The sequence below is a fragment of the Orcinus orca genome, chromosome 6, assembly GCF_937001465.1.
Source record: "Orcinus orca chromosome 6, mOrcOrc1.1, whole genome shotgun sequence".
In the NCBI taxonomy this organism is placed as follows: domain Eukaryota; kingdom Metazoa; phylum Chordata; class Mammalia; order Artiodactyla; family Delphinidae; genus Orcinus; species Orcinus orca.
Window position 1 is genome coordinate 92,771,753 of NC_064564.1, and position 288,358 is coordinate 93,060,110.

General features: G+C 42.4%; 1 protein-coding gene across 4 annotated transcripts; it reads right to left on the reverse strand.

Annotated features, from left to right (window-relative positions):
- Positions 1-424: 424 nt before the first annotated feature.
- ABCA1 (ATP binding cassette subfamily A member 1) lies at positions 425-182,696 on the reverse strand. 4 transcript variants are annotated; one of them, XM_049710938.1, is made up of 51 exons: positions 182,558-182,696; positions 176,606-176,667; positions 115,363-115,525; positions 104,945-105,038; positions 100,921-101,062; positions 99,467-99,585; positions 83,062-83,183; positions 75,312-75,488; positions 60,710-60,802; positions 55,143-55,383; positions 53,224-53,363; positions 52,749-52,865; positions 48,871-49,068; positions 47,924-48,129; positions 47,159-47,335; positions 45,387-45,609; positions 43,492-43,713; positions 42,276-42,480; positions 41,055-41,168; positions 39,898-40,069; positions 38,487-38,618; positions 37,482-37,624; positions 37,118-37,255; positions 36,060-36,280; positions 34,760-34,832; positions 33,605-33,807; positions 32,455-32,503; positions 32,149-32,262; positions 30,927-31,075; positions 29,129-29,253; positions 27,744-27,842; positions 25,177-25,366; positions 24,075-24,169; positions 22,808-22,840; positions 21,293-21,398; positions 20,374-20,448; positions 19,590-19,759; positions 18,182-18,359; positions 15,999-16,114; positions 15,764-15,908; positions 14,004-14,127; positions 12,502-12,631; positions 12,112-12,232; positions 11,039-11,101; positions 10,315-10,421; positions 7,937-8,078; positions 7,403-7,537; positions 6,298-6,401; positions 5,592-5,684; positions 4,690-4,933; positions 425-4,064 (listed from the first exon to the last, which is right to left on the reverse strand). In XM_049710938.1, the coding sequence occupies exons 3-51, from the start codon at positions 115,426-115,428 to the stop codon at positions 3,924-3,926; spliced, it is 6,786 nt and encodes a 2,261-aa protein (XP_049566895.1). In that variant the 5' UTR covers positions 115,429-115,525; positions 176,606-176,667; positions 182,558-182,696; the 3' UTR covers positions 425-3,923. The 4 variants fall into 4 exon arrangements, with proteins under 4 accessions (XP_049566895.1, XP_033287109.1, XP_033287108.1 ...); XM_033431218.2 differs by having other exon boundaries at positions 83,062-83,186; XM_033431217.2 differs by lacking the exons at positions 176,606-176,667; positions 182,558-182,696 and adding an exon at positions 136,580-136,715 and having other exon boundaries at positions 83,062-83,186.
- Positions 182,697-288,358: the final 105,662 nt, after the last annotated feature.

A 288,358-nucleotide genomic window follows, 5' to 3' on the forward strand; every position in this document is an offset into this window, starting at 1 on the left:
CCATACTGTGTCCTTGTATTTTGGTTGAATAAACAAAAGAGCACTGAAGGCTGCCTTTGAGCTTCCTCAGTGCCAAATGAAGTAATGAGGTTTTTATTAAATGGCTTAGCTACAGAGTATTTGCAGAGATCTCTACAGCTTCATCATCATTAAGCAAAATAAGTTTATCTAAAACCTCATAAACTTAGTATCAGTTACTACCAAAACTGAACCATGAAAGTGCGAAACACCCTTTATTTTCAAGTAGTCCCCTCGATTTTCTTTTGTGATTAACAGGACATTTAGCTTTTTCTAAATTTCTACTTTTGGTCCAAGCGCCTTCCCTTCTATAAGCAGACATTTCTTACTTCTGTAATGACTTTATAAGCTCCAACAGTAGGTGGTGCTATGAATGCACGAAAATAAATAAGTACAGACCACAACAGAACTGTCACAGGTTTATTTCGTGACTTATTACAACATAGAAATATGCCTTTTTAATACTTCATATAAAGTTATTGACAATACAAAATTTTTTTCTTTTTTTTCTTTTAATGAAAATGATTTAACTTAGAAATCTATTGTGAAACTTTTGTCTAGTTTTGCAATTCTCAGATATTCCAGTGCAAAAATAGATCCCATTACAGACAGCATAAAGTGCTTGGAATGAAGGGCCAATGATAAAGAAAAAGCACAAAAACATAGCTTCATCGTAGGGTATAAGACAGGAGAACAGAATACTTAAACCTTATGGAAGGTTAAACATTCTATAAAAAGGGATGCAACAATTCTGAAGAGAATTAGAACAACATGACTATAGCACTATATTATTACTAGTAAATAGTAACAAGGGTAGAAATTAATATCTCAGCGTCAAAGTGGTTCAAGATAATATGACACATGGCTCTTTGGAAAAAATTTTTACCTGATATATACAACCACGAGAAGAAAACAGACACATCCCTTTAGTCAATGATTAGTATACAGTGAATGCTGTGCAACATTTAATAGTCACAATGCATATGCCTTCAGTACAGATATTGAAATACAGTAGTTTGAGGTTTGGTTATTTGGTTTTTAACAATGACCTATGCTGGGCGTTTACCTATAGAGGGCTCGTTATTGTTTTCTTTTGTATTTTTCATATTCACAGTTAATAAGGTTTAAGGTGTCCAAAAGAAGCAAAAGCCGAAATCTTTAAACACTTTTGAAAATTTCTGAAACTCACATGGTTACATTTCCACAGGGATTATATAGAAATTTTACCTGACTGAGCAGAGAGTTGTAAAAATTTCTACTATAATTAGGCTTACACAGAAAAATTTAAAAGACTGCTGTTTGGATAGTCTAAAAGGTAACAATATTAATGAAGTAGATGGGTAGCTGTAGACTTTTTCTAGCTTAAGAGAACCTTTAAATCTATATTGAAATGTTGCATTTTTTTAAAAGTAGTTCACAGTGTCTTTTGATATTTTAAAACACGGTCTTGAAGTAATCAAATAAAGGAGCTACTCATGGTTTTAATATAATACAGAATTAGAACATGATTCTAGTGAAATGGGAAAACAGAAGCTTGATTTTGAAAAATATTGAACAAGGAGAAACAATTATTCTATAAATTTCATATCATTAAAGATAGCATAAAATATGAGCTCATGCCAATAGTTATTGGAAAAATGCCTCCATTGCTTGCTTATCATTTTAGAAAATATCGGCATTCATTTCTTTTTTTTTTTTTTTTAAGATTTTTTGATGTGGGCCATTTTTAAGTCTTTATTGAATTTGTTACAATATTGCTTCTGTTTTATGTTTTGGTTTTTTGTCCGTGAGGCCTGTGGGATCTTGGCTCCCCAACCAGGGATCGAACCTGCACCCCCTGCATTGGAAGGTAAAGTCTTAACCACTGGACCAGGGAAGTCCCCTAAAGGTCATTTTCTTTTTCCAAGCAACAAGTTGCATGATAACATACAGTAAATTTTAAAAGAAAAAATACAGATTTGGATAGATCTGAAATCTTGTACCTTTAGAGTTAATATCTAAATTTTTTTAAAGGAGAAGACATTAGTCATGATATTGAAAGATGACTTTACCAGATAGTATTTCTCTCATAATTTTGTTGCCTCAAGACAGATGACATTAAGCATTAGTGCAATATTATTTTTAACAAGTATTTACTGACTAAAAAAATTAAACTGGGTTAGAAAAGTCTGAGATAATCTTCACGTGGGGGCATTTGCTGTTTTCTGGTTTTTTTTGTTTTTTTCATGATAGGTTAGTGATTGAAGAGATGACAAATCTGAGATTGTCAGAATGGGGTATCTGAGATTTTCAAAGTCAATTATTCGAAGGTACTAAATGCCATAAGCACAGTTTTATGTTATTCAACAAGCTTTGAAGCCAGCTGTCTTCTCTGTGAAAGTATTCGTTATATAGTCTTGTGATCCTTATGACATTTAAACTTTCTTGGCTTTTGCATTGTTGCTATTTTCAAAAAGTGGGCTGCCCAATATTCTTTCAGTGGGTTCCCACAACCACAACAAAACTTGTATTTGTAAACCAGTTAGCTGACAAACATGGCACAGGAAATCTACTGAGACTTAATATCTCCTCACTGCATCCATCCATACTCAGTTATAACATACACTCAAAAAATACTTGATTAATGCACTGATACTAAAAGTATTCTAAACGATCTTAAAGAAACTTAAATACAATGTTGTCATGAGATCTTGGCCATCACACTGTTTTCTAGTCACTAGGCATTAGATGATCCATTCGCAAACTTACATGAAAAAATAAAGCTAGCGCGGCAGTGTGGCCATACTCCTCTGTGCCACAGGGTTCTACAAAGAGGCCATTCTAAGGTTTCAGAAGTCACTGACAGAACTTACAATTCCAAATAACATTAAAAGTACAAAGATTTTTCTCAAAATACAACTCCATCTTTTCATATTCTAGATTAATCCAAAAAGCCAGAAATAATACTATGCTTGTATCAAGCAACAAGATCTTGAGATGCACTGTACCGTGTTAGCAGACAATCAGGACAAATGGACACAGGCCTCCCTTGGTTTGAACGCATCATCCTCTTCATCCCATGCCCTGGCTTCCACAGCCTGCGGCCCCAACAATGCGGTTGCTGATTCTTTGCTTCTTAACCAGGATCTAAGTATACTTAAAGAGTCCCAGAAAGACAGCCTCGGAGACTCATGGTTCCAAGCAAGGATAACAACGAAACCAAGTCTCACTCTTGCATGTTACCATGCAATTTGCATGTTGCAATTTGCAAGTCACCACCATCAGAGCAGCTCATCAAAGAGGGAATCAAAGCAGGACTTTCCCCACACATGGAACCATTCTGTCACCTGATATTTGATGATGTCAACAGACTCTGAGTAGAGCAGCTTTCACAAAAGTGTGTATGACACACCATGGTGCTTCGGGCTTTCTGAGCAACTTGGCATTAGTAATTCCGGCGCACTCATTGCCGGCACTGGCTGTGTCACCGGGAAACCAGTCTCCTGGCTTGGCACGGCTTAATGAATGAGGATGCCTTTTGATTTTGATAAACAATCACTGGCCATGATTACTTGATGAATTATTGTTGCAACCCCAGTTAGAATACAAAGGAACAAAAAAGTATGTCAAACCCATATGTCCACTGGGTTCCATACTAGAGTTTCACATAAGTATAAGGTAATAAACTAAATTCAAGTCTTTCTCACTCGAGAGCCATACGAGACATAGGCTACAAAGGCACTGCCCTTGTAATGGAATTTTGTTTTCATTGCATTGAATTGCATTGCATTGAATAGTATCAGTACAGTATCCAGTTTACCTCTTCCCACAAAATCTTCCAGCTCTTCCCTCTGGAACACTTCACATAGTGCAAAGGAAGGTCTAGTTCCTCCTTTCTTCTAGCCACCCTGTATGAAGAGGATTCTTCATACATAACTTTCTTTCACTTTCTCGTCCTGCAGAAAAGATGTGAGAAGTGCAACATCCACTACTGTCTGGTTTTTGTGTAATGACAGGTCCTTTAAGTGGTCATCATCACTTTGGTCCTTGGCAAAGTTTACAAATACCTGTCAAAATAAAGGTGGACTTTATAAATAGCTCTAACTTGCTCTCTTTATTCTAGTTGCATTTTTCCCCACGTGAAAATTAGAGAATACGAGATTGAATAAATAGATTAACTAGAAAATTTTGTGTGGGAGGGAGAGGGGAATACTTGACAAAGCATTAACCTAAAAAACTCACCTTCTATTATTGCCCCCCAAATCACCAACTGCTCAATCATCTATTTACTTTGACTCATACAGGCCTGATTAAAGGGAAGAGGGTTGAAAACTAACATTTACTGAACACCTACTAAGTGCCAGGATCTATTTGGTACCTGATGTTATCTAATTTAAATGGGATAAGGCACCTGGCATAATACCTGCCCATGGCAGATACTCAATAAAAAACTGCAGTTTTTATGATTATTATGACAATTTATTCTCACACGAACCCTATGAAGTTGGTAGTATCATCTCCCTTTGCAGATTCAGGGAGGTTAGGTGAAAAGCATAACTAGCAGTAGTAGATCAGGAGTTCACGCGCAGCTCATCTATACTGTGCTATAGGGCCCACAATGGGCAGTGGGTGGAGAAGCGGCAGGAAGCCTCACCCTGAAAAGGAAACCTGTTTTTGACACTCTAAGCTTACTTGGTCAAGTGTTGTCTGAGAGACAGAGTAGTCTTCTATGTGGAGTCGCTTTTTGCTCTGGGAAAGGATGCTGAAAATCCTGGCCAGGGAAGACAGTGAAGAAGGAAGCTGGTACTGCAGCATGTTCCGGTGCTTCTCCTTCAGCACGCTTCCCGGGAAGGCGAGTTCAAAGAACTCCTGGACAGGCTTCAGGTCAGGGTTGGACCCTGCTATTCGTACGACTATGGTATAACCATCTCCAAACCTGAAAGCAGGAAAAAGAAAGTCCAAATGGAAGACCCTCGGGAAACTTCTCAAAAGAATATTTAACTCTGAGAACCCCACTTGGGCCATGAAAGAGAGAGGTCCCTGCCAGACCCAGAAATAAGTTTCAGCGAGCAGGAACCAGTGGTCACGTACTGAATACCTATTCTATGTGAGCTGCCTTGCCGAGGGCTTTAGACATGACTTCATTTAATCCTCACCTAGACCTGTGAGGTCTGTCAGATGTTACAGAGAAATTGAAACTGAGAGTGTTAGTCACTTGCTCATGGTACGTAGCTCAGAAATGGTAGGGCCATGGTGTGGACCCAACTTGTGCTTGACTCTGAAGCCTATGCTCTAACCTTACTGGCACATATAAATCTTCCCATTACAACTCTATAACAAAGCTAGAAAGTAGATATTCCTAGAACACTGCCCCTCAGAGAGGTTAAATAACTTGCCGAAGTGCATACAACCCATAAAAGGTAAAGACAGAATTTGCACGCAGCTCTGTTTGACTTCAAAGTCCTCATTCTTTCCACTATACCATCTTGTTCAGTTTATTTCCCTTTATTTTAGATCCACCATGTATACACTCACAAAAGAATAAATACATGATTTCTCAGTATGTGGGATCCCAAAGAAACTATCTTTGTTACCTATTTTTCAGATGTTGGACACTGCCAAGACACCTGAACCGCCCATTGACCATAATTGCCATCCTAGTGCAAAGAGCTTCACATTCTTCCATACTGTGGGAAAACAGAATGAGGCTTAGTTTTAGAGAGATGCTCCTATAACCATCAGAACATCACCATGTCATTTGGCATTTCAAAGAAACAGATCCCCAGCTTCCTGGGGTGTAATTGCATCCTGTTACAAATACATGAAGATGGAGGGAAAACGCTGTTCACTGCCATGCCGTTTATAATCGTGAAAAAAGTTGGAAATGATCCAAATGTCTACACAAAAGAGGAATGGTTAAATAAATTAGGGTATATCCTAATGGAATACTGTTCACTAATAGCTATGAGAAATGATGATACATCTAAATTAACTGACTTGGAATAATGTTCTCAGTATTGTTAAGGGAAAAAGAACTTAGTATATATGCTAAAGCTTGCATTTTTGTTTGTAAAAAACGTATACACTGTGTATAGATTTGCATAGGGAAACTCTGCAAAGATATATGGCCTGATGACAGTAATAGTTGTCTCCTAGTGATGCAATGTCAGGTGATCATAATTTTTTTTTTTCTATTTGCCTTTCTGTGTTTTCTATTTTTTTATACAATGATCATATATAGTACTTGGAAAACTTAAAAGTTATGCAACAAAAAAGCCAAGCTAAGTCTTCACTACAGACCTATGAGATGTAAGCACTACTGATCTCCCTTCCTTGATGATACTTAAGGCACAATTCCACAAGAATCGCCGGGCTTTGGGGTCCATGCCTGTGGTCGGTTCATCCTGTAATTAGAATAAAATAAGCCCTATTATGTGCTGGGAAAAAAAAAAATCAAAGATAGGCTTGGTTTTAAATTCAGAAGCATCTCTGAAATAGCCTAAGTTTTAACTTACCATTCTATTTATTTCCTGATGGACCAAAGAACCAGACCTTACATACAAGAATATTTCACACTGTTTGCAACCAGTTGACTTTTACATGCATCACTGAAGTAGAAAACTCTAATTTTTTATGAAATGAAATTTCTCCAAATAAGCAGAAAGGGAAGGGGAAAAGTCTTTTAGTTTCAACCATCTTTTCATGACTGACAAGTATATACTAAAAATTATTTTTGTCTGATACTGAAGTCAGTTTAAGGTTTGGGTAAAATTCCTTTTCTTTTCTTTTTTTTTAATTCTAGTTCACTCTGGCTTAGCCTGTTATACTGTACTTGCTAGTTTTAGAGAAACAAATCCAAATAGTCTGGATAACTTTAAAGCCTCAGCCCAAGGCTTCTTCCTGTAATAACTTCAGTGCTCTTCTCCTCTACAGAAGAAAAAGGGTCAAGGGCCACTGTCAGTCTGACCTTCTGTTTTCCATTTATCTGTATGTAAGGAACTATGACCCAGGTGCTGCCTTGGGGATCCTGAAGCTGTATCCACACTCTCAGTCTTCAGGGGATGAACACATAGATGGCATATAGTATGGTCCAGAGAAAGGTCAAATCACACACCCAGCCTCAGCTGCACCTGTTGGGGTTCTCCATGCTAGAGAAACAAGGTCTCTGGAGTATCTCCTCCTTTGGAGCATCTGAGGGCATGTCAGAGCCACCCCAATGTGTGTCAAGGAGAGGGGCGACAGAGCTTCCCTCTGGTTCTCTGAGGCTGCCCTGCTGTTCCTCATCGGGGGAGGGGGACTTGCCATTGCCAAGCCAGCCATGCACGGCCTGGACACCGAGGACTTTAGAAAAGAGGTGTCTTCCATTCAGGCCAGGACAAAGTTTCCCATTCACAGTCACACTCACCAGAAACACCACAGGAGGCCCGCCAATCAAAGCCATGGCCGTCGAGAGCTTGCGCTTGTTGCCTCCGCTATAGTCCCCAGCATATTTTTCTCCATACTTCACGAGGCCCAGTTTCCGAATTGCCCACTCACCAACCTAAGGGTGATAAAAAGCGTCTTGACCTTTGTTGGGTTTGGGAATTTTATCACGCTTTCTTACACTTGCATATGAAAACTCTTTCACTGAGTAGGACCAGAGTCTATACAATCACGACCTGGCAAGTGTGGAGGAACCAGCAGCAGGGGGGCAGGGACTCGCGTGGGTGGGAGCAGCACTCCCTCTCTGTCCGCCGGCGTGAGGCAGTTCAACTATCCCTGTCCCACCGCCACCACGGCCTCCCACCCTGAAAGGAGCTGCGAAGAGCCAGCACTTCACATTGCTGCATCCACAAGGAAGAACAGCCTGAAGCCGATGGTCACGTGTGAAGGTCACAGACGTAAGGTACACTGTTAGGACGCCAAGGGAGACAGGCTGGCTTTCCGGTGCCCACGGTACCTTGCCGACTTCTCTCTCCGGGACGCCTCTCAAGAGTGCAAAGAACTCCACGTGCTCTCTTCCAGTCAGCAGCTCTGTGATGGCATCGAACTGAGGGCAATAGCCCATGTTCTGATGTACTTCGTGGATGTTCGATAAGATACTGCAAAGAAAAACAAAACTGGTCAGGTTTTTAAGCATTTAGATACTCTGATCAGACCATCTTGCCTAATATTCCTATAAAGAGTGCTTGCGCATGACCAACACACCAGTGAGCATACCTGCTATAGCGTGAAGGAACAGCCTTTCTGCTCCCAGGATGCCAGCCCCTCCTGGAAGTCAGGGTTCTGGCCTATACCCTGCCCAGTCCTTGCACCTGGCTCCCCCAGCACCTCAATCTGCAGGCTCAGTCCCATTTCAGAATTCCCAAGTCCATCCCAGCTGTGGCACCATCTTTATCAATAGCCTGAGTCACACTATCCCGGGACTTTAACACTAAGTGTCCATCCCTGACTTGATTCTGTGGCCCAGTCATATGCACCATGTGCTCTGTTGCTCCGTTCACGTCAGAGGAGGCTCAGCAACTCACTGTGACTTCCTCTGCTTTTTGCTGCCCATACATTGACTCGCACATAACATGATCCAGACCCCCTGGTCCCACTAAATACGCAACCCAGGAATCCTCCTGGTCTTGAAGGTTTTTTCTGATCACAGACCCTCTGAGAATCTGATGACAACAAAAAATATACCTACAGACACAATTTGACATATATCGGTGGGGGCAGTTTTTAGGCCCTATGAAGCCATTCTCGGGTTAAGGATCCCTAATGTAGGAGAAAGCTCTGTCACATCCAGGCTGATAGCTGCACTTTAGCCACCTCTGGACAACAACGAGTTTGGCCCATCAGCAGTATTCATTCCTCTCTGCATATAAATTAGTACTCCCAGATCCAGCCTTTTCCAGAACTATGATTGAGGCGCTCACAGACCCTGTGCCTGGACCTCACAGCTACACTGCCCACACCAGCTCTCAGAACCAGGCACTGTGACGAACCTTAGTTTGGGCCAGTTATTGCTGCCATTGCTGTGTGCCCCGGGAGCCTGGTACTAGGAACAAGACGGGGAAAGCTGGTGTGTAGCCTTAGGCCAACTATTCTAGAAATTCTGTTCTCTTAAACCTCCTTTACACTGCTACTGAAAAAACGTGTAAGATGCAGAGGAGAGCCATGAGTACATTAAGTTCCTTGCTCTTTTCAATTTTATTGGCTAACAGCCCCTTGTCCAGATTGTGAGTCACCACCCATTAGTACGTTGTGAAATATATTTAGCGGGTCACAGCCAGTATTTTTTAAATGGTGTGGTAGATAGTAGAATAAGAAATATCAAAGTGCACTGCAAGCAGGAAGAGTAGGTAATGTTTTACAAAACTTTTATTTAAGCTATACGCCTGTTTATGTGTTTTTGTGTATTTACTCGGTTGAGAGGTAAAATGTATTGATTTTGGTATTGTGGGTCATGATCAAAGAGTTTGAAAGCCACTGCCTTGTACCGTCTCTCCAATATAAAAAGCCCAGAGAAGTCCCACATATTTCGAGTGCTCGAGTGTAGCATTGCCCAACAGGACTCTAAAGGGTACTGCACCCCTTACGATCAGACTGCTTAGTGATCTGTGCACTCTCGGATAATAGCCCACGGTGACACCAACAGTTGGCACACCCTTTAGCGAGGGCAACTTAGCAAGTATATAGATAACCTTTTATCTTGTAGGAATTTTCCCTGAGGAAACAATCAAGATGAATACAAGGACACATTTAATGAAAAACAGAAACCAATGTCTAACAATAAGGAATTGGTGAAATAAACTATAGGTACATGTACATAGATGCATTTTATGCAGCAAAATTTCTACATCTTAGAATACGTAACCAGTATATATTGTATTATATACAATAATACAGTCATTAACAACAAAAGAACTAATTTAAAAATCTAGATGTAGTATGATGTCAATTTTATAATATATTTTTATGTGTATATAAAGTAGAGAGATTTGGGGTGATGGGAATGTTCTAAAATTGTATTGTGATAATGGTTGCACAATTCTGTAAATTGCCTAAAAGTCATTTGTTGTACTCTTAAAACAAGTAAATTGTACGGCATGTAAATCATACCTGAATAAAGCTGTTATAAAAAAAGAGTGAGACTAAAATGAAATGTAAATAGTAGTTATCTCCAGGTACTGGGATTATGGATGACTTTTAATTTCTTCTTTACAGTTTTACTATATTTCAACATTTTTAGAAACTACAGAGTACTGTTATAATCAGAAAAATAACAACATATTCATTTAAATAAAGTTTAAAAAAAGTCTGTGGCGAAACACAGACTTCTTTTCTCACCTGTTTTTGTTAAGAAAAGCATCTCCTCTGGTAACACTGGTATCTCCTGTTAACATCTTGAAAGTTGATGATTTCCCAGCCCCATTGACACCTAGAAGTCCAAAGCACTGAAAAAGATTGGGTAAGTTGTATAAGTAAACTACTAAAAATCTGAATATAAATGACCCTTATAAAATAGTCACCTCCGCTTCATTTTCATGTAACATGATCCTAAAACATCATTCTTAATGAAGAGTCAACTATTTTCTTGGTTTTAAGAAATCATATAGATATTTAAACATATGTTTTATAATGAAAGTGTGGGTGTATTTGTAAATATCATTTGAGTCGTCAGGTTAAGACCAAAGTTAATGTGTGAAAAACAGTAATGAAAGCCAACAAGTCAAATTTCACCATCTAATCTGGCTAAAGGGCATACAAGAATATACACATAAACGAGAAAGGAGAAAATCTATCTTTTAAAATCTATTTGAATTTCATTATCACCTGGAATGGATCACAAAATCACATTTTGGATTGCATACTTTTCTTACATTGTCTGAGATTATCCAAAATTGCTTATATATGGGGCCCCCATCCTTTCAATGATGGATTGCTCCACACAGACATAAATGGAGAAGCCTTTTAAAACCACTTTTAACCCCTTACAGACATTATTGTTTGATTGCAGTAGAGACAGTCTGAATTAATAGGGGCAAACACAAGGTAGACAAAGTGTCTTTACCTCACCAGGAGGAATGCCAATGCAAATCCTGTCGACAGCAGGTTTCCTCTTCCTTCTATATACCTGCAACAAACAAAATGCAAAAATTCATGAGCTGCAGTGACTCACAGCTGTCCCAGGCAACTGTGGAAGAGGGAATTATGACCTAAACACACCACAAAATAAGACTCGTTGATAAGACTAAGTCACACATGTGATGTGCTAAAGCCTTGGTCTGTCTCTGTGGCAACTGGCTTCTGAATGACCCTGAAGCTCAAAATACAAGTGAATTTCTTTTTATTTTTTAATCTAACGTCAGACTTTTACAAAATATATTGGTCATTAATATTTATATAATTTTCATTTAATATGTAAAGACACTGTAGATATTTTAAAAACTAAATTTTACAGGGTAATAATTTGTTATCAAAACATTGCAAATATTGAACAGATTACAAAAAAGTGAATTTGTTGGGATTCTGGCACCTAGAAAGGGCTGAAACAGACCCTCTTCTTAAACAATGGAGATTTTTTTTTTTTTTTTTGCGTTACGTGGGCCTCTCACTGTTGTGGCCTCTCCCGTTGCAGAGCACAGGCTCTGGACGTGCAGGCCCAGCGGTCATGGCTCACGGGCCCAGCGGCTCTGTGGCATGTGGGATCTTCCCGGACTGGGGCTCGAACCCATGTCCCCTGCATCGGCAGGTGGACTCTCAACCACTGCGCCACCAGGGAAGCCCAGCAATGGAGATTTACCAGCTTTTTGGACCATGAAACTCAAAATCAATCATTATTCTATCAACTTCAGCTTTGCCTCGATACACAATATTAGATGTTTTAATAACTAATGCATAAATGTGTGAAAAACAAATATACTCAAGAATGAGAATTCACAGTATAATTATTTTTAGTAGGATTTCTTTAATTAAGAAGTCCCCATGGTGTATTTTAAATAAAATTAAATTGACAGAAACTTGGTATAGATGCACATTTTAGGAAGCATGCTCTTTTTATTGAGTCAGCAAAATGCTAGTTTCCAACATATAAAGCTGAAAAAATTGAAGACAAGTTGTTATAGCCTGTCCTCATTGCCTCACCTTAGTCAGCTCCTTGACTTCCAAAATGTCATTCTGTCCTCCACCATCAAGAATTCTCTGTCTCTCCCTCCTCACATCTTCATCCTCATCATTCAGAGGAAGAAGCTTTGCCTTTACAGGTCTTAGGGGGAAAAAATTAAGAAACAAAACCAAATCAACTTTTCAAGTTATTTTCTAAGTCAAAGACCCAGTTTCTAAAGCAGTCCTGTAAAATCCATACTCCAGAGTTGTCAGCAGTGTTGGGGGCCGGGAGATGCCCACATTAGGAAAATCAGTTTGATTATCTGCTTTGAGTTCAAGTCAATCCAACCACCACCGGCGAGTATTTCCTTGTGTTCCTCCTCCGTGACCATCAACCAGGCGCTCTGTGAGTTCTGAGAGAAAGCTCACCTGGGCCTGATGAAGAATCGGTACTGGATCAACACAGTGATGAGGAAGAACACCACCCCTTCCACGGCCATGGCGAAGAGGTTTCGTCCCACCAAGTCCCAAGACAGCGGCGAGACAAAGCGATTCTCCCCTGGTAGACACAATGCAGAGATCCAGTCAGAATGGAGGCACCAGAGACCATGGCCCTTCCTCAAATTCAGGCCTACATTCCTAGAAATACCAATGTTTATGGCCCGTGGACAGGAGGAAAAAATAAGGGAGTCACCACTTTCCAAATCTGATTTAGGGTAAGGTTTTGGGGAAACATACTGTGAAACAGTATCAATCAGAATGTCAGAGATAACATGTATTTGAACTGTAACTTCATCTAAGAAATCTAATGTTTCCATTTTCTTAAGATTTATTTATTTACTTATTATTATTATTTTTATTTTTTTGGCTGCGTTGGGTCTTCATTGTTATGCACAGGCTATCTCTAGTTGTGGCGAGCAGGGGCTACTCTTTGTTGCAGTGCACGGGCTTCTCATTGCAGTGGCTTCTCGTTGCGGAGCACGTACTCTAGGCGCGTGGGCTTCAGTAGTTGCAGCACGCAGGCTCAGTAGTTGTGGTGCCCAGGCTTAGTTGCCCCACAGCATGTGGGATCTTCCTGGACCAGGGATCGAACCCGTGTCTCCTGCACTGGCAGCTGGATTCTTAACCACTGCACCACCAGGGAAGTCCCTAATGTTTCCATTTTAATGAGACATGCCAAAAATCCTTTGTAAAAAGGCAAACAATCCAGGGTAATTTTTAGGGTCAGTATTTTAACAAATTATAAGCTTCACTAAGAAAGATTAGAAAGCACGTTTAAAAGATGCCCCTTTCAATAGCATATAATGTAACCTGGTGACTCAACTCATCTGGTTTTATGTAAATATCCCTTAAAATCCTTATATATCTCCTTGTACCTCCAAGTTTAAAAAAAGTCCCTCTTCTATGCCCATCAAATAACATGGCCCATCTAACTATATGAGCCAGTCAATAAAGAACAGTAATGTGGCCACAGGAGAAATAAATTTAAAGACTCTAAATGTAGAAAGAGCTGCAGTAAATCACCTTTTTATAGACTGTGTAGAAGGTAATATATGACCCCATCTGCAGGTCCATGATTTTCCCAATAGAGCCAAAGTTTGCATCTTTCCTTCTGATTCTCTGGCCTGTATCTAATTCTCAAAGCTGTGGTCTGACTTTTCCAATGACTCTGGCAAACACCACCAGTGGTATCAGGCACTGGGTCCAAGCTTAAGCCAATATTCTCCTCACCTCCAAAATTACTGTCTCATCTTTCAGACAAATGGTTGTGTCACATGACCCATGACACAACCAGCTGTACCGACATGAGCCCTATCAGTGAAGTCCTGTGCCCAGTCACCACCCTCTTTCCAAAACAAAGGCCAAAGTACCAAGGCCCATGCAGACTGCCATCTCTATTAAAACATCCTACAGCCACTACTGTCACTCACCAAACCTTTCCAAGGCATCAGCCATTGCCTGGTTTTTCACCATGTCAATGAGCCCCCGTCCCAGGCAAAAATGTGGGAAGATCAAGAACACCGACTTCAGGATATCATTGATGTTATTCAGCTTCTAAAAAAATAAGACAGAGAGAGACTGTCTTTCGTGATTCAGGCTAAAAATCTACCAAAGTCTAAAATATGGAAGTGAAAAAAAAATTTGATTCCCTGAGGTCAAACTGAACCTTTGAATTCAGATACCAATAAACAGCAGTAGCCACAGAGGATGATATATAATGTAATAAAATTCTGCTCTTTAGAAAAGCTGGAATAATGCTATGAGTATGGGAGAAATATGAGCAAAGTTTAGAAACATGATTATATTTAATCAGAAGCTAATCCATCATAAGATATTTGCTTAGCATTTTGAAAGCAAATTGCTCATGTCTGGGTCAATACTTCAGTTTCAGGATTTTGTTGGAGTTTAAAAAATTCTTCTCGAATACATCAATCCAGCAGTGGCCAAATACCCAACAACTGAGTAAGTTGCTAGGTGCTGGATGCACTGTGGCAGGGCACAGGAGAGGCAGAGATTAATAAGAAACAGTCTAGTCTCCACTCCGAGGAAAAGAAACATGGAAACAGGAAATTACTACATACTCGGATGTGCTGTACTGGAGGCATGAACTGTGTGGGCTTTGGGAGCACAGGGAAGACAGAGCACCTCCCGTAAGGTAGGTAAGGAAAGCTTCACATTCAAGCTCAGTCATGAAGGGTTAGTGAGATACTACCCGATTCTCTGACAGAGGAGTCACAGAATTGGGTAGTATCGCACATTGTTGGTGAAGAGCTCCAGCGCCAAAGTGTCACACTGCCATGGACGCCCATGAAGAGGTTCACGCGAATAAAGACCATGTCGGCTGTGCTGGGGATCTTGAACCAGGCCTACAGGAGTATGGAGGGTTGAAGGGACCACTCAGCCAAAGCTTACCATGTCTTGGGAAAGAGTGTGGTGGGAACTGTCAAGGAAGGGTTGTACACCTCTGAAAGGCTTTGTGGGCTAAGTTAAGATGTCTGGATGAAGGCAATGACAACAAGAATGGACAAGGAACCTTGTTTAAGAGATCTGTAATGGGAGGAACTGAACTTATTTCCCAACTGAATGTGGGAAATAAGCAAAAGCAAAGCATATAAAATGGCTCTAATATTGCCCCAGCTGGGGTGACTGAGTGGATGGTAACGCCATCCAGCATGACAGGAATGGCAAGAGAAATACTGGGTTCTGAGGGGAAGATGATTTAGGACATGGCCAGTCTGGGGTGTCCTTCAGTTAATCTAAACGGAGCCATCCACTGGGCAAGAGAGAACATGAGAATAGAGTTCAAAAGGGGAGTCGGGGCTAAAGGTACGCATGGACGTGAGAGAGAACAACACGAGGCACTGAGAGGTGGTGGTGAAATCTTCCAGCATGAATGCCATCACCCAGAGAGAGCATCTGAAGTGGGAAACAAGATGCCAGAGAACTGAATACTGGGGAAAGCAACATTTAAACAGAAAGGAGTATACAAGAACTTGTCAAAGGAAACAGAAAAATGTGATCAGAGACATATAAGGAAAAGGGTAAGCGAGAGATGGTATGCAAACCCAGGAAAGACAGACAGACTCTGCAAAAGGACAGAGTGGTCCATGGTGTCAACACTGCAGGCAGGCAGAATAAGATCATGACTAAACACTATGCTCATCCCAGCATCTCTTTCTGCAGAACTCACATTGTTGGTGAAGAGCTCCAGCACAAAAGTGGCCACGCTGCCATTGATGCCGATGAAGAGGTTCACGCTGGTGAGGACCACGTAGGCTGTGCTGGGGATCTTGAACACGAAGGAGGCTGGGTACATGAGAGGTGTGATGGACCACCTGGTGAGGAACAAAAACACATGTCCACTGGGTGTCCCCTGCCTTCCCCCTGACATCTGATACCATATGCCCCATCCAGAGGTGCCTTACCCATACAGCAACAGTAGAAGGGCTAGCACAGGCAGGTTGGTGGAGGACACATAGGACTTCTGCTGGAAGCAGATGAAGATGATGATAACCAGCGTGGCAGGGACCACATAGTTGCACTAAAAGTGAAACGAGGAAATCAAGGTCACCCCTAAGTCAAAGATACAACACGTCTCAAGTCTTCATCATCATCAGACAAGAAAGGGCAGATAAACATATTGAAGAAGAACTTTGAATTAATGAAGCCACAAGAACTATTAATCAAAATACTGGACGATACGTGTTGACAAGCATTTTACCCCCGGCTGATTCTATAAACTGCACGTCCTTTCTGTCTTTCCAACAGATAAGCCAAGGTGCCACGCTCAGTAAACTTACTGAACGATGGGTTCCCAGTCAGAGTAGTTTCAATTTCACAGGTAGCAAGTAAGCTGTCGTTATTCTTCCCGAAGACGACTGTGTCTGTTTCATCATTAATGCTGTATTATAGTCTGCCCAAGTTCAAGCTCACTTGTGATCTATTTATGAGGTAAGCACTCATAACATGAATGTCAGAACTGTTTCATCACACTGAGACTAATTTTAAAGTGTGTCCTGACAGTGTCTCAAGCATTAAAATGCAGAAATAAAGACTTGACCACAGGACAGTTACGGGAATTCATAGCTGGCAGAGCAGAGCAGAGGCAGGGAGGTGGTAGTGGGCTTGTCAGCTGTTACAAGTATTTGTAGCTTCAGACCACAGGGCTCTCCATCTCAGTCCCATCCTACTCAAATGTGCTTTTCAAACAACTTAGATGCAGACATGCTTATAGCAAATTTCAGAGGTTCTAAAGCAGTGAGGGACAGATAATACACAGGAAGATAAGTGGTATTCCTGAGTCAGGGACTTGATCTTTTCATCTCTGAATCTGCAATGCCTGGCAGAGTCAGACACGTAGTGAGCAGTCAGTATGTACGTGCTTACTCAATAAAGCAATTACTGGATCAAGATAAAACCAAAACAAATGGACACTACAAAAAATTCAGTTTAACGGGGATTAATATAAAATTTTATATATGTTTTTAACAACCTTTATATTTATATACAAAGCTATATATAAAGTTTGATATATATATATATATATCAAGTTTTAGATTCATATATAAATATAAAGGTTCAGAAAAGCCAATTGCATTAGTATACAGTGAAAGAGACCCCATAAAAAATACCTGTGAAACAGTTCACTGCCAAGTTGCCAACAAGACAGTGCTGCTTCCAAGATGAAATACCCTTGGGCTGAGTAAGAGGGATATGGGATAAAGATCAACTCCCTCTAGACTCATAAACATTCAGACCACAGCCTGAATATAATGTTAATTCTGGGCTTTGTTTTTCAAATGGCTCATTAACAATATGGAGCATGGCCACAGAGAGGCAATCAGGTCAGAACAATGACAAGTCTGAGAGGCTTGCTATAATCAACACAGACATCATCATCATTACTCACATCTGTACAGTGATTTAGAGATTACAAAGTATGTTCTCATATATCATCTTATCTGGGGAAGGCTTAGGATAAATGACAGGTGTCTTCAAATATCTGAGGGGCTGTCCAGTGGGAGAAGAATTAAGTTTCATCTGTGTGGCCTACAAATTAATGGACCTCACAGGGAGATACATTTCAACTCTACTTTATAAAAATTAGAACTTCAGAATTCTTTGAAGTCCTCCATACTGGTCCAAACAGAAGCACTATATTACAGCTGGCATGAAAACAGATTTGCAATGGATGGATAAGCTTCCAGTGAAACATATAAAGTTTTCAAATGACAGACTGAGTTCCTAGTAAGACAAAGCACACCCTGACTCTGGAGGTTAAAGCTCTATCAGACAAGTTAGAGGCACTGGCTTTGGGTTCTGACTAAGTCTTCCACCTCAGTTTCTTTGAAAAGTTGTCACTTAGGGAATGAGGTGGTGGTGGTATGAACTGCAGTCCATGTGGACAGATTTCCTCTGGCGTGAGATCAGCCCTGGGCTTAAGGCTGTGTTTGGTCACATGAAAGTGTACAACTGTGCCTGCCTTTTCCTCTTTTGTACATTTTGGACTAGCTAGAACATCTCCTGCTGATGGCCAGGAGCTCTTTCATCCACCCAATCCAGAGCCCTGATGGAGGTTTATATAGCAGCAGCAGACCGGCATTCTTACCATGTCCCAGACAAAATTGGAGAGCCAGTAGATGACAGGCTTCACTCCACTGATGAACTGCAGGTGCTTCGCTTTGCTGACCCGCTCCTGGATCAGGAACACGACAAAGCTAGCCGGGACGAAGGACATCGCAAAGATGACACAGATGGACACAAGGACGTCCACTGATGTGGTCATCCTGAAAAAGACAGACAGTGCAGCTGAGGACTCAATCAGGGACACATACACACACAAATATTTGAAGCATAGCCCAGGGAAAAAAAATCTCTTCACCACATATATTTTATTCAGGGTTAAAGATGATTATTTTCAAGAAAAAAAAAACAAAACTCGATAATTCAGATGCAAAACTGATTCTACTGAGGTCAAAAGGGTCTACTGCCAAAATGAAACTATTAAAGGAAGTCTAAGAGTGGCCTAACGGCATTCACTTTGTTCCACTATTCTTGACCTTCTATGAGCAACAAGTTGTAAATTTTCACACATAAGGGAGTAGTGTAGCTTGAAAACTTAATAAAGGAGAAATATTAGTGTGAAACTATTCAAACAACAATTTCTGGCTGTAAATAAGTTTGACAACAAAAGCTCGTGGCATATCAACCTGACACGTACAAAAATTCCATCAGATCCTTATTATAAGAATAGTCTTGTAAGTCCATTAAATGGGGTATAATATCAACTATTTCTCTGCATAAATGTTATATAAGCTTGGTATAAAGATCGTGGTGACATATATTGATATTCTATATGAGTGAAGCAGAAGTAATAACTGTGCCATGCTCCACATACAGAAAAGGAACCTAACGTGTGTTGAATATCAACCATGTGTTGAAGGCCGGACTTGGCAATTTACATGAATTGCCTCACTTAATACCATACATCTGGAAAGTTTAGAAACCAGATTCAAACCCAGATCTCTATGATTTCAAAGGCTATACACTCTGAACTAGATTATACTGGTTTTAACTTCACACTCACACACACACACACACACACACACACACACACACTCAAGGAATTAAACACAAGCCGACAAAAGCATGTTTTGCCAAGTTTAAAAATAGTGATTTCAAAACAAACGAAACTGATTTTTTTATTAAACACTGTGTTAAGGGTGAGTTAAAATATTTTAGAATTATATTAACAATTTAACTTACTTTATGTGAATTCACTAAATGTAATAATGTCTTTAATATATGAGAGTCATGTATCTTCTGCAATTTAATCCCTGCCCAGCCAATTCATAAACTGATCATTTTCTGTCCAGAGCCTGGACCAACCCAAACACACCATAATGAACCTGTTTCCCCAGCTGTTACTCTACAACCAGCTTTGTACTTCCTTCCCCTGCTCCATGATTCCCCCAAACACCCTCTCCCTCTCCCGATTCAGACACAGGGGTACTTACAGAGCCACTTCCGAGAGCTGCTGCTTGGTGAGGTTCAGGGGGTGATTGAAGGCAGTAATCCCATACTCGCTAGGGTTCTCTCCCTTCTGCAGGTTGGCCCGGAGAATAGCATTGTTGATGACATTCAAGAAAGAGCTGATGGCGTGCCAGCCCTTGTTGTTGAACCACACCTGAAATAAAACACACCAGGTGCAAGGTACTGCTCCCAAACCCTGCTCCCGGAGGTAGGTGCACACACACAAAACATGCATGTGCACTCCAGAAATTCCAGTCATGCCACGAGATAAAACATGATCAGAGAACATGGCAAAGAGGTAACAGCAGCCAGGGTGTGCTCAGCACTGACCGTGTGGCCAGGCACTGTGCTATCTTTGACTCATTTAACCCTCACCATAGCTTTGAGGTAGCCACGATTACTGCCCACATTTTATAGATTAGGAAACTGAGGCTTAAATAGGTTAAGTAACTCGGTCAGGTTCATACTGGTTCCCCTGGTGTGAATGGTGGCAAAGCAAGTTCTCTTCATCATCATATTGTATAATTCAGAGATATTTCTGTCATAAATCAATGTTATCATGAGCTGAAAGTACTTCGGGGGAACATAGGGATTATTGTTCATCAAAAAGCTATTGGAGGGAATTCCCTGGTCCAGTGGTTAGGACTCGGTGCTATCACTGCCCTGGGACCGGGGTCAATCCCTGGTTGGGTAACTAAGATCCCTCAAGCACCAATGAGCGGACAAAAAAAAAAACCAAAAAAAAAGCTATTGGAACAAAGGCTTTACCTTGACGGTATTTTTCGTGTCCAGTCCTGTCATGAACCTTCCCAAGCTGCTGAGAAATCGATCTGCAGAACTGTCCTGTGAATGACAGAAAGCTGCCTCAGTGGGATGGTCCACAGGGGAGGGCAACAGGAGGTCTGGGGTCTGTGCACAACGGGACAACCTTGGGAAGGGCAACACTGCCACTGCGTTGTTCATTGAAATGAACCTTGAAGCCACTGAGTAACTGGCTCCTGAGAAACAAGGGACCAGATTTCTAAAGCAGCGCTGTTGCCATGAGCCACAGGTCTTAAAGGAACCAGAGGGAAACGCTGTGACTCAAAGTCCCAAGATGTAGATGTCTCGCTGAGGATTCTTCACCGCGCTCCCCTGACATCCTCCTAAGACCCAGAACTACACTCGATATGCAGATGCATCAGACGTGGGGTCTGTGCCTCAGGGCAGAGATTCAGACTCTAAGACAATCCCTGCCGTCTGTGACCCTAGAGGCCATATCACCTGACCCCCCCACCTCCGCCAATTCAAACTTAGTAATGGGGAACTTGAGATACAGATAAATGAAGTGAATGCTTATTAGGTGCTAAAACTAGCTGCCAGCTTAAAGAAAATGATTCATTTCCTGTTTAACCAGAGATTGTTTCAGAAAAGTATGTTTGATGCCCAGTTTATTTATCCACTGGCTATGCTTAAGTTATTGAGAGATTTAAAATCTCTGCATTTGTTTTTGATCTGCACTTTCAGATAGTAAATAACATACTGAGTAGCTCAGTCTTGGCTGGCCCAAGATCACTAAATGCCCAGTGACGGCTTTGTATTTGAAAGTCTTAAACAATAAGCTGAAAGGTGATCATCTACCTGCCAACTACTCCCATGTACTAGCAACTCATTTTCTCTCTGACATGTCTTGGGATGGATACTGTACCTTGGCCACCTTCAAGTGTTTCTTCATTTGCTTGATGGCATCATTAACTGCTTCACTCGGAGGAAGTGTTTGAGAATTACTGGCACCCAGGGAAAATCCACCGTACCTAAAAGAACAGCCTGATATTAAAACACAGGCGGTGTGGGGTCCAATAACATTCGGCAGCAGACGCCACCGAAGTATGTAATGCTTCATTTAGATGAACTGCCTGTTCAAAGTAGGACCCAAGTAAGACTCAGAGAAAGTTTCACCTTGGCCTCCTCTAATGGACTCTGGTAATCTCTTAACTCTTCTATCTCCTGCCCAAGTGGGAGGGACCTGGGTCTGATTATACATAGAGTGAGACATCTGAGATGTTGAGGAAAGAATGCTCATTCATCTCACAGATGCTCCTCCCACCCCTGGTGGCTCAGGCCTGAACTTGGGTCTCCAGGCAAGCAGATGGGAAGTTAGGATGAGCAGTGAAGACACTGACCAGAGAGGCCTGAAAGGGTTTAGAGACAGGCCATGGCTCTTCCATAGCAGGAGAACCACGAAAGGTCCTGATTCCGCCCTGCTCAGTTACTCAGTAAGTCCTGGCTCTTGGAGAAAAGGCAAAGAAGGAAGATGGGAGGCAGGGACAAAGCCAAGTTTTGAGGCAGCCATGTAAGGTATCTCATTTCTCATGAGAACTGATGGACTTCAAGGATCCTTCCTTCTTTTCTTCCCCAGTCCCATCTGCTCCTTCAAAACTTAGAGGGATATGGGCAGGGGTGGAGGTGGAGGGTGGGTCGGAGACAGCCTGACTGCAGCAGAGGAGAGAATGATTCTTGCTATGCTGATGGGACTCTGGTTTTATTTTCTAATAGAAACATTGTTATTTAAAAAAAAAACTCAGAAGGGGATTCCCTGGTGGCACAGTGGTTGAGAGTCCACCTGCCGATGCAGGGGACGCGGGTTCGTGCCCCGGTCCGGGAAGATCCCACATGCCGCGGAGCGGCTAAGCCCGTGAGCCATGGTCACTGAGCCTGCGCGTCTGGAGCCTGTGCTCCGCAACGGGAGAGGCTACAACAGTGAGAGGCCCGCGTACCACAAAAAAAAAAAAAAAAAAAAAAAAAAACTCAGAGGGATAAATGAGTTGAAATACAACGAACATAGATGGTTTTGATGCCTCTTATTTCATCTAAGACCTCCTTGGTTATGCCAATGACCTGAAAAATTGTCCTTGAGTCACTAGGACTCCTAGGAATTTGATTTGGTAAGTTTAACTAGCATAGGTTTTCCCTCAAAACATCGTGCTTCCTGTCAAGTCCCTAGAGACCCACAAGGAACTTCTAAAATCTCCTCAAGGACATCAGTGTGCCAAATATTCCAAAGGCCTCTGAAGTGGCAGCTGGGCACTGAGCAGAAATGCTAACGGAAAAACAATCCCTAAACTAACATCTTCCCGGGATCCAAGAAAACTGCATCAAATTCATCCTCCTGAACTTTAGGAGTCAAAGAAAATGAAAAGAAGGCACAGCGAGGTCAACTTACCTAAACTCATTCACCCAAATCTTGTTCTTTAAGCTGCAGAAGGCCAAAGACAAAGAAACCAGAAATCAGTCCAAAGAAACATTGACCCTATTCCTGATGATGCGAAAGTAGTAAATACCTACTTGAGGATACAACAAAGGGACAGAAATAACCCTACAATCGGGCTGCTGCTGTAGGGTCTTGTCAATGGAAAGAAGTCCTAATCAGCATGTCTTTTCTTCTCCCCATATTAAAACCTTATGATTTATATGAAGGTCACGCCTTATATTAAAAACAACTCAAAAATCAACAGAGGTGATCAAACTAGAAACTTTTTAAAATTCAAAATAATAGGTCAATTATGGATGACATATGGAGAGGTTATGCCTCTTTCTTGAAAACTCACAGTAACTGTCATTCAAGCATACCCTTGTCATTAAAAGTCACTAGAACTCCTAACTTAGGGGCCCAACTAACCAAGCTGATAGGAAGGGAGCTAGAACAAACATTTTCTGAGCATCAACTAAATACAGCAGTCCCCATTTATCTGGAGGGGATACATTCCAAGACCCCCAGCGGATGCCTGAAACCATGGATAATACCAACCCCTACATATACTATGTTTTTTCCTATGTCTCCTGTTAATTTCTTTGAAGGTCAACAGGGCCACTATTATGTAAAATAAGGGTTACATGAACACAAGTACTGTAATACAGTGACAGTCAATCTGATAACCAAGAGGGCGTGTGCAGGCAGCATTTGTGGCACGGATATGCTGGACAAAGGGACGATTCCCATCCCAGGCCCCAGGAAGCTATATGGCTCTTGCAAGGCTCTACAGCCAAGACAGGCCGTTAAGTTGGGCCAGGGCTCTCTTTATAATGCGTGTATTATCATTCATTCCATCCATGAGAGGTACTTCACATGTATCGTTTCACGTAATCCTCATGACAAACTAATAAGAGCAACATTATTATCACATTTTATACAACCTAAGGCTTTAATAGGATAACTGGCTGCCCGTGGTCAAAAACGCTAATAAGCAGCAGTTAGAATTTGAATCCAGATTTATTTTCATCCTGGAACCATGCAACCTCAGTCTTGAAGCTGAATGTTCATAATACTTCCCATCATCTTTCCTAGTTTGAAAGAATATCCTAAACTTCCAAAAGACAACATCAGGTCAAAATGTGATGTTCCCCCCACTACTCAATCTACTATTTTTTTTGGCTTTTCCTTCCTCTGAGCAGTAATGATTAAGCAGGCGCCAAGTTGAGTAAATAATGACCTTTTGGCTATGATCTGCACATATGTCTTCACCAGATAATCCGAAATGTTTCTTCCCGTCAGGTTCTGAAGGATGTCCGCAGTGTTCTGTTTTCTCTGTTATCACAGAAAAACCAAGTGCATGTGTCTTTATGGACCAGAATTGGAATAGAAAACAAATCAAGGACAACAATGACACATGTCCCTCAAACATGTACCACAGTGTGACCAGACTCTGCCCACAGGGCCCAGGCTCTGCCATCAGCCAGCCACCAAGGGCTGATCCATTCTGCTCTCAGCAGGGCCATAATGGCAAGCCAAGGAGAGCCCCAGAAAATTATTCTGAACAACTAAGCGTTAGACCGTGAAGTATCATTCTTTATGGTTACAAAAGGTTTTCAGGGAGCAGCACCATTGACTCTGCCTAGCAAATTCTTTTGTTCATTGGAGTTATACTGATGAAGAGATGAGCTCTTATTTTAAAGAAACGCAATCAGGAAGGACTGCTTTAAGTTTTCAACACCATTTGAAATTCCTTCTCCTCACCCTGCAACCTGGATGCTGATAAGGCAGCAGAGAGACATCAAAAGCAAGCCTCTTCCTGAAATCATTCTCAGAAAAAATGGCTCACAACTGTTTCCCACACCAGAGTTTCAGAGAATGTCAGAGTTGTAAGACCCACAGAAGTTTTATGGGCGAGCCTCCCTAATTCAGCGGTGAGGAAACAGGCCCAGGGACTCAGCGTGACCTGTCCAAGGTCACCAGCTCATCTGTGGCAGAGGCAGAGATGAAGCTGGGCTTGTCACAGTCTGTCCCGTGACACCACCACTGGGGGAGAGTCCACAGTGTGCCTTCCACAGCTCATTGATCCAGAGTGTCGTATTCTGGTTGGACCTCGAACCAGTAAGGAAACTAGGCTGACTTCAAAAGAGAGAAGCAGGCTAAGCTCCCTCAGATACAGGAACAATGTGCTCCAAGGCCCCTCCTCTCAAAACTCACATGCTTTTCCCTATGACAAGAATCATGACTGAAAGAGACCCTCCTGACACGGCAGGTCACCCATTCCTTCTCCCCAAGCCCACCCTGCACCCCACCTGAACGGTCACACCCTGAAAGTGACTCACCTGTGGAGGAGGCAGCCCCCCAGCCCCCAGGGGACACACGGGCAGCATCTTCTTGATTCTGTCGCTGCTACACTGGCAGGCGGGGGAGGGGTTCTCCATCGTCCAGTTCCCGTTTCGGAAGAGCTCCGTGATGGTCTGGGGCACGGGGGTGGTGCTCCACTCCTCCTCCCCCACCGAGCAGGGCATGTCTCTGCAAAGGGACGTCGAAGGTAGGATCACCCAAGAGGGCCTGGCCCCTCCTATTGCCTCAGAGCACAGGACCAATCAATAACAACTGCAAACATGCATGTATCCCCTCATCAATTGGTTATTTGATCCGCCCCACAGACTTGTAAGTTACAAACTCGTTTACAGTGAAGGATGATGGAACACAAAGAGGGCCTAAATGCTCATATACTGAACTCAAGTCAATCCAATCACCAGCATTCAATCACTCACCCATGTGTTCACTCAACAGACACTCACTGAGCATCTACTATGTGCCAGACACTGTCCTGCATATTTGAGAATTTGGGGTGAGAAGACAAAGACAAATACAACCTTCATGGAGGTTGTATTCCCAGGAAAGAGTTCGATAACAAACAATTAAACACTTCAGCCAAAACCTAAATGTTGGGAGAGAACAAGCTAGGCAGGGATTCAGGGGAAAAATATTACAAGCAGAAGCAACAGAGCACAGGTGAAAAGGTCCCGAGTGTTCTACGTTGAAGGAACAACAGGAATGCAGTGGGGCTGGAATGTGATGAGCTGCGAGGGAGAGTGATGGGAGATGAGGAGAGGGAGGCGGGAGCCACAGGACACAGGCCTGCGAGGAGTCTGCATTTTATGTTCAACGTGCTGAAACCTGGTGGAGAGTGTCAGGATGCACTTTATGTTTCAAAACGAGTAGAGAATTGGGAGGGGCACAGTGAGTAGGGGTCAGAGTTGTTGGTACATGAAGAGCTAGGCTGTTTGCAAGCATCCCAGGTAACTAAAGACAGGCCTTTATGTCTGACTTGAGCTCTGAATTACTGTGATACCATCAGTAAGTCACTTGCCCTCTCAGGGCCTATTTTCTCCACTAGTGAAACAAAAGTATGAAATGACTTGTCTCAATAAGTCACATTTCAACAAGGCATTTCTAACATCCCTTCCCTTTCAAAACTCTACAATTTGAAGCAGAGCCACAGTCTAGATGATTCTTCTATCAAATGAACAGTTTTGTGGATTGCCCTCTAGTTCTCTCTTTAAAGCACCTGGACTAAATGGAAAAGTCAGACTAAGATGGTGCCGTCCTGAAGCTCACGCTCTAAAACCTTCACAAGATCACTGGCTGAGATCAGTTCCACTACTTTCTGAAAAACCTAGAAGTCTCCACAGTGGGGCCCTTACATCAGACGGACCCCAGTACACGTCAGTGGGTGCTCTGCCCCCAGGCTGCGAACCTGTGAGGTCAGGCCTGCACCTCTCAATGCAGGCCTGGCTCCTACAGATCCTTCCTTGGCTGGCGTCCATCTATGAGTCCATACTGTTGAGCTGGCATGTGATGAGTCCACCTACCTGCGTTATTACCTCATCTCACTCTCCTCTCTCGCCTACAGAGAACTTCCAAGTGGAATCTCATCAAAAGTCCTGTGAAATCTCTGACCGTCTCCACCTTGGTCACCTTGTGTTTTAGGAACTGATACTGTCAGGATTGATCACTTAGCAAGTATTAAGTACTAACAAATGTTCAGTAAGCACTCAATTGATAAGAGCTGACAAGCACATAATGGCTATCCATTTAGCAATCTGTTCTGAAACCTTGCACACACAGGCGGTGTCTGTCTCCTGCAGGCTCACTACCTTCCCTTTAAAACCTGGAATTCAAGTTAGGCCTTCTCCAATCTATCCACACCTTCCCACACTCTCCATAATTCCTCAGTCTGTGGTTAACAACCTACCTGAGCCTGGAAACTTGAACCTGCCTCTACCATCACTGGGTTCTCTCAGAAGCACCTCACCTCTCTTCACTGTCTTTACTCACAAAGATCTCTGGCCATGCCTTCCTCCCATATACACTTAGAGTCGTATGGGTATTTCACTGAATTTATTTATACACTGCCTACTTTTTTTTAAAGGACTTTGAAGGAGAATATGATAAAAATACGCAACTCTGAAAGAAGAAAATGTCCATTTTTATTAAAACAATGCCATCTTTTCAGGCTTTTAGAGTGAAGAAGCTGATAAACAAAACTGCAAATTATACATAATGGGAGCCTGTCTCTGCACTTAGGTATAGGAGCTGGAGAAAAGGGATCAGTATAAAGTACTATTTAAATTAAATATTCATTTCTAAAGCAGTAAACAAACGTCTATAGTCATTTGCCTGGCAAGATGCTAGAAGACTCTCCTAGTTTGTTATGTTTGTTCCTAGGTGGTCTGATTAAATCTCTATATTAAGTTTTTTAAAATAAAAAATGTTTCAAAGGGCAAATGATGGTAGTCACCATGTGGCATACAAATGATAAAAGCAGTGTAGAGATCAAAGCAGGTGACAAGCACAAGAAGCCAGCCATGGCTGGGCTCACAGCTCAAGTGGCACTCACGGGATTGGGTTTCCTTCCATACATCGGGTCCCAAAGCCAGGCTTTCCGGTGAGAGCGCTCAAGAGTTCCTGCGTGCTCACGTCCTCAGGAGCATCATTACTGTAGGTACATGAGAGGCAGCCAGCTCAGCAATGCATTAAAACCATGAATCGGGAGGAGGAAGGCGATTGTTTTTTAATTAAACACTTTATTAAGTACTTCCTGTGTGCCAAACTCTTGAAACAGAAATGAATAAAACACAGAATCCACCCACAAGGAACTCAGCCTCTGGCCATATATTTGTTATCAAGGTAACATACAGCACTCCAAAGTGCAGCTTGTGTAAGTAAGTTATATGTATAGAGATGTGCACACGCATGTGTACACACCCACCCACATATATACACACATTTACGTATATATTTTAACGTGAAGTACATGAATTCATTAAAGATCAGTATTTCAAAAGTACTTTCACAATTATCCATTAGGCATAGACCACAGGGATTTTCTAGGAAAGGGCAGGCTGATTTTATGGGCTGAATGTTTGCACGGACAACTGGAAAACACAAACAATGATGAGTACAGGTTACAAACACAAAACAAGCCCATGTGTTCCACAGCCCCGGGCAATACAAGGTCAGCAGCTTGGAAAGGAAAGAAGAAAGTAAACCTTCACTAAATAGGAAGGAAGCATGGGATTAGACAAAAAGAGACTGAGTCACATGTTATATTATATATATATATATATATATATTTTTTTTTTTTTTTTTCTTTAAAGCTTCCCTTTGACATCACTGACACGCTTCCCCAATCAAAAGATCTACAAATACTATGGGACTGAGGAAAACTCCTGTATAACGTGATGCAGAAATTCCTTTGTCCATTTGTTTGAAGCGTTGGATTGTTACAGAGTAGCTGGCATTTTGGTCTAAAAAACAAACACTAGCTAGCTATTATCTATAAGCTAAAAGACTAAATAATAAATACACGAATTGCATCATGCAGAAAACAAGAACCTGGAGGTGCGATGCTCTGAGTGTATGGAAGCCATGTGTTCAACTACAGAATAAAGACATAGCTATGAAAATCCAAATATATTATAGCTCAATCATAGATTTTTTTGCAAGGGCAGATTACTTACATAAAACACATATGTTCCTCACAACAGCGTATAAAGAGGAATGGAGTTTAAATGCGGTAACAGGACTGGCCTGTTAGTTCAGGTTTTGTTCACCGCTGTCCGTTGCATCTAACATGAGTTTGTGTGAGGGCTGTAGCCACAGCTGATAAATCCATGCCCCTGTGTAACTCTCGAGTCCCCCTCCCCTTGGCCCTCAGCACAGTAAACACCCTGGTCGGCCTGAGGTCTCCTCCCACCTTGGGCGCAGAAGGCAAACGCATACCTGACAAATGTGTACTGTTCGTTGTACATCCAGGGCTGAAGTTCCAGGCTGGGGTACTTGCCAAAGGGTGGCACGATCAAGCTGAACACCAGGGCGATGCAGACAAACACAGCTGGCAGGACAATCTATAACCAGGGGGTAGGAGGGAAGAGAAATCGCAGGAGAAGGACAAGGGTTAGAAAGAAGGCCACAGGGCAAGGCCCCGTGAGTCCAGCCAGCCTCTCCGACCAGCCATCACTCGAGTGTGCACAGGGCGCAGCTCCACCAAGGCATTCTTGGCAGGTTGGAAGCAATGGAGACTGAAATCTAAACCTCTTCCCTCCGGGGCATTTCTGGAAGCTGGCAACACAAGGCCAGAGGCTGTGGCCCCCTGACAGGGGCACCAAGCTGAGAACTTCACAGAGTAAACAGTGGTCACATGTCAGGGTGACTTAGAACACCAGGTCCCTCTCCTCCCTGAAAACCTGAGAAAGACCACACTGGCCATGAGCTCAGCTCAGACAAAAGCTGAGAGCTGAAGCCTGGACCAGAAGCCAGAAGACCTGCAGTTTTGTTCTTTCTCTACTATAAGCGTATCGATGTAAAGTCACATCCCCTATGGCCTCAGTCTTCTCATTTGTAATCTGCAGACAGCCTAGGTGACCCATTCAGATCCCATACTTTGATAAAACCACTCTACAGCACTGTCTCCATGGAAAGGGAATAGCAGCTATTTCTTCCCCTGATGGCCTCAAAAAGCATGATTAATCTAAATCCTTACTAAACCACCTTAAACTTTACACCTGTACCTTCTCTGAAAACAATGACTTGTACATACTTTATAAGCAAACTCTAAGCTCCTTCCATTTATTCCTGAGAAATTTATCCGTTAAAAAAAAAAAAGATCCAAATGATGGCCCTGGTTCTAATGTTCTCGCGTTTCAATGCAGAAAATTAATCACTAGGTGATTAATTCATGGGAAAAAACTGTATGAGCATTATCTCATTTAATTATCATTACAACCCTAAGTAGTAATATCATTATCACCAATCAACAAACAAGGTAACTGGGGCTCAGGGAGACTAAGTAACTTGCCCAAGGCCAAAGAGACAATAAGTAGCAGAACCAGAATTCAAACCTAAGTCTATGCGCTCCAAACTCATATTCTGTGCGTTACTCACAGTCTGTAGAGAAGAATCTCTGCAACTTCTTTATACTTCTTGATTTTATAGAATAGAATAATTTCATCCCTCCTAACCCAGCAACTTAGCGTGCAAACACTGACATGCAGGCAAGAGTGTAATGAGTCTTCTCTGCTTATCTTTTTTTTTTTTTGTCTGACCTCTGGTTATCTTTTCTATCAGTTTTCAGATAAACATCAACTTAGAGAAAAATAAAGTTTCCAGTAAGTTCATATGTTGAGTGCATCTGGGCATATCATCTCTGAAGTTATGAAAGTTTAATTTGCCCAGCCAGTTTTTCCAAACTTTGTCTTTGTTATACTCTCCTTTACGATAAAACTAACACACGGTAATTACTAATGTGAGGTCCTTTCTAATCACTTACTCATTTTAATCTTCATAACAATTATATCATAGATACTATTATTATCCCCATTTTACAGATACGGACACTGAGGCTCAGAAAAGTAACCTGCAACAGATACATGAGTGCAAGAAGCAGAACCGGGATTGAAATACAGATCATCTGGCTCCAGTGTCCATCTTATAACAATGATGCGACCCTGTCTTCACTGGTCAGGGAGCCTGCAGCCCATCAAGGAAGGCTGAGTCCTTGGCCTGGAACAGCACTTCTCACCTGAGCAAAGAATCCCTTCCGACTCCGTTTGGCAATCAGCAGCCTCTTCCACAAAAGGGCCCCAAACTGCTGCTGTGTGAGTTTCCAGCCCTTCACCTGGTAGGAGCCTTTGCCGTCCATCCCGCTGAGCAGGTCTGTTTCTCTGGATTCTGCAGAAAGCCAACACTGAAGGTCACCTATTATATCAGGCATTTTTGACATCCCCACGCTCCTCCCTCCAGCATCTTCAGCAACCACCTTGGAGGCTTGCGTTTGAAGGTAAAAGTAAAGGAGTAAAGGGCCTTGGTGACAAATTCACATCCAAGGAAAAGGGATGACCCCAAACGTATGACAGCAGCAGTCCCTGCCTTTGGGTTCTTATCTGATGAGCACAGAAAAATGAAGGTGCTTTGAGACAGCTGAAGAGAGATGTTCACACATAATGGTGCTATATCAAGCCATTCAGATGAATCAAGTCATCCTCAATTTCTTACAGAATATTCTACAAAACAGACCATGTAAGTAGGCTGACATACTTGAGAACACACAATAGCAATCTGTCTCCCATTTATTATATTTTTGGTAAAAGGTGGACACATTCCAGTGATCTAAGCACTAACGATGTATGAAGTTAGGGAGAACATGAGAGTCACACACTCACGTGGCACAGGCATGGGAGAGTCAGGAAGGTTTCTGTTCCAAAAAATTTTTATAGAAATCCTTGTCTTAAACAAACCATTTCTAACTGCGGTGGCTTGACATCTTACCAATGGTTGCTTCATTTCCTGCCTCCCGCTTCTCCATCCCAGTCAAATACGCAGGGACACACTCATCCAAAACAGCTAAGTCTAAGGGTCCAATTAACTCTAAAAGCAAATGCACCTCACTCTTTCAAAATCTTCCGTCCTTTCAGAGGACATTTATTCAACAATTAAACACCTAATGAACGCGAGAAAAGATAAGAAATGGATTCAGAGGATTGAGGGGCCATCTTTTGATGTGTGTGTATCTTGAGAGAGCGATCTCAGTGCAGTGAAGGAAGTGGTGAGGACAGGCTCTTTCAGGTTTGACTGTATACACAACCTGAAAAGGGGAAAGGGGCTTTTCTCATTCTCTCTCTTCCCTTTGGACCCTGCAGGCATCTGTCATCCTGGTTCAAGGACCTTGAAAGATAACACCAGAGAAGAACATAAGAGAGAAATTCACTTTCTAGCAACGGAATGAAGATCTTGCCCAAACGGACCTGGATCTATGTCGGAATCATTTGGATCAACAGCATCATCTTCAGTAAATGGGCGAAGACAGCTCTGCTTGTCCCCGAAGACCCGTCTGTTTCGTCTTGCCGGTAGGGTGCCATCTGAAGGCAAAAGGAAGGAACCCCATGTTTCACTTTATTTGTAGCAAAACAAACTCTGAATCTGTAACAAATCTATCCACTAAAAGTAAGAATGTCATAAAACAATTTGAAGGGAAAGGCACAAGCCTGGTGAGCTAAGACAGCCTACAGGGGGCACAGCCCAGAGAATGTGCAGCCCCCCTGGAGGGTTACCTGAGGTCTCAGCATCCACCCCACTCTCTTCAGCCACTTTGAGAAATATCTGAAAAATAAGAGTGAGTGAGAGTGTCATAAGCACCACATTGTGAGAGCAACTGCCATGATTATTACATGACTGAATGGTATGCTAGCCCCTAAAGACAAAACGTAGAAGACTCATTTATTGATAACACTTCGTCAGAGTCACTTGGGAGAGAAGCCGTTTTTACCAGAGAACATTTCCCCAATGGTGAGAGCTATCCATCCAGACAATCATTTTCAAATTAAAGCTGTGACATGAGGACACTGCGGAAGGAGGAATTTGTTCTGAACGTACAGGGAATGAGCCAAGTGGCTTCTTCCAAGTCTATGGCCCCAAATCTTTGAGTAGGCTAGCACACCGTGATAGGTTATCCGAGACAGGATATCAAGAGAGGAGGGGTTCCCATCACTAGAAATGTTATGGCAGGGATTCCAACATCAGAAAACAATCTGAACTAGACCAATGATTCCCAAACTCTGATCTGCCCAGACGCTGCCCAGGAAGCATGCAATAAAAGCACAGACATTAAGGCCTTACCTCCAGAAATTCTGATTCAAAGACCCTGGAGCTGAGCCTTGGAATTTTTATTGTCAATAATATTCTCATATGATTCTGCTGCATAGTCAAACCTGGAGACTACTGGGCCAGACAATTTTATACCCCTTCCAGCCCTTGAGGTCTCTCTAAAGAGAGGCACTGCTTACACAGTAATAGAGTATGAGCTTTGAAGCCCAAAACCCCTGATTCTGAATCCTTGCTTGGCGTCCCTGAATGTCAACTTTCTCATCTTGTTATGAGGATTAAATGAAGTTACAATGATTGAAAAAAGCAAAACACACCAAGGTTAGCACATGGCACAAGTAGATTTTCCATAAATGTTGGCCATTTCCGATGCATGGTCATGACACAGTCATACCAGGGAGCAATCCTAATACTTCTTTCCTGTATCTCCCACTACAACCTTAAAGGGTTAACTGGAACCAACACAACCCAGATGCCAACGACCTAAGCACTCAATGCCTAGGTCCATGGTGATCCTATTCCCAGTGGGCACGCAGGCTGCCTGTCTGGCGTCGGGATCATTGGCCCTGCTCTATTCTGACAGCCAGCCACCGAACTTACTTCTTCCAGGGTGGTCTCTGAGATTCCATAACTGGAGATGCCCAGGTCTGAGAGCCGGTCATCAATCTCATGGAAGAGTTCCACAAAGGCTCCCTCTTTGGCGGCTTCATAGGGCAGCACGTAGGTCAGCTCATGCCCAATGTCTTCCACCAGCCGGGCCTCGGCCACGTGCTTCCTGATGAGGTTGGAGATCGCGGAGACATCTGTAGGGACCAAAGAACAGACGCGGCTCAGCCAACTCCGAGGCCCCCCATTAGGGGCCGGCCGCTCTCCACCTTCTCCCTTGCTCACTCCTTAGGAGCCCGCTTGCCCACACAGCACACATGGTCCAGACACTGAAGTCATTCCACGTGTTCGTCTCTGGCCTGAGAGTTCCTGGGGGCGGGGGCTGGGTCTTATTCACCTTTGTATCACCAAAGCCGGGCACAGTGTAGGTCCTCAGTGCATGGTGGGTGGCTGGCTGGCTGGCCGGCCTTCTGGGGTGGAAAGCCTGGTGGCTATTGCCTAAGTGCTAGGATTCTTCAATGGAAAGCTTGACTAAAGGAACTGTAAAAGAGTCTTCACCTTTCTCTAACCTTTTAAAGGAGGCTCCTTCTATGTCCCTCAATAGAGGGTTAATCAAACAGGGCACGGAAGGAGAGCCAGAGCCTTCCTGGGAACAGCCAGCTGTTAGGATGGGGAAGACATGGCCAGGGTAAAGGCTTCTGTTCCATATGTGTTATTGGTGACACTGGCCTCCTATACACACCTCCTGAGGGAAATCCAGCGGGCTGCTCCTCTCCTGGGCACTCACCCTCCCTAGGCACTGAACCTCAATCCCTCCACTATCAGCTTGGCTACTCAGCTCCACATCCCTGGTCTCCAGTGTCCAGTGTGCAGCCAGACCCACTCCCCTAAGGGATCCCCCCACCCCCAATCATCTCAGCGCTCTGGGACACTGCCCTGCCAGCTCCCAGACCAAGCCCCAGGCTCCCCGGCAAGCGTCAGGCCGATCCGCCACCAAGCTGCACCCTCTCCCGCAGCCGCCCAGCCCCAGCCCAGCAGCAAACCTTGAGTCAGCGCCACCAGCCTCTGCACCTCTCCTCCTCTGCCTCCACTCTGCCCAGCTGGGGGAAGCTCAGGCACCACCTGAATAAGAAACCCCAGAGTCCTTACCGATGGTCAGCGTGTCACTTTCATGGTCACTGCCCAGGCCAGCATCAGAACTGCTCTGAGAAACACTGTCCTCCTGATGGCAAAGAAGGCGGTAAGAATGGGTCAGGGACCGAGCAAGGTGCAGCCCCACCACCTTCACCTGGGGGCTACCGAGAAGCTCTATCGTGTGAGAACTGGAGCAAAGGACTTCTCCTGGGAGGCATGCAACTGGGCTGCCTTGGCTTCTGAGGCCACCGTCTGATCTGACACATGGGCTGTGTGCACGGGAAGCAGAGCTCTCCAAAGAACTGTGGCCTGCCAGTGAGTGCCGTAACCAGGCCCTCATCGACCGTCTTGGGCGTGGGATTCACCTGCCTGGTTATCTAGCTCAGTGCTTCTCAAGCTTTAATTTGTGTTTCCTCACCAGAGGACCTTGTTAAAATGCAGATTCTAATTTAGTAAGTCTGAGTTGGGCCCAAGTTTCCGCATTTCTAATGAGCTCCCAAATGATCCTCATGCTGCTTGTCTCAGACTGCACTTTGACTCACAAGACATTAGTTAAAAGATAAATAAGTGGACAGGAGGTCAAGGTTGGGATGTAAGTGTTTTGGGTGCCAGTGTTTGCACACACAAATAAATCTCAGGCATGTACTGCAGTACAGGGGAAATGTACCTGGTTATTGGGCTCTGGTCCCTCCTCTGTTATTCACTTGCTGGGTGACCTTGAATAAACTAAATCCCTACAAGCCTCCCTTCTCTCATCTGGGATAATAATTGCAATACCTTCTTCCCAGGGTTGCTCTGTACTTTGAGATGATAGATAAAAAAAAAAAAAAGTTTGCAAATGATAACAATGCTGCAACTATTATCATGATTTTCCTTTATGGCCAGAGTCTGCCAGACTGAGTGTCTGGCATGAAATCAGTGCTCAATATATATTTGCCGTTTTGTAGTTTAAAAGTTAAGGTCAATGAGATTTAAAGGAAATGAGCAGGCACAGCAGGGCATTCTTCAGCTAAGGCTCGTAACTCTTGGTAAGTCTTTCTTCTTCAACAAAATTAAGTCCTCTAAGGGCCTTCTCCATCACTCATTGTGTCTCCATAGGAAAAAGGAAATGGGATTCAACAGAGCTAGCACGATGGGAACAGAAGTCTCCAGAGATTTCCATGTAGGAGGTACGACGTGACTCCAAAGGGACACAGAGCAGGGAGATGGTGGCGTCAAGGTGGCAGAATGGGGCAGATGTGGACAAGCCACTCACAGCCAATGAGTCCCGACTCCCCGGACCCGGCACCAGCCCAGCGCTGAGGCTGCAACTCACCTTTTTCAGGTACGACACAGTGCTACTGCTATTTCTGCACGAGCTGAGGGAGGACTCCACATCCTTCTTGACCAGGGTCAGGTAGTAACCTGTCCCCAGCTGGTTCTTCAGGAACAGGGAGGAGCCCACGCAGCACAGCTTCCCATGGGAAATGATGGCAATCCTGTCCCCCAGGATGTCCGCTTCATCCATGTGGTGTGTGGACAGGATAATGGTGCGGCCTGCCGGGAACAAACACAAGGACGAGGCACAGGTGAGGCCTGCTGTCCTCACTCATTGCAGTGGCCAGAACTACAGAAATACGAGCAGGGGAAAGCCTGGGAGAAAGACCCCGAGGCCTGTGTGCTCATGACCCCCAGGATGGCAGTGCTGTGAGGACGGCTGCTGCACCCTCACAGAATGAAGGACGGGAATGTTTATTTGGGAACTTGCTACATGCCAGCAGTGTGCTACGTGGTCTAGGTGCATTCTCATTTAACTTAATCCTCTGTAAGGTGGGCACTCCCACCATTATAGATAAAGAAGCTTAGGCAAGTTAAATGACTTTTCCAAGGTCTCGGGCCAGCTTGAGCTGACTCCAAAGCCGTGCCCCTCATACTGTACCACCTTGTGTACCTTCTACCCCTCTAAGCTGACTGCACCTCTCCCATCCATTCATCCACTCTGTCAGCACACAAGTTTAGTGCCCCACGTGGGGACAGAGATGAAGGACAACACAGCCTCGGCTCTTGGGAATCTCAGTCTATAGGAGACCATAATTATACTGTACATGTGAAAGTTCTAGGCTGGAGGGAGCCCTGGGGGCCCACAGAGGATGCCCTTTATCCCCATTTCTCTTCTCCTTGCAGGCCCCTAGGGAATGAAGTGTAAACTTGAAGGGTCTTGGATACCAGGCCTCCCACTTGCACACCAGGGCGGAGCTCAGAGCTCAGCTCCGCATTTTCCTTGAAAGCAATTCTGTTGCTCTAGCAGGAACAGCCACGAGATATTCTTCCAGAGGCCCGCCCTCGCTCCCTCCCCCTCCAGCCCAGAAGGCAGAGTAAATACACATCAGTTACCGTGTCGATATTTCAGCAGCAGCTCCCATATTCCTCTGCGGGAGTAAGGGTCCACGCCGGCTGTGGGCTCATCCAGAATGACAACCTTGGATCCCCCAACAAAGGCCAAGGCCACAGACAGCTTTCTCTGCATTCCACCTATGGGACAGAGGAGACAGGATCCAGGGCCAGCCCCAGTGAGTGACAGCAGAGGTGGCGAAAGAGGGATGGAGGTGCCCACCTGGGGACAAGCCCGGAACACGTTTCTGACCCACCCTCCCACTCCCCGGGGAAGCCGGGGACACGGCGGCAGCTGTATTTCCTGCGTGTGTGTAGTCGGGGGCGGGGGGGTGCGCTGGATGAGGAAGGCAGCTCTGGGCCTCACCTGACAGCTGACTTGTTTTGCTTTTCAGTTTGCTTGGCGGCAAACCAACATCTAGGGCCATCTGCTCCATCTCTGCTTTCACGTGCTTCTCCGAGAGCCCTTTCAGGCGGGCATAAAACCAGATGTGCTCTTCAACAGTCAGCCTGGGGACAGAGGGGCAGGTCAGCTCCAGGCCCCCAGGACGCACAGAACACAGTGCCTCCTCCCCCAGAACACGACAGGCACATTTTTCTTTCCCCACTTTTTTTTTTAACTTCATCAATTTCTGAAAAATAATTTCCAGGAAGGATTCAAGGTAGACCAGCAGTGAGCAGTCACGTGAGCTACTTGAGAAGCCAAAGCAGCAGGGTGACAGGGCACGTCCCCCCGATTCCCCGCTGGCCTGGCCCCCGCGCGTCAGGCAGTGGCAGGTCCTCAAAGGGCCCTCCCCAAGGCCCCACCAACCAAGGAGCTGCCTCGACCTTAGCCTGGAGCAGCCCTCCTGAACCTCGAAGGACTTCAGCCCTGAGAGAAGGGGGGCCCCTGTGGAGGACACAAGCCCGGGCTGCTCACTGTAGATGTGAGGAAACCGGGGCCCAGAAGGGGGAATGCCCTCGCCCAAGGTCACAGAGCTCAGGTCTCTCTCTGCTCACCATGGCGGCTCCCTGCTTGGTGATGGGCAGGCTGAACGGTGGCAAAAGTTCTGAGCAGGAAACACGGGACCCATGTATCAAGGGCCCTGAGCTACTGCCAGGTGAGAGCGGTGGTGGTCTCAGGGAGGGTGTGCGGGGAGAGAGGATGTCCTTACTCCAGAAGGACAGGAACGGAAAGCACCGTTTCCCAGGCCTACATCCACCAGCTGGACTGATATAACATCCCCCATCCCACAATTCTGTTACTTTCCAACATCAAAGGATGACCTGCCCTCAACACATCCAGGAAGGTGAGGTCTGCTACCCCCAAAGGTGGTAAAATGCTTACCCGTGACTCACGACACACCTCCAAAGAGGCTGTGCTGGTACTCACATGTCAAACAGCACGTTATGCTGGGGACAGACCCCCAGGTTCTGCCGGATGGTGCTCATCTCGGAGCGAATGTCTTTCCCCAGGATGTAGGCAGTGCCCGAGGTGGGAGGGAACAACCCGGTCAGGATTGACCTAAGGACAAAAACGTTAAAGTACAGGAGTCAGCATTGGCCCTCCTGCCCTGAAGCTCCACTCCAGGCGGCAGCGTCCGGGCAGACGGCAGAGGCAGCAACCCTCCAGCCCCGTTCCTTCCTAATGGACTCCAACAGACCCCAACACAGCGAAGGAGTCTCTGCTTCAGTGAACAGCTAGGAGTGGGCCTATGTGTTGGAAATGGCAGTTTCAGCACAAGCATTTTTTAAATGAAGATTCCAATTTACAATGGGAAGTACACTTTAAAGCATATGTTCTTTTTATGCTTAAAATCATGTCCAAGGGCTTCCCTGGTGGCCCAGTGGTTGAGAGTCCGCCTGCCGATGCAGGGGACACAGGTTCGTGCCCCGGTCCGGGAGGATCCCATGTGCCGCGGAGTGGCTGGGCCCGTGAGCCATGGCCACTGAGCCTGCAGGTCTGGAGCCTGTGCTCCGCAACGGGAGAGGCCACAACAGTGAGAGGCCCGCGTACCGCAAAAAAAAAAAAAAAAAAAAAAAAAAAAAAATCATGTCCAAGTAAAAGGGACAAAGCAGAACAAATGATTCAAAGATAAAAGTAATTTTTGTGTTTGGCAGTTAGGATTTTTGCGCACCTTTTAAAGAGTTTCTGCAATGTTCATAATGTATTGATTTTGCGTGCTAAAAATATATAAAAGAAAAACAGGAGGAAGAGATTACCTCTTCCCCCACCAAAATGCCCTCTGCAATGGCTGATGGACTACATTGAAAGCCACTGAGGTAACGCTGGTGTGTTTATAGCCTGTGCTCCCTTCTGAAGCTGTCCATTATAAGGTCCTTATAGGTCCCAGAGAAGGCAATCATACAGCCAGCCAGCTGCCCAGCTGTTTCTCACATCTGCTTAGAGACAGAGTTCCTGGAAATTACTTCCTCCCACCAGTACAGCCAATCTCTCTTTCCACATTCTTGCCTCACAGTTCTGACCAAACCAACTCCAAAGGAGACCTTTTCTCAGACTTGTCACAGTCTCAGGTTCCAAAAATACTGCAGAATTCTGAGAACCGAAGGGGAAAGGTCAACTAAAGGCCTCCAGCCTATTTTAACCTGAAGAAATAATATCTAGAGAAAAACCAGCATTTGGAAAGCACTCTTGTGATTAGATAATATTTTTACATTCATCAATTCCTCATATGCTCTGCCCTCGGCCCGGTAACCAAGGCAATGTTCTTAGGTATGAATTTCTAACTGTAGGACAGAACCTTCCTGTGGCTGACTCTGAGAAAGCCACACCCACTTCTTACATGGTGGTGGTCTTCCCAGCTCCATTGTGGCCCAGGAAGGAGGTGATCTGGCCCTCATAGAAATTCAAGGCCAGGCCGTCAACTGCCACCTTCATGCCATCTCGGTAAACCTTCATCAGGTTCTGAATGGACACGCCCAGCTTCAGGTGGGTGGGTTCCTCCTCCATGCAGACTGTGAGAAGACACAGGATGGAAATGAGCCCACAGAAGACACTGACGAGTGGAGTGTCAAGACGCAGGGGGCTGTGCTTGCACTTTTACAAGTGTCCTCTCTCCACGGCTAGTTCTGGTTTCTCAGGCAGACAGGCAACAAATATTTATCTAGGGCCTATCTGGGCACTAGTGTTGGTGATGGGAATACAGTGATAAAGGTGCAGAGAGGAGGCTGGGGAAGAAGAGAAGGAAGAGCAGGTGAAGCAGCTGGCACAGCGGGCAATGGCAGGTGGTAAGGAAACTCGTGAGCTATGCTAAGGAACATCGTACTTCACCACTGGCGACTGGGGGAAGGGCACGGAAGAGATCAGCAGGGGAGCGACTTATGAACAACTTAGGAAGCTATACCGAACACAAAGAGTTCCCCTCCAAGAACCTGAGCAAAAAACCCCAGAAGGCAGCGCCTTTGCTGAACTGTGGGCATCACTACCTACAGTCAGAAGCCAGGAGGGGATGTGCGCTCTGGGTAATGCAGGCTGAGCACATTACGAAGCACAGAACGAGCTCTGTGGCAGCCACCTGGCGTCAGCCTGCACAGGCGCATGCGTCTGTCATCAGGACAAGGCAGGCAGAGAGGTTGTGGTTCCGTAACCACGGCTGTCTTTACCTCTTCTTTCTAGCTGTCAGGATAGTATGAAAAGTATGTGTATATGTGTTTGGGGGGATGGGGTGGGCGGAGGTGAAGGCAGAGATCAAGAGCCCCTTTATTTAGAAGCCAAGAGAACAAAAGGAAATGTCCCTTAGAAGCCCAGATAGTGACTCCCCGGTAAGTCAACAGCACTGGACACAAATGCATGGGAGGATGTGGAAAGGGTCACTTCAGGGGATTTCTCCGCCCCTAAGGTGGTTTTAGGCTCTTCAGGCCGAGAGCCACCCCTTGCCCCCCACGGCCAGTAGGGGCAGCTGCACTGCAGCTAAGGGGAGGGTGGGTCAGCAGAACTTACTTTCTGATGTTCCCTTCTGGCTGAAACCAGGCTGGCTCTTCTCATTGCCTTCCTCACCAAACCAGTAGGACTTAGTACAAGGGAAATACCAGGGCCTGGGGATTCCATATTGGCCTGAAAGCAAAGCATAGGTGTGAGCAAAGCTCAGCAACGCCCCGGCATCCCCGAGGTGTCCCAGCCAGACACAGCCTCCTTGACTCTCTCCTTGACACAGCCTTTGGAGACAGGACAAAATGGACTGGAGGTGGGGGAGGAGAGGCAATAACATTTACTGAGATCTCCTGTGTATGACAAACATCTTGCAGAATCTTTCCGGCAACCCCACGAGGCAGGTATCATCCCCACTTTAGAGATGAGGAAACTGAGGGTTAAGTAGCCTACTCAAGATCACTCAGCCAGTAAAGTGGAGGACTCAGAATTTGAATCCAGATCTGTATGACACAAAGTTGCATATCCAATGTGGGAAGTTCAGGTAGGGTACGTAAAAACATTTCACATACACTCCCTTAGAGAAAAATCAGTAGGTGAAACCAGAAAGAGTTAAACCTCACTCTCTCAGAATTTGATCTACTATGAAAATGTATCCAAGGCAGGTCTTGGTCAAGGAGATTTATTAAGGGAAGTATAAAAATGAATTTTTATGAATACTAATTCGATTAAAGCACAGGCAAGGGCTGAGAGCCAATGTATCTTATTATTCACAAGCTGTACTCAGGAAACAGAACATTTGCTGGTGGTAATTCAGGGGATGCAGAATTAGAGACCTGGGTCAGCATTGGGAGGACTCTCCTGGGCTAGCCGACCCAGTGTGACCCACCTGGGTTCACCTCCAAGCACCTGCTCTTACCAGCTTTGTGGCCACAGGCAAGTTATTTAACTTCTTCGGGTCATAGTTCTCTCATTTGCAAAAACTGGCTAGAACGGTAACTCCCTCAGAGTAGTCTTATGAGGATTAAATGAACCAAGGTATGTAAAACACTTTGCACAGTGCCTGGCACACAGTGCTCAAGAAACAAGAGCTATGTCAGTACTAAGAGCTGTACTTCTAGCATCAGCTGCTTCTCCTTGGAGACTATTTGTTTGCCATAGGTCCAAAGCCCTAACCACTTTCCAAGGAGACCCAGGCCCTGCAGAAATTCCAGCACAAAGGAAGGAAAGCACTACAGCTAGAACTTTCATTTCCCTGGCTGATGTCTAAAGCAGTGTGGAAGCTCAGTGTACCTGGAAACACAGCCTCGGTGTACCACGTCATCACCCCATAGAGGAAGGCGTCAAACAGCATCATGGAGACCGAGGTGGTGAGGTTGAAGCCATCTTCCTCCATGGGGCTCTCAAAAAGGTTGTCCCATTGCACCCCAATGCCCTGCTCCTCAAAAAGGGCAAAGTACTCACAGCCAAACCCAAAAGCCACAGGAGACAGCAGGCTCTGTGAGAAAGATGCAGAAGTCACTCATCCATCTCCTTGTTTCTCATTCTCCTACCACTGCTAATGCAAATGTCACCTGGAGAAAGGTGAATTTGCCAAGTGGATCAATTGCAAGATATGGAAATATTTATCTACAGAGTCCCTTCAGGGGAGTGGGCTCCCCGGCAGCATATAAAGTGATTCTATTTATAAGCACTCATTATGCTCACACATTTCAGAAATGCATGTATGATGGAATGTAAAACTTTTAGAATTCTATGCTTCCGAAGGTGCCTCAAGGGCTCAGCAATCCTGTCCCTTACACACACACACGGTCCTCTCAAGCTCCCTGCTCGGCCAGTGATGGCTCAGTGTCATAGGAGCCTGTCCGGGGCTGCTGATGTCTAACGGGTCCAGACAGAGGCATCTGGAGCGTCCTGCAAAAAACTCAGGACAACTCAGTCTTATAGGGACTTGCACCCCCTCGGAGGCCTCTCCTCCTCTGTACAAGGGAGGGGAGTGAAGTCCGGGATTTGCAGGGAGATGGAGTACCTGCTCCTCAGTCTTGAAGTTCAGAAAATATTACTCAAGTGAAACCCCATACTGGACACAAGGGAGACAAGAGTCCAGAAGGAGCCATTTCTGATCTCAAGAGTTTTCAGTTCTATCTGTGGCTATGACTGTGGCGAGCTTAACACGGCCAACAGAGCTGGGAGACAAAAGGTAGAGCTGGCCTCTATTGTCTAATGGAAAGGCATTCCCCAGTGCCATTTACCGCATGCAGTGCAGTCTGGCTCCCTACAAAATACCATTGGATTCAATTCAACCAGTGTTCACTCAGAGGACTAAAAATAAGCAATTGAATAAGACACAGTCCCTGCCTTCAAGGAGCATAGAATCTAGAACTGAGGTTCAAGTCCCGTTGGAAAGAGAATCTCTTATCTTCTGTTCTCAGCTTGGACTATAAAGCAGAAGTGAAATACCAGGTGCGGCTGTGACTGCAGCTACTGCAGAAGGGCCAGAGTTACTCACCGCAAAGATCTTGAGCGTGAAGCCCACGTAGTCTTGCCACGCCACGCACAGGACGTAGGGCAGGTACAGCATGAAGTAAATGATGCCTCCACAGGCTGCCGCCAGGTTGGCTCTGGAGAAGAGCGTGCTGATCAGAAAGCACTGCAGGATGGTCACCACGGCGAACACGGACAGAAAGACAAACACCACACTGGGGTCGCTGTAGGGCAGCAGGTTTCCTAACTGGGAAGGAAGAGACCCAATAAGACTGTCAATAAGCAATGATCTATGGGAAGCAGCCAGGGCTTATTCCTGCTCATCTTAAAGACAATACAGAGGAACAGTGCTGTTCATTTTTCTGATGAGTGAACTGAAATCTACTGAAGGGAAATGACTAGTCCAAGACCACACATCAAAGTCATGGTAGAGCCAGAAACAAAACAAAGTCCAGGCTTGATATTCACCAAGGTTCATCTCAACAGACAATTTTGTTCTTTGTTTTTCCAAGAAATAGTATCACTTGGATTCTCCTTCTTCTATAAGGACTATGACTCTTGGCACCAAGAAAGAATTGTGGGAGACAACATCCCACATGGCTTCTCCCTCCGAAAGCCAAGGAAAAGGGTCAGGCCATGTTAACATCCCCCATGAGAACCTGCTATGGATTCTGGATCCCCGCAATTATCCAAACTCTGTGGACTCTTCAAGTGTCTCTCTAGCAGTTGGTTCTATTTCATTCAGCAGGACCCACCAGCGCTCAGCTGTCACAGAGTGGCTCTCACCCACCAGCCACAGGACCTCCACCCCGGCCACATAGCTCAGCCCTGGCAGTCAGACATCAGAGCATGAGGGGGGCTTGACTTTAGCAAGAACTGCTCTGCCACAGTGTCGGGTAACCCCAGTGAAGTCCTTAACCTTCCTTGGCCTCATTTCCTTGTATGTTAAATGGGTTATTTAGTGAGGATATCACAAGACAGCACACATATGTGCTTTAAACAGTGCTTGGCAATCAGTAAGCGCTCATTTGTAATGAATAGTAGCTGGTATTAAATTAAATGTTACTTCCTTTCCCTTTGCACCCCTCCACTTTTAAAAACATTTATTTTTTTAAACAATGCATCCTTAAATGAAATGATTGTGAAAAAATGGCATATAAACCTATTAATGTAAGGGGTGGACACAGAACTGCACTGTACAGAGTCCCCTTCAAGGAAGGACTTGTGGTCTGGCTGTCAGCAGACAGCCTCAGGTATCAACCCCTCTAGGTTTGTCCCAGCTGCAGACAGCTGCCTGGCCCTGGGGCACACCCTTCCAATGACTAATGGAAGGGCCTGGGTCTATGGGGTGTCAGGGAGGGAGGCCTTGGGGTAACCTAAAGGGCTGGACATTTCAGCTCCGCAGCAAGAGTGCCCGGGGGGTTGGCCGTGCGTCACAGTTCAACTCCTCCCTCTGCTCAATCCTGTACCCTCCCCATCCCCTCTAGAGGTGTGGATCCCTAAGAAATACCCATACCCAAACTCTGCCTCAGCCTCTGCTTCCAGAAAATCCTAACGTGCAACAATATCTATGCTTCTGAGTATGGTTTTTAGAAATTCTGGCAGAATTACCACCCAATACATCTAGGAAAATGAGTAACTCTCTGATGCTGCCATGAACCATTGCCAAACAGCATGCGTAGTTACGCTTGTGCTCACCTGGGACACAAGACCCCTAGGTTCAGTCCTACTTAGCTGCTAACCAGCTGGGTTGACTCTGGACAAGTTGCTGCCCTTCTCTCGGTCTCCCCTTCCCCAACTATAAAATGAGGGAATTGCAGGGAACAGCACATATGACCCCTTCCCTTCTGAAGAATCCGTGCCTTTCTTCTGCTCACATGGCCCACGGGGGGCAGGGAGGGGCCGGTGAGGCAGCCTTACTTTCAGGATGACCACCAGCAGGCCGGCGCTCACGAGCAGGGGGATGAGGCTGCTGATGAACCAGCTGAACCACAGGATGCTGTTGTCCAGGCCCATGATGCGCATGGTCTCCTTCAGCCGCGCCTCCTTCTCGTACACGATGCCCTTGATGATCACAGCCACAGAGTAAATCCAGGCCAACGTCATGAAGAGGGGCATTGACCGGCTCATGACCCGCAGGAAGCTGGAAGGGCGAGGGGAGGAGTAAAGGTGAGTGTAAGCCAGGCTCCTGGGCCAACACCTCTGGGTCTGCACGCAAGAGAAAGCACCAGGACTGAGCCCGAGACGGGCAGACCTGTGCACCCTGACAGTTACGCTTCGTGAGTGGGGTAACGCAGTGATGACACTACTAACAAAGTGATGCCAAAGAAAACTTCTTTGAGGGCTTTTGCTTTAGTAACCAGATAGCTCTCAGATGTCATTAAGCTAAATGGGGGTGATTTTAAAGTACTAAAACAAAACCAACAAAACCAAAACACCGACTCATTCTGTCATGAAAGTTCAACACCTTCAAGGTCATCTCACTATCAGCTTGCCTTGCATAACTGTTAACGACAGGTGGTGCGGAAATACACTTCAGGCAGCTCTTGTCAGTAATACTTCAGATTTCCAAAGTAGAACAGGAAATGCAGTGAAGTAAAAGGAACACAGAATCTGGACTCTGAAACTCAAGGTTCAAGTCCCAGCTTTACCACTTACGCACTTACTGGCTACGTGACAACAGGCAAAGGCTCTGGATGCCTCTGACCTCTCATCGTGTTCCCATCTTAATACATCCTTTCTAGAGTAAATCTTGGCTTAGGGGGTCTTTGGAAAAGTCTTCCTTTGGAAAATACTGGCTAATCTTTCTGAAGGTGAAAAACAAGATAAATCCAGGTGACCTAGAAAAGCTAGAGTGAGTCCTGCAAGGAAATGGGTTGTTCAATGCAAAGCAGGGAGAAATACAAGGAGAGGAACCCTGCTCCTTCTGCACTCTGATCTCTACACACACACTCTCCCTTACACAACAGAGAATAAGAGAGTTTCCAGAATTCAGAAGAGACATGACATATTTCAGATGCTTGCAATAACTACACCTCTGCCTATTCTCTCTCTCTCACAAGAAATCACTGGCTCCAAAGGCACAGTCCCCACAGTGAGAACCTGGCAGCACAGTGACTAAGCACTAAAAGATTATCTAAAATGTCTAAGATAAAAAGGCCTTGTTCGGTTTTATTTGCATTGTTTGAAAATGTGGTTTACCACTTATAGAGAGGAAGAAGAAAAACTGACACAAAGTCTGCTTTTATAGGTCTAGAACGCTGTGCCTCTGTGTTTGGGGGACGTGAGGATGTGTGGATGTGTTTGGCATGTGCTCGTCATGACACATCTTAAACTTGCAGATTGGGCTGATTTTGACTGAAAGGATAGAGTATAAAAAAATAAAAGTTCTGGTAACCATGGACTAGAAAGGAGTGAGGATTACTGGTGACGTGGCTCAAACTGTCAGCTACCTACATCTGGCATCTTATTTCCTGAAATTCCCACAGAATTCCAAAAACAATTTTTTTTTTTTTTGCAGTAGCTGCAATCTTGCTTTAACCAATTTTTTGACCCGTGTCAATACACACATAAAATAAATATAATCATTCTGTTTCCTCCCTTGACGTGTGTGTGCATGCCTGTGTGTGTACACACCACCTGGGGACAGTGTTAACCAGTTAAGCAAAGGTGGTGGCTTGCTGGTAACTTACATGTCATCAACGTAACAGGGGTAAGGCATCTGCTGCATGTAGATGCCAGTTTTCTTCTCTGTGCCCGTCAGCACCCGGATGATTGCCTGCTCCACCACATCCTGCAAGTACGCGAAGCCTCCCCAGACGTACCGCATATCCTCAAAGGGGTCAGCCCGAGGACCGGGGTCCCAGTACCTTAAATCAAACCACAGGCGATCAAACATTCCTTAGAACCATACAATAAAAAAAATTCAGTCACCCACAATCCTACCACCATTACAGAGCCACTTTTCTTATTTCTGTATCTTACTTTCTGGTCTCAGCTGACACGTACACATGTTTTTAAATAAATATAATCAGAATGAGCAAACCACTTGTTGGTTTGCGTTTCGCCCCCTCCATTAGTTCCCTAACATTGCAACAAGTACACGGGCCAAAATGTACTTAACCATTCCCTTTTATCTTGCTTATTTGCTCCCTTTTATAGAAAGGGATAGTGCTAGCACAGAGAATCTAATGTCTTTTTTTCCTGTTGATTTAATTCCTCAGGACTAATTTCCTTGAATGGAAATGCTGAACCAAAAGATAATGATATTTTAAGACCTTTGAAATAGTTGTCTCCACAATGAATGAGCCAGTTACACCAAAATCATGCCACCAATTTGAGTTATACTTTGTTGGAAATTTTTACCAAATTATTAGTTAAAATAAAGTACCTCCACTCACATTAGCTGCTCTTGACTTTCCCAAGACTGGCTGGTACGATGGGGGGATTCAACTTACCCATCCTTGATCTTATTCGTCCTCTCCACATTGTCAATATCCATCCGGATCTTGTACTTGACGTGATGGGGCAGCTCAACACTGCCAGGAGCAATTCCAGTGAACACGATCCCAGCCCAGAACTTCCGCTCATCCAGTAGCTCCATGGACTTGTTGATGAGCAGAACCTCTGTTGCCACTGGTTCCAGCTTGTTCAGGTTCACACACTGAAGGAAGAACAGCCGACATGAGAATGCCGATGGCCAGGAAAACAAGCAGTGGCCAAGGCAGAATCCATGCTAAGAGAGAAGCGCTAAGTGCATGACTTTTTTTATCCTCCCTCTCTACTCCTCTCTCAAGTCATTCTCCAATATTCAATTGAAAATGGGTTGTTTTGGTTTTCAACTGCAATTTAAGGGAAATGTTGGAAGTATTTAGAGGTAAGTTACCTATACTGATTTTTGTGGAGGGAAAGAGGTTTAAACCTCATTTTCGCTTCTGTTTTCTTAGTTAATTTTGAGTCATAACAACTAACCAAACAGAACAAAAAAACCTTTCATTTGTCCCTATTAAGTCACATCATATTTAGGACTCAATTTTTAAAGTGTAATCGGTCCTATTAGATTTTAGATAAGTTTCATAAGTAATGCTTTTTTAAGGGAATGCTTTGTTGCCATTAGGTATGGGATATCAAAACACAGGAAAACCTAGAAAACGATGGATAGAGACATTCTTGAGTCAGATAGAATAAAGCTAGAAGTTAGGTCTGTTGATTTACTCATTCAGTCATTTAACTAACATTCATTGAGTACCTTTTTGTACATTACACCCTGTGTTAGGTGGAGGGATACTACTGTAAATAAGATGACACATTATTTCTAAACTTTACTCCAATCCAAACCTTATTGCACCATCTCAGAGAAAGAAGCCAAAGTCTTTTCTAAGTGGTCCGCAGAATAGATCCTCACCTCCATGAAGCGAGAGATGGTCTGGATTGCCTGGTTGGTCTCATTGAAGGCTTCTCTCCAGGTGTACACAGAGCCATTCGTGGACTGCACTTCCTCTGGGTGCTTGGCCAGAAATGCCACGATATCTTTGGCTGTCCAATCTAAGCCTTCCAATCGCTGTTCCCAAAAGTGGTCATTGCCTCTGCTGTCCAAAAGCGTCTGCCATTCCCATGACAAAGTACAAGTAGTAAACACCAACTAAGTCCTGATGAGCACTATATGGTTTACAAAACCCTTTCACATACATTGTCTTTCTTTAAAATTTTCATAGAAAACTGTGAGATAGGTAACCCAATGTTTCCATTTTACAGGTGAGAATACTGGGCTCTCGGATTCTACTGCACCTTCCCACTACATTATATCTTCTTCCTCTTTTGAGACCCAGGCTGATGATTCCTCATAAAGACCCTAATCTCTAGATTGAATTAAGCCACACCTACTTCTGCTGTTTAGTTTGGGAAAAGAATTCTGCTGTTAAACCAATATGATCTTTTCCAGTTGCGGGATGCATGGGTCATGATGCAAAGGAGGCCTGTCTTCCATTTCTTATTCCCTAGCTGGCTGGCTCTCCACGTGGGTCAACATGGAAGAGAAGGAAAACCAATCTGGTGCTCAACCAGCAGGTGCAGAGGACCAGGGCAGAGGCCTGCACAGATGTGCTGCCAGAAAAATGGGTCTGTTTCAACCTCAGCTCATGGAAAGGAGACTCAGCTGCAACTCCTTTCACACCTTTGAGAACATACATGAGGCTCTGGCTCTACTGAAATGGAATCCCTAAGGGGCCAAACTCTGCTATTTTTTAAATCAGTCTTATTTCTACTAACATATAAGTTTTTTCCCCGTGTGGCTTCATATTCTTTATTACAAAGGGAGCATAATAGTTTTTATAGAGTATATAAACTATAATTTCATTAACTATTCCCATACCGCAGCATTTAGTCTAATTTCTCACAATAACAATTATTATAGCAATAACATTCTCTCTCATATGGTGACTTTTTTCTTTAAAATTATTTCTGTATGGGATACATCCCTGAGGGTGTGTGAAAATGCAGATACACAGGATAGCACATTTTTTATGGCTCTTACAATTTTCATTCCAAATTGTTTTCCTATAGGGAATAACAATTTATACTGTCGTCAGTTAAGATATGTGTTTTTGTTAACAAAATAGGTACAAAATTGTACCTCACAAAGGTTCACAGGTGTATGGGTTAGTGATTCTGAAATGACTTGTTTGGGACTTGAACTGAGCACATAAGACCTGAGTGAAGACACGTGGCATTTGGGGTGAGGCCCTCCCTGGCCAGTGTGGCTTCTCAGCAATATGGCCAAGGAGGGCAGCAAGGCTGGAGAGACATGCCCAGTGAGATCACTGATCACGTGGCCATTCTAGACCACGAGAGGGGCCAGGAGACCAAAGATCCCCTCAGGAGCAGTGGCCAGGGAGAAAGCAGAGGCTTGAGATGAAGGAGACAAACAGCAGCTCAGAAAGGAGAACAGTTTAGTATCAGTGGGTTACATGACTCAACGGAGAAGTACCTCCAGATATGTGGGGTGACGCGACGGGTGTAGACAGAGCCAGAGACAGCAGAAGATAAGAGCTACCACAGAGTAGAACGGTAGCTGTCGTGGGCTGGGGGAAACAGGGAGGTCAAAGGGTATGAAGTTTCAGTTTTGCAGTACAAAGAGTTCTGAGGCCCTAATGTACAGTGTGGTAACTATAGTTAATGATACTGTCCTGTATACTTGACACTTGCTGAGAGGTAACTATGTGAAGTGAGGGACATGTTACTTAGCTCCATTGTGGAGATCATTTCACAACGCATACGTATATCAAAACACCAAGTTGTACACCTTAAATACATACAATTTTAATTTGTCAATTATACCTCAATAAAGCTAAAAAAAAAAAAAAAAAAAAAGAGCTACCCCAACAGACGCAGAAGTCTCAAGCATTGCCTTGTGTACCAGACGCAAGGCTGCAGGGGGTACAGAGGACTGAGTGGCCCAAGCCTGTGGAGTGAACAGTAGAGAAGAGAAAGCAGCTGGAGGAGGCTCCTTCGACCTCCGCCCGCAGGCTGATGAGTCCGCATTTGGTGTCTCAGCCTAACCAGCCCCCTACACTCCAGGCCCCAATACCCACTGGCCTGTTGGACATCCCCACCGTCCACCAGCTAGAAATCAAGAATCATCCTGAAGCTGCCCTCTCTTTCACCCCTCCACAATCAAGCAGTCACCAGGCTTTGCCTCCAGCCAATGCCTTGGCCACCTACTTGGATAGCCTCCGCCCTGTACTCTGCCTTCCACCTTTCCCCTCTTCAATCCACCTGTCAAACCAGAGTAATAGCTCCCCTTGCCTAGCACCCTTTCATGGTGCTCCAGAGCTTAAAGTAATGGTCCTCGGCTTGACGCCCAAGGCTCTCCAAACCACATGCCATGCTTTTCTCCCCAGCCACAGCTCCTCCATTTCCTATCACACATTCTGTGTTCTCCAGCAGGAGTGCTAATGAATGCCATGGCCATGTTGGCAAGCGCCTTGTCCCAGAAGAACTGAGAGCCTGTGAGCTGCTGGAGCATCCAACCCAAACCGTCTATTTAAGAGAAGGGGAAGCATCGTTCTGCCCACAGACTAAAACTCATGGAGTTCCTTCAACAGGGACCCTCACCATCCTCTGAGACGCAGGAGGAGAGAAGTCCAACAAGTAGAAATGTACATTCTAAGGAGAGGACCAGGAAGAAGACACCTGAGACCACACCTAAGTCTATGGCACTGCCTGTGGCTGGACCACTTGAATCCCTTTTGGAGGAGAGACTGGAGTCCAACAGAGATCCATCCTTGAAGGGCATAAGTTGTTGTTGTTGTCATTATTAGTCAGAAGTATTCAGTCAATCCATACAAATTATTGTTCATGTTTTTCTGGCTGAAGTCCCTTGGTTTTTAAAGGCTCCCAATTTAAGAATTAAATTGCAAGACTAGTGCAATAAAGATGACTCCAGCTTTCCCCTCATTGGAAGACCACCTGCATATCATCCCTCCCAGGGACATCAAGGGACAGTCCTCAGCCTGGGAGAGCACCTCCCACGGTAGATACCTCCTCTAACACCCAGCTGCCCCTCCGATCAATGAGATGTCAAGAAAAGAAACCTGGCAAAATCCATTCGTGCTTCTTAATAGCAGCAGGAAAAAAGGAAGAGGCCTCTCTCACCATGGAGAGAGGAAATAGTCTAATGATTCTCTGACTCAGCCCAAGGCAGGATGATGCGATTAAATGGTACTCAGGCTCAAGCAAAGGAGACATTCCATGCTCAGACTCCTCCGCTTTTGAATCCAATTGTCTCTAGAGCATTTATCCCTTTTCAAGTGGTTCTGAAGCACTAAGTGCAATTCCCCTCCATGCAGTAACAGTAACACTCAGTAACACTGCAGTAACTCACACGGTGCCTCGGGGAATGAGTATCTCAGGTCAGACCAGACCTTTGCTCACACACACCTCTGTCCAAGACCCACTAGGACATAGTAGGGCTAAGTAAGATGCTGTGGCTCTAGAGCCAGAAATGAAAATAATCAAGGTCCTGTAATCACCAAACTCTTGCTCCAAATACCAGCCCTAGGTTTCTTGGAAATCTGATTTTGACTATCAGACGCATTGATGCTGATGTGCATGAAATGGTGTGACTTGTGCACCGTCACCTGTAGCTCTGCCAAGTGACGGGCCTGTGGCTTGAGCGACGCTCAGTACGTCTGCACTGGTTCAATGTAAAGAATCCTCATCTCAGTCACTTCTGGGAAAGTAAGGAGCATCAATCAGGTACCCGGTAATCAGAGGGACACTCACCCGGACAAGGTCCATTTCTGGGCTGCTCTCCATGAAGGTCCAGATCTTGGGGCTGAGCTCTTGCCACATGCCTTCCAGATCATGAAACACAGCCAGTTCCTGGAAGGTCTTATTCACCTGGAGTCAAACGGGGAGCCAGGGGCAGCAAAAAAAAAAAAAAAAGAGGGAGAGAGAGAGGGAGGCAGAGACATGAGAACTCAGCTGCTCCCTGAAAAGATGTTCCATCACAGAAGCCCTTTTCCAGTCCTTCCCATTCCCAAGAAGTGTCTGCCTGCAGCAGTGATTCAAATACCCAAGGCTGGAGAGCTGGCCCTCAACAGTCAGCTTGGGCCTAGTCAAACTGGAGGTTCTCACTCTGGAAATCCCAGAAGAGCCATGAGTATACTCAACACACACCATCCGAAGCCACCTTTATATTTTTGTCCATAATTCTAGGAGGATTCTGTAGAGGGCCTCTTGGGCCCAGGCAGCTTACCTCAGCCATAACCTGCTTTGTGACTGGAGTGTCAGGTGTATACAGGATCTTCCCAACAAGCAGGGGCTTGAGAGCTTTCCATATGATGCGGGAAAGAGGACTGGACTCCAGATTCTTCATCAAATCATTGCAATAAGGAGCTATGAAGAGGATGAAAGGCAAATATTTGTATGCATGCTCATGTACTTGCAGGAACTAACAAGAGCTTTGGAGCCAGCTGGTCAGTCATGGGTTCAAATCTCAGCTCTGCCACTTAATGGCTATGTAACAACATCACTTGTCTGAGCCTCAGTTGGCTCCTCTGTAAAAATAAAGTTAATGACATCTACTTGGCAGAGATGCGGAGAGGATTAACTGAGATGCTATCTGTGCAGCCCCTAGAAGGATGCTTGATAAATAATCAGAGCTTATTGTAACACTGATGATGGATAACTCACAACTGAGACAATATGGAAAAATGTTTTTTATTATGCACAATCCTTTATAACTCTAAATAGCTTGCACCAGTCCTCACCACTCTGTTTTTATTGGAAACAAAGAGCTGAATTCAGACTTTAGTTTTCAAGCAGAAATTTTAAATTTCCCTTTAATTAATAGGTCTCATCACAAGTATATGTAATAAATGTAATAAACATCCCAAACTGAAAAGTCCAAATTTATAACAGACAGTAGGGTTTGATTATCCAGAAGGATTCCTGATTTTTAAAAAAATTTCATTCTGGGTTCTTTTAGATACTAAGTATCCTCTACATGCTACAAAGATAATTTTTGTTTTCAAGAGAATTTTCTCACAGTTGTATCTGTTGTGAAAATGAAGGTTCCCTTGGGTTGACTTACAAAGTGAGGGAGCGGAGGGGACGGCATTTCAGAAAACCGCCTACAGTGCCCTTCCCTTCAGGCTCGCAAAGCAACCTGCCATGTCTGGAGTGCTTCACTCCAGACGAGAACAAAAGGTTCTTGCGTCACAATAACGCACAAAAAGCCACCTCACTCAGTGTCTGAAAGGCACACCTGCAGTTAGAAATGGAGAAAGGCTCACTTGCATCATATTTTCAATGAAAACGATGCCACTGTCTAAAACTATAACACTGGCTCCTGGCTGCCACCAGGCACAGGACACACATCCCCACAAAATTGCCCAAGTGTGGGGAACAGATGTGGAGTTACAAGGTTCTTCAATGCCACCTTGCAGCTAAGAACCACAAACAGCAGATCACATGTCCCAGTCTGATGGCACACATACACCACCATGAACAGGTATTTTGGAGGCCACGTGGTTTACCGAAAAAAAGCATGGAGCCAGGCAGATCTGGCTTAATCCTGCCTGGCTCTTGCCGATTAGCTATGGTGTGACTTTGACCAAGTCGCTGAACCTCTCTGAGCCTATAAAATGTGGGGTTATAAAACCTTCCTCGCAGGGTTATTGTAAGGGTCAAATGAGATAAGTTAAATAAAATGCATAGTACATAGGAAATGTTCCCTAAATGTTACCTTTTATTATTGCTGTTGTTGTTGTTAAGTCTTTATTGTAACGCATACCTCAAGGAGAGGGAGGGGAGAGGGGAGGGGCAAGGGAGAGGGGGAGAAGAAGGAGAAGATACTTGATCACTTTGGGAACCACCCTCCGACATCTCCCAGAAAACTGAGGAGATTGGCTTTCAGTCATCCATTCACTTGATAAACACACTGTACACCTGGGAGGTGCCAGGCCCTATTCACACAAGTGGGGACAGTTCACTGATTAAGATTCCCTCCTCTAGGAGCTCAGTCTGGGGGGCAAACAGACAGGTAAACAAACACCCACCACTGCTACGTAGGGTGAGGATAAGCACGAGGAAGCAGGTGCCACAGGGGCCGCGGGGCTGAGCCTGGGACCGAGGTGGGCTGGGCCCAGGGCTTGGGTCTGCACGGACACTCACTGGTAGAATTGTCATAGAAGGTGCCAGCGTCGTCCTCAGTGCCGTTGCCTCCAAAGAGGGCTTTGTAGTTGTTGTCCTCATACCAGTTAAGGGACTTTATCTTCAGGCCCCCACCCTCGGGATGGCCGCAGACGATGCGGGACACGGCCTGGTAGATCTGGGTGGGGGAGCTGGAGCTGTTCGCGTTGGTCAGAAACATCACCTCCTGCCGCATGTCAGTCCAGCTCCTCATGCTGAAGAGCTGGTGGACAGATCAGGAGGAAAAGTAGAGGAAAGCGCAGGGCAGGTTGAAGACACAGAATAGGAAGGAACAGGTTAATGTCTTGACCTCGCCAAAGCCTCAGCCCAGAACATATCTTGTCTGATGTCACCTCTCAGAGGGGCATCGCTCTGTGATGGGATTGTCAGAGCCTTGCTACTCCTCTGTGGTCCAGGCACCAGGGGCATCGGCGTCATCGGAGAGGCCGTTTGAGGTGCAGATTCTGGTCTATCTATCTACAGTTCAAATCTGCATTTTCACGTGGTGCCCAGGTGACTCCTAGACACATTAGAGACTGAGAAGCACCACTTAGCAGTTAGGGGAGCCCCCGGTGACGGGCTTTATCTCATTCGGATGATCACTGGGTTTACAGAAGAGGATGTTTTCTTTGAATGACTATGTGTTCATAGGCGTACGTCAGGAACCGCTCACACCCTCGGTCACTGCCTCATTTCTAAAACACCTCAAACTTCAGTGTGGAAACTGAGGGGCCCTCTGCCCCTGGGCAGAAGAGGTGCTGTGTGTGAAGTCCCCGTCCTCGTCTCAGCTGAGTGTCGGGCAATGGAAAGAGCGCATGGTGGGGGACCGAGTTTGAGTCCCACTTATGTCTCTCATTAGCTCACAGCTTTCAGAAAGTCACTTCTCTGAGGGCCCAACTTCCCATCAAGATGATGAAGCTAAAACAGTGAGGCGAGGACACGATATCTGACTGATGTCCCAGAGAGGGCCCAACACAGAACAGTCCCTGCGGGAAGACCCAGATGCCCCAGGCAGCGGAGGGGCTGAGTCTGGAACTCACACGTGACCAGCTCTTTGTCACACACCAACGGCCTCCAGCACTGTGCGGACTTCTTGGCCCAGTGGCTCTTAGAATTCAATATTTATAGAGCACTTTGTATTTCCACACATTTCACAATAAATCATTAAAAAATCCCTACATTCCTTGACATGTCACTGCTTGTCCTCACCGCCTGGAGGCCTGAGGCGTGGTGAGCAGAGGGGAGTGGCTTCGGAACCCTGCACTTGCCCCCGGGCCCAGTTTTCCATCTCACAGAGCCTGCTGGCTCCGGTGAGTGACAAGGTCCTGGGCGCCACAGAGCCCACATTTGCATTCTGCCTGAAAGGGGAACCAGGAGCCCCAGAGGCGGTCAGAGGTCACAAAGATTCCTTCCTCCAGAGGGAGCATCTAACACCGGGAGAACACAGTTAGGCGGCCCGCTTTTCCTGACTATCTTCTCATCACCTGTATGAGGTATACAGACGGGGAGGGGAGAAGTAGTCAGACCACCTCTCCTTTCCTTGGTGGGTGCAACAGCCCTAGAGATTTGTTTGTTTGTTTGTATTTTCTGTTTTTTGCGGTACGCGGGCCTCTCACTGTTGTGGCCTCTCCCGTTGCGGAGTACAGGCTCCGGACACGCAGGCTCAGTGGCCATGGCTCACGGGCCCAACCGCTCCGCAGCATGTGGGATCTTCCCGGACCGGGGCACGAACCCATGTCCCCTGCATCAGCAGGCGGACTCCCAACCACCGCGCCACCAGGGAAGCCCCCTAGAGATTTTTAAACGACAGCAAAAGCCACTCACTTCTCTTTCTCACCACCACCATCCCCCAATCAAAAGGACAAATTGCTCCCCACCTAAAGCCAGCACATCTTTGGACAGAAGCACCATAAATGACTGAGTTATTCCAAGCTCTGGGCTCTTCCCGGAACCTGTCTCAGGGGCAAACTCCTACTCGTTCTTCTGCACCTCAAATCCCGCTCCACACCTCCTCCGTGAAGCCCTCCCCCTCACAGGGAAGGGGGCCGCTCATCCTCCAGCCCACGGAAGGTGGCGTTTGATCGACATCCGTGGAGTGAAGAACCGCTGACTCACTTTCTCAATCCACTGCCATGGCCTCCTCCTGCCCTCGCCCCCATCACAGTCTCCTAGCATAACAGCCGAACCATAAACGACCCTCATCCTCTAGGTCACACCAGGCGCCCCTGCTCCAGACCCTCCACTGGCCTCCCATCTTACTCAGTGTAAACCCAGCCTTGGCAGCCCTGCACCACACTCACCTCCTGCTGTGACCTTACCTCCGACTCCCCTCTCACTTGCTCTCTTTGCTCTGGCCACGGCTGGGCTCCTCCCTGATCTTTATTTTATTTTTTTAACATCTTTATTGGAGTATAATTGCTTTACAGTGGTGTGTTAGTTTCTGCTTTATAACAAAGTGACTCAGTTATACATATACATATATCCCCATATCTCCTCCCTCTTGCGTCTCCCTCCCTCCCACCCTCCCTATCCCACCCCTCTAGGTGGTCACAAAGCACCGAGCTGATCTCCCTGTGCTATGTGGCTGCTTCCCACTAGCTATCTATTTTACGTTTGGTAGTGTATATATGTCCATGCCACTCTCACACTTCGTCCCAGCTTCTCCCTGGTCTTTACATACATCTCTTCATCATGCCTTACATCAGTGTCTTTGGATTTACGGTTCCTCCTGCTTGGAGTGGAGGCCCTAGTGTCATTCCCTTCAGGCTCAGATGTCACCTGACCAGAAAGGACTTCACCAATCAGCCCCCTTTAAGACACCACCTCATCACCCTCCAGCCTCTTACCCGGCTTTATTTTTCTTCATGGCAGGCATCCCTGCTGTCACATGATATACAGACCTGTTTATTCCTGTCTCTCGCCCCATGTCAGTCCCACGAGAACAGGGAAGTTAGTGCACTCGCTGCTGAGTCCCCAGCACCCGGCTGTGGCAGGCACCTGGTGGGTGCCGAGCAGATAACGGAGACACTGTTTCCTGCCCTGCCTCCCCAGGCTCACCTTCCCGTCACTGAGATGTGATGCTCCTGTCCGCTCTCACTCATCTGGCTCCAGAAGTCCCCATTCCCAGCCAACTGCCGGCCCTGTTAATCCATACTTTCTTTCTTTGAAGAGTCTCCTTTTTATTATATTTATTTGTTTATTTATTATCTATTTATTTATCTATTATTTTATTTATTCCAGTTACCATCAGGGTTCAGACAAAAAGTGGGCTTAAGTAGCAAGAACATGGGCTTTCGAGGCCAACGGTCCTGGGTTCGAATCCCAGTTTTGCCAATTAACTTACTAGGTGACTGTGGGCAAGTTGTCTAGCTCTTCTGAGACTCAGTGTCACCTGTAAAATGGGCAGAGTAGGACCCACTCACATCTGTCATGTGGATTACACAGGGAAATTGGGTGAAACTGCATGAACCAGGGCAGCTTAGCTCCCTTCTCCCTTAGCTTCCTTTTAAGGGTTGTGCTTTGGTCAAACAACCAACTTTCTTTCCAAACATGGAGCAGATCAACAAGGGCACTTATTTATTTATCTCCTCCCACTTGTCCCAGGGAAACGGCAAGTTAGATAACGAGTCACTCGTGGCAAAAGTGACTTGACTTAGTGTTCCATTGAGAGGAGCGGGTGGCCCTTGCCGTCCAGGACCAGGGAACAAGCAGGGCACAGGGAAGCAGCTGCCAGGAAAAATGTATATTGTTCAGTTGGAGAGGTTCTACCACATGAGCATCACATGCTTTCAATTTTTCTTTTTACCCCAGACAAAAGGCAGGCCAGTGACGTAAAAGGAAACAGCTGCAACCAGACCGCGAGCTTAGAGGCAGCCTCCCATGTTAGAGTCCCTGCTTTGCTTTCCCTAAGGCTGGCAGGGACCTGCAGAGCAGTACGGGGCATATCAGTGTCAGCTAACGGGGCCCAGGAGAAATGACTTGCAGGGCAGGTTCTGTTTCTCATTCTGCCTCCTGGAAGAACCCTGGGAGACCCAGCTTCTCCACCTACAGAGCGGTCACCAGCGTTCATAACCGGAAGAACAGATGGCAGCCTGGAACAGGGCTTCTCCTCCTGAAAGTGACCCAAAAGCCACGCCTCTCCAGTCAGACACACATGAGCAGAATTGAAAAACAGAACAGACCCCAAAGCAAAACACTAATAAATCAACAGCATTGAATCTCGGTGTTTTCTCTATTTTCCAAACGTTCTGCATTTCCCATAGTGACCATGCAAGCCTTTATTCTTAGGAGACATAAAGTGAGCTTTGATATTTGAGAAAAATGATACAAACCCCAAAAAATGACTTAGAGAAGCAACTCGTAGTAAGACTGGACCAAGTCTGAGAGAATTTCACCATGAATTATTCCTACCCAGTGTCTTAAACATTAAGGCCTGCATGGTTTCTGACCACCATCCCTCAAGCTTAGCTCTTTACACACCTGGCTCCAAATGGTTCCCCCTTTCCAAGTCTAATGTGAAACAAGGCTGGGTGTCAGAAAGGTGAGCACATGCTGACTGGGAGGCAGAGGAATGGCTAATTGCTTTTTGTAAGTTAGGCCTCCTGATCCTGTGACAAAGGTTATTCTAATACGCTTGTAAACATGTGGATCCGAAAGGTAAGCTCAACTTTTATCAGGAGACTACATTCCCATGGTTGAACTCAGGGCCCAGATATTGACAAGGGAAAGATCTGAATTAGAGGTACCATGTTCTTCCCTTCAGACAGCAAACAAATGTTTTGGTAAAAAGACTGTCTTGCTTTGCTACTGAAAAAGAAATAAGGATGGGCTTCCCTGATGGCGCAGTGGTTGAGAGTCCTCCTGCCAATGCGGGGGACACGGGTTTGAGCCCTGGTCTGGGAAGATCCCACATGCCACGGAGCAACTGAGCCTGTGAGCCACAACTACTGAGCCTGCGCTCTAGAGCCCGCAAGCCACAATTGCTGAGGCCCGCATGCTGAGTCTGTGCTCCGCAATGAGAAGCCACTGCAATGGGGAGCCCGTGCTCCGCAACAAGAGAAGCCACTGCAATGAGAAGCCCACGCGCTGCAATGGAGAGTAGCCCCCACTCACCGCAACTAGAGAAAGCCTGCACACAGCAACGAAGACCCAACTCGGCCACAAATAAATACATAAATTTATTTTAAAAAATAAATAAATACTGAGAAGTTGCTGGTAAGACAAATACAGTACACGGAAGATGAGGAGGAATCATTCTCTTTACAAATGGGTCATTAACTAGGGGCCAAGAGTAATTATGAGAGGAAGTTCTAGGCTAGATAATCAGGCCTTCAGCCCCTAGCTAATTAACCTTGAGACATCTATGAGTCTTGGTTTCTTCATCTCTAAAGTAAGGAGATCAAATCAGGTGATTTTAAGATCACAGGTGTAAAGCTGATTTTACATTTCCTATGATATTCAAATCAAAAAGACCCTCTGAGCCAAACTCAGGGTGGAAAAAAGTGATAGTGGACGATCTGCCTTCTGGGGCTGAAAAAGAAATGACTTACCTCTTGAGCCACAATCCCAAGACTATCCAGCAAAGCTTTTGTGGCTTCAGCCAGCTCCTTGCTGGGGAAGGGAGATGTAGAGTTTAGTTCTGTCTGCAATGAGAAAAAAAAATCCTTTGTTTCTAAACTCAATGTAAACCTGAAATCTGTATTTAAAAATAAACAAGTTACTTAAAACTATTCACAATCTTGAGTTTAAAACACGAGAAACCCACTCCTAATCAAAATAAGACACTAAAATTATTCTAACTGTATGTTTGCAGGTTGTTCATCTCAGATAAGAATTACTAATTCTTTGATGGATGCTTTTAAAGGGTATTTTAAACTAGTTGATATGCAAGAGATAAAAATATCTCGTGTGTGTGTGTGTGTGTGTGTGTGTGTGTGTGTGTGTGTGTGTGACCAAGGCAAAGTTGACCATAAATTCCCAACTCTGCCTATGATTCTGCAAGAAAGACAACATGGGAATGGCCTTGAGAAATAAGTGTGTGATGGCTCACAAAAAACGAAGACAGTATAAAGTTGCCAAAAGCATGGAAAGAAGGAATTCTCTTTCATTCCACTCAAGTCAGCACTGTTTCTAACACTGGAAATTTACTTATTTTTAATATATTAAAATTAATTTAAAATAATTTAAAAATACTTGTTTTTATGTCTAGTTTGAGTCAAATTGTAATATGCCACCTAGCTGCATGGCAAATATAAGCAAATAATTGCGGCCCAAGGAAAAGCTAGGTTAGGGCAGAAAGCCTAAGCTAGAGGAGAAATAGAGCAATGAGGCCAGAACTGCTTCTGAGTTTTCAGGCTTCCAAAGAAAAACAGACACAGGGTCAGTTTCATCACTCCTATTTGTCAAATAGGGGGAAAAAAATCTCCAGGGGAAAACCCATCTTTCCTTGTTGCTTCTACGGGCATCATTTTATTCAATATCAGACCCTCAGAAATCTAGAGAAGGCTGAACCATTTTGATATTTGTCATATATCAGAGATTGCTGTGAAATCATAAGGCAGCCTGCATGGAAGATGGCTGAAAGTAGACGGAGCTCATCATTATCTCTGGGAAAGAGCAGCCTGGGATGTTTCCCTTTAAAAAGAACTCCAAATGCAGAAGGTTAAGTCAGTATCATGATCTCATCATAATATCCTAGCATAATCCCAAATGTACATTTCTGATAAAATCTGTCTAAAGGTTCTCTGGAAGATTTCATCCAGCCTGATTCATGAGCTCTTCTAGAATGGCTCACTCCCCAGAGACCAGCCTTCCCACACTCCCAGTCCTCTGATGGGCCCATGCTTTCCTTGAAATGCTACACTCAGGTAGGTCTCTGTGACACAACTCGCAGGCTGTGTTAATGATCATTCCTTCCATGAAGTAATTATGAGCGAAAACAGGTGGGGGGCTTTTTGTTTGCTTTTTCTTTCTCTCTTCAGGTTCACATTACCACCTGAGGCTACCACACTAAAAGTTGAACTTACAGAGACCTTGATAAGGAAAAGTTTTTACATAACGAGAGGTCATAATTGGAAGACATAGGAGGTAAAAACTGTTTCTGTGCTTACCATGAGGCTCACAAGAGGATACATGTTCAGGATTGCACAGCAAAACAAAAAATGCTAAATTACATTAATGTAAACATTTAAAACTTAAAATGTGGTAGTTAATGCATTTCTTTTTCAAGTCTGCATTGAAATAAGATTCGTATCACTCTAGGGTGACCCGGAGTGACTACAGAACCCTGGGCAAGTGGCTTCAACTCCCCATGCCTCCACTTCCTCAACTCCACAGCAGAATAAACAATAATGTGCACGTGTCACAGCGCCTTCAAAACATTAAACCAGAGGCCATGTGCGAGCCCCTGCACAGTGCCTGGCACACCGCAGGTCCTTATAATTATAAACAATTCCATCCTTGCCTTTCTCTTCCCTTCCTCCAAAGTTTACTACCAAAACAGAAGGGCTAGTCCTCTGCACACAGGGTTTTCCAGTTCTTGAAGGGACGTGCACCCTCCCTTCTGTCTGTCTCTGGGTGAACTTTTCCTCTTGTCGAGGTGCCCTTCTCCACGAGGCAGACAGCTAGAGTTGTCAGCTCGAGGCAAGAATACCAGCCACACTCCAGTGTGCTATTTCTAAAATTATAAATGGTCCTCAGCACAAAACCAAGACATCCTCATCCTTAATTCCTGACGGCCTGGGGCAAATGCGTCTCTCTCCCCTATAACCCTTTTTCTTAGTGTTTGCCAAACTGAGAAACAAAAGATAATATTAAGTGGATGACAGATATACTTATATTGGTATATATTTATACCATATACACAGAACTTTCCCCAAACTTGACATTTAAATGGAAAAACCTAAAGCAAAATCATTACCTATGATTATGTATATATATACACATACACACACCTTTATCTTAATGTATATTCATGTGTACCCTCTATGTACAGTAAGTGATACTGATTTTACTTTTATAGGAGTAATTCAGTTTCCTTTTCTTTATACAAAACAAATGAGTTGATTAAAAGAAAATATTAAATTAAAAACCAATTGCACTTGAATACAACCTAAATCATGACAGAGGATTGAGAATAACCAGGTTTCACCAACACAGTGTGGTTTCAGGAACTCTCATCAGAACCACCTGAGGTGCTTGTCAGGCGTGCCGATGCCCAGCCCCCGAGACCTGAGTGAAAAGCTAGACGTAAGACCCACAAATCCTTAGGAAATTTTTTGCACGCTGAAGTTTGAGAACCACTGAGGCACAGCACCTGGAGAGTATTCACACCTCTTTTTCACAGTATTCTTTGCATGAGTGTGGCTGTTTGTGCATTCTATATCTGGTCCACACGATGCTGTCTACTTCAGATTGTGACGCAGTGACAAGAAGCCAATCAGTTTACCTGGCCTTGCGTGGGATCCAAGATAGTGCCAAACGCATCTGCGGCCAGGTACGTTACACCAATTGTTTACACAAGTCACCAAGTGCAAAAGGCTAGCTCTCTAAACCCCCAGACCCAACACTGGCCGGTTGTCCCCACTAGCAAGCATTCCCCTGAAGGAGACAAATCAATGAGCAGTTCATGTTGTTTTGAGAATATGTCTTCCCCATCTGAATGAATTTAAATCTTCATTGGGTAATGATTTTTCCTTCGGGTTTTTCCATTTAAGTGTCTTAACTTTGGAGCAAGCTTATTCTTCTTGTTTTAGAAGCTACACAATTCAGCAAAACTCCACACACACAGCAGGCCTTACTGCAATGGCTGTCTCACCCATGAATATAGTTAACCATGGACATAAACATAAAGACCTCATTACAGTTACTGTGGATTTCAGACCTTTAGATATTCAAACTCCACACAATACCGTATCTTACTATACGAACTTGTTGTCAATAGACTGAACTTTGGTTTGTTTGTTTAATTGACTGATTCAGGTTTTGGTCTCAAAAAGAAAAACACTGGCTAAACCCATCCATAAGTCATAACTAGAATAGTCAATTCCATTTTTTTGGATCCTTTTTATACTAATCATTGTTTGAGATTAAATGCTCAGAATTCATTAACATTAAGTATTGGCAACCTGTAATCAGTACAAACTAATTTCCATTTTCAAAGGAGTGCTGATTGGAGTTACACATATAGGTGTGGGTTGACATCACAGGGTTAAAAACACACACAATTCAAATTCAACATCAAGTTTAAATCTTACATTATCCAGGTATTTTGCTCAAGACTTCATTTCACTTTTTTGTGCTTGGACACTATAAAATACAGAGAGGAGACTGATGTAAATCAGATTTAATATTACAAATTAATGGGAAAAGGATGGGCTATTCAACCACTGCTGCTGAGACAAGTAGTTACTCATATAAGATAGTAATTTTTTGGTTTGCTCACCCCCTGGAGCGGGTAGGGGCTGGGAGCTGAGGCTCAGGCTTTGGAGGTCAGACCCCAGGGAGAGGACTGAGGTTGGCTATGTGAAGACAGCCTGAAGGGGGCCAGTGTGCCACAGATAGCCAGGAGGGAGTCTGGGGAAAAGTCTGGACCTGCTGGAGAGGCAACACAGCATTGTTTCCAGGTGTGTGAGGAGAGGGGATTCCTGCTCCGTGTGCCCACAGAAGGCAGGGCACCACCTAAGCGAGCTCCAGAGACAGGCACAAGCCACGGCTATCAGCTCAGACCCCAGAGATGGGCATGAACCACTAACGCTGCCGCCACTGCCACTCAGAATCCTGTGTGCAAGCGCAGGTCACTACCCACACCCCCCCAGGAGCCTGTGCAGCACACCACTGCCAGGGTCCCGTGACCCAGGGGCAAATTCCCCGGGAGAACACATGGCACGCCTCAGGCTGCTGCAACATCACGCCGGCCTCTGCTGCCACAGGCTCACCCTCCATTCCAATTATGACTACCGTACCCCTCCCTTTCCCTGGCCTGAGTGAGCAAGAGAACCCTAATCAGCTGCTGCTTTAATCCCCTCCTGTCTGGGCAGAGAACAGACGCCTGAGGGTGGCCTATACGCAAAGGCAGGGCCAAAACCAAAGCTGAACCCCAGGAGCTGCGCGAACAAAAAAGAGAAAGGGAAATTTCTCCGTGCAGCCTCAGGAGCAGCGGATTAAATCCCCCCAATCAACTTGATAAACCCTGCATCTCTGTAGTACCTGAAAAGACAATGAATGCTCCCAAAATAGAGGCAGTGGAGTTTGGGAGCAACTGTAGACTTGGGGTTTGCTTTCTCTGTCTGATTGGGTTTTGGTTGTATGTTTATCTTAGTTTACTTTTTAGTGCTTGTTATCATTAGTGGATTTCTTTATTGGTTTGACTGCTCTCTTCCTTTTTCTTTTTTTTTACTTTTAAAAATTTTTTATCTTTTTTATTATTTTTTTATTTTGTTTTAGCCTTTTTTCTCTTTTTGTGAGTGTGTATGTTTCTTTGTGTGATTTTCTCTGTTTAGTTTTGCTTTTACCATTTGGCTTGGGGTTCTAGCTGTTCTTTTTTTTTTTTTCTTCCTTTTCTTCCTAGCCGTGTGGCTGGCAGGGTCTTGGTGCTCCAGCCGGGTGTCGGGCCTGAGCCTCTGAGGTGGGAGGGCTGAGTCCAGGACAATGGAACAGAGACCTCCCAGCTCCATGTAATATCAATCGATGAGAGCTCTCCCAGAGATCTCCATCTTAACACTAAGACCCAGTCCACCCAATGGCCAGCAAACTCCAGTGCTAGACGCCCCATGCCAAACAACTAGAAAGACAGGAACACAACTCCACCCATTAGCAGAGAAGCTGCCTAAAGTCATACTAAATTCACAGACACCCCACAACACACCACCAAATGCGGCCCTGCCCACCAGAAAGACAAGATCCAGCACCACCCACCAGAGCACAGGCACCAGTCCCCTCCACAAGCCACTGAACCAACCTCACCCACTGGGGGCAGACACCAAAAATAACAGGAACTATGAACCTGCAGCCTGCAAAAAAGAGACCCCAAACACAGTAAGTTAAACAAAATGAGAGGACAGAGAAATACACAACAGATGAAGGAGCAAGGTAAAAACCCACCAGACCAAACAAATGAAGAGGAAATAGGCAGTCTACCTGAAAAAGAATTCAGAGTAATGATAATAAAGATGATCCAAAATCTTGGAAATAGAATGGAGAAAATACAAGAAACGTTTAACAAGGACCTAGAAGAACTGAAGAGCAAACAAACAATGATAAACAACACAATAAATGAAATTTAAAAATTCTCTAGAAGGAATCAATAGTAGAATAACTGAGACAGAAGAACGGATAAACGACCTGCAAGATAAAATAGTGGAAATAACTGCCACAGAGCAGAATAAAGAATGAAAGGAATTGAGGACAGTCTCAGAGACCTCTGGGACAACATTATATGCATTAACATTTGAATTATAGGGGTCCCAGAAGAAGAAGAGAAAAAAAAAAGGGTCTGAGAAAATATCTGAAGAGATGATAGTTGAAAACTTCCCTAACATGGGAAAGGAAACAGTCAATCAAGCCCAGGAAGCACAGAGAGTCCCATACAGGATAAATCCAAGAGGAAACATGCCAAGACACATATTAATCAAACTATCAAAAATTAAATACAAAGAAAAAATATTAAAAGCAGCAAGGGAAAAGCAACAAATAACATACAAGGGAATCCCCATAAGGTTAACAGCTGATCTTTCAGCAGAAACTCTGCAAGCCAGAAGGGAGTGGCAGGACGTATTTAAAGTGATGAAAGGGGAAAACCTACAACCAAGATTACTCTACACAGCAAGGATCTCATTCAGATTTGATGGAGAAATCAAAACCTTTACAGACAAGCAAAAGCTAAGAATTCAGCACCACCAAACCAGCTTTACAACAAATGCTAAAGGAACTTCTCTAGGCAGGAAACACAAGGGAAGGAAAAGACCTACAAAAACAAATGCAAAACAATTAAGAAAATGGTAATAGGAACATACATATCGATAATCACCTACCTTAAATGTAAATGGATTAAATGTTCCAAGCAAAAGACAAAGTCTGGCTGAATGGATACAAAAACAAGACCCACATATATGCTGTCTACAAGAGACCCACTTCAGACCTAGGGACACATACAGACTGAAAGTGAGGGGATGGAAAAAGATATTCCATGCAAATGGAAATCAAAAGAAAGCTGGAGTAGCAATACTCATATCAGGTAAAATAGATTTTAAAACAAAGACTATTACAAGAGACAAAGAAGGACACTACATAATGATCAAGGGATCAATCCAAGAAGAAGATATAACAATTGTAAACATTTATGCACCCAACATGGGAGCACCTCAATACATAAGGCAAATGCTAACAGCCATAAAAGGGGAAATCAACACTAACACAATCATAGTAGTGGACTTTAACACCCCACTTTCACCAATGGACAGATCACCCAAAATGAAAATAAATAAGGAAACACAAGCTTTAAATGACACATGAGACCAGATAGACTTAACTGATATTTTTAGGACATTCCATCCAAAAACAACAGAATACACTTTCTTCTCAAGTGCACATGGAACATTCTCCAGGATAGATCGTATCTTGGATTACAAATCAAGCCTCGGTAAATTTAAGAAAATTGAAATCGTATCAAGTATCTTTTCTGACCACAACGCTATGAGACTAGATATCAATTACAGGAAAAAAACTGTAAAAAACACAAACACATGGAGGCTAAACAATATGCTACTAAATAACCAAGAGATTACTGAAGAAATCAAAAGGAAATCAAAAAATACCTAGAAATGAATGACAATGAAAACATGATGACCCAAAACCTATGGGATGCAGCAAAAGCAGTTCTAAGAGGGAATTTTATAGCAATACAATCCTACCTCAAGAAACAAGAAAAATCTCAAATAAACAACCTAACCTTACACCTAAAGCAATTAGAGAAAGAAGAACAAAAAAACCCAAAGTTAGCAGAAGGAAAGAAATCATAAAGATCAGATCAGCCACTATGGAGAACAGTATGCAGTTTCCTTCAAAAACTAAAAGTAGAACTACCATATGACCCAGCAATCCCACTACAGGGCATATACCCTGAGAAAACCATAATTCAAAAAGAAACATGAACCACAACGTTCACTGTAGCACTATTTACAATAGCCAGGAAATGGAAGCAACCTAAGTGTCCATCAACAGATGAATGGATAAAGAAGATGTGGCACATGTATACAATGGAATATTAGCCATAAAAAGAAACAAAATTGAGTGATTTGTAGTGAGTTGGATGGACCTAGAGTCTGTCATACAGAGTGAAGTAAGTCAGAAAGAGAAAAACAAATACCGTATGCTAGCACATATATATGGAATCTGAAAAAAAAAAAATGGTTCTGATGAACCTACGGGCAGTACAGGAATAAAGATGCAGACATAGAGAATGGACTTGAGGACAGGGGGAGGGGGAAGGGTAAGCTGGGATGAAGTGAGAGAGTAGCACTGACATATATATACTACCAAATGTAAAACAAATAGCTAGTGGGAAGCAGCCACATAGCACAGGGAGATCAGCTTGGGATAGCAAGGGGGGGAGGGAGATGGAGGGAGGGGATATGGGGATATATATATACATATATATATGTATAGCAAGGGGGGGAGGGAGATGGAGGGAGGGGATATGGGGATATATATATACATATAGCTGATTCACTTGGTTATAGAGCAGAAACTAACAACACTGTAAAGTAATTATACTCCAATAAAGATGTTAAAAAAAAAAAGACAGTAATTTTTCCATCTCATACCACTATACAAAATTAAATTCTTGGTATATTGAAAAGCTAAAACTAAAAATGAAAGTTTAAAAGATATAGAGGAGAAAATGTACTTATGAACCTAAGGTAGGGAAGGCCTTCTTAAAATACAGAAGTCCAAACCAAAAATGGGAACTAACGACTTCAACTTCTGCAAGTAAAAACTATGCGCAAAAAGATACCATCAGCAAAGGGAAAAAACAAGCCAAAGACTGGAAGAAGAAATTTAAAAAAATTTTTTTAGAATAAAAATGGAATACCACGCAGCAGTTAAAACGAACCAGATGCCACATTTATCAACATTGATAAATCTCAAGAACATAATGTTGAGTGAAAAAGACAAGTTGCAAATCAACATGCACACCTATACAATATGAACACATGCAAACCAATACCCTATATTGTTATTAACAGAATGCAAATATATATATGGTTGCATAAAAATATGCCACTCCAGGATAACAGTTATCTTTGAGGAAAGAGGGGGATACACAGGTGACATAAACTGTATCTGTAGTGTTTTCTTTCTTGAAAAGAATCTAAAGCAGGCATAATAAAATGATGGATGTTGGTACATGAGTGTTCTTTATGTTATTTCTGTACCTTTTTATATATTTGAACTATTTTATAACTTTCTTTTTAATTCGATGAAAGATAAGAGAGAGAGGGAGGAGGAAAGGAGATTGGCAGGAATGAAGGAAGGGTAAGAATATAAGTTGGCTTGAGTACTTATCAGATCTGAAAGATGTTTAACTTCCTTGAACAAAATTAACCCCAGCCAATATGCCTTAAAATGAGGCCACACGATGAAGTCTGAGAACCATGTGCCTGTACCTACTGTTAACTGAGGTCTCTGGCTCATACTTACTTGACAAAGGCAGACAAAACTTGCCAATAGTATTTCCAAAGAGCTCTGGTAAGCCATTCACAGTTTGGAATTCCTCCTACTATTTTTCTTAACCAAAAACATTCCCTTGGCTATGAATTCATACAGGTCCCCATTGACCACAGGGGGCAAGATTTTCTTGTATGAAGGCAAATGGGGAAAAAGAGGGAAAATAAACCTTTGGTGAAGACCGTATGTTCTGTGTTAAGTTAACAGGAATTCATGTATTATTCAATATTTTTAGATCACAGCTAGATACTGTACTATCATTAATGGAAGAATAGACAAGTGAGTATTACTCAAAAGCTCCTACCCATTTCTGCAAAATGTGTTAATCACAACATTGAAACATTTCCTAAAAGCATGACAGTCTGGGGCACTGGCCTGAGAATGATCAAGTCCACTGTGCCATCTTTTCTGGGCCTAATAAATGACTTCATTATATTCTTTCTATCCTCACTAGGTTTTTCCTTCCACATGAATTTTATTTTTTTCTTTTTTAAATTGAGGTAATGGTTTATAACATTATATAAATTTCACATGTACAACATTATATTCCTACATTCTATAATACACATTATATTTCTATATATGCTGCAGCATGTGCCCCACCAAAAACTTAGTTTAACTAAGTTGTAATAGACTGAAACTTAAAATAAAAAATGCAATAACCTAGCAAAGTCAATTTGACTTTAATTTCTGAGCTGGTGTTTTATTTCAACTCAGTGTCCAGCACAGTTCCTGGCACATAATAACTAGGTGTCCAATAAATATGGAAGAAAAATGAAAAGCAAAGGGAAGAGCACATTAGGAGGGTGGGGGATGGACTGGTGTGAGTGCTGCTTCAAAGGTCATTCAAATTCAGATATACTCTGTTTCATATTCACCTCATCAAGTCAAAGACCCTTCAAGACAAGGATAACTCTTCACTCCTCCTCCACCTGCTCCTTCGATCCTTGTGCAGTCCAGCTGTGAGCCCACTAGTCCTCTGGGCACCTCAGAGCACCACTCACCTTAACTCCTTTGCCCTATGAACTGAGTTCCGCCTCTGCAAGAATGTGTTACACACATCGGAAGACACAGGAACAGAACACTTTGTTCCATGGAGATAGAACTTCTCCTTTTTGGATGAAAGTATAAGTCAAGGCAGTCTAGCCACATGGTCGTGCAGTGTCTAAGATGTCAGCAAGATGGAGGTCAATCTGCATGCCTGTCCTTGCTAACTTGAATCAGACACCATTTTCCTCACCTCAAAAACCAGACACCGGGCTTCCCTGGTGGCGCAGTGGTTGAGAGTCCACCTGCCGATTCAGGGGACGTGGGTTTATGCCCCGGTCCAGGAAGATCCCACATGCCACGGAGCGGCTGGGCCCGTGATCCATGGCCGCTGAGCCTGAGCTTCCGGAGCCTGTGCTCCACAACGGGAGAGGCCACAACGGTGAGAGGTCCGCGTACCGCAAAAAAACAAAACAAACAAAAAAAACCAGACACCATCTTCACATCACAGACAGGACTAGAGCCCAAGCCTACTTAACCACACAGACTTTCACTAGGGCTCACAGTGTCCCATATGAGACAAGACTGTTGTCAGGTAGCTGCTGGAAGGGCAGCCCTCACTTTACAGAACCCAGAACTTAGGAAGAATTCCTCAAGTTTCCAGTCTCAGCCTTAAAGCTGGTTCTCAGTGCCCAATGGAATGAAAGCTCCACGTGGACCTTGTCTGCGTTGTTCATGGCTGAACCTTCAGTGCCTTAGAACAGTACCTGGTACAAAGTAGACAGACCGTAAATATGCGTTGGTTCTGTTGATGAACGTCTCACGCCTTATTCAGAGATGCTCTGCTTCCCAAAGCCACTGCTCTTTGGTTTGTGCCTTACAAACCTTAATGAGTAGTGTCTACTGTACTTTAGAATCACTCTCAGAATATGAGCAAAAAAGTACACAGGGCTGAAACGGGACTAATAAAAAAAAGCCAAGGGCACTGGAGAAACACTTCAAAGACAGAATGAAATATTGTTCCAATATATGTTCCAATCCAAAGGCAGTTATGGCAGAACAAATGCCCTCCCCAAAGCAGTCCACACCCTCATCTCTGGAACCTGTCAATCAGTTACTTCACCTGGTAAAAAGTACTTTACAGATGTAAAAAGTAATGAATGTTAAAATAGGGAGATTATCCTAGATTATCTGGATGGGTTCAGTCTAATCACATGAGCCCTTAAAAGCAAAAAACTTTCAGGCTGGAAGCAGAGAGATGTAGCAGAAGGAAAAATCAGATTTAAAGCATGAGAGGGGCTCAAACCACTGTGGCTGGGGAGGGACCATATGAAAAGCACGAGAAGGAATGCTGGCAGCCTCTGAGTAAAGACCAGCCCCCAGCTGACATCCAGGAAGAAAACAGGGACCTCAGTCCCACAACTTCAAGGAACTGAAATCAGCTACCAATCCGAATGAGCTCAGAAACAGATTCATGTTCAGAGCCTCCAAAAAGGAATACAGCCCTGTGAACACCTTGATATGCAAAATTCATACCTTCACTTTATGCAAGGTATAACCAAGGCATAAACAAATAATCTACAGGATAAGAAGCCTTGGCAATACCTAACCAAAGAATGCAATTTTTCATTGAAATATTCTTCAGGATTACTTTGCTTGGTATATGACTGATTTCTAACACTGATTTATAAAAGAAAATTTCTTCCTTACCAGCCACTGCTTTCAGCATATAATTTATATTACTCATATCAATTAAATTATTAACTTCTATTTATTGAGCATCTAATGTGTGCCAGGCCTTATGCCAGGCTCTTCATATACCTGAGCAATAGTCACAACCAAGGGTAAACTACGTTACCTGTAGGTAAAAGCCTCGTTATCTGAGGCTTACAGAATCTAATGTATCCAAGGTCCCACAGCTGGTAAAATGCTGAGGCAGAATTTGAACCCAGATGCAGATGACCCCAGGCCTACACCCTTTCTACTCTGCCACACTTCCCCACTTCTGTCAAAATACTGAGGTCCAAGTGGTCATCAGGGAACTGAAGGAGACCCAGGAGAAAGTGTCAGAATACTTTGGCTGAAAAAGAGAGAAATAGCCACATCAAAAAAAAAAAAAAAGAAAGAAAGAAAGAAAGAGAGGAGAAATGTTTCAAAACATGTCTCTCCTCAAAATCCACTTTTAGTACAGAAACGCGTGCGGACAGAACAGTTTCTCTCCCCTCCCCCGCAATGTTGGTTGCTGCTCCTGTTGTATATCTTGGCGCAATTAACTGCCCATGTGCAACGAGGTGTCACGGAACATCCATCTACCATCACCCATGTCAAAATTCCACCCAAGTGGCAGAAGCAAAAGGCTGCTTAATGTAAATCAAGTATCAACCCCAGTGCTCCAATTAAGGCACTGCTATAAGAGTCACATTTCAAAATGTTTGGAAGTCACTTCATCCCAGAGGTATCCCCTAAAACATCTTTACACAGAGCCATCCTGGCCACTCATTATGTTCTAATTCAAGAGCCTCATTTTCTGATTTTAGGAAGATCTCACAGCAACAGCTGACAGGCAGGAGCAGAACCTGAGATGCTCCTATGCCCGAGAGATGGGCAGGAAGCATATGGCAGCTACCCTAATCAACACCCGCCGTGAACCAACTGGTCTACAAGGCACAAACACAGCATGACAGGATGGGCTGTGATGTAGCTGACAGTTTTGACAGTGCATTTCCATGTCCTCGATCACGCTAATTTTTCCAACTAGGGAGAGATTTTCAAGTTGAACCCTAAGCTGCTGACTGTCAGATTATGAAGGCTGTACTATCATTCTACTTAGAGCATAATTCAGACATTATATAATTAGAGGGATTTTATTGGGTTGTGCACACAATAGGTGTTTAATGAGTAAACAGAAGTGAAACAATGAATGGGCACCAGAATAAATTACTATGTCTTCTAAAAGCACCCATCTTTCCAAAGTCTGAATCATCCCAGCTGAAAAGGTGAACATTTCGATCTTGTTGTGAAATAAAGCAAAACAGCCAAAACAGTCCAAGGAAATGGTCTACCATTTGTAACAACCTTTGACCCTCTGTCTCACGATGCAAAAAGTGCCAACAGGCTGCAAGTGTCTTCACAGATGAGCTTATCTGGTTATTTAGACCAGTTATCTGGGGCTGCAGACATCTCCATACAGAAACAGATCTTACTAAAATTATACTCTAGAAACATTACCAGTGGAATCACAGAGCAATGAAAATAACTCAGTACATTTTCAACCACTGAAGCAGAAAATACTATTTCTGGAATAAAACAAAAACAGATCTTAAGCATTAGGCCTAAACCCTTCACACTGACGGGATTACCAGCAACCCTGCCACAGGAGCATCCGAAAGTCACAGTTTGACTACGACCTTCACCTCAGGCAGAAGCTATAGCATCAGAGCGTCAAGCTGGACACAAGGACTCCCTGATGGTCAGTCAAGAGTGTAAACCCTGGCATGTGTTTCTAAGGAATATTCTAGGGTATCATCCAGGTACAGGGTCCAGAAACAGAACCTTCTTAGTTCCCCAGGAGGGCCCATCTTTCTCTAGAGAAATCATGGTGTGCAAAGGCTCAGAGGATTCCAATTTCTTTCTATTATAATGAGGAACATCTCTTTCCAGGCGCATCCTTCTTCTAGGGCTTTTTCCCTGGTTTTAAAAGAAACTACTGACACATCAGAGAGCCCTGTGGTGAATAGGAAACCTGAACACTGAATGCTAAAGGATGTTGTTCCAAGGGGCATTTCACCAGAGCTCCAAGGAAACCCAAAGAAAGATACCTGTTCTGGAACAAGACATAACACACAGACAACCAGAATGCTCAGACTCATCCCTATTGTTGGATGGATTCTCATGGACTGCTTCTCTGAACTAGTGATTCCCAGCTGATGGACTGGGCTTTCTTGGGATTATTTTTTTCTATGAATGCAATTTTGTCATTGATTAAGCTAATTATTGAGTGTGTGCCCATCCAATTCCAGGGTTTTCCCACTGAGACATCTCGATGTCTCCTTTCTGATAGGCTTTTAAAAATGAATAGTTATCCATCTTCCCATCAATGGTGTTGAGAATTTTTTTAAAAAATCTGTGGAGTTCCTTCTTCACATGAACCCTTTCAATATTAAAAACCATAAAAAAAGAGGTTTTCTCTGATTGAAACAGGCACAAGGGACCTTAGACTTGGACTCAGAGCCACATCCTACTTACTCTTCCCCCATTTACTCTTGGAGAGGTGGCCCAAAAGTTTGAAAGGACAGTTAGAATACCACTGAGCCAAATTATGTCTCCAACTCCCAGCCAGCACTATATTTCTACAAAAACAAAGTCACGTTGCCCAAGGAAAAATGTCACATTCCAAAAGTATTAGTGCTTGAAGCTTCTCCACACAGCAATCCTACTCACCAAGATCGGCTTCAGAATGTCCAGGTTGGAATGAAGTACTTGCTCTGCTGCATCCAGTTTCTCCTTTGGCAGGCTGCAAAGCATGGAGACTTCTTGGTCACCAAGTTGAATCAGCTCTCCTAATTTTGATCCGTTGCACAGATTGGTCAAATGTAACTGGTAGCCTTGCAAAAATACCTGGAAGCATTTCATGCAAAGAGAGAGAAGCAAAACTGGATTACAAAGATGGGAAGCAGGGTCCTTGAAGCCTTTTGGGGGACTTCACATCAATACAGCTTTGAAGAATGGACACTGCTGGACTGTATCCAGTGCACAGGGTCTCTACCGAACTTTAGGATGGGTCAAGACATGATCCTACAGGACATTAAAACCGGAATGTGGCATTTGACTTATCACCTCCACACTCTTGTCCTTGTGAGGGGAAATCCTGAGTCCAACTCTTGTTCTCAAAAGTGGGACACGTGATTCACCCAGTAGGAATCTAGAGTCTGAACTCCTAAAACCACTTTTATTAAATAAAATAGAAAATTCTCATTATTTTGGAATGCATGATATCTTAACCTGGGGTTGGGCTGAATTATGAAAAAAAAGGCATTTATACTATTTATTTGTAGATACAGATATTTAGCTGATGCAAAGAACTATGTTCAAACAATTTCAGAATGTGGAACTCTTCCTTTTACTTGTATCAGAGCAGAGTACTAGAAAGTCAAGCCCCTTACCTCACTGATAGGTCAGTTCTAAGTCTTTTTGGGTTTTTTTTAATCTTTATTTATTTATTTTCTTATTAGTCATCCATTTTATACACATCAGTGTATACATGTCAATCCCACTCTGCCAGTTCATCACACCACAACCACCACCCCATGCCGCTTTCCCGCCTTGGGGTCCATACGTTTGTTCTCTACTCTGTGTCTCAATTTCTGCTCTGCAAACCAATTCATCTGTACCATTTTCTAGGTTCCACATATATGCATTAATATACGATATTTGTTATTCTCTTTCTGACTTACTTCACTCTATATGACAGTCTCTAGGTCCATCCACATCTCTACAAATGACCCAATTTCATTCCTTTTTATGGCTGAGTAATATTCCATTATATATATGTACCACATCTTCTTTATCCATTCATCTGTTGATGGGCATTTAGGTTGCTTCCATGTCTTGGCTATTGTAAATAGTGCTGCAATGAACGTTGGGGTGCATGTGTCTTTTTGAATTATGGTTTTCTCTGGGTATATGCCCAGTAGTGGGATTGCTGGGTCATATGGTAGTTCTATTTGTAGTTCTTTAAGGAACCTCCATACTGTTCTCCATAGTGGCTGTATCAATTTACATTCCCACCAACAGTGCAAGAGGGTTCCCTCTTCTCCACATCCTCTCCAGCATTTGTTGTTTATAGATTTTCTGATGATGCCCATTCTAATTGGTGTGAGGTGATACCTCATTGTAGCTTTGATTAGCATTCCTCTAATAATTAGTGATGTTGAGCAGCTTTTCATATGCTTCTTATGTCTTCTTTGAAGAATTGTCTATTTAGTTCTTCTGCCCATTTTTGTATTGGGTTGTTTTTTTCATATTGAGTTGCATGAGCTGTTTATATATTTCGGAGATTAATCGTTTGTCTGATGATTCATTTGCAAATATTTTCTCCCATTCTGAGGGTTGTCTTTTCCTCTTCTTTATGGTTTCCCTTACTATGCAAAAGCTTTTAAGTTTCATTAGATCCCATTTGTTTATTTTTCTTTTTATTTCCATTACTCTAGGAGGTAGATCAAAAAATATCTTGCTGTGATTTATGACAAAGAGTGTTCTTCCTATGCTTTCCTCTAAGAGTTTTATAGTGTCTGGTCTTACATTTGGTCTCTAATCCATTTTGAGTTTATTTTTGTGTATGGTGTTACAGAGTGTTCTAATTTCATTCTTTTACATGTAGCTGTCCAGTTTTCCCAGCACCACTTTTTGAAGAGACTGTCTTTTCTGCATTGTATATCCTTGCCTCCTTTGTCATAGATTAGTTGACCATATGTTCATGGGTTTATCTCTGGGCTTTCTATCTTGTTCCATTGATCTATGTTTCTGTTTTTGTGCCAGTACCGTATTGTCTTGATGACTGTAGCTTTATAGTATAGTCTGAAGTCAGGGAGTCTGATTCCTCCAGCTCCGTTTTTTCCCCTCAAGACTGCTTTGGTTATTCGGGGTCTTTTGTGTCTCCATACAAATTTTAAGATTTTCTGTTCTAGTTCCGTAAAAAATGCCATTGGTAATTTAGTAGAGATTGTGTTGAATCTGTAGATTGCTTTGGGTAGTAGAGTCATTTTCACAATATTGATTCTTCCGATCCAAGTACATGGTATATCTCTCCATCTGTTGGTATCATCTTTAATTTCTTTCATCAGTGTCTTATAGTTTTCTGCATACAGGCCTTTTGTCTCCCTAGGTAGATTTATTCCTAGGTATTTAATTCTTTTGGTTGCAATGGTAAATGGGAGTGTTTCCTTAGTTTCTCTTTCAGATTTTTCATCATTAGTGTATAAGAATGCAAGAGATTTCTGTGTTTTTTTTTTTTTTTTTTTTTTTCAGTATGCGGCCCTCTCACTGTTGTGGCCTCTCCCGTTGTGGAGCACAGGCTCCAGACGCGCAGGCTCAGCGGCCATGGCTCACGGGCCTAGCTGCTCCGCGGCATGTGGGATCTTCCCGCACCGGGGCACGAACCCACGTCCCCTGCATCGGCAGGCGGACTCTCAACCACTGCGCAACCAGGGAAGCCCTCACTGGAAGATTTTTAATCACAGTTTCAATTTCATTACTTGTGATTGGTCTGTTCATATATTCTATTTCTTCTTGGTTCGGTCTTGGAAGATTATACCTTTCTAAGAATTTGTCCATTTTATTGGCATAGAGTTGCTTGTAGTAGTCTCTTAGGATGCTTTGTATTTCTGTGGTGTCAGTTGTTACTTCTCCTTTTTCATTTCTAATTCTATTGATTTGAGTCCTCTCCCTCTTTTTCTTGATGAGTCTGGCTAATGGTTCATCAATTTTGTTTATCTTCTCAAAGAACCAGCTTTTAGTTTTATTGATCTTTGCTATTGTTTTCTTTGTTTCTATTTCATTTATTTCTGCTCTTATCTTTATGATTTCTTTCCTTCTGCTAACTTTGGGTTCTGTTTGTTCTTCTTTCTCTAGTTCCTTTAGGTGTACGGTTAGATTGTTTTGAAATTTTTCTTGTTTCTTGAGGTAGGTTTGTATAGCTATAAACTTCCCTCTTAGAACTGCTTTTGCTGCATCCCATTGGTTTTGGATCATCGTGTTTTCATTGTCATTTGTCTCCAGGTATTTTTTGATTTCCTCTTTGATTTCTTTAGTGATCTCTTTGTTATTTAGTAACGTATTGTTTAGCCTCCATGTGTTTGTGTATTTTATGGTTTTTTTTCCCTGTAATTCATTTCTAATTTCACAGCATTGTGGTCAGAAAAGATTCTTGATATGATTTCAATTTTCTTAAATTTACTGAGGCTTGACTTGTGACCCAAGATGTGATCTATCCTGGAGAATGTTCTGTGCGCACTTGAGAAGAAAGTGTAATCTGCTGTTTTTGGATGGAATGTCCTATAAATATCAGTTAAATCTATCTGGTCTATTGTGTCATTTATAGCTCGTGTTTCCTTATTAATTTTCTGTCTGGATGATCTGTCCATGGTGTGAGGTGTTATTACTATATAACAATAACACTAGTATTGTGTAACTGTCAATTTCCTCTTTTATGGCTGTTAGCAGTTGCCTTATGTATTAAGGGGCTCCTATGTTGGGTGCATAAATGTTTACAATTGTTATATCTTCTTCTTGGATTGATCACTTGATCATTTTTTAGTGTCCTTCCTTATCTCTTGCAACATTCTTTATTTTAAAGTCTATTTTATCTGATATCAGTATTGCTACTCCAGCTTTCTTCTGATGTCCATTTGCATCGAATATCTTTTTCCATCCCCTCACTTTCAGTCTGTATGTGTCCCTAGGTCTAAAGTGGGTCTCTTGTAGACAGCATATATATGGGTCTTGTTTTTGTATCCATTCAGCAAGCCTGTGTCTTTTGGTTGGAGCATTTAATCCATTCACATTTAAGGGAATTATCGATATGTATGTTCCTATTACCATTTTCTTAATTTTGGGGGGTTTGTTTTTGTAGGTCCTTTTCTTCTCTTGTGTTTCCCACTTAGAGAAGTTCCTTTAGCATTTGCTGTAGAGCTGGTTTGGTGGTTCTGAATTCTCTTAGCTTTTGCTTGTCTGTAAAGCTTTTGATTTCTCCATCGAATCTGAATGAGATCCTTGCTGGGTAGAGTAATCTTGATTGTAGGTTCTTCCCTTTCATCAGTTTAAGTATATCATGCCACTCCCTTCTGGCTTGTAGTGTTTCTGCTGAGAAATCAGCTGTTAACCTTATGGGAGTTCCCTTGTATGTTATTTGTCGTTTTTCCCTTGCTGCTTTCAATAATTTTTCTTTGTCTTTAATTTTTGCCAATTTTATTACTATGTGTCTCGGCGTGTTTCTCCTTGGATTTATCCTGTATGGGACTCTCTGCACTTCCTGTACTTGAGTGGCTATTTCCTTTCCCATGTTAGGGAAGTTTTCAACTATCATCTCTTAAAATATTTTCCGGGGTCCTTTCTCTCTCTCTTCTCCTTCTGGGACCCCTATAATGCAAATGTTGTTGCATTTAATGTTGTCCCAGAGGTCTCTTAGGCGGTCTTCATTTCTTTTCATTCTTTTTTCTTTATTCTGTTCCATAGCAGTGAATTCCACCATTCTGTCTTCCAGGTCACATATCCGTTCTTCTGCTTCAGTTATTTTGCTATTGATTCCTTTTAGTGTAGTTTTCATTTCAGTTATTGTATTGTTCATCTCTGTTTGTTCTTTAATTCTTCTAGATCTTTGTTAAACATTTCTTGCATCTTCTCAATCTTTGCCTCCATTCTTTTTCCAAAGTCCTGGATCATCTTCACTATCATTATTCCGAATTCTTTTTCTGTAAGGTTGCCTATCTCCATTTCATTTAGTTGTTTTTCTGGGGTTTTATCTTGTTCCTTCATCTGGTACATAGCCCTCTGCCTTTTCCTCTTGTCTATCTTTCTGTGAATGTGGTTTTTGTTCCACAGGCTGCAGGACTGTAGTTCTTCTTGCTTCTGCTGTCTGCCCTCTGGTGGATGAGGCTATCTAAGAGGCTTGTGGAAGTTTCCTGATGGGAGGGACTGGTGGAGGGTAGAGCTGGCTGTTGCCCTGGTGGGCAGAGCTCAGTAAAACTTTAATCCACTTGTCTGCTGATGGGTGGGGCTGGGTTCCCTCCCTGTTGGTTGTTTGGCCTGAGGCAACCCAATACTGGAGACTACCTGGGCTCTTTAGTGGGGCTAATGGCAGACTCTGGGCAGGCTCACACCAAGGAGTATTTCCCAGAACTTCTGCTGCCAGTGTCCTTGTCCCTTGGTGTGCCACAGCTGCCTCCCACCTCTGCAGGGACCCTCCAACACAAGCAGGTAGGTCTGGTTCAGTCTCCTATGGTGTCACTGCTCCTTCCCCTGGGTCCCAATGCACACACTACTTTGTGTGTGCCCTCCAAGAGTGGAGTCTCTGTTTCCCCCAGTCCTGCCGAAGTCCTACAATCAAATCCCGCTAGCCTTCCAAGTCTGATTCTCTAGGAGTTCCTCCTCCCGTTGCCAGGCCCCCAGGTTGGGAAGCCTGACGTGTGGCTCAGAACCTTCACTCCAGTGGGTGGACTTCTGTGGTATAAGTGTTCTCCAGTCTGTGAGTCAACCACCCAGCAGTTATGGGGTTTGATTTTATCATGATAGTGCCCCTCCTGCCATCTCATTGCGGCTTCTCCTTTGTCTTTGCATGTGGGGTATCTTTTCTGATGAGTTCCAGTGTTTTCCTGTCGATGATTGTTCAGCAGTTAGCTGTGATTCCGGTATTCTCGAAAGAGGGAGTGAGAGCATGTCTGTCTACTCCGCCATCTTGAACCAATCTTCCCTAAGTCATTCTTATCTATTCATTTCAGCAAAGAACCTTTCCTTGGCCATATCTTATTTAATTAGTTTTACTGGACCTAAATAAACTGCACTTCTTCATATATGGTCCTTACTGTCCATTAGACAATAAGTTCAGTAAGATGAGCATCTTTGTTTTTCTTGCTCTGTGTCCACAGTGCTGGAACATATGGACAGTAAATATTTGTTGAATGAATGAATGGATGATTCAGACTCTTTATTACTCCGTTACTATTTCCTCTGTTTCAATTAGTGCAACCTGACCAGCTTGTAGTACAACCTAGTGGGAGTGATGGACCAAAAGCCTTTCAAGACCCATGCAGCCTTCTAACCCTGCAGAGCACTTGCTTGGCCATGGCTTCCATTAAGTAAGTTTCCACCTACTGCCAGATACTCAAGTACACTTCACTTTTCCTCCTTTCTCTAACTAGCCCTTGCTGCCAGCCTACCTTTAGTATTTGGTTTAAGAACACTGACTACACAGAGACTAATTACCATACAAGGACCACCTCCATATTTTGGATGTCCCTTACTTTAAACTGATCGGATGTGACAGATAAGAAATTGGTAGAGGGCAACGGAAATCATGCTAACGATTTTCATAAGCCTGCTGCCTTTGGCCCATCTCCCAACCACACAATTGGTAAACTCAAGGCATATTTTCCCAGTTTCATAAGGGAAAGCAGTAAGCACATTTTTCAAATTTTTAAAATTCTAGATCATGTGAAGCAAAGATCTTATTTTCAGTCATAAACATTTCCACTACTTCTGCTTACTGCAAAGACAAGCTGGTATGTAGACATGAGACACACTAAGGAAGCAGTTCCCCTTTCTGCCAGAGAATAAATTTGAGACACTTCTCTGAAAATCAATAACTGTGCAATCTGGGCCTGCTATCCACCACACAAGAGCAGTGTGATTATCTAATGATGCCAGTGGAAGTTTCTGAAAATCTAAGGTTAAAATTCTACATAAACACTAACATTACTTCCTGGTTTTATAATTTTAAGAAAAAAAATTAAGCATTTTCTCCTTATATATCTTTCTCGTCTATCTTTAAAGGAAGCATTACATTTTGAAAATCTCCTGTCTTGCATTTTCTTTTTTTTTTTTTTTTTTTTTTTTTGCGGTATATGGGCCTCTCACTGTTGTGGTCTCTCCCGTTGAGGAGCACAGGCTCCGGACGCACAGGCCCAGTGGCCACGGCTCACGGGCCCAGCTGCTCCGCGGCACGTGGGATCCTCTCGGACCGGGGCACAAACCTGTGTCCCCTGCATCGGCAGGCAGACTCCCAACCACTGCGCCACCAGGGAAGCCCCTGTCTTGGATTTTATAGACAGAGATACTCTAGGTAATAATCCTCAACCCTGGTTATTGTTTCAGAACTGTGAAATTTTAAAGAAAATGTTTAATTCATCTTAAATTCATCTCCCCTTTAGGGAGTCATTATCAACAAATGCCAACTGATGGGCAGGAAATCAGTTTTATTTCAACCAGCAGGTCCGTGACGCCAGGTTGTACATTCCACTCTCTGGATGGTTTGGCAACGCCAGCCTGAGCAGGGAGGTAAAGACAGGTGAAGCTGCATTGGAGCCAACAACCTCCTTCAGCGCCATTACAGACAGGATTTTATTCACTTCCCTCCAGGCGCTCTCCAACAATGTCACTGCCATCAGCCCCACCAGGGAAAGTGACGGTCGCAGCTTACCTTGCGGAGACTGACATCAGCCCCCAGTATCTTGTCCACAGTTGGCCTTGGCAGAGAGAGGTTGTGATGCAGGAATCCAGAGAAGGTTTCATTGTCTACCAGGAAGTCCTGAAACTTCAAGCCTGCTGGAGAAATAGCGTTTTATTTTCATTTCATACGTAACTCAAAAAATAAATAAATAAAAAGCACGACGGAGCAAACTATCATAATATTGACTGCCTTGTTGTAAACCGATTGATAACCACAGGCCTCTGGCTTAAGCACACAGAGAAACAAAAGTTCAGGGCGCTTCGCCTTAACAGCAGAGACAAGAAAAGACTGCTTTCTGAAGCCGTGGAATGCGGCACTGCTGTACATACACACACACACATACACACACACACACACACACACAGCTTTTCTTTGCTTTTCAAAGAAAAAAATCAACCCACCTGAGATCTGTGACCCTGACCCCACAGCTCCCGTCTCCCCAGTGCCATCTCAGACAGCTAAACTCAGAGATATTTAAAGCCTTTATTCCCACAAGCCTCGGGGGCTGGTTTCCTCTTGATGCAGAGCAGTGGTTCTCAAACTTGAGCAGACATTAGAATCACCTGCAGGACTTGTGAAAACAGACTGGTCCCCTACCCCCAGAGTTTCTGATTCATCGGCCTGGGATGAGGCTGGAGAATCTGCATTTCTAACAAGCCGCCAGGCGGTGCTGATGTGGCTGGTCTGGGGCCCACCCTTTGAGAACCAAGGAGGTAGAGCATTATGCACATCAAAGCGCTTTCACAGACTTGGTCTCATTTCAGTTCTAAACGTGGCACACGTGATACAGACCTCCAACACCCAGGTCTGCCGTCCTTTAAGAAAACACATATGCAGATATTTTAAAAAATCAACGCTACCAAATGATTGGATTGTTGCAGGGTGTCATACAGACTCTCTTTAAATAATTAGCCCTTCAGGTACATTTAGAAAAGGTTCCAATCCAGTGCAGTGAAGCAGAAAAAGCACTAGCCAGAAATCCAATTTTAGTCCCCAGAGTTGGAGGCTGTGCCTAGTGGCATCGCTTGGGTATTTCACATCTTTCTGAATTTCAGCTTCTTCATCGCAAAACATGAGGTTTCTGGCCAGATGCTCGGCAGGCCCTCCCCCTTACTGAAATGCTCTCATCTTCCCTGCCATATTTCATTTGAGTGTCCACTTCTCCTTCTGCCCCTCCCTCTTAATAACCCAACTTCTTTCAATAAAGAGAAAACCAGCTCATCATGACCTCATGACCAGGCAGACATCACTGAGAGACTAGCCCACAGGTCCAGGAACGATCCCACCTCTCGGGGGGCAAACCTAGCAAACCTAAATCACTTAACTGATGAGAAACAGATGTTTGACCTGAAAATGGGGCTGTGAGGTGAGGCTTAAAGAGGACAGGAGTTAATCCTGGGAGCTATGGGGGTGATGTGCAGAGATAAAGTAGAAGGAGGGCTCAGAATCCAACCAGACTCGCATCAGTGCTTCCTGATCCAGACATATTCTGCTAAAGCAAACTTTAATAATACAGAGTTATAGAAGGGATACACTAAGCATGATTCGCGTCTCTAGAGAAATGATTCTCTGGCTACACCTTATTTGACTAACTCCTAGTTATTCCTCAGGACACATTCAAGAAGCTGGTCCTGGCCCAGTCAGCACCCCTTGTGAGAAGAGGTGCTGGTCCTGGCCCAGCACCCCTGTGAGAACAGGTGCTCCTGCAGGCTGTCACCTGCCTGGTTCTCCCTAACACACATGATACTGCGTTCTCACCATCGTGTTCGCTTCTATAGCTGCCGAACCTCAGAGCATCTAATATTCACTTAGGGACATGCTAAAATGCAGTTTCTTGGGCCCAATTCCCAGAGATTCTGAAACAGTGGCTCTAGAGTGGGGCCTAAGAATCTACATGTTAATAATCATCTCGTATTTCTAATGCAGGGGGTCTGGGGACCATCCTTTTAGGAATGTTGTTTTATTTGCATATTCTGTCCACCAGACTATGCCTCTGGGACACAGACTGTGTCTTTTATCCTTGTATCAGGGTGTCCAGATCAAGCAAAGAATTACTGATCAGTGAATGATGGCTGGATAATAAATACTAGGAGAGGGGATCAGGGCTGGGAAGATTCCGGAAGCAACTGAGCAACATCACAGGAGATTTCCTTTCAGCTCTACAGGTCTGAGAGGGGCCCACAGGTATTAGGATGATCCCCAGGCTGCACCCCAACAGTAAGCAGGACTCCTAGTCACTAGAACTATATTCCCAGAGACGCAAAGTGACATCCTGAGTGTCCCAGTATCCCTAGTGTAAACGGGAAGAAGGTAGGAAAGCTGGTGGCTTCAACTGAGGTCTGGCATGGAAAGCCTGACACTAACCACTGTGGAACAATGGGGGTCAGAAAACCTGGGCTCTGTATCCATTTATTTGCCAGATTATTTCACCTAGCTGTGTCTCCACTGCCTCACCTGTCAAGTGAGGGACGAAGAAAGCTCTCCGAGCTCCAGACAGAACAGAATATACACAAGAGCTGAGCCTCAGTGACCAGGCGGGTCACACACCCCTCCTGAGAGTGAAAAGCCGGAACAGCACTCGACACTGGGCTGAGTCAAGTCCAGAAGAGCCTCCCCCTCCGGACCAGGGCTTCTGAAGCGTGGGAGGCCGACCCCGCTGCACTTGCGATGGGTCTAGGTCACAAGCAACACTCTTGAGACCAGGGAGCATGCGCAGTGCACTTACAAGACGTTTCTGGTAAGTCAACTGGCTCTGCGGATGAGAACAGCTGGATGTGATCAAACTCCTACTGCCTCTTAGTGACTCCTCCGAATGAGAAAGAAGAACCGAGAGGCTGATTAAACAGTCAACAGCCTCTGACAGTGCACATGCACGTGGTGGCGAGGCCGCCATGCGGCAAGGCAGCAGGGCGGGCCAAAGATCCCTGGCTACAGAGAACTGGAATTCTGGTCACATGGATACCACACACGTGGACGCAGGTTCACACACCACCACCAGCAAGCTGCAGCCAGTGTGCGCGCAGGAAAGCAGGGCCGTGGGGCGCCCTGGTTCTCAACCTTGGCTCCCGGGAGACGCGATCAGAACTTCTGGGGCTGAGACCCAGGCATCAGAATTTTCTAACACTCCCCAGGGTGATTCCAGCCAAGTTTGGGAAACAACAGTGCAGTGAAAAGATCAGGGGTGTGGGACCAGAATAACCTAACTTGGATGCTGGACTCTGCTGTTTATGAACCGTGAGGCTTTGAGAAGTTCATTTTGCCTTCCTGAGCCCAAGATTTCTTACCTAAGAGGTAAGGGTTAACAGTACCCACTTTCTGAAGATATGAGGATTAGAGATATTTACGTGTAATGCAAGAATAGTAAGCAACGGGCTCATTGTAGGTGCTCAAAAAATGATAATTTTGTGATTATTGAGAAGGGTTTATTTCACTCACCTTTACTAGTGTACCACCATGAAGTGTAGAGAAAAGGTAAGGACACAGGCACTGCCCTCAAGGAACTTCCAAGGATGATAAGGGAGATGAAGAGGCAAATCAACAGAGAAAGCAGAAGGGATGAGAGAGCCAGAGGAAGGCAGCTCATGGAAGCATTTGACCCAGATGAGGCTTATTATCTGCAAGTGTTTCAAGGGGGTAGTCAGGCTGAACAGGCTGAAGCTGAATTGTGGAGAAGGACAGAGAGCCAGAAGTCTCCAGAGGCTGTGGCTGGTGAGGAGAGGGTAAGGAAGGCCTCCCGTGATGGCAGGGACCAGGATACCCTGTAGTCATAGTGCTGTGTACACCAGGTTCTCAATGTTTCTGAAAGAATAAATAAATGTACAAGCAGATAAAGGAGATTAGAGGAGATTCCTCAAAACCTAAGATTTGGGGAGTAGAATGGGAGAAGGAAGAGGACGAGGTATAGTATGAGGCCAGAGTTGGGTGGCTTCGTACCTCTGGTCTCAGTTTTCTCCATTTTGTTGTTGGCAGGAAAATGAGTGGAGAGGCCAAGAATATCGAGAAAGCCTGATGTCTGAAATGGCCCTTCTCCTCTTGGCCTAGCTAACTCCTACCCTTCTTTATGACTTGGGCCATAAGTCATCTCCTCCAGGAAGCCTGCCCTGACGTTCCGCCCTCAAGCTGGGTCAGGTGGCCATCCTCTGTGCCCTAACAGCCTCCTAAGTGTGCCTCCCCCAATCTGCAGTTGTCTGAGACCACATCTTTTTCCCCAGAAGAACAGAAGTGCCTGAGGGCCAGGACTTTGGAACTCGAAAGCACAGCAGTGTCTGGCACACAGAAGGCACCCGGGCAACGGTGGATGATGGAGGAATGGATGAACACAAATGAGTGAATCAAGTAATGAACTGAGGTGACTGCTGCAGATAGGCAAGGATGAAACAGGACCTGAGTGTGAAACAAACCAGGTCAAGATAGCGTTAGAGTTTCTCTAAGCCCCCTCAGCTGCGTCAGCCCAGGTCAGGAAGACAGGTGAGTGGGAGCTGGAAGCAGAGTGTTGGAAGTGTCAATAACAGGATAAATGGGGATGACAGCAGCATCTACGTCACTGCACTGAGCTGGGGGTTAAATGAGAAAATGCACCTGAAGTCCCAGCATAATGCCTGAAACCAAGAAAAGCTCTCAATAAGGACGGCTAATACCATCATCACTTTCAGGAAAGACACCTCATTAGCTTCATTGCTAGTTTGATCCTAAAGCATATGCTTTCAGAATAGATAAGGACACAGAAGTGACTTTGCCAACTAAGTCAATACTGAATTTATGATCTAAGGTATATGCACGTGTGTGTGTGTATGTGTGTGTTATGTATTTGCCTGGCTGAGCTCCTGAGTCAGACAGAACTACTGAATTCTTTCTGCTGACACTGTCTATAAGGTGAAGAAAAGGTTGAAGCTAACCAATTTGCCTATTCAAAGCTTTAGAAAAGAATAAATAAATCTAGCATTTTGCAGAGAATCAATGGAAATGATCGCCTCTACAGGATCACTGCAAGGATGGGCATAGATGCAAGATGACCAGTAAGAAAAACGAGTCATTGGAAACAAGACAGAGAACACAATGGAAGAGACAGTCACTTACTTGGCCATATAACTTTGCCCACGTGAGCTGACATGACCTTGATTTTCTTATCTGTAATGTGTAAGATGTAGAAGATGATCTCAGAGGTCTTCTTAAACTTGGTACTGAAAGGTACACTTGGGGTAAAACTAAATCAGCACTGGACATGGCATCAGAAAATGTGAATTCAGGTCCCAGTTCAGCTGTTTCCTAACTGTGTAATCGTGAACCTCACTTTTCTGAATCTCTCTGGGCCTCAGTTTCCTTAGATGTAAGAAGGGTTAATAATATTCACAGCTTGTTGTGAACACCAAGATCAAGAAAGTGAAAGTACTCTTCTGGAGGGAAAGGGCCTCAAGAGTTTACAAGGGTAACTGAGAGGATATAAATGCTGTCACAGAATATGGTCATCAGGGAGCTGGACAGGTCACTAAACTAAACATGAGTCCTTGCTGCCTGCAGAGAAGACCAAAAGTCCCCATCCAGCAAAAGGCGCCTAGAGCTTTCCTGCTGCCTTCCTGCTGCCGTGTCTCTGATATGGACCAAAATACTTGAGGAGCCAGCGGCGGCCTGTCCTTTTCCAGAGAGCTTTGCTTTGGGTGCAGGGAGGTAGGGCAAAGAAAAGGAGAAAAAAAAAACAAAACAATTCAGGAGCTTGGAGTCCAAAGAACAAAACAAGTGAAGTGTGTGTTTGTGGGCTGAGGACAAACAGGACAGAATCCTCAGTTCCTTGCCAGTCCTCTGGGCCAGGCAGGCCAAGGAAACGCTTCCACGGCAGGGGAGAGAGGGGTGTGGAGGGGAGGGGCACTGCACCGTGGGGCGTGGGGGGGATACCTTCATGGCCACGTAGTGTTCCTTCTGCTTCTTCGCAGCCTGCCTGCGTGCCGCGGAGAAGGAGGGGAGCAGGGAAGAGGGAGGGCAGCGGCCCCGGAAGGCGGAGGAGGGAAGCCCTCAGCAGAGCTGGCGGCGGGGTTACTCCCGGTCAGTGCCCTCCAGTGCCCAGCTCCGGTTTCAAGATCGCTGTAGTCTCTTTTGTTCAACATGAAAAGAAACCACAGGATCAGCTGCTTGAGAAGTGGGTGGAGGAGGCAAATGAAAAAAAAAAAAGAAGTCGAGAAAGAGATCACATCAGCTTCCCAGGCCCAAATACTCTTCTTAAAAGGACCCCAGGAGGGTCTCCCAGCCCTGACCCTGTCAATGGCCTGGAGGGGCCACGGCCAGATTCTCGCTCCTGGCTTGACTCAGCCTACGCCAGGCCTTCTAAACAGGACTGCGAAACATTCCTCTGCCAGAAAAGGGCTGGGAACAAACATACTCAGGTGTCTTCTGGGGTAATTTTTGTTGTTTTGGTTTGTTTTCCTGATGCTAGGGCTCTACTTTCTTCTTCAGGGATAGCTCCCGCCTGCTTCACTGAGACGGCTGGACCCTCCCCGGGAAAACCAGGGCTTCTCTGGGAAGTTCAGGGCTCTGGAGAGGGGGGTAAGGCAGGATAACCTGGCTGCTTCCTGGGGTGACTCCTTAGGGCTCATGAGAGGAGGCCGAGAGCCTGGGGTACACACAGCCTCAGGACCTCCCTGCTGGTCATCTGGGCCCAGGGTTCCCTACCCAGGAGAAGTGTCCTTCTCTACAGTGAGGGCTTGCTGACGGACACCAAGACACCCCTGAAAGATCCCAGGTTCTGGAGTCTGGCTAACCTGGTTCATTTCTCAGTTCTAGAATTTTCCAGTTATGTGGCCTTGGAGAAGTCACTTAGACTCTCTGAACCTGCATTTTTCTATAAATGGAGATCGGCCATACTAGGGGGTGGGTTAAGTAAACACTAACGACACTGAGTGAATACTGACTCACACACACTGCAAGAGAAAATACAAGCTGAAAAATTAAACAAGTTCAAAACAAATGTTGATAAAGTCTTGGATGACACTTATGTGAAGGGTTCCACAGAGAAACCAGAATATTTAGGGTCACGCTTCCTGAACCCTTTGTGGCAAGTCCCGGGAAAGCCAGAGTCTTCTGAGACCAATGGGAGTATCACAACTTCAGCAACCACATATTCCTTATTCTACATAGAATGGAACTTGCATAAGTTCAACAAACTTCTAAATGGCTACTGAACCCAAAACACTAGAGCTATGGTTCCAAGTAGCAATATTTCTTGGCGCTCCTTGAAGGCAGGAGCCTGTAATAAAAGAGATGCTGTATAAAGACAGGATCCCTGCCCTTGCCTTCCAAGAGAAGGTGGACAGAGGGTCAGGTGAGCAGAGCCGTGAGCCTCCAGCCCACTCTGCCACTCCAGAATCAGTCAACCTTGAAATCGGGAGATGGGAAGAGACACGACACATCTTTCCCAGATCCATCCGCTAAGGCAACAGCATACCTGTGTCTTACTGAGAAGTGGGCAAGGTGGGAGAGGTGGTCAGGAGCCCCTGGAATGAGGACTAACATCAGCTGATAAGAAGCTGAATGGTAACCAGGCCCCCAAAGAGCCAGTGGAGTCCGTGGCCCCAGAGGGTGAGGTGACCTGTTCACACTGGCCAGGAGCTCTGCTAATGCAATGCAGGTGGTGGACACAGTCGGGCTGGCTTGGGAAGCCCAGATGGAAAAGAAAGACAACACTGGGGAGGTAGCATTGGCAGAGGCTCCTAACACAACAAGTTAGGAATTAGAATCAGCATGCAGGGCCCTGAGAAGCCCAGGAACATGGGAAAGGAAGGGAAGATGAATTTATCAATTAGGGGCTGAGAAGGGGTTCTTTCCAGGGTTGTAAAGAAAGAATTGTTCATATATATAAGGTATAAATTACTTAGTTTTTCTTACTTTTAAAATTAATAAAACGTATATTAAGGGACATGGTAGTGCTTTGTCAGCAGAGGAAGGGGATTAACATGTACTGAGCATCAGATACATTATATGTATTATTTTCTTTCTTTCTTTCTTTTTTAATACACAGCCATCGTACTTTATTTGGCCGTGCCATGCGGCATGTAGGATCTTAGTTGCATGACCAGGGATCAAACCCATGACCCCTGCCTTGGTTGCCCGGAGTCTTAACCACTGGACTGCCAGGGAAGTCCCTGTATTATTGTCTACAATCCTTAAAACAAGCTTATGAGAAAGGTATTATTTTTCCCATTTTTCAGATGAGGAAACAGACCCAGAGATGTTAATATCCTGCTCAAGGTCACAGAGCAAGCAAGTGGTAAATCTGAACCCAATGAGCTCTGGCTTACAAAGTTTTGGCTCTTTTCGCTCTATAGGAATTAAATGAATCATTTTATTCTTTTAAAATGCTTCATAATGATTTTGGCATCAAAAGCTGGTGACTCCACACATGCGTCCTGGTACTGGAATAAGGCAAAGTGGCAGCATGGGATGGTGCAAAGATGCTGAGCCTTGAGGTCAGACAGACCCTGATTAAATTCACAGCCTTACTCTGTGACCTTGGGCAAAAGATGTAACCCTGTGAGCCTCAGTTTCCTCATCAATAAAATGGGGATGATAACACCAAGCTGGTGCTGTTGTAAGACTTGAATGTCACAACATATTTAAATGTAAAACGGCATCATAACCTGGTACATCTTAGTCTGTTGGACAAAGTGTCACTCTAAGATTGCCTTTCTGTGCCTCAATGCAACAGCGATGCGAAGAAATGCGAAGATTTTAAGGAGAAACAAACTGGACTTCCAGACTGCTCTTTGCCACCCACAAGGTAAATAAATCTCACACTGGAAAAGCAAGAGACATGAAACACTGCTGTTGAGGTTAACAACCCAAACTCTTTAAAGGCAGCCTGACATTATGTGGCACATGCCTTCCTGGAATCAAGTACAACTGTGTTTTCTATTCTTGTCTGGGTAAAGCTGACCTTTGATTTGCTTTAGTTCAAGCAATACTTCAACACAGCAGTGCAGCACTGAATCCCCCTGATGGCAGACCAAGCTGGGGCCAAGCCCTACCCTGGATGGAAACCAACAGCCTAGGCTCTGAGACGCTGCCTGGTTTTGACAGGTCTGGGAAACTTTCAAACTATGAAACTCTAAGGCTTCAAATTAGAACTTTTGATAAGTGCATACGGATGTGAATTGCAATCATCCAAAGATTTCAAGGAATTTCCAGTTTGATGACATAATGTTGACACATAGGTCAACTGATCGCCCAAGATGACCCCCGGGGGCCCCACAAGGACAGAAAACAAAGTTCGAGGCTGCAGCCTCAATTTCAGCAGCTGCCCAAATGGAAGGAAGGGGTTTAGGCAGGGAAGAAGTGGCTGTGAGTCACAGGATGTTCTTTGTACACGGGCTTTGGGGAACGTTCCGCCCATGTCTGTCACCACGAAGCCGGGACGTGGAGGAAGCCTGGCATTTCCCTCAGAAGCCCTCTTGTCTCTGCTCTGATCCCAGTCCATCCATGCCCAGTATCTTGTGACCTGGGAACTTTTCTGGCTAGCCTGGGCTGCTCTCTCGAGGCTGTAATAACATACTAGCAGAGTATGGAAGTCTGAAGTTCTAGTCCTATTCCTCCCCTTTGCCAGCTGTGCTTCCTTAGGCAAGTTACTTAACCTCTCTGAACTTCAGCTCCTTCGTGTGCACAAAAAGGAACAAAATTCCCTACCTCACATGATGGTCCTGCAATGAAGTAAAGTCTAAGCCTGGTGCTCCTGATGTGCCAGATACTGTACTAAATGCTTTATGCTTATCTCATGATTCCCCACAACAGCCCTAAGAGAGGACTGTTATCCCCATTTTGAGGAAACTGACACACAAAGATGCTCCAGAATTATCTAAGGTCACACAGCCGGTAAGCAGCAGAGCCAAGATCTGAACCAAGGCAGTCTGGCTGCCAGGTATGCTGAGTCTCTTAATACTAAACTGTACTGCCCCAGTGGATGTTTACAAGATGCTAACTTTACAACCCTTTCCCTCAACTCCCCGCCACAGCCATTCTCCAAAGCCTGCCCTGCCCTGAGGGGATCAGGTCTTTCTGACTTTGAAAGATCAAAGCAGAATCAAAGGTCCATGCAGTGAGTTCTCAGTATTACCAGTAAACCCAACAGCCAGAAAGTTATGATCCATTTCCCTAAGTAAAGTCCAGCATAACCCTTGGGACTTATTTCATAAAAGTCTTGGTCAGAGCCACATCAAAGAGGTCAAACGAGCCAGATTTGTACCATGAATATATAGAAAATGACAGCCATTCCACTGACACTCAAAAATGTCACAGGGATGGAAAAACTCAAGACCCAAGTCAGGGTGTCAGGATGCAGGCAGCGCTGCCCCAGATCTCTCCTCCAGTCCTTCCCCTTCCAACCCGTGACCTCAGCGATGTGGGATGTCTTCAACCACTACACGTGATACAAACTCGAGAGGGGCCTGGGCCCATGATGCCACCTAGAGATGAAGGAGAGCTGTAGTCTGGATTCCAGGATTTGGGGAAGGAGCAAGGCACTGGGGCAGAGAGGATGTTTGAGCTGAAATGTCCAGCAGAAAGCAGGCTAATGAGCCCATTGGGTACCGCTAAACAACACGTTTAAGTAGCTCTACAGGAAATAAACAGTAAGAAAGCAAAGGGATACCTCCTTCCCTAGCCCAGTCCTGATCTGAGCAGCACCGGCCCTACTGGGAAGGCCTTAGCTCTGGCCAGCCTGCTGGTCACCCCACTGGAAAATGCCAGATTCCCCAAACAGGATGCAGTGGGCTGGAGTGGTGAGCAAACCTGGAGGCCCGGGTGGAAGAGGAGGCCAAGCAAGTAGGCAGTCCTTCCTGTCCCCCCAAGCCTCTGGCAGGGGCAGATGCAGCTGTGTGAGGCCTGAGGCTGACACAGTTTGGAGGACTCTCTTTAAGAAAAAGAATACTTTTTTTTAACATCCTACTTTGGCAATTTTTTGATTGCTGAGATCCCTACCAGCACCTTGGAAGGGGGCTATGAAAGTGAAACTTCTTTAGCTTCTCAGTAAATTCACTTCAAGCCTCTGGGTTCATGGCAGCCCTTCCAGTAAAGTTCTGGAAGGTAAACCTTGTAGACGAAAGAAAGCCAAGGCTGTGCTTAAGAACTTTTGTCATTATTAGTAATTGAGACCCCTGGTGACTTGGGTTCACACAGTGGATCAACTTGAAAATGACATGTGCTGGGATTTTATACTTTTCAAGGTGCTTTCATTTGGCCCTCAGAATACACTGTGAAGGAGAAAGGGCAGGTATTATCCCTAACCTTCATTCCACAAAGATTCACTGGTTGCTTACCATGTGCCTGATTGTACTGCTATCATGCTGATGCTTGTGACAGGGCCACAAGCAAGGCCCAGCCCTGCCCTCCAGGAGCTACAGGCAGGGGACGGCCCACATCACCAGTCAGTCTCAGGTGATCCCTCGCCCAAGTACCAACCAAGTTTCCAAGACGAAACATGTTCAGGTTGTTTTGCCAAAGTCCCAATTTCGAGGCAAGGAAAGCTGAGGCCCAGAGAGGATGAACAAATTGGCAAAGCCAAAAGGCCACCAGGAGCAGATGGGGAGGTAAACTCACTCAGATTAATTGCGTGTCAACTATGTGCTGTGACCTCGCTATCAGTCATCTACAAAGTCATCTGATTTAATGCTCAACAACCCGCAGAGCAGCTAATCTCCACTTTTCAGGTAAACTGAGGGTCAGAAAGAATCAAAACATGCCCAAGGTTCACACTTAATGAGGAACAGAGCCTGAACTTGTTCTCCAAAGGAATCTTCTTGTGAGGGGGGAGCAAAGTCAGCAAAGACCTATTTCACCATCTTGGTGACATCACTCCCCCAAAACAAATCTTAACACAAAGCCCCAAACGCTTTCTCTTACAGCAGCATTTTCCAATCTTCCAGCACTTTTCGGTACGCGGGCCTCTCACTGTTGTGGCCTCTCCCGTTGCGGAGCACAGGCTCTGGACGCGCAGGCTCAGCGGCCATGGCTCATGGGCCCAGCCGCTCCGCAGCATGTGGGATCTTCCTGGACCGGGGCACGAACCCATGTCCCCTGCCTCGGCAGGCAGACTCTCAACCACTGCGCCACCAGGGAAGCCCTCTTCCAGCATTTACAAACTACTCTCACAAGTTTCACCACATCCACATAAAACGATGCCTTCTTTAAATTAACTTCAAGTAATTTTTTCCTATTTAACAGCCTCCTAAGCAATAATACCCATGAAATTGCAATTTGAGATGGGTTAAAATGAAAAGTTTTCATCTGTGTACTGATCAAAATCATCTCAGATACCACACAAGACTCACTCAGAGAAACACTCCTTCTTGCCAGACTGCATCTCACAGAGGCAGAATCTAGACCTGTCACTTTTTCTGGAGTTTTTGAGAATTTGTGCAACTTTTTGTACACTTCCATTGGACTGTAGTCATGACAGGGACTTAAGAAGAAGCAACACTCCTCACCTGGACTCCCAAACATTAATTTAACCCCTACTCAACTGGGTGGTTGTAGGTTTAGGAAGAAGATAATAAAATGTCCAAAAAATTCCAGTGATGAGAAAACTGAGTGAGGGGCCCCTCTGTAAAGCTTCCTACACGCATTTCTTATGAGGATGGTTTCAAGGATAATTAGACTTGTCTATGACTTAACTCTTAAAACTGGTGGTCTTCCCAGTTGGGAGATTAATAGAACAGCACAAGAGACCTCTGTAGAAAGAGCACTGCACGAGGCAGCAGAGGTTTGGCTGTGTTCAGTTCCCAGAATATCCCTCTGGTGGCTGTGCAAACTTGGGAAAGTCCCTCCCCGCTGCTGGATCAGAGTCTTTTCTAGAACAGAAGTTCCGTATGGACAGAGGCCATATTTGTTTTGTACACCTCTGTGTCCCAGCACCTAGAACAGTGGTTGGGACATATTACATGTTCAATAAATACTGGCTGAACGTTTGAATCAATGAACCCATTTGTCTATAAATGAACTAACTGGCCTCTAAGGTCTCATCCAATAAGTGGAAATAAAACAATGCCCTAGGCCAGAAAACCATGGGACTAGAAAAGAGTATTTGAGCAGACGCTCCCCTATCCACAGATTATCAGTGGATAGGCCAATGGATTTAGCAGGTGAAGTGGAAGGAAAAAACAAGGTGAGTCCTCTAACCAGATCACAGGAGCCCGGTAGCCCAGCACAGATGACAACATGGGTTGCTAGGTCTATAAGAGCCTGAATGGCACTGTCCAAAGGGGCTGTCAGTCTCCAGCCTTGGACTGATCCAAGCCTCCAGCCCTGGTCCCACAGTCACCAATGACTTGGATGAGAACAAAGAGAGCTATTTATCAAATTCCTACATGACAGGCAACAAGCAGCAGCAGCAAATAGAACATATGGCAAAACCAAAATCTAAAACGGTTTGGGTAGGAGGAGATGACACAGGGAATCTAAAAATGTAAACTAGAAAAGAGATAGATATTCTCCCTTTAGGTTCAAGAAACCAACAGCACAATTCAGAAATGGAGAACAAGTGACTTGCAATACTGAATGTTTAAAAGGCTCTGTGGTTTGGGTTGACTGCGCATGGAATATGAGTCAGCAGTGTGACGTGGATGCCAAGAAGCTCACTGCATTAACAGAAATATGGTGCTCAGAGCAAAGGAGACAAAGCTCTTTCTACTCTGTGTTGGAAGACTGCTGTAATTTCTGATAAACTTCAACAAAGACGCAGACACACTGAAACGCAACCTACCACAGAAGAGGCAGAAACTGGGGTTGGGGGGGTGACATTCCAGAAGAGGAATGGAGGCCAATTTAGCCTAGAAAAAACAAAAGATTTCAGGAAGGGGGGGGGAGAAAAAGAGCTGTCTTTTAACACTTCAAGAGAAATAGATTAGCCTCTTTCTCTGGGAGATAAGCAGACCAGTGAATAGATTCTGATAATTAGAATACCAGTATTCTAATATTGGGTATCCTGCCAATACCTGAAATGAGCTGCCGTGGGAGAGGCAGGCTCCCTCCTCAGCTAGGTAGAGAAGGTTGATGAGGGCAGGACTCTGAACCAAGGAACCTTCCCATCCACAGAGTGACAGTGCAAGAGAGCTGAGCCCATCACGCTGTAAGTAGGGGTGTCAGGGCAGAGAAACAGAGGTCTCCAAGTCAGGATCTACACCAACATACCCCAGCCTCAGATGCTCTCTGAAATCTAGAGTGCTATTCAAATTCAGCAGAAAGTTACTGATTTCACCTCGGAAGAAGCACCATTTCTGCTGCACTTCCCTCTGGACTGAGGCCTGGCTCAGTGCTGCAAGACAGGCAAAGAAAGGTAGAAGCACTTAAGAAGTAGCTGCAGGGCAGATAAGAGACCATACTGGGTGAATGGAGAGATAAGCCTTGATGGGAGACAATCATACTCAGAGATCTCTCTTCAGAGCTGTGCAGAGAAAGTTGTTTGAATGCAGGTTTGGTTTCTCTTCTCTACCCTGACTCATGTCTCTAGTTGCTCTGTGTCTAAGGAAGCACCCACTGAGATCTGAAACAACACCCGCCCCCATCCATAGTCTGTTTCTCTGGCCGTGCAGTGCAGAGGCAGAAGAGCAAGGCCAGGTTCTCAGAAATGCATCACTGACACACAGGAGTAATATTGGCTCCCATTTATTGAACACCTACTATGTGCCGGAAACTGTGTTAGGGTTTACATTTCACATTGCAGGTTACTCATTATTTACAGCTGAAGAAATTAAGGCTCAGAGAGGTTAAGTGGCTTGGCCGAGATGGCACCACTCCAAAATAGTCATAGCTCATGTTCACTGAGTGCCTCCTACGTGCCAGATGTAGTCTTTCAGCAATTAAATGGTTCATCTCCTTTACTCCTCAGAACAATCCTATGAGCTAGGTTCTCCTATTGTCTCCATTTTACAGATGAGAAGAGTGGCCCCAAAGGGGTCTAAAGGACTTATTCACAAAGTCACCAAGCTACAAAGTAATACATTGTAGCACTCTTTCCTCTTGGTCACACTGTCTCTGCAGTGGAAGAAATAACCATGACTCTGTCTCTGGTCCACCAGGCAGGGGGCCCCCAGCAGATAAGGAAGGACTAATGCTTTGATTGGTGATTGCTACCCCTCTGTGTCCTGTGCTGAGACAGACAGGTGTGCAGGATGGGGGCCTACAGGGCAAGAAAACAGCATCCGGACTGACTGTGCATCCAGGAGTGGTCCAGCTGGGAGCTCCTCGAAGCTGACCCAGGAGCCCAAGCACAGTCACACCTGTCTCTGATGTGAAAGGACACCTCCCCCGCACCACCCCACACTGCTTGGCCTCCCTTTGTTGGCAGATCCCACCCTGCTCACTGCCTCTTTTCCTGCCCAGGGAAAGCACAGTCTGGCTTCCCAAGAGAAAGCTCCAATCCAAGCCTGGTTTAAACTCCAGCACTTTACACCATTTCTTCTTTCGCCAAGAGGATGGCGAGTCCTCTTGGGAGGTCTCTCAGCAAACGCTGGCCCACCCCATTCCTCCCATTCCTCCCAAACACCAAACCGAGAAAAAAAGTACTTTCCTGGAGCAGTGGCAGCAGCTAACTCCTGATGGCTGCCATTTATCACTCATGCTGTTTAGAACCGCCGGTGCATGGAGATGATAAAAAGCAGACTGACTCTCAGTCAGCTTCGTTATTGCTTTTAAAGTCTCTACAGACCACGCAGGTCATCACGGCCTGCACCCAGGGGTCTGCTCCCACCGCCCCCTGCCCCCCGTGGTAGGCCACGGCCCGGGAGGCTGCTCCGTGGTGACTTCTGCAACCAGTCCCTCAGCCAGCAAGCTGCCTGCTCTCAGCCGCTTCCTAGATGGCATGCAGTAAACTGCCCGGGGCACACCCCGGATCGGAGATAAAGGTGTCACTTTTTAAAGCTCAGAGTTCAAGTACCCACCAGACTAAATCAAATGACCTGGGGGAAGATGAATTGCATTTTCCTTTTAGAAATGAATGCTTAACTTTCACTTCTCCAAATCAAGTTGCAACTTTAACTGCTCTTACATGCACGGAAGTATCCCGTCTGTAAATCTTCTTATTCATGGCAACCATATGGCCAACTCCAAAAAAATGAGGTTGGCAGCAACCTGCCGCCCCCCTAATGGTCCTAACACCGGGCTGGTGCCCTTCCTCTCTGGGAGGTTTTCTTCTGTGTCCCCAGAAGAGGCCAGCACACTCACTGAGTCCCTAGTTTCTTCTCAAATACATCCTGCAGAGAGGCCTTACAGCCCAGCCACTGAGGAGGAAAACCCTGTAGGGAAGAGCTAAAAGGAACAAGCGCCAGGCCGCCTGGGCTGCTGTCTCTCCCTGGCGCAGGTTAACTTCCAATTACGAACCAATCCACAGAAGGCTTTTGCTTACCTGAGCTGGAACGCTCGATCTGGTATAATGTCCTTAGAACCTGGCGTATGTTCTTCATGCTGGTGTCTCTGTGGCTGTACAAAAGAAGTCGCCGAGCATCTGAGAACAGGCGAGACACACTGCAGGCGGTGCAAGAAAAGTAGAAAAGCCCTGGTTAGGCCAGCTGTCTCTCCAGCTTGAACAAAGTACCTGCCAGGAAGACCCAGCCTGGCTGCAGGGTCCTCCGTGGGCCGACCCTGACCCACTCCTGCTGCCCCCTCCTCCAACTTCACTGAGACCCTATGCTCACAGCCACCCAACCAGCAACCCTGCCCCAAATGCTCGTTCTCATGTGTCCATACAACCAAATCTTACCAGCCATCAAGGGCCAGCCCATGTTGCCGCCTCTCCAAGAAGCTCTCTCTCTCTCTGTCTCACATACACACACACATGCACACAGGTTCCCAGGACCAACTTATCCAAAAGACACAGCAGACACAGTGCCTAGGGCCCAGGATACTCTTATGGGTCCACAAAATGTTTAAATTTCTTTTAAAATCAGAAAAAAAATTCAGAAATTCAGAATGAATGCATATGATAATGAATCCAGCCTGGATTATACTCATCTTTATACCAACACAGTTATAAAATAAAATTTTTAATATTGTTGCACGGAAGAAGGGGTTCATGAAAGCCACAAAGCCTAAGGTCCATGAACATTATAATGTGGCCCTGACTGCCTGGCAGCAGCTTCCTCTAAACTGTCCTGCTACAACTCCTGCAGTTCTTAGTCCTTTCTAACTCATGCCATGGTTCTGTGCCTTCCAAGAATCTTCAACGGCTCATTTGGGAAACACTTACTCAGCCCTAATGTCTGTTGTTGAAGCCAGGAGCCAGGAATACAAAAGTGAAGAAAGCAGTATCCTGGCCCTCAGGGAGCTCACACCCAGGGCTGAGAAAGACTTGCAGATGAAAGACCGATGCAGTGTGACAGGGCAGCAATGGAGGCAGAGAGGTGATCTGAGAGCAGAGATGACCAAACTCTCCCAGCCTTGGCTGTGAGCTCCTTGAGGACAGGCCCCTCCCTCTGCACAGCTCTGTATCCCCAGCTCCTGGACCAGCCGTTTCCCACACACAGTAAGTGTTTGCTAACTGAGTGTTTGCTCATTAACAGATGAAGCTGATGTGCTATGTCTCCCTTCTCTACTTACCAACCAGTTTTTGGAGGAAAAGCCCCCCAACCACAGGACTTTCATCCACATAACGTTACTCCTAAAATGCACCAAAGTGAGGTCACACAGTCTTAAATCCTGGTGGCGGCTCTCTCTGGTCTCATTCTTTGGACTTTATCACCCAAACCGTCACAAAAGAAGCTTCACTCAAACCCAACCATTCAAAATTCCCCGGAGGTTGAGAAGGGAAAGGAAAAGTATTAACTGACAAGTTTGGGAATGAAAACCTGATCCGGTACTTACATGGACTTGTTAAAGTTTCCAACAACCCCGGGAGCCTCACCAGGAGTCGGATAACGGAAACAGGGGTTATTGGCATTACAGATAATCCCCTGAACCCAAGGAAGTGTTCCTGCAGAGGGCATGGCTTTGTTTGGAAAGTGGCCTGTTGAAATAGAGGAGAAGAAAAACAGAAGGAGAAACATTAAATCTTTGAAGGATTTGGGACTTGATAGGAACCTTTATCTCTTTTGGTTCCACCAAACATTGCTCCATCCCAAATCTGTCTGTCCCATTCCCCACATCCCTGAGACCTGCCACCCTGGATTAATCTGACTCTGAGCTGGAAATGTGGCATCAGATAGTGGTTCTTAATCTACTTGCTATAGTCTGTTGAGTGGGATTCATGACAGCAGCCTTGGGGAAGTGACCAGAGGGGTTGATTACACCATATACAGAAGGTGCCTGGAGGGCAGCAAGTACTGGCTCCTCATTCCTTCATCTTCTACCACTCACCTCGCCTTTCAGAGACACAGAGGGGCCCTGGCGAGGACCTAATCCAATTCCTTCACACTTGAAGGAGGAAACCACAGCAAGATAAAGTGGATGATGAACACTCAGGGAGTCAGTGGGCAGGACCGGGGGTAGAACCCACATTCCTGTGATCCCAGTCATGCTCCTTCCCTTCCACCTGTGGCCTCCTTTATCTGCTAGCTTTCCTCAGTCCCCCTGGTTCTGTCCTCTGTGACCTCTGTTCACCTTCTCCACTAGCTCCCAAGCTCCTCAAAGGCACCTAATGAACGTGCTGACTTGGGGTCAGATGCCATCTCTGAAGCTATGCTAGTTGCTGTTGCTGCTTCTCCTCCCATCAGAGCACCGAGCCCCATCCAACAGGCCATCCCCTCTCTGTCCCCTTCCCTTCATTACGGAGGACCGTCTTACAGACAGCAGGACTGCGTGTACAGGGGCTGGTGTGCTGCGTCAAAGGCCGTGGGGCTGCTTACGGGGATCAAGATAAATGTGCCCTGGAACCAGGGGCTCTTAACCTGAGACCAAGCACGTGTGGATTCCTGTGACAGAAAGGCTGAGGCTCCACGCGCATCCTATTCTCAGGGTTATCTGTGACCCCAGAAGAGTCAACAACCATTAAGAGCCATGGCTCTGAGTAGTGGAGAGCCGTATAGCTTCTCAGGCTCTAGGGTCAAACCAACTGGGATTCACATCCAGTCTCTGCAACTTGCTAAGCAGTGACTTTGGCCAAGTCACGGACCCCTTAACCCTCAGTTCCCTCATCTATAAAATGGTGGTAACAGTACAATCGATTTCACAGAGCTGTAGTGAGATTTTACAAGCAAAGCATGCCGCAAAGTGCCTGGCAGAGATTAAGGCTCAGTGGATGGGCCTGTTGGGGTTACTGAGGCGCTGTGGTGGCCAGCCTACAACAGTACTTCCTTGGCTCTCGCCCAGCCAGCAACACTCCTTCCATCACACAGTCCCCCCCTCCCCCAGGCAGAAACCCAGTTTTATTCAGCTTACTATTTTCATGCAAATGGGCTAACAGAGTCTCCCCAGAAGTTCACCCACAGCCAGGACTTGCTACACTTTGCATTTCAATATTGGGGTCCTTCTATCTTTTTATTCTATCCACATTCCAACCAGAGAGGCAACATCCAAAGCAAGGATGAACCAAGATCTGGACCCTGTGGCCACCCTCTGCAGGGACTCTGGCCTGTTGAACGTTTACTCTGTAATTCCCTTATCTCCCTGTTAATAGTTCAAGGAAAACCAAACAAGGTCCCTTGCCTAAGTCAGCTGCTCCTCATTCAGGGGAGATTTATGTAAACCAACCAAATACTCAAAGGACCAAGGGATTCTCCCCTTTAACCTCCAGGAAATACTGGCACCAAAGGCAGGGTGATGTTGGTCCAGCACACCAACAACGTGCTTCAGTCTAAACCTTGGTGAGTGAAGCAAAGACCCTTCCTCATGTGTCGTGTCCCACCTGATTTGCAAATAAAAGCAGGGTAAGGACTTGGCATTGGTGCACGGGATGACAATCAAGTAGCTTAATGGAGTCTCATGACCCAGGGAAGTGATTAGGACCTTGATGGGTCTGGGTCAAACTGGGAAAGATTTATGGGGAAGAATTATATACCAATCCTTTGTTCCTAGAGACAAGACACCTCTGTAAGCCTCACCTTAACTCTCTGCCCTTCCAGCTAGGTCCCTAGAAGGTGGTGAGAACAGGAAGTAAGGTTGCAGTAAGTACATAGATAATCTTATCTATCTTCCATAGGCATAGGAATTTCACAACATTTCTGAGAATTGATGGTCTGGATTCAGAGAGATTTGGGTCAAAATTCAACAACTTGCACAAGATCACAACCTCAGCAAGTGGCAGAGCCAGGATCGAAACAAACCCGTCTGTCTGATACCAAGGCCTGCACTATTTCCCTTACACTGTCTCGTCTGCTTGTGATAATTCCTGAGAAAGAATAGCTTATCAGATGAAAAAGCTGAGTTTTCCCTAAAATGTATACTTCAGTGGGGCTTAGGGTAATGCTTATACAAAATCCAACACACACTTGTTCATCGATCTTTGAGGTTCCAAACAAGAAAGCAGTGTTACCTTCCAGGCCCACAAACTGAGTGTGTATTATTTCATTGTAAGCTCTTTTTCTTTTTGGTGAAATCAGAAAATCACATCTGGTAGAATGTTTTGAGGTTTCGTGGGGTTTTTTAAAACTTGAATATGTATAATGTGTACTAGCAAATTAGCAGGTAAATAACTGTCACTACGTGCCCTGAGAGACACGGAACCAGACCGAGAACACCCTTCAAAGGTGACCCCAGCCCTACGTCTTCCCTGAAGAACTGTATCCTACGCACCTATAGGGCTGGTGGGATGTGGGTAGAGCTGGTTAATGACAGGAAAAGTCACTGGAGCCATGGAAAAGAGGTCCCAGCCAAACTTCCCCCACAAATGCTGATCTTTTAGACTGGGACATTTTTGCAGTATTAATCAATCCAGCAAGCCCAGCCAGGAGAGAAAGACCATGACTGTGGGATAACACAACAACCATATGGGGTAGGTCTTATTATTCCCTTTTTATAGAGATGAGGAAACCCAGGTACAGAGAAGCCAAGCCATTTGCCCCAAGGTGACATACCTGTGTTGAAGCCGGGATTCAAACCTAGGTAACCTGACACCTAGAGCTTGTGTTCTCAGCCACTACTGTATTCTCTATGCTCACTGAAAAGGCCGTCATCCAAACACATGATTGGGAGTCAGATGACCTGAGCTTTATTTCATCACTGTCACTTGATACATATGTGACCTCGGGCAATTCCCTGCACTTCTCTGAGCCCCAATTTACTTATCAAGAAATTAAAGCAAATGATAGCAATTATAAAGTCCATTATACAAGGTTGTTATAAGAATCAAATGAAATAATATTAGTCAGTCTGAGGTGGTCTACACAAATGCTACTTAAAATTGTAATGTTCCATGATTTGCAACTGTGTGATAAAGATATAATGCATATGAAAAAGCCCGGCAGGTACCAGATGATAGTGGTATTAAGGTATTGCCTTAGGGGGCTTTTTTTTTATTATTTATTTTTGGTCTTCGTTTCTGTGTGAGGGCTTTCTCTAGTTGCGGTGAGCGGGGGCCACTCTTCATCGTGGTGCGTGGGCCACTCACTATCGCGGCCTCTCGTTGCGGAGCACAGGCTTCAGACGCGCAGGCGGGCTTTTTTAATTATCCCTTTCTGAGCTATCAGTAAGGTTATTTTACTTTCATGATTGAAAATGCATGAAACAGATGTTGGCTATTATTATAATTACTATTATCACCATCTACTAGGACTGAAAATGGTTTCCTGAGCTCATGCCTTATCAAACAATCGGAAGCTTAGCTTTTCTGTTCCAAGCCATTTGCACTGTTTCCTAAAGATAGCATCTTGGGAGAGGTCACATTTAGCCCATGCCCATTGCCTGGATTCCACTTGCCAGCAGTAAGTCTCAGGTGGGATGCTCATATACTCACATTCATGTTGTTCATAGGGTGGGTAGCTCAGCCGCACAGAGATCAGGATCAGGAAGATAAACAGAGGCCAGGCCACTTCCAGCAACAGCTGACACTGAGTGGGAAATAAAACAGAGCACTGTGAATTAAACAAACAAAACAACATGGAAGCCTAATGCTATTGAGCTTTGGGAAATCCACAAAAAAAGTTAATTAAACAATTGATCAGAGTTTCCCTGGTGGCACAGTGGTTAAGAATCCGCCTGCCAATGCAGGGGGCATGGGTTCGAGCCCTGGTCCGGGGAGATCCCACATGCCGCAGAGCAACTAAGCCCATGCACCACAACTACTGAGCCTGTGCTCTAGAGCCCATGAGCCACAACTACTGAAGCCCACAACTACTGAAACCCATGCACCTAGAGCCCGTGCTCCACAACAAGAGAAGCCACCGCAATGAGAAGCCCGTGCACCGCAACGAACAGCAGCCCCCGCTCGCCACAACTGGAGAAAGCCTGCGCCCAGCAACAAAGACCCAATGCAGCCATAAAAATAAATAAATAAATAAATAAATAAACAATTGATCAACTTCTCCAGCCTCTCTTACCACTCTCTACGCTTTGATAATACTGAATTGTTTGCAGTTCTCACCTTATAACTTACTATTCCATACCTCTGTGTTTTCCCTACGAAAGGGAAGATGCTTCCCACCCTGCTTCATCTGGCTCACTTCCACTCATCCTTCAAGATTCAACCAGGCACAATTTCCTTTACTAAAATCTCAGGCTGAGCTGGAAGCCCTTCTGCTGTGCTCCCAGAGTAACCCATGCATCCTCCTCCCATAACAGTTTCCCTGAGCCCCTGAAATCATGTTTTTATCACTGGCTTCCTCACTACAATATGAGTACCCTGAAGGCAAGCACTGGATCAAGTCATCTTTGCATCTCCAGCCTTAGCATAGTGTCAGGTATGTTATGACCATTTGTTAAAAGAAGAGGGCCAGGGCAACCTGCTGTGCTAAATACACAGCACCTTGGCTCTAAAGGAACACACAGAGTTGCCCCCTGCAGGGCTGAGAATAGGGCTCCAAAGGACAATGGAAATTCACATGCAGTTCCAGAGTGACCTGTGTGCCCCCAGGACTGGAAAGATCTGGGAAGAGTGCAAAGTCCTTCCCCATCCATCAAGATCTGGTCACCACCTTCTCCAGTGGGTTAGAAGATCATTAAACATATGTAACTGTGATCCACCGGTTAAAGCAATGGGGTTTCTCTAAAGGAAAAACCTGCCTTAGTGAGTTATCAGGGGATAAATAAGCACAGGAACAGGATGGAAATCATGAGACATAATCTAACTGAACCTGTGGTGTTTGGACAACTAGTTCCACGGCCTGAAGCCTCACCTCTTTCATTCCTTTCAGTTCTGGACTCAGATGTTCTAATTAGGATGAAGACCAAAGAGCCCAGAATAGTCACGGGCCCTTGTGGTTGAGAGTAACTACAACTGTTGGCTTCAGAGCCAAGAGAACACTGATATGAAATCCCTCCTTTTATTTAAACAGAATTTTTTTTGATCCCCAAGTCCATATATTTTTATTGTGGAAATTTTGAATTTAAAAATATATATACAGAAAAGTAGAAAAAAATAAACATAAATCACCATTAATCCTACTTCCTGGAGATAATTCCTAGTAAATTAAGCTAACAATGGTTCTCCATTAATATTTTTTGTCTTTTTTTCCTATTCATACATAAATTATAAATTTTTCTCTACAAAATTGAGATTATACAGCATATATAATTTTGTATTTTGCTTTTTCATTGAACATCATACTGGGAGTGTTTTCCATGACAAAATACTCTCTTAAAATATGGATTTTAATGGCCACTTGATACTCCACGCTGTGAATAGATCATAATTAATTTAACCTTTCTGCTTCAGATTGGTTTTAGCTTTTGTTTATTATTTGTCGTTGGATTTCTGGTATTTTACATTCCAAAGACCTTTGATATGGTTCCACATTAAACTCTTTTTTAAATCTTCTTTTTAGAAGGAAATACATGGATGGGGACAGTGGATGTCCTTGGATGATAAGAACATGGGTGATTTTTCTAAACATCTTTCTGTGTTTTCTAAATTTTCCATAATGAGCATGTATTACTTCTCTAGTAGAACAAACAAACAAACAAAAAACCACTGTTACCATATAACTATGAAGAACAGTTTGCTCTAGATAGCACACCAGGAAAAAAAAAAGACAAATGGGTCCTTTGGAAGAAAGCATGCTGTCAATGGGGTCTCCGAGACCAAAGATTGGTCTGGTCTTGCTAAATATTTCTGTAAATAATCCCAAAGCGGCAACACACGGTGAAATCTCCAAGCTTTCAAATGACATTCAGCCTCCTCCACCAGCTGAGCTGCAAGTCCCTCCTTGGGCTCCCCAAGTACCCTGAGCCTCTACCAGCACTGGGCATAGCAGAGGCTCCTCCTCCAGTGTCCCTTTCTTCTCACTGAGCCTGCCGCATGATAAGGGCTTTAAGAATGTGTGTTGAGTGAGAGAATGAACTGAAGTTTACAAAATAATAAAGATGGAAATGTAAGTCAGTTGAGCCCTTTGGGAAAGCAACTTGGCCATATGTATTCAAAAGATATGTTTATTCCCCTTGACCAAACAATATTCCTAGAAATTCATCCCACAGAACTAAGTTTAAAATATCAAAAAGCTATATACACTGTTACTCATTGATTCAAACACTATAATTGCAAAATATTGGAAACAACTTAATTGCACAGCAATAGAGAAATGATTAAATATGTCACATCTACTCAACAATACATTATGCAGTCACTACAGCAAGGTTTATGAAACACAGACACTATTAACCATATAATATTAAGTGAAAAAAGTGGAACACAAAATTGTATGCATTCCAAGCTTACAGCTAAATAAAATCACTCACAAATATTAACAGACGGGAGTAAAACTTCCAAAAAACGGTTTAACTGTGAATAAATTCAGAAAAGAATAATGAAGTAAAAAAAAAAAAAAACCAACAAAACCAAAATTAAATGAAGAATATGAGTAAGATAGCCATCAACCTTGAAGCTCTGAAGCTACTATGTGTACTTTTGCGATAAATAGTAGCTACCATTTACTTTTTTAGAGTCAAGTGTGTAGCAGGCACATTATATATGGATTATTTCATTTAAGCCTGCAAACAACCCTGAGATGTAGGAACCATTATTGTCTGTATTTTATATGTGGCAAGGCTAAAGCTCAAGGAAGGGTAAGTCACAGAGAAAGTCAGTGGCAGGGTTGAGATTAGCAGCTAGTTTTGCCCAACTCATGTGGCCCAGGTAGGAAATGACCCCACTAGGTGGCACAGTCAAAAAATACCAACAGGTTCCACAGAGGTAAAATGAGCTCATGGCCCAAAAGCTTATGATAGTTACAGACAATCCTGAGCACCTACTGTGTACCAGGGATTTATATAACTCATCTCTAATATTTTCACAAGAACTTTGTGAGGTAGCTGGTATCGTTAGATAGTGAAGAAAGTAAGATTGGGGCAGGTTATGAGCCATACATAGCCTGGTAAAAGAGTGCGTCAGCATTTGAACCCAGATCTACTGACCCCGACGTGCTTTTGCACCCATCATCCTGCCTCTCACAGAGCCATGTTTGAGATATATACCTTACAAGATGGCCACTTAAGAGGAGTCTGGCACTCACCAGCCCTCCTGGGCACTGATCTGACCCAATGAATCAAAGTTTATGTTCCTGGACATCTCTGTAGCCCCACATCTAGGATCCAATAGGGGAGCAGATGCTCAAAATACGCTGATTGATTGAAAAAAAAAAATGAATGGATCTTTCCCATGGCACTGATAGCAAAGAGCACGAAGAAAATCTTGCAAATCATTTTTAGCAACTGAAGCCAGTGGGTGTAAGCAGATTAGGGAAAGAGGTAAGGAAAAGATTGACAACCATAATGACAGCTAACACTTAAATAGGTCTTACCATGTATCAGTGTTCTAAGTGCTTAACATAGATGAACTCATTTAATCTTCAAATAACCCCATTAGCACTATTATAATACCCAGTTCACAGATGAGGGAACTGAGGCTGAAAGAGTAAATAAATTGCCCAAAGATACAAGCCTGGTAAACGGCAGAGCCAGAATTCAAAGCCAGTCCAACTCAAGGGTGTGTTCTTAGCCACTATGCACCCCAGTCTCCTTACCCCCTGCCCCATTACCAGAGTATCTAGATCTTGATCGTTAAGCCATGCTGAGCTGAGATACTAACATGTATGAATGAATGAAGAGACCGTCTCCAAGAGCCAGCACTCAAACCAGAGAGCTCGTGACGCACAATTCTCTCCGTGCACTTTTACTCTGAACCTCTAAAATTATTTCTGTCATTGAACATAGAATTTGCCTTCCAAACTCAGGGGGCTGTTCTAGGTACTTCTTTTTCTAATAGCCTCCCTCTAGAAACCCAATTTGACTTCTGCCAGGAATGCCATTCTGGCTCCACTCATTGTCAAAATCAGATTTCTCCCCCATCTCTAAGCTTAGCATTTTTCCTTCAGAATAGGCCCTCATAAATATTTGGGTTGGCCAAAAAGTTCGTTTGGGTCTTCCATACCAGATGGAAAACCCAAACGAACTTTTTGGCCAACCCAATAGCTTGGAAATAAGACTGATGCTTTACTGCTACACACTCCTATAGAAAACTAGAAAACTCTTCTAAATCTTAGTCTGATGCTACCTACCCACTTCCCTCCACACCTGCCCCCACCACGAGGCAGAGGAGATGGAGAGGAACACCGTGTTCAAAAGATGCTTCTTACCAAAGTTAGAAACTCAGAAGCCTTCTTTTAGGTTGGCTATTAAAACAAAAATTCTGATGTTTCAGTAAATTGCTACACTGAGCTGCTCTGGGGACTTTCCACCTCGTTATTCCTCAGCAACAACATGGGGATAATGCGAGCGAGTGTTTCTAGAGCAGGGTTTCTCTCAACAGCACTATTGACATTTGGGGCCAAATAAGCGTTGTAAGGAGCCCTCCTGTGAATGGAAGAATGTTTCCCCCATCCCTGGCCTCCGCCCGCCAGAACCAACAGTACCAACCACCCCTGGCCCAGGACTGTAACTGCCAAACAATATCTCTAGACATTACCCAATGTCCTTGGGACATTAAAATAGTGCTAGGCTACTTTTAGAACTTGATAAGGTAATACGATTCAATGGGGAAAAGAAACAGATAAAAATATGAGAGACTATTCTGAGAGGTTAAAAAAGTAAAATGGGAGACAATGAATTTTCCCAGTTAACAGGATGTTCATCAAAGCAATAGCACACTCCAGGCTATATCAGCATCACGATGAAAAATACTTATCGATATATAGCTCAATTAAGTCTGGAAAAATTAAAGTGAAATCTTAAAGATCAAATCAGAGAAATGCTGGAGGGAAAAAGAAATCTGAAAACCACGCCTGCCCTCCCAGAACTGTAAAGCCTCATGTGGTGATGGTGGATTTTTAAATTGGTTTGATTCTTCGGAAGGACATCTGATCGTATATGTCAAGGGACATTTCCTTGGACCTAGGAATCGTACTTCTGAGATTTTGGCCTAAGGAAATAATCTAAAAATAAGAAAAGGCTATATGTATAAAGTCTTTATAGTAGTTTATGTATAACAGCAAACACGGGAAACATCTGAATGTTGGCAATAGGGTGTGAACTTACAAAATAAAAACTGCATTGATGGATTACTGTAACGCTACCAGGAATGTCAGTGGCATTATCCCATGGCAGATTTGGGCCCAAAAGATCCAACCCCTCCTCTTACTAATTTACTAACTTATAACACTTTCTTCACCTGTGCAACAGAAATTGTAATGCATACCTCTCAGAATTGCTGTGAAAATCAAGAAGATAACGGATACAAAAGTACTTTCAAAAGTACAAAACACAGCCTACACATCAAGAATCATTATTATAAATATGTAAATTATTTGGAAACATGGCAACATATATGCCAAATGATGTTAAATGAAAGAGGAAAACAGCACAAAATGGTATGTATGTATGTATGTATGTATGTACGTAAGTAATGATTATAATTGTCTCCTTGGGCTATCGTCCTTCAAGTCCCCTCAGTGCCAAGGACCACACCATCTGACCCTCGTCATCATGACCTATCTACCTCAGGGACTCCTTCTGCACATAAAATAAAATTCAGCTGCCCTTGCTCAGCTCCATGGCTGCATGATCTGCCCCTGCTGACTCCCAACTCACCCCCAGCCAGTCTTCCTTCAGTGCCACTGGCTTTCCTGTTCTTTGACTCCAGGACGTGCGTTAGGCCCATGGCCACCCTCTGTCTCTCTACCTGGAATCCAGTGGCCTGACGGCTGAGCTCCCGATTTTCCCCTGGCTAACTGCTGCTCGAACTTCAAGGCTCTCAGCTTAAATGTCATGACCTTCTATTCTAAATTAACTCCCTATCCTTAGCCTGGTAGTACCTAACATAGTAGGACAGTTTGGTTTTTTTCCTTCATAGCACGTATCACAGTTTGTTATGAGATTTCTACTTATGTGATAATGTGCTTCATATCTGCTTCCCTCACTGAACTGTAAGCTCTATGAGGGCAGGGATCCTGCCTGTATACCCAGCACACTATCTTACGTGCAGTAGATGTTCAATAAATATCTATCCAAAGGAAACAATAAATGGCTATTTGTTCTAACTTTCCTCATTCCAAAGAAGTGGAAACTAAAACTCAGGAAAAATGAGTTTCCCTGAGCCATTGAGACATATAGTGGCCAAGCTGGAATTAGAATTGAATTAGAATTAGATAATAATTAGAATTCTTATCTGGATTTGAACCAGCAATGCCAGGCCAGGACTAAGGACAGGAAAGAAATGTATCAGGTGAAATTGGAAGCCGGGAGGAGGTGCAGAAAGTTTGTGTCTATGCTATAAAATTCTCTAGTGGCTCTTAAATGAGGAGTCTTAATTTTTATTTATTTGATAGCTTATTCCTTGTCATTAAACAATCCCCAAATATTGATACTCTTAATATTGATATATGCAGAAATTAGAATTATCTATTTTCCCAGACACACAGCTAAACAGATCTAAATGAGAAAATTAATGGCAAAGGCAAAAAGGAGAGGCATATGGCCGTAATCTGTCCCATCTGTTCCATGGGGACCTTGGCCTCTGGCTCGGCCTAAAACCAGATGAGGACCCAGAGAACTCTGAAGCCCCTCGCCCTTCCTGTCCCAAGCCCTGTTTGTGCTCAGTGACTGCCACCCACACAAGTTAACCGTTACTTTGGACCCAAACTGAGCTTTGCACCCAACTTATGCAACTCAATTTCAATGTATTCTTTGCCCAACAGGAACAACTGAAATCTACCCCTGGCTGATGGTCCCCATAAGTCTGCATAATGGGAGCACAAGAGAGAGGTCCCCAGGATTCATTAGCAAACAAGGACACAGAGTGAAAGGGCAAATGGCCGCCTTTCAGGAAGGTTGCTCAGGGTTTACTGTTCAGCACCCAGCTTTTACATCTTTCTTCCCATCTCCCTGCACACAAGGCCCCTATAGCAGGGGAGCCTCTTTGAGACCTGTAAACTAATGGCCCATTTAATGCATTTACCCCTGTTCAGCAAATACTTATTAAGCATATCCCCGGTGCCAGGCTCTGGGGCCAAGTGTGTACACCCAGGATCTCAGAAGGAGGAAATCAAGCAATGGTTTTCCATACACTGTGGGCAAGAACTATTTGGAGCTGCTAACTTCTTCCCCTGCCTACTGGGCAGAGCTCGTTCTGACTATGTGAGCTAACAAAGTGTTACCAAAACCCTAAACAGGTTCCACTGTCTATAAAACAATGTATCTAGAGATCCAAGCCAGGTGGATTGGGAAGTAGCTACAGCCAGCACTTGAGATCCATGGGCACTAAATCTTTCATGCAGATAAGGCAAAGACTACTAAAAAAAAGGGCCTGTGCCTGTAGGGCCACCAGGAAATTGGTTCTGGTGCTACTTCCATGACCCACCCACTCTGGACCCCTGTCCCCTACCCCAAACCCCAATCCCATCAGCTGTACAAGAAGCAGGTCAGATCTTTCCAGCTGTGACAACCTAAGCATGTGCAACCTGAAATAAACCACCCTTTGTTTCTGGTTTGGCGAAATAGATTTCCTGTCGAAATCAGGAAGGGAGGACAAGCTAACAGGCAGTAGATGTAACACCTAGAAAAGCCCTTTTGTGTCAGGATACTGTCTCCTTCTTACTCTTTCAACAAGAACTCTGCCGCAAGGCCAAAAATTGCCTTTGACTAAGCCCGCCTATCTCTACTCGTAATGCTTTTTAAACTGATAAGCAATATTGAGCAAGAAGCAGCAAGACTAGCAGAGACTGGCCCCGCCTGGATGGCCCAATCCCAAATCCTGTTCCAGGACACTGTGCTCCTGATTCTTGGTTGACCTTGAGGAAATCCCTTCCCTGCTTTGTACCTCAGTGTTCTTATCTGTAAAATGACAGGTTTGGGTTGGACTGCCCTTGAGACCTTGCATCACTAAGATGATATAGTTCTTTCCCCTACTCACCAGCTAATGGACACAGCACAGCAGAGACAGTTGCCCATCACATGGGCTGCTGCCACCATGAGGAGAAGAGGCAGGGGACCTGGACCACACAGTAGCTAAAAAATGAGATTAGGAGGTGAACGTATAGGTCTTTGGAACACCAGGACCTGGGCAGAGCCATAGGAGGCAGAGGCAAAGGCAAGAAAGAGGTTAGAAACTTCAAGACTGAAGATAGAAAAACCAATAATACCACTGAAGAGCAACCTGACATAGTGGTTTAGAGAACCGACTCTAGAGTCACACATATACACACATATCCATGAGGGATTATATATGAGTTCTATGTCAGGATTTTAAAATTTTGTGTTTTCATTTCAATGGTCATCTAAGCAAATGTGAATAAACGTATCTGGATTTTTCTGAATGCCTACTTTATAACAAAGTTCTGGCACAAGATTTCAAGCCTAAGTTTATATTTGTGTTTGTGACTGTGTTAGCACCAATATAATTGTAGCAGACCAATAAGAAAGGCACAGATGCAAACGCAACTTGTGAATGATGAGATTGGACCAAATGAAAGCCAAATGATATCAAATGAAGGTCACTGGAAAAAATGATTGGAAAACTGAATCATTAGCACTTAGTAATATAGACTGTCCAAACTCAAACGAATAAGCATTCACTACCATAGTCACATTGTTACCTATAATATGGCTTCAGCTAAACAGTGTCAGCTGCCTTACTACATTAACAGTACTGGCTTTGCAATTTTGTTTGCATTTAATTTTTAAGTTTGTATGGGTCATATGGCCTGTAAGAATAAGGGGTTTATATCTAGTTTCACATATGTTCATATTTAAGTAAGATTATAATAAAAAAATAAATTTAGTGAACGAAGGAGGACCTTGACATTTTTGTTCTTTTAAAGAAGGGCCGGCCAAGCATTAGTCTAGTTTCAGAAACACTGAATTAAGTTATATCCAAGATCCCTCATAGCTCTTTGAGTCTAAGAAAGATGAGCATTTCGGCTGCAGATGTGTTAAGCTTCGTGAGGACAGCCAAATGGGGATATAGGTTTAGAATTCAGGAAAAAAGGCACGGCAGGAAACAGACATTTAGAAGCCTACTACAGAGAGGTGCGGCTAAACCCAGGAGACTGGACGGGATCTCTAGGAGTGTTCAGAGAGGGAGAAGCCAAGAGCTGATGTCGGAGCTTCACAGAGATCACCGGGCCTTACAGCCTTTATCTTCTCACGGAAAAACACCATTCACCTGAGAGTTAAGGATGGCCTTCTCGGGATTACTGAAAGGATCACTGTCCCATCCAGAAGTGAATGGCTTAGAACCCTCCACAGACATAAAACAAATCTCAGTTTTATATTCCTCCAGGCTTGCAGTCAAAGCTGACAGGAAAGAGTCCACACTGACACTAACAGATCCAGCCTCTGATCTCTAAGAGCTGGGCCACGAACTCACTTCATTTCCACTGCCCAGAAACCATTAGATGCTCTTGGAGAGCCAGGTGGCCCCCAGGGCTGCAGCAAAAGTTAAGAGGAAGATGGCAAAGGGGCAATTCTGTGCCAGATTCCGGAGGTCAGAACTCAGGCCTGGGTACTAGCACAAACCAAAGCTATCATCTCTGCCTGGCTGCCAATCTGCCCCCTATGCTAAGCGACGGGGCTCAATCAGGACCCTACACACAGTCCCGTGTCCACCGGGGCCAGATTCATTCAATCACTTTGAGAAAACCAAGAAGACTCCCTTTCCCCCCTCCTCCCCTCCCAACTCAAAATCAGGAAGAAAAGCATGGGAGGACCCCCAGAGAAACCCAGGCTTACTGTTTGTCTTCTTCTGAAAGTGAGGTTCTTCCACAGCAGCAACCTCAGCTGAGGCCAACAAGCCATGTTACCTCAGCCGACACCACAGAGCCTGCGTGAGGCTCGGGAGCCCGTGGAGGAAGTGGCCGGAGCTCACAGTGGGGACGCTGTGGCTGGTCATTAACTGAAAGATAAAGCAAGAGGGGAGAGCGCCGTCAGTTTTTGCTGCAAAGCTATACGCCAGTGAGGGCTGTTGCACCAGCCCTCTCACCTGAGCCCTCAAACCCAGCTCTGCCTCATGACTACTTCTGCATAAGGCATGAGTCCCCAACTTCTAGCCTTGGGGTCTCTGGTAAACAGGGATTCTGCAGGCTTTCTGGCAGTAGCCTGGAAGTGAGCCATTATTATCCCAATCAATTGAGCTCCACGGGTGTGATCATTTGGGAATGAAAAATGCACTTATGAAGGCAGACCTACGTGAGCAACCTTAGGTGGCCAAAACCCTGAGATTGCAAAGGGCATATTGGAATCCCAGAGACCTGCCTCCCTTCTCTAAGAAAATGCCTCCCCTCTCAGAAAATGTCAGCAGCATTTATAAATTTTGCCTTGAACCTGGAGTGACTTATGCTATTCCCTGAAATTTGCTGCAAACTACGTTTTCATCTAGTTCCAAAGTTGAGTCCTTCTGGCGATAAATGGCACCATCGATAAAGCAGTTTCCTAATCTGGAAAAAGTCACAGCGTGTCTTAGATGTGATGATGTCTTAGATGGTGTGAGTAAACACCAAGGAAATGCCACGGACACCTGGCTCCCAGGTGATGAGGACCACGCCAGTGCTGTGTGTGTGTGGAAAGAAAACAATATCTCATTGAGAAAAACAAGGCAGCCAAGGCAGATGGAGAGCATCGCCTGTGAAACTGACAAGCTCCCATTGTCCGGACATATGCACACTTCTGGCCTTGCTACACCTGCACCTGCACACAGGGCCCGCCTACTCCTTGTCAGGTGTCACAGGTGCCTCCTTGGAGGACTGTTTTGCCATCCTGGGGTGGGAGGGTCTCATAAACAGGGGATACAACCTTCTGTGTGTCCCTGCTGCCCCCTCAACAATGGTATTCATTTAATACTGGAATAATCCCAGGTAGTCATACTAAAATTAAAGTTGGGGAAAGGGTGAAAAATGAAAACTGGAAGAAGGGAGGGATGCACAGGTCAAAGCTAGGCCCTGATGCCACTTCACAGTCATGAACGCTTAGCAGAAATCAGAAACTGGCTTTACCTCTAAAATGGCCCATTTAATCATTGTGGCCTCTGGTGGAGTAGAGGTGAAATATTAGGCCTGAGGAACAAACAGCAAAAACAGCTAAGAATGTAGTGACCACTTGTGCATACAAAACCAAGTATTGCACTAAACGTCTGTGGGTCCAAACAGACCTCAATGCAAAGGGTGATCTATAGCAGGATTTTACCGTCTTGGTCCCCACCCCACAAGGACCTGGATTAAAAACTTCTACAAAAGAAGAGGGAATGGAAGGAGTCTGCAGTGTCTGAGAAGAAGGACTGACTCTACTATCATGTATTTTAATTCATTCATTGACAAGCCAACGAATCAGGGATTCCTCTGAAATAGTCAAGTCTTAGGACCTACTTCTTTTTATTTATTGATGTATTTATTTATTCGGTTGCACTGGGTCTTAGTTGCAGCAGGTGGGCTCCTTAGTTGTGGCTCTTGGACTCCTTAGTTTTGGCACGTGGGCTCCTTAGTTGCAGCAGGCGGGTTCCTTCATTGCGGCTTGGAGGCTCCTTAGTCGCAACTCACCGGCTCCCTAGTTGTGGCATGTGAACTCTTAGTTGTGGCATGCCTGTGGGATCTAGTTCCCTGACCAGGGATTAAACCTGGGCCCCCTGCATTGGGAGCGTGGAGTCTTAACCACTGCGCCACCAGAGAAGTTCCCCTATTTCTTTTCTTTATCGTTTGCTCAGCAAAACTCTAAATGGACACAGATGCCACCCCCCCGAAAAAAATTCTCACTCCAAAAAGAAGAGTTAAATCAGCACTGTGTCCATCCACAATTTGTTGTTTGAAGATGGCAACTGGCCTCCAAGCACTGAGAGCCAGAATTCTATTGTGAGCTGCGTGCTTGCAATCCCAAATTATTTTGAAAGTGGCCTAGGACAGGGCTTGCATTCCAGAAACACAGAAATAAATAATTAGCTAGATTTTTCTCATGCAAAAGCTGCTCTCCAGGAATCACTTAGTTAATTTAGAAGCTACAAGAATCTTTTCAGATCCCCAAGGTAACAATGAGGAGGTTGAAACACAAGTTTGTAATTAAAAAAGGAAAATTAACTTAGCAGAAAGAGAGCCTAGACAGGAATTATGTCCAGCTTCCCAACTATGTGCCCTTGGCCAAATCTTTACGCTCTCTGAGCATCAATTTCCTCATTATAGAATGGGGGTGACAACACCTACCTTGCATGCTATTCAATGGATTCAATGAGACAATATAAGTAAGTCCCCAACAAAGTACATGGCACGCTGTAAGTGCCAAAGAAATGAGTTCCCTTCTCCCCACTTTTCTTTCTCTGGTCTATCAGTACCCTCTAACAGAGAAATGGTTATATCCTGTCTAAACAATCTTTTCTACTCCATTATTTCTAGCAAGTCCAATGTGGGTTTCCGGCAAAGTAGGAAGGATGAAATCAGAATGGCCTAGTGTTAGAGACCCCCAGGCCCAAACCAGGACACAGGATCCCCTCAATCTGAGTGGAGAATCTCAGAGGAAAAGAAGACACGCCTCTATAGAATGTTCACGAGAAGAGAACGGCCAGGAGGAGGTTTTTTGGAGAATATTTTCCTAAAGCAGAGTTTCTGGGTCTCCAGACATGGATTCCGGCCTCAGAGACCCTCCAGGAGACACGCAGAGAAGTCAGCGAGAAGTAGCCTGGAGCAGCAGTAGAAGGTCCTGCTCTGGCTTCGCTGGATACCAACAGTCAGGCTTCTTGCCCCACTTCCCCTGCCCACCTTGACACAGCCCTCGGCCTCCCGCATAATCCCCTCCCCCACCTCAGGACATGGTGACCACTGCTGGGAGTGATTTTGCCCAAAGAGGAGGGTTTGGCAATGCCCGAACTCCTCTGCTCAGGTAACTGAAGCCCAAGGGACATTTCTACATCAGTTTTCCAAGGAAGCAAACAAACAAACCAAAACCAAAAAGAAGGCCGTACTATGTACTAGATTTCTCAATGTTTCAAAGCTAGTAGCACACTCGCTTCTGCCCTTATGCACATTTCCAGTTACTGGCTGGAAAGGGTCCTACTTCACAATCACGGCCCGTCAATAGGGCACCCTCTTCTGGCTCCTGCGTGACCAAAACAGCCACTTCCCTGGGTTCCCTGCCTCCGGTCTTGCCCCCTCCATCCGTTTATCACAGAGCAACCAAAGTTATTCCACTAAACCCAAGTTCCAGGTATGCCACTCGCCCACTTAAAACCTCTGCCAGCACCCCACCGCCCTGAGGATAAAGTCCAGTCCTCACCTTGGTTTAGCTGGTCTCCCCGATGACTCCAGCCTCCTCTCTCACCACTCCCCACCTCCTAAACCAGGTCCCGCAAAACTACCCACGGCTCCAAATGGACAGCCCTCTCTCCTACCACGGGGACTCCTGTGCACTCCCGGTCCTGAAGCTGCTGCTCCCAGCACTGTCAGCCTGGCCAACTCCTCCTCAACTTTAGGATCCTGTCCTGACGACACTCAGTTAGGAGCCCCTCCTAGGTGCACCCAGGGCAGCCTCTGTTTTAGCTTGCATCGTTTCTGCCACTTTCTGAGTCCACAGGACCTCTTTCTTCATAGCAGTTTTCCCCAGCATGCAAGACAGTATCAGGCATAGAGTAAGTCCTCAGGGAATATTTGCTCAATTAATTAGCTACAGATGGGCATGAGAAATAGGGATTCAGGATGGAAGGGTGGTGGCATTCCTGGGCCCGTGATAACCAGTTTTTCAAGCCTGATTAACTGATTCAGGCAAATTGTCCCCAGGAAGGGGGTTCTATGTTCACCACACACTTGTGACGGCCACAAGGACTGCTGAGCTTCCCAGGTGACTCCTGGGACATCTGGGAAAGTGTAACTCAATCTAGCTAGGCTTCCCACTAACAGGTTTAGCTAAGACCCTCCCAAGGCCAGAGGAACCATGAAATCTGCTTTCTCCCCACCTTCATGCCAAGTCCGAGGCGCTCCCTCTCTAGGTCTTTGCATCAGTCACCCAGGTGGATCACACTTTGCCAAAATTCAACATAGTTCCATACTCTTAACCTTTTTTGTACAGCACGACCTTGAGGAAGCCACTGTTCAAATCTTTGGCCAATTTTAAAAAAAAATTTTCACTTCAAGTGCCACTGATATTCTAAAATTATTAATACCTAAGAATAAAATTATTAATACTCCCAGCCTGCTGAACCATGACCTTCTCAAATAAGCAAAGATCATTAGTTGCAGAGAAATGCAAACTAAAACCACAATGAGATACCACTGCATACCCACTAGAACTACTGCAATTTTTAAAATTGAAAAGTGTTAGTATGTGGAGCAACGGGTGCTCGCATACATTGCTCGTGGAAGAGAAAAATGGAACAGGCCCTTCGTAAAATACTCTGGTAGTTTCTTGTAAAGTCATGCACAGACTTATAACCCAGCCATCCCACCCCAGGTATTTACCCAAAAGAAATGAGAGCATACGTTCACACAAAGACCTGTATGGGAACATCCATAGAAGTCTTATATAGAATAGCCAAAACTGGAAACAATGCAAATGTCCATCAATTAGTGAATAAATTAAAATGGAGTACTACTCAGCAATAAAAAAAAGGACTATACCACTAATACATGCAACAGCATGGGTGAATCTCAAAAGCCTTATGCTGAGAGAAAAGAGCCAGACACAATAGACTACATACCGTATGAGTCTATGTGTATGACTTTCTGGAAAGGTGAAACAATGGGGACAGAAATCCTATCAGTGGTTGCCAGGAGGTGGGGGAGAGGACAGACCTCAAAGAACATTGAGTGATGGAAATATTATACACCATGACTGTGGTAGTGGTTATACATATACTATATACATTTATCAAAACTCATCTAACTGTACATGCAAAAAGGCGAAATTTAACTGTATGTAAATTATATGTCAATAATTTGATCTCCCTCCCCCCAAAAAACTTGTGTTCTATGACAATAATAACATAGTCCACAAGTCAAATCATGCCTTGCAAGACCTAAGTACTGCATAGTGTAAAGCTTGACTATTGTGTGATTCCCTAGGAAGGTAAATAGTGAATAAAATCTTCACCCCCTGTTCATTCCACGAACAACTGCAGCCTTAACTCTGCAAGGCTGCCATTAGCCACAGCAAATATTTACTGAATGCCTATATGTGCAGGTGCTGTTCCAGACATTGGAGATTCAGCAGTGAACAAAAGTGGCAAAGTTCCTGCTCTCATGGACCTTCTATTCTAGCAAGGACGTATAAAACAGACAAGTAACAGTGTTGTTAAGGCAGTGGGTGATAGGAGTAATGAAGAAAAATAAAGCAGAGTAAGCAGGCAGAAAGTAACGACGGCTGGGTAACTCCTTTCTTCAGTGAAACGAGAGTGTGCCATATGCTACTGGCAAAAGGGTCACCAAGTGACAGCTGGGATCGTGAATTCTTTTAACTTTTTCCTAAACCAAAACCTGAAATGTCAGACAGACTCAGTGATGCTGGCGAAGGAAAAAATATAGGTTCACAGGAAGCCTGGTGCCGTGGGGGAAATGACGACCCCAATCAGCACCTACTGCGCTGCTCCCCCAACCCCCTTCCTCACCAAAACATTTGGCCCTTTTGAATTTCACATGTAAGTTTCAAAGAGCATGAGAAATATAAAGAAGAAAGGAGGAAAGAGGAAGAGGCAGACATGCTAGAAAGACAAGGTGGGAGGGTTTTTTCCCACTTAGTGAAGTCAAATGGAAAACAGGAACTACATCCCATGACTGCCTTCTACCCTCCTAGAGCATGAAATCTGTCTACAGAAACGTAGTAAGGAAAAAAAACTGCACGTGCTTACACTGCTACCCGAAACTCTTAGTTTGTGCAGTAACCAAAGGTTGGTTGGTCTTTTTCCTTCCTGCAAGAACGCTGTGAGCACATGAGACTGAGGTTCTGTCAAAGGGTGGGAGCCAACCCTCTAGCCTGCTTGCTCCAGGAGAGGACGGTCTCCAGTGGGGACCACACAGCCGCCGTTTCTCACTGGAGCAGAGAAGTCGGCTCCACAAGGCAAAAGAGGACAACCTTGTGCAAGGCCAACCCCCAGCTGATAGAAAGAGTTCACTGTGGCTTTGGAGACCCGCTTCCACCACACCCCAATCTTATAGAGAAACCAAGGCCCCCGAAAGTAAGTGGCCTGCCCAGACTCACCCCCTAGAGTTAGAGCTGGCCCCCAGGTTTCTCAAGAAATAACTTGTCAACAACTGTTCCCACTTTCCCACTACTATATTCCTCCTACAATTCTGCTTCTTCTTCTGAACACATTTTTCCTATCAGTTCTACCCAAAGAGTTCATACACGGCAAATATGCAGTCAGCAACTAATTTTCGTCTTCCAAAGCCAGTGGTTTTATGACAGCTATTTCTCTAAATTTTAAACAAATAAATAAGTAGATAGATAAATAGATAAATTTGTGTGTGTGTTCTTCTTTGTTAGACAAATTTCCCCACAGTCACCAGAAGTGAGATAGAAGTTGAAATCTGTGACAACAGCGATCAGCATCTCTCCTGACAAAACTGTTTCTAGATGTCTTATCTCAATAAATAACTAGCCGTTAACAAAAGCAGGAGGTGGATTTACGGCAGGATTTAACTATATCACATATGAATTGTAGTAAACATGTTGGCGGTAAAGCTCAACGAATGGCCTCATCATGAGATGCTGATGCAAATGCAAGGATCACAGGTGTTGCTGCATCTCGTCTCCAGAGAGATGTAGGGGGTCCTGAAGAATGAAGCTATGAAACCTGTAAGCCCACCAGAGCATGCTTGCTTGGAAAAGGTCTGTTAATTGCCTCTCTGAGTATATGTCTCTGGATCAGTAGCCACATTCAGGGAAAAGGCTAGTGAAGTTACTGACAGTCAGAAAACCAGGCTAGAACAGGCTCATTGCACCCGTGACTGAAGACAGGACACGGCTGCCATGGTGGAAGGAGGGGAGTCGCCCCGTGGAGTCACCCCGTGATCTCTCCCAGGCTGAGCCATCAGTTTTATTAAGGCTGAAGTTAATTTGACTGCCTCAGTTTCTTTCCTGGTCTCCAGTTGCCAGTGAGCTCTCTACCTGTAAGGTCGTTCATGCTAATCCTGAAATTCTACCCCCTCGCATTCCCCAACCATATTGCAGACCCACAAACTCAGTGAAACTGTCCTTAGTTGCCACTAGACCCTTAAAGGCCTGCAGAAAGGCCGTGGGCTGGTACTCAGTGACCCCTGAAACTGTGTTCCTACTTAAACCATAACATTTTAATACTCAAATTTAAGGAGAAAGAAAGATGTAAGAAATCCTCCAAGATAAAAGTCAAGGATAAAAGGAAGCCATTCTATCATTCTGGAAGATTCCTGTCATTCTAGAAGAGGCTCTGCTATCACAATACCTGTTTAAAAAATACAGATCCAATGAATTTTATCAATTCTAACAATCTGTAACTCAAGGGGATATTTTTTTAAGTACCAAATGTATCATACTTACTTGATTATTAGTAACAATAAGTTTATAGATAACTGCACATTCTTGTTTCACCCTGAAATAGATATTCAATTTCCTGGACAAAAGTATTTGCTAATAGCTAATTTTCAAAATGAGAGTTATGACATGAATACATAAAAACGTACAGCTAGAAGAGATACATGAATACTGTACAAATCTGTAACGAGCCTTTGAGAAGCATAATTCCTCATGCTGTCAACAATTCTATTTTAAAGGAGATTCAAAAAGGGTAAATCTATTTCTATCATGTCACTGATATTTGGACAACCAAAGATCCTATTTATCACTCTCAACAGTCCAGTTGTTACCAGCTAAACCATCTCAGGACTTCTAAAACTGATAAGATCCAGGGTTTCTGAAAGCAAATCTGTCCTGTCCCCAAGTTCTTGTTTCATTGTTGTAGAATTATGGAGGAATTCTGACAAAATGTTAGAGATAACCCTTCTTCCCCTGCTGATTTCCACTAACCAAATACAGAGCAACCTTCAAAGGAAGACTTCAGCAATCAATACAACTATTTGCTTTTTCCGTGGTTGGGGATGTGTAGCATATAGGAAAAATGAACCTTTCTCCTAGAAATGAAATACCTGTCAACATTACATGTCATAGAAAAAAAAATTTTCTCAACCATAATCATAATGCCAAAGCAAGAGGGCCCTGCAGGGAAGGAACTGTCAAAGTCACAAACACCCTGAGTGATACAGAAACACAAGCAAGCCCACCTCCACGAGCAATCCTTTATTTGCGGAAAAACTTGACGGGATAATATTCCCTGTTGTTGGAGGAGGATTTTCCAAGAGAATTTTATGATAAAAGGCTTGGTGACTGTATCAACAAAACAACCACTTTGTTTGGTTTACATCTCGGAAGGGTCAACATCTTCAGATGTTCAACCTTCTCCCAGGCTAAAAAGTTGTTTTTTTTTTTAATTTTTGAATTTGATTTTATTTATTTTTTTATACAACAGGTTCTTATTAGTTATATCTATTTTATACATATTAGTATATATATGTCAGTCCCAATCTCCCATAACAGTGCTCAAAGGACTTGGGGACAGACAAACCCAAATCCCTTCACCGCCTTCTACTTCCTGCAGGCCAATGCCGCTGTGCAGCAAACTTCCCCAGATGTCCTTAACTCTTATTTTCTTGAATTAACTGGCCCGGTAGACAGAAGGGAGGTTTTGGAGTCAGAGAAAGCAGGTTTTGAATCCTGACTCTGCTCCTCACCTGCTCTGGGACCCTAGGGATTCTGAGTCCCTGTATCCTCTCCATTAAATAGAACAAATAATGTATATAAAATATTTAGCCAGTTCTTGGAACAAAGCAAGTATCCAGCAAACGGCAGCTATTGACAATGATGAGTGCTGCTGACTTCACAGGGTAAAGCATTCATCAAGGATGGGGCACAAAACGGGCAGTTTATTAAAGGAATCTCTCTTCTCCCTTCTTTGTCCACAGACGGCATGATTTCCCCCAAGGGCTTTTCCAGAACACACTGGAACTCTCTGCAGTGCCCAGCTCAGTGGGAGATGTGAAAGGGTTACGCTGGTATCCTCATGCCACTTCTGCCATTGTTGTACCATAAACCCCTGTTTGGGGACCCCACCACCCAGTTACACTATTCTCCCACTCTGGGGGCAGTCAGCTCCTCTGTTCCATGCAGGCCGCCGTCCTCCACATCTTGAGCACCCAGCACAGTTTTCTTCTCCAGCCCACTTCCTCCAGCCTCTAGGTCAATTACCTATTTGCAATCTGGGCCTTCTAATTCCTCCATCTCTTCAGCTCTCCCTACCATGTCCTCCAGTGTACCAACTTCTCAGGTGGTCCCTGCTAGACTGCAAGCCATGTGCAGCAAGCTACGGTGTCTCAACATCTTACCATCCTCTGCCACACTGAGCCCAGAGCCCAGGACCACTCGGTGCTCGGAAACACGTGTGGAATTTGAAAGCCTCTGAAGTCAGACCTCAGGGATGAGAAAAATTAGTTAAATCAGGTTCACCATGCTAACATGTCAGAAATGTCATTGAAATACAGGTTCAGGTAGCCCAAAACCATGACAAAATTTCCAGCTGTGTTCAAAGAAACACAGGTTAAATAGGAGTACGTTTAGTTTGGTTTTCCCCAAAGCCACTCTAATTTGTTGGGAAGGACATTCATTTTCATGGACTTCATGTGAGCAAAGGAGAATCTGTAATTTGCCAGACTGAGGCGCTAGAACCCCTGTAAACATGGCAGCAAACAAGTAAACATGCCAGCTAACAAGAATACCTCCCCTAGGGGCTCAGCCACTAATACAGGACTGTCAGCATTGTTCAGGTGCCTTGAACTCTAAACCCAGAGGCTCAAGTCAAGAACTCACTCAATGAAGCATATCAACACCTGGATATAATTTTTCCACCTCAACACTTTATTCCTTTTACTCTTGCCAAAACAAGTTATCTTATCTCCAGGCTCTTTTCCAGTTCTAGCTCGTAGAGTATGTGACCAAACCCAGCAACCTTCTCCAGAACCTCCTCTTTCACCAGCCAGCTCTTGAGACAGTGCAGGAACAGGTCATGTGTCCGAGATGCCTCTGTCCCTGCAGCCCAGCGGGGACCAGCTGACCAGGTAGGTGAGGATGTAGTCAGGACTCCACGGCAGGCACAGAGGTACAGGGTCTAAGCCCCGCCCTTCCAGCTTCATAAATGAACTCCTTCTCTATAACCACCAAAACACACCACTTTGCTGGCTGCCTCGCTGAATTAAAGAGGAATAAGGTCACAGGTCACAAGTTTAAACTCACCTACCTGTGATTCTGACAAACAAAAAATGAAGGATGTTAGCCTCTTAAAAACAAATAATGGCAACATGAACTCCATTATTTGAGGTCTGGGAGGATGCTCCCAGAGGAAAATGATCTCTATTATTCCAATATTATCATAATTTTGAGTATTCCTTCTAGAAAGTGCTACTGTCATTAAGATCTTCACAAACCAAATATTTTACGTGCCAGATAAAAAAGTGCTTAAGGAAAGATGAAACTAAACTATTGAGTGGAACTCTTGCTAGCCTCTTTTTTCAACTGCGGTTGACACTGGCATTTAAAAATGCACACACTCTCATTTCCCAAGCGACCGTGTGCTAAGTGTCTACATCAGGTGAGCACAGAGTCCCCAGTGGAGCTCCACCTGAGGACAGAGTGCCTTGCTGGTCTCTGCAGCCTCCAGGGGCATATCCACTCCCCTCAATGGAGGCCACTGGAACCTAGCATCAGACAGCCAAGGAGAAAGCCACACTGTGATCATGTGAAACGCAATTGGAGTTGGAAACTGGAAAATGGCACTAATTCCACTAAATTTGCAAATCCAGCAACAGGACTGACAACTGAATAAACACCACTTGACCAAAGGCTTTCTTTACCTTGAACTCAAGGTCCTTACTATAATTAACACAATCATTAAAGTTAAAAATAAAGAAAAAAGACCTGATAAACTGCCTTTAATCACAATTAATCCTAAATGGCCAAAATTAGCATAGGGTTTTTGTACTTTTACATAAAGGAAACGGTCCCCAGGAAAGACTCAACCTTTAGGACTTCTGTGGAGGTTTCCTTCTGATTTGAAAGGAAATCAGAAGGAAATTACAAGCAAAGAGCAATGTTTATTTAAGAGAGTGAGAAAAAAAAATCCAGTTGAAAAACCTATTAAGATTCAAATTGGACCAACAGACAGAATAAATGAGGTCAGTTCAATAGTCAAAGATTCAGTGCCCATTGTAAGCTGAAAGGACAGACTTATAGACCCAATTTCTTTTTTCTCTCCTAAAAGGACACTGTAAGTACTACCCTAAATTCTGGTACAGTAGCGAGAAGCCTGGATTAAAGAGGCAAGAAGCTAAGATTTTAAGTTCCAGTTACTGACTGCTGGGGAGTCAATTTAGGTAAGACATTCTACCACTCTGAGCCACAGAACAGAAAACAAGCTTTTATGATAAACAGAGTGGAGCAGAAGATCTTCTGAGTCTAAGAAAACTGCCTGGAGCTTGGGTTTCAGACACGAGTTTGAACCCCCGGCTCTGCCATGATCGAAGCATGTGAACCAGGAACAAATTATTTAACTAGTCTCTGTATCAGGTGCACCATCTGAAAAATGGGGCAACCTCAATATTTCCCCAAATGCAGGAAAGCTACACAAGATGAATTTAAGCAGTACTTAAATTCCACGTAGAGGATTTTAGGGGATGGACAGGCACAGTATTAAACACTCAATCACACAATGAGAAAACACTCTTTTCAGCACTTCTTCAGCCTTTGTAAAAACTGTATTACATTAAGGAGAAAGTTTCTGTTTGATCTTCTCTTCAATGTCTCTTTAACACGTGCTTAATTTCCCTTTTTTAACAAAGTGAGAGCAAGTCTCAGAGTCAGTGCCTTTAGAAAGCAAGTTTATTTTATAGACAGACTGTTTAAGAAATAATTCGCTTTCATTCTAATTATTTTAAAAATTACCTTTTATTTGAGACAACTGATATCAGTTTTCAATTTAGAGAACCAATATAAAGTTAACTTTAAAAAATATATGTATTGATGATTACAAAAGTGTGAGTCCATTGAAATAATTTGAGGGGCTTACACGCTGCCTACCGCAGGATCCAGTGAGGAGAAAATACGGTAATGCGGGGCAAGGCCTAGCCCACGCCAAGCTCATCTACCCACGGTCGAGGGGCAAAATTTCCGTCAGTGAGGAATCAGAGTAGAGGGTACAGTGCAAACAAAAGCCGACCACGAAGCATGGCTGTGAGATTCCAGAACGATGAGAAGCCAAAAAATAGCAGGAAGGGGTTCTTAAAGTAGAAATCAGAGAAAAGAGGAAAACCCATAGAGGGAGAGTCAGTTAACAGAGAGTTACAGAGTCAGACAACATGCTCATCACTGGTGAGAAAATCCAGAGCAGTGGATGCTTCTTAAAGCCCAGGACAAAGCTGTCAAAATGGTCAGGCTTATGTCGAAGAACCTTGAATGCCAAGCTAAAGATCATCATGGTGGCAGATCCTTAAAGTCTCTTGACATTTGTTCGGCACCTAGTATTTACATGGTGTTTGAAAAATATTTGCTGAAGAAATGAATTTCAGTTTAACGGTATTTTTTGTACATTAGCCATAGACAGATACACACACACACACACACACACACACACACACACACACATTTTTAAAATATTATGTCGTCCTCTTCCTTCCTTCGTCCAGTACCAGAAATCACACCTCACCCCAGCTAAGGTAAACTGCCACTTCCATCCCAAGACCCTGCATCTGGGAGTGGAGAAGAGTCTACATACAGATCAATCTAAAGCCATCAGTCTGTGGGACTTCCTTGGTGGTCCAGTTGGTAAGACTCTGCAGATCCTGCGTGCATGCTGCAACTAAAAGATCCCACATGCCACAACTAAGACCTGGCGCAGCCAAAATAAATAAATAGAGATAGATAGATAGAGAGATTTAAAAAAAAAAAATAAAGCCATCAGTCTGGGCCTTTACATTCTCTCTGCCTTTCCAAGGAAAGCTGCTGCTTCCATCAATGCTACCTTTTATGTCAAACTTGGATCATCTAAATACCAGATCCAACTGAATTCAAGCTGTCATCCCCTTGGGGACTTGCTTCTTCAAGAAAACAAGCTTGGCTTGACTCTTGGCAAAAACTATTCCCAACCTGGCATCCCACAGAAATTTTGCAAAGCAAGTGTAAATAGGGATATGAAACCCAAACAACTTCTTAGCAGTTCCTTCCCTCCTCTCATGCCTGCCCCAATCCTGAAAACTCTTGCTTCTTTTTCTTCCCCTTCTTCTTCCTTCTAGTCCTAATCTACTATGATCTATGAAACAACTAATTCAGAGCAATGCTTTAGAAAACTTTGTGTCTTGCCCATCTACCCCCAGTGAAAGTCTTCTGAGATATTTAGAAATATTTTCATAAGGTTAGTCCAATTCTCATCCTTTCTTGGAGGATGAATGAGTCTTAAAAGTCAGCTTTTTTTTTCCTATCATGTATTGGCTTAACAAGACTGCAATATAAGAAGCAAAACCTATACTCAAAATGGCGATGTCCAGAATGGAGAGTCCAAATGAACATTTTGTTTCAGAGAGATTCTCCAGATGCTGAGTCAGAAATGAGACAAATGTCTCACTACATCATGTTTGTTCCACTGAAATTTATTGAGATCAACCAACCCCTCCTTCCCTTGCATTTTGGATGAAACTCCCCTTTTGGTTCCATGATTCAAGTCTTCATCCACCTAATGCAGAGTAAATAGGCAATTCCAACACCCTCAGGCTTCTACCTTCCTCTCCTCCCACCATCTTCTTTTCTTCCATCACCACTCTCATCAAAACACTCATAAAAAAAAAACCAGAAACAGAACAAAACAAACAAAAACGCTCTTTATGCATTCCCCTGGGTATTTCCACTCCACTTCTCAAAACCCACACGATCTGTTACACTAATGCTGAGCCTGTCCCTCAGGACATTTCTCTGGGCAGCTCCAATCAAAGAATCATCCTTCTTCCTGACTACAGACATAGAGTTAGAGGACGTAAAAGCTTGAATGGCTCTTTAAAAGTCATGTACTCAGCCTCTTTCATCTCATCAACCAAGAAACTATATCTCAGAAAAGTAAAATGACTTGCCCAGGGTCACATGACTCCTTAGTCTGTTTCTCAAACTACATGTGGAATATAATTACGTCAAATTGTATGTAATTATATGTAAAATTTGGAGTATACATGCCTGTGTATATTTTTTCTTTGGAGAGAATCACAGCTTTCATCATATTCTCTATGTAGTCAAAAATCCTCTCCCAATAATTGATAGCCACTGATTAGTTTTTTTGTTTCTTTGTTTTTTGCGGTACACGGGCCTCTCACTGTTGTGGCCTCTCCCGTTGCAGAGCACAGGCTCCGAACACACAGGCTCAGCGGCCATGGCTCACGGGCCCAGCTGCTCCGCGGCATGTGGGATCTTCCCGGACCGGGGCACGAACCCGTGTCCCCTGCATCGGCAGGCGGACTCTCAACCACTGCGCCACCAGGGAAGCCCCTGATTAGTTTTTTATATACAAAATTCTTCCTAGGAAGTGTCCCGGACTAAACACCAGTTATCATAAAACATCTTGACTTCAAGACTAGCCAAATAAAATGTTCTGACTTCCAAATGCTTCTTGGAAGTTGGATTTGGAATAGAAAATGTTGCAGTTCTAAACAAATACACACACACACACAAAAGAATAAAAGAAAAGATCCTATACATAAAAGGTTATTTTGGGGTTTTTTTTAAACTAAATGCTATTTTTAAGTAATTAAATTCTAAACTACTTAGTGAATTATCTCATTCTTATTTTTAAAAAATAAATTAATGTGCAAATAGAAGTAGTTTAATGTGAAATGTCACAGACTACAGCACTTTCTCAAATCACAGCTGCCTCAAGAAGAGAAATGAAGCTGAATGGAGTCAGAATTGTTTGTTCTACAACAAGTAAACTGGCCTAGGTACATACTAATATTTCTCAGTCTGCCATAAACCTAAACTTAACTAGAATTTTTCCTCATATAATTCTATTTCTAGACTACATGAATTTAAAACATTTTATAAAATGTTTTTTGTTTTTTCAGAAAAAGAATCTTTATTTCCAAATGAGCAGCTAAACACACAATGGACTCAAATGGCATGTTCCTAAAATTTTCAAACCAAATCCATTTACAAGGCACAGCTTGTCTTGGAATATTTCTGATTTCCTTAGTAAGCACCTTGGTATTACATAAAGGCACTATTTCATACCTACTATGATCTACTAAAAAAACAAGCACTTTCTCATCAACACACTTTTTTCTACTTTGGATCAATACCACTTCAAAGTTTTTTTAGATTTTACCAAGCATTCTAAGCCTTTTTCAATATTTTCCATTGATAAAAAAGAGGTTTTTTTTACTTCTTTAGTAATTAATACTGTTAAATCTGATAAAATCTTTTTAGTTTTAGATAACTTCACATAAAATGTCCCACATTTTGAAACATAAAGTATTTCAGCCTTTTCAAGTTGTCCAGGTTTTAACTCTTCAAAAGGAATATTTATTAACCAGCTGTTGGTAGGATGGTTGAAGGAGCATAGAACCTTCATACCACTTGGTCGTCCTTTCTTCATTTCTTTATCAATAGGGCTCACCTTTTGAGAGACCTTAGGCATTTGCAATACTGATTCTGTAGTTTCGAACATGCTGTCCATTTAAATAGTTCATTAATGACACATTTTTCATCACAAATTATATTTACTTCCAATTTCCGTTCATGCTTTTTCAAAAACTCACAAGAAACTGTTTTATTACTTACTCTTGAAGCAAAATAATCCACAGTTTTGCTGTCCCATGTTTCATCAGGCTCATTCCACTTTACTCCACTAAGGAAAGAATGAACTCCTAGCTTTTCTGTGATTATCCCAGCATTTTAATTCATCTTTAGAATATAGAAAACCAACATTGGTTCCCCATTCTCTCTGACTTGTTTAAGTCAGCATTTATTGAATCCCCTTCCATATCAAGGAGGGTGAATTAAGGACTAGGAGAATGAATCAAAGCCCTCCTGGAGAAGCATACACTCAAGAAGAAGACAAACAAATGTGAACTGTAACAACAACAACGAAAACAACAACAAAAACACAATTAAACCCATGACATGAATAGTGCTGTGATCCAATCCTATGGGAGCAAAAAAGAAGGGGATAATTGATTTTAACTGTGTTGGCAGGAAGGTGTGAATTCAGGAGAGCTTATGAGAAGGATGGCATTTAAATCAGGTCTTAGAGTAGATTTTCAAAATGGAAAAAGACAGGATTTCAAATTTTCCTTTGTTTTAGGAACCAAGTCTGATGCTCCTCAGAGTAAATGATCTTTGCTTTAATACAGCCTATCGTCTCAACAGAATGCAGAACCACCAAAGGCTCTACCTGAAAGCAATTTTACATGTAAGATTTCCTTCCTCTGGCTTCAGATATTTCCAAAATGTGCGTCTTTAACAACACCTGTGCTGGTTACCTACCCAGGGAACTATTTGCGGTCGGAAATATCCAAACGAAAAGTGAGACTCATTTTTTGCCTTTTGCTAGTATTTCATTTGTCAAAACTTTGATATTTTAATGAAGTCCTTACCCTGCTATTAGTAAATTCATGGAAACCAGACTGCCTGGGATGCAGCCTCAGCTCCACTACTAACTTACAAACTCCATGATCAGGCTACTTACCCTGTCTATACTTCAGTTTCCCCATCTGTAAAATGAAGATAATAAGAGAACCCACCTCATGTGGTTCTCATGAGAATGAACTAAATTATTACATGTGAAACGCTTGAAACAACACCCAGCATAAGGTAAATCAACAATAATGTAACTTTTTATCAAGAAGAAATCTTTCCTAAGAGTTTATTTCTAAGGTGCTACACCAATTTAATAAGAAAAAGAGTTTCCCATCCTATTTCACTTTTATTAAGCTGACTTTGAAACTGTATGTACTTTCAGAGAAAGATGCCTTAAGAAAAGGCTTAATTTGATTCTTAGACTGTAATGGCAGTAACAGAAAAACGGTTTATTTCAGAAGGTCCAAGACATAATTAGGGGTAAAACAAGCAGAAGTCATATTGTACAATAAACAATTTTAAAAATTCACCAAAATTAAGACTGACAGCTAACTAATAGTTTTCTTCCCTTTTTCTCTCCTTTTATTTATTTATTTGGCTGTGCCACGTCTTAGTTGCAGCATGTGGGATCTTTAATTGTGGCATATGGGATCTAGTTCCCTGACAGGGGATCAAACCCAGGCCGCCTGCATTGGGAGCTCGGAGTTTTAGCCAGTGGGCCACAGGGAAATCCCTTCCCTTTTTCTTTTGTTCCTTATCCTTTTACAGCCAAATCCTCTGTCTATCCATTTTCTATGCATCACACAGGAAAAGATTTCGAGATCATCGTAGACCTACTCACAAATACTTTACTAAAATGAGAGTAAATTTTTCATTTTAAACCAAGTAAAGAATTAGAGTTGAGCAAATTTTATTGTCTATCCTTTCCGTGGTGTTGCAATCCCTACACAACCAAGGTCCCAACAAGCTGAAAAGAACTTGGCTGGCCCACTCATAGCAACAAGGGAAATACAACACAGGCTGCAGATTCTGATAAAGACTAGAGCAGATGAATATACCGGAACTCAGCGAGCATCCTCACAAAGTGCTCTGCCCGTGGCAACTGAAATTGCACCACCTCACTGCTTAGTGTGGGAGTCAAAGAAATCTGGGGCTCACTGGCTGGGTTCAAAACTTAGCTCTGCCACTTGCAAGCTGTGTGGCTGGGGACATGTTAGTTACCCTCTCTGTTTCTCAGTCTGCAAAATAGGGATAATAAGTGGATTTGTTGTAAAAATTAAAATAGTATTTGAAAAACATTTGTATCAGTACTTGGCACCTGGTGCTATTTAACAGTGTCTATTAAATAAATATTGCAATAACTTTGGCACTTATGATTATTTCCACATGCAAATATGAAGAAGGTTTCAGTTTCAGTATAGCCCTCTCCCAGAATAGTTAAATTAAAACAAATTTTCAGCAAGATCTTTAAAATTTGATACTGAGGTAATTGACCATAAGGAGCATTATACTTTCATTATCCTTTAACATCCAGATAGTAAATAAAAATGTATTTGGATTCGAGAGTATTTTAGAAATGTAAAAATCACACATCTATTGGTGTTTTCTAGATTCTAAAAAAAGTTCATAATTAAGGAGTCTAAGATAATGTCCATTTATCTTAGGAGCTAAAAATTAAAATAGCAAAGATATTTACAATCACTCTGAATACAGCATAAGCAACTTGGTTTATGGGAAGGAAGATCCCCTAAAAAAATTTTTGATGGAAAAATATTCCAACTTCTCTCCATATAAGGTAAATACTACAGAAGATAATAAAAAGCTGTGTTGCTGAGTTTCATTCGGTTTCATTCATTTTTAATAACGTAAGCATTAAGGTTTCCTAGAGCAGAGGTTGAAAACAACCAATCCTTAATCACACTTTTCCAATCCTAAGCTACTGTCTTACACTGTCTCACATGAACTGTAAATATGCCCTAAGTCAAAAGGTGTCCAGGGTCCCTTACAGGCCTCTATTTAGATGTAAACTGAGGGTTGAGATTTCAAATGCTCATCTGGAGGGGAGACACATATCACAGGTATTCCCTTCACAATCAGATATGTCATTCTGAACACTAGGCTGGTCCCTGCAAGGCGGCTAATGAATTACTCTGAGCACAGTAGAAATTCTTACCCCTTAAATAAACTGTGGTCATCGAAGCCTGGTCACTCTGATTCTACTGCTTTTTCTCGAGTAAATACTAATGTGTTCTGTGTATCCAGTGTTTTCCCAAAACTCTATCATAAACTAATGCATAAAGCATTAAAGCTCCTATAAAAGGAGCACTTGGGGAACAAGCTGACAATGAAAACTTTGTACTTGAAAATTATTATACCATCAGAAGAGGTTCTACTCCGGAAACTTCTCCATGCTTTCACACTTTCTTGCATTTGGGAGAAATGCCTCAAGAGAACGATATGAACAAAAGAAAGCCTCCGTTAATTTGTGGTAGGTATGAGGAAGATGGGCTGAAATATTAATAAAAGGGGAAATGAGAAACTAAGTACTTTTTTAGTTGGGATTTAAATTTTGTCTGAAAAGCAGATCAAAACTTGGGTTTGGGTCCCAAACTACTGTTAAAAGAACCAGTAAAACTCTGCTTTTGAACTTGCAAAATTTTGTGAGGTGTTTTTTGTGGGGAGGTGGGGACCGGGCCTTAGAAAGTGACTTGCTGATTTTCATCACCAAAGAATTTTTTTAAATATCAAATTTGTCCTCTATTATATTAATGTATATACTACTCGCTCAGTTTGTTGTGTCACTGAAAAGTGTTGGTTTTAAAAGCTGATGGTATCGCTTTTGTAGTGCTGCATTTCTTTCTCTCTCCCTTTTTCTTTCTCTCTCCTTATTTTCTTTTATCTTGTTTATTCCCTTCTTTCTGATAAGTGTTGAAAAAGAGGCACCTACACACAACCCTGGCACTGGCCCACGCCCCAAGAACCTTCCATTTAGCAACGCTCTGGGAGTTGGGAACCATTGTAACAAAACAGAACCAGACGCGCTTTCTTTCGCCTGTTCCCCAGGTTTCCTCCCAGTATGCAAACACCCGTCTTCACTGCATCTCGGTCAGGAACCCTGGAGCGACAACGCCTCGTACAGCCCGGCCTCACTCCGGCCAAGGAGCCGATTCCCAGGCCACCCGGCCAGGAGGCGCTGTGGATCAGTCCCCCCGTGGCCACCCGTAGCCGGCGCCCAGCCATCCCTCCCCCCACCGCGGAGCGCAGCCCGCCAGCGGAGCTGCGAGCTCTGCACCGCCCGCCGGGGTTACTCTCGGTCATTCCGCTACACCATCTCGCCCCAGCTTCCCCATCCGTGCCCGGCCTGAGGCTGCCCCAAGAGACAAGCAGCAAAGGGCAGGAAGATGGGGGACAGGGGAATGGGCACCTCAGCTCCAGGTTTCCTCAGGCCCTCCTTCTAAGTCTAACGTTTTTTAAAGAAACAGAACTCTCGTCGCCCCAGCTGCGTCAGGAAACCAGCTCCGGGGAGCGTACGGAGAGCGTAGAAAGGACCCAAACAAAGCCCCCGAGGCCTCAAATGAGCACTAGCGCTATGGACCCGGTTTGGTGCACCTCCTAGTCGCGTTCTTGGAGAACAAGAACGCGCCGCTCCAGTCCGGGGGCGCAGGGGACCGATCCTCAGACCAGAGTCCAACTAGCAAGAACGGAGTGGAGACTGAGGACTAGCATTTGTCCGGGTGGGCGCCGGCCGACCCGCAGCCAGAGAGGATTCCAGCCGGCTCAGGCGCTTCCAAACAAAGGGAAGAGCTCAGTGCCAGACTTGCCACTCTCCCCACTCCGGCTGCAGCGCCCCCAGCACCACCAGGAGCCCCCGATTCCACTGCGCCCCAGGTACTGCGCTCGGGTCTCCGCGCCCAAAGATGCTCCCAGGGCTCCACCGCCGGGCGAACCCTGAGCACAGCGGCACCGCGTCTTTAGGTCGCCAGAGCTCGTCCTAGGACGTCCCCCCCCCTTTACGCCCCCCCATTTGCGCTGCAGGAGGTGGGGACGTGGGGGGGTTCGGACTAAAGTCCCCGAAACCCAGCGCTTCTCAAAGTCTCCTCGGCCCTGAAACAAAACAATAACCCCAGCCCAAGTTTCTGGAGAGCCTCTTACCTGTTTTCCACTTTTTGTTTCCGGCTCTTTCCCCCACCCCTTGAAAAACCCTTCTGGGAAAGAAGTGGGGGAAAGGGAGCAAAGCGCCGCGAGAAATAGGCTGTGGCGGCGCTGGTCACGCGGCGCCCCCTGTTCTGCCCACCTGCGCCCGCGGAGAGAGGTGTCGGCGCCGCTCCTCCGGCCCCGGCCGCACTCACTCTTCCTCAGAATTACCGGGGTTTTGCCGCGACTAGTTCCTTTTATAGATTCCGCTGCGCTGAGCGCAGGGGTTACTATCGGTCAAAGCCTGTTCTCTCCCTCCTTCCCCGCCCCCTTTCCCGGCCTCTGTTTATGTAGTTCAGTCACTCAGCAGAAAGCACGTGGAGCCGCGCCCCGCCCCTTAAACGGGCGACGTCCTGCAGCGCGCGGGGTTGCGGGCGGAGGGTGCTGGTGGGGGTCCGCGCCCCTCGCCCCTGCCGGGACGGCCAGCACAGGACCAGCGGCAAACGCAGGGCTTGGGGCTGCGCCTAACAGAGACTCTTATCCAGGTTCAGGGCAGCGAACAGCACGAGTGGACATCGCTTCCTCTAAACTCTTGCTTTCAGCAATTTGTGTTTCCTTTGTTCATTTACTCAGTCAGAGGGACTTAGGGGGCTGAGGGAGGAGGAGGAAGGGGAAGAGACCGCGAGGCTGCAACCCCTCGGGATGCCAACCCTTTAGTCTTTTTTTCCTTTCAAGTGCCCAGGGTGTGGGAGAGGGTGGATAGTCCTCTGGACTTGGCTGGTGTTGTTTTCCACGACAAACCCTGACTTTGGAATTCAAGAGGCGACTTACTGCCTTTGGGGTTCCCAGCCTGGGCCTCCCAGATCCCCGGGAGGACCCCTGAAAAGCGTCTTGCTCCTTCTCTTAGCAAACTGGGTGGAGAAGAAAGGCCACAAAAAACCAAGCAATGTGGACCAGCCCCCTTTTTATTTTCATCATATTGGTCAGCGTCCCAGTGATAGATACACATGGCTTGTATTTAGGTTTCTACAGATTCGCGAAGTGCAGCTAGAGAATCGCAGTCTTGTAAAATTACATAACCATTCCAGTCCTCCACCTTCTTCCTCTGGCTTTGGCTTTGACAATCAGGAGCAAGACGGCCCATAACATTTGAGGAACAGAAGCAAGAGTACAAATGGAGGCCCACATACTTCAAGTCCAAATATTTAACTCATAAATCAAGCCAACCAACTGTAAAACAAGTTTCTCCTACCTGACAAAGATACCTTTGGAGCAAACTGGAAGGGAGGATTCACATTCAGGCTCCTCACCCTTTGACTTAAGTTTTGTCAAGAAAGTAGTGGAGTGGGAGAGCTGGCCCCCAGCCAACTTCTCTTCCCACCCCCAGCTCCATCATATTCCAGAAGAACCTCCAGGTGTGCACGTGGGCCCCTAGCTGCACAAGCCCCTCCATGCTACAGTCCAGGCTATGATTTGAACCCAGGTCCACATGTCAGTGGTTCTGTCAACACTCAGGACGGATCCAGGGAGGGGGCCCATGCAAGCCCTGGAAGTGCACTTATGGGCCTTACTGCAAGGAATTCTGGGGTCCCGGCAACTCATAACTGTGGTGGCCTGGCCCCTAGGTCCTGTGGACTCTTCACGCTTAGGAAGGGATGAGGTTTGAGGCGGGCCACAGCCAAGCCTTCTGCAGCCCAGGGCCCACGAGAGGAGTCTGTCTTGCCTGGGTCAAAGGACAACCCTGGTCAAGAGAATGGGTTCTGGGATCAAATTTGACTGAACCACATGATCCACAACTTTCTGCCTCCATTTCTTTGTCCATAAAACAGAATATATATGCTCTCCCTGGCTCACAGGGGTTTTCTGAAAGCGCATTTTGTTCATTTGAGCTCCTGGGAAGAATGGCACTGTAAACAAAGAGGGTGTTGGTAGCTGACTATTGATGTCATTTTCTGGTACCAGAAAATGGCCTATAAAGATTGTCCCATGCCAAAATTTTAAAACTCCAGGTCTAGCCAAGAGCTCAAAGTAATCGTTCTGACCGTCTGGATATAAAGGAAAGCTCCTGGAGGAGGTGTTACCATTCCAAGTGTGACTTATGGACGTGCTTATGTCTATCTGACTCTCCACTCCCTGCCCACCCACCCCACCATCCACCTATCACAGTGCTTGAAATCCCACCACCAAAAGCATTCTTTCTGGAACTGAAGGCTATAGTTCTCAAGAGCACCCCCTACTAAAGTAATCCCTCAGATTGTTCTCTTGGGGAATGGGTGACAATAAGTTCTGTACAAATGAGACAAAGATAGACTGTTGGAGAAAGGAGATGAGGCCAAGAAGGAGATGAAAGCCCCAGAGAGGACAGCCGTTGATTCTGAATACACAGGTCTATGGCCCCAACGCCAAATGTGATCATTTTTAACTAAGAACAACCTATGGTATCAAGAATCTGCTCACCTCTGCAATGAATACATGAACACACCATAATGTTTGAAATATGCTTATTAGTCGTGTTGATTTCTACCAGTAAAAGAGTCCAAATCCCCAAAAAGTCTAAGTTATTTGGCCAAGGGACACAAGGACCTAAGTCTGCTGACACCAAGCCCACAACTTTGCAAGTACGACAGGTTCACATGACAAAAATACTGAATTCCAAAAGTTAGAGGTTAAGAGAATGTGTCCCTTGAGAAAGTGTAAAAGCATGAATTCTCTCCCTTGAATGTCACAGGTCGATTTGTTCCAGAGTATGCTTCAGCGAGCTTTCCTCCAAGTCCTTCAATTCCTGCTAACACCAACACCAACACCAACACTCTAGGTCCCCACCCTAGCTGACCCTTTCCAAACAAGTGGAATGGCCTTCTTTGTTGCTGTGGCTCTGGAGAAGCTGATTCTGTCAATGTAGCCTGGGTGTCTTGAAGTTCTATTCTGAGATGACCCTGGAATCTTTTAACTACAGAATTCAGGCAGCTGTGGCCTTGGAGACCCTGCTAGAGGTCATGAAGCTACAGATTTTCATTCTGTTGAGACTTTTAAATTAGGGATTACCTAAAAGGTTTTGCTTGGAAATTGCTTTGATATATAATATCTGTTAACTTGTCTACATAAATGTACATGCACACATTATTTAAATATAAATGATTTTCACCACACATGTGTATAGCATACTGTTTGATTCCTGGAAACTCTGAAAAAAAATAGAGTATTACAGGAAGTCAATGAAGAATAAAACAGAAAATATTCTAAAAATAACTTCTCAAGCAGAATTTGTTACAATTAAGACCTAATAGCTGGACTTTTTGAGAATTCCTGGAGAATGACAGGTACCTCGAAATTAAAGAAAAAAAATAGGTAATCCTTCTTTCATGTAAAGTGGAATAAAAGGACCTACAGTTCATATTTGAGTCAGTTTAATTCCAATTCATGGTTAGAAACAAATTCTCAAGCTATAGATATTCAAACAAACAAACAAAACATACAAGGAATCACCATTATTTGTGGAGTAAACCATGTATTGCATAGGCTTTCAGTACCTACAAATTCAATATAATTGGACCAATGCAATCCCCTTCTTTATTAATGTGACTCCTATTGACATGTAGCAACATTCAAAAATATTACTGCTTCTGGACTTGAGTAGGATGTTTGTTCTGCTTCTCATTGGGATCAGCAAGTTAGTCTGGATTATAGACAGACATATTCCCCTGAATTACTAGTTGATCAATGAGCTATAATTCTTTTTAAAAGCCAGCCATCCAACCTGCCTCCCTTCAAGCTCTCCTGCCTTTAACAGCCAAACTGCTGAAAAGATTTCATCTGTTATCCCTCCCTTTTATTTGTTCTCCAGCCCATTTCAGGCAAACTCTGGCCCCCACCACTCTCCAGATTCATTAATGACCTCCTTAAAAAGAGAGAGAGAGGGGTATATGTGCTTTCTTTCTTATCATTATAAAATATTTTCATGTAGAAAAACAGAAAAATACCTCAAGTGCAGAAAGACTGCTGAATGGGTAACGCTGATGACCTCCTTTAAGTCCCTGGGCTACCTGATCTCTGATATTTGACACTACCCACCACACCTTCCTTCCTGAAACAAGTTCATCTCTTTTATTTCCTGAATCTGGTTCTCTTCTGACCCTCCTGCCTCCTTAACGACTCTTTTCCTGACTCCTCTGTCCTTGTATAATGTCTCCTAATACTGGTTTTCTCTTTTTACTTTTACATGATCCACTCCCCTTGGCTTCACGTAAACCCTGTGTTGCCAGTTGTCATCTCCTTGCTGGGCTCCGGGATGGTACGCCCCCCATACATGGTGGGGCATCCAGTGGGACCAGTGGTGTGCTCGCTGCAGCTCAGAACTGCTGACTGTGTATGTATATCTCTTCCCGATTCTGCACTAAGTGACTTCCACAGGGTGAGCTTAAAATCAGCCCATGGTTTGGAATATTAACACCATTGAAATCTGATACAGTCAGGGCTTTCTTTTCTTCCTTTTACTTTATTCTTTCTTTCTTTCTTTCTTTCTTCCTTTCTTCCTTCCTTCCTTTCTGTCTTTCTTCCTTCCTTTCTTTCTTTCTTCCCTTCTTTTCTTTCTCTCTTTCTCTTTCTTCTCTCTTCTTTCTCTCTCTCTCTTTCTTTCTCTTTCTTCTTTCGGAAAGCCAATTTTAACATTTACCACCACAACACTGAATAGGACATTCTGCAACTAAACCCCATACTTATTTTTTTTATCTTCCCTTTAAATCTCCGCCCTCCATATGCATCTTATGATTTAATTTCATTTAATGACATCCTCATCCACACATTGTGGGAAATCAGAGTCATACTTGTTTGACTTTTCTTCTCTCTGACCTCATCTTTCTCTTCTCATCCTAAAAAGCACCCAAGTCAGGCCAATTGAATCTCCTAAATATCTCTTAAATCTGTCCCTTACTCTCCATCCCCACTTGTCTAAATCCAAGCCAAAGGACTGGGAAACCTCCAAATTGCTATTCCTGTCTTTAGTTTCTTCCTCTTCCTATTTATCTTTCCTACCACAATGGAGTGATTTTTGCTTGAAGGGAAAAAAGCTAAGCAAGCCAACACAAAAACAAAAAGCATCTAATCACATCTTTCGCCCGTTCAAAACTTCCTATGGTTTTCCATTGCTTCCAAAGAAACAATCCCTCAAAGTCCGTTAAGAAAACCTACAAAGATCTTTGCAAACATGACACAAAAGGCCTTTGAAGCCTCCTCCATCCCCCCATCCCTATCTACCCACTCCCCCTTCCACAAACTTTCTGCATCTCTGCTCATGTAGTTTCCCTACTTGGAAATCCTTCTCATCTCCACCCCTGTCCTCCTGTGTAAGATTATTGAAGGAGAGGGATGGGATTAAATGACTAACTCTGCTGTGCTATTATTCAAGAAGCAGGAGGGACAGAGAAGAGAGAGGATTAGAATTCATTAGATAAAAAGAAATGGGATAGAGGGTAGATGAGAGAGAGAGAGAGAGAAATATTATAGGCAGATATTTTTTAAGTACTCAAATTAATAGGCAAATACCCTTAATTAATAGGGCAGACAGTACCCTTAAGTTTGAAAAGAAAATAATTGGACTCGGGATTAAAAGAAATCAAGCATTTATTATAACAGAAGTGATGTATCTGCATTTTTCTCTCCTTACTCAGAGTGCTTTTTTGACACTTGTTAAGAATCCATATTCCTGGCTGTGATTTCTGGGATGAGGGACTGTTATTTCTTAGCCAGGAGCTTTCCTTCTCTCTGACATATTAATAAGAGGATAAGTCATTAAAAAACAAAGAAAGCCTAGGAAATGTTCCAGATTTCCCTTTTCTTTGGGGCCGCTAGAGAGGCAAGCCTCTCTTTTTCCTCTTCAGCATTTTGGAGATGATTCCTTCTGTAGTGCATGGTCTTCCCTTTGTTGTTGTCCCCTTGGTGTTCTGGTGTTGGTTTGACTCGTCCCTGCACCAGTGCCCTTCATAGCTTCTAGAACGAATGTTTGTGCCCCCTCAAAGACAACACTGTCTAGCTGTTGTGCTGTGACCAGGCCATGGAAGCAGGCCTTCATTTCCCTTCTTCATTGCCATGCTTCCAGTGACTAATGCTGTCCGGCGAAATCTGAGCAATTTCTTAGCTTGGTTACTTGTCCTGGAAACCTACCCGTGAAGAAACATCCACGGTATGTAAATTAGTGGGGATGGGCTCCATTCCCAGAGGCCTGGGGCTTCCCACAGGTCAGTTTAGCTGACCCTAAAGCTGGTTCCTCTGGATTGGCTCCGTTACCCAACAAAGCTCAGCAGGAAGTCCCCACATCTGGCTGCTTCCTGCTGGGGATGGGAGGCCCTCAACACACTACTAGAATGAGAAAAGACAGCTCAATGGAGGGCCCAGTCCTGACATATAAGGAAATAAACTGAGAGGTTAAGGAAAACGAAGAGTGATGTAAAAGTGAAGATCATAAAAACTGAGGGTGGGGCTTCCCTGGTGGCGCAGTGGTTGAGAGTCTGCCTGCCGATGCAGGGGACACGGGTTCGTGCCCTGGTCCGGGAGGATCCCGCGTGCCACGGAGCGGCTGGGCCCGTGAGCCATGGCCGCTGGGCCTGCGCATCCGGAGCCTGTGCTCCGCAACGGGAGAGGCCACAACAGTGAGAGGCCCGCATACCGCAAAAAAAAAAAAACAAAAAAAAACTGAGGGCGTTAGTGGCGTGTGAATGGCCCCAACATTCTGACAGGCAACGTAGCAACATGTGTTAAGAGCTATTGACCCACTAATTTTACTTGGAGGAATTTACCCTAAGGAAATATCCAAAAATATGGTCAAAGGCTTATATTCAAAATGTTTGTACTATGTTATCTCCAGGAGTGAACATTTTTAAAATAGTAAATCATCTAATGGTTAATGGTTATTAATCATCTAAGATTCTAAAATAAATTCTGGTAGACTCATATGATTGAATTCTATGTGTAGTCATCAAAAATAAAAATAATGTTGTCAAAGGTAGTGATATGGGAAACAACTCATGATAAATGTTAACTGAAAAAAGCAAAGCTATAGCTATGTGTATATATGATTTATATTCCGTAAAAATAGTTAGCAGTGTATTTGTAGTCTTTTTCATTGACTATATGTGTATAGAAAAGAATGGAAAGAATGCCACCTAAAAGTTAACAGCTATTTTCTGTGGATGGTGGGATTAGGATTAATTTTTTCATACATGTCTGTATTTTACAAAATTTCTAGGATAAGCATATGGTACTTTTTACCTAAGAAAAATGGCATTAAGAAGAGAGTTTGTAGATTAGTAGTGAGAGGGGATAGTTCACAACTGCAGAAAAGCAAACCATAAATCACCACATGGAAACAGTAAAACCTGACATATTTTAGAAGAATGCATACACAGTAACAAAGAACAGAAGAGAATATGGAGAGATGAAATTGTTAAGGCAGCTAGAACTTTTTGGTGAGTAGGTTTATAAATTTTTTTAAAAAGTGAGAGGATTTAAAACCAATCCTAGGAGGCCATTGCTAAGTGAAAACTCCTTATTTGTACAACATGTCTGTGTGTCCTTGGGCATGTTACTTCACCTCTCTGTGCCTCAGTTTACTCATCTATCAAATGGAAGTAATAGTAGAAACTACCTTATAGGGTATCTATGGGTATTAAATGAGCTAGTACATGTGAAGTGCTTGTACTGTGCCTGGCATGTGGTAAGTGCTCAATAAAAGACAGCTATTGGGGCTTTCCCTGGCGGCGCAGTGGTTGAGAGTCCGCCTGCCGATGCAGGGGACACGGGTTTGTGCCCCGGTCCGGGAAAATCCCACATGCCGCAGAGCGGCTGGGCCCGTGAGCCATGGCTGCTGGGCCTGCGCGTCCGGAGCCTGTGCTCCACAACGGGAGAGGCCACAGCAGTGAGAGGCCCGCGTACCACAAAAAAAAAAAAAAAGAAGACAGCTGTTGTTGGGAATTCCCTGGCGGTCCAGTGGTTAGGACTCCGTGCTTCCACTGCAGGGGGCACGGGTCCAATCCCGCATGCCCCGAGGCGTGGCCAAAATAAATTAATAAATAAAAGACTGCTGTTGTTATTATTAATGCCATTTATTATGTTACTATACTATTATTCCAAACAACAACATAACCTTTCCTCAATGTCCAATAATAACTTAATAAATATGACTTTTTTCAAAAATTCCAATCTGTGGATTTTTAAATTGATATTTTCAATTAGATTAACCAGTATAAACTACTTTGCCAGCCTAGAGTTCAAATACGGTCATATCTCTTTTTCATCTTTTATTTAATTACTCAAATCCCCACTTGCCTACCTATTAGCAGGAAATCCAATATCTCTTTCTTGAGATTTCCTTCCTCCCCTCCCTCCCCCTGAACTGCCTAAGAGCCCTGGGGGCTTCCACAGAGATCTAGAGAAGCCAGTCAGCCTCTAATTTGCAGCAGCCAATTGCCCTGTCACTAGCACACAGCAGTACCACTGAAGTACCACTGATTGGTGCCTCAAAGTCCCACATACCCTTGTTCACTGCTGGGATTGTGTCCATGCTGGTCCTGACCCCGGAACAGCCTCCATCAGCACCCTGCTTTTGGACTCCCAAAATTTATGCACTTCAGTTTTTTGTTTTTGTTTTTTTGCAGTACGCGGGCCTCTCACTGTTGTGGCCTCTCCCATTGCGGAGCACAGGCTCGGGACGCGCAGGCTCAGCGGCCATGGCTCACGGGCCCAGCCGCTCCGTGGCATGTGGGATCCTCCCGGACCGGGGCACGAACCCGTGTCCCCTGCATCGGCAGGCGGACTCTCAACCACTGCGCCACCAGGGAAGCCCCTGCAGTTTAGTTTTTAATCAGAAGTTGCACACTGGCGGCCCATAGCCACATCCAGCTCTCTGACACGTGGTTTGGGCTAAAGTGTGTTGGTATTTCATTGGAAATAGTTGATGAGATTGGAAATGTCACAATAAAAATCTTTATTTCTTGCTTCTATTGGAAGGGTGGAAGCTCTGACCACCCGAGGCCCATTCCCACAGAGCAACAATTGGCCGATGCTGGAAAGAGGCTCTCTCTAGGTGGAACATGCTGTCTCTACCTTGGCCAAATCCCCACTAATCCGTTTTTCTTAAACAGCCTGATTTACTCTTCTGTTCCACTTGCTCAGCCTGTAAAGGCTTCTGAGTTTGTGGGCCCTTGGCCTGGAAGTTCTTGGAGGAGTGTGGGGGAGTGGACACACTAGTCCATTATACATCCTGAGAATGTGTTGGGAGAAGTGGCTGAGAGTGTGAGTGTAGTAGGCAATGAATTACCTAAATCTTGCGAAATTGAACCTAGATGAGGGCTCTTATTTGCTATTTTTGCATCAATAATAAGAGTCACATTGTTCCTCCAAGATCAAAACCCTGGGTTTCTACTTCTGCTAGTTTGAATTTGATTTTTTTAAGGCACATCTTTGTGATTGTAACTGAATGCAACTTGATTCACAAAGCAACAAAAGGCATTACCACCTCTAACAAAAGCAAGACCACTTCCTCAAAAATCTCACCCTTTACTAGTATCAAAGGCCTAGTAAAATCAGCAGGGAAGAGTCAAAGAGGTCAGAAGCAACACTCCCTTCTGGTAACTAAAACTGAGACCAAAGAACACATCCAAACCCATAAGAGCCCAAAGTTTGATCCAAGCCACTTTGTTTATTGAATTAAACCCTAGAGATAAACAAAGGAAGCAAGATGAAAAACAGTCAGCATTCCACTGGGGGTGGTCAATAAGGCAAAGTTGGAGAAGAGGTGGATCAGGAAAACATGTGGGCAGCTGGGGAGACAAAAGCATTCTCAAATGAATCTTCAGTGTGTGGGAGATGGTTTTGAATGACTTGGGATTCAGTGAGATAATGACAATGATTTCTTCTGCAGACAATGTGTTTGCCAACTTATATTTCTATGAAATGACCAGTGTGTCATATAAAATATGATACAATGAAAACTAAATTTGCAGTTTCACACTCTTCATTTTCTTAAAACCATACAAAGGCAAACAGAAATTTGAGACTCTGAGACTTCAAGGAAACTGTAGAGTCATAGTAATTTGATTCTAAAAACAGATGCTTGACAAGAAGTTGTATTTAAATCAACCATCAATCAGGACATAATTTCTAAATTTAGTAATAGATAACCTTTCCATTTTATCCTCCCAATCACCATATGCATAGGATCATACTTTATACTAAACAAGGTGCATTATTTGATTTTTAACCATATAAATACCTTGAAGTTATGTTCCTTGAGTCCAAGAATTACATTTTAAATATCAAAGACAAATCCCCCAAAATGAGGAAGTGTGTTAGTAGCCCACACATATTGGCGGGTGAAAAGTTCAACAGTGGAAATAATATTGCTGGTGTCTGCAGTCCTAGCAATAAACAGCTAAATGCTCTCTTTTATAGTAGATTTGGGCAGGATATTTTTGTAGAGTACATAATGTTTGAATACATCTGTTTTGACTTGGGAAATTTTTATCATGGTCTAAAAACCTTCAAATTTTACATGGGTTTTTGTAAAAATCAAAATAAATGTTAAAAATGCATAGGTAATACATGCTCCTAGTCAAACGTTCAGACTATAACAAAAGTATAAAGGTAAAAAGACTATGAAAAAGGTACAAAGAGGAAAGTGAGAATCACTATAAGCCCACTACCCAGAGATGACTTCTGTCAATGTGTCTGGTGCACATTCTTCCAGATTTTTTTTCAGTGAATAAATTTGGACATATACTTCTCATTTTAAAAAACAAGTTCAGGGCTTCCCTGGTGGTACAGTGGTTGGGAGTCCGCCTGCCGATGCAGGGGACGCGGGTTCGTGCCCCGGTCCGGGAAGATCCCGCATGCCGCGGAGCGGCTGGACCCGTGAGCCATGGCCACTGGGCCTGCGCGTCCAGAGCCTGTGCTCCGCAACGGGAGAGGCCACAACAGTGAGAGGCCCGCGTACCGCAAAAAATAAAATAATAAAAAATAAGTTCATGCCATACACATTATTTGTAAACTATTTTTACGTTTTTACATATTTGCATAAACATACTTTACATAAATACACATATTTGCATATCACTAATAATTTGTAAATTATTTTCACTACATGATATGTTATAGACGTTTTCCCATGTAAACAAGTATAGATTATACCATTTTAAATGTGTGATAGTCCACCGTATGTATTATTATAACTTGAAATCAAATCCCCAGAGATAGACTTATAGTTTGTATCTCTTTTTTGCAGTCATAAAAAATGCCTGTGTGCAAAGATAGTACAAGAATGTTCATGGCTGCACTTTTCCTTAGAATATTTCAGCAAAAGTGAGATTGCTAAGTAATAGAATATACATATTTTATATTTTGATATATATAGCTAAATTATCCTCCATAAAGTTGGCACAATGCACTCTCATGAACAGGGTGTGAGAATGCCTACATTTTTTTTTTTCAATTATCATAGAGTAACATTTACATTTCTTTCTTTTGGTACACAGTTCTACAAATCTTAACACGTATACAGATTTGTGTTACCACCACCATAATCAGGACACAAAAATGTTTCATCTCCCCAAAAACTCCCTTGTCCTGTTTCTTTATAGGCACACTCCCCTCCCCTACATCTAAACCCTTGGCACCACTGATCTAGTCTCTCTCCCTACAATTTTTTGTCTTTTCAAGAATGTCATACAGATGGAATCATCTAAAACATCTTGAGACTGGCTTCTTTCACTCAGCGTAATGCTTTGGAGATTCATCCAAAGATGATTCCATTCATTGTTCTGGGGGTGGTGGTGGTTTATTGCTAAGTAGTATTTCATTACATGGATATACCACAGTTTGCTCATTCATTCAGCCACTGAAGGACATTGCTTCCCAGGTTTTGGCAGTTGTGGATAAAACTGCTATACAGTTTTTTTGTTTGAATATAAGTTTTCATTTCTCTAGCATAAATAACCAGGAGTGAGAGTACTAGGTCATACGGTAGGTGTACGTTTAACTTTACAGGAAACTTCCAAATTGTTTTCCATGGTGGCTGTTCTATTCTGCATTCTCACCATCAGTGTATGAGGATTCCAACTGCTGCACATCTTTGTCAGCACTAGGTATTGTCAGCATTACTTTAGCCTTTCTAATAGGTGTATATTGGTATGAATATGTCTAGTTTTTTCATCTTTCTATCAATATTCTTATCAGTGTTAAAATTATGTCCAATCTAACTTACTATTGTTTTGATTTATGTTTTCTTTGATTACTAATAAGATTGAACATCTTTTCATAAGTCTATTGACCTTTTTAATCCAAGTGTTCAGCTTTTTCTTTGTTAAACTCTTGTAAACCAAGAGTTTTAACTCCTCAAATGTTACATATGTTGCAAATATTTTCCCCAGATTGCCATCATTTTTTTTTACTTTGTTAAATCTATAAGTCTTTTCCTTTAGGGTTTCTGGCTTTGATGTTTACAGATTCCTTCTCCATTTCAAGATTATAGAAATGTGCAAAAAAATTTCTTCAAACACTTGCATACATTAGTAAACATTCAATTTTATTTTGACCAGTCGCCTTCACCCCAGCCCATGGGGAGAGTCTCAGAAGTGGGGTAAGGTTAAGAGCAGCCAGCTTACACTCATTGTTTGAAAATTAAAACTTTTTTTCAAAGTGTTTCTCTATCAGCAGGAATCAGTTTTCTACAACCACATCAAAACATTATGTAAAATGTTCTGCTGAGAGTTAAAATAAAACGGCCAAGATATTTCATGGCTAAGGAGATTGTTCTGATTGGGGAAGGATAGAAGTGAGTGTGGAGAGAGGCTCTCCCTCGTGAAACTTTGCTAAAAATTCCATCTCTTCCCCTTCTCACCCAAGCCCAGAGAGCAAGAAAATGACCTTTCTAAAAATCAAGAGTTAATTACTAGAAGTCCTGATTTAGATGCTGCACACCCCAAAGAACAGTTTTAGTGAGTAAATAGGATTACACTGAGCTAAGCAGAAATGGCCTTAAAGGTGATCTGAAGGATAACCATAGAGGAAGAGGGCTCCAATGCTGGGGGTCCAGTGTTGGGGAGAATCAAGGAAACAAACCACAGAAGGGAAAAAAATTAATATGCAAGAGAGTAAACTGAACAAGGGAAAAGAACATAGTAAAGAAAAACTATGAGTGGAAAAGGAAGGAGTCTGGAAGGATCTGCAGCAAAACAAATGACCGAATATGAAAGCGTTGCAGCAGGAGATGGTAAGCTCTATGACGAAGGAGGAGGAAAGATAAAAGAAGTTGAGGGACCTGAGCCACAAGGATCCAGGCGTCCTTGACCAGGTCAGCGACCATTTAGGGAAGAAGCAGAGCTATACTTTCAGCAAAGGCAGAAATTATAATCAGTTGTGATTTTCACTCTTTAGTAAAATCAAGTAGTGATTTCTCTATATTTTATAAATTATTCTCAAACAAATCCCACTTTGAAAGACTCTGTTTTAGAACCTCCAATTCTCATTAGTTGTGTCAAAAATTCCAAACTCCTGTCATGTCCAGGATAGGAACAACATATCTTCCAACAGTTTCTACCTGAATACCTGCCTACCTGGTAGAATGAAAAGGGAGGGTGTCACGGATGGCCCTGAAAATAAGGGTGTTACTTGTGTGTATATATATATACATATAAACACATGTATATATATATATACTTTATCATCATCACCATCATCAGAGTGGTTGCTTAATTCATATGTCAGTATACTCTCATTATCAAAGAGTCAAGTGTTTATAAAGTCAACAATTTATGCAAACAAGGCAAAATAAGTGAAAGGATTGAAAAATTATCAGGATAATTAGAACCCAAAATAAAGTTCTTTACATAAGCCTGAAGACAGAACCTCTGAGTGCCCATTATTACCTAATGATGGGAATGTTACCCAAAAAGTGGGTTCACCTCTTGGTGGGTGTCAAGCCAAAGATAGGGAGAAGGATGGATTTATTACTTGCAGCAAGTAAGGAGAACACCAGGGATCTTTCCCAAAGCAGTATGTCTCTGAATAGCAAAATTGGCTAAGTTTTAAACTAAGGGTACATGCACATTCATGAAGAGGCTGGAGCAGAGGAGAATTCAGCATAGAATTGGGGCAAAGGTTGACAGAGTCCAAGCTTTAGTTGACTGAAGTCAGGAGGGTCAGAAAAGGTCAACATCATTATTCCTTAGGTTCTGACCAGTCTCGGATCTCAGCATGTAGTTACCATTCTCCACCTCCGTGGGCACCTTAGTTCCTGCAGAACTCAAAGATCTGTATCAGATTATGATGTATATACCTTGAGGAGGAACTAGGACTCTGTCTTACTGCTGAACTCTGGTTCCTTTACTGTTTTTCCTTTGTCCCTGCTTTCCCTCACTTCCCTTACTATCATTCATTACTGAGACCTGTTCAAGGGCAAGCACTGTGGCCAGGCTTAGATCACAAAATAGCTTAGGCCAAAAATGGCTTCTCTTATGTAAAGAAAGCCATGTCTGATTCTCTTTCTCCAGGGATCCCCTACTCTATCTGTTTACAGGAATACTTGCTTTACGCAGTTTTTTCAAGAAGCATTTATGAAGCACACACTCTGCTAGATGCTACCACGCTTTGAAGGAGCTCACAGCTTAGTGAGGAGAGAGAAAACAGTTTCAATAATATTTCAAGAAACATTTATGAAGCACACACTCTGCTAGATGCTACCACGCTTTGAAGGAGCTCACAGCTTAGTGAGGAGAGAGAAAACAGTTTCAATATTACCTGAAGCAAGCTGTTAATGAAAAAATTAAAACAAAAAACTCAGGCCCAAAATGGCATCCCTTGTGCTAAAGCCCATGATACCAAAACTAGATTTCATACCTAACGTAATTGCAGTTTCAACTTACACCAGAAATGTAATCAATCAACTGGTCTGGAATTTTCTATTCAGCACCAATGAAGTAATCTACCACTTCGGCCCTCTCCACACCCAAGAGGAAGGAGAATCAGTCTGCGTGATAAAACACTTGCTGTTCCCTCCCACCCCCAAAAAGATGTCCTGGCCTAAAAACAATTCTTTCTTTTCTTTTGCTAATAGCTCCCTCATCCCACCCTTCTTCTTATAAAAACCTTCCATTTTGTACAACCCCTCAGAGCATCCATCTACTTGCTAGATAGGATGTTGCCCCACTCATGAATTGCCCAATAAAGCCAATTAGATTTTCACATTTACTTGGTTGAATTTTTGTTTTTTAACAAGCTATGGCGAAGGGATAAGCCAGGTGTTGAGAAAGCACAAACAAGCAAAAACCCAGCATGAAAAGTCTGAGAAAGTTTCATGGAGGAGTTAACATTTGAGTCGAGTCTAAAACGCTGAAGATTTCTCCAGACTTGGAAGAAGAGCTTTCCAGGAAGGGTGCGTAAAAGCATAAAAGCACAAGGAGTTGAACAAACCAAGATAGGTGCAAAGTCTCCTATTGTGGCTGGGGCCCAGGAAAGTCACCCAGTTGGGGTGGCAGCATACAAGGTGCAGAGGCTGGCCAAGGCTAGCCCATGAGGGCTGAGAAGCCATATCAGAAGGCTTGGATTCACTGTGGCCTCTCTTGCTCTTATTTTTTTTTCTTTTTTCTTTCAGTCTTATTGAAATATAATTGACATATAGCACTAAGTTTAAGGTGTACAACATAAAGACTTTACTTACATGTATTGTGAAATGATTATCACAATAAGTTTAGTTTACTGCCATCATCTCATATAAATACAAAAAAAGAAAAAACATGTTTTGTTCCTTATGTCTCCTCCACTTCTAATTTGGCCTGAAATATAATTAACAACATTCCTTTCTATATTTGCCACATAGATGAAAACATCCTTACTCTTAAAAAAGTAGAGCAATTAAGTGTGAACACTGAAACTAAATGGTCTGATTTCAAATTCAGGTCTTGACTCTTCAGTAGCTGTGCGGTCATTTAACATCTCTGTGCCTTGGTTTTGTCATTTATAGAGTGAGGATAACAATAGGACCTGCCCCGGTTTGTGGTAAGGATCAGTGAGTTAATATATGTAGAAATACTTAGAACATAGCTGATACGCAGCATTCAATAAATATTAGAGAGTATTGTTATTAGATTGTATTGGCATATTCAGAAATTAGTAGTATACTTTTAAAAGTATACTTTCCCACTCACTGACCCTCTGATTAGACCACGTGTGATTTCTGTTTGCTTTCAACAGCCCTGCTGGGCACCCCCAGGACAACATCCTTCCTTAAAAATACTTCTGAAACAGAGCAGCATGTTGTATTGTCAGAATGGTCCTGTTTGATCACTGTCCAGCCCGGCTGCCAATCAGAAATAAATGGACAGTTCACAGTCAGTCCAGCCGTGCCACCAGATCACAACCTGGGCCAGGTGAGGCAGCTCACTTGGAGAAGTCTCAGCCTAGGGCCCCCAGATTATGGCACTGTGGAGGTGGACTTTCCGCTCTCGGAAGCAGGGACACCATGACGTCACACCTCCACTGGAGGCACGCCATTTAACTTTCTGAAACAACAATCGGCCAACTCTGTGCGGAGTAAACATAATAAAAAGGTATCACATAAGCATGGGGCAGAAATCAATCAGAGGCTGGACAGGGAATAAGCAGACAGCTGCAAGAGGCATTTTCTATTTATTTACCTATCTATCTATCTATTTATTTATTTTTGTTGGAGTATAGTTGCTTTACAATATTATGTTAGTTTCTACTGTACAGCAAAGTGAATCAGCAATATGTATACATATATCCCCCTTTTTTGGATTTCCTTCCCATTTAGGTTACCACAGAGCATTGAGTAGAGTTCCCTGTGCTACACAGTAGGTTCTCATTAGTTATCTATTTTATACATAGTATCAATAATGGCATTTTCAAGTTTTCCAAACTAAACACAAATGGGTACAGTTAGTTGCCAGTTTGGCAACCTATGTTTCATGCTCAAATTTATGATTTACAATGAACTCAACAAAGGTATGGTGTCTCAAGGACAATAAAACATCAATTTAAGAGTTGTCTCTCCACAGACGTAGAGAACAAACGTATAGACACCAAGGGGGGAAAGCAGCGGCGGGGTGGGTGTGGTAGTGTGATGAATTGGGTGATTGGGATTGACATGTATACACTGATGTGTATAAAACTGATGACTAATAAGAACCTGCTGTATAAAAAAATAAATTAAATTAAATTTAAAAAAAAAGAGTTGTCTCTCAAACATTTAAGATAAAGTTCCAAAGTAGACATTCACAGAAGCTGCAGCTGACACTCCTTTTCAATTCCACTGTGTCTGGCCATAACCTGACATTTTACCCAAGAGCACTGTAAGAGAAAGAGGATCCCAAGCCCACAGGCCACTTCTGAACTCCAAGGCAGGAGCCACATGGTGGGACATTCTCTAGGACTCCGTGTGTCCAGCAGCAATTTCTGGAGAAAGAACTCTGGTTATCTTAATATTCAAAAAGAACCTAAGCATTCATCTTGCCCAACTAGGTCATTATAAGATGAAGGAAACTGAAGCACAGAGCAGTCAAGTGACATGCCCAAGATTATTATTAGTGACAGAGCTAGAGCCCAGGATAATTGACTCTCAGGCTTTTTGCTGGACAGTTTGATTAAATCACGTGGATGCCAGCAAGTTTAGAGCAAACATCACTTAGCTAAATAGCCCAGGTTTCACCTACCTGTGAGTACAAACTAGGTCACATGGCTGAAGTCTCCTAAACTTTGTCAGTCTTGTGCCTCTACCTGCTCATTCAGGAATTTATCCCCCTCCCAAAGGCTTCCCTACCCAGGGTCCTGTGCTTTGCCCTGCTCAGAGACAGGCTGCAGCCCACCAGCCCCTTATGGGAGATGCAGACTCTCTGTTAGTCCAGCTGCCATGTCCTGCCCTGGGTCTTCCCTGATGCTCCACCAAGTTCTGTGCATTTCTGCAGGCTGGTCTCTGAGCCAGAACAAGTACTGTGGTCTGGGGGCTGGGGCTGAGATGCGAAAGGAGGGCACAGGGCATGTGTTGCTCATTGGGTGCTGCCTTTGGCCACCTTTGTCCTGAAGCAGGACTGTGTGTACTCCAACCTTCCCAGTCTGTCTGAACACAGACTCTGTTACTTGCCCTGGCACCATTCCCACAGGGGCTCGCAGCCAGGCCCTTAGCCATAGGCCCAAGTGAAGGGAAAGTCTGAGAAAATTATCCAGCCAATTCTTGCCTTCCTATCCTTCCATGGTTTTTATCTTCCCTCACACCTCCCCAAATGCCTCTCCACCAAAAACAAAACAAAACAAAACACAACAAAACAGGAGCAACAACATCCAACACCTCTTTCCTCAAATCACCCCAAACAAAAAGTGCCCACGTGTATGTGTTTGAACTTGTACAAAGAAGTCTTTGGAAGGATGTAACTGTCTAACCCTGAGCACCAGGACATCTGAGTCCCAGATCTGACTCAGAGAAGACAAACCTTTACAGCTAATGGAATCATTTCATAAGCTGATCATAAGCTTAAATAAATCGTATGTGGGGTGGGGGTGGGGAGAGGAAACACCATTTCTAAGCAATGCCTCCTTAGTTTAAGTTCCTTCAGGAGTGGGAGCTGAAAAGGAAGTGGGTGGAGGTACTGGTTTGAAAGGCAATCCCAGGATGCACCAGTGAGAAAGTGTGACAAGGAAAAGAGAAAAATCAGTAAAAGGTATGTTAATAAGTAGGTTATTAACTGTGAGCTACTGGGGCTCAGTCCTGCTGGAAACCCTCTCAGAAACTGTGAGGAACTTGCCTCAGAATCAGAGCCAGGACCAGGGAGGAGTGAAAAAGGCAGCCAGGGTGCAAAATTTAAGGGGGGCACTCACTATTGTTGAAGAGGAGTATTTTCCCTCCACCTTCTAGGTTCCTCTGGCTGACCTAATAATTAAATTGACACAAGACAAATTAACAGGAGAGAACCCGAATTTATGTATGCACAGGGACTCCTTAAGAATATAAGGCCCAAGGACAAGTTAGGCAATTGGGACTTACATGTCATCTGAGAGAAGGAGAAGGGGTTCGGGGTTTGGGGCTTCTAAGGGAAGGAAAACGATTTACAGGAAGATGGGAAAAACAAATGTTTGGTGAACAAATGTTTGCTATACTGTGCAGAGACAATAGGACACAGAGAGGACTTTGATCTCCAGGCCCTGCCAAGGTCCCCCTGCCACACTGAGCCCATATTCTCTGTAGATATCTCTATTGATAATGCCCTTCCTAGACCAGGCCCTTTATCTAAATTCTTTTAGGCAGTTAAGGGGGAGGTAAAAAGAAAGACTTTTCAAGTCTTCTGTTTCTTAAAACAACCAGTCTAAAATAATCCTCCTGCCAAGGAGACACATCTTGGGGGCGGGGGGGATATTTTGTTCCCCTACAGTCCCGCCACTGAAAGTTCCCCAAGAAGTTTCACAGTCCAAAAGTTGAATTGGTAGATTGTTTCATCTTACTGAATCAGTCTCTTAGTTCTGACAATAGATTAGTTCAGTTAGACTCATTTCAGAAGACATTGATATAGTGAGGCTCCCCAAGTTAGGTCTATGGTAGAAGCAATCAGGTTAATTAGAGGCATTTCTATGGAAACAAAAGAAAAACAATGGTTAGTGATTGGAGCTGACCATAATCCCATTTTCAGACTTCTGAAGGAAGCCAGTTGAGAAGATTTCTAAATGTCCAGCTTGAAGCATTTTAGATGGAATGAGGGCAGGCAGTGGCAATCAGATTTTCCTGGTTTATAGATTGTCTCTGATGATGTCATCAAGTGTACTGGTAAACTTTCTGACTGGCCCACACAGCGACAGGCATGAAGAAGATTGTCTAAACATGAAGTGTTGGGATGATTTCTCCAAAGTTTTTATCATCATCTAGCTTCAGTTTGCAGGACTTCAGAAAAAAGGGCAGTTTTAGTTCTCAATGATTTCAAGTTAAAAGGACGGGAGAAATTGGAAATGTTAGCTGAGAGGGCTGTAGCCAGATATGAGGCAACTAGAAGAATTCAGGATCCAGAACAGCTTACGTGTAGAAAACGAACCTCAAAGACGATAGACAATATTAGTATCTAATGTCTACAAGCTTATCACTGAAACTTAATTTTTCTCTCTATAATCACCCTCATTTTTACCGAAGACAGCCAAATTAAGACTAATTTGTTGGCAAAAATCGGTTTAGTTTCAATAAACCTGACCTGGTCATTTACAAAAGTGCAGCAAGAATAGTAATTGATCATATAGACTCTTTTATATCTGCTTTGCTGGAATTTTTCATAAGGAATTTCACTTTGCACTTTTAAATGCCTCTTGAGGCCAGGAAGCCAAGCCAAGAATTCACCACTAGACTTGCCTGCAATACCTATAGATTTGGCTGAATTACTCTCTTCTTGAGGTCCCCCAAATAGCTTGAGGTTCCTTCACCTGCTAGGGAGTAACCTTCCTTACTCACCTGGTAAGACTGCTGGGAACCCTAAGCAAAGTACTAGGCTATTTTTTCAAGGGGCTTTATTGGCTCCATAAAGTCAACCTTAGTTCCTTAAAGCTGTGTGGTCATATCTGAGTCTATGAATGCTCTCTCAAATATGATATTCCAGTCAAAGCCCTGGTAATATAACCAATGTTTCCAACTGTGTCCTGTTTCAAGAAGAACAGATTCTTACTGAACTTATGCAAGTAACTACATTGCCATGAAAATAAGAATACTCATGGAGAATTTCTGAATTCTGGAGGAATCAGGTAGGGAGAAAAAGATAAATGTCTCAATTCTACTTATAAAGATATAATTTACCAAACTGATCTAAGTCATAGTTAGCTTAAGAGGGAAGGCTTCCTTGTATCTGGAAAACAAAATATTTTTAAAAATCAGCAATATTTCAAACAAAAAGAAATCACAAAAAAAATTATAATCATCCTCATCAGTTCCTTCAGTCCCATGTAATTAATTCTTGTTGATCTTGATCTTTTGTTAGCAGTTTTATGAAGCTGTCAGTTTCTCCATTAGGGTTCTGTAAATTCTTACCCAGTTCAGTGATACAATCTGAAAGTTCATCAGAAACTTGTATTCTGGAATATGTGTTAAGGGTCCCTTCCATGAATCTCTTTGAAGATGAAACATATTTGAATCTCTTTGAAGATGGAACATATTTGCAAGACAGAGTAAAATAATAACTGCCTATAAATAATAAAAGACTTAAAATGCCTATTGTTAGAGTTCATTTGATAAGGAAGTGTCATTATTTTTGTGATGTACAACATTATAAGATACCTGAAATTATGATGACAACATTATACCAGGACATATCAGATTTTTAGGAATTTCACATAATTTCTGGAACACATAACGTATATTCATAGAGACAAAACATACGGAAGGCTTAGTATTGCTTCTTATTTGACAATGGTTTAACATACCAAATAAGACTAATTAGTTTAACATGTCCCTTTTTATAAGGAGAGAGAACACATCTTTTGAAATATTCCAGGGACCTCTGGAAAATTTCAAAGTTAGTTTGAGGTCAAAAAGACTTCATTTAGAATTTGGTTTTGGAAAGTTTGTCAAGAATATCAAAAGGTTTTAAAACAGTTGGTCAAATAGGATCACAGATCACTGTGAAAAATGTTAGTTATCCACTTAACCATAGTCACAAAGATTTTATAGGCAAATATAGAAAGTTACATAGTTCTGAGCAAAATTTAACTCTTTTAATATTAGGAAGATTTGGTTTACTTAAGTAATCAAAGACCTGATGAAGACAAAAAACACAGGATATTATTTTGACAAAACATAGAATCCTTGTTTTCTAGGCAGGTTATTTTAAAAAATAAAGAATTTTACAATTTCTTATCAAGAGTAGACCAATAGTCTGATAAAACTTTGTTCTTTTAACAGAGAAAACCAAATTCTAATTTTGTAACAGATTACTTTTGATATTAAATCTCATTTACTTCAGTAAATTCATTCCAATCTTAGCCAGACCTGATCACACATACAATTTCTTTCCAGATATTCCTTTTTCCACAAACCTTCTACAAATTTCTATATGGCCATTTTAGTTTGTCCCTTGTTTTCTTTCCAATTTGGACATAATCAGTTTTAGGACAAAATCGCTTGCATTTCCCTCAACAAAGAAAGTATCTCCATACCTCACACCTTTTCTTACCCCAAAATATATTCTACTTTCCTTGCATGCAAAATTGTTTCCCTTATTATTTCTAGTAGCTTTAATCATGTATATTAATTAGAATACTTAACCCTTAGAAACCTTAGTTTCTAGTGAAAACTAAGAAGTAAGCAACTGTGAACTGTTATACCAGCATTCTTTTGATTGACAAATGTATGAATACATTTAATAATTTCTAGAAACATATGTTTCCTCATAACACAATTGTTTCAATTTGGCACAAAACAGGTTTACAAACGTCTTTAGTTCCTCTTTAATAAGAGGTCAAAAGTAGGTAAATTTAGACTTGTTTAGCAATTAATGTTTCATTATTTTATCTTATTTGGAAGTGATTTAGATATTCAAGGAATTTAACTTAACTCATCATTTAACTCAACTTAGCAGAACACTAAGGTTTCTAGTAACCAAAAAGATTTTGGAAGCTGTTGTTTTTTGGGGTTTTTTTGGCGGTACGTGGGCCTCTCACTGTTGTGGCCTCTCCCATTGTGGAGCACAGGCTCCAGACGCGCAGGCTCAGCAGCCATGGCTCACGGGCCTAGCCGCTCCGCAGCATGAGGGATCTTCCCGGACCGGGGCACGAACCCATGTCCCCTGCATTGGCAGGCAGACTCTCAACCACTGCACCACCAGGGAAGCCCCTGGAAGCTGTTTTTAAGTATATATACCATAACAAATGATTATTGTTTAAAATTTACCTAAAAACGTTGATCCTACTTACATCTATTTAATTTTATTTATTCTAAACAATTATGTTTAGATTACCTATGGAAAAAAAAAACTTCATGAGACATTAAACAAAGTCAACCGTCAACTCAAGCATCTTTTTTTTTTTTTCCTGGCTGACAAATTTTGTGATAGAGATAACATAGCTTATTTGCCTTTTAGCAAAACTAGGTAGAATAAAAATAACATACTTAATGCTGATAATGCTAAAGACATGCTTGTTTTAATGAAACCAATAAATTTAAACTTACTTTTATCTTCTAAAGATTAATCCTAGATCACATGAACTTGAAAAACATTTGGGTTAGTTTTCATTACATTTTTCAGAATTTTTTATGAGCACTTGTTTGTTTAAACCAATTAAAAGAGCTCTTTTACAAATTAATTTTAGTAATACCATCCAGAGTTAGAAAACTATCACACCTCTAAAACATACATATATAGACACATACATAAACATATAGATAGACACAAACATAGATCTTATAGCTTTTGTTTAAAAAGAATTTTAATCATGAGACAGGCACAACAGTATAAAACTTACTGGTTTACAAAAGAACAGTTGGATGCAAATTTTGTTTTGGCAACTGGAAAAAGCTAAGTTTATCTGCTCAGATGGCTAAAACTATTTACTACTAATATTGGTGAAGAAGACATATGAATTTTCATTCATTTAATTTTTCAAATGACAATTTTCCCCCTTTTGTTTTTCTTCTCATAAGAATTACCTCCCTGAAGTTTGTAGAATGTTTACATCTCAGAGGCACAGGGAAGGAATGCAAGTTCCTCCAAGAAAGAATTTGGTTTCCTAAAACCAGGATACTTAAAAGTCTTTTGAGACAAATCTGTGAGGTGAGTTGCTTATCAAAGGACTGACATAACTATCCACTTATGTTGGAATATTCTTCTTTCTCTCTGGGTGCATTTAACTCAGGGGATGAGGCCTAAATTTTTTTTATTAGCTCTGAATATCAGCTATGGTCATGAGTTCAGTCAGACCAGTGGACTTCTAGCTTATTTTCTGCCTGTTATAAGAAATCTTTCAACAAAGCAATTTTGGAATTTAGAAGCCTTTTGAAGTTTCCTGCATACCAATTAAAATATGTATCCCATTCTCTTTGTCTGATTTGGGAGCCCTTGCTTTTAAGTGAACCCTTTAAATGATCTTATCTAATTGGAATATTCCTCATAATGGCCATTATAATTCTAGGTTGTAATTTCCTTGAGGGCTGGCTGCAGTTTGGTAGGACCTTAGTTACAACTGGGGTTTAACCCACATTTTCTCTTCATCTATATCTAGCTGCAAATGGGGCGGGACACACATTTTTGTCTGGTCATCTTTTTTTTTCTTTTCTTTTGGTAGATATTTATAGCTTCTAAAACCATAGTTCTTAGACGTTTAAAATTATTTTTATTTGCCCAAATTTCCAAATAGTTCCTCTTGTTCTTTTTTCTCCTTTTTCTTAAGTACAGGACAATTATAATTCCAATGTTCTGATTTTTCACAGTATCTGCAAATATCTGAAGGCAAATCTGAAGGGGTCTAAGTAAACTTTTATTTTTGTTCTAATTTCTGTCCTTCTACCTTATTAAGGATGTCCCTAAGGCTAGCTGTTATATCAATAAGAAAATTGTTTAGGATGGGAGGTCTCTAAAACATTATTTTCTTCTTTAAAATATAGCCAGTTCAAAGGATCCATTATCTGGCCATTGATGAGTAGGATCTTATATTAATCTGAAATAGCGACTCAAACCAATAAACCTTTTTATGGTTTAACCAAAGATGCAAGAGGCATCCCACAAGAGAGTGCAAAAGATGCAGCCCTTATAAGATCTAGGAAGTTTACTCCCAGAATTAGTCTAAGAAAGCAAAGACCTTGTTGTCACATGAGCTAAGAACGGTGCAGTGCAAATGGTATCTTTGGTTTCCCACAAGAATATGAGTCATAGACCCACTAATCTGTGACAGCAGGCAGGCACTATTGGAATAAGACTTTTCCAGCATTAACAAGACAACAAAGGTTGAGAAGACAGGTCCCCTTTTGGACTTATGACAAATTCCCCCTGAGAGCTAGCACTGTCGAACAAAAGAGACATCAGTTGCAAGCCCAGGTTGCTACCTGTTCTGACAAACTGGCTACAGCTGTTTGGAATCCCAGTTTACTAGACTGACCACCAAACACATGCTGGTACCTGCGCCTTCCAGCTGGTAGAGATCAGAGAGAGTTCTCACTGATCATAAAGCTAAGATCTCAATATATAGAACAAGACAAACAACACAACAGACAGAGACAAAGAAAATCAGTGACCATCTTTGGGAGGAAAAGGATCAATAAGAATCAAGAGTAGCCATTAACCAAACTTTTACCAGAGTCACTGTGACCTAAGGAACTAGTTCGACAAGTATTTTCTCCTGCTAATCAAAATTTAGAAAAAGGAAATAAAGCACTCTTACCATTCTGGCTTCCAACAGATCCTGTAGGCAGAGATTTGGGAGACTGACATGGTAAAAACTCTTACATTCTGCTGGCTGGATCTTTTAGCAGTAATAGCCTCAGAGCAAGTAGTGTCAGCCAGTGAAGTTAATCCTGCCAGCTATGCCAACTCTTGTGGGGGAAAATTTTTCCTCTACCCTTCTAGGTCCTTCTGGCTGGCCTAATAACTAAATTGACACAGACAGATTACAGGAGAAAAAACAAATTTATGTACAAATGGGAACTCCATGAGAATACGAGGCCCAAGGACAAGTTAGGCAATTGGATTTACATGCCATCTGAGAGAAGGAGAAGGGGGTAGGATGTTGGCACCTCAAAAGAGATAAAAACAATTTTAAAGGAAGATGGGAAAAACAAATGTTCGGTAAATATATGCTTGTTATACCTCACAGAAACAATGGAACATGGAGAGGACTTTGGTCCCCAAGCTCTGCCATATTTAGCCCATATTCTTTGTAAATATCTCTGGTGCTAGTGCTCTTCCTGGACCAGGCCCTTTATCTAAATTCTTTTAGTCAGTTAAGGGGGAGGTAAACCAAACAACAACAACAATAAAAATTTCCTGAGTCTTCTGTTTCTTAAAACAACCAGGCTACAGTAATCAAGACAGTATGGTACTGGCACAAAAACAGAAATATAGATCAATGGAACAGGTTAGAAAGCCCAGATATAAACCCACACACATATGGTCACCTTATCTTTGATAAAGGAGACAAGAATATACAATGGAGAAAAGACAGTCTCTTCAACAAGTGGTGCTGGGAAAACTGGACAGCTACATGTAAAAGAATGAAATTAGAACACTTCCTAACACCACACACAAAAATAAACTCAAAAGAGATTAAAGACCTAAATGTGAGGCCAGACTCTATATAACCCTTAGAGGAAAACATAGGAAGAACACTCTATGACATAAATCACAGCAAGATCCTTTTTGACCCACCTCCTAGAGAAATGGAAATAAAAACAAAAATAAACAAATGGGACCTAATGAAACTTAAAAGCTTTTGCACAGCAAAGGAAACCATAAACAAGATGAAAATACTACCCTCAGAATGGGAGAAAATATTTGCAAATGAAGCAACTGACAAAGGATTAATCTCCAAAATATACAGCACCTCATGCAACTCAATATCAAAAAAACAAACAACCCAATCCAAAAATGGGCAGAAGACCTAAATAGACATTTCTCCAAAGAAGATATATGGATTGCCAACAAACACATGAAAGGATGCTCAACATCACTAGTCATTAGAGAAATGCAAATCAAAACCACAATGAGGTATCACCTCACACCAGTCAGAATGGCCATCATCAAAAAATCTACAAACAATAAATGCTGGAGAGGGCATGGAGAAAATAGAACCCTCTTGCACTGTTGGTGGGAATGTAAATTGGTACAGCCACTATGGAGAACAGTATGGAGGTTCCTTAAAAAACTAAAACTAGAACTACCATATGACCCAGCAATCCCAGTACTGGGCATATACCCTGAGAAAACCATAATTCACAAAGAGACATGTACCACAATGTTCATTGCAGCACTATTTACAATAGCCAGGACATGGAAGTAACCTAAGTGTCCATTGACAGATGAATGGATAAAGAAGATGTGGCACATATATACAATGGAATATTACTCAGCCATAAAAAGAAACAAAATTGAGTTATTTGTAGTGAGGTGGATGGACCTAGAGTCTGTTATACAAAGTGGAGTAAGTCAGGAGGAGAAAAACAAATACCATAAGACATATACATGGAATCTAAAAAAAAAAAATGGTTCTGATGAACCTGGGGGCAGGACAGGAATAAAGATGCAGACATAGAGAATGGACTTGAGGACACAGGGAGGGGGAAGGGTAAGCTGGGACGAAGTGAGAGAGTAGCATTGACATATATAGGCTACCAAATGTAAAACAGATAGCTAGTGGGAAGCATGTGCATAGCACAGGGAGATCAGCTCTGTGCTTTGTGACTACCTAGAGAGGTGAGATAGGGAGGGTGGGAGGGAGATGCAAGAGGGAGGGGATATGGGGTTATATGTATACATATAGCTGATTCACTTTGTTATACAGCAGAAACTAACACAATATTGTAAAGCAATTATACTTCAATAAAGATGTTAAAAAAAACCCAATAGCCTAAAATAATCCTCATGCCGAGGAGACACATTTTGGAGTGGCAAATTTTGCTCCCCTACACCCAAGGTCAGCCAACTTCAAGTCATGCAAAAGCAGAGTCAGTCCACTGGTGGAGGGAAAGACTGGAGAGTATATCCACTGACTTCCATCTCCCATTGGTTGAGAACTGCCCTCTGCCCCAGGGGTGCTGATGCCCCTGCACTTCTGGGCTGAGCCAGTTTGAGGCTCTGCAAGCTCTTCATGGTGCCAAGAAAGCCCCTATGCAGAGAAAAGGGAAGCAGGTGCTCGGGGTGGGAATCTGTCTATGCTCTAGAAACTCTCTACAGCAGGTGCCAGTGAGCATAGGTAGACAGAGGGGTTAGAAGCATGGCATCAACTGCATCTGCAACATGCCTTACAAGTACCAGCAGTTTCTTGAATACACATCAAAACTATGAAGCTCATGTGCAGACCCCAATATTGCTAAATATTTGGGCCTCCTATAACCCAGACAATCTCTCAAACCCAAAGCAGGTTGAAGGCAAAAAAAATTCTGCACTTAGAGGTATGCTAAATCTAACATTTCAAATATATGAACTTTAGAAAATTAATACAATTTGCAGCATCACTTGGGTCTTAATAGTTTCCTTGGAAGAAAGAGGCCTTTTTTTTTTTTTTGGTACACGGGCCTCTCACTGCTGTGGCCTCTCCCATTGCGGAGCACAGGCTCCGGATGCGCAGGCTCAGCAGCCATGGCTCACCGGCCCAGCCGCTCCGCGGCATGTGGGATCTTCCTGGACTGGGGCACGAACCTGTGCCCCCTGAAACGGCAGGCGGACTCTCAACCACTGCGCCACCAGGGAAGCCCCATTTTTTTTTTTTAACATCTTTATTGGCGTATAATCGCTTTACAATGGTGTGTTAGTTTCTGCTTTATAACGAAGTGAATCAGTTACACATATACATATGTTCCCATATCTCTTCCCTCTTGCATCTCCCAAAAGAGGCCATTTTTAAAGTCCTACTCTCCAGGATTTTGGCACATGCAATGGGTTCCATATGCATCTCAAATGATATGTATGCATATACCTATCTTATACAAAATTCAAAGTGGGAGAAACTCCTTTATCTACATTCTTTCTGTTCCTCTTTCAAATCAGACCTTGACCTCAGGGAAAGGAAGGCTTAACAAAAATACAAAGAGAAAGAAAAAAAAAAAATCGTTCATGCCTATTTTTTCCTGTATTTTCTCTTCAAATTCAGCTATACTACAGTGGGCACTCAGTAAGTGAGTTAATAAATTAACTAAGGAAATTATTGGACCAGGTCATTATAATAGTGGATTGACAGTAAGAAGGGATTTAGACATTAATAAAAGAATTGTGTAAGGATTAGGGTCTCAAATTTGCAATGCTGGAACTGGACACAGGAGAGTCTAAACTGATGGTGTGAGTTGATTGGAGGTCTCTCAATAGAAAGACTCACATCTCTCCTGTATTGAGTCACTCCACTTAGCTCTTTCTTGGTTTACTCTCTTTTTGGTGGAGTATATCCTTCAGTAGCTTCTTGAGAAAGGTTGCTTTGGAAGTAAATTTTTAAAGATCTTGTATATCTTTATTCCAGCCTCATATTTTATTGGTAGTTTGATTGACTATAGCATTTAAGGTTGGAAAACATTTTTCCTAAGAATGTTGAAAACATTGCTGCATGGTTTTCTAAAGTCTAGGGCTGCTGCTGAGATGTTAGTTGGCATTCTGGTTCCTAATGCTTTGTACGTGATCAGTTTCTTATTCTTTCTCCTCTCCCTCTCTCACTGGAAGATTTTAGGAGCTTCTCTTTGAGCCAATGTTCTGAAATTTCACCAAAATATGCCTTGGTATAGGTCTTTTTTCATTCATTATGTTGGACATTCAGTGGGCCCTTTTATCCTGGAGACATAGACTTCAATTCTGGGATATTTTCTTCTATTTGATAATGCCCTTCTTCTCCTCCTCCTCCTTCTTTTTGGTTCTTTTTCTGGAAGTTGCTTTTACTCAAATTTTGACTGTCTGGATTTATCTTCCCTTTTTTTTTTTTTTTTTTTGGCTTATTTTTTCCTCCTATTTTTATCTCACTGACTTTTTATTTTACTTTAATAGATATTTCCACAATTTTATTCATCAAACAGTCCATTTAATTTTTTATTTCTGCCTTCATATTTTTAATTTCCAAAATATTTTTATTTTCTGACTCCCTTTTTTAAAGAATTTTATTTTTGTTTCATGGTTACAAAATTACTCTTATTTCTCTGAAGCTAGTAACTAAAAGGTTTATACGTAAATGTTTCTCCTGCCGCTGTGTTGTTTCTCTTTTCCTTTGAGTTGCTTTTATGTTTTTCTGTTTGTTTGTCTATGCCTTTTGGAGATTCAGCATATGGAATGGTGGATTTTGCTATATGATGATTGTACCTGGCCACAGGGATTGTGTTTGGGGGACTCCAAAAGACAGTATCACTAGTTATTTTCTTTGGGGTAGACCAGTGTCTCCAGAGAAGAATTCTTGAATCTCCTATCTGGGAGATATAACCCTGGCTATCAACATTCAGAGAGTCTTTCTTAAGGAGAGAGCTGCTAGTTGCTAGGGATTGGGGGAGTTCTCACCAGCTTGTAGATCTGCAATTAATCACCCTTCCACTGTGTCTGGTATTCCCAAGATTGGCATCTCCAGTCTCCTTACAGGGGTAATAAGAGAGGTAGTTCACTTGGATTCTTGTCATGAAAGAAGGAATCTGGTGATCTATTCCTCTTCATGAAGACTTTTCAGCCAATTTCTTCATATTTTCAGCCTCACCCCAGTGCTTTCTGCCTCTAATTCTTGAGCCTTTGGAAGACTGCAACTCAAGTCAGCTTCCTTCTTGTTGGCTAGCCCCTCTGTTGGCACCTAGGTTTCATCTTTCTCCTCTGTAAGTCTGTAAGTTACCTTTCATCTACCAACTTTCTTTCAGAATTTTGTTGACATTTCTCTCCTACTGTCACCTTATCTCTTTTTCCTTGTGAATTTCTGCCTTTTTAATTTTACAATCGTGTTGGTTTGGGTCCTTTGAGGAGTAGATGTCAAGATTGGATTATATATACAAGAAATTTATTTGGGGGAAAGGGGAGCAGCTGAGGCTTCCAATTGCCATGTCGTTTGGATGCCTGCAAGGGGAACGAGGGAAGGAATTGAGGATTGAGTAGTAAGAGTCCAGAACTACATTGTGGTTCCAAGAAAGATTTGATCAGGCCAAGGAGAGCCTTCAAGCCCATGTCTGCTACTGGAGGAGTCTCATGGTAATGAGCTTGCATTAGTATCCCTACCATGTACCATCAGGAACAGCCCACAGGAAGTGTGGCCTTGGCATCAAGGCAGTGGTGGATCTAGAGGGGTAGCAGCTAAGGCCACTGGTGAGTTATGCTCCTAAGAGCAGGGAATCTGAAGAGTACATTTTCATGGAAGCCACAGCTGTCATTTTAGTGATGTTTGAAAAGGGAATGGAATTAAATGTATATGGTTAGTCTAACATGTTTAACAAGAAGTCTAACTTATTTTTAATATCTGTAATGTGCCCTCCATCCCACTACACTAAAATTGTTCTTGGCCTAATTTGTTTTGTAACTCCAGGTTGCTAAATATAACCATTATACTTTAAAAATTGTTTATTACTAATGGCCCTACAAAACAAAGTGCAAAGGGGAGAGTGGACAAGATAAGAAAAGATATAAAATATTGGAGGATGGTGGTACTGAAGAAACTGGAGAGGTTTGTGCATAGAGAAGAGAGAAGAGGTAAAGGAAGAGAAATTTTGGAGAAAGAACAGAGCTGGATAAAGAAGATTTTCATCAAGTTTTGCTAGGTAGTATGTAACTACACCTCCGCCTCCCCACAAAATCTTCAGTTAAATTCCATATTACTTATTGATGATATTGGAGTTGATTTTGACAGTTATGGGATACCCCATTGCCCTGAGATTAACTTCATAAAATGTGTAGGAGAAAACAGAGAACATCAGGGGCCCAGTTGTCTTAGTTACCCAGGAGCTGTTTCAATTCTCAAGTTATTTGACTTCTCTATAGCCTCTTTTACTGAAACAATCTTCCCATAGCTTCCATGATGCCCCACTTCCTGGCTATCTGGCTACTTTCTTGACTTATTTTACCATCCATTTTGTGGGGTTCTCTTCCTCTTCCCCATTCTTTAAATATTGGTGAACCTCAAGGTTTCTTCTTTTCTTTCTTTTTATTCTGTTCATCCAAGTCTGAAATTGCCATTTATAAATTCTATACGCTGATGACTCTCAAATCTTTTTTTCAAAGCCCAGTCTTCCTATATAAGTTATATTCACATATCCAACAGCCTATTGAATAGTTCCACTTGAATGTCCTACAATCACTCCAAATTCAAAATAGCATCCCATAATTCCAAATACATGAGTATCCCATAATCCCAAATTCATGAGCATCCCATGTTCCCATCCCCCCAAAACTGTTCCTCTTTTTGTGTCCCATATAAGAATGAATGATATCACCTGCTTACTCAAGGCAAAAATCTTGTTCTTACCCTTGACTCCTTTCTCTCTCTCCCAACAACCAACCATTAGTCACCAAGTCCCATCAGTTCTAACTCTTCAGATCTCCTGACTTTGTCACTTTTTTCCACCCCCATCAAGATGACCTTAACCCACTCCATCATCATCTCTTATTTGGATACTCCAACAGCCTTTGAATTGGTTGTCTACTGCCAGTCTTACCCCATCCCTCCTCTATGATAAGTTTTCTACACTACGGCTGAGGTTTTTTTTATAAAATACAAATCTGATCATGTTATTTCTGCTTGAAAAACTTCAATGACTCCTCCATGGCCTGCAGGATAAAGTCCAGACCCATAAAATGATTTACAAGGCCTTTCATAGCCACCTCTCCAGCTTCATACCTTGTCACTCTTTCTCAAACTTTACATCTGGCTCTCCAAAATTACTTGTAATTATGTAAACTTGCTCAGTTTTTCATTACTCTTCTCTACATGTACCACTCTTCCCACCATGCTACCCCATTCTCCTGACTAATCTCAACTGACTTCTCAGGAATTAGATTAAATATAATTTATTTTAGGAAGTCCTTCCTGCCCCCCCACCATTGAATTAGGTGTTAATTCTAGGTTCTGCCCAAGCCCAGTGCTTACTCTTTCCACTTTTCCATCTCATGGTAATTGTCTATTTTCTTGTGGCAGTTTCAAAACATGTCTATATGTTGACACTTGTCCAATGAAGAGGTGGAGTCTAACTCCCCTCCCCCTTGAACATGAGTGAGCTTTTGTCACTGCCTGGAGGAACAGAATGCATGCTGTTGTGATGCTGTATGACTTCTGAAGCAAGGTCAGAAAAGGCCATGCAATTTCTGCTGGTTTCTGCTGGGCTCATTCTTGGAGCCTGATCACCAGGCAGTGAAGAAGTGGAAGGACTATACAGATGGGCCATATTGTGGTGCTATAGCTACTGCCCCAGCTAGGATGTCAGCATACAGCCAGCATCAACCTCCATACAGGTTAATGAAGAAGTCTTCAGGTGATTCCAGGCCCTTTGAACTTCCCCAGAAGATGTGGAACAGAGATGAGCTCCTGCTCTGATCCTTGCCAAAATTAGAGATTTGTGAGCAAAATAAATTACTGGTCTTGTTTTCAGCATTAATTTTGGGTGGCTTCTTAGGCAGCAATACATACTAGAAACACTTGTTCATTTTCCCAGTACCCTCTTGAAGATAAGGACAGTGGTCAGTTAACTAATGTATCTGCAGAACCTGGCATATGATAGCTGCTCCGTATGTAATGAATGTGGTTGAAAGAATAAAATATGGTTCCAGCTTCTGAAAAGCAGTTTCAGAGGATGAACTTCACTGAAGAGATGGAGGCTATCTCTGAGTCTTGGGATTTATTTTGAAGAAAATAAGTACCATTGACATGTCTCATGGCAAAAAGTGGGTTTCTGCTTCCAGCACCATTTCACATTCATGGGAGAAGAAGCAATATGCCCAAGCTACACTTGACTAAAGGTTTGTCTCAGTGTCTTTAGCTATAGAACTCAGTTGCCCAGAATGAGGAAAGTTACATTCTCCTATAAAGTCATGGTCTCAGAATGTATGAATGTGAGTCTGAGGAACAGTTTGTAAAATAATCCATTTACTCTAGATAAGAGGGGCAGCCTTAAAAGACTGCATAAAATTTAAGAGTTATGAACTGCTAAGCAAAAGCAGGGCCCTTAATAGCTCCCATAGCTTTGGAGCCTTTCGTTGCTTTCTCGGGATAACTCATAGCTACTGCTTGTCAACTTCCTTCCAAGAACATCACCCCTCCCCTTCTTGGTCTATAAAATCTTGGCTTCTGTTCTTTACTAAAGATTCTTTTCATGAATATGTCAGTGGTTGTGTGTGTGTGTGTGTGCATATGCATGCAAGCACTGGTCGCAGCTTTACAGGTTAACACTTTTGGTAAAACTAGGAAAAGCACCCTCTCCATGCACTATCTAGTCATGCTGTCTTTACAGCACACCCAACAGGCACCTTCTCGGAGGAGAACCGCAATGTCAAGGCTTCAGTCTGGCCAAGCCCAAGCCAGACCTTCATGGATCAGTTGGTTACTGAGTGTCTCTGGGTGTGTCTGAATGCCTCCGGCCTACACTTAGAAATGGCTAAAGGAATCCTGAAGATTTTATATTTGCCAAAAAGTCTGACCAGAAAGAACAAAAGCTGTTGCTAATTGGAATTCACAAGGGTAGCTGTTTAGTGAGTCAGTGCATCACAGGAAAGGAAGTTACATATCCCTCCTGTGAGAAGTATCCTTGGCAGAATTCTATTATTATTTATGACTTAGATTCCAGGATTCACTAAGAAGGGACGGGAGACTGGGTACACACACATGAAAGAAACGACACTGCTTCAGAGCCAAATGTTCAGTCGTCCCAACACCAATCAATATGTAGTTTGATTGCTATAGTTACTGCTAATGCAGTGTAATGTATCTATATATTTTTTTTCAGCTTATTAGGTTCATGAAAATTGAATCAAGTTTTCAGAATTTTATTTTATTTTTCCATAATCAGTTAGAAGATCTGTTCTGGGTCCAATTAATACATTATTTTAATTCCTTCCTCATATATTCAGCAAACATTTGGAATGCCCAAATGTATCAGGCACAGTGTTATCCATCTGAGAAACAAAAATGAGTAGGGCAAAATTCTTGCCCTTAGGGAGTGTGGCGTTTTACGAAAAAGCTAAACTTCTGAGGAGAAATCTTAGGACAATTTTAGAAGCACACAGGATCTTGGCTTATTAGGTATTTCAATAAACCACTGAATGAATAGTATTTATAAGCACATAGTAGGTATACAACAAAAACATTTCTGTAATCACATCAAGCAAATCACAATCTCTTTTGGCCTCTGTTCACTCTCTTCCTGTGTGGCCTTAGGGTGTGGTTCAATTCTTAGCAGTAGCAGTACCCTTTCTGCAAGTTAGTTCATCTATGGATAATGAACAAATAAAACAGAAGTAGAGCTTCTCCACTTGAAGTGTGAGTAAGGGAGGACGCCAGACATCTTCCGATTCGATCTCCCTCTCACACACAGCAACCCTTAAGAAAGCTTTGCAAAAGGCCAAGGATTCCACCAGGCAGTGTCTGAGAACCATGCACTAAGCAAGTGTCCAAAATCCTCTCCAGCTCTGAACGTCTGTGCAGATGACTCTTAGTCACTGCCCTCAGGACTGAGTGACCCTAGACTCCTAACTTGGCTTCTCAGCTCAGTGTGCCAACTTGCAGGCACCACGCCCATTTGCCCCTCCAGACTGTGAGCTCATTTTATGTAGAAAATTGATTTATTCAACCTTGTATCTCCAATTCCTACCATGAGGCTTGGCACTAAATTAGTGACAGGAGTGAACACTGAATGATGAGGACAACTTGGAGTGTCCTGAGGGAAGCCATTATTGGAGTAGGGGACGAGGAGCACATGCTGCTATGGACTGGATGTCTGTGTCCAACCCCACCCTAATTCACAGGTTGAAATCCTAAGCCTCGAGGTCATGGTATTAGGAGGTGGGGCCTCTGGGAGGTAATTAGGTCATGAGGGTGGAGTTCTCCTGAATGGGAATACTGTCCTTATACAAAGGACCCCAGAGAGCTCTGTCACCCTCTTTCTGCCATGGGAGGGTACACCAAAAGGACAGCAGTCTGCAACCTGGCAGAGGCCCTCACCAAAACTTAATCATGCTGGCACCCGGACTGCAAACTTCTAGCCTCCAAAACTGTGAGAAATACATTTCTGTTGTTTATAAGCCACCCAGTCTGTGTTATTTTGTTACAGCAGCACAAATTGCCTAAGACATACACTCTCATCACCACCTAGCTACCCACTTATCTGCACACACACACACACACACACACACACACACGTGTGCACACACATGAGCACACACACACACACTCCTCACCCTTATTCAGGGCAAGAGAGGAGTAGAATGTCCTACTTGACTCTTTCCCTGTCCTAGATAACTTGTGTTCTGGAGCCACTTCCTACACAGTTACTTATTATTATGTTTAAACCCGTAGGAAGCTCACCTATTCTTATTCCATCCTCCTTTTGACCTCCAGCCTTTTTGCCTTCTCTCTTATGCTCTAAGTAGACATTCAGTACATGTTGCTTCTTTCCCCCTATTTGTCCCATGATGGGATCTTCAGACTCAAATCAGCACAGTCAGATCCTCAGAATCTGCTCCAGTGTGTTAATGTCTTTCCTGAAATCAGACACATGGTTCTAGAAACAATTCTACTGATGAGTGTGACTATGAGAAAGTACAGTGGGAGACTTCCCTGGTGGCGCAGTGGTTAAGAATCCGCCTGCCAATGCAGGAGACATGGGTTTGAGCCCTAGTCCGGGAAGATCCCACATGCTGTGGAGCAATCAAGCCCTTGCGCCACAACTACTGAGCCCACGCTCTAGAGCTCACGAGCCACAACTACTGAGCCCATGTGCCACAACTACTGAAGCAGGCGCACCTAGAGTCCATGCTTTGCAACAAGAGAAGCCACCACAATGAGAAGCCTGTGCGCTGCAACGAAGAGTAGCCCCTGCTCGCTGCAACTAGACAAAACCCGTGCGCAGCAAGGAAGACCCAATGCAGCCAAAAATAAACAAATAAATTAATTAATAAAAAAAATCTAATCCTTTTAAAAAAAAAAAGAAAGTACAGCAGGATGGCCATTTCCATCTGATACCAATACTATTATTCAGCAACCATTTTATACAGTTGACTCACATTACTTTTGAAACTGACTTAAATATCCATGTTTTCTTTTCATGAACTAACAAGAAGTAAATTACCCCCATTCTATACTTGTGCATTTTTTAAAGCACAGGTTTAGGACTTTACATTTGTCTTTATTAAAAATCTTTTATTAGTTTGGGGAGATGTTCCAGTCTGCTTTTTTCTTCTTAAAAAACCTTGATTTTGATATTCATTGTACTCAATATCTCTGAAAACATTGAGTAAAGGTATGTACAGATTTCATTCAAGTTATTGATAAAATCAGGGAACAATTAGAGTCCTATGACATACCACTATATACCTCCCTCGAGGGTGCCCTGGTTCATTAACCACTTGTTTAACCAGCAACAGCTCTACTGCATTACCATCTAGGTGACTTTTCTCCATCTTGTCCTCAAGGAAACATTTTAACCTTACTGAAATCAAGATACACTGATTTTAAGGAATTTCTCCTATCAGTGTCAACGCTATCATAATCAGAAACAAGGTTGGTTTAGCATGGCTTGCTCTTAGTAAACCCATGCTGTTTTCTTTGCTATGTGCTTACAAACCATCTGTTTCACCACCCGATGCCAGAGATTGTATATCAAACCCATCGTTTTCATGAATTCGCTTTTTTCTATATTAAAAGTTAGATTTATTGCATGCAGAACTGAATTTTATTTTACTTTTATTAATAAATCATAAGATATTTGAGTAAGACTTTGTATATAATACATTCACAAATAAAAATATATATTAATGTCTTGTCGGGACCTTGATTTTGTCACAAATTGAGAGTTGAGAAAATACAGGGATCTTATGCATATGTTGTCCCCATGGGTCACCAGGCCACTATCTCCATCACTGTGTTTATATAGTGTTTCCCTTGGTGCCCTTCACTGCTCCTCTGTCTGATACTGGTGATAAGCACAATGGCGGAGCCCCAGTCAGCAGGCATACATAGCGGTTTGATGCAAATGATTTAACAATAGGCTGGGAAAGCAAGGTGACATAATGGAAAGAAGTTAACTATACTAAGACAGCACCAGCCAAACAGCAACTATCCTAGTCCAGAGAGGATGCACAATAAATACTACCAGTGAAGATGGAGGAGACAGGAAGCAGCCTATGTTTCTCTCCATCCTTATCCCCAGTAGGTAGTGTTATTATTTCCATACTTCATGGAATGGAACAAAACAAATCCATATCCCTGAACCCATTTTTAATAAATAATAATAATATTTATTATTACCAGTAATAGCCAATAATAGCCAAAGGAAATTTAAGGTAAAATCCAGCTCTCGTACCATTTGTTTTTATAGTTAATGTGTTCTGGATCATGAAGAACCAGAGTAGAGAGGGTGATAGAGAGTTAGGCGATGAACTCATGCTGTGCCTAGAGCTGGCCTGTCTGCCTCATGGCGTTTGTATGCACCCCAACAAACCCATAGGTGTTGGCTTTCCTTTGCATGCCTCACAGTTTTATGTTTCAGGAATTTTATGTACCTTTATGTATGAAGTTGGCCTTCATAAAAGAGGACCCTTAGAGTTTTAATAATTTTTACGTGCTTCGCTGTGCTTCCCACACCCTTCTTGTCTGCGCTCTTTCAAGAAAATCCTAATGCAACTCCATGAAATGAGCTCTCTTCTTTAGTTCAGACTTAATTTATAACATTTCTAGAAAAACCCAACACTGCCTCTTTTCCAGACAGAATATTGCAAAGCCGGTCTCCTCTGTAGAGTCAAACACACAATTATCGCCACACAGGAAACAACTGCAAAGCTGCCCCCAAATTCTTAAGCAAACTGAGGGTTGGGACCGGGAGAAAGAGAAACAAAAGTTGCTTCAATCAGGAAAAATATTTTGAGAAGCATTAGGAAGATGTGAGGAGTCTGGCACAGTAAATTTTGCTTGACTAGAATATTCAGGGAATAGGCTCTGGCTTTGTTCTTGTTGGCTCGCTTTGTTTTAAATCCCCTAATTAAAAAGCTGCTATGCTACTATATAATTCCACTTGCATGTCATTCTGGAAAAGACTAAAGAGCAGAGACGAGAGCACTGGTTTCCAGGGTTAAAGGTGGGAGGAGGGGTTGACTACAGAGGGGCAGCACAGGGTACTCTGGGGGGTGATGGATCGGTTCTGCATCGTAATTTTGGTGATGGTTGCATGACTCTGTGTGTTTTTCAGAATCTATAGAACTGAACACTAAAAAGAGTGAATTCTGAGGTATATAAAAATAAATGAAGCAAGAGTTTAAGTTGCTGTGTGAGGTAGAAGGAAGACTGCTGGATTGGGATTCCGGTGATTTACCTTCCACTTCGGCTAGCTGCATTCCCCTCTCTTGTTATTTTTAATTTCATTCTCATTACTAGAAATTGTTCTGAAATTACTAGATGTGCCTGCCCTAGGAAGTAGAACACGCAGGGGGAGAATTTCAGCCTTCCTTGGCCGGTGTAAATATCTGTGCCACATCCCAGGACACGGAGGGTAACAACCAGTGTGGTACCACAGCCCTTCCCAGCTGAATACTCTCCCTTCCCTGTCCTCCTCTGGTGCTTTGCACCTCCACCAGCCATCATACTTTAATAGATTTTACTAGAGTATTAATGCATTTATTTATTCATGCATTTCATTATAAGCAAAATTAGCAGTTACGTTCTTAGATGCACTGAATGAGTTCAATAATCAGGCTCTTGAGAGAGCAACCCATGGTTGTTTGTGATTAGATTCAGCCACATAGAGATGTCTGTACTGAGCTGTCTTCCTGTGCATATTCTCTGCAGCTCTGAGCTCTGTCTGTGTCTCCTGTAAAAGCACTTATGATAGAGTAGGTGCCTCAAACAGATGGTCCAGAGAAATCCTCATACTGTGACAATCTTTAGCGTACACTTTTAACCCCTGCATTGAGGTGCTCTTTGTAATAACAAATATTTATTGCAATGCTTTTCCAGGTTTGCTAATGATTTGCTCTCAGCATTTCTATATGATTGGTCTCAGGGCATTTTTATGTGTCTCATTTCCAATACCTTCTCTCTTTCATCAATGTTCTCTGTCTTTAGAGTTGGTCTCCTGGACTATCTGATTGTTCTGTGTTTTGCTAGTTTTTCTTATATGATTTTGGGGGTTCAAAAATTTAGCTAAAATTTATACTTTTCAGCCATTTAAGCTTCTTATAGCTTTTAATTATGTAAACTGATACACAATCATTGTGTGGTAGCATACTGGTTGACTATAGATATCAAGTGAAACTTTGCCCAGCAGAACCTTGGGGCGGCATGTCTATGCATTATAAACTACATGTAGAAAGATTGCACTACTTACCACATTTTGTTTGTTTCAGGTGGTACCCAAGTTCCAGAGTTACTGGCAGAGACTGTAGAACTCTGCAAAATGGGGGGAGAAGGCTTCCAGTCAGAAGTTATCTTTGACTCCATCACCACCCTTCACCTACTACTGGGTGTCATGTCTTGTCAGCTCCCTCATTTCTCTGCCATACCCTCTATCCCCACTGCTCCTGCCCTTGAATAGGCCTCCACCCTCTCTATTCCTGGACCATAACTACTGGTCTAAGGAGCTTGGTGCATAGAAAGTACTCAGTCAATATTGGGTGGACGGTTGGGTGGATGGATGGATGATTAGGTGAATGTGAAGGAAGCGGGGGAGAGAAGTAGGGGAGAGAAAAAATGGGAAGAAGAAAAGAAAGAAGGAAATTGTTCTTTTTTATATCACACGAATAGGGTGTTTGCAAATCAGAAGTGACCATGCTGTGAAGCCCATTTAATTTCCTAGCTCTCTAAATGGGAGAATGAAACCAAAGACATAAATTCTCCCCTCCCCCATTCACCATGGAGTCCACTATGCATGTGGAGAGTTGGCATCTGATGACTAATAATACTTTACATTCCACCAGCAAAAAATAGAGAAATAAAACCGAATTCTCACAACTTCCTGGGAAGATGACGAGGCATCCAGTGCCTTTTGCTGACAGGCCCCCTCTAACCCCACACACGGCTGCACACGTCACCATGACCATCAGTAACAGTTGCCTGACTGCCTGTTCTTTCAAACTAGAAAGGCCCACCACATCAACTCCTCGAGAGAGCTAAGTCCTTCTCCTCACTTGCCTGGGAGTCTGAAACCATGGAAGTCAGGCTCACCAAGAGAGAGGCAGCCTGGGCTATACATTGATTAACTAAAGTAACAAGCTGGAAGATAGAAACCCACTCTTAAGACCATCACTCTCCTTTTTTGGTGGAAATCGAATCCTCATATTAAACTGTGTTTATCATATCTCTGTTAACCAAGAACTTTTTTTCTCTAAACTGCTGGTATTTATTTCAGTTGTATGATACTAGAGCGTAATCATGTTTACACAGGTGAATGCTTTGTGGTTTTATTACTTACAGGAAAAAGCCCCATAAAATGAATTCAAGTGTGTATGTGGTGGTGGTGGGGGGGGGGTTATTAGCTCCGGGTCCTGCCTTTGTGACTTTTGCTTGGTGGAGCTTTATACTGTGGTCCAAAATGGACTACTTCCCCTTCCCTGGGTGCAACTCTATGGAAACAAGCTATAACTGGCTTTTTGCCCATAGAAAACCATGTGATTAAAACCAGCTGAGAAGGTGGGGGGGTGTTGAGCAAACTAAGTGAAGGGGATTAGGAGGTACAAACTTCCAGCTATGAAATAAATAAATTATGGGGATGTAATGCACAGCATAGGGCATGTAGTCAATAATATTGTACTAACTTTGTATGATGACAGATGGCTACTAGACTTTTGGTGATCTATTTGTAATGTATGTAAATGTTAAATCACTACGTTGTACACCTGAAACTAATATATTGTCTGTCACCTATACTTTAAAAATTAAAAGGAAAAAAGTAAAAAAAATTAAAAAGAAAAACAAACAAAAAAACAGCTGAGATGGTAAAAAGCCAATCGTCCATGGCAAAGGCTTAGTAGACTCTTCCTAAAGACAGAGAAGCTCTTTCCTACCACCTTCAGCCAAAGTATGTAGTGAATGCCTGCTTCATGGCTCAGGGAGGTGGTGGAGACCCTACAGTCCTGGGCTCAAACATCTCCAGCGATCTGGAGGTTAGGAAGGGGTGAGCAGTGACAGTGTGGTCAAAGATGAAGAGCCAACAGCCTGTACAACTGGCACTACTTAATGCTGTACATTGCATCCCCAGGACTTATTTATAACTGGAAGTTTGTACCTTTTGACCACCTTCACCCATTTTGCCTACCCCCAAAAGCACCTTTGCTAAAACTGAAAACCAATTAAAGAAGGGGGAAGAGACCCTCATTCAAGAATTTGGCTCAGCTGCCATCCCACTAGCATCTGGGATTCAATAGATTAATTTGCCCATTTTGACTGGAAGATGCCTACAGAGAGATGAGGTGTTTAAGTGCTTAAAACGGCAGCTTTTATCGGCATCCACCAGAGATCAGCGGTAGAGAGCCATGCTCTCAGGCTGCACCCATCCTGCTCCTAGAATAAGGATCCTCAGCCAGATTTAAACTCCTCAATGCCAGCTAAGCATGTTATCTCCACTAGTCCCACTGCATTGTAGAAATGTGGAGATAGAAAGCTGGGCAGATGGCTGTCAGCAAGACCCCACCATGCCTTAGCCCTCTATGCCAAGGGATCCTACAGAGAGAGAGTGATGGTTCATTGGATTGAATTATAAAGGAAACTCAGAAAGTTATTTGAAAATGTAAGTGTAACTTCAGTTCACCAGACAGGTCAGTCCATCTTTTTCTTTCCTTTTCTTAATGGACAATTTCAAGAAATAAGGGAATTATATGTTATAGACACATTTGAAGCTCCTTCCAATTTTACTTCCTTCCCCTTGCATTTGGTGTTTATTAATCTTATGTATTTTTTAATACTTTCTCTACATATGAAAGTGTCCACAATCAATAACTAGTATTGTTTCATATGTTCCAAACTTTTTGTAAATGGTAACATGCTGACATTGTATACATCATTCTATAACTTGTTCTTGCACAAATTATGTTTTCTGAGATTTATACATGTTGATAATGCGGTTCTAATTCATTCACTTTCACTGCTTTATAGTATTCCATTGAATGACTTGGCTTACTCATCCATTCTTCTCTTGAGGGACACTTTGATTGTTTTCTATTTTGGATTATCATCATTGCTGTTGCTATGAATATTTTCCAACGTATCATTTTATGCATACATACAAGAGTTTCTCTAGCACGTATGTCCAAAGTGGAATTGCTTTGTAATCTTGACTTTTCATGATACTGTCAAACTCAACCAATTTACACTAACATCAGCAGTAAATGAGAGTTCCTGTTGCTTGACATTTTTGACAACATTGGATATTATTGGTCTTACTAATTTTTCCAATCAGATAAACGTGAAACGATGTCTTCTTGTTGTTTTAGTTAGTATCTCCCTGATTACCAGGGAGGTTGAACATCTTCTCACTATCTATCAGCCATTCAGTTTTCCTCTGCTGGGAATTGCCAAGTCATATCTTAGTTCACTATTATATTGTATCATTACACTGTAACATTTGTCTTTGTTTTAAGTGATTTTTAGTAGTTAAATGTTCTGAATACTAATCTTTTGTCTCTCTTTGAGTTGTAAATGTCTTCCCAGTGTGTGCCTTGCCATTTCACTTGTGTTTTCTAATGTACAAAAGTTTTGTTTGCTTACTTGCTTTTATTTTTTATTTTATTTTTTTTGGCCACACTGTGTGACTTGTGGGATCTTAGTTCCCCGACCAGGGATCAAAGCCAGGTCCACAGCAGTGAATGCCCAAGTCTTAACCACTGCACCACCAGGGAATTCCCACTTACTTGTTTTAATATACTCAGATTTACCTATCTTTTCCTTCATGGTTTAAACTTTATGTAGCTTGTTTAAGAAATCCCTTCTTAGACAAAGTTCATAAAGATATATAGCAGAACATCTAAAATTTTTAAAGTTTTGCTTTTCAAATTTGTCTCTAATCCATCAGAATGTGTTTATTTGTTTATTTAGTTAGTATGTTGAGAGAGTTTTTCTTTTTTCATGTGGTTAACTTAACTAAATGTTCTAAGCACCATTTACTGAAGAGTCCATCTTCCCCCAGTGACATATCACATAAGTCCTCCTATATGCACAGCCCCTGACCTGTTCTCTATTTGCCTATTCCAGCAACAATACCACATTGTCTTATTACTACAGTTTTATAAGGAGTCTTGATATGTAGTAGGGTCCCCACCTTATTCTTTAAAAATTTGTTATTCATGAACCATTGATCTTCCAAATAAATTTTAGAATAAGCTTGTCAAGTCACACACAGAATTCTCAATACACTAAATATTTACTTAGTGTATGTAAACATACATACACTAAAAATGCAATAAGAATTTGATTTGGGTTACATTAAATGTATAGATTTGTGGAGAATTGACAGCTTTAAGAATATAGAGTCCTTTCATCCATGAACACAATGTATCCATCCATTTATAAATGTTTTCTTAATGTTTTTCAACAAAGTATTATACTTCCCTTCATTAAAATCCTGCACATCTTTTTTTTTAGATTTATTCTAGGTTCCTAATGTTTTTGTTGCTACTGTAAGTGGCATCTTTTGTCAAATTGATGTTTGTCCTTTGTTGGTGGCAATGGGAATAAATTTGATTACTATATATTGCCCTTATTTCCAGCTGCCTTCTCTTAGAAGTGTTAATACTCTGTATGTTCTCTTGAAATTTTCTTGTACACAATAACATTGTCTTATATCTTATGCTTTCTTTTCTTACTCTGCTGGCTAAGCCTTGATAAACTGAATGTTTAATAGAAGAGCTGATAGCCAGAAAACATGTTCTGTTCGTGACTATAAAGAGAACATTTGAGATCTGGGGAAATTTTAAATATTACCAAATATCACGAGTATTGCTTTCTCCCCTATTTAATGTTTCAGAATGTATGGAGGGTTTGTTTAGAGCACAATAGCTACACTCTAGTCTTCTCAAAAATCGCTATACACCAACTATTATTACCAGTTTTCAGTATGCCTATTGCTGAGCTCCCCCCACACAAAGAACAAATAAAAATTACACAGATTGTTAATTTTTGGCGAAGTTGGCCAATTTCATATTATCCTCAAATGCCACACTACACAGACTGAAAGGATACATAATCGTAAATCTCAGCAGGCTGAAGTTGAGACATGCCCCTACCCCCTAGAAACTCTAAAACTATTCTGCATTCAAGTTCTGAATTGATTCCCTCTGAGGCCTTTAAAATGTATTTGTTTGCAAAAAACAGAAGTTCATTGTTGGCATTTGGAGGTGGCTTATTAGTGGCTGTGAGAAATCAGGGTTAGAACTTGAGGTAGGAAGAGAAAAGGAAAGTTCTTAAATTTTAGTGCCTTAACCCAGTAAAACTGTCAGTTCTTAATACAAGAAACTACTTTGTTCAAGAAACCCAGTATAGTCATGAGGACCTAGGACCCCAATAGCACTATTCTGGTAGCTATTCCTCATGCTAAGGGTCATCACTTTTCTCTTCCCTACAGCAAGAAGCAAAGAGTAGCAGTTTTAAACCTCACCCCTCTACATCCTATTCAAAGGTTAGGTTACAATTAAAAGTACATTTTAAAATCTACACCTTAAAACATAATTTCAAGTATGCTGCATTTTAAAGACACTTCATTACAAAAGTTAAAACTTGGAAAATTAAAGTAGAACATTTATCAAATCAACAAATAAGCTTTTACTTTTTCAGGATGATTTACTGCAAGATTTAAGACTCCCCTCTTATTTATTGTCTTTACAAAAAAAAAAAGTGAGACTAAACATCAGCCACTGCCACCTGCAAACTAGAGAATAAAGTTGCTCCTACATGGTTGGGAAAATAATTCATCTTACAGAAATTTAACAAACGAGCTATTTTTTAGGTTCTCATTTGCTAAATCGGCAATTCAGAATTTGTGAAGCAGGAGCAATAAGCTGCCGAACCTGAGAGAAGCCTCTAAACGCGCTTGGCTGTAGTTTATTTGTTTTGTGGTGTTTGCTAGTTCGGGTACAAAGTGGCAAAAACGGAAAGACACCACCGCTTCCCCACTCTGCCCAGCTCAGTACAGAAAGCGCGCGCTCAGCGACCAGCAGTTTCGGCGAGGAGATCTCGCCGCTTTAAGCCGCGGGGGACCCTCGGGCCCGCCCACAAGAAGGCGTGGCCGACCCGGTGTCTGCTGGGAGTTGTAGTTCCAGGCCCAAGCGTTTCTGGACCCTTTTCTTTTTACCTCCACCGCGTCCCGCCGCCTACGGACTTCTGAAGCTGCTGTGGATTTAGCCCGAGGCCCAACAGGAGATAAAAGCAGAAGCGATGGGCTCTGTTCAGTGTTTGGCCGCAGCGGCGCGCATGCGCAAGCCGGCCTGCTCCACCCGCACTTCTCCGGGCGCGTTGGGGGGCGGCGGACAGAGGTAGGGCCCTAGGCCAGTTTGAGGTGGTACGTCTTGCGGGAGCGCGGTTGTCAGCAGGGAGATAAGGGGAGGTGTCCGACTGTCTTCTCGCCCTACCTCATCCTGCCTTTCGGGACTCTCCCATCTCCTGCCCTTGTCCAATGTGCAGAATTGCAGCCACACGCACACCCGCCCTCTCCCATCTCTCCTTGGGAAGCCTTTCCCTGCTGTGTTGTGAAATCTGTTAGAGCCTCTCAGCCAAGGCCTTTTAGCCCGCCTGGAATTCAAACTGCCCCCTCCCTGCCAAATCCATGTCATGTGAGGCAGCAAAAGGCTTGCGGCCCAGGCCCCACAAAGCAATGCCCTCAGCAGGTCTCTGAAATTTACAGTCACCCCGTCCTCCTCCTGCAAAACTGGAACCAGCTAGGTGATAATTAGATAGATGGATAGATAGATTACGCTTTTAAGTCTGAACAGGGCTTACATAGCTTCCTTTGCTCTGGAAGGTGACATCAATATAGGAAAAGACACCGAGTGACCCAAGAACTCACGAATGTAGTTGGTGACAAAGCCTCAGGACCACAGCCTCCAGGAGTTCTAAATCCACTGCTTTTTCCACCACTTCACAAATGTCTCACAAACAGCTAAAGGAGGTAACCAGCTGAACCTGATGCAAGTTGCCTTTCCGTATGGTCAAGCTCGGGTTCACCACAGCCTCTCTTAAATTAGCGAGCAGTTGCCCTCCGCGAGTGAACCCTCCAGCAAACATAGGATTTTGCTGAGGGAAATGTTTAAGATTAAACACATACTTTGTGCTGGGCTCTGGAAAGATATACATCACGTTTTAGCTTAAAAGGTGCCCTTCCCCAAAGACAGGTTGAACCATAAAGCACCCTGTATTTCCCAGAGGATAGCATTAGGCATGCTACGTCTTGTTTGTCTGCCTTTCTTGAGAGCCTGCAGCACTGTTTTGTTCACCATGGTGTCTGCGGTGCTAACACATGGTGGTCTCTTGGTAAATGTCCAGTGATTACATGCATGAATCCAGTGTCTGCCATTCAGGTCTGTGCTCAAAGTCTGTTGGCAGAGGTACAGATGTGAGTAGAGACGCAGATTTACACAAAGCTTTTGGGACAGGAAGGAAGAAGCATGTAACTGCCTGGTGAGGCCCCTGAGGCTGCATGGAGGAAGTATCCTCTAAGCTTTGGAATTGCCCCTCATTGACTTAGCAGATGGGAAGTTATCACACCAAAGCCTCTCTGTGAGCTTTGCCTGACAGGGAAAGGGACTGATTGTTTAAGAGCCAACCAGGACAGAAACACAGATGCTACCCTCTTCCAGGTGGTCATCTGGAGAAGCTGTGCTTTCCAGGGACCCTGGCTTTCTTCAGACATCTTTGGAATGCTCTTTGTGGAAATGCCTTTTGAGTTTTACAGCACATTGTTTTGGACCTCCTCAGCACTGGAAGGAACATCTCGTTCCTTCAGGGATTTGATATTTGGGAACAGCCAGAAGTTATTTGGGATGAGAGTCTAGAGGATGAGGAAGACAATCATGCTGCATAACAGTTGCTGAAATTTGGGGGAAGGTGTTTGTTTGTCTGTTTGTTTATAGGAGTTCTCATCCTGGTGTGTGTGGAAGTTTTGAGTGTATGTGTATTTTCCTGAGGGATCATGTCTTTAGCTTTTATCAGATTCTCCAAGGACTCCATGATTTAAAAAAGATGAACAACTACTGCTATAGAGTTATAAGATCACTTCTGTGGCCTGTAAGCTCCTCGGAAGGAGAATCACATGGAAGGAGAGCAGAGGGGGACGTTTCAGCTGCTCCTGTCATTCGATGTGTGGTCTCAGTGGGTTGCAAAGCTCCCGGAGCCTTAGTGTCCCCACATACAAAGTGGAACAATAGCAGCATCCCTGGACTAGACATGTCATGCAAACTTCCCAGGTGACTCCTTCAAATGACAGCCCTGACTTGGATGTGTGTTACTGCTGTTACTGTTGTGCTTGTTCAAGGGAATCATCCTCCTGATGTCAGAACCAGGGATCTAGCGACAACAAACAGGCCAAATCAGAGAGGGAAGTTGGGGGCTCAAAACCCAGCAAGACTTGCTGAGGATAGTACAAATGGTCAGGGAAGGGCTCATCAGGAAGGGGGAGCCTGGGCTTCCCTGGTGGCACAGTGGTTAAGAATCTGCCTGCCAATGCAGGGAACACGGGTTCGAGCCCTGGTCTGGGAAGATCCCACAGGCCGCGGAGCAACTAAGCCCGTGAGCCACAACTACCGAGCCTGCGCGTCTGGAGCCTGTGCTCCGGAATGTGCTCCGCGACAGTAAGAGGCCTGCGCACCGCCATGAAGAGTGGCCCCTGCTCGCCGCAACTGGAGAAAGCCCTCGCACAGAAATGAAGACCCAACACAGCCAAAAATAAATAAATAAATAAATAAAAAGTGTAAGTGTAGCAGTTACATAATAAGAATACAATATATTGAAAAAAAAAAAGAAGAAGAAGGGGGAGCCTGAGAAGAGGGAAGAGGGTGCTGGAGCATCACCCTATCAGGGGCACAATCAGCCCTGATAGGCAGCACAGGAGGCCAGAAACAAGGATTCTGCCTTAAGAGTGAAGGTTCTGGTAGAGAACTCAACCTCCAGAAGGGCCACTTGGAATAAGCAGAATGTAAGCAAGACATTTATTTGGCAGGGACTGAGCTGCAGGTAGCAGGACCCCCATTCTATGAACAGGGTGACCTGAGACTAGGTTAGGAGTCATGGCCCTCAGGATTGGTCCCAAAGCCTGCGCTAAAGACTCTGACTCGGGCTTCCCTGGTGGCGCCGTGGTTGAGAGTCCGCCTGCCGATGCAGGGGACCCGGTTCGTGCCCGGGTCTGGGAAGATGCCACATGCCGCGGAGCGGCTGCGCCATGGCCGCTGAGCCTGCGCGTCCGGAGCCTGTTGCTCCGCAACGGGAGAGGCCACAGCAGAGAGAGGCCCGCGTACCGCAAAAAAAAAAAAAAAAAAAAAAAAAAAAAAAGACTGACTCCAGCTGTGGGAGCAGAGAGCCTGGGGGGTAGCTAGAGCTGGGAAAGCTGAGGAGCGAGTCAGAGTCAGCACAGCCTAGGGCTACTCTTCCCTCCTGCCTTCACTCCCTCTCTCCCTCCCTTCCCCCCTCCTTCCTTCCCTTCTTTCTTCCTAGTCTCTATGAGAGGGAAGAGATTTTTTTAAAAAATACCAGATGATGCTTTCTGACTTTAAGGAGCTTGCAGACTTGAGAGAAAGATTTCCCACTTCGGAGTAAATAGCTAAGTGCTTAGTCGGACAGTAGAAAATAAAAATCCTACAAGGCAAAAAAAGTGAAGTTAGTGTGAGTGTGTCTGGTGGGATGTGGGGGGCAGGGGGAGCGTCCATAGTTATTCCCTGCTTCTCACATTCCACAGAAAGAAGAGAATTTCCAAGTCACTTCCCCGAAATGGAAAAGTATGAAGGAACTCTCCGGCTTCTCCCTGCCCCAAGGGAAGGGGTGACTTACCCGACGGGTGAATCTTCCCCTGCCTTTTCTCTCTCTGTGAATCCTTGTAGAGAAAGCCTGTCCACAGGACACCTGCATTCTGTTCTGCCATGTGAGCGTGGCTAAGCCAGCTTTGAAGGGTTAGCGAAGATGAGCTGAGGGGCATTTCAGGAACCCAGCTGGCTGCAGGTCAGCTTTATCAATAAATAAAGCTGATATTCTGATCTCCAGTGGTCTGCCTCCTAGTCTTATTTCTCAGTCACTTCCAAACTCAGAAGGAGAAAACAGGCATGTTCCTTTTTGGCCTCCCCAGCCGCCAACGCCGGGCAGAGGCTTTGGTATAGGTCAGTCTGCATTGGAGCCTCAGGACCCTTTCTGTCACAGGGCTCTAAAGCCATGTGATCTGGCGGCCTTAGAAACAAGTTTGGTCTCCTAACTTCAAAAAAGTCTGAATCCCCAAGACTGAACCTTGAAGAAGAGAGAGGAGTGAATGGGGGCTATCCCTGCTGTGTTAATTTGTACGGTGGTCAGAGTCAGGGCCAGACACATGGCATGTCTGGAATTAGACACACAGGAAAAGCTGTTCCCACAGGCTTTCACTACTCTCTCCAGTCGTATGTACGTGTGAGCCTTCTGCTTTTGGCTCAAGCTGTTTTCTCTTCTTGGAATTCCTTCTCTCCATTATTTGCACCTATCAAAATCCAAGAAGAGGAAACTTCTTCAGGAGGAATGCTGTTTCTTCCTAATTGAATGCTTTTATCTTTCTGGTCTCCTAACAAGTTCCTTGACATTCCATTCTTCTAGCTGCAGGGCTTCAAAGCCCTCCACAATCTAGCCTCCATCTCCAGTACATCTGGACTCTTGCTTCTCATTCCAGCCTGGTCGTACAGCCTGCCTCAAATACCCTTCTTCCTCTTTACAACTACCTGGCAAAGTCCTTCATCCTCTAATATCCCCTCCACTGTGTTCCCCTCAGACTTCCCTAACCCCAGAAAGAATTAACTGTCCCTTCACCCTCCACCTTCTGATTTCACAATTAACATTGGCACCTAATACACTGGATTGAATTTTTTTGTTTATCCACCTATCACCTGAACTCTATTATGGGTTCCTTTTACCAGAAGGACCATGTTTATTTCATCCCTGAGCCTGGAACTTAACAGATAATAAATGTTAAATAAATGAACGAATGGAGGAATGTTATCGTTTGTTTACATATGTGTCCCTCCCACTTTATTATTAAGTCTTTGAGGTTAGGAATACTGGGTCATTTATCTCTTATTCTTAATAGCTACCTTAGTGCCTGGCTTATAATAGGCACCTAATAAATATCTTTCATTGAATGGATGAATGGATGAGCAAGTAAAGTCTTTTGTAATATCTCCAACCTGATATACCCTTTCCCTCCTTTGAAACCTCAAGCACTTTCTTGTGTTTCTCCTGTGACATTTTCTTTAGCTTGTTCTTATCTCCGTGTCTAATTTCCCCTACTCTGTAGTCAGCTCCTTGAGGGCAGGAGTTGAGTCTTACTTCCCTTGTTGTCCCCTGCCATGTCTACAGCAGTGCCAGGCATATAGTAGGAGCTCAAAGTTGAGCTTTTCTGAGAAAGATAAAAGTACCTGTTATTCAGAGCCCCTGTTCCAGAAACAAGATGCCCAAGTACATGAGCTACACACATTGGGTCATCTAACCCACTACTTCACCTCACACACACTTAGTGTTGCCAACTCCTGGGTGATAAGAAAGCAAAGTTGAAAAGACCATGTTGTTTCAATATTGTGTTAGCTGTAATTCTCTGTACTAGTAGGTGCCCAGTAAATATAATTTTCAGATTAAAAAAGGCTATGAAGCCCATCAAAAATGAATGAGCCCAATGATACAAACGAGCAGTTGAAAGATGGAAATCACATCAGCCGATGGAAAGGCAAATCCGTGCATTCCCCCTCAGAGTAATGGCTTAAAAAGAATTAAAAAGCATGTTTTTCTTCATAAAAGGAAGAGTGCACTGGAAGAATTTCAGCTTCAAAATGTAAAAGTCCCTCTAATTTCGCCATAACTAAATAGAGGAGAGCAATCCTCAAGATTAAAAATGGTTAACAAATGTGGGGATTTTTCATCCATTTGTTTTTTGCGTGGGCCTTCACTCCTCTTCCTTCCTCTTTCCTTTTCTTTTTCCTTTCCTTCTTTTTCTTTCTTTCAACATATTTTTATTGAGAAGTAACTATGTCCTTGATACTAATTCTTCTAAATGCTTTATGTTCATAATCTCTTATAACCCTATGACAACTCTGCGATGTAGGTATTAGTATCGTCACTTAAAATGTGACAAAAGCTCACATAGGCTCACAAAGGCTCAGCTTAGTTGCCTGAGGCTTCACAGCCAGTTGCATAAGTCTTCCCAGGTGCTGGGATCATAATCTGAAGCCAGGTTTCATAAACTCTGAAGCTTATATGTTGTTGCTTAATTCCTACATTATAATGCTTCTCTATACAGTTCAATGGTTCTGTTCTCACATAGCTTACAGACAACTGGAAGACAGAAAATGTAAATCAAGTATAGGGTCAGAGGTTAGCAAAGGATAATACTCGAACACTAAGAAGGCCATCTGTGTCAGGGGGAGAGTAGGAAGATCAGCGATGGCTCCTCAGGGGAGGGGTCATGAATTGAGAGCTGAAGGATGAGTGGGAGTCCACTGGATCAAGCCAGGGGCATCAGAGATACAGCAAGTGAAAAGACCTAAGGGGTGGGAAGCAGCCCAGCACATTCAAGAAACTGTATGTATTTCTTTGGGTAAACATCTTAGTCATTCTGTTTTCAAAGCTGTGTGTGTGTGTGTGTGTGTGTGTGTGTGTGTGTGTGTAACTCACAGTGGCTAATTGTCTTTGCTTTTGTCTAAAAGTGCTGAAGTGTGAGGGTGAGTGGTCATTGGAATGAATTAGGGTTTTCATGCTGATTTCAAATGCTCTTGAGAGGACCAGTGCATTCTGATGTCCAAATGACAGTGAAGTGGCCAATGCTTATGTGCACTATGAAATCAGATAGCTGTGACAGTGCACTAGGACCCTTTAGGGACTAAAAATTCCCAAATGTGAAGACATATTTATTATGCTTTTTAAAAAATTATCATTTATAATTTCCACAGAATATATAAATGTCAATGATTTTATTTCTTATGTCAGTTGTAAAATCTGAAGTCAATTTAAAAAGAAATTATTTCACTGGTCACCCTGAACATTCAAATGATACTAAGATCTAAGGTGGTGGGTCCATGGGGATCCATTCATTACACTATTCTCTCTAATTTTGTATACAGTTGAAATTTTGCATAATAGCTTAAAATTTTTAATAGACTATTTTTTAGAGCAGTTTTATGTTCACAGCAAAACTGAGTTCAGGGTAGGGAGTTCTTTTTTTTCCTTTTTTTTTTTTTTTTTTTGCGGTACACGGGCCTCTCACTGTTGTGGCCTCTCCTGTTGCGGAGCACAGGCTCCAGACGTGCAGGCTCAGCGGCCATGGCTCACGGGCCCAGCCGCTCCGTGGCATGTGGGATCCTCCCGGACCGGGGCACGAACCCGTGTCTCCTGCATCGGCAGGCAGACCCTCAACCACTGTGCCACAAGGGAAGCCCAGGGAGTTCTTATATACTCCTTATTTACCGGCCCCCAAACACAGAGCCTCTCCCACTATCAACATCCTGTACCATAGTTTTTAATCTAATATTTAAATCTGATGTATATCATAGATGCTTTGTTTATTTATCAAATACATAGTATTTCACCATTTGCTTGGCATTTTGCTAGGTCTTAGGGTTATAACAGTGAGCAAAACAGACATAGCCCCTGCCCTTATGTTGTCCATAGTCTAGTGCGAGAAAGAGCCATTAAAGAAATAATTTTATAAAAACTAGTTACAAACTGTGGTGAGGAAAAGCAGAGGATGCTACAAGTATGTGTTCTAGGAGAACTCCCTTACCCGGTGGTCAGGGAAGGCTTTCTCAGAGAAAATCAACAGGTAAACTTATATCTGAAGCATAAGTAGGAGTGGACTGGGTGAAGATGACAGAGGAAAGCATCTTATGCAAACAAAGTAACGTCTTCAAAGATCTTAAGGAAAGAAGGAGCCTGGCATATTTTAGGAGCTGAAAGTTGGTGGACAAGGACAGAGAGATGGGGCTGGAGAGGCAGGTAGAGGCTAGAACACATGGGCACTGCCGGCTCTGTTAAAGTGTGGTCTTTGTCTTTACCCTGAATGATGAGGAACAGGGGATGGGTTTTACATAGGAGAAGACATGAATGGATTTTGTTTTAAATTGAAGGCCCTGACCGCATGGTAAAGAATAGATGGGAGTGGAGTAAGAGTGGAACTGGGGAGACTCGCTGGGAAACTATTGGAATAGACCCAGAAATGATGGTGATGTACTAAAGTGGAGAGACAGAGAAATGCACTGATGCCATATTTATGCGTTAAAGTCAACAAGATTTGGTGTGTGCTTCAAAAAGTTAGGAGGGTGCTGGGTTTCTAGGCTTGCAAAACTGGATAGCTTATGGTGCATTTACAGAGATGGGAGTAGGGGTGAAGAGAAGATCAGGAATTTACAAGGGTTTTATAGCTATTTTTTTCTATTCCAAATAATAACTGCCCTGTGTTAGGCACCGTGCTAAATGATTCACATTCAGTATCACAGAAGTCCTTTTATCTGTCAGTAGGGACTGGCAGCAAGTGGGTTGATTCCCATACTACCACAGCTCAAAGCACCTTAAGAGACTGTATTTACTGTCCTCTGTTATCATGTCAATTGCATGCTGTTTATTACCTATGCACATCCTATTGGCATATGGATATCCGAAGCTCTAAGAATTGTATTGTTTCCAACTCCCTCCCCAATTATTTTCTCATGTGACTCATTGGGAAACTCCTACACCTTTTTTCTTCTCTCAGTACTGTGTCTACTCCATGGTAACTTGCTTAACAGGTTGATCTAGGCCTTTCCCCCTCCCCGACCAGGGTCAGTTTAAAGTGCTCTTGATCAGGGCAGGTGGTCACTGGGCAATCATGTTTGCAAACCGAACATGGTGGAAGTTCACCTTTGATTCATTGTTCCAAATCCTCTATCTCATTGAGCGTTACAGTTCTAGTCCTCCCCGGCCTCACTTCTGTTCCTCCGGCACCGCAGTGACTTGACCACTGTTACAGGGAGCAATCCCCAGGTTCTCACCTTCCATTCCAAAGCCCTTATCAGAACAGACTATGGCGTTATCTCCATCTTCTCCTCAGTCTAGACTGCCTCCTCTATTCTCTGAGGCCCCTCTGTTATTGGTTCTCTTGAGTAGCAACCAAGAGTGTACCAGATGTTTTCATATATGTTGTGCCATTTAATTCCCAGCACTGTTCTCCTTAGTTCTTGTCCCCATGTCTGGCTGATGGTAGTCATCTAACTATTTGTCGGATTAATGAATGAACTGTGTTACTGGAAAAGCAAAGAATGCCTTATCTGGAGGGAGATCAGGCCCTAATTTCTGTTTTTTGAGATGAATTTTAATGTTTTTTAAATTTTCATGAATAACAGCTCATCTGTAATTTATTACTAATTTTAAACTATTAATTCATTTATAGTTTAAATTAATTATAGTTTATAGTCATAAATTATAGTATAATTATAGTATAATTATAGTTTAAATTAATATAGTTTAAATTAATTCATTTATAGTTTATATAATTAATGAATTATATAAAAGTATATTTCATTCTGTATAAATGACTTACTATAAGTATGAACCTGATATTCTCAAGTGAATTATTGTTTAAATCAGAGGTAAGATGATACCAAACACCACTAAAGAGTAACAATTAAAAATGAAAAATTAAAGTTTTCCAAAACATAATGCAGATTTTTGGCTTTGGGTGTCCGCTGAACACAGCTAAATGACTGTTTTACAAGACTTCAGTGCCTCTCCTAGAGTTGCATCGAACGGCATATGTCAGACACTTGGTGCCACTCATTGTTTTGTGCATTGTGGTAGCTCTTTATATTTGTAAAGTGCATGACAATCATATTCATTAGTATTTCTGCACAGCCCTCCTATGAGGTAGCTCGGCATTACTGAAGCCAAGCAGAAAAATAAGTGTGCACTTATCGGGAAGATAGGATCCAAATGAAAGGTCAGTGGACACTAATGCACACTATTCCAAATGGCACAGTTTGCCTGGATACATTTCAGCAGAACTATCAAAAGCTCTCTCCAAATTACTTGAATTTCCAACCCTAGAAGTGAATCCTAATTTTGAAGGAAATAATCTATATAAGATTATTATATTAGATCTTTACTCTAAGTGTTAGGGTTTATGTTACTATTTAAAACTTAAATGCACAGAAGTCTAAGTTTATGAAGACAATGTTTAAATCAGTATTTCAGGTGTAAGAAATCATTTGCATTCTTTACCAGAGCTATTTTCTAAGAGTCAGATTAAAGTAAAAATTAGAAAAGTAAGGATTATTCAATTAAATGGTTTGGGGATAGCCTCAAATGGCCTGGAATTTACCATCTTGAAGATCAAATTTTAGTTAATTAGCCAAAACCATTCACCTATCATCACCTATATTCAGACCAGCACACTCCAAGAATCTGTTCTAATGGAAGGGAGATCTCCAGTCCACAATAGACTGAAAGAAAGATAGGGCAAACGTGAGTAAGTGAAGTGAAATTCTAAGTAGCAGTTAGGGATTGTATTTGCCTGCATGGAACAGAAAGCTGACTGTGAAGGCTTAATCAAATACAGGTCTCCTTCTCTTGTGGGCGCTCGGAATTGTATGCAGGCGCCACAATGCCATCAAGTACTCAGGCTCCCCGTCTGTTTGCTTCACCAGAATCCACACATGGCCTCGGTTTCATGGGTCTGTGCAGGGACCCTACCTCCAGCCTCTCACCCTTGTTTCAGATAAAAAGAAGGAGGAGGAAGAGGAGGAGAAAGAAGAGAAAAGGCACAGCACAGGTATCAAGAAAGCAAGACTTTCCAGTGGCTGCCCAGAAGACTCCCCTGCAGATTCCCAAGTAGCCTCACTGGCCAGAGTCCCCCCCACAACCCCAACCCTGCCCCCAGCGCAGCTGCATGGGAGATAGAGAGTAATGTGTTTGTTTTTTTTTAAAAAAACTGGGCATGCTGCCATCCCAAACAAAACTGATGTTCTGGTAATAACGAAAGAAGGACGAATGGATATGAGACAGGAACTAGCAATATCCACCATGCCAGTTGTTTTCAGTGTGAATTACAGAGACACTTGAGTGTATGATGCAGAGAAGGAACATGCCGAGTGGTGATAAGAACAATTGGAGGAAGATGCTAGAAGGGTTTCGTGGAGGTTACTACCCCTTCAGGCAGCCTCTTGGGGTTGTTATAAGATTTCAAGGTAGAACCATGTATGTAAAGTCCCCTTTATAATTGTGATGAAGGTGGTAAACTTTATGTACAGTGTATTTTAAATTCCCCCAAGTGTGCACAAGGAGCTATATTCAAGAAGGTTCATTCCAGAATTATTTGTAACAGCCAAAAATTTGGAAAAAACCTAAATGTCCATCAACAGAAGAATAAATTTTGGTTTATAAAAGTGTGAAATACTTTACAACAGTTAAAATAAATAAAATTTGACAAAGCTCTGTTGTAAGTATTTGTTATATTATTCATTTTGTTTTTCTGTAAGGGATTGAAATATTTCATAGTTTTATCAATTAGCAAAGTAAAACGAAACTTGGGCAGTGTTTCTCAATATGTGGTCCACAAATGCCCTGCACCAAAATCCCTGAAGGTATATGTTAAAATGCAGATTCCTGGGGGCCCCCTCCCAGGCCTAGTACCAGAAACTCCAGGCGTGGGCCCGGCAGTCTGTATTTCAAAGAAGGACACCACATGGTTCTTAGAGGACCAGTGACACAGGGTTCGGGAGGGGAAACGAGTTTAGTGGAAAACAGAAATGGAGAAGACCTCCGGAGACGTGACCAATGTAGAGCCTGCAGTGGGGCTGAAACCACCATACTTCTCAGAGGTTGAGGTGGAACACATCAACTGCCGCCCCTCGACACAAGCAAGGAGGGGAGTTTAGCGGTAAGCAAGACCAAATAGTTCGGGTTAAACTGTGAGAAATGAAGAAGCCAATTATCAGTGGCTTAAACAAGCATGCCTTGCATTTCCCACTCATGTGGAAGAAGTCCGGGGGCAGTCAGCGCAGAGCGGGTGTAGCTCTCCATGGCACCAGGAACTCAGACTGGTTCTCTGCTGTTGCTCTGCCACGCTCAGCATGTCACACCTGCCTCGTGGCCTGAGGTGACTGTTGAGCTTTAGCCACGATGACTACACTGCAACCAACAAGGAGGAAAGGGAGAAAAAGGGTATATGCCCTCCCTTTAAGGAATCTTCCTGAAAGTAACACAAACCTCTTCTGCTCACCTCCAGAATGTAGTCTCATGGGCATACGCGGCTGGAAGGGGGACTAGGACATGTCTTCATTCCACGGGGCCAGATACCCACTAAAGGCGGGGAGGGGAGGCTCTGTCACAGGGAGAAAGGGGTAGAATGGACATAGGAGAGCCTCCATCAGAGAGCGCCAGGGTTGGGGGCCTAAGGCCCAGCAGAAAAGACTCAGGAAGCTTTTGCGAAGGCTGCAGGATCAGAGCCGTGCTGGTCAGGTGGTTTCTGGGGTAGCTCATAAGGTAGATTCTCGCTTTTCAAAGCTTGGTCCTTGGGCTAGCAGCATCAACATCACCTGGGAGCCTGTCAGAAATACACATTCAGGCCCCACTCCAGCCCTACTGAACCAGAATCTGCATTTTAACATGCTCCCCAGCATTGCGCTAGAAGATCTCAGAGAAGAGAAAGGTCAGAAACTGGGGAGACTTGGAGCACAAGACAGGAACTAGAGGGGAGAGTGTTCTCGGTAGAGTGGTGGCTGAGCTCCTATGCGTGGCAAGCCTGTTACGGAAGTGAATGCAGAGGCAGGCCAGAGAACTGAGGGCTCAGACTTGACTCAGGGATGTGAGTGGAAGAGACTGCCAGCAAAGGGGAATGTGGCCTTGAAAACACACTTTAAAAGAGTCTCAGGGCTTCCCTGGTGGCGCAAGTGGTTGGGAGTCCGCCTGCCAATGCGGGGGACACGGGTTCATGCCCCGGTCTAGGAGGATCCCGCATGCCGCGGAGCGGCTGGGCCCGTGAGCCATGGCCGCTGAGCCTGCGCGTCCGGAGCCTGTGCTCCGCAACGCGAGAGGCCACAACAGTGAGAGGCCCGCATACCACAAAAAAAAAAAAAAAAGAGTCTCAGTGAAATACAGATTCAACTACCCTGTATTGTGCACTAGGCAGCTCTTAATCCTCATAACACCCCTGAGTGGTAGGAACTTCGATTCCCGTTGGAGGTGATGAAATGGAGGTTTAGAGCTGCTGACTTGCCAAGGTCATACAGCTAGACACTTACATGGCTTACAAGAATACTTTGTAGAGATCTGGCCAGTTTCCAAAGCACTGTTATATGCATTATCTAATTTAATCCTCACAATGACTCTGTGAAGAACACAGAAAGTGGTTTTTATTTTAATTTTGCAGCTCAGGGACTCCAGTACTTTCTCGGTCCATTTTTTTTTTTTTTCATTTTTGTTTCCTGATTTTCTTACACATAATTCTAATGAAGAAGGGATGGGAGTGAGGGGGTTCACCAGACCTGATTTTAACTGTGTGAGAGTTAGGCCCCATGATAGGCATATAGTAGACCTTTTAATGTAACTAATATTGTTATTATTATAACGATTGGGTTTGTTCAAGAGGAAAGCAGTATTACAAAAGTAGTTTATTGGAATGAGGAGTACAGAACCAGATATGGAGGGGGAAATTGAAGATCTTGTGTCAGCAACAAGGGAAGGAATTCTAAATAGTGCTACAGAGCAAGGACTCTGGAGCCAGACAAGCCAAGTCCACTTGCCATCCCTGCTACTCATAAGAATGGTGTCGTTGGGCAAATTACTAAACATCCCCTTGCTTCCACTTCCTCATTTTCAAGATTGAGAGAAATAATACTTTATGTGCATAATGGTATGAGGATTAAATGAGATACAGTAAGTAAATAAGCCCAATACTCAAGAAGAAAACAAATATTCAATAACTAGAGCCATTATTAGGTCTGTTTATGGATGGAAGATTCGAATGAGGTGGAAGTTAAAGCAATAGCAGGTTCAAGTGGTACTAAAGTGAGGAATAAAATAAACTACCTTAACTGTTTTGAGTGTTTATCAGTTTATAGACTTCATATCGACTTTAATTTTAAAAAAGGATACTCTCTCTTCCTCAGGCCCACAGTCTTTACACACTGAGTACAATTAATTTGCCTTCTGATGATGCTGCATTCATGACTGATGATTCCAAGTTGCATATTGTTAAATTCCCGTATTTCCCACAAATGTATTTGGTAATTCTGAGTCTAGCAAATGAATATAAAACAAATCATCACAGCTCTTTACCTTAAATGTTCATGAAGCGAAAGAAGTCAAGGGAAAATGCCAACGAACTTTGATTGTCTCATTATGAGAAGCTTTGGCACAGCTTATGAAGGTGACAGATGTTCTGCTTCCTAGAACCTTTTTGTTCCACCCCAGAAATCTATATTTTCCTTTAGTATATTGATTTCTTGTTATAGAGCAGGAATGGCTATTAAATATCTCTATTTGCGAGCTGGGGGTGCCAGAATGTGAGAGGGAAAAAAATGCATCGCTAAAAGAAGAGTTGATGGGGTGGGTGGAGAAGGACTCAAGAGATGGTAGTCTGTATCTGGGAAATTATTTACAATTTGAATGAAGGACAGAGAGACTTGTCAGAGGAAGAAAAGGGGGAGCAAATGTAAAAAGCATCCAATCGCAGGTAAGCCTTTTGATGGATGAGGAACATACTTTAATAGATGAGAAAGCACTTTCCCCAGTGGCCAGCTGACTCACCTCATCTCTCTTTTTGGCTTGTAGCACAGTGGAAAGATTCAGTGTAACAAATTATGGAATATATATAAGATAGTGAACCAGCTGATGCTACTGATTTCTCTTTTGGGGTGACGTTAGATATTCACTACCAAAATATAGCTGGAAATTGGGATGACTGATCATAAACAATGCCCCCCAAATGGTTTCTCAGCAATAGAAATAACATTTCTGTAGTGTATTTATTTCAAAACATGCTCACCTGCAATGTCTCATTTTTATCTTACAAATAACCCTGTGAGTTAAGTGTCATTATCTTCATTTTATACTTGAGAAAACTGAGGTTTAGAGAAAGTAATTAATGGCAGTATCCACACCCGGATCTGTCTTACCATACTACCCTTCTCTGACCTCTCCAATAAGTGTCAGTCTACGGCTACAGTTGCCACCAGGGCTTTGTGTGGGGCGGGGTGGCGGGGGTAGGCATTCCCTAGGTCTCAATAATGTTTTTCCCTCCAAGTCCATTCCATGGCCCTCGACAATTCTCAAAGGCCTTAAGAGCCCACTTGAGGTTGCTTTGGGGGACCTGCAATGAGGGCGGGTGCTAGGAGTGGGACAGAGTAGTGCAGTCCTACCAGCAGCTAAGCTACAGCTTTCCTGGACTTTGGAGGACCCTGTGTCCTTGGTGCCCCCCGGTTCCTCTGCAGCTCACACCTCCTACAGCACTCTCTCACATGTTCCCCTAGAGCCCCTGCGCTGCCCTCCACCCATCCTAAGCATCCCATCCCTCAAAAGGCTCTCTTACTTCTACCGCCTTTGGGACATTTCAGCAGTGTTTGGAGACCACTCACTTATTGCAAATTACCATCTCCTTGAGAGAATTTCCAACATGGGGAACAAACAGCCTGGGGATAGGGGGTCTTCCTTAACCATACCAATACATGCTCCTTCATCCGTGGGCAGAAAGCCTCCAAACTTGAAGCTACTTCTCCACTTTCTTGTCTGATAACTTCCTGGTCTGAGGGAATCTCTTCTATCACCAGTGGTCAATGAGCTTAGAATTGTGCTTACACGCAGAGGAGAGGGAGCAGCCTTGCCTCAGTTTGACAGGGCAAAGTAAAGCCAATTACAGCTAGACAGACTTTGATAGTTCCTTGAATTCCCAAGGGTACCTTATATTTCTTCATTAGCTCAGGCTCTAAATACCAGCTTCTTCAGAATTATTCTGTTTGAGGACTCTTTTGTTCTATACATTGTGTCCCCAAATGTTTAACTCAAATTAATATCCACACAAAGTTTATCAAGGTGTTCCTATATGTAGCAAACTTTGCTGAACTTTTGGGAAAAGGGAGGGTTATGTTACAACACCCAATCAATTTTAAATTCAGTATCAGTCATCCCTATTCTTTATAACGTCTTTGACCACATCCACATTTTAGGATTCAGCCTTCTTCCAGGATCCTAAATCCTCCTCTCTCTTCCCTTTCCATACTATCTCTCCTCCTCAATCCTTGCCTCAGATTGCCTGAGACTCCAAATTCTTCTTGTTCCATTACACAGACAAATCCATTAAGTTCTTTCCAGTCCACTACTTAAAAAACAAAACAAAACTGGCTAAACCCTTAAAGACCACCACTTCAGCCTCATAAATACCTTGCTGAAGATGTGAAATGATCCTTTTTAAGGACTTCATTAAACTATTTGGCCAAAGATTAAAATCATCCTTGCTCGGTGTTTGCATGGGGGTGGGAAACAGGGAGAGGATGGTTACTAAACATACATTATCTCAATAAATTCTCACAGCAATGCTGCAAGGTAGGTCTGATTCTCCTCACTTTATAAATGGGAAAACTGAGGTTCAGAGAAGTTAAGAAATATACCAAACATGATCTAGCTGGGAAGGGATGAGCAGAGTCAAAACTCTGTGGATCTGGCTCAGAATCCCTTGCTGTTATCACTACAGCACATCGCCTCATATATTGTGCCTGGCCTTGGGAATGTAAAGTGTCCCAAGGTGGTGGCAGAGGTCAGAGGAGACAAATAGAGCTCCTCCATGGGCCCTTCTTCTTGGATAACCCCCAGCTCCTGGCTGTCATCTTATGGTAAGTGTCCATGTCTTCATAGATGATGCCCAGATCTAAGCTCAGCCTCCCAGGTGACCTCTGACCATCATATAGGAGAGCAGGACACTTCACTTCATCCTTTACCCTGTATTTCTAGTCACACAACCTGAGGTCCCTTTGAGTTCACATTCATTGCTAATTCATCCTGAGTTTTCAGCCAAGGGAAACCCCTAGAAGAAAGGTCCTCCTTGAGCTCTGGAATCAGTCCCAGGTGAATCCTTGCTTTACTGCTTCCTGTGAGAACTTGGACAACTCACCTCTCTTTTCTAGGCCCCAGTTTCCTTGGCTGCTCAAAAAGAGCCAATAATACTATTTAGGTCCTATTTCTGAAGAGGAGAGAGTGGAAGGTACACAGCAGAGTCCAGAAGAAATTTTATCCTGGCGAAAGAGACTCCCTCTTGTGAGACTACCGGAATCACAACTAACTGCTGAACAATCATCAACAGGAAGACACTGGAACTCACCAAAAAAGATACCCCACATCCAAAGACAAAAGAGAAGCTGCAGTGAGACAGTAGGAGGTGCACAATCACAATAAAATCAAATCCCATAAACACTGGGTGGGTGACTCACAAACTGGAGAAAAATTATACCACAGAAGTCCACCCACTGGAGTGAAGGTTCTGAGCCCCACATCAGTCTTCCCAACCTGAGGTTCTCGCAACAGGAGGAGGAATCCCTAGAGAATCAGACTTTGAAGGCTAGGGGGATTTGATTGCAGGACTTTGACAGGACTGGGGGAAACAGAGACTCCACTCTTGAAGGGCACACACAAAGTAGTGTGCACATCAGGACCCAGAGGAAGGAGCAGTGACCCAATAGGAGACTGAACCAGATCTACCTGCTAGTGTTGGAGGGTCTTCTGCAGAGGTAGGGTGGTTGTGGCTCACCATGAGGACAGGGACACAGGCAGCAGAAGTTCTGGGAAGTACTCCTTGGCGTGAGCCCTCCCAGAGTCCGTCATTAGCCCCACCAAAGAGCCGGGTAGACTCCAATGCTCAGTCACCTCAGGCCAAACAACCAAAAGAGTGGGAACCCAACCCCATCCATCGGCAGACAAGCAGATAAAAGTTTTACTGAGCTCTGCCCACCAGAGGAACACCCAGCTCTACCCACCACCAGTCCCTCCCAACAGGAAGCTTACACAAGCCTCTTAGATAGCTTCATCCAACAGAGGGCAGACAGCAGAAGCAAGAAGAACAACAATTCTGCAGCCTGTGGAACAAAAACCACATTCACAGAAAGATAGACAAAATGAAAAGGCAGAGGACTATGTACCAAATGAAGGAACAAGATAAAACTCAAGACAAACAACTAAATGAAGTGGAGATAGACAACCTTCCAGAAAAAGAATTCAGAGGGCTTCCCTTGTGGCACAGTGGTTGAGAGTCCACCTGCCGATGCAGGGGATGCGGGTTTGTGCCCCGGTCTGGGAGGATCACACATGCCACAGAGCGGCTGGGCCCGTGGGCCATGGCTGCTGGGCCTGTGCGTCCAGAGCCTGTGCTCCGTGGCGGGAGAGGCCACAGCTGTGAGAGGCCCGCATACCACAAAAAAAAAAAAAAAAAAAAAAAAGAATTCAGAATATTGATAGTGAAGATGATCCAGGACCTTGGGAAAAGAATGTAGGCAAAGATCAAGAAGATGCAAGAAATGTTTACCAAAGACCTAGAAGAATTAAAGAAACAGAGATGAACAATACAATAATTGAAATGAAAAATACACTAGAAGGAAACAATAGCAGAATAACTGAGGCAGAAGAACGGAAAAGTGACCTGGAAGACAGAATGTTGGAATTCACTGCCGTGGAACAGAATAAAGAAAAAAGAATGAAAAGAAATGAAGACAGCCTAAGAGACCTCTGGGACAACATTAAATGCAACAACGTTCGCATTATAGGGGTCCCAGAAGGAGAAGGAAGAGAGAAAGGACCCGAGAAAATATTTGAAGAGATTATAGTCAAAAACTTCCCTCACATGGGAAAGGAAATAGCCACCCAAGTCCAGGAAGCACAGAGAGTCCCAGGCAGGATAAACCCAAAGAGAAACACGCTGAGACACACAGTAATCAACTTGACAAAAAATAAAGACAAAGAAAGATTATTGAAAGCAACAAGGGAAAAATGACAAATAACATACAAGGGAACTCCCATAAGGTTAACAGCTGATTTCTCAGCAGAAACTCTACAAGCCAGAAGGGAGTGGCATGATATACTTAAACTGATGAAAGGGAAGAACATACAACCAAGATTACTCTACCCAGCAAGGATCTCATTCAGATTCGATGGAGAAATCAAAAGCTTTACAGACAAGCAAAAGCTAAGAGAATTCAGCACCACCAAACCAGCTCTACAACAAATGCTAAAGGAACTTTTCTAAGTGGGAAACACAAGAGAAGAAAAGGACCTACAAAAACAAAGCCAAAACAATTAAGAAAATGGTAATAGGAACATACATATTGATAACTACCTTAAACGTGAATGGATTAAATGCTCCAATCAAAAGACACAGGCTTGCTGAATGGATACAAAAACAAGACCCATATATATGGGATCTACAAGAGACCCACTTCAGGCCTAGGGACACATACAGACTGAAAGTGAGGGGAGGGAAAAAGATATTCGATGCAAATGGAAATCAGAAGAAAGCTGGAGTAGCAATACTGATATCAGATAAAATAGACTTTAATATAAAGAATGTTACAAGAGATAAGGAAGGACACTAAAAAATGATCAAGGGATCAATCCAAGAAGAAGATAGAACAATTATAAATATATATGCACCAACATAGGAGCACCTCAATACATAAGGCAATTGCTAACAGCATAAAAGAGAAAATCAACAGTAACACAATACTAGTGTTATTATTATATAATAATAATAAGACCTCACACCAATAGACAGATTATCCAGACAGAAAATTAATAAGGAAACACGAGCTTTAAATGACACAATAGACCACATAGATTTAATTGATATTTATAGGACATTCCATCCAAAAACAGCAGATTACACTTTCTTCTCAAGTGCACACGGAACATTCTCAAGGATAGATCACATCTTCGGTCACTAATCAACCCTCAGTAAATTTAAGAAAACTGAAATCATATCAAACGTCTTTTCCGATCACAACGCTATGAGATTAGAAATCAATTACACGGAAAAAAACGTAAAAAACACAAACACATGGAGGCTAAACAATACGTTACTAAATAACCAAGAGATCACTGAAGAAATCAAAGAGGAAATAAAAAAATACCTAGAGACAAATGACAATGAAAACACGACGATCCAAAATTTATGGGATGCAGCAAAAGCAGTTCTAAGAGGGAAGCTTATAGCAATACAATCCTACCAAAGAAACAAGAAAAATCTCACATAAACAATCTAATCTTAAACCTAAAGGAACTAGAGAAAGAAAAAACAAAACCCAAAGTTAGTAGAAGGAATGAAATCATAAAGATCAGAGCAGAAATAAATGAAATAGAAACAAAGAAAACAATAGCAAAGATCAATAAAACTAGAAGCTGGTTCTTTAAACAAAATTGATAAACCTCATCAAGAAAAAGAGGGAGAGGACTCAAATCAGTAAAATTAGATATGAAAAACGAGAAGTTACAACGGACACCGCAGAAATAAAAAGCATCATAAGAGACTACTACAAACAGCTCTATGCCAATAAAATGGACAACCTGGAAGAAATGGACAAATTCTTAGAAAGGTATAATCTTCCAAGACTGAACCAGGAAGAAATAGAAAATATGAACAGACCAATCACAAGTAATGAAATTGAAACTGTGGTTAAAAATCTTCCAACAAACAAAAGTCCAGGACCAGATGGCTTCACAGGTGAATTCTACCAAACATTTAGACAAGAGCTAACACCCATCCTTCTCAAACTTTGCCAAAAAATGGCAGAGGAAGGAACACTCCCAAACTCATTCTATGAGGCCACTATCACCCTGATACCAAAACCAGACAGATATACTACAAAAAAAAAAAATTACAGACCAATATCACTGATGAATATAGATGCAGAAATCCTCAACAAAATACTAGCAAACAGAATCCAACAACACATTAAAAGGATCACCACATTCAAGTGGGATCTATCCCAGGAATGCAAGGATTCTTCAATATATGCAAATCAATCAAGGTGGTACACCATATTAACAAATTGAAGGATAAAAACCATATGATCATCTCAATAGATGCAGAAAAAGCTTTTGACAAAATTCAACACCCATTTATGATAAAAACTCTCTAGAAAGTGGGCACAGAGGGAACCTACCTCAACATAATAAAGGCCATATATGACAAACCCACAGCAAACATCATTCTCAATGGTGAAAAACTGAAAACATTTCCTCTACGATCAGGAACAAGACAAAGATGTCCACTCTCGCCACAATAATTCAACAGAGTTTTGGAAGTCCTAGCCACGGCAATCAGAGAAGAAAAAGAGATAAAAGGAATACAAACTGGAAAAGAAGAAGTAAAACGGTCCCTGTTTGCAGATGACATGATACTATACATAGAGAATCCTAACGATGCCACCAGAAAACTACTAGAGCTAATCAATGAATTTGGTAAAGCTGCAGGATACAAAATTAATGTACAGAAATCTGTTGCATTCCTAAACACTAACAATGAAAGATCAGAAAAAGAAATTAAGGAAACAATCCCATTCACCATTGTAACAAAAGAATAAAATACCTAGGAATAAACCTACCTAAGGAGGTAAAAGACCTGTACTCAGAAAACTATCAGACACTGATGAAAGAAATCAAAGATGACACAAACAGATGGAGAGATACACCATGTTCTTGGATTGGAAGAATCAATATTGTGAAAATGACTATTCTAACCAAAGCAATCTACAGATTCAATGCAATCCCTATCAAATTACCAACGGCATTTTTTACAGTACTAGAACAAGAAATCTTAAAATTTGTATGGAGACACAAAAGACCACGAATAGCCAAAGCAGTCTTGAAGGAAAAAAATGGAGCTGGAGGAATCAGACACCCTGACTTCAGATCATACTACAAAGCTACAGTGATCAAGACAATATGATACTGGCACAGAAACAGAAATATAGATCAATGTAACAGAATAGAAAGCCCAGAGATAAACCCACACACCTATGGTCTACTAATCTATGACAAAGGAGGCAAGGATATACAATGGAGAAAAGACAGTCTCTTCAATAAGCGGTACTGGGAAAACTGGACAGCTATGTGTAAAAGAATGAAATTAGAACAGTCCCTAACACCATACACAAAAATAAACTCAAAGTGGATTAAAGACCTAAATATAAGACTGGGCAGTATAAAACTCTTAGAGTAAAACATAGGAAGAACACTCTTTGACATAAATCACAGCAAGATCTTTTTTGATCCACCTCCTAGAGTAATGGAAATAAAAACAAAAATAAACAAATGGGACCTAATTAAACTTGCAAGCTTTTGCACAGCAAAGGAAACTATAAACCAAATGAAAAGACAACCCTCAGAATGGGAGAAAATATTTGCAAATGAATCAAAGGACAAAGGATTAATCTCCAAAATATATAAACAGCTCATGCAGCTCAATATTAAAAAAACAAACAAGCCTATCAAAAAATGGGCAGAAGATCTAAACAGACATTCCTCCAAAGAAGACATACAGATAGTCAAGAGGCACATGAAAAGCTGCTCAACATCACTAATTATTGGAGAAATGCAAATCAAAACTACAATGAGATATCATCTCACACCAGTCAGAATGGGCACCATCAGAAAATCTACAAACAACAAATGCTGGAGAGGGTGTGGAGAAAAGGGAACCTCTTGCACTGTTGGTGGGAATGTAAATTGACACAGCCACTATGGAGAACAGTATGGAGGTTCCTTAAAAAACTAAAAATAGAATTAGCATATGATCCAGCAATCCCACTACCGGGCATATATCCAGAGAAAACCATAATTCAAAAAGACACATGCACCCCAATGTTCATTGCAGCACTATTTACAATAGCCAGGTCATGGAAGCAACATAAATGCCCATGGACAGAAAAATGGATAAAGAAGATGTGGTACATATATACAATGGAATATTACTCAGCCATAAAAGGAACGAAATTGGGTCATTTGTAGAGATGTGGATGGACCTAGAGACTGTCATATAGAGTGAAGTAAGTCAGAAAGAGAAAAACACATATCGTATATTAATGCATATATGTGGAATCTAGAAAAATCGTACAGATGAACTGGTTTGCAAGGCAGAAATAGAGACACAGATGTAGAGAACAAATGTATGGACACCAAGGGGGGAAAGTTGGGTGGGGGTATGGGATGAATTGCGAGATTGAGATTCACATATATACACTAATATGTATAAAATAGATAACTAATAAGAACCTGCTGTATAAAAAAAAATCCAATACAAGGACACATGAATATTACCATTATATGGAACCTTATTTTATATTTTGTCTTCAGAATAAAATCTTATCAATTTGAAAAAAATAATATTATTTACCTTATAAGGATGTTAAAAGAATTAAATGAATTCATGCATGAAGGTGCTAATGCAGTACCTGGAACATTGTAAAGTTCAATAAATATCATCTACAATAATAATAATTATAAATGCCCATCCTCTGCCCACCTCCAGACAAATCTGTTCTCTCCACTTCTGCATGCTCCCACCTCCATGATCGCCTGAGTACACACACACACACACACACACACACACACACACACACACACACACACACACACCAACCCATTATTGGAAGGCACTCTCCTCAAACAGAAGGCCTGGTCTTAGAAACCCTAGATTTCGTTTTATCACAATGTAGTTGTGTGACCTTGGGCCAGATGTTCAACCTCTCTTAGCCCCCATTTCTTCCTTTGCAAAATGGAAACCATTATTTTGCACTCACCTCACAGCATTTTCATAGGGATTACATATGGTAGAAATGTAAAGAAGCTCTGTATTTATTGCTTCTTTATTTCCATCCTCCACATAAAGTATGTCAGTAAATGTTTTAACTAAGTGCTGGACTTTATGCTCTCTGTTAAAATGTATAGACTCATTTAGGATTTATCAGATTAACATTGTTCTAAATGGTTTCTCTATGTTCAGCCTTCACATTTTTTCCTCACGTGATATATTTATCTGCTCATGAGTTTTATTTAAAAATCTATTCATATTAAAATGAAAGCATAAGACCCCTATCCCTGCAAGTCACGAATTTTCTTTTACTCATTAAGAGAATAAACTAGCTGCATTGCTGGAGGCAATGGCAGAGTCAAAGAAATATAATTTGGGGTAGGTGCCCTCATGTCTATTAGTACATTGGGAAAATGATCTAATATACTTAACCTTAAATGTAATGTGTTGAGACAGTTACACAACCTTTCAAGGAAACCTAGAAAACCTCGAAATGTCCAGTCACGGAACAACGTTGTAACTCTGATGGTAATTCTCTTTAACAGCATTGCCTGCTAGCCCTGTCTGAAATGGAGAAGACATAACATTATGAAATTGAAAATCTTAGGATTCGTTACCTAAACTTTAATGTTGAAGGGCCTGGGGGATCATCCGTACTAACTCCTACATCTTACACGTGAAGATACCCATCCTGGAGAGGGAACCGGGCTTATCCTAAATCACTCTGGTCGATGGTTGGGTTTGTGGCTGTACTGCAGGAACCAGAGGAAGGAAGACGGGAACAGGCCACAGGAAGAAGAGGGATGTTTTTTGCACGCATCTGGTTCTTATTCCGTGTATTAGATCGTGTTCCCTGCCCCTAAATCGGTGGCATGTCAGGAGAGGCAAGGACCCTAAAGCAGAAGAGATAACAAGAACTCCTGAAAACCGTCGTTGGGATTGTGTGACTGGGAACTGAAAACCTCGCCAGATGATTTAAAGCGTTTCTGCGACTGCTGCGTCTGAAGACGAGGAAGTCTTTCCCTCCCCCAGCGCTGCTCACGCCCCGCCCGGTGCCCGGCAGTAACCCCGAGGCGCGCGGCAGCCTCGGCTATCTTCAACGTAGCCATTTGAAAAGCGAAGAAAAAACAAACAAACAAAAAAACCCCGAGAATGTGCTCCTTTTCACTTCAAACCTGTCGTTAGGTCCGTGCCCCTCCCTGGCAGAAATGGGAACTTTCACTTTGTGCCCACGTGGCTTTTCCGCGGGCGTGTGCTCCATTCAAAGGCCGGGGCTCCTTTCCTAACCGCGTTTTGTGGAAAACGATGTGCCTAGAGGCCAGAGCTGAATCGCCGCCAGCTGTGGAAGAAGGCGGAACGTGAAGACAACAGATAGAAGGGATGAGAAGTTATGCGGTGTCCGAGGCAAAGGGATGCCCGGGGGTGACGGCTCAGGGGGCCTCGGTCGCACCGCCGGCCTGAGATTGTGCCCAGCCCCGACAGACCTCGAAATTAGGGCACATCCACAAAGCCCACACCCTTCATTTCAGAGGGGAACCGAAACCACCAAAAAATAGACATTCTGGCCGCCCAGCGGCGGCTGGGAGCGAGCTGAGCGCAGGCGCACTGGGCTCCGCGTCTGCCCTCGAGTTACCCCGCGCAGCTCGCCGGCCGAACTAGGTGAAAGGTAACTAGCAGGCGCTGATCCTGGCGGCGGCCCAGGCGCGCGTGCGCGGGCTCGGGGGCTGGTTCCCTTCTTTGCAAGTTTCTCCAAGTCTGCATTTCTTCGAGCTGCGGATGTGGCAGGGGGCAGGGCAGGAGTCGATGGGGCGGCGGGGGCGTCAAGCAGACTTGGAAAATGCTTGTCACTCAGTCCTCCGTGGGGAAATGAGGTCAAGGAATGGTGCGGGGGAGAGAACCACCGCCTGAGCGCCATTTATGTACCCGACACGGTGCTGGGCATGCCACGGCGTTATTTTCAATCTTGCATTCGAACAGACAAGGTGGCCTCCCATTTACAAAAGAGGAAACTGAGCCACAGCGAGTTCATGTATTATAATTTGCTCAAGGTCATCCAATCAATAGAGGGCAGTTTCTACAAATGGTCCCTGGTTTGAGGTGGGGGTTTTTTGGCCGTAGTGCTAATAACCCACATGTGTAGAGCATTTTACAAGGCACCCTCCTGGCTCCATCCTTACCTGAAACCTGTGAAACTAGCGTTACTATTTCCCTTTTGCAGATGGGGAAACTGAGACTCAAGAAAGTTGTACTGTGATCACAGAGAGACCAGCAGATTTGAGATCTTGTGCCCCATTTTTGAGGGATAAAAAGCTCAAAGCTCAAGGTCAGGTTCCCGCATCCCCTGTCCCACAGACCTTCAAGCTCTATGGGATGAGTGGCCCAGCCATGAGGAAGAGAAAGATGTTCTCATCATTGGAAGTTTCCGTTGATTGCAGGTTTCCATTACAGAAGTACAAAGTGACAACCCCTTCTAGGAGATAGTTGTCTTGTTAGCTCACTGAGGGCAAGGACAGAGTGCACTGCTCATGGTTTGTTAAATATGGTGTTTACTGGGTGAGTTTATAACTGAATGAACACATTTTCAATCCCAGACTAGCCCAGAAGGAAGCTGCAATTGTGTCTGCCAGTAGGTGAAGTGACTTCTTTCTTGTGACTTTTCCCAGATGAGGACACTTCCATTCATAAGGCACACATACTGAGCACCCACACTGCGGTGCACACAGATGGAAAACAGGATGGGAGCTTCAAAGGGCAGGAATGCCTTGCTTTCCTGAAAATTCCATTCTGAGTCCTAGACATCGGGGAGTTGGCCCACCTCCATGCATGTGGAAGGCATAGGGTTTCCTGTGAGGCAAAAAATGCATCTCCCAGGGAGGGGCAGGGGACCAAATACACTCCTCCTGTCCCTACCTGCCCCTCAGTGCCCCAACTGTTCCTCAGAATCACAAAAACAAAAGCAGCTCAGCTCTTCTCCTGAAGAGGTCTGGGAAACAGGCAACTACCGAAAGGGAAATGCAAGGGGAGCAGAAAAGGCTGCAGATCTGCCAGTCAGCCCCCTCCCACACTCATCTCTTTCCAAGAACCCCCTTCCTCGAGTGCTCAGTCAGGGAATTGGAATGTCACTGCCTTGTGCTCCAAGACTGTGTTGCTGCTCAGGCTGATAAAGACAAAGGCTGTGACTGGACTGTCTTTTGCCCTAACATAACCCTGCCTCACAGCCTCTCTGAGGTGACTAGGGGAGATCATGTGCTGCCCGATGTTGTCAAGATGCCTCCGAGCCGCCTGCTTGGTGGTGTTGGCAGGAAGAAAGCTGCTTGGGGACTGACATCATCATCTCATGTGCTGAGAACTTTGGCCACAGTGAGCCCTTTGCCAGAATAGACACTTCTGCTTGAATTCCCATATGATCCTCCACAGCCCTATGCAGTAAGTGGTGTAATCCTCATTTTGCAGAGGATAAAACCAAGACTACTGAGACGGTAAGTGGTTTCCCCACATCATACAGTCAGTAAAAGGCATGGCTGAAACTCAACTCCTTTCACTACTGTGTGCATTTGGACCTAACCACCCCCCTCTCCCCACTGCCATCTCCATGGGGCAGGTACTTGGAGCTGGTTGGGAAAACTGCCGCTAAATTTCTCATTTTCTTCCCTAATTATCCCAGAGATAGTTCAATAAAAATGTAGAACAAATGAAAATTCATGCCTTATACACAGTTAATAATAAGTGACTTCAAGGAATGAATGAATGGATGAAGGAAGGTGGAGGATGAGATGGGATGAAGTGCCTAGAATTGTACCTGGCACATGGTAGACAATAAATATTTACAAAATGAATTAATAAAGGAGGAAAAATAAAGTATAAGGAATGGAAGAATTTCAATGTGAGGTGCAAATATTTTAGGAAAAAGATTTCCCAGCCTTAAGCACACAGATGAGGTTTATAGTCCCGTTGGAATTGGAAATTCTTCGTTTTGAATCATTGGTGAAAGGTTTACTGGCCCCAGAAGGTTAGCAGTAGGCATACAGAAAATGGATGCAGTCAAGCCCTGGTCCACAACCCCCTTCCTATTGAATCGCCTCTCATGGTGCTTCTTGGGTGTGATTTGTGCAGCTGGCTTCTATCAATAGGAAAGCCCTTTCATTCCATTCAGTAAGGGATAGGACTCTTTATGAAGCATTACAAAGTGCATGAGATATGGTCCTTGTTCCCAAGTGGGGAAAACATGAGATTTGGAGTCAAACGTCCCAGGTTTGAGTCCTCCCTCTTACTGGGGTGTGTATTTCAGCACATTATTTAACCTCAGCAATCCTTGGTTTTCCCATATGTAAAATGGGTGCAAAATTAGCTCACAGGGTAATTTTAAAGATAGCAAAAAAATGTAATAATATATATTTTAAAAGGAGGGATGGATAAATGGCAAATGCTATTGGGCAAAGGGTATTAATTTTATTTTATTCAGAGAGAATACGGGGCATGTCGTCCCAGGCACCAAGCCTAACCCTCTCAAGGGAAGGGGAATCGAGAGCTATATACTTGAAACCTAAGAATGATTACTGGCTGGAGGGTTTCCAGGCAGCACAGAGCATGGAGGAGCAGAGTTGTCCTGCCCAGAAATAGTAGAGGAGCTAGGCAAGTGCCTCCTGTGTATTGTGCCTGAGACTTGGGCCTATCTCTTCCCTACTGAGCTATGGATATGTCACTTGGATCCAGGGGCTGTAGGAGGAAGAAGCCTCCCAGAGCAGCTGAACCCATGAGAACACTGCTGTCTCACGGTGCTCACTGTGCCACTGCCCTGCTCAGGTCAGCCTGAATTCATTACAGCCAGCATTTATTGAGCCTTTACTAGATGCCAGACCCTGAAAATTCAGAGCAGGCCTGACACAAATATGGAGTTTATAAACATAGAAATGACCTGAATGTTTAAAAGGGGAGAATCCTAGCATACAGTGGAATGAGAAATTCCCAAGGAGGTGGCCTTTGGCAAAGATGTGAGGGATGGAGCCTATTTTGCCTGGATAGGAAAAAACAAAATGGGTTTATACCTTTTGGCAAAAAAAAAAAACAATGAAACAAACTAAAGAAACCAAGGTAGACTCCTACTTTGCTCATACCAAATGCTTTCTTTGATTTATCTAGATTATTATTATCTAGAGGATTAGAAAGGAAGGAAACACTAGGAAATGCATCTTGGTCATCTTGGAAGTAGAGTAGCAGCTAAGGTTTTATGGCTCAGGTTTGACTTGTTTACCAGCTCTGTGGCCTTGGCTAGTCACCTCCCCTCTATGCCTGTTTCCTTGTCTATAAAATGAGCTTCTTTCTCCTTCCTGGAAGGTCAGAGCTCAAGAGGGCTGAGCTCATATATTTGCATTTAGCCACCCAGCCCTCTTAAAATTATAGGCCCAAGCAAGATTTCCAAACATCCTCTTAGACTTAGAAATGTCTGCTTTCTTCCTTCTTATCCACCGAAAATGTTGTGCAAGTGTTGACCCCTTGGGAACCAAGCAACTCTGTTAATTATGTATAACCCTATTCTGTCTAAAGACTGTAATTACCCTTCTGTGTCGATGTCTCGCCTTGAGACTTCCACTGCTCCCTTGAGACAGAGTAACCTGTCAGAGCCCAGCCTCCTTAGGATGAAGATGCAGAAGGGCTGGGATCTTAAAATCTGTTCACGGAGAACAAACTCTGATCCCCTTGGAAAGCTGTTGTAAATAATTAGTGTGAGCCCCATTTCTTTCCCTGGCCTCATGGCAATTCCAAGAGCAACAATACAGAGGAAAGCCAAGTCTCTAAGTCATTTCCTGAATAATCCAAAATGCTCAGGTGTCAAGGAATTTCCCCACACAGCATCCAAGTCTAACCTGTTCTGGTCTTTGTCCCATTTCACACTTGAATACACTTAGTGGGTACACAGAAAATTTTCATTCCCAAAGCTGTTGGTTTCTTTCCAGAGTTGATTGTCACTGGGAAAAAACTGTCAAGGCTATAAAAAAGAAACAGGAAGTTTTAATCCAAGCTAAACCCATCTCTGTGGCTTAATGTACCTTTGTGGGAACCAGTAGTCAGTCATTTTGAGAGCTTAGAAGGGAAACTAGATGACTGGGGTCCAACCCTGTTTCTACCTCTAACACAACATGCAGCCTTAGCTAAGTCATTTCCTTTCTCTGAGCCTCAGTTTCTATACCTGTAAACTTAGAGTTTTGGATTAATCAATCTTTAGGTTTCTTTCTAATTATCAGTCACCTCTGGTATGTGTTTGGAGTTACGCTAACTGCTGCCAAAACAGGGAGCGTTTTGAAACTAGAAGCCAATATTTCAGAAACCTCAGAAAAAGAAAACCTGTAAAACAATGACATTTGGGGCAGAGGAGATGAAGAGGCATTTTTCCAAAGACAACACACAGATTGCCAAGAGATGCATGTAAAGGTACTCAATGTCACTAATTATTAGGGAAATTCAAATCAAAACCACAATGAAATATCACCTCACACCTGTCAGAATGGCTGTTTTCAAAAAGGCAAAAAATAACAAGTGTTGGTGAGTTTGTGGAGAAAGGGGAACCCTTATACACTGTTAGTAGAAATGTAAATTGGTGCAGCCATTATGGAAAACAGTATGGAGATGCCTCAAAAAATTAAGAATAGAACTACCCACTTCTAGGTATTTATCCAAAGAGTACAAAAACACTAATTTGAAAAGATATATTCACCCCTATGTTCATCACAGCATTATTTACCAAAGCGAAGAAATGGAAACAACCTAAGTGCCCATCAACAGTTGAACGGATAAAGAAGATGTGATACATATCTACAAAAGAATACTACTAAGTCATAAACAGAGATGAAAACTTGCCATTTGCAATATGGATGAAACTAGAGGGTATTATGCTTAGTGAAATAAGTCAGATGGAGAAAGACAAATACCATATGATTTCACCCATATGTGGAATATAAAAAACAAACATATCCAAAATAAATGAACAAACCAAACCAAACAAAAACACACAGATACAAAGAACAGAGTAGTGGTTACCAGAGGGGAAGGTGTGTGGGGACAGGGAATGGGTAAAGGGAATCAACTGAATGGTGACAGATGGAAACTAAATTTTTGGTGGTGAGCACATTGTAGTGTACACAGAAGTAGAAATAGAAGGTTGTACACATGAAACATAATGTTATAAACCAACGTTACCTCAAAATAAAATAAATTTTTTTAAAAAACACTGACATTTGTCAAAATTCAAGCACAATCACCAACCGCAATCCATTAACGAAGTCCAAATCAGGAAAATATGTACTTGAGCACAATGAAAGTGTTACTTAGTTCTTTGCCAAAAGTTGAACTAAATTTAACTCGTTTTTTCTTTTGCTAAATTTATTTTATTTATTTTGCTGTGTGTTGAGTATATTTTTTAAAGGAAGCAAGCACATTTTATTAGAAGATAATACTGTGCCAACCTTTATTATTTAGGGGAAACAATGAATTTATTTGCTTACCTTCCTGCACATATATGTATATTAGATAAGGAGTAAGGAATTTTAGGATCAATAGCTAGGAAGAACAATGAGTATATTTACAAATTAATTCTTTTATGTGAATAAAACTAGGAAGTGGTTGAGTTGGTGTATTGGACACTGTTGGTGCCCTGTTGGTGCCTGGCTATCCCCCAACTGCGGTGCATGTTCACTGCTAATGACTCACTACGGTTCCTGTCTCCAGAAATTGCCCTCTGCAGCACAGGAGCTGACTCTCCTAGGAGGTTATGTTCCCCTCACCCTCAGCCTGCAGCCCCAAAACTGATTGATGAGGGGTTAAAATATCCAGCACCTCACCTCAGGATGGGACCAACTCTGTGGTGCGATTTATGCTCCAGAGCTCCCCTTGGGTCAGGCCAAGGCTAGACTTTACCTGAAGTGACATCTTTACCTGACTGCTTGCTTGTCCCATCCTGCTTCCTCATTCCCTTACAGACAGGGTGGTGAGCATGCCCTCAATAAGTCCCTCACACCAAAAACCCTGTCTCAGGCTCTGCTTCTAGAACACTTGACTTAAGATAAGGATGTGATATTATTATGAGTGACCAGTAATGAAAACTGCGTTTAAATTTTTTCATTCATTCATTTATCCCATCAGTATTTGTTGAATTACTTAGGATGGGTCAGACACCATTTCAGATACTGGAGATACTTATAACGGGCAAGATAGACATAGCCTCTGCAGTAAACAGCAACAAATTGCTGTTTATTTTATAGTGGAAAGACACATCATGATAAATGAAACAAAATAATCATATTTTTAAATAAACAAGATATTTAGGATTATTATATTTTTATTATAATTTTTTTAAATAAACTGTTTCTGGATCATGTGCTATGATCATTAAATAAATGTTTAAAATTTGAGTATGTATCTTTTCTGTATAAGCCTTTGACTCAATGATTCTATATCAAGGAATTCACTGTACAGATATGCCTGTACCTGTGCTTAAAGACACATAGACAAGGCTGTTTATGGTAGCATTGTTTGTAATAACAAAAGATAGTAAACAACTTAAATCCTCCATCAATAGAGGACTGATTAAACCAACTATGTTTCCATTCATTCTAGGGAATATTAGGCAGCCAACTGAGTAGCTGTATATTTACTAGTGTGGAATGATCTCCAAACTGTACTGCTAAGTGAAAAAAGTGAAATATAAAATAGTATTTGCAGTATTCTTCCATTTGTTAAGGAATGAATGTAATACACACACATATTTATACCCACACATGACACCCCACTCCTACAGCATAGAATCTCTGGAATGATACACAAGAAGCTGTTAATAGTGTTGTTTATGTGAATAGGAACTAAGTGTCTGGATTTCTTTTCATTCCATATTTAATTTTGTAAATATGTACATGTATTATTTAATAAAGGTAGTTGATTTAAAAGGTACTACAGGGCTCCCCTGATGGCGCAGTGGTTAAGAACATGCCTGCCAATGCAGGGGACATGGGTTCGAGCCCTGGTCCAGGAAGATCCCACGTGCGGCGGAGCAACTAACTAAGCCCGTGCGCCACAACTACTGAGCCTGCACTCTAGAGCCCGTGAGCCACAACTACTGAGCCTGTGCTCTAGGGACCATGCTCTGCAACAAGAGAAGCCACCGCAATGAGAAGCCCGCACACGGCAACCAAGAGTAGCCCCCGCTCGCCACAACTAGAGAAAGCCCACACACAGCAGCAAAGCCCCAAATGCAGCCAAAACTAAATAAATAAATACAATTTAAAAATAATAAATAAATAAAGGTACTACATACTTAGTGTAGAAACGATATAATTAATACACAGAAAAATAAAAATCACTTATAATCCCACCTCTAAATATACCACTGTTTATATTTTGGTGTATTCCCTTTCAATCTTCTATTTGAAGACATAAAGTTTTTCATATAAATGGGATCATAATGTGCATGTATAGATTTGTATTCTGAATTTTTGACTTGGTGTTATAAGTATTTTCCCACATAAATATATTTTACCCGAAAATATCATTTGTAATGGCTGTGCAGTTTTCCACTGTATAAACATACAATAATTTTTTAAATCAGTTCTCTGTTGATGGGCATTGAGATCGTTTCCTATATTTTGCTATAGTATACTGCTGCTAGACAGCTCTGAATATCTCTTTGTCCACATGTCTCTAATTATTCCCATAGAGTAGATTTCTAGATATGGATTTACTGATTAAAGGAAATGGATATTTTTTAAAACTTATAATAATGAAATATTAAATTGTCCTCCCAAAGAGTGTATCCATTTACAGCCCCTTCAGCATTATATAGGAATATTAAGCAGCACTGAGTACAACAGTCCACTGGCATTCTTGGGTTTATCATTCTCAAATCTCCACTCCTCAGGAGCTTCCCAGATGGCTCATGACAGGTAGTTATGGGTAGTAGGTTGAGACAGGACTGGGAAACCGTCGGGACCAGCTGAGAAGGCCACTCAGCACCCAGTGAGTAAGTCTAGTTGAGGGCCCAGAGTCTGCAGTTAGTGGGGCAGCTCTGTACAGGGCCTTGCTGACTTCATCCTGCCATGTGGCCACTCCTGATCACTGCCCCATCCGTCAGCCCTTCACTGGGCAGCAGCAGTCATTGGCACCCATCGTCCTCCCTGAAGTTTTCTACATTCAGGTAAGCTCATGGTTTGCTTTGCTTCAGTAATAATATTAGCATATAGTGTCAACTTTATTTCTGTGGCAGTATCTATTTTAAACGTCTAATATTTATAGACTTTAATAAGGGTTTTTATGGGGTTACTTCAACTCCTCGGTTATCCTTTAATGCATTTTCTGGAGGAAGTTATATTCTGCAGTGATATTTGATAATTTGGAATCTCCAAATTCTGGAGATATTCCTTATAGATGTCAAGGGGCTTCTGTTATTCCAAATGAAATGGAATTTCAATACTTGGTTGCTTTCGGTGGGCACAGAACCCATGACAGTAAGTGCTTCTAATGTTCCCATCCTATGTCTGTTTCACACCACGTGATCTGGGTGTATTTGTGACCTTTATGAACAGGCTTCTAATTAGCCTGACAGATGCACAATCCTCCAATCTGAAGTTCCAGGTTCCAGTGCCAGTCTGGCCCTAACAAGCTGGGAGTCCTCAAGCAGCTCACTTCTCTGAGTTTCAAGTTCCTCATCTTTAAAGAGAAGTTTATCCTCAAATAGCAATTTCCTAGAAACTCGTTGGAGTCTTGAAATGTAGTAATGAATATTCACAAGCTAAAGTATTTCTAATATTTTATTAGAAACCTAATATTATATAGAAGGCTCTTTAGGTTTGACAAGATAATAAAGGGGCCCTTTTCTTTTGGGGGGCTGCAATAATGTAGGAATCCTCACAACTCTATGAGATACGTACTATTGTTATCATTCATGTACAGATGAGGAAACTGAGGCACAGAGAGTTAAGAAATTTGGTCAACGTTGCTCAGCTAGTGAATGGTGGAGGGAAGATTCAAACCCAAGTAATTTGGGTTCCAGAATCAATAGCAACACTGCCATAATTCTAATTGCCTCATAATAATTGGAAGCCATGATTAGCAGTAACGTCTTTAATGAAAATGAGAAAAATGAAATATTAGTAATTAATAATGAAATACAGTTTGGTATGCAAAAATTTTCCAGAACCTTGGGTCTTCAGAAAAGAGGCACTTGTTGTTTTTAATTGGGAAAGTTGTTTTTTTTTTTTTGGCTGCTCCAGGTCTTAGTTGTGGCACACGAGATACTCGTTGTGGCGTGCGGGATATTTAGTTGCGGCATGCGGGACCTTTAGTTGCGGCATGTGAGGTCTAGTTCCCTGACCAGGGATTGAACCCAGGCCCCTTGCATTGGGAGCGCAGAGTCTTAGCCCCTGGACCACCAGGGAAGTCCCTAGGCACATTCAAATGTTATGCAAAGAATGGAAATGTTTGACCAGCATTAGGTTAGATGATACCCAAGTACCCTTCTAGTTCTAATGTTCTGTGAGATTGAGGAGGAAATATGGATATTAAAGAAAAACAACTCTATGAAATATCACTTGGAGTGGAGCATTTATATTCTAAGAGGAATCAAAACACTATTTCTCTGTTAAATGGTGAAAACAAGTTTAATTTTTAAAACTGATAATCAAATGAGAGTTGGTGGACTTGTCTATTAAGAAATATTAAAGCCAAAAGCAAAAGGGCCTTAGAAATGCAATTTCATGGTTGATTTTAACACATTAATATTGTGCTGGAGACTAATCATACAGAGTTCTTACATAGTGCCTATCAAAACATCGGAATGCTATATAAATATTCTCTTCATTCCCCACGGCAAGTCTGCAAGTTTAGTGACCAGGATAAATACAATCAACTTGGATTACTTAATAGCAAGAAAGAAAAAAATGAGAGCAAGGGCAGGGTCTGTCATATTTACCTCTTATCAGCCATTTCTACCATAGAGCTGGCACATGATAGAAGCTCAGTAAACATTTGTTCAATGGATAAAAAAATTCACCAAGGTGCTCCTGGACTTTGGCAAATCTCTATTCAGCTGTCCTATATCCACAGTGTCAGTTTAATATAACGTAATGCCAACCAATGCAATTAATCTTAAATAGCCATAAGTAGTAGTGTAACGTAATTGCCGCTAAGGTCGGACAATTTTCTAAAAATTTTTGTGACCTTGGGAACTATAATCCTATCATTTATTCCAGATTTTATCTTCCCATCAGTTCCAATAACCCTTGTCCTGCTCAGTGTTTGCATTTTATTTTGCATATGTATAATGATTCAGATTCTTATCCTGACATTCTTGGTAAAACAGAGAGGGCTGGATTTGAGGTAAGTTGTGAATTAATGTTTTTTATTCAGAGGTAGGTGAATGACTTCTGGTAACCCTGACTGATTTTAACATTGAAAGCAACCCCACCCTCGGATTCATTGTGCAATGGGGAAGTGGTTTGCTGAACAGGCCTACATAAGAAAGGCAAGAACTGTATTGTATATTAGATGCTTGAGTCATATCCCTTGCTCCTTGCTCAAGAATTGTATCTTAAACAAGTGATAGAATGCATGGGCCAGACACTGTTGGGGTTTCAGAGATGAATAAGATGCAGTTCCCGCAATCATATGACTGGGGCGCTGCATGAGGGGGTGCAAGGGTAAATTAAAAAGAAAAAACACTCACAAATAACTACAGTTCAAGGCAGAATGTGATCAGAGCACTCAGTTCTCACCAGAGGGAAAAATTATTCCTAGTTAGAGTATCAAAAGATTTCATGGGAGAAATGTCGTTAGAACTGGAATTCCCCACTTTCTATAGGCTTTTATTGAGCTCTGCTGTTCGCCAGACTCTGTGCTAGGCACTGGGGATACAGAGATAAAAGTGGCACATTTGTGCTCATGGAAAAGCTCTCAGCCCAGCTAGGGAAGAGAAACTTATAAAAAGAAAAATCTCAATCCACCCTGGCAAATGCTCTTGTAGGAAAAAGAAGAAAAAGCCACTGGAGCACAGAGGATTAAGCAGCTAGTTGTGCCTGGGGACCACGTGGATGTCACAAAAAGGGGTAAATAAGAGTTCTCAAGAGAACCGACCTTTGACCCTCACAGTGAAGTGGGTGCTTTGCTTAAGGCCGTAAGTGCTTCATCCCCTTGATCCTGCAATAACCCCTCGAGGCACTACTACTTTTCCCACTTTATGGATGGAAAAACTACAGTTCAGAGTTTCAATTACTTGAAAGTTGACTAAAGTTGTACAGCTAGTAAGCAAAGAAGCAATGGAAATTGAAGTCTGGGTTCTGTTGGCTATCTCCAGTTGCCCAAAAGGAAAGGGAAGAAAGCTAAAGAAAGGAATTTATTCTAATAGCTTGACGGCAAGCCAGGAAACAGGAGAGCCAAGCTCTTTTTGGGAAATAACACATAATACAGATTTTCCAGAGTGTAGACTGCCTGATAGTTCAAAATATAGCTGTATCATAATATATATAATCCTTCCTTGAGATTGGATGTTTGTTTGTTTCCAACATTCTGCCATTAAAAGGAGCTGACACCGCAAACCCAGAAAAAGGGGACAGGATGTGATGCGGAAGAGGAGAGTGGCTATTTAGATGTAGTGATAAACAATATCTCCCTCTGAAGAGGTCAATGGACATTTAAAGCCGTTGGACGTTATTCCAAGTGTAGTAGGAAAACAGAACATTTTAAAAATATAAATAAGAAACTTTACAATAACCCCTAAAACTTAAACAGGGACATAATCATTGAAAGTATTTTATTGTATTTCCTTCCAGTTTTTTCCTATGTATATAAATAAGGTAAATAAATATATTTTAACGTTTTAACCTTTCAAACTTATGATCATACTACAAGAGGTTTGTACCTTATTTTTATAACATTTTAACATAATTTCAAATGTTTCCTACAGAAAAGTTGCAAGAATAGTACAAAGTACCCTCATATGCCCGTTACCCAGATACATCAATCAGCTGATTCATCTGTTTTATCATCCTATGTATGTATGTGAATTTAAATTTATGCATGTTATTTGGTATGAACCATTTGAGAGTAAGTTGGAGAAATCAGTGTGTGTACTCCCTAAGAATAAGGACATTGATTCTCTTATATAACCACAGTACAACTACCAAAATCCAGAAATTTAACATTGCTGCAATTCACAGTCCACAATCTTTATTCAAATTTCATCAGTTGTCCCATAAATGTCCTCTATAGATAGTTTTTTCTTGGTCTAAAATCAAATCTTAGGTGCATTTAATTCTCACAATTTTCAATCTCCTTTAACTTAGAACAGTTCCTCACTGTTTTTGTGTGTGTTTCTTGACCTTGATATTTTTGAAGAGTACAAGCCAGTTATTTTGTACAATGTCCTTTAATTTGGATTTGTCTGATCAGATTCAGGTTTTGCCATTTTGGCAGGAATTCTACCAAAGTAATGCTATATCCTTCTCAGTGCATCTCACCAGGAGACAAATAATATTGGTTTGTTAACTTTGATCACTTAGTAGACTCGGCTAGTTCTCTCCACCCTAACATGACTATTTTCCTTTAAAATTAATACGTGATTTATGAGGAGATGATTTGAGACTATATAAACATTCCATTCCTCATTAAACCCGCTAGTGAACCTCATTCATCCACTAGTTTTAGCATCCATTAATGGTTTTCTATCTCCATCATTCCTCCTATATTTGGCAGTTGGTATCCTACTGAAAGAACTCGCCTCCCTTCTCATTTTTTATTTACTCATTTATTCATTTATTGATATAAGTATGGCCTCATAGATTTTAATTTTATTTAATGGGTTATTATCCATTACTATCATTATCTATTCTGATGCACAAATTGTCCCATATTTAGCCAGTGGGAACTCTTCAAGTTGGCTTCTGTGCCCTTTTGATATGTTCTTACTGTTCTTTAAGAAATTCCTTTCTTTCTTGTACAAGATGATCCAGATTTATCTTGTGCTTTCCCCAACCCTGTCCTGAAATCAGCTATTTTTCCAAGGAGTCTTAGTTCCTTTTACTGGAAAGTGGTATTTAGAAGCCAAGTTCTGAGTGCTAGGTGTGTTCATTTTTACTACTTGGTCATTTCTTCTAGGCCCTCTCAGCAGAAAGAGCTAGAAATTATCTATCTATCTACATATAATTATTTCTATACCTATATAATTATAATTTTTCTATATCCATCTATCTATACATAATATATTTTAAATATATATACTAAAAAATCATGAATCCAAACTAACAGCTCCAGTTCCAGTCCAACACTTCAGAGAATACTCTCAAATTCCAGCTATGCACACTTGTAACTCCCTTCCTCAACAGTGAAAAAACTGGCTTCCATTATCCTCAATATATCTACTTACTTGCTTAAGCCTAAGATACACTGAAAGTAGTTTCATGCCACTCATGAAACTCATGCCACTACAAAAAACAAATCTATTGACTAGAATTCAATATCTGTTTATAGTTCTTTTTTTTTGAGATACATTCAGCGTGTGACATAGACACTGAAATGCATAAATATAGCATGTACAATGGGATGAGTTCTGACAACTCCCGTATCCTATTTTCAACCCAACACAAGCAATTTCTCATGCCATTAAAGGCTTTTCAAAGGCATGAATTTTTTTAGCTGGTTATTATTCTATAGTATGGATGTATTGTAATTGATTTTGCTATTCGTTATAATTATATAATTAGTTTTCAATGTTTTCTATTAAAAGCAGTGTTGCAGTGAATATCCTATTAACATTGTTAAAAAGAGAGTGTAATATCACTGTGTAAGTTATACTTATGCTACTATTCTTTTACTGAATGAGATATTCTGTTGAATAAATTAGTCAAACTTTCAAAATTCTAACTCCAATTGTTATTCCTACAACTAAATTTGTTCTAGCCCAGTGTATTAATATTCTAGGACCACTATATCAAATTACCACAAACTAGGTGGCTAAAAAAATTAGAAATTTATTTTCTCACAGTTGAGGAAGTCAGAAGTCCAAAATTAAGGTGTTAGCAGGGTTGGTTCCCCCAGAAGCTGAGGGAGAAACCACCCATCCTTCTCTCCTAGCATCTGATAGTTGCTGGCAATCCTTGGCATTCCTTGGCTTGTAGCTGCATCACTCCAGTCTCTAATTCCATTGTCCCATGGCCTTTTTCTCTGTGTTTCTTCACTTACAAGGACACAAAGTCATTGGATTTAGGGCCAACCCAAATCCAGTATGACCTTATCTTAATTTAACTAATTACATCTGCAAAGACCCTATTTCTCAATAAAGTCACACTGTGAGGTTCTAGGTGGACATGAATTCTGGGGGGACACCATCCAGTCCAGTATGCCCAGTAAATGGCTGGTCCCATTTGCAACTCCGTAATCCCTTAACTGAACTCTTAAGATTAAATGCTTTTAGATTTAGACTTAAGGAGATAGCAGATATTTACTATATATTACCTAACACTCCACCCTTAAGTCTGGAGCAGCACCTCATAATCAAACACATTACTATTTCTGCAGTGAAGTGTATGCATTTCATACCAAGTGAGAGAAATAAAGACAATAGTTTCATGTCATTTCATGTCTATACTTGCCACCAAATAAAAATAACTTTTTTAGTTTTCAGAACGTTGGGCCTAAATTTGAGCCCATTTTCAGGTGCCAGTGTTAAAAGTCCAAGTCAAAAAGCCACCCACTGTAGTAGTATAGAGCAAATGGTCCAACTGCATCAACTTATGAGAACAAATGTGGTTACATTATCATTCATACCTAATATTCACCAGTTTCAAAGACATTTCTACTCAAGTAGGATTTCTAATACATTAGAAATACTAATACTCCTCAGGTACTTAATACTAATTAATTAGTATTAATTCTAGTACTCCTCAGGTACTTCTAGAAGCTCCCAGAGTGGACAGGGAGTACTTACAATATCATTCTAGACCCTTGTTAGTATAGCAACTGAGGCAGGAATCTGCAGCTGAGAATCTGCATGAAGAGGCCCTTCTCTGAGATGACCTCCTGCTGTCCCAATATGCAGCTGTTCTATGTCCCTGGAGCCAGAGCCCATTCCCATCACCATCATCCCCCCTGTTTCCTTGGTGCCTATCCCTGGCAATATATTCCAACCAACAATGCTTCTGTGAAATAAGAAGGAATATGTGACCCCTTCCTGGGATAAGTTCAGTTAGAGGTTTTCCCACATGTGGCTTCTAAAGTACTACAGAATTTATGGAAAGAACTCTTCCATTTTGTCTTCACAATTCTTTTCCTCTACAAGCTGTACTCATGGTTCAGGATTGTTCAGTGTATTCTTTTCCTATAGTTGCTGTAATAACCACAACCACAAACATCGTGGCTTAAAACAACACAAACATTATCTAACACTTGTAAAGGTCAGAGTTTGAAATGGGTCTTAGGAACTAAAATCAAGGTGTCCACAGGGCTGTGTTCCTTTCTAGAGGCTCTAGGGGAGAATATTTCTCTCCTTTTCCACCTTCTAGAGGTTGCCCTGATTCCTTGGCTCATGACTCCTTCCTCCATTTTCAAAGCACATCACTCCAATCTCTGCTTCTGTTGTCACATCTTCTCTCTCTGACTTGGACTTTCGTGCCTGTCTCTTATAGGGACTCTTGTGATTTCACTGTCCCATCCTCCTCCACCCCAATAGCCTTCCCATGTCAATATCCTTAACTTAGTCACATCTGCAAAGTCTCGTTTTTCCATGTAATGTAACACATTTGCAGGTGCTGAGAACTGATATGTGGATATCCTTGGAGGGCCATTATTCTGTCTACGACATGCTGAACTTAGAACCACCCTTCATACCCATTCTAGGCCACATTGCTGCTGCTGAGTGAATTCCCCCTCAGTAGCCCACCATGCATCGTGCAATCTCACCTTCAGTTAATCCACCTCTTCACCCATCACCAACTCCAATTTATCAGAAATATGTAGTTGAACATAGAAAGGAAAGCAGCATAATTTCCCAAATCTTCCAAATTTTATGCAGATTCTTTTCAAGTTTCTTTTGATTCAGATAATGTTCTCAGATTTGATGCAATGGAGGAGGACCCCTGGCTCTCTCAAATGACAACACAGAAAAACCACTTTTATTTGTCAAACAGTTTCTAATTTATAAATGACCCTCACAAAACCTAATTAAATATATGGGACAAGATTTTTGTTCCCATTTTACAGTTAAGGAAAATGAGGCTCTGGAACATTGTCTTTTGATGAAGTTTATATTATTAGCAAGACAGTACCCTTCTATCTCATCATAAAGAAGTCAAAGGAAGAAAAGAGAGAAATCACCCAAAAAAGCCAAATTATGGAATTAATTATAAAATATAATGAAATATGCATATGACTGTGCTTATGTTTGTAACGTGCATGTAATACAGTTAGGACAGCTTTTAGACAATGGAGAAATTGGAAAAGTCTGACCTCAGGACCCTCTTGCTTCCCCCAATTTGTCCTTCTTCCTCTTCCTAGTCCCTCAACTTTTTCTAGCCCTAGCACCTTGCCCTCACCTTGCCCTTTGATTACAGAGAATCCTTCTATAACAGCTCTGTCCAATTATGTGAGCCACATATATAATTTTCATTCTCTCTGTCCCACATTTTAAAAAGTGAAAAGAAACAGGTAAAATTAATTTTAATAATATATTTTATTTAACCCAACGTATTCAAAATATTGTCAGTTCAACATGCAATCAACATTAAAAATTGTTAATGAAATATTTCCATTCTTTTCTCATTCTAAGTCTTCATTCAAAATCCAATCTACATTTTATATTTACAGTACATGTCAATTTGACCTAGCTGCATTTCAAATGCTCAATAGCCACATATGACTAATGGCTACCACAATGGATACTGCAGTGCTAGGACCCAACATATTCCAATTGTACCTCCTTTCTCTGTTTCAATCTGACTTTTTCTCTCATCTTCCCAGTTAAAACTCTAGTTTTAAGTCTTCTGTCTAAGACATCTATTAATGGCTCTAACAAAATTCAATAAGCGCGTGAGCTTTATAATTTTCTCTTTGTATAAATGAATGTGTGTTCTTTTCCATTTGGTTTCTCCCTCTCTCTTGGCTGGGCCAGTTCCTGTGTTTTGAGATGCAGAATCTGTAGAATGGGTAGATATATATGACTAAGAAGCAGAGAAAGAACCTAACAAGATATCAAGTTGAATTACATAAGAGCTGTGATATAGTGGAAAGAGGGGACATAGAAGAAAATAGACCTCGAGGGCATCATGTTAAGTGAAATAAGCCAGTCATAGAAGGACAAATACTGCATGATTCCACTTATATGAAGTATCTAAAGTAGTCAGATTCATAGAAGAGAGTAGAACAGTGATTGACACGGACTGGGGTAGGGGGAAGTGGGGAGTTGCTATTCAATATGTGTAAAGTTTGAATTACACAAGGTGAAAAAGCTCTAGAGGTCTGCTGTACAACATTATGCTTAATGTTAATAATTAATGTTATTAATTAGTTAATAATGAACTATACACTTAAAAGCTGTTAAGAGGGTAGATCTCATGTTGTGTGTATGAGTGGTTTTTTTTTGTTTTTTTTTTTTGCCGTACACGGGCCTCTCACTGTTGTGGCCTCTCCCGTTGCGAGCACAGGCTCCGGACGCGCAGGCTCAGCGGCCATGGCTCACGGGCCCAGCCGCTCCGCGGCATGTGGGATCTTCCCTGACCGGGGCATGAACCCCGTGTCCCCTGCATCAGCAGGCGGATTCTCAACCACTGTGCCACCAGGGAAGCCCTGAGGGGTCTTTTTTTAATCACAAATAGAAGGAGAAGGAGGAAGAGAAGAAGATGGAGCTGGAGATAGAGGATGAATATGGGAGGTTGGGATGTGAGACACTCCAGAGCAGATTCAGGGTGGAAAAGAATCTGGATTGAGGAAGTTTTTGAGAAGCGCAGTTCAGGGCTAGAAATTGGAGCCCCTTCAATATTCCTTAACAGACTTGAATAAAGAATAGAATTCATTTTTAATAACTCTCTTTAGAAGGACTCTTGTTTCTGCTTTAAATGTAACTGGATAGAATGAGCTGCATGGACTTAAGGGACTTATTAGGGTTATACATGTTTTGTCCTTTTCTTAGAATTAACATAGTATAATGGGGAAAAAGTGCAGGCTCTAAATCAGGTTGTACAGGCTGTAAGTACCTCTTCCTCTTGCTAGCCCTGTGACCTTGGGTAAGTATTTGGAGCTATCTTTCTTCAACTGAAACCTGGGGATCATAATATCTACCACAAAAGGCTGTTAGGTGTTCTTAATGTGAATGAGATTACATACATGAAAGCACCTATAGAGGAACTGACGCATAATAGCTATTCAATAATTATAACTCCCTTTAGAATAAACCCACACCAGGGAACTGTTAAGGCTGCAAAATTCCAAATTTCAGAGATCATTCTAAAGCTTAAGGAGAAGGACTATATTAACTGCTTCCTCAAAATGGAAGTAAACCATAGCTCAAGTACTGTGGAATTTTGCAATCTCACTCTGTAGTTCAATCCCCTAAAACTTTTTAAATTTAAAAGTACCTTTGTGCAAATTAAAATTCCAATGAGTTACTATTTTTTCACCCATCAGATTGGCAAAGACTGAAAGACTAATAACTCGTTGTAGCCAAGAGTGTGGAAAAATACACACTTTCATATATTGCTGTAGGCAGTACAAAACAGCACAACCTCTGGGTAGGGTAATTTGACAAGATCTGTCAAAATTTTAAATATACATATATCCTTTTACTGGCAAACTTATTTCTAGTAATTAAGCTCACAGATGTACTCCCACATGTTGAAATGATATGTGTATAAGGATATTTATTGCAGAATTGTTTGTGATACTAAAAGCTTACAAACAACATATATTTTTTCAAACTGAAACTGGTCAAATAACATATGACACACAGACAGTGGATTCTATGCAACATTTAACAACGAGGCAGCTCTGTGTATACCAAGGTGAGATATATTGTTAAAAAACAATCAAGGTGCTGTGCATGCATTTTAAGCTACCGTTTATGAGGGTGAGGCTGGACAAATACATATGTGTGCATTTCAAAATGCATAGACAATCTCTGAAAGCACACATCAGAAACATGTAACAGCGGTGTCTTCAGAGAGAAAAACTGGACAGATAGCAGACTAGGGCAGGGTAGGGTGGGGGTCTTACTTTGCTTTTCACTCACTGTACCTCTTGGATTTTTACCTTGTGCATGATGCACCTATTAAAAAAAATAAGTAATATTTTAAAAAAAAGGAAGTGTGGAACAATGTATAATTTGAAGTGAGAGAGCTAGGTTCAAACTGCTATTTACTGCCTGGATGATCTCAAACAAGTGATTTTCCCTCTCTGAGTGTTCGTTTCTTTGGGGAAATACAGGGATAATATAATACTGTTGGGAGGACACTTGAGATATTGGATACACGATTGCTTATAAGTAATAAAATGTTTCCATGGTCTGTTTGTCTAAGTATTCATCTAAAGCATGGGAAAAACGAGCTGTCCCTAAATCAGGGCATTACTCAGATTGGAACTGAGTCTCACACTTTGGGTTGATGTCACAAAGGGTCTTAGAAGTTTAAGAGCAAAACACAGGATCCTGCAGTGGTTCTAAAACTTGCTATATATTGAAATCAAACGGAGAGCTTTATGTCCCCCAGAATTTCATATTAATGGGTCTGCAGTACAGCTGCTCCTGCAGGTCATGCGAGTGTACATCCAGATCTCGAAACCACTAGTAGTATGGAAGGAGTCTTACACAGTTAGTCATGGAATGTAGGTTCACACCCAGTTCTTGCCCAGACTGTGTAACCTTGGGCAATTTAATCCACCTTTCTGGGCCTTCATACACTCATTAGTATATGTCCGTATCTTTTTACTAGCTGTGATCTCTGAAGAGCTTTATGGTTTGAATGTCCTGGGACTCTCATTTCTGTCAGGTGGTATCACCTATGAAGAAGCTCCTGTCTAGGAAAGTTGGGAAACCAAAAAAGGGACAGAGACTGTGTGCTGGTGGTATAAATAAGAATGCTCCTAAGATTCAGTCCTGACAATGAGGGCAGTGCCAGGTTTCTGGAAATGCTACTTTGATGCATGGTAGAAGCAGCTCTGAGCCATTCTGGCACTAGCTGGAACTTTTTATTTCAATTCACCTGAATTTATCTAGAACTCTTAACAGGCAATCTTACTAAATGCCATGGATCAACCTATCCTGCCCATTCTTGGTTAATGATTTAATCTTTAAAACTCTGGCTCTCGGGCTTCCCTGGTGGCGCAGTGGTTGAAAGTCCGCCTGCTGATGCAGGGGACACGGGTTCGTACCCCGGTCCGGGAAGATCCCACATGCCACGGAGCGGCTGGGCCCGTGAGCCATGGCCGCTGAGCCTGCGCGTCCAGAGCCTGTGCTCCACAACGGGAGAGGCCACAGCAGTGAGAGGCCTGCGTACCGCAAAAAAAAAAAACTCTGGCTCTGAAACCAAATTGGTTAAGGATACTATGCCATTGACTCATTCACTCATTTATTTAATACTTAATACTCAAATATTTCTTGAGCACTTACAATTTTTGTGCTACCTGTGTCCATGCCTACAAGGAATTGTAAGTGTGAATAATATTATCTACTCATCAAGATGTAAAATAATGTAGACATACAGATGGCCAACAGGTACATGAAAAGATGCTCAACATGACTAATCAGCAGGGAAATACAAATCAAAACCACAATGAGCTATTACCTCACACCTGTTAGAATGCAATTATCAAAAAGACAAGAAACAGCAAGTGTTGTCAAGTATGTGGAGAAAAGGAAACCATTGTGCAATGTTGGTGGGAATGCAAATTGGTATAACCACTATAAAATATAGTATGGACGCTCCTCAAAAAATTTAAAATAGAAGTACCATACAATTCAGCAATTCCACTTCTAGGTATTTATCCAGAGAAAATGAAATCACTAACTGGAAAAGATATATGCACCCATGTCCATTGCAGCATTATTTATAATAGCTAAGGTATAGAAACAACCTAAGTGTCCATCAATGAATGAATGGATAAAGAAAATGTGGTATGTAATATATACAATGGAATACCATTCAGCCATAAAAAAAGAATTAAATCTTGCCATTTGAGACAACATGTATGGACCTTGAGGGCATTATGGTAAATGAAATAAGTCAGACAGAGAAAGACAAATACTGTATGATCTCACCTATATGTAAAATCAAAACAAAACAAAATCTCAAGCTCATAGATACAGAGAACAGATTGGTGGTTGCCAGAGGTGGGGGGTGGGGAGTGGACGAAATGTAAAAAAAGGGTCAAAAGGTATTAAAAGAGACTGTAGTTTCTACAACTAAAACCAGGAGTTCAAGCAGTGTCCTTGAGCTCCCGATTTCTCCTTCCACCTCTCCCTCTGCTCTCTTTGCATATGGCCTCATTCTCTCCTAGGGCAGAAGGTTTCACAGTGGCTTCCAGCAGCTGGCGCTTACATCATCCATATAGCCTGCACCTCAGAGGAAGACTTTTCTGTTTTTCCTCATAGCTCCAAGAAAAAACCTCCAGTTTGGGTCATGTGCCCACCTCTGAACCAATCATTGTGGCCAAGGAGATGAAAGAGTCTGGCCAGACTTGGGGCTGGGGTGAGCTAAGCCCCAACTGAACAGCGTGGCAAGGGGAAACCAAAAATCTGTGTGCCATCAATAGTCAGGCTGGCTGAGGAAGATGAGTAACAGCAGCTTTGATAAGGAGTCCACCACGGTGGAGGTGTAGGAATTAAAAGGCAACAGCCCAGGGCCTGAAAGTTGATCTCAGAGCTGAACAAAAAGATAATTGTGGTTCCATAGCAGCCTTAAGCACCACACACTTCAAATTCAGCAGATAGTCTCCTAGTGGGGCCCAGAACAAAGCTGTGGACCACTACAGGCAGCCACAGGCATGCACCAGCCATCTTTCTCCAAGTTGACAGACACAATCTTCTCTTTTGCTTCAGACCAAGTCCTAACCACTACTCGCCATCACCTAAACCACTGATTGCTTCAGAAGATGGTGAGATTTTTTTCAGAAGGAAAAGGCATGTCCCATGCTGCCGTAGCAGGTGCATAAGGATGCTGAAAAGAGGGAAGAGGGAAAAAATTTTTAAAAAGCTCCCTAGGTGATTCTGCTACACCCAGTTAGGAAGGCATGCCTCCCTCTCTATATTGCAACTGAGAATCAATATTATTCTAAATCCAGAATATTAACCCTGTAGGTCATCTCCTGTGATACCACCCACCTACACACAGCAATTGTTACAAGGCAGCCCCTTGTAACAAAATCCAAATCTCAATATGTCCAACGTATCCTGTGGGGACAATTGCAAACACAGTGTTAAATTTCTTAACATTATGCCCAACCTCTGACCCAGTAAGTTCACTTCTGGGGATTAACTCTAAAAGAAATGGAAATAATTCATACAGAAAGAGCTTTGTAGACAAGATTTTCACTAAGGATTTACATAAAACAATGAAAAATGAAGTAGACTAAATTCATAGGAAGAAATTGATGATAGCTGCTAACACTGATTAAACGCTAACAATGCATCAGGCTCTGTGCTCATCAACTCACTTAACCCATTTAATTCTCACAACAATCCAGTGAGGTTGGTATTATTTTTATTTTACGTATTTATTGTTTTACAGTTAGGAATTCAAGGCACATTGTAGCAAACACAGATTGCAGTTTTATGTAGTGGTTAAATGCAATAATTATGAAGAGCTTGTAATAGCACAGAAAAATTATTTGGTTGCAATATTGAGTGGAAAAATAAATAGATGGTATATCAATTATACAAAATATGCACACTAAAAAGACTTGACAGCATATTAAAATGTTACCAATGTCTGCATTTGGATGACAAATTACCTTACTTGTAATTTTCTATATTCTTTAGACTGTATATAATGAGCATGACTGATTTTTAATATTAGTAAAAATAAAGCAAATTCCTGTCTTACCCCTAGGTTCTTCATGACATTTTTTTTTCTTAAATTCCATATATATGTGTTAGCATACGGTATTTGTCTTTCTCTTTCTGACTTACTTCACTCTGTATGACAGACTCTAGGTCTATCCACCTCATTACAAATAGCTCAATTTCATTTCTTTTTATGGCTGAGTACTGGAGAACGGACTTGAGGATATGGGGAGGGGGAAGGGTGAGCTGTGACAGGGCGAGAGAGAGGCATGGACATATATACACTAACAAACGTAAGGTAGATAGCTAGTGCGAAGCAGCCACATGGCACAAGGATATCGGCTCGGTGCTTTGTGACCGCCTGGAGGGGTGGGATAGGGAGGGTTGGAGGGAGGGAGACACAAGAGGGAAGAGATATGGGAACATATGTATATGTATAACTGATTCACTTTGTTATAAAGCAGAAACTAACACACCATTGTAAAACAATTATACCCCAATAAAGATGTTAAAAAATAAAATAAAGCAAATTGATTGTTTAAAAGTTAACTTCATGTACACTAAAGCATTACAGGGGATATCTCTGGATAAGTGGAATTGTGGGTCTTCTTTTTTGTAGTTTCCTATTTTCTGGTAATAAATATTCATTGTTTTTGAGAAAAGGGGAAATAATTTTTAAAACATATTTAAAAATTAAAAAGAAGAAAAAAGAAATGTCACTTTAGATGCTATAAATCCAATAATTCATTCAAAGCATTTAGGGTTTCCTTCCTCTGCTCCTTTTACCACCCAATTCTTTGTAACTTAAAATAAGAGACCATTATCAGTTTTTGCCTCATAGAAAGTCATCCCTTGCAGCATTGTAAACCACAAACAGCAGGAAGTCACATTCACTGAGCTGTGCATTTGCAAAATGCATGAAGTCAGGAGTCAGTGTGAGCACTAGCCCTGGTTTGCAGAAATGTTTTACCAGCGCATCACAAATGTGGGTGGTGGAACTGAGTACAAAGACATTTTCAAGTCTTTTGAAAGAAAAGAGTATTCAATTTTCAGAAGCCAACAGAGAGAGTTTAAAAGATTCCAGAAAAAGGAATCTTCCGTAAGACCTCTCCCTTCTCAGACAGCGAGTTGCAATTACTGTGGCACTGGAAGAGACAGATACTAAGGTCACACAGCCCTGCCATTTACACCACCGAGAAACAGGCAGGTCTACCACCTTCCCTCCCTCCTTAATACAACCACCCAAGCCCAAGCTCTGGTCATCTCCTACCTGGATTCCATGTCCTCCTTACTTGTCTCAGGACTTCCACTCTTTCCTCTCTCTAAACTTTTCTTCACAGAAAAGTCAAAGTGATTATTTAAAAATATAAATAAGACCATTTCACCTCCTCCTTAAACCTTTGATGGCTGTCCCATTCCATGGCAAATAGAATGCATATTCCTACCCACGGTCTAGGAAATTCTGTATCATCAAAGCTGCCTTCTCTCCACCCTCATCCTGGGCCACCCTGACCTCACCAGCTTCCCTGCAGCCACATAAGAATTTGCCAAGATTTTTCCCATTACAGGCCTTCAAACCAGCTGTGGCCTCTGCTGGAAGAACTCTGCCTACTCTTTTCATGCTTTCAGCTAAATGTCAGCTCCTTTGAAAGGCCTCTCTGACCACCCAATCTAAGCAGCTGTCTTTCTCACCCTGCCCCCCAATACTCTCTGCCATTGCACCCAATCATTTCCTTCATAGCACTTGTCACAATTTGACACATTATGAATATCTACATTTATTTACTTATTTATTGTCTGCCTGTCAGAGTGTAAGCCCCATATCTGGTTTACTTACCATTGTATTACTTCCCAATGTGATTCTAGAATAATGGCTGGCACTTAGTAGGTCCTCCAAGAAAAACAGAACAAAATAAAACTTGTTGAATGAATGAATGAATGAACTCATTTCTATTGCTTATTCATTATGTGTCCTTGCAGAGCTTATTTAACCTCTCTAGGACTCAGTTTCTTCATGTGTACAATGAGAATACTAGTTACATATCTATGGATAAATGCTTGTAAAATGTCTGGCACAGTAGCTGTACAGACCAGGCTCTCTTAAAATTATAGCTCTCATGATGAAGTTTATTATGGGCTGGAAGGTTAATCAAGAAATCCCGGGGCTTCCCTGGTGGCGCAGTGGTTGAGAATCTGCCTGCTAATGCAGGGGACACGGGTTCGAGCCCTGGTCTGGGAAGATCCCACATGCCGCGGAGCAACTAGGCCCGTGAGCCACAACTACTGAGCCTGCGCGTCTGGAGCCTGTGCTCCGCAACAAGAGAGGCCGCCATAGTGAGAGGCCCGCGCACCGCGATGAAGAGTGGCCCCCGCTTGCCACAACTAGAGAAAGCCCTCGCACAGAAACGAAGACCAAACACAGCAAACAATAATAAATTAATTTATAAAAAAAAAAAAAAAAAAAAGAAATCCCATTTTCATCTTGTGAACTGACAGGCGGAGCTTGTTCTTCTAACTGGTGATGTTAAAAGAAAAAAAGGTACAGTGTCAGGCACAGAATGGAAGCTTGATAAATGTCTGATCAATGAATCAACTATAAGCTAAAAAATTTAACATTCTAAAATTTAAGGGCTTCCCTGGTGGTTCAGTTGTTAAGAATCTGCCTGCCAGGGCTTCCCTGGTGGCACAGTGGTTGAGAGTCCGCCTGCCGATGCAGGGGACACGGGTTCGTGCCCTGGTCGGGGAAGATCCCACATGCCGCAGAGCAACTAAGCCCGTGCGCCACAACTATTAGCCTGCACTCTAGAGCCCGTGAGCTACAACTATTGAAGCCCGTGTGCCTAGAGTCCGTGCTCTGCAACAAGAGAAGCCACCACAATGAGAAGCCCGCACACCACAACGAAGAGTAGCCCCCGCTCACCGCAAGCGCAGCAACGAAGACCCAACGCAGCCAAAAATAAATAAATAAAATAAATAAATTTATAAAATTTTAAAATTTGTGCACCATGTGCATTGTTTACAATTTTAAAAACTGAACACAACTTAAATGTCAATCAATAGGAGAATAGGTAAATAAGTCTAGTACATCCATACAATGGAATTGTGTTCCTACATAGATTGGGGTATAAAAACTATTAGTTTTTGACATCTATAGATGAAATCACCAAGGCATAGGAAAAGAGGAACCTGAACAATTTTTTTAAAAGTGAATTTACTTTAAGAAAACAAGTACACTTTTGTACTGATATGTCCAGATTGGCTGTGAACTACCTTCAGATCTACAAAGGGAGCTTGAGTAATATAAGCATTATTCTAACAATGAAGCCCTGGTTTCTCTCATCCTGGGTCTGGCATTAGGTGGCTACTTTACCTTAAGTGGGTCCCTGCCTCTCTCTCTCAGCCTCATTTTGTAAAATGAAAGGATTGGACTAGATGATCCATAAGGTTCTGCTGAGTCTAGCATCCTGAGACTGAAATAGGAGTAAGATATATTCCTTTAATGAGGGTACAGGCCAGTGAGAAAACACTAAAAAAACAAAAACAAAGTAAAAGATAATAATAACAACATGAATCCAAAAACATGCAGCATAATTGATGGTATAAATGGAGGTATAAAGAGTCCTCTGGGAGCATTAAGTCCTGTCTAAGTACTTGAGAAAAGATTCATGGAGGAAGGGACATAAACTGGAGAAATAAAAATCCACTATATAGAGAAGGGAATTCTAGGCAGAGAAATAGTATGCTCAAGGCCACAAAAGCTCTCATGACTAAAATTAGGTGAGGGGTAGTATAGAGAGTGACATGTGGAATGCTGGGAGGCAAAACTGGAAAGGTGTTTGGTTGAGGCAGAGTAAAACAATTACTCTGGGAGTAGGGTATTTCCAGAACAGGAACGGAAAGAAGGAACTATGCCAGATAATTACAGTAATCTGGGCCAAATAAAAGCTCTGAACTTAAGTATTGGCAGTGGGAATGGAGAGGGGAAATGGATTCAAGAATCATTTAAGAGACAGAAAAAAAAGGATTTGTATCTGACTGTATTGTGTTTGTCTGTTGGCTTCTTTTGCTGAACTGAGCTGCTTATATTCAGGGTCATGTCTTAATCATCTTTGTCTCTCCTGTTACAGCACAGTATCTAGCAATGGTACATAGTAAATGGTAAGTAAATGTCTACTGAATGAGTGGTGCAGGGTCAAGGAGAAGGCATTGTTGAGGATGGTTGCAGATTTTTTAGCTTGGATATTTGGATGGCTGATTGAACTAAGAGATTAAAATACAAGAGGAAGAACAGCTTGAGGTAGAGAAAGTTCTGAAGTCCAGGATGGGACATGTATGAGGTAACTGTGGGACATCCCACAGTTGGATATCTTGGGTTGGGGCCCCATAGAGAAGTATGGATTAGAAAATTGGTTTTGGAATTATGGGAGAGAAAGATACCTGGGGAATGAGGCAGAGACATCAGATCTCCCATGCATAGATGGAAATTTGAGCCTCTCTACATAGACTCTTCAAGCTCTCTTCTTTTTTTATTACCTACCTGTGCTCTTCCCCCTCCCCTCATCTGGGTACAAGCTCAATCCTCTTGGATGTCAGTTTACTCAAATTCCCCACATGAATCTCAGGAGAAGCACCCCAGTTGATCCTGTAAGACTTGGATAACTCCCTCTTCTTGCTCATGACCCAATCATTATAAAGTCTAGATAAAATAGAAGACTTAACCACCACCTCCACCATTCTCTCCATCCTTAGCACTCCCACAGCTTTCCAGTGGATTAGGAATCTCACAAGGGGTAACATAAGAACGAGAACTGAGAAGCCCAGTTTCACAAGAGTAGAATCAAAACTTGTCCAAACAGCAAACCATACACTCTAAGAATTCCTATACAGAGGCAGGAAAACTGATGTTTAATGGCAACAACAATGAAAGGGTAATAGATCATCGATGGCTCCACTCTCCTTGTGAAATCAAAAATTAGCATCCCTCTTCAAGCACTCTCAGAGATCTCAGTTTTGATATAAAAAGTGAGATGATTTAACCTTTTCAATTATAGATTCCCAAGTGATTCTTTAGCTCATAAAAATAATATGACCTTACATTTAGCAAAGGCCACTTTATTTCAATGAAAATCAAACTGCTTTATTTTATTAAATATTTATTTATTTATTTATTTGGCTGCGCTTGGTCTTAGTTGGGGCATGCAGGATCTTTTAGTTGTGGCATGTGGGATCTTTTAATTGAGGCATGCAGGATCTAGTTCCCCTACCAAGGAATCGAACCCAGGCCCCCTACATTGGGAGCACAAAGTTTTAACCACTGGACCATCAGGGAAGTCCCCAAACTGCTTTAATAAATTTATCCCACTGTACCTCAAACCATTCCTTGCTGGCAAAGAAAAGGCAGAGGTGGTTACCTCCAATTTTGTTGGACAAACCTAGCCACAGAGGTATCGAACAATCGTCTAAGGTTGCATATCATGACAGCACAAAATTAATTTCTCAATACTCAGAGCAGAGGCTGAACACCTGGTTCAGTACTTTGCCCATAAGGCCAGGCTGGCTTTCAGTCTTTTAACATTCCTAAGAAACTACTATCCCATAAAAATCATCTTAGTCTTTTGACTAGAAGAAAGAAGGAGAAAGAAAGAAAGAAAGGAAGAAAGGAAGGAAGGAAGGAAGAAAAAAAGAAAGAAAGACCCTTCAGGAGTCTTAAAAGAAATGGTATCTAAACATCTATGACTAGGAAACCAAGGCCCAGACATGTGAAGTGATTTGCCCAGAGTCATATGGATATTGAGAAGCAGGGCTAGGTTATAAGCACAGAACTTTTAATTCATTTTTCAAAAGCTGTGGCTCTTACTATTTTTATAAAAATTACAATAATGCTTAACATCTACTAAGTATGCATTAAACTGCCAAACACTTGTTCTAAGCATTCCCCTGCATGAATTTATTTAATCTTATGATTATACTCATTTTACTGACGAAGATAATATAAAAATAGGTAAAATAATTTGCTTAAAGCTACATAGTGGGGACTTCCCTGGTGGTCCAGTGGTTAAGAATCCGCCTTCCAATGCAGAGGACACGGATTCGATCCCTGGTCAGGGAACTAAGATCCCACATGCCTCGGGGGCAACTAAGCCCACGTGCTCTAGACCCCGCACACCACAACTAGAGAGCCCACATGCTGCAACTACTGAGCCCGTGCTCAGAAGCCTGTGCGCCACAGCTAGAAAGAAGACTGCACGCTGCAGTGAAAGATCCCTCACGCCGCAATGAAGATCCCGTGTGCTGCAACTAAGACGCGATACAGCCAAATAAATAAATATTTTTTTAAAGAAAAGGCTACATAGCTAATTAAGTAAAGGATCCAGAATTTGAATCTAGGTCTGTATGATTAAGCCTAAATTCTTTACCACTACGCAACGCTACCCACAATGTCTTACAATTCCAGAATTTGAAGGAAACTTATTGATCATCCTTCTCAATGCCCTACCACCTCCATGAACAACCCTCCATATCTTTGATACCTAATGATCCAACCTTTTCTTGAACACCCAGTGGTGGAGAATTTACTGTCTAAAAAGGCACCTCATGTTATTTTAGGGCAGCTGAACTAACTTCCCTAAGCCTTCTACTCACGGGTGCAATTTCTGGATAATAATGGATGGAGCAGTGTCCCTGAAAGACTTTAGAAAGAACAAGGAAGGAAGGAGATGGCAAACTCCAAGTGTACCTGAAAGTGGGGTCTGGCTGCTTGCCGCTCAAAAGCCAATAAAGAGGCAAGCTGGTGGAAAGGAAAGTTTGCTTTATTTTGGATGCCGGCCATGGGGGTTGTGGGGGGAGGGCGCATGCAGACTCCTGTCCAAAGGCCAACTTCCCCTTTCCCCTCCCCCCCAACAACCAGTGGACAAGAGCTTTTATAGACAGAAGGAGGGGGCTACATGCAGAAACAGCACAGTCAGCTCTGACAGTCATCTTGAAATTGGTCATCGGTGGTCTGACCAGCGTCATCTTGATTGTGTTAGGTACAGTTAGTCTTCAGTTCCAGGGTCAGTTTGTTTCCATTTCTTTGAGGCAAATTCTCGGAATTGTGGCAGCTTATGTCATGGCTGCAGTCTAGTCAACATGTAGTTAACTTCTCCCACCCAGTGGGGGTTTCAGTATCTATAAGACAGCTCACAGTATATGGCTCAGAATATTATCTGTAGCACTTGAGGAGGAACTATAGGTCTTTGACTATGCTTAATGACTACATTATTCCTTTGTTTCTGCATTTTCTCACTTCTCTGATTAAACTTATTCTTTGGCTGAAGTTTCTTCACAGACAAAAGGCAGGCTGAGGTCACAAAGACAGTAAGTTTAATTTATGTGGTCAATGTGCAAACAGATGCAACTTCTCTAGTTTTATTTCTCTCTCATCTCATGAAGATATTAATCCAGCAACAATCCAAAGAAGGTACTGCAATGTGTAACGAAAATTTCAGCCAGTTCTTGTGCGATGAACAACTCACAAACCCTGAAGGAATATACAGGGACATGTGGAGCCTCTCTCAGCAGGGGTATCCATAACAGCTTTCCAGTCACTTCCTGGAGAGAATGTATGGATACAGCCTCCAAAAGCTCCCAAATTCACCAATTGGTAGTGGGTATTTTTTGAAAGCCATCTGGCTTAATTTGAAAGTTAACTGAAACCTGCTGACGGGAGTATGAAGACTCTCTGGTGGCTCACAATTACAAGATCCAACTAAAACCCACATTTCATTCTCCCCTTTTGCTCTGACTTTCTTTAGAGCCATTAATGTGCCTGTGATGGGGCTTAGAAAACACTCGGAGTGTACATAAATGCGTAATAGCACATAACAGACCTAATAACACTGGGATTGGGAATTTAAATTAGTCTTTTTCCAGTTTGGGTTTGAGGGTCTTTGTAGAGTTTTATCTAGAATAGAATTATCTATTTGGGAATAATAAAAAAAGTTTTTGAAATAGTTATGATGGTTGCACAACACTGTGGATGCAATTAATGCCATTGAATTATACACTTACATTGTTAAAAATGGTTAAAAGAGAAATTTTATGTTTTATATTTTTTGTATATGTATATTATATTATGTTTTGTGTTTTATATTTATATATTTACCACAACTAAAAAAAATTAACAATGCAATACACCCAAAACCACCAAACTGTACACTTTAACGAGGTGAATTACATAGTATGTGAATTACATCTCAGTAAAACTGCTAAAAAATAACAAATGGAACCTCAGAAATTATTTAGTCCTAGAAGCTCATTTTATAATTGAAGACATTGAGGCCCAGAGAGGGGAAGGGACTCTACAAAGGTTGTACACGTTTTTCATGTTAAAAACTAGTTCATTTTAGTTTTGTATTATGTGTCTTCTACCATGATAAAATAATATTTCATTTTGTATTTGTAATAGAGAGACTCATAGAAATCCACTTCATCTTAATAAATCTTAGTGAATAAAACTATAAAATATGACTGACTTATTAAGATTTTCTTGACCTCCAGACTGCTGGAAGATGTCTTAAATGAGAAATATCTGAATAACTTCTCTTTACTAATAAGCTGTAAGACCACTTGAACTCTAAGACAAAGGAGAGAAATTGTAGTTCCCTAAGAAGAGAGGAAACATGTCCACTTACAGACTGACACCCTCTTTTTAGGGCCTTCACCGAAGAACCCTGAGGTCTTTGGCCTTCTATCCTTTGTTAGATGAGTATCACTAGTCTCCAAATGGTGTTGACCAAAAAAAGAGGCCAATCACACCCCATGACAACTTACATACCAATGGTTAGTCAGAAAATAGAGAGCTTATGAGCCAAATGAAGAGCTGAGAAAATGTCCTCAATAATTCAAGCTAAAAAAGAAAAAAGAAACAGTTACATAGGAAAATAAAATGGAAAGTTTAGCAAAAATTCCTAAGCTGTTTGACTGGCTCAGTAATTCCCAACAGTAGTGTCCCAGTATACTTAGGTGTAGAGGTTCACTGAGAGATGCCTCATTGTTATTAAAAATTAAAATATCAGTGTTTTAAAATAATTTCTTTTCTTAAAAAAATAAAGTAAATAATGTATGTAAATCATCTGTTGCTTAAATCTGTGAAAAAAAGTTTCTTTTGGGGGAAAAGTGTGCATTTATAAGTGTTGTGTAGGAGCAGGTGTTTTTATTGTGTTGATGTAATTGTTTTTAAGTGTTCAGTGTCTTCACTGCAGTATGAAATTCATTAAAAATCCATGTTCTGTAAAAAAAAAAAAAAAGAGGGACTTCCCTGGTGGCACAGTGGTTAAGAATCTGCCTGTCAGTGCAGGGGACACAGGTTCGATCCCTGGTCCGGGAAGATCCCACATGCCACAGAGCAACTAAACCCGTGAGCCACAACTACTGAGCCTGTGCTCTAGAGCCCACAAGCCACAACTACTGAGCCTGCATGCCACAACTACTGAAGACTGTGTGCCTAGAGCCCGTACTCTGCAACAAGATAAGCCACTGCAGTGAGATGCCTGCACATTGCGATGAAGAATAGCCCCTGCTCGCCGCAACTAAAGAAAGCCCACGCACAGCAATGAAGACCCAATGCAGCCAAAAATAAATAAATAAATTTATTTTTTTAAAAAAAAGCTTTATGTAGCTTAGCTACATAAAGCTAAGTCACGTCATGATTCAGTCTCCACATAAGTTGTGTTCAGCTATCCAATATAAACATGACAGAATGAAAATGTATATTTAGTTTCAGTCTCTCCCCAAACCCAAATAAACTGATAATAAAGGAATAAAAAAGTTTTTAAAAAACTCACAAGATGGACCTAGAGATTGTCATACTGACTAAAGTAATTCAGATAGAAAGACAAATATCATATGATATCTCTTATATGTGGAATCTAAAAAAAATGGTACAAATGAAACTATTTACAAAACAGAAGTAGAGTCACAGATGTAGAAAACAAATTTATGGCTATGAAGGGGGAAAAGAGGAGGGATAAACTGGGAGATTGGGACTGACATATACATGCTATTACATATAAAATAGATAACTAACGAGAACCTACTGTATGGCACAAGGAACTCTACTCAATACTCTGTAATGACCTATATGGGAATAGAATCTAAAAAGAGTGGACATATGTATGTGTATAACTGATTCACTTTGCTGTACAACAGAAACTAACACAACATTGTAAATCAACTATACTCCAACAAAAATTAATTTAAAAAACTCACAAGAATAAAGACTATGGAAAAAGTAAGGATAAATGAGACCATTGAATTTTTGGAAGATAAAAAACAAATAGAGATGCTTTTTCCTCAGTGACTTAGCAAACCAGGGGAAATTGCGAACAAAGTTGCTGAAGATGGAGATGTTGATAACATGTGAACTAATTTTTTAAATAATTTTCCCAGAAAAATCTTAGGGCTTGGAAACACCAGGCATGGCAGCAGGTATTGGTCCTAAATCTGTATGCAACTCCCACTTCCCCTTAGGATGTATAAAACTACAAAAAAAAAAAAAAAAAAGATTTCCAACCCTTTTAAAAATCTTTTAAAAATGATAACTATTTTTGAGAACACCGAAGAGCTCAGTTCACGAGGCAACGGAGTAATACAAATTCCAAACAAACTCCTCCAAGGAGAAATAAGACACATAAACATTTGCTTTTGGCAGAGAATGGAAAAAAGTGGTGGTTGTCAGATAAGCAGGTAAAAAGAAATCAACTGAAATGTTCATGAACTGTTGAAGAGCAAACAATGGGCAACATGTCAGCTTGGTGTAGCTGGAGGTCCCAGACACTAAGGCAGTTAGTACAGCTCACAATCTGTTCTTCATGGGCCTCTACTGGGTTGTGTTGGTAATGGACTCTTTCAATCTGGAAACTCTGGTTCTTCAGGTCTGGAAATTTTTCTTCTATTATGACTTTTATTCCATCTATTTTTTTCTGTTTGCCCATCTTAGATGTCAAACTTCCTGGACTGATTCCCTAGTTTTATCATTTTTCTATTTTCTGTTGCTTTATCTTTCTTCCCATCCTATTCTCAAAAGATTTTTTTCAATTTTGTCTTTCATTTTTTTCTATGGAATTTTCAGTTTCAGTCTTCAGGAAAGAGTTAACATAGCAAATCTGATGGCGCTATCTCTAGGAGGTTTTAAGATGGCTCCTGGGAACTTGGTCTCTGGTATGCACTCCATGCTACTAAGTGATAAAAGCGTTTTGAGTGCCTGGGGCACTGAATTCTGTCCTATCAGCCTTAGATTGTTTGTGCAAACAATGTGATTTAGGATGAACACCTGCTTTTGTCCTGAGAGTATGGAACTTTGGTAATTGTGGCTGGTTGCACAGGCAGAGAATACTTGAATGACTAGCAATAAAAGCTGTGAACTGTGAGTCTTACGAGGGCTTATCTGCGAAAAACACTGTACAGCTTTCTATATTTCACTGCTGTAAGCCAAAGCATGTTCTCTACAGCAACCCCATGCTGCCCAGAGGAAAAACTTTGGAAGCCTGAGCTGGACTCCTTCAGACTCTGCCTGATGTGTCTTCCCCTTTATGATCCTGCTGTGCATCTTCTGGTGTAATAAATAATAGCCATGTTTACAACCGTCTCTGAGTCCTTCTAGAGAATCACTGAATGTGTGGGTAGTCATGGGAATCCCTAAAACTTTCAGGTACCATATTTTTTTATTTCTATATGTTCTGTTTTGTTCTCTGATTGTACCTTTTTTGTTAAACCATGGCACTCTGCTCTTGTTTAAGGGATGCAGTATCTTCTCTTCCCTTTTAGAGAATTTTAATTCTAAACTTTTTAGGTATTGCTCCATATATTGTATTTTTTTCCCGTCTACTTGGTTCGGTCTCTCTTTTTAATGTTGGAGGCTTTCCCTAAATATTTCGCGATACTTGATTGTCCATTCATGGTTAATCATGAGGAACTAAAATGCTGACGGAGGCTGTTTTTGCATGGCTAAGGCTTGGATAAGTGGTGGGCTTGACTGTTGGGCAAGCTGGCTTTCTTCACAGGGGGTGTCAGCTTATATATATATATATATATATATATATATATAAGCTTTCCACCTTTGAACAGTTTCTCCAGAGAAGAATCCTTTAATTTTCCCCTTATGAAGTACATGCAGGGCTGCTGAATTTTTGTGAACAGAGTATGAAGTGGTTTTCAAACTTTAGTGCACATCTGGAGATATGTATATGGGCCTCTTGCTGCGCGGCCAGCAAATATTTGGGATGGGCCTACCCCATATGTGTCTGCCCCCAGACTCCTACCTCCTGGTAGGTAGAACTCTCCTGCTTCCTTCAGGGTGGCCATTCCACCCCTGTCTCCTTCTTGTGGCCCTAGGGGTTGTCTACTCTCTACTCTCTTTCCAGGCTGTATGCCCCCTCTCTAGGGTTGCCTCCCACTCTCACCCCTATCACATAGGTTATGAACAGGACACAGTCTCTTTGCCTCCCCCATTCTCTGCTTCCCCAAAATATGCCCCATTTTTCATAAGTATACTCCAAATCAAGTGAGGGAAACAGGAGAATGATAAAAATAACAAATGTGACACTAGGACAGCAGTTTTTGAACTCTTACAAAGTTCTGGAAATTGTTGCCCCTAATTTTTAGTTCCTAATTCTACTGGCCCCACCCCCACCTTGTCACTTCTTCCACCCCGTTCATATTGTACTGTAAAAATAAAAATAATAACCTTTTTTCTTATTATACAAGTAATATAGAGTTATAGTAGAAAATTGTATAGATAACATTCCCCATTTTCCACCACATATACACAAACAGAAATTTAAGTCATCCATAATCCCTCCATCTACAACTGTTAACACTTTGGTGTATTTCTTTCCAGTCTTTCTTCTATTCAAGAATGTTGATTTATATACATATATGATACATATTTTTGCAAAACTGGGATTGTACTGTACATATTTTTCTGTAACTCCTTTTACTTAATAAATAATGGGCATCTGCCTAGTTAAATAAATATAACTCACAAGTCCATTTTAATTATGTAGATTTATCATAATTTATTTAACTAAGACCACATTGATGGACATTTAGGCTGTTTTCAAGTGTGTGCTATTATAAATATTGCAGGGATTATCATACTTCCATAAATGTCTGCACATTTGTCTGTTGTTAATCTTAGGCATGGAAATCTAAGGAAGTCTAAGATAAGGTGTTCTAATTTACATTCCACCAATAGTGGTCCCTTTTGTTGCAACATTGATAACACTGCATATGAGCATCCTTTTAAGTTTTTGATCACCTGATAGGCAAAAATTACATTTTATTTGTATTTGCATTTCTTTGACATTGAATACGTTTCTATGTTTACTGGTCATTTGTTTTTCTTTGTGACTTGCATTTTGTTACCCATTTTTCTATTAGGATAGTTTATTTATTCCTTTATGGCAGTTTTTTGTGTATTAAATATACTTTTAGTCTGAAACATATATTGTGAATTTTTCTCAGTTCATCATTTACCTTTTTATATGATACTGTTTTACATGATACTTTTGGACAGTTAGAAGATATAGACTTTTCCTCATCAAATCTGTACATCTTTCCCTTTATGATTTCTGCCTGTGGTGTGCATGCTTTAAAAAGGCCTTCAGGACTTCTGTGGTGGTCCAGTGGTTAGGTTAGGACTCTGTGCTTCCACTGCAGGGAGCACGGGTTCTATCCCTGGTCGGGGAACTAAGGTCCTGCATGCCGCGCAGCATGCCAAAAAAAAGAAAAGAAAAAAGGCTTTCATTCCCTCCCACTCCTGCCAAAATATTTATCAATATTTCCTTCTAGTACTTTTACCTTTTTGTTTGTTTATATTTAACTCTTTAATTCAACTGAATTTACTCTAGTACATGGTATGTGTATTAGTTAGGGTTCTCCAGAACTGTAGGGGGGGTGGGGCCAGGGTGGGGGGAGAGATATTGATTTTAAGAAATTGGCTTATGTGATTGTGAGGGCTGGCAAGTCCAAGGTCTGCAGTGCAGGCCAGCACGTGGAGACCCAGGGGAGAGGTGATGTTGCAGCTTGAGTCCCAAGACTGCCTGCTGGCCAAATTCCGTCTTTGTCAGATGACCTCAGTCTTTTTTCCTCTTAAGGCCATCAACTGATTAGATGAGGTCCACCCACATTATGGAGGGTACTGATCATCCTTGACTTACGATGGGATTACTTTTTCGATGAAAATATTATAAGTCAAAAATGTATTTAATACACCTACCAAACACCATAGCTTAGCCTAGCCTACCACAAACATGCTCAGAACACTTACATTAGCCTACAGTTGGGCAGAAGCATCTCACATAAAGTTTATTTTATAATAAAGCGTTGAATATCTCACGTAATTTATTGAATACTATATGAAAGTGAAAAACAGAATGGTTGTGTGGGTACAGGATGGTTGTAAGCGTATCCGTGGTTTCCATTCATGATTGCATGGCTGACTGGGAGCTGCGGCCCTCTGCCCTGCCCAGCATCACGAGAGAGTATCCTACTGCATATCACTAGGCTGAGAAAAGATCAAAATTCTAAGTTCCATGTACGGTTTCTACTGAATGAGTATTGCTTTCGCACCATTATAAAGTCGAAAAATTGTAAATTGAATCATCCTAAATCAGAGACCATCTGTAATCTGCTTTACTCCAAATCTATTGATTTAAATGTTAATCTCATCTAAAAAATACCTTCAGAGAGACACCTAGACTGGTGGTTGACCAAATATCTGGGTACTGTGGTCCAGCCAAGTTGACACATAAAATGTACTATCACAGTGTAAGTCATGGATCTAACTTTATCTTCGCCCTATTCTTTCTGAAAGTGGACCCCACAAAGCCCTGATTACTTCATATGCTCTTGTTATTCTGAGGAGGCTAAAAGCAGGTGTTGAACACATTTTTTTCTCTCTCTGAGCCCAGCCTTACCTTCTCTAGGTCCTGCAGATGTCTTTTCAGGCCCCGAGACCTCAAATGACAAATAGAGAAGAGCAGTGAGTGTGATCCAGTGTCTTCTTGTCTCCACAAGTGGGGAGCTTGAACCACAGCAAATAAAAGGCATGCCCCATCCTGATATCTGCAGGGATCTTCGCCCATGACACTTCCCCTGTAGAAACAGCCACAAGCATGTTAAGTTTCTACTTATCTTCACACTCTGTTGAGCCCTCTAACCATCGTTTCTCAACTACAAAGCAGGATCCAACTGCTCTAGAGCTTCCTAGCCATGACATTATGAGAACATGGAGGCCACAGTGGAAAGTTCTACCTAAACATACGACATTATTATTATTAATAAGCACTAGCCATTAAGTACTATGAGAGCTTCAGATGAAGGTTTTACAAATAGGCCAGAGTGTCATATAATAAGGATTATAAGCTTGTATGTGTTTCACACTTGCTTTGTGATCAAAACAGAAAAGTCTGTATATATACATTATTAATCAATTCAGATACCCCTTTAGAGGTGATTAATTGGGTCTGAGTTTCCTTCAGATGCTGTGATTCATTGCAGATTCACACCCTGCTCTGCCTGTTCCAGAACCCCAGGCTTTTTGCCCCTTGACTTGGCAGGAATTTACGTGTAAGGCTAGTCCTGGCTCTGAGCGTGAAGGATCACAAGTGGAGTATCATCCCTTGCATTTTGGAGGGTGCTAAATGCCAACTCCCATTACATGGGGACCAGAATGGACTCAGGGACGTTGGTAGCAAGCCAGGCTGCCAGTCTTCCAGTCGAGCAACTATGCCAACCTGCAACAAACGCTTCCTGGTCTAGCTACTTAGAACTGAATAACTGGCACAGACATAAATGCCTGCTGACTTGCATTTGCTGCCCCCATTTGAATTTTAATTCTTTCATTATACCACAGAGCATCCTTTTAAAAGGTCCAGATCTTCCCATAATAATTAGACTCTTCCTAAAGTACCAGGAAGGCTGAATTCTTCTTCACGCCTCCCTGGTCTGGTTGCATTTAAATAAGGTGGTACTTACTTTCTGAGTCAAGGAAAGAGATAAGATGAGTAAGGCTCAACTCCCTTTTCTAAAGTGCAGACAACACTCCTAAAAACTCTTCCTGATATCTAGGTCGCATAGATGTGCTTTCTTGGGTGCCACAGGAGGGGAGCCTTGAAAAATTGGGCTTTTGGTGTGTGCTTCCCAGTGAATCGAGGCACTAACAGCCCTGTGAGGCTCTGTAAGGTTGCGGTAGTATGGTTTGTGTGCACCTTAATAAAGGATTCTGTTGCTGCTTCAATGCATTTACAAGCCCTTATTAAGACAGCAGGTGACTAGAGGGGAAAGGAATCCTCTTTGGTGTATTTTTTTAAAATCCTTTGGAAAGCTGCATCTAAGCACCCAGGATACATAGAAATGTAATTGTGATGCTCAGCAGGCTGAAACTCAGTAATAGAGAGCCAGAATAACAGATTTTACACAAGCTATTTATTCATTCATTCATTTTTTATTCATTAATTCCTTTACTGAGTGCCTCTGTTATATACCAGGCTCTGGATGGGATCCAATCCCTGTCTTCAATGAGCTAGAAGTGTTAGTATGGGCAATAATTGGTGGGGGTAGAGAACAGAGGGCAGGGGAAATAGATAAGTAAATAAGTTATTGATATATTGTGATAATTGTTAAACAGCCGTGGGTACAAGTACCAAAATTCAGATGAAGAAGAATTTATTAGGAATGGTGCCAGAAAAGGGTAGGAAGGAAAGGAAAGGCTTTACAGAGGACAGGAAGATTTAGCTGAGTCTTGAATATGAGTAAGAACTTGTCAGGCAGATGAAGTAGGCAGAAAAGAAAGGCACTAAAGTCAGATAGAGGAAAATGTACAAAATAAAGGGGGCATAAAACAACCTGGTGTGTGCAGGCTACTACAGGTTGGTATGGCTAAACCTTGGGAGCATGGGGAAGGGAGCAGCAAAAATGAGACTAGAGAGGTAGTCAGGGGCCAGATCTACAAGGATCAATACCATGGATCACATATCCCTAGAGCAATGAGTTCAATAAGCTGTACCCTGGAACTTGGGGTCACTTGGCACAAACCATGGCTACCCACATCTATCACTTCATTAAAGCCTATGGACCAAGTAGATCTCCCAGAGAGCCCGAGGGTATGGCACATTCATTGTCTGATCTGGTTAATACGCTAATAAAGCGTGTACAGGCCCAGGCCCAGGGCCAATGTCCTGCAGTAGCCACTGGGTATCTGCTTCCTTATCACTATCCATCCATTAATTGTTATTCACAGGACACAATTATGCAGCCACCACATGATATCTGTATCCTGCCCATCTTTCCTCATCTTGCCTTCAATGATGCCACAAGAGAAATGCCTTGCTGTCATCTGGATAGTCTGTGCTCACTCTACAACCCTGCTCAGCCATTCTAACGGCCCTAATCAAAAAAGGAAATTAGATTACTCTGGCATGACTTGTTCTACTGAAATGCTACTGACTTAGAGGCATTTCTGCTTAATTTGTAAGCACTCATAAGGCATTAATAGAATAATCTTTTATGGAATTTTGCCTAGGATTGGTGCCAAACTCATGAATTTATAGTTCGTAAGTGTGGGGAGGGAAAATTAATTGTATTTCCTAAAAATCAAGATACTTGCCCATACTTAGTCCTTCAGTATGATTCCTATTTTCTATGAGTCCCTCAGATTATCAACAGTGGTTGTATGGTCTCACCAGCAAATCTCCCAATAGCTCTTGCAGTGATTTGCTTAGTCCAGATGACAAACTCTTTTAGGACAGCTTTTACCCCGTATCTCACCCTCTCAAGGGATTTAGTCCCTTTTATCAGTTTGTCCCAGTCTTTTTCGTCAGAATAGCCCTGTCCTTGACAGAGAAGAAAGAGCAAAACTGGAGTTACCCATTAATCTTTCTGATTCTTTTTTTCTGTTCTGTTTCTTGAACAGCTGTTATATGTTCTTTTTTTTTTTTTTTTGCGGTACGCAGGCCTCTCACTGTTGTGGCCTCTCCCGTTGTGGAGCACAGGCTCCAGACGCACAGGCTCAGCGGCCATGGCTCACGGGCCCAGCCGCTCTGCAGCACGTGGGATCTTCCCGGACCGGGGCACGAACCCACGTCCCCTGCATTGGCAGGCAGATTCTTAACCACTGCACCACCAGGGAAGCCCCTGTTATATGTTCTTGATGACTGTAAATTTTTTTTTTAAGTTTGTCTGGCTCAGAGCATTAACTCTCATTTTCCATATGTTTTGTTTCAATGTTTAACATTCCCCAACATTCAAAGTGCACAGGACAAGTGCTTCCAAAGAGACAATTGATGGTCCCTGAAACCAAACATTTGAACTCAGTCTGAGTCACAAGTGGAATTTAGTGCTTCAGGAATTCTCTCACAGGTAATACATCATGAGGAAATCTACAGGGGCAAGAATCTTGTAAATCAACCTTGGCAAGCCTTTGAACTTATCTACTCTGTACAATTCCACTTTGATATGTCTCTTTTGCATTAGTTGAGTATAAAGATAGATTTAGGGTTGAGAAGACAGATTACCTATATGGCCTTCATTAATTTATAAAATGAAGAATTTTGGTAAGATAACTTCTAAGATCCCTTCCAATTGGAAAGTTCTACATCCCCAGAAAACCGAAGAGAAAGAGAACTGAAATTCATAGAAGGCCTATTAAGACTATGTATCATACTAAACTCAATACCTGTGACCTCATTTAATGCAGACAACAATCTTATGAACTGGCCCTATTTGGCAGATAAGGGAGCTGAAATTTATCAGGCACCTTGCCCAAGGTCACAGAACTATTAATCCTGAATAAGAGGCAGAGTAAGAATTCAAATATTAATCCATCTACATCATTGGTTCTCAACTGGAGCAATTGCCCTGACCCCTGGGAACATTTTGTAATGTCTGGAGACATTTTTGGTAGTCACACCTAGGGGACTGTCACTGGCATCTAGTGGGTACAGGCCAGAGATGCTGCCAAACACCCTACAATGCATAAACAGCCCCCCACAACAAGGAATTCCTTGGCCTGAAATATCAATGTGCTGAGGTTGAGAACCTCTAATCTAGAAAGCAGACCCAAGTGGTAAGTAAATAATCTGCAGACCCAAGTGGTAAGTAAATAATCTAAGTCACTTTTTGAATTAAGAAAACATTAGTCGTTGCTACACACAGTTTTCTAGCTACAGAGAAGAACAAACACATATCACCAAAAGAGACGTGGCCATTGTCCAAGTATGAGAATTTTGCACCATATTCCATAATAGGCCCACAATTACATAACAGAAAACAAAAATTTCAAAGGCTTTCCTTCCAAATCTTTGGGTAAAACCCTGGAAGACACACCATGCTTATCCTATTGCTTGTCATATCCACTAGTCTAAAGCAAAAATTATAGTTCTTAATGTAAACCTGTTATAAAAGACAGAAGAGATATGAGTGGCATATGAGGAAAGACCTCAAAATCATCTACTATTTTTTTTATATCGTTATTGGAGTATAATTACTTTAAAATGTTGTGTTAGTTTCTGCTGTACTACAAAGTGAATCAGCTATATGTATACATACATCCCCATTTCCCCTCCCTCTTGAGCCTCCCTCCCACCCTCCCTATCCTACCCGCTAGGTCGTCACAAAGCATCGAGCTGATCTCCCTGTGCTATGCATAAGTCCATTCTCTACGTCTGCGTCTTTATTCCTGTCCTGCCACTAGGTTCTTCAGAACCATTTTTTTTTTTAGATTCCATACTTATGTGTTAACATACGGTATTTGTTTTTCTCTTTCTGACTTACTTCACTCTGTATGACAGACTCTAGGTCCATCTACCTCACTACAAATAACTCAATTTCATTCCTTTTTATGGCTGAGTAATAGCTCATTGTATATATGTGCCAAATCTTCTTTATCCATTCATCTGTCAATGGACATTTAGGTTGCTTCCATGTCCTGGCTATTGTAAATAGAGCTGCAATGAACATTGTGGTACATGACTCTTCTTGAATTATGGTTTTCTCAGGGTATATGCCCAGTAGTGGGATTGCTGGGTCATATGGTAGTTCTATTTTTAGTTTTCTAAGGAACCTCCATATTGTTCTCCATAGTGGCTGTATCAATTTACATTCCCACCAACAATGCAAGAGGGTTCCCTTTTCTCCACACCCTCTCCAACATTTATTGTTTGTAGGTATTTTGATGATGGCCATTCTGACCAGTGTGAAGTGATACCTCATTGTGTTTTTGATTTGCATTTCTCTAGTGATTAGTGATGTTGAGCATCTTTTCATGTGTTTGTTGGCAATCTGTATGTTTTCTTTGGAGAAATGTCTCTTTAGGTCTTCTGCCCACTTTTGGATTCAGTTGTTTTTTGTCAAAATCATCTACTTTGGCCATTTCATTTTAGAGAGAAGGAAGTTGAAGCCCAGGGAGGTCAAATGACTTGCCAAAATACACAGCAAGTAATAGGCAGGTCCAAAGATCACATGGCACTCAACACTAATTAAAAAATATATTTCTTAAGCAAATAAACAAATCAGCCTAGACCAGAAGCCCAGTGTCCTGATGCCACAGTCTATTGTGGCAAACCCTACCTACTGCATACCCAACAGTCAAACTTCCACACACACCCTTCCTTGATCCAGAACCCAGATTTTGTTCAGGTCTTAGGCAGATAGCAAAGTACTCAGGGAAAGTAGGAGTAACCCTTCTCCAGGTGATGAGTCATCTAAGCCATTCATGATAATCTCATTCTTATTTGTTGGTGACTGGGTTTAGGGGAGGACTCAAAACATAGGTACGGCCAGTGCAACTTTTAGAAGTTGAGTACCTTTTTGGAAAGGAGGTTTTGCTGTCACACCCAACTTTCCACTTTGAAATCAGTCTTGAAAAACCACAACGCCTGCAGCTATCTAGGGCAGCCATTTTGTCAGCCTGAAGCTAAAAATCTAATCCTCTGTGAATGCAGAATAGAAAGATACAAAAGCCTGGATCTAAGATAACCTGGAGTTACTTAACCAGACTTGGAACTGCTTACACCCTGTTTTCTTGACATAAATGACATAAATATCTGTAAGATTTAAGACACTACTTATTGGGGCTTCTGTTGCTTGCAGCCAAACACATTCTAACCAGTACAGCCTGGTACCTGCTTCCTAGAAATGGAGGGATTTCAAGGATGTCTTCTTGCTCCATTTAATCTCTCTCTCTCTCTCTCTCTCTCTCTCTCTCTCTCTCTCTTTGGCTAAAACAACATTTATTTTTCTCACAGTTCTGGAGGTTGGGAATTCCAAGATCAAGGTACTAGCAGATCCAGGGTCTGGTGAGGGTCCACTTCCTGGTTCATAGATAGTTGTCTTCTCACTGTTTCTTCACACGGCAGAAGGGGCAGGGGATCTCTCTGTGGTCTCTAAGGGCATTAATCCCATTCATGAGGGCTCTACCCTCATGATTTAATCAACTCTCAAAGACCCCCCCCACCTCTTAATACCATCCCATACCCCCACTTTCCCTAGTGAGAGTAAATCACTCTCCACTTGGGGGTGCAATAAAGGAAATCAGGTATGAGATACAACTTGGACTGGATGAACTATAAGGCTGCATAAACGATGAGCTTCTCTAACACCAAAATAGTTTAGGGTAGTTATAAGAGTGTCAGATTTGGAGTCAGACTGCCAGGGTTCAAGTGGCTTTTCTAACCCTTACTAGCTGTGTGATACTGGGATATTTCAGCTTCTGTTCCTCATTGGTAAATTTGAGATAATTTGTGCAAGAAGTAAATGAAGTACCTGCATAAAGCACTTATGAGAGTGCCTGGCACAAAGTAAAGGCTTACTCTATATTTGTAATAATGATTGTGCTGCCATCATGTAACTTTTACTTTGAGGTAACCAGTTACCTATTTTAATCAGAAGGAGGAGGTTTCTGTTGCTTGCAGGCAAACTACCAGGGAGAAGTGTATCACTTAGGGATTTTAGTTGCAAACAAAACCATTTTACCTAGTTTAGGCAGAAAAGAGATTTATGAAAGGCTATTAGAAAACTCATAGAATGCCTGGAAGGGCTGAAGGTTATGTCTCCAGGAATAACCCCCCAAACACACCACAGAGCTGCCCTGAGGAGACACAACTGTTGCACCACTGGGTAGAGACACCAGCTCACCTCATGGAAAAGGCAGGGTCTGGAGGTCGTCTCTAACACCTCTGCCTCTGACCCGTCCAGGGACTGCATCTACCAGAGACCAAAGTGGATTTTGTGGCACCCCTTCTTCATGTCACTAGCCTCCAAAAAAATTCTAGTATCTCTGATAAGTAGAGTTGGATTCCTGTGTGTGGATCCTGGCTGCAAAGGAGGCTGAGAAGGCAAGTTTCTGGCCTTTCCCTTGGATTTGTATGGACCTAAAAGGCAGAGAATTCACCAAAACCGGTAAGGATTTAACTTAAGGATGGCTACACTTTTAAAGAATAAAATTAGTTTAATCGCCATCCTGATGCTGTCAGGAAGAAGGGAAAGGGAGATGTAATTTACTCACTTACACAGTTACTCAAGCAAGAAACCTCCTTGCCACCTTGTCCCGCTTATCTTAAGTCTTACAAGTTTTACCCTTGAACTCTCTCTAGTGTCAGATCCCTCTCTCCATCCTCTCTGCCCTGGTTTAGGATCTTATCAATTCTTACCTGGACAGCCACCTAACAGGTCTCCCCACCTCTAGTCTAATTCCTCACATTGCTCCAAGAACGATGTTTGTGAAACAGAAATCTGATCATGTCACTCCCCTACTTAAAGAATTTAGTGGTTCCCATTTCTCACAGGATAGCAGGCAAAGCCCTTCATTACCTGATCCTGCCCATCTTTCCAGCTTCGTCTCCTGTCACACTCATATACACCCTAGTGTAGAGGACATGCACCCCAGTCACAGGGAACTTACCAGAATCCATTATGATGGTTTTTGCTCACATGACTTTCTTTTTGTTTTCTTTGCCTGAAGTTCTGCCCCATCTCTACCTATGAAATCCTCCTGTTCACTTATGACCTGGTTAAGTGTCATTTCCTGTGTTCCTAGAGAGAATTTGGGATTCCTTTCTTTATGCATGTGTAGCATTTTCCATCTAAGTCTCCTGGAACATCCATCTTGTGGTGTGCTTCTGGCTTGATTCCATGGGTGTTCCTTCTCTAGGTTATGAGCATCTTAAGGACAAGGGTCTGATTTCAGCATCCACTGAGCTCCTATTGACTGACTGAATGGATGATGGTTGTAGTACATAATGAAACAGGTAGCACTTTGGATTTGATCTGACCTTCCTTCATAGAGTATTCTAGGTTTCTCTTGGGTGGGGGGAGCAGGGTTGAGCAGAGTTTAATTGTATTAAATGAATTTAATTAGCTAGGTTTGATATTACTTGAATCAAATGACCCATTACAGGTACAGATGAACCGGTCTGCAGGGCAGAAATTGAGACACAGATGTAGAGAACAAACATATGGACACCAAGGGGGGAAAGTGGCGGGGGGTGAGGGTGGCGGTGTGATGAACTGGGTGATTGGGATTGACATGTATACACTGATGTGTATAAAATGGATGACTAATAAGAACCTGCTGTATAAAAAATAAATAAAATGAAAGCATAAAAAAATGACCCATTACAGATAGATGATTGATAGATAAATAACATGATACCTTTCAGAGTATTCTAGTTTTAAGATAGAGGTTTTTGAAACTACTGTTTTTAGGCAAACATTAGTTCTGCTGGTCATAGAAGGCCTCTCTGAGGAGGGTACCTATGAGCAGAGACCTGAATGATGTCGGGGAGGGAGCCACAAGTATCTGGAAGATGAGTGTCCAGCCTCCACCTCTTCCCCCCACCCCAACTGCTTCCCTAGCAGCTAAATTATTAAGACACAAAAGTGCGTCTTATTCTTACTTCCACAGCGCCCCTTGGAGATTTGCTTTAATTTCTAATGTAATTCAGATATCAGGGGGAGGTTGATGCTCCTCCGATTGTTGGTCTCAAAATCCCCACTCAATGTCCTAAGGCAGTTCAAAGGCCTCCTTGAGATTTCGTGGCTCCCCAGGGGCTCCCAACATTCCAAGGTCTCCCCTGGGTCTTATTTCACACTTGTTGTCTCCAGGGTGATCCAGGTGTTCAACTTCAAAGCGCTTTCCTCAGTGCTGCCCTCCCCACAGGCACATACACAAACCCACTCACACAAATATTCCTGAATGCTGACACACTTTACTGACAGTTGAAAGAATGGAGGGAGAGGACATCGAAGTGGTTTGCCTCACTTAAAAATGAACAAACTAACTTGACAATAAATGTGTAGCCTCTCTATTTAAAATGCCTTTTGGGCACCCCATTGTAGGAGACTCTCAACCACCTTCCCAGCTTCTCTCAGTCCCTCCCTCCTGTGGGGATAAACACGGAAGGGTACTGAGGAGGGGCACTCAAGCCAGTCTTGGTGGAGGTGTTGAGAGGAAGGCATTGCAGAAGAGGTAACAACAAAAGGGGGAATAGGAGTGAGCAGGGCAGGAAGGGAGATGACACAATGCACGGAGCTTGGCAAATTCAGCATGTGATAGAGCAGAACATGCACATGGGGAGGTGAAGCTAGAGAAGCAAGCAGGGGCCAACATAAGAAGTTTATATACCCTGAGAAAACCATAATTCAAAAAGAGTCACGTACCACAATGTTCATTGCAGCTCTATTTACAATAGCCAGGACAGGGAAGCAACCTAAGTGTCCATTGACAGATGAATGGATAAAAGATAAAATAAGATGTGGCACATATATAAAATGGAATATTACTCAGCCATAAAAAGAAATGGAATTGAGTTATTTGTAGTGAGGTGGATGGACCTAGAGTCTGTCATACAGAGTGAAGTAAGTCAGAAAGAGAAAAACAAATACCTTATGCTAACACATATATATGGAATCTTAAAAAAAGAAAAAAATGGTTCTGAAGAACCTAGGGGCAGGACGGGAATAAAGATGCAGACATAGAGAATGGACTTGAGGACACGGGGAGGGGGAAGGGTAAGCTGGGACAAAGTGAGAGAGTAGCACTGACATATATACACTACCAAATGTAAAATAGATAGCTAGTGGGAAGCAGCTGCATAGCACAGGGAGATCTTTGTGTCCACCTAGAGGGGTGGGATAGGGACGGTGGGAGGGAGATGCAAGAGGGAGGAGATATGGGGATATATGTGTATGTATAGCTGATTCATTTTGTTATAAAGCAGAAACTAACATACCACTGTAAAGCAATTATACTCCAATAAAGATGTCAAATAAAAATAAAAGAAGTTTAATGCCTCAGCTAAAGGGTTTTCATTGCATTCAAAAAGTAATGTCGAGCCAGTGGAAGATTTTAAAGGATAACACAAATAGATTTGTACTTTTTTTTTCTTTCTAAAGATCACTGCAAAGACTCCTTTGAAGATAGATAGATTGGAGGAAGGGAAAGAGCCTGGAGGCAGAGTGCCATGGACTGGGGAAGGGAGACACAGTGCCAGAGTGCTGGCCGTGGAGATTCAGAAGAGGGGACTGCAGGAGAGCTATGGAAGAGGTAGACGGGACACAACCTAGTGACTGACTGGGCAGTAAGTCAAGAGGCTGTGAGAATTTGAGGATATTAGGATCACAGCAGGTTTCCAGCTGGGCAGCTGGTAGATGGTGTAGCCATCCACTGGGAGATGGGGTACAAAAACAACCACACACAAGTTTGAAGGCAGGTGATAGATCCATTCCCTCCAGTTTTCCCGTGCTGCCCATGGTGACTTGAACTCCCAGCCTACAGGACATCTGCTCCCCCTAACCCCCACCCCATTGCTGTCAGCTTCAGGAGGAACGGCAAGCACCCTGAGCTCTGCACCAGCTGCAGCTGGGCATCTTTTGAGCACTTCCTCTCTTAGCTGGTGGTGTGTGGCCTCCCCACAGAAAGGGGAGGCTGGACCAGCTGAGCAGAGGCAAGAGGGCACAGGAGGCAATTCGAGAAACTCTGAGCTGCTTGATAGCTGTGTGACCTTAGGCAACTCAGTCACCCCTCTGAGCCTTAGATTTTCTATCTATAACTTGGTGATGGGGGAGAGTACTTACTCTAGACTTGTGTTTTAAGGATTCACATAAAGCATATGGAAGTGATTCTGTAAAGTGTAAAATCCTATAAGGGGGGTGAAGGGAACTAATATTTGTGGATATATGAACCACCACCAATTCCTCTCAAGGAAGATCTAGGGGGGACAAAGACAGGTTTTGTGGAAGTTTCAATTCATCTTCATTGACTCAGAGTCCCTTTGCAGTGAAAATAGGCCCTGGGAGGAGGAGAACATAGCATTAGCACAGTAATGTCAAGGTTAATATTTCACGTCTAGAGTCAAATCACTTTAAGTGGAGGAATTTTATGTTATATTGGACTGTATGATCTTCATAAGAAAATAATTCTGGTACAGACATTTGCCTTAAGATTAATCAGGAAGAAAGAGGGCTCAGTCATTACTGACAGAGGGACACCAAACTGAAGTCCAGTTCTCACCCTCCCCCTGAGCCCACCCCCAGGAAGCTTAGTCTATTGCCTGCCCATGCTACCTACTCCCTTGTCTTTAGCAGGAGCCTGGGCAGAGGAAACCTCTATTCACATCCAGCTGCAGCCTGCAGTGCAGGGTCTACAAGATATGAGGGACAAGGTCTGGGAACTCTGTCGTGTGGGGAGGAGGATCAGAGCATCTGAAGAAGAAGACAAAGCGGAGTCTCAAAAAGGGGGTTATGGGAGGAGGACAGGTAATGATTGGAGACAGGAAGGTGGGGCAACAAGGGAGCACCCAGGTGGGACCTCCTTCAAATGCCTAAACAGTGAGAGCTTCCCTGGTGGCGCAGTGGTGAATCTGCCTGCCAGTGCAGGAGACACGGGTTCGAGCCTGGTCCGGAAAGATCCCACATGCCACAGAGCAACTAAGCCCGTGCGCCACAACTACTGAGCCTGTGCTCTAGAGGTCGCAACACAACTACTGAGCCCACGCACCACAACTACTGAAGCCCATGTGCCTAGAGCACATGCTCTGCAACAAGAGAAGCCACTGCATTGAGAAGCCCGCACACCGCAACGAACAGTAGCCCCTGCTCACTGCAACTAGAGCAAAGCCCACGCGCAGCAATGAAGACCCAATGCAGCCAAAAGTAAATTAATTAATTAATTAATTAGGTTTTTTTTAATGCCTAAACAGTGAAACTTGTCCCCACCCCCTGGTGCAATTCAAGGGAGGATGTAAGCCAGAGTCCCAAATCTCTGTCCTCCATCCTGGTGCTCTTCGCAGGGATATATATGCCCTTTAGTAAGAGAACAGCTCAAACCTCCAGCAGAACTTGGTGAGGACACTATTTTTAGGAAGCTGGGCCTCTCCTGTACCTCATCTCCTGTCAGAAGCTCCCCTGCTACCCCCGTGGGTTTCCAGGCACAGAGGATTAAGGAGCAGCAAATGCCCGTCCCAGCAGGAGACGCTGAGCCAGTCTCCTCGTTCCCCTACCTCCTTGTTCCCTCATCTGGTAAAAGATACTCACAGTGGGGCAGACAGGAAGGCTCTCACCCTTTCTACCCAGGACAGACCAGCACACGGGGGAACGATTCCTTCCCTTTGGGGATGAACAGGCTCAGAGGAAGAGTGTGCATGACCACCCTCTCATCCACACAGGAGCAAGCAGTCAAGGCCACGTCCAGCTGTATTCAAAGCCTTCCTGCTACACCAGCAGTGTACACATGTGCTAAACAGGACAACCAGCCTGGCACAGTTGCTCCTTTCCAGACTAGGTTGACTCTGGTTCCCCTTCCCCTAAAACTCCTTACACACACACACACACACACACACACACACACACACACACACACACACACACACACACACACACACACACACACACACACACACACGCCATGCTGCCACTGCCACCTCCACCCACAACACCAAGTTCCAACCCAAAAACCACAAGATGCCTTCCCTCAGGAAACATTACTGTCCCCAACACCATCCCTGGCCCTGAGCTGACTCAGGATAGTGGGGGACCCCAAGCTGCTCCTGCCCAGAGGAGCTCTCAATGTAGTAAAGAGACAGTCCTAGAGGCATGTGACACTGACCTGCTCTCAAAGAACATCTCAGTTCTGGGGTTCTGGGACCACTCCACAAAAACCCAACTCTCCTCCCCACTCCATCCTGGGAAGAGGGAACCTGGGAAGAGGGAATGTTCCCAGGTGGCAGAGAAGTTATGTGGGGGGCACCAGTGGGGAGAGGGAGCTGAGAGAGTCTCCCTGATGCCCTGATTATCTCCACTTCACTGGGGGCCTCAGGTCCCCTCCCCCTGCCTAGTTGCCTGATGTCCTGGGTACCAGTAAGGGCTCAGGCACCTGGAGATGGTCACTGTGGCTGAAGGAGACCCACAGGGTAACCGCTGGTAACCCAGCTACATGTGATGGTGGTCAGTTGTCAGTCAGCTCCCTCCTGGAGGCTTCCAGCTGGTAGCACCTCTGAAGTCAGACAAGCAGTGACTCCTGGGCTTTCCCAAGGGATGGTAAGTCCAGGACCTACATACCAAACTGGTTTCCAATACCCACCAAGATAATCAGCTAGGTCCAAACAGGACTTCCTAAAGGCTCCAGGGTCTCAAGCCAGATGGTATATCTAGACTAGGAAAAGCAGAACATGTGAAGCTTACTCACCCCTGGCTGAAGCAGAACAACAGTTCAATAAGCAGTTTTCATTCCATATGTCATTTCACCTGCCTAACAACCCCGAGAAGGATTCTGCTGACTCTAACCCTCGCCATGCCACGCAGCCCCTCCGTGCCTCAGTAACTGTCTTTGTAAAGTGGGGACAATAAAATCACCTATATCACTTTCTAGCTATGTGTCCTTGGCAATGTATTTAACTTAACTGTGCTCCAATTTTTCTCATTTGTCAAATGGAGTTAAAAATAGAACCAACCTCATGGGACAGGTGGGAAAATTAAATAAGTTAATTCAGTTAATAAGTTAAAACAATAGCTGACTACATAGAAAGTGCACGGGAAACGCTAGCAACAATTATTCTTTCTGTCACTATTATCGATCACAGGATTGTTAGGATTAATAAAATAATAGCTGGCATTTGCTGCATACTAACCGTGTGTCTGGCGCTGGGCTGTCTTTTCTAGGAACTACCTTGTATGGTAACGTTGAGCGCATGCTGAGTGCACACCTTACACATAGAGAGCCCTCAATAAATGGTAGCCACTCTCACGCTTCATCTTTTCCCCATTCCACAGAAGGGGAAACTTTTAGCCAGGGCTACAAAGCTAATAAGTAGGAGCACTTTGACTTGAATGCAGGTTTTCTGGGAGATAAATCCTTACGATCATACAACCCTCACCTCCTCCTGCTTGGTCCTCAACATTTGCTCTGTAGCTAACACTGGCTTGCCTTCAAGAAAGCTGCCACAGGACACATCTGCTGCTCAGTTGGAAGGCACCTGGGCTGCTCTGCACACAGCTGCTCTCAGCGCTTGCACTGGGACAGGCTGCGCTGGCCTCCTAATGGCTATTCTCCTTCAGGAGCCAGGAGCCGGGCTCCGGCGGCCACAGGTGCGTGTGAGTGAATGCGATGGGGTCATGGACATTCCCAGGAAGCAGACCTGACCCAAAATCTAGCTCTGCCCTTCTACCCAAACATCCCCCGCCTGATATTCTGTGGTAGAGCACACCAGAAAAGAGCCCTGAGTCCCCCTAAATTGAACAAAACAAGTCCACACTGGCAGCAGCCAGCTGAGGGGTGACAGGTGTTTGCCTACATATTACATCTCAAAGGCAATGTTTCACTGAAGACATGACTTCTGGACTGTGGGCAAGTCACTTTCCCTTTCTAGGCCACAGTTCCCTCATCTGTAATACTGAAATACTAAGACCCATCTAGTTGGGTTGCTCTAAGGACCGCATGAGAGCATAGGTGTCAGAGCACAGGGCCTGGCACCCAGTAACACAAGCAGGAGGGGAGTTAGCACACAGTGTGCACTCCACAAATGCTCGCTGAACAGCTGAAATCTGACAGCCCAGAGCACGGCAGTGGAACACAGTAAAGGGCGCATGAGCACCATGGGGTGGAGAATGTGGGGATGTGAGATATCAACCTCCACTGAAGAATAAAAGCATGTGCCCAACGCAGGTGGCTCTGACCTGGAAAAGGACACTCTCCTAAGACTTTACAAAACCCCTTTACTCCTGTCATGTGGCAGAAGGCACAGACGGCAGCCATGGGGAGATGTGAGCAGTGAGGTGACAAGGAAGCAATGGAGCTGTCCTTACATTTGATCCCCAAGTATTCATGGAATGAACTGGTCCTTGTCAAGGAACCAGCATGCACTGGGAAGGACCCAGTAACTGGTGTACTGCAACTGCTCACAAGAGCCAATTGTTAAGTTTCCAGAACTTTTGCTAACTGGTTGTTTAACATGGTTGTTAAATATTATGTAAACTTTCAGTTAAGTAAATTATATTAAATGCAATGATAATAAATACTCAAAACTCATCACTTCCTAATTATTTTACTGTATTTAGATATGCTGTTAAGGTTACTTACATCAACGCTATCTGTATGAAGGAAATACTATATCACAGTGTGCTACTGCTCATCTCTTCCCAAGCCCATGTTCAATGATGTCACATTTTAACTTAACTTTAAATCAACCACAGAGTATTTACACCACAGAAATGGGCAAATCTACAAATCATGATCTCCTTCCTGCCCTAGAGAGCCAGTTGTCAGACATTTACCAGCACACCACTGACAAAGAGCCTCCCCACTGTTCCAATGCCTCCAAGGGAATGGGATTCTGTGAGACTTTGGGTCGTGTTGTGTTTAATGCTCTGGTTGTGTTTTCTGTGTTAATTAAATCTCTTCCCACAACTTTGTATTAAGGGTGCTTACAAGGCATTTCATGAGTCTAATAGTCCCAGGAGTACTGAAAGGGCACATTTCTGCAATGACTCATATGATAATGAGGGGGCTTCATGAAGTGTGCTGCTGGAATGAAGTTATGCAGGAAGATACCAAAAAAAGAATATAATCTTAGAACCTTTTCTTGTCCTCCTTAAACTTCAGGACGTTTCTACAAGTGTTCAGTTCAATAAACAGTTATTCCATACTCACCACTGTCAAGGTATTAGGCCAAGGGGAGAGGAAGGAATACACATAGCCTTATTTCTCAGGAACTTGCTCTCTCTCATCATCCCATTGAGGCCTACACTGAACTCCCTATTTTATTTTATTTTTTATTTTTATTGGCGTATAGTTGATTTACAATGTTGTGTTTGTTTCAGGTATACAGTAAAGTACAAACTCCCTATTTTAAATTATAGCTCTCCTCCCCTGGCACTCCTAATCCTCGTAACTCTTTTTTCACCATAACACTTGTCACTTTCTAACACTATATAATTTACTTATTTTGCATGATTGGATTTACTGTCTTTCTTCCCCCTCTAGAATATAAGCCCCCAAGGGCAAGGATTTTCCTTTGGTTTGTTCCAGTGCCTCACACATACTAGGCCATCAAGATTTTTAAAAATATTTACACCTAACATACTAGAAAACACACTGAATCAAATTCTAATTTCTGCTCTACTACTTACTTTGTAACCCTGGGCAGATTAGTGTACCTCTTTGAGTTTCCGGTCCTCATATGTAAACCACAGGATTTGGACAAGGTTACCTCTAAATTGGACAATGAAAAATTCAAAATTTAATGAATCTTTGCTCTACATGCCAATCAAGGCATGTGTGCCATATGCATGGCCATTTCTACAGGAAACTGTCTTTCTGCAGCTCCCCGCTCCAGGCAGCTATACCCAAATTCCACCATGCAGCCATCTGGCTTCCTTCAAACCTTCAAAGTCTCCCTCCTGCCATACTAGCATGAACACCTGACCCCAAGGCAGACAGAGGTTTATTATGTGGCCCAGGAGAAATATCTGCCAGATAGGGAAGACTGGACCAACTCAATTCTACTCTTAAGAATTTAAATTGGGAAATATAGATGGAATCAGGCAGTATACAGATGCTTAAAGGTCACAAGTTTGTGAGAAGCTGGAGAGGCCACAACTAGTGATAAATGAACCAAGTTAGAAGTCAGAAAAAAACCATGAGGTAGAGAAAAGACACAGAGTATACAGAGAAGAAGTCCGTTTTTAGCAAGAAGAGAAGAGGGCAGACACAGAGAAGCAGACCTAAGGGACAATATGTGTGGCATTCCTTGGGGAACACTTTAGAGAAAATCCCTAAAGTCTGCTGCTGAGATCCTTCGAGGCACTGGTCCACTGTCCACCTCCAGTGCCATGCAGCTTGGCCCTGTTTTGCCTGCTGTTCTTGGATTTCCATGAGATTTTCTCTCCTTTGCCCCACAGACATTTCTTGTACTAGCCTGACTGAGTCTCTATGTATTGCAACCAAACGAACCCAGTGAAATGATGGAGGGCAAGCCCCACAGACTGGGTATGCTTGGTTGAGTTGTATATTCTACAAACTTGTGTCAATGACTTGTATAATCCTGTAATTGTTGATCTCTCGATGATGTGTGGCTCAGAAATGAGATGGCCCTGTTTAATACACTTTTCTTACAAGATCTGAACAAAGAATAAAATGGTTGGGGATAGAATAGAAGAAAAGAGAATGAATACTTATTTAGCTGCCTTCCAGGCACTATATTAAGTGTATGTCACTTAATTTTTGCTGCAACCTTGTAAGGTAGGTATTATGCCCATGGTTGAGGTGATAAAATGGAACTTCCAAAAAAGTGACTTTTGTATTTCTTCTTTCCCATTGGGAACCCTGAAATTCCACTGTGTCTCTCTTCCTGGAGTTCCAGTTTTTATCCCAAGCTCCAATATGAAAGAGAAAATATAGGGAAATCCTCTACAACATTTTTCCCTCTTCTAGTCTCTAGGAGCCTAGGAGAGACTAAAGCTGTCAATGAATTTGGCCTGACGAAGCTAAGGAGAGCTGAGAAGTTCTCCAGAGATTTTGCAGAGTACAGGGACCTATCACCCAGGGCCCACTTGAAGCCTAAGCCTGGGAGGGATGATTTGATGCTGAGACTGCAAGACATACAGACAAGGTGACTCAATCAAAAAGAATACTATTTATCAGTGAGCTGTCACTCTATTCTGCACCAGATGAATAACTCTTTGACATTAAGATACCCGTGACTTCTGATGCCTTGCCTGCCCATGTACAGCAATATAAGCCAGGATGGAAGTTTGGGGAAAAAATTCAATGAATCTGCATTGTCATTCTGGAAATGAGATTACTTGATTTTCAGTGGTAACAAGGAGCGTCACCAACTCTCACCCTCCTCTCATTTTTCTTCGTTTTGCTTTACTCATCTACCTAACATTGAAACCACGGATGTCTCTGCCTGTGGGGTCAGCCTCCCAAACCAGTTCCTACTTCTAATAGGAGCAGGAGGTATTATCAGTAGCATGTGTTCTCTTTCTCTCAATCCTATGAGCTTAGGGATTAGTCATACTCCTAGATTCAAGATCTGGTATCCTAGCCTCAAAACCACTGTGTTCCCAAGATCCCATCAACCAGAGACCTTCAAGATTTAGGGATAATAATGTAGGCTTTAAGGTTAGAGAGATTTAGAGTTAGATGCCAACTCTACCACTTGACCTTGCACAGGGACAGTATATCAGTCAGGATAGAATAGGCAACAGTGCTAAAAACTCAGCAACTTAAAATAAGAAAATTTATTTCTCATCAAAATACATGGGAATCAGCACTCCACACAGTCAATCAAGCTAAAGGAGGTTCTATCTTTCTCTGCTTTGTTTTGTTTTGTTTTGTTTTTGCAGTACGCGGGCCTCTCACTGTTGTGGCCTCTCCTGTTGTGGACCACAGGCTCCGGACACGCAGGCCCAGCAGCCATGGCTCACGGGCCCAGCCACTCTGCAGCATGTGGGATCCTCCCGGACCAGGGCACAAACCCGCGTCCCCTGAATTGGCAGGTGGACTCTCAACCACTGCGCCACCAGGGAAGCCCAGGAGGTTCTATCTTGTAATGTCACCATCACAACAGAACATCTTCAGGTATTCTAAGATGGTGGAAGGCTAAAAGGATCAAGCTTGAGTTTTTCACCATCTCATCCTGGAGATGACACAATGGTACTTCTGTTTGCTGTCCATTGGCTAGAACAAGTCACATGGCCCTGACTACCTGCAAGAGATAAGAACACATACCCTTCTATATGCCCAGAAAGTGGAGAAAATTGGATATGACTGAATAAATTCTACTACAGCCAGTTTAACAGTATGTGACAGTACTGTGTGATTACTTTCTTCCTTCAAGGTTCCTATAAATCCAACAGACCAAGGATTCATTAAGCTAGGGGAAATCGGAAATCCCTCTAGCTTATGTAACTACTCATCAGAGGACTCCATCCCCACTTCTCCCTCACCCTCTATGGCATTCACAATGAACAGGCTCAGTTCGCCAGCTTGGGCTTAAGTCCAGGGAGTTTCTTCCTGGTCAGCCTTGCTCTACTGTCCTGCCTGATTTTCTGTCCTCCACCACCAAGCTTGATCTCTACCCTGAGAAGAAATCTGTAGGGCTGAAGTCTTGATGTCTTGTCTAGCTCTTGCCAGTTCTCTTTAAGACCAGTAAAGCAACATTTTAGGCAGTGAAGTAATCTTGGATACTAAACTTTTTTGGGGCCAAACAATCCACTGTCACAACAAAGTTACTGCTGAAGATATAATCACTCAGCTATCACCAAAAAGTGATCAGATATGCAGAAAAAAGTTATGTACAAAGATGCTTATTGAAGCACTGTTTGTAATAACAAAACATTGGGAATAACCTAAATGTCTAGCAAAGGGGACTATTTATAAATACCAATCATCCACTGATAGATGTACTGGTTTAGCCTGCCAAGTTCATCAGGGTAAAAAAAAAAAGAAAAAGATGAACTCAGATCACTTACTGTGATGGGGTTAATGGGAAGCTTCCCTGTCACTGTAGGTCACAGTGTGACCTGCTTTAATTTTGTTTGTCCTGCAATTGTACTTTCCCAAGTAGGTTTTCCAAGTGAAATAAGCCAGTCACAAAAGGACAAATTATGTAAAATTCAACTATATGAGAGACCTATAGTGGTCAACTTCACAAAGACAGAAAGTAAAATGGTAGTTGCCATGAGCTGGGGGTAAGGGGTGATGAGTTATTATTTAACTCTGGGTCCAGAGTTTCAGTTTTGCAAAATGAGAAAAGTTCTGAAGATAAACAGTTATGATGGTTGCACAACAATGTGAATGTACTTAATACCACTGAACTGTACTCTTAAAAATCATTAAAATGGTAAATTTTATGTATATTTTACCACAATTTTAAAAAGTGAAATGTGTGAGTGAATGTGTTGAGAGTGTGTGTGTGTATTTGTGTGTGTAGGCCTAGTGCTTTGCCTCTGGTAATGCAGAGAAAATGCTACAATTTCTTCTGAAATGTTCTTCCTTAGCTAGTGCAAGGATTAGCAAACTATGGTCCTCCAGCCAAATCCAGCCTCCGATCTATTTTTATAAATAAAGTTTTGTCAGAATACAGTCATGCCTAGCATTTACATATCTATGGCGGCTTTTGTGCTACAGTGGCAGAGTTGAGTAGAGAGATAGTATTGTGCAGAAGTCCTAAAATATTTACTATCTGGCCCTTAACAGAAGAAGATTGCTGACTCCTGCTTCAGTGCATTGAGAATACATATGGAGGCCAGAAGAATGATCAAAACTTTAGTGTGGGTTTCAAGTCCTATATTTCAAATGAAACAGAGTCCACAGGCCTGGAGATTCCAGAGTTGGCATCTTTTCTCTATTCAGTTGTTCTCCAACTTCTCAACAGGTGCCAAGCCTTCATTCTAGAGTCTCAGGATACCCCAGGAGGCTACCCTGGACCTGATAGGTGAAGGAGACAAAGAAGACAAAGGGAAGAGGCTCCTACCATAATCAGATCTATGGTAGATCTGATTCACTCTCTTCCTGGAGTTACATTGTTCAAGACCTTCCTCAGTTACTCCAAATTTGGAATGTACTAACAAGTTGGGGAAAGGACATCATGTCACACTTGGAAATATAGATATAGTTTAGAAATCTGGAAGGATGTGTACCAACAAGTTCACTGTGATATCTCTGGGTTGTGGTATTATGGATAATTTTTAAAGTATTCTCTATAAATTTTTGATTTTATTGTTTGTTACAATGAGCATGGATTACTTTTATAATCAGAAAAATGAAGTTATTTTCATATTTTTTAAATTATTAAAAGAAAGAAACAGGAGCATGGCAGGTTGAAATCCAGGCAGAATCACATGAGACATTTCAGCAGGGTCAGAAATCTGGGTAACAATTAGCCAATCTCAGCTTGTTTTCTATATCTAAGCTCTTCTCAGAAAGAACTGAAATCTGGCAAGCCCAATAGTTTCATGGCATGTTCAGCCACATGGCCCATAAATTTCATTTGTCCTGGTACTCTCTAGTCCCCTAAGAACTCCTGTGCCCTCTAGACCTTTAAAAGCAGCTTCTAATATGCCACGTTTTTTCTCCATTTGGCTACAGGTTCTCTTTTCAAAGGCCACAGACACTGGTTTTGCAGAGCCAAAAACGTCAGACAGACCTAGGTTGGACATGGGCTCTGCTACTTAGCTGAGCTTGGACCAGTTACTAAACCTCTCATCTATAAAAGGGAGGTAATCCTACCTTCAGGAGGAGAAGAAATTCTTCACTTTTCTGCCCACTTACCTCCCTCTTCTCCCAAGAGAACCAAACACTAATCTGAATTGTAAACAGTGTCTAGGTGGGTTCAAAGCTCATGTAGATGGGTAGCTCTCCTGCTCCAGCTCCTCCTTCCCTGGGGAAAGCGTGATCAGAGGAGCAGAGCCTTCTCCCATAAGGAAGGAGGCACAGCCATCTTGTACCCGTTCCTGTGATTTCCTGTGATATAGCTGGTTACAAATTGGTGACATCCTAAGATTTAGGTTTAAATTTAGGAAGAGGAAAAAAGCTCTTACAAAACTTGAGATAATGTCATCGCATTGAGCCCCACCACTACTCCTTCCAGTGTCTACATCACAGAGGTATAGAGAGGACTAAGTGAAACTAAATGGGATAAAGCAGCTCATTCAGAGCCAGGTGTATAGTAGAAGCTCAGTATCAAGGAAATTTTTCTTTGTCCTCTTCCTTGTTCTCCTCCTCCCTCCATCCTCCTCCTCTTCCTTCATTCTGATCTTAGGACCCTTCCTCTAATCACCACATCATTTATCACACTAAATTATAAACACCAAATTTACTGGACTTTGAGTGCCTAGGAGGACTGAGTTGTATTTTTCTTATTCACCATTTAATTCCCAGAGCCAAGCACAGTGTCTGTTATAGAGTAGCTACTCATTTAATATTTGACAAATTGAAAGAAAGAATAAATGAAAAAAATAATGACGCATCACACTGATTCTCTAAACCTGTTCTTCCCATAGTATTTCCTATCACAATTAATAGCAACTCAGTCTTTCAAGTTGTTCAGGCCAAACATACAATTATTCTGATGCCTCTCTTTCTCTAATAATTTATATCCAACCATCAGCAAATCTAGTTGACTCAAATTATATCCTGAATGCAATCATTCCTCACTACCTTCACTGTGACCATCACTGCCAGGGCAAACATCTTCCCTAAGGTCCATTTTCAGTACAACAGCTAGAATGATTATTTTAAAATATTAGTCAGATCAGGTTACTCCTCTGCTCAAAACATTTCAGTGGTTCATCATTTCACACGGAAGATTAACCAAAGCCCAGTCCCAGAGTCTCAGCCTGAGCGCCAGCTTTCTAGGGCCACTCTTGATACCAATTGTCTTGGACTGGGTTTCCCCTCAAAAGCAGAGCCTGAGACAGACCTGCTAGGAAGTAAGAGAGAGGAACCAGAGGGAAAGAAACAGAGAAAGGAAAAGTCAAAGTGTTACCGAGTTCGTCACTACCTTGAGCAACCGGAGCTTAATCCAGGACCTTCTGGGGAGGCATATAGAATGTGACACAGAAGAGAGGAATCGCCTGAGAAAGAGATGGGGGGATGCATTTATCCATCAGCCCCCATTCCCCGTTGTCACGGACTGCCCCATAGGGTGTTAAGGACTTCACACCTCCAGGCTGCACATGTGTGAGGGCCAGGCAGATTTCCATCGGGAATGGGAAGCGGAAGGAGGCAGAAAGCAAGGGATGCTCAGTGCAGCTGAGGCCAGATGTTGTCAAGTTACACCTGTGCAAAGATGGCTGTCACAGCAGTGGGATGAAAAAGTGGGCCAAATCAGCAAACTTTTTCTGTAAAAGGCCAGATAATAAATACTTAAAGCTTTTCAGTCACATATTCCTCTTTGCTATTTTATAATCCTTTTAAAAATGTTTTAAGAAAATTCTTAGTTTGTGTGCCTTATGAGGACAGGCCATGGCAGATCTGACCAGTGGACTGCACTTTGCTACCCCCTAGCCAAGAAGATGTGGGGTCTTTCCTGTCCTAATAGAGAGGACTTCCCTGACTACCTTAGTTATGAGTGCACCTGCCCCTCGCCCCTCGCCCCTCCCGATCTCCCTTCTTGCTTGATTTTTCTCTTTAGCATTTATCACTTCCAAAATGTTATAGATAATTTACATATTTATTTAGTTTATTGTACAGATGCTTCAATAGAATGTAAACTTCACGCATGCAGGATCTTTCTTTCATCTGGTGTGCTCACTGCAGTATTCCAGCGTGAGTGCTTGACCCACAGTAAATTCTCAATACATTTTTGTTAAATAAATCAACACAATAGCATGTTTGTGTTTAGCACTTTACAAGTGACAAGTCTTTGATACACATTTTAATATTCATTTTTGTTTAGTTTTCACAACGACCCTCTCAGGTAGGCAAAGCAGGTACTAACTATTATCTTGATTTTGCAAATAAAGAAGAGAGGTTAAGCAATGAAGACAGCATTAGAATAGAAGAAAAATCAGGGACTCTGGATCTTATAGACCTGGCTTTGAATTCTGGCTCTAACACTGCATGATCCTGCATAAGTTGTGTAACTTCTCTGCAATCAGTTCTTATCAGTGAAATGAAGATAGTAATACTTGCCTTACAAGGCTATGTGCAGGTTAAATGAAATAGTATATTTGGGGAAATAGTAGTAGAATTTAATTGACAGCCCTTGGGTAGGAGTGTGGGAAAGGGCTTTTCACAGAGTACTTGCATCTTTATGTGCCATTCTACAGGAAAGTAACGAAAAACACCAGTCTGCAAATTCTAACCCCATCCACAGGAAGAAAAGGCACAAACACATCACAATTGTCCACAGCCATCATTTACACCACCTATGCCACTGCCCTCGGGCTGAGTTTTGTTTGGCTGCTTAGTATGGTTTTGTCTACAAGTTGGTTTAAAAGGCTGTTTCTTTACTTTAGGCAGGTGTTCAGCTTGGCTGCAATATAAGCTGCTTCTTGCCAGTTGTCTTACTCTAGCTTGATGCATTTACTGAACTTGTCTGGCCCCTGTGGACATTTTGAGTTCTATCCCCCTGGCTTAGTATTAAGAATTTTGGGCAGCAGTCAAACCTAGGTTTGAATCTTGACACTACCATTTATTTAATCTCTCTGAGCTTCAGTTTCTCCATTTATATGACACTGGGATATTTTGCCTCCTTAATGCTATGTGTCCTAAGGTATTAGGTATTAGCATTAGGTAGGGCTTAAGCCCCCAGTTTGCAAGGCTTCCAGTCCAGTCCCTTTCCTGATTTTCCAAAGCGACCCCAGCCTGCATATAAATGAAGGAAATGAAAAGCTATTTCTGTTTGCTCTCAGTGCTGTAGTCTTGTCTGTAACAGAAACCTCAGCATTCCAAAGAGATGTCTCTAATCCTTGCTGCTGTCATCACTGGTGCCAGAATAACTATCCCTGGAGCTTATGGTAGTTAGTCCTCAAAGATGGCCCCCAGTGATCCATCACTCTGAACATTTATTCTCTTAAATCTGGGCAGACCTGGAACTAACTTTTGACCAATAGATGTGGCCAAAATAATGCTGCCTGTCTTCCAAGGCTGTCATAAAAAATGATACAGCTTCTATCTGACTCCCTTGGAAAATGTGTTCTGGGAGAAGCCAGCCTTCGTGTTAGAATTCTAACTATTCTGGGACAGCCATACTGTGAGGAATTCCAAGCTACCCACGTGAATATGTCCTGTGGAAGAAATCAAACCCCTGATGGACAGCTGCAGATTTCCTCTTATCAACAGTCAGTACCAACTTGCCAGACAGAGAATGAAGAAGCCATTTGGATGTCCAACTCACTCAAGCCTCCAGATGACCCTAGCTCCAGCCACCACCTGATTGCTACTGCATGACAGACCACAGCAAGAGCTTTCTTACTGAGCCCAGAACAATGAGAACTAACAAACTGGCTGTTGTTTTAAGCTACTCTGTTTGTAGGAGATTTGATATGCAGCAATAGATAGTGAGTACAAGATTGTACAGACCATTGTTGACTGGTACATCTGAAGCCACATAGCTTCTGCTTCTGGTTGCTGCCAGCATTGCTGGTGGAAATTCCTGCCCAGAAGACACTGTTCCTCAAAAGGTGAGGGAGGATGACTCTTCTCTCTGCATCATACTTGAACAAGGCTGCCCCATGACAAGATTGCTTCAAGCCATTTCTCCAACTCCTTCCCCCAGGTCATAAGCCTGCCACCAAGATGACTCAGTTGGAGCAGGTTCTAGGATCCACTGCTAAACTGACTGTATCAAGCAAGGTCCCAACAAAAAATATATATGGTATTTTCAAATCAGAAAAATAAAGGACTATTTACAGAGAGTGGGTATAGAGGACCCACAAGGAATAGTGGGGTAATCCCAAACTAGCAACCTCAGTGGAATGTTACTACCTCTATGCCCATAAGGATGAGAGAAAGGAGCAGTTAGTGGAACCTGAAAAGAGTCATGCAGAGAAGGCCACTTTGAGAGGAACTATGTATTTCAGTCTAGAGATGTAGCCAGCCCTAGGTAACATTTTAGAAAATGAGCCAGAGGAATAAATATCTAGAGCTCCTTCCCATGCCCTCCCTCTGATTTCCTGCTGGAGATTTTCACTGCCAAAATCAAGCAGAAGTTGGAAGTCGAGGAAGTCCATTGGTGTATTTTATTAGTCTGTACAGGTCAGCCTCCTGGAGCTTAGATCAGGATGAGAAAGGACAAAGGAAGATATCTGGCATGTAGACCTGGATCCATCATTACCTAACACCTTCAGCCCAACAGTCCATCTCTTTCTCTCCTAATGGAGATTTTATCCTAGGAATCTCAATGTCACTCCCTGCCAATCAGATGAAACCCATCAACTTTCAATAATTTTGGCTCTTAGATACGAAAAGTTCTGAATCCTTTCTCTCCCTAAAGGCCCCTGGGTTCCTTATACAAGTTTGTCCACTCCACTCTCCAGCAATTTTAAGGCTTCAATCACTTCTCTCTCTCTGATATCTTCTCCAGAAAAACTTTAAGCACAGAACATTTCTGGAAGGCTATCCAAGAAAATAATTATTGTGGTCACAGTAGGTCTGGGGTAGATAAGAACTTCTAACTGTCACTTCTTCTGTTCTGTTTAAAAAAAAATTGCCATAACCTGGAGTTACTTTTTATAATTAAAGTAAAATGAAAATAATAACATCTGTCTCATAGAAGAGAATTAAATGAGATAATGGATAATTCACTACTGAGCACACAGCAAGTGTACAGTTAATGACATTTTTCTTCTCCTCCTCCTCCTCATCTTTAAGTAATTTGCCCAAAGTCACAATAAAGGCTCAGATTTGACTTCAAGGTTCTGGATTCAAGTTTAATGTACTTTGTACTACATCACACCTTCTTTAATCATGCAAACAAAATCATTTCTTCCAAAACATACAGGAAGAAATGACAGCCAAGGCCCACTACTGACCTCTGTATACCTGCAGACATGAGGTTTCACAGTTCTAGAACAGAGACCAGGAAGAGGCACTGAGCTCTGAGAACTTCAAGAACAGAAACAAGGAAAAGCAGACCACTACTATAATTCCTGTGGCTCTGAAGAAGGGCAGAGCAAGGAGGCAAGATCAGGATGGCCAAAGGGAAATGCCAAGGTCAGGGAAGTGCCACCTCCTCTAAAAGTGGTATAAGAGTGACACCTGGCTCAGCAAACCTGATACTCCAAGCCACAATTACCTTCTTAACCCCTTTTCTTAAAAAATCCCCTCTCGGTCTTCAAGAGCTTCTTTCCAGTGGAATCTCTTTCAATTAAAAAGGAAAAGCAATGAACATAAATAATTTAGCTTCAAGAAATTTTCTTTGCCTATGACTCTACTGGAAGCCATCTATTCTTCATAGACCCAATTCATTGGCCATTGATGCTTTCCTGATCAATGCCATTACAAAACTGCAGCCTCACAGAGGCTGTTCCACTCTCAGACCCTCAAAAGTTGTTGCAGAGTAAAGAGACAGGAGCCCATCTCTTTCAGCCAAACCCTGGACTGCCAGACATTGAAGGGTCACTGTATTAGTTCCTTCAAAGGCAGGTAGCCCATTATAGTGTACAGCCCCTCTCTTTGCATTCCTGGAAGGTGTTGAGTCATTGGAGAAGAACTACCTGATGCTACACACATAAATGTCCCTCTCTAGTGATGCCAAGCCAGGCTCTAGATCAGGGCTCAGCTCCTCCTTCTTTTCTTTCTGTTCAACTGGGACATCCTGTCTACAGGAATGGGACAGCCTTTGCTCTTTGTTTCTATTTTCTGTTTAGAAGCTTTCATTAATTTATTTACTAACTAAAAAAAGTTTTTAAAATACATGTATGTGTATTTTTGTGGGTTTTTTTTTTTTTTGCGGTACGCGGGCCTCTCACTGTTGTGGCCTCTCCCGTTGCAGTGCACAGGCTCCGGATGCGCAGGCTCAGCGGCCATGGCTCACGGGCCCAGCCGCTCCACAGCATGTGGGATCTTCCCGGACCGGGACACGAACCCGTGTCCCCTGCATCGGCAGGCAGACTCTCAACCACTGCGCCACCAGGGAAGCCCTGTATGTGTATTTTTAGTCTAATAGAGAAGACAGACAATTAATAACTAGAACACAAAAGGATAATTGTTATAAATGAGAAATATAGGAAATGAGGACCACCAACTCTAAAAGGATGGAAAAGTTTCCCGGAGGAAATGTCTTTCAAGATGAGTCCTGAAGAAAAATGAAGGTTATTTAGGCAAGTGTGTGTGTGTGTGTGTGTGTGTGTGTGTGTGTGTGTGTGTGTGTGTGTGTGTGTGTGTGTGTGTGTGTTGAGGGTGGGGGAAGAGAAAGTGACATATGTGAAGACAACATCAAGAAAGTACAGAGATTTTAAGAAATCAGAAGGGTTGAATATTGCTGGAATATAGAATGTGAGGTAGAGATGGACACGGTAAGAATTGTTGAACTGTACAGGTAAGCAAAGACCAGTCTCTGTTTCTCCTCTTTATTTGGATGCTTTCATATATTTATTTATTCAATAAATATTTATTAAGTTCTCCACATTTGGCTATTAATGGAAGAACATGAAAGGCCTTGTAAAACCAGGTTAAGAAATTTTGTCTTTATTCTAAATGCAGTGGGGTAACACTGAAGTATTTTAATCAAGACCAAGCTAGTGTCCTGGGAAAGCTGGTCTCAATCACCAAGACCCCTTCAGGTTTTTTCTGAGGGAAGCCCAGGAGTTTATCACTCAGATAAGATATAGGAGCCTGAGGAGAGTGCAGAAAATATGACCCTTCTGGGACTCTCGCTACACTATGTCAAAGTAAACACCAAGTGAAAATGTATTAATAGGTTATAGATAACTATGCTCCCCACTTTCCTTAACCAGAGACTTCCTGGGAGACCAGGACAGGAATCCCTTAGGGCACCTCCTAGGGCTGAGGTTCCCAAGGGTACCCAGAGCAGCTTTGTTATTAGATGTATAAACTTTTAGGATTGCTATGTCCTCTTGATGGGATGACTACTTTATTATTAGTAAATGGCTCTCTTTATCCTTAGTAATATTCTTTGCTCTAAAATCTACCTTGTTTGATATTAATTTAGCTACTGAGCTTTCTCTTGATAGTGTTAAAATGAGATATCTTTTTCCATGCTTTTACTTGTAACATATTTATGTTTTCATATTTAAAGTGGTTTTTCTTTTAGATAGCATATAGTTGAAATTTAAAAAAATCAAATCTGATAGTCTTGGTCTTTTAACTCAGTGTTTAGATCATTTACATTTAATGTGATTATTGATATGATTTAATTTAAATCTACCATCTTGTTATTTGTTCTCAATTTTCCTCCTTGGTTTTTTTGTTTTTTGTGTGTGTGGGTTTTTTTTTTTGGCCATGCTGTGTGGCATGTGGGATCTTAGTTTCCTGACCAGGGATTGAACCCACACCCCCTGCGTTGGAAGCACAGAGTGTTAACCACTGCACCACCAAGGAAGTCCCTCTCCTTGGTTCTTTACTTTTCCTCCTTTCTTCCTTCATTTGCATTCATAGATTTTTTTTGATTCCCTTGTATTTCTTTTGTTGGCTTATTAGCTTGTTACCTTATTATAATAAGTGGCCTATTACCACTTTGCTGTGTAATTTTGTTGGTTACCTTATGGTCTCTAGTGCATATCTTTTTAAGAAAATTTTTTAAATATTTATTGATTTTATTTTGGCTGCGTTGGGTCTCTGCTGCTGTGCACAGGCTTTCTCTAGTTGTGGCAAGCGGGGGCTTCTCTTGTTGCAGAGCACAGGCTCCAGGCACTCAGGCTTCAGTAGTTGTGGCACATGGGCTCAGTAGTTGTGGCTCATGGGCTCTAGAGCACAGGCTCAGTAGTTGTGGTACAAGGGCTTAGTTGCTCTGCAGCATGTGGGATCTTCCCAGACCAAGGCTCAAACCCCTGTCCCCTGCATTGGCAGGTGGATTCTTAACCACTGAACCACCAGGGAAGTCCTCTAGTGTATATCTTTAATTTACCAAAGTCTACCTTCAAGTGGTATTATATCATTCCAAACATAAGGACCTTAAAATAATATATTTCCATTTCTCTTTTCCTGGACTTTCTGCTACTGTTGTCATATATTTCACTTCTAAGCTATCCAGTTTGTTGGCATCAAATTATGAGGCAAAAACTAATAGAATTACAAAGAGAAATAGATTACTCCACTTTCATAGTTGGAGGCTTTAACACCCCTCTGTCAGAAATTCATAGATCCAACAGGGAGAAAATCAATCAGGACATAGTTGAACTCAACAACACCATCAATGGACTGAATATAATTGACATCCATAGACTACTTCATCCCACAACAGCAGAATACACATTCTTTCTCAAGCTTACATGGAACATTCACCAAAATAAAACACATTCTAGGCCAGAAAACACACCTTAACAAATTTAAAAGAATAGAAATCATACAATGTCTGCTCTCAGATCGCAATGGAATTAAACTAGAAACTAATAACAGAAAGATAACTGGAAAATCTCAAACTATGTGGAGATTAAACAACACACTTATGGGATTTCCCTGGTGGTCCAGTGGTTAAGATTCCATGCTTCCAATGCAGGGGGCGCAGGTTCGATCCTTGGTAGGAGAACTAAGATCCGCATGCTGCATGGCACAGCAAAAACAAAACAAAACAACCCCACACACACACTTCTAAACAGCACATGAATCAAACAAGAAATCTCAAGAGAAATTTTAAAATATTTTGAACTAAAAAAATGAAAACACAACTTATCAAAATGTTTGGGATGCAGTGAAAAGCAGCACTTCCAGAGAAATTTATAGTACTGAATGTATATGTTAGAAAAGAATAATGATCTAAAATCAATCATCTAAGTTTCTACCTCAGGAAACTAGAAAAAGAAAAGCAAATTAAATCCAAAGTAAACAGAAGAAAAGAATTAATAACAACTAGAGCAGAAATCGATGAAACTGAAAACAGGAAATCAATAGAGAAAATCAATGCAACCAAAAGCTGGTTCTTTAAAAGGATCAAGAAAATCAATAAGCCTTTAGCTAGGCTAACTAAGGAAAAAAGTAAAGAAATAGTGTAAAAAACTCTATACACAAAAACTTGATAAACTAGATGAAATGGACTAATTTCTTGAAAAGATACAACTTGCAAAACTCACATAAGAAAAAAAAATAAGCTAAATAGGCTTATATTTATTTTTTCAAATTGAATCAGTAATTAATAACCTCCCAAGACAAAAAGCACCAGGCCCATATGGATTCACTGGTAAATTCTACCAAACACTTAAGGAAAAAAATTATCCCAATACTGTACAATCTCTTTCAGAGGATAGAAACAGAGGGAATACTTCCTAACTCATTCTAGGAGGCCACCATTACCCTAATACCAAAAACAAAGATATTATAAGAAAACTACAAACCAATATCTCTCATGAATATAGATATAAAAATCCTCAACAAAGTATTAGTAAATTGAATGTATAAAAAGAATTGTACACCATTAAGAAGTGGGATTTATCCTAAAAAGTTATGCAAAGCTGGTTCAACATTTGAAAATTGCTTAATGTAATCAATCACATCATTAGGCTAAACAAGTAAAATCACATGATCTTACCAGTATATGCAGAAAAAGTATTTGACAAAATCTAACAACCATTCATGATAAAAATTCTCTGTAAACTTGAAATAGAGGGAAGTTTCTTCAAGTTGATAAAAGAATATCTACAAAAACTCTAGAGCTAACATCATATTTAAGTGTAAGAAACTTGAAACTTTTCCACTAAGATCAGGTACAAAACAATGATATCCCCTCTCACCACTCATTTTCAACATATACTGGATGTTCTAGCTAATGCAATAAAATAAGAAGAGGAAATAGAAGGTGTAAAGATTGAAAGGAAGGAAAAAAAATTGTCTTTGTTTGCAGGTGACATAATTGACAATGTAGAAATCTGAGCAAATCAACAACAACAAAAAATCTGAAACTAGTAAGTGATTAGAGCAAGATTACAGAATACAAAGTTAATATACAAAAGTCAATCTTGTTCCTGCATACCAGCAATGAACAAGTAGAATTTGAAATTTAAAACACAATACCACTTACATTAGCACCCCAAAAATTGAAATACTTAAGTATAAATCTAACAAAATATGTACAAGATCTGTAACAGGAAAACTGCAACACTCTAATGAGCAAAATCAAAGAACAGCTAAATAAGTGGAGAGATATTCTGTGTTCATGGACAGAAAGACTCAATATTGTCAAGATGTCAGTTCTTCACAACTTGTTCTATAGATTCAATGCAATTTCAATAAAAATCCCAGCATGCAATATTGTGGATATTGACAAACTGATTCTAACATTTGTATGGCAAGTCAAAAGACCCAGAATGGCCAACACACTATTGAAGAACAAACTTAGAGGTCCGACAGTGCCCAGCTTTGAGAATTAATATAAAGCTACATGTAATTAATTAATTACTACTGTAATTAAGACTGTATAGTATTGACAAAAGAATAGAGAGTAGATCAGTGAAACAGAACACAGATCTTCCTTGACTTATGATGGGATTATAACCCAATAAACCCATCGGAAGTTGAAAACATTATAAGTCAAAATTTAACTTAATGCATTTATACACCTAACCTACCAAACATCATAGCTTAGCCTAGCCTACTTTACACATGCTCAGAACACTTACATTAGTCTAGAGTTGGGCAAAATCATCTAATACTGACTCAATTTTATAATAAAGTGTTGAATATCTCACATAACCTATTGAATACTGTACTGAAAGTGAAATACAGAATGGTTGTATGGGTACAGAATGGATGTAAGTGTTTTGGTTGTCTACCCTCATGATCACTTGGCTGACTGGGAGCTGTGACTCACTGCCACTACCCAGCATCACAAGAGGATATCAGACCGCATATTGCTAGGCCAGGGAATATCAAAATCCAAAAATTGAAGTACAGTTCCTACTGAATGTGTATTGCTTTCACACCATTGTAAAGTTGAAAAGTTGTAAGTTGAACCATCATACATCAGGGATTGTCTGTAGAGAGCCCCAAAATAGAACCCCATAGATATAGTCAACTGATCTTTAACAAAGGAGCACAGAAAATATAATGGAGCAAGGATAGTCTTTTCAACAAATGGTGCTTGAACAATTGGACATCCACATGCAAAAAATAAATTTAGACACAGACTTTAAACCCTTCACAAAAATTAACTCAAAATGGGTCACATATCTAAATGTAAAACAACACAAAATTATAAAACTTCTAGAAGATAACACAGGAGAAAACCTAGACTACCTGGGTATGTTGATGACCTTTTAGATACAACACCAAAAGTACAATCCATGAAAAAAATACTTGATAAGCTGACTTCATTAAAATTAAATTAGATTCTGCTCTGAGAAAGACAATGTCAAGGTGATGAGAAGAAAAAAGGCAGGGTCAAGACAGTGGGGTGCAAAGACCCTGAGCTCACCTCCTCCCACTAATGCACCAAAACTACAACTACATATAGAACAACTCTCTCTGAGAATGACCTGAAGACTAGCATAATGGCTCTTCTACAACCAAGAATATAAAGGGAAAACCACACCAAGATGGATAGGAGGGGAAAAGAAGCAATCTAGTCAAGATCCACACTGCCAGTGGGAGACTCAGAAGAGGAGGGGAGTATCACAAGCTTGGGGATCCTCCTTAAGAAGTGAGGGGATCAAGCTCCACATTGGGCACCCCAGCCATGGGGTCCAGCACCAGGTAGATGAGCCCCCTTATCTGGCTTTGAAAGCCAATGGGGCTTACAACCAGGAGAACTGGAGGGCTGTAGGAAATCAAGACTGCTCTTAAGGGTATACACACTTGCTCACTCCCAGTCCCAGTGCATAGGCAGCAGATTGAAAAGCGTCTGGTGCCCTGGAAGACCTGCAAGGAGACCACCCCAGCACACACTCCCAGCCTACACTGGGCTCTGGCTCCAGGCCCTGTGGCTCCAGCCCCATCCTCCATCAAGGCAGAGCCACCAGCACACCCCAAGAGAAGCTGCAGCTCACACTAAGCTCCAGCTCTAGCCCTTCTTATTCTGGCCTCAACTTCCACCAAGGTGGCAGCTCCAGCATGCCCCAACAGAGCCCCAGCTCACACAGAGTTCCGCTCTAGGCCCTCTGGCTCCAGCCCCAGCCCCTGCCAAGGTGACATCCACCAGCATGCCCCAAGAGAAGCCATGGCTTGCACCAGACTCCAGCTCTAGCCACCCTACCCACTGCTCCAGCCTGCCCCTGCCAAGACAACAGACCTGGCACACTAGGGGAAAAACTCCAGCCTGGTCTAACCTCAGATAGAACTCTCCCACCAAAGCCAATGGGCACATGCAGACTGCATAGGGATGCTCCCACACAAAGACACATCTTCAAGACCAGGGTAGGAAATTATTTCACCTATTTCATAGAGACAAACAGAGAAAGTCAAGCAAAATGAGGAGACAGAGGAATATTTTTCTAAATGAAAAAACAAGATAAAACCTCAGAAAAAATAACTAGTTAAATGGAGATAGTAATTTACCTGATAAAGAATTTAAAGCAATGGTCATAAAAATACTCACCAAACTCAGCAAAAGAATAGAGGAACACAGTGAGAACTTCAGCAAAGAATTAGAAAATATTAAAAAGAACCAATCAGAGCTGAAAAATACAATAACTAAAATGAAAAATATACTAGAAGGAATCAATAGCAGATCCAGTGATACAGAAGAATGCACAAGTGACCTGGAAGACAAAGTAGTGGAAATTACCCAACCAGAAGAGAAAAAAAAAATTAATGAGAATAGTTTAAGGGACCTCTGGGACAACATCAAGCATAGTAACATTTGCATCATTGAGGTCCTAGAAGCATAAGAGAGAGAGAAAGGGGAAGAAATTTTATTTGATAAAATAATGGCTGAAAACTTCCCTAACCTTAAAAAGGAAACAGGTATCCAGGTTCAGGAAGCACAGAGTCCCAAGCAAGATGAACCTAAAGACATATCATAATTAAAATGGCAAAAGTTAAAGATAAAGAGAAAATTTTTAAGGCAGCAAGAGAAAAACAAAGAGTCACGCACAAGGGAATCCCCATAAGGCTATCAGCTGATTTTTCTGTAGAAATTTTTCAAGCCAGAATGGAGTGGTATGACATATTATAGTGCTGCAATGAAAAACCCTACAACCAAGGAAACTCTTCCCAGCAAGGTTATCATTCATAATTGAAGGAGAGAGACAGTTTCACAGATAAGCAAAAACTAGAAGAGTTCATCACCGCTAAACTAGCCTTACAAGAAATGTTAGTGGGGTGGTGGTGGTGGGATGAATTGGGAGATTGGGATTCACTTATATACACTAATATGTATAAAACAGATAACTAATAAGAACCTGTTGTATATATATAAAAAAGAAATGTTAAAGGGTCCTCTTTAAGCAGAAAAGAAAAGGCCACAAAAGAAATAAATAAGTGTATGAAGGGGAAAAAAATCTCACTGGTAAAGTCAAAAATATAGTAAAGGCAGTGAATAAACCATTTTAAAAAGCTAGTATGAATGTTAAAAGACAAAAGTCGTAAAATCAACTATGGCTACAATAAACAATTAAGGGATACACATAAAGATGTAAAATATGACATCAAAACCATAAAACATGGGGAGGAGAGTAAAAAAGGTAGAACTTTTAGAATGTATTTGAACTTAAATGACTATCAGTGTGCATATATATATATATATATATATATATATACACACATACATACACACACACATCTCATGGTAACCACAAACCAAAAACTTCAATAGGTACACAGAAATTAAAGACAAAGGAACTTAAATATAATACTAAAGAAAATCATCAAACCACAAGGGAAGAGACTGAAAGAAGAATAGAGAAAAACTACAAAAATAACCAGAAAACAAGTAACAAAATAGCATTAAGTACATACCTATCAATAATCACTTTAAATATAATAGACTAAATGCTCCAATCAAAAAACATAGGGTGAAAAAAGCAAGGCATCATCTATATGCTGTCTACAAAAGACTTATTTCAGAGCTTAAGACACACACAGACTGAAAGTGAAGGGATGGAAAAACATACTCCGTGCAAATGGAAACGAAAAGCAAGCTGGGGTAGCAGTACTCATGTCAGACAAAATAGACTTTAAAACAAAGTCTGTAACAAAAGACAAAGGAGGCATTATATAATTATAATGGGATCAATCTAAGAAGAAGGTATAACATTCGTAAACATACATGCAACCATCACAGGAGCACCTAAATATATAAAGCAAATATTAACAGATATTAAGGGGGAAATCGACAATAGTACAATAAGTATAGGGGACTTTAACAGATCATCCAGACAGGAAATCAATAAGGAAAGAGTGGCCTTAAATGATACATAATAGTAGATGGACTGAATAGACATCTACAGAACATTCCATCCAAAAGCAGCAGAATACACATTCTTTTCAAGCACACATAAAAAATTGTCCAGGGTATGGGCTTCCTTGGTGGTGCAGTGGTTGGGAGTCTGCCTGCCAATGCAGGGGACGTGGATTCATGCCCCAGTCTGGGAAGATCCCATGTGCCGCGGAGCGGCTGGTCCCGTGAGCCATGGCCGCTGGGCCTGCGTGTCTGGAGCCTGTGCTCCACAACAGGAGAGGCCACAACAGTGAGAGGCCCACGTACTGCAAAAAAAAAAAAATTCTCCAGGGTAGATCACATACTAGGCCACAAAACAAGTTTCAGTAAATTTAAGAAGAGTGAAATCATATCAAGCATCTTTTCCAACCACAATGGTAGGAAACTAGAAATCAATTACAGGAAAAATCACACATATGTGGAGACTAAACAACATGCTACTAAAAAACCAATGGGTCAATGAAGAAATCAAAATGGAAATTTAAAAATACCTTTCAGATGACTGAAAATAGAAATATAACTTTCCAAAATATTTGGAACACAGTAAAAGCAGTTCTAAGAGGAAAGTTTATAGGATTACAGGCCTACATCAAGAAACAAGAAAAATCTCAAATAACCCAACTTTCCACCTAAGTGAATTAGAAAAAGAAGAACATATGAAGTCCAAAGTTAGTAGAAGGAGGGGAATAATAAAAATCAGAGCAAAAATAAATGAAAGAGACCAAAGAAAAAATCAATAGAAAAGAACAATGAAACTAAGAGCTGGATTTTTAAAGGTAAACAAAATTTACAAACCTTTAACTAGACTTATCAAGAAAAAAAGAGAGACGGCCCAAATAAATAAAATTAGAAATGAAAAAGAAGTTCTACTGATATCACAGAAATACAAATAATCATGAAAGAATACCACAAACATTTATATGCCAACAAATTGGACAACCTAGAGAAATAGACAAATTCCTAGAAACATAAAATCTTCCAAGACTAAGTCAGGAAGAAATAGAAAATCTGAATAGACCAATTACTAGTAATGAAATTGAATCAGTAATCAAAAAACTCCCAACAAATAAAAGTTCAGGACCAGAGAGTGTCACAGGGGAATTCTACTAAATATTTAGAGAAGAGTTAATACCCATCCATCGCAAATTATTCCAAAAGATAGAAGAGGAGGGAACATCAATAGATGCGGGAAAAGCATTTGCCAAAGTTCAACACCCATTCATGATAAAAACTCTCAACAAAATGGGTGTAGAGTGTACGTACCTAAACATAATAAAGGCCATTTATGAAAAACCCACAGTTAACATCAAACTCAATGGTAAAAAGCTGAAAGCAGAAAAAAGACAATGATGCCCACTCTTGACAGTTGTATTTAATACAGTAATCAGACAAGAAAAAGAAATAAAAGGCATCCAAATTGGAAGGAAAGAAGGAAAACTGTCACTATTGGCAGATGACAAAATACTATATGTAGAATACCCTAAAGACTCCAACAAAAAATTATTAGAACTAATAAATGAATTCAGTAAAATTGCAGGATACAAAATTAATATACAGAAATCTGTAGCATTTCTTTACACTAATAATGAACTATCAGAAAAAGAAATCAAGAAATTCCATTTAATACTGAATAAAAAAGAATAAAATACCTCAGAATAAATTTAACCAAGGAGGTGAAAGACCTGTACTGTGAAAACTGTAAGACACTGATGAAAAAAATTGAAGACAATAAAATAAACAGAAATATATTTGAAGGGACTTCCCTGGTGGTCCAGTGGCTAAGACTCAATGCTCCCAATGCAGGAGGCCTGGGTTCGATCCCTGTCAGGGATCAGGGAACTAGATCCCACATGCCACAACTAAGAGTTCGCATGCTGCAACTAAAAATCTTGCATGTCGCAATGAAGATCCCACACCAGCAACGAAGATCCCACGTGCTGCAACTAAGACCCAGGCGCAGCCAAATAAATAAATATTTTAAAAAAAGAATAAGTGGGGAAAAAAAAAGAAAGATATTTGATGATCTTGGACAAGATGAATTAATATTGTTAAAATGTCCATCCTACCCAAAGCAATCTACAGATTCAATGCAGTCCCTATCAAAATAGACACGGCATTTTTCATAGAACTAGAAAAAATAATCCTAAAATTGTATGGAACCACAAAAGACCACAAATAGCCAAAGAATCTTAAGAAAGAAGAACAAAACTGGAAGTATCATGGTCCCTGAGTTCAAACTATACCACAAAGCTATAAAATTCAAAACAGTATGGTACTGGCACAACAACAGACACATAGATCAACGGAAGAGAATAGAGAGCCCAGAAACAAACACATGCACCTATGTTTACTTAATCTATGACAAAGGAGGCAAGAATATACAATGGAAAAAAGTCTCTTCAATAAGTGGTTTTGGAAAAACTGGCCAGCTGCATGTAGAAGAATGGAATTAGAACATTTTCTCACACCGTATGCAAAAAGGAACTCAAATGCATTAAAGATTTAAATGAAAGACCTGAAACTATAAAACTCCTAGGAGAAAACATAGGCAATATGCTCTTGACATTGGTCTTAGCAATAATTTTTTTTTTCTTTTGCCCACACCGTGCAGCTTGCAGGATCTTAATTCCCCAACCAGGGATTGAACCCTGGCCATGGCAGTGAAAGCGCTGAGTCCTAATCACTGGACTGCCAGGGAATTCCCTTAGCAATAATTTTGGACGTGTCTCCTCAGGTAAGAACAAAAGCAAAAATAACCAAATGGAACCTAATCAAACTAAAAAGCTTCTGCACAGTGGAGGAAACCATCAACAAAATGAAAAGGCAACCTACTGAATGAGATAAGATATTTGCAAACAACATGTCCAATAAGGGTTTAATATCCAAAACATAAAGAACACATTAAACTCAATATCAAAAAAACAAACAACCCGATTAAAAATTGGGCAGAGGACCTGAGTAGGCATTTTTCCAAAGAAGACATATGGATGGCCCACAGTCACATGAAAAGATGCTCAACATCACTAGTCATCAGGGAAATGCAAATAAAAACCACAATAAAATATCACCTCACACCTGTCAGAATGACTATAATCAAAAAGACAAGAAATAGCAAGTATTGGAGAGAATGTGGAGAAAAGGCAACCCTTAGTACACTGTTGCTCGGAATGTAAGTTGGTAAAGCCACTATAGAAAACAGTATGGAAGTTCCTTAAAAAATAAAAAAAAAAAAGAACTACCATATGATCCAGTAATTCCACTCCTGGGTATTTATCCAAAGAAAACAAAAACACAAATTCAAAAAGATATATGCACCCCAATGTTCATAGCAGCATTATTTACAATAGTCAAGATATGGAAGTAACCTAAGTGTCCATAAACAGATGAAGGGATAAAGAAGATGAGACACACACACACACACACACACACACACACACACACACACACACACACATACTCACAGTGGAATACTACTCAGCCATTAAAAAAAGAATGAAATCTTGCCATTTGCAACAACATGGATGGACCTGGAGGATATTATGCTTAGTGAAATAAGTCAGATAGAAAGACAAATTCTGTATGTTTTCACTTATATGTGGAATCTAAAAAGCAAAACAAATGAAAAACAACAAAACAGACACACAGATACAAAGAACAAACTAGTGTTTACCAGAGGGGAGAGGGATAAGGGGAGGGACAAACTAGGTGATGGGGATTAAGAGGTATAAACTACCAGTTATAAAATAAATAAGTCAAAGGGATATAATGCACAGCACAGGGAATATAGTCACTATTTTATAATAACTTTGTATGGTCTGTAATCTATAAAAATATTGAATCACTATGTTGTATACCTGAAACTAATATAATATTGTAAGTCAACTCTACTTCAGTAAATTTTAAAAAGATGATAAGACAAGCTACCAAATGGAAGAAAATATTTGCAAAAGACACATCTGATAAAGGACTGTTATCTAAAATATGCAAAGGACTCTTAAAACTCAACAACAGTAAAACAAACAACCTGATTTCTTTTTATTGAAGTATAGTTGATTTACAGTGTTGTGCCAGTCTCTGCTGTACAGCAAAATGACTGTTATACACATGTATACATTCTTTTTCTATATTCTTTTCCATTATGGTTTATCACAGGATATTGAGTATAGCTCCCTGTGCTATACAGTGCTATCATTAGGACCCTGTTGTTTAGTCATTCTAAACGTAATAGTTTGCATCTACCAACCCCAAACTCCCAGTCCATCCCTCTCCCTCCCCACACCCTTGGCAACCACAAGTCTGTTCTCTATGTCTATGAGTCTGTTTCTGTTTTGTAGATAGGTTCATTTGTGCCATATTTTAGATTCCACATATAAGTGATACCATATAGTACTTGTCTTTCTCTTTCTGACTTACTTCACTTAGTATGATAATCTCTAGAGGCAACCATATTGCTGCAAATGGCATTATTTCATTTTTTAATGGCTGAGTGGTATTCCATTGTGTATAGGTACCACACCTTCTTTATCCATTCATCTGTCGATGGACATTTAACAACCTGATTTTTTAAAATGGGCCAAAAACCTTAAGACACACACCACCAAAGAAGATACACAGATGACAAATAAGCATATGAAAATATGCTCCATGTCATATATCTTCAGGAAAATGCAAACTAAAACAAAAATGCAATACTACCTATTATAATGACCAAAATCTGGAACACTGACAATACCAAATGATGCTGAGGATGTGGAGCAACAAGGACTCTCATTCACTGCCAGTTAGAGTGCAAATTGGTGCAGCCATTTTGGAAAACAGTTTGGGGGTTTCTTACAAAACTAAACCTACTCTTACCAAGGATCCAGCAATCATTCTCCTTGGTTATTTACCCAAAGGAACTGAAAACTTATGTCCACACAAAAACCTGCACAGGGATGTTTATAGTAGCCATATTCGTAACTGTCAAAACTTGGAAACATCCAAGATGTCCTTCAATAGGTAAATGGGCAAGCTCCTCAGCTGTCAGGAGCTGAGGATGAAAAAGAAGCTCACACACTAGGTCTCTATTCATGCTCTCCCTGGAATGCCTGTCCATATCTTTCCCACATATATAACCCAGCTCTTATCCCTCTCTAACATAAAGCCAACAGGACATAATTTAATTCTCCTCTGAACATTTAGTCACCTTGCCCTGTACCTCTTCTAAAACATTCCACATTCTGGTTTTCATCTGCAGACACAATTTTGCCTCAGTCTATATTATAAGCATCTTAGGGACAGTGATTACTCTTTTGTGGGTTCTAATCCCATCTCTGCATAGAGCTGCATAAAGGTGAACAATTCTTTTAGCATCTCTGAGTCTGGTTCCTCATCTGTAAAATAAGCATAAGAAAACCTTCTCTGCCTGTACCTCTTGGGGTTGTTGTGAAATCCCATCAAAGTCAAACTTATTCATTTACCTTATAAACTGTGACATGTTAGGCAAATGTGACTACAAATGGGGACACTGAGGCACTAAATATATTTAAGAAACTTCTTTAGTAGGTCTCTGAGCAGAATTAAAGTGAGGCTACCCATCCTATTCCCATC

What these genes read in the sequence shown, in the direction of transcription:
- ABCA1 (XM_033431218.2), bottom strand. Translation starts at nt 115,428, where the DNA reads ATGGCTTGTTGGCCTCAGCTGAGGTTGCTGCTGTGGAAGAACCTCACT. An exon ending in CAGAGACCACCCTGGAAGAA is followed by an intron (nt 32,504 to 33,604) that starts GTAAGTTCGGTG and finishes CTTATTTTTCAG; the next exon opens with ATATTTCTCAAAGTGGCTGA. An exon ending in CGGAGAGAGAAGTCGGCAAG is followed by an intron (nt 7,538 to 7,936) that starts GTACCGTGGGCA and finishes TATCACCCTTAG; the next exon opens with GTTGGTGAGTGGGCAATTCG.